The 208,568-nt window shown below is 50.3% G+C and overlaps 5 protein-coding genes across 16 annotated transcripts; 2 read left to right on the top strand and 3 right to left on the bottom strand.

Annotated features, from left to right (window-relative positions):
* Positions 1 to 7,468: 7,468 nt before the first annotated feature.
* ARMH3 (armadillo like helical domain containing 3) lies at positions 7,469 to 133,251 on the bottom strand. 6 transcript variants are annotated; one of them, XM_086751778.1, is made up of 27 exons: positions 133,136 to 133,251; positions 125,636 to 125,747; positions 125,108 to 125,164; positions 124,826 to 124,972; positions 122,884 to 122,991; positions 121,765 to 121,857; positions 120,793 to 120,867; positions 120,004 to 120,090; positions 115,077 to 115,133; positions 113,982 to 114,025; positions 112,352 to 112,412; positions 111,278 to 111,324; positions 110,537 to 110,612; positions 107,886 to 107,979; positions 102,927 to 103,028; positions 99,026 to 99,084; positions 97,591 to 97,656; positions 96,414 to 96,483; positions 94,946 to 95,006; positions 91,905 to 91,993; positions 76,177 to 76,259; positions 75,525 to 75,651; positions 72,876 to 72,951; positions 66,128 to 66,175; positions 41,216 to 41,294; positions 15,593 to 15,709; positions 7,469 to 9,761 (listed from the first exon to the last, which is right to left on the bottom strand). In XM_086751778.1, the coding sequence occupies exons 2-27, from the start codon at positions 125,735 to 125,737 to the stop codon at positions 9,669 to 9,671; spliced, it is 2,118 nt and encodes a 705-aa protein (XP_086607904.1). In that variant the 5' UTR covers positions 125,738 to 125,747; positions 133,136 to 133,251; the 3' UTR covers positions 7,469 to 9,668. The 6 variants fall into 6 exon arrangements, 4 of the variants coding, with proteins under 4 accessions (XP_086607904.1, XP_086607905.1, XP_086607906.1 ...); XM_086751779.1 differs by lacking the exon at positions 133,136 to 133,251 and adding an exon at positions 132,543 to 132,689; XM_086751780.1 differs by lacking the exon at positions 133,136 to 133,251 and adding an exon at positions 132,068 to 132,281.
* Positions 133,252 to 133,527: 276 nt separating this feature from the next.
* On the top strand, positions 133,528 to 137,628 carry HPS6 (HPS6 biogenesis of lysosomal organelles complex 2 subunit 3). Its single transcript, XM_086751777.1, has 2 exons — positions 133,528 to 133,659; positions 133,970 to 137,628. Exon 2 carries the CDS (start codon positions 133,985 to 133,987, stop codon positions 136,442 to 136,444), a length of 2,460 nt encoding a protein of 819 aa, XP_086607903.1. The 5' UTR covers positions 133,528 to 133,659; positions 133,970 to 133,984; the 3' UTR covers positions 136,445 to 137,628.
* A 2,409-nt stretch (positions 137,629 to 140,037) lies between these two features.
* On the bottom strand, positions 140,038 to 151,507 carry LOC104481706 (prominin-1-A). Of its 5 annotated transcripts, XM_086752738.1 has the most exons (26): positions 150,740 to 150,769; positions 150,590 to 150,617; positions 150,335 to 150,485; positions 149,099 to 149,160; positions 148,678 to 148,883; positions 148,103 to 148,223; positions 147,900 to 147,963; positions 147,394 to 147,483; positions 146,938 to 147,128; positions 146,790 to 146,864; positions 146,403 to 146,466; positions 146,013 to 146,172; positions 145,591 to 145,743; positions 145,014 to 145,137; positions 144,772 to 144,863; positions 144,470 to 144,554; positions 144,223 to 144,366; positions 143,888 to 143,959; positions 143,589 to 143,678; positions 143,405 to 143,458; positions 142,985 to 143,065; positions 142,627 to 142,695; positions 142,441 to 142,530; positions 142,063 to 142,175; positions 140,796 to 140,813; positions 140,038 to 140,439 (listed from the first exon to the last, which is right to left on the bottom strand). In XM_086752738.1, the coding sequence occupies exons 3-26, from the start codon at positions 150,462 to 150,464 to the stop codon at positions 140,388 to 140,390; spliced, it is 2,400 nt and encodes a 799-aa protein (XP_086608864.1). In that variant the 5' UTR covers positions 150,465 to 150,485; positions 150,590 to 150,617; positions 150,740 to 150,769; the 3' UTR covers positions 140,038 to 140,387. The 5 variants fall into 5 exon arrangements, 4 of the variants coding, with proteins under 4 accessions (XP_086608864.1, XP_086608866.1, XP_086608863.1 ...); XM_086752740.1 differs by lacking the exons at positions 150,590 to 150,617; positions 150,740 to 150,769 and adding an exon at positions 151,472 to 151,507; XM_086752737.1 differs by lacking the exon at positions 150,590 to 150,617 and having other exon boundaries at positions 150,335 to 150,543; positions 150,740 to 150,783.
* A 2,240-nt stretch (positions 151,508 to 153,747) lies between these two features.
* LDB1 (LIM domain binding 1) lies at positions 153,748 to 180,046 on the bottom strand. Of its 3 annotated transcripts, none has more exons than XM_086752215.1 (11): positions 179,855 to 180,046; positions 160,035 to 160,137; positions 159,394 to 159,438; positions 159,084 to 159,159; positions 158,652 to 158,754; positions 158,268 to 158,440; positions 157,806 to 157,928; positions 157,549 to 157,632; positions 157,144 to 157,267; positions 156,695 to 156,837; positions 153,748 to 156,328 (listed from the first exon to the last, which is right to left on the bottom strand). In XM_086752215.1, exons 1-11 carry the CDS (start codon positions 179,877 to 179,879, stop codon positions 156,098 to 156,100), a joined length of 1,230 nt encoding a protein of 409 aa, XP_086608341.1. In that variant the 5' UTR covers positions 179,880 to 180,046; the 3' UTR covers positions 153,748 to 156,097. The 3 variants fall into 3 exon arrangements, with proteins under 3 accessions (XP_086608341.1, XP_086608340.1, XP_086608339.1); XM_086752214.1 differs by having other exon boundaries at positions 156,689 to 156,837; positions 179,855 to 180,044; XM_086752213.1 differs by lacking the exon at positions 179,855 to 180,046 and adding an exon at positions 169,611 to 169,639 and having other exon boundaries at positions 156,689 to 156,837.
* A 3,186-nt stretch (positions 180,047 to 183,232) lies between these two features.
* Positions 183,233 to 196,533, top strand: PPRC1 (PPARG related coactivator 1). The gene is made up of 14 exons (XM_086752548.1): positions 183,233 to 183,373; positions 186,973 to 187,116; positions 187,239 to 187,394; positions 187,833 to 187,946; positions 188,269 to 191,035; positions 191,443 to 191,496; positions 191,852 to 191,912; positions 192,260 to 192,327; positions 192,488 to 193,286; positions 194,854 to 195,033; positions 195,171 to 195,234; positions 195,459 to 195,580; positions 195,726 to 195,877; positions 196,196 to 196,533. The coding sequence occupies exons 1-14, from the start codon at positions 183,233 to 183,235 to the stop codon at positions 196,297 to 196,299; spliced, it is 4,926 nt and encodes a 1,641-aa protein (XP_086608674.1). The 3' UTR covers positions 196,300 to 196,533.
* Positions 196,534 to 208,568: the final 12,035 nt, after the last annotated feature.

The raw sequence follows: 208,568 nt of genomic DNA, 5'->3' as shown, positions 1-208,568 counted from the left end.
GGGGGGGCGCGCAGGGACGGAGAAGGAGACGAGGATGGAGAAAGCGCAGGGCAGCAGGAGGAGAACAGCCCCCTCCACAAGCCCGCTGCGGGGGAGCGAGGGCCCCCCACGCCCCGCGTGTCCGTGCCCACGCCGGGCTGTGCCGTGGGACCTCCGGGAGCGAGGAAGGGGGACCCCAGCCCTTCCCAGCCCGGGGCGGCTGCTGCATCCCCGACTCCGGGGAGAAGCTGGATGGGAAACAGGTCAGAGGCCGGGACGGGGGGGTGGGACACGAGCAGTGGGTGGGCAAGAGACACAGCGGAGGTGTGGGGAGGGGGTGGCCCTGATTCACCTGCCCGCAGCCAAGCACCAGAGCAGGTCCCCCCGCCGCCCCCCGCCCTGAGCACGGGCTGCCCATGCGGGGTCGCAGCCTTCAGCAGGATTTCCCCCCCATCTCCTGGAGCCCCCAGGGAAGGGGTGAAGCAGCAGCACATCTTGGGGGGGAGCTGGGGGGGCAGGCAGGGGCACGGTGCTGCCAAGAGAGGAGCTCACAGCCCCACCGGTACATCTGGCGCTGGGGTCTGGAGGCCCCACTGCTGCCCCCCGTTATTTGCTGCCATCTGTGCACGATGCCGTCCCCGGGGATGTGGACTGCGCTGGAGAGTTCCTGCCATGGGCAAAGCCGAGGGTTTTTGTCATCCCGCTGCCCGTGCGCTGCCTGCTCGTACAGTGACAGGGGTCCTGGGCACATCTTGGGGACTGCCCAGCTCCCAGCACTTCCCACCTCTCCTCCCTTCATCCTCTGATCCATGCAGAGAGACAGAGGGGAGCAGGGGCTATGGGAGGAGGCAAAGCATCCTGTCACGATCCCTGCGCCCAGCCTGGCGCTCCTGGCCCACAGGCACTGCAGGGCAGAGAGGGAATCCAGAGCAGCGCAGAGGGAGGGCCGCGCTCACGCGGCAGCGTGTTGTCAGCGTGCTTTGGTGTCAAGCCATGAAAGAAGCCGCCTTAGCGAGGAAGCGATGCTTAGCAACTGCCTGGATCTAAAAATAAGAGCCATTTAGCGAGGAAAATGCAGTGGAGAAATGCTCGCAGAACTAAACACGTTCCCCCCAGCCCTCCCCATGGCCTGGCCACGGCTGCAGAGCCTGTGTGGACCAACTGACTGAAGAAAAACCCCTGGGACAGTCCTGGTGATACCCCCTCCACTTAGCCTGAGGAGCGGAGCCAGAACCTAGCCAGCCCAGAGACCCCCCTGTGCTGGGCTTGTCCATCCTGATGCTCCTTGCCCTCCCCATCCTCCTTCCTCCATCCTCTCCATTGCACCCTCAGCCCCTGGGGACCAGTGGTGTCCTAGGGAGGTAGCCCAGGCCGGGAGGGCTGCGTGAGCTGTGCCCAGGCTCACCCACCCCACCTCCAGCATCCTGCGGGTCCGTCCCGCTGCGGACATGGCGGGCCCAGCAGAGCTGCGCAGGGGAAGTTTTCACCTTCTGCCATCCCTGGTCCATCGGGAGGCAAACATGGCTATTTTTATCCCAGCTAAGTGCTCCTGTTCCTGCAGGCAAGCGAAAGATGCTTTGCCAGCCTGGGGAGAGGGGGCAAAGTTGGGCGAGTTGGTGGGTATCACAGGGCAGGATGGGGCAGCCTCAGGGCCAGGCTGACACAGCCCCCCCTCCCCGCAGTGTGGAAAACGGGGGACACAGCTTGCTTGCCAGTCACGGCTCTTTTCCTTAGCACACACAAGGGCTGGGCATCCTGCCAAGATTCACAGCCTTTTGAGCCTTTCTCTGCTTGGGAACAAATGCAACATCCTAACTGTTCCTCCAGGCACTGGGAGCCGGGGGTCTGCAGGATGTGGGGATAGGAGCAGCCCCCCACCGGCTGCTGCTGCCTTTCTCCTGCAGGATTGGGTCTGGTCCCTGCCTGCCCACCCGGACCCTGGCAGGGGCCCTGCTGCAGGTGCACTGGGCACAGAGACGCCTCGGTAAACATTTCTGGCCGGGGATGTGTGCGGCAGCAAAGTCACACTGGAGTGCGGAGAGCATCCTTTGCGGCACGTCTAACCGGGACGTGTGGCAGATGCAGAAAGGCTGGGCCAGGCTGAGGAAAATCACCTGAGCAGCGTCCAAGGCTTCAATCAATGCTCTCGTGCCTTGCACAGCCCCACTGCCCCTGGCCACGTCCACCACGAAAGCCATCAGCAGATCTGGGATGGGCAGGAGCTGTCCTGTGGAAGCACCCAGGTCCCCCAGTTCATCTCTGGGAGAACAGCAGAGAGCCACGGGGGGAAACAGGACCACCTAAACCAGCCCCAGGGCTTGGCACAGCCAGAAGCAGGGTGGGATGGGGATGGAGAACAAGGGGGCTGGTGGGAGATGCAAGGAGTGAGGCGAACTGGGGACGCGAGGGGTGCTGCATCCCGAGTTGCACCCCAGGCTGCGTCTCTGGGAGGCAGGGTGTCCCCAGCAACACCCGTCCACCCTCACTGTGATGGAAATCACCAGTTCACATCAGCCCCGGCACGAGGTGCATTCCATAAGTGGCCCATCTGTCACTCTGTCAGCAGTGGCAGTGCTTTGATAAAGGACATCTGCACGGGATTAACGTGGCTCCCTGGGCAGCAGAGCCGCAGCTGGGAACAGCTCTGAGCCAGGGTGAGAGGGGCTGGGAGGAGTGCGTAAGGCCACGCAGTCCAGGGGGCTTTTTTGTCCCCAGGTCAGTGTGTGGGCAGCAGAGCCTTGTCAGGAGTAACTGAGGAAGGGGACAAGTTTGGGGATGCTGCCTGGAGGCTCGGATACAGAAACCTGCTGCAGGCAGAGCTGTGCCAAGCTGCCACCAGCCATGCCCAGACCCGGGCTGGAGCAAGCCAAGCCCAGCCACAACCATCCCTGTTCCTCTCCAGGACACCTATCCCTTCGGCTCATCCGTGCCTCCAGCTTCCCATCAGGACCCCTGCTCTGGGGGCAGCAGCCCATTCCCAGCAGCTGCTGCGAGCCTGTGTCCCCACAGAGCCATGCTGAAAATCCCAGGCTCGAAACAAAGCCCAGGATGATCCCAAACTGCTCCCATCCACAGGAGCAAGAAAAGCCTGGAACAGAGGCAGGAGCGCTGGGGTCCGCACCCCACCGCCGTGAAGCCAGGCTGGGGTGGAGAGGGAAAGACACAATTTAACGCTTCATTAGGTAACCACGAGGCATCGATCTGCCCTACCAGCCCGCACGTTGTCTAATTGCATATCTCCATTCTTATTAATTCTATCGGAAAAGCAGGGAGCAGGGCTCAGGAGTCTGATCCTATCTTTAGGAAATTTCAAACAGAGATGTAATTGCCGAGAGCTCTAAATCGTGGTGCTTTATCCACTGTTAACAGTATTTTAAAGCCACGGTCATCAATAGCAGTCCTCGGGATGTGCTCCCAGCAGATGCCATTAATCTTATTTTGGCTGCGGTTGCCTGGTGCCACCGGGCTCGGATTTACACTGGGCGGTGAGGGACAGCTCTGCTCCCCCGGCAGAGAGAGCTCGCGGGTCGGGACACGGGACACAGCACCCAGGGGCCACTTCCAGGAGCAGAGAGCAGAAATGGGAGCTCCTTAAGGCACCTTCATCCCTTGCAAAAATGCCAGCAAACAGCAGCCTTGGATGGAGAGGAGCACAGCACTGGGGGCTCGTCCCCTCCCAGGGCCCCAGCAGCCCCCCAGCCTGGAGGAGGGATGCTCATGGCCGTGCAAGTGGCTGGGGGGGCTCCAGTCAGGGCAAACAGACTCACTCAGGAATAAACCACAGTACTTACTACATCCACAGAGGAAATTAATCTGCACAGCGCAAGACCTAGACGAGCTCCTCAGAGCCTGGGGCCCTGAAGACCGGGGGAGCAGCTACAGCAGAACAGCAGGTCCTGGGGAGATGATGCCCCAGCAGGACATCACCCAGGACGCTCCCATCCGTGTTTACTCACCCTGCAGAGACACATGGGTAGGTGGGAGCCACTGTGAGATTCGGATCCGGGGGGGGGAATTTCAGCTGCTGAAAATCTTGCAAAGCTAGAGGAGGAACAGATGCCTGCAAGCTGCTGAGTAAGCCTCACAAGCTGGAATGCTGCAGGAGACAGGGAACCTCCTTTGTCAAATGCAAACCGGCAGGTGGGAGAAATCTGGGTGCGCAGGAGGGAGAAAGGACTTCGCATCATGCTCTGCATCCTCGAAAGCCGGGCACCTGCCTCTGCCCACGCATCCAGCCAGGAGGGACTCCCCGGCACAGCCCTGCTGCTGGGTGAGCTGGGGGGGCTCTGTGCCCACTCTGAACATTCCTCTGCCCCTTCTGCATAACAGATGCAAAATCTGGTGAGGAAAAGCACTTGTTTTAGAGAGTGGACTGGAGCACTCCCGGACTCAGGAGGTTCCCCAAGTCTCACAAACCCTCCCAGCATTAGAGAGTATCTCCTAAGCATTTGTGTGGTCAGTGCCCGTGGGCTCAGCTTTCATTTAAAGAGGAATTCGACATAATTTCCAGTCTTCGCGTACACCACGCTGGATGCCACACCAGGGGCCCGTTCAGCAGCTCAGGTTTGCTATGAAAACAGGTGGGCATCTCTGTCATGAGTGAGTCCACACTGGGGACACGTGTCCTCCTGCTTTGCCAGGGCAGGGCCCAGTGCCTGAGCTCACCTATGCAGGGAGTGATGTCCACGCTGCAACTGTGGTCTCCGCACGCTGCTCTGCTGCCCATCCCATCCCGTTGTTTTGGCAATGACCACAGCAGAGGGGCTGAAACCAGGGCACGGGGGCTGGGATGACACGGATGGGTGCTGCTGGAGCATCGCTTGCTGTACACTGGGAGAGCCACCAGCTCGGAGCTGCTGAACAGGGCACAGCCATAGCTGCTGCAGCCATGGGTCATTAGAGCATCCTCGCCACTGTACACCGCCGAGAGGGCCCTGGCTGAACCCTGGAGCACAGGGGCTCCAGCTAATTAGTCACTAATTGCTTTAGAGAGGAAAAGAGCAAAACCCAACCTGTGCATGCCTGTAGCAGAATGACCCGTGGGCCCTGGGACCCAGCCAGGCTGCACGTCACCGAGAAATGGTTGAGGGTTCATTTGTCAAAGCAGAGCTGGAGAAGAGCCCAGCCCAGTGGGTGTCCATCTCCCTGCAGCCTCCCCAGCCCCTTCGTGCCCCCACGGGATTCCCGGGAGCTCCCAGCCTCTGGCAGCAGCCTGGCAAGGCTCTGAGCTCCGCTGCAGCGAGCAGCAAGCCCGGCTCATTTAATCTATTCAATTGGATTCAATTTCCAGCCACATGATTCAATTAGCCCTGGAGGGACAGCACAGGAGAGCAGAGGCTGTGGAGTACGGCCCGGCCCACGCTCCAGCAGCCACTGAGCTGGGAGAGGGGAGCACAGCACGGAGCTGGAGTGGCTGCTCCCGCAGGGGCCAGGACCCTACGCTTGTCCCAGCCCTCCAGGATGTGGAAAACAGGAGGGAGGCAAGCATCCAGTGATGTTCCTCCAAGGATTCTGCCTGTCCCGTTTGTTTGAGGTCGCCTCTGTGCTTGTCCAGTGTCCCCCTGAGCTCCCCCACACCATGCTGCAGTGGGGAGAACCAGGGTTCCCACCTCCCACCAGCACGAACAACCCTCAGCAGCCCCAGGGAAGGCCAGGTCCCACAGGCCTTTAATAGCCCTTCTCCAGCCTCCTGGCCCAGACTTCATTCATCATTTATTTTTCTATCTGTCCTCCTCCTGAAAATGCCAGCAAAGGCATTAATTAGCTTCCACTGCAAGTTCTGGGGGAAAAGCTCATCTTTATCCTGGCCCTTTTGGACGTCTGCAGCTCCCAAAGCTGGGCTTTACCCCTTTCCTTTCATGTTGCTGCAATGGCTCATCTGCCAAAAAAAAAAAACCCCATCACCTCCATGAGGATAAATCTCTGTCCAGTATGATCCTGCTCAGCACAGAGAGGATGCAGCCCTTGCTCATCCCAACAAGTACCAAACAAGAAAACAGCCGAGAATAAATATCCAGGAGGCATTGGTGCTGACACCGAGATGGAGAGCTGCTCGTGAGTGCCAAGAGCCAGCTGTAAATCTTACTGCAGACTGCTGGCCCCGCACCAGCCTGGACACACGACAGCGGCCGTGACTCGGCAGGGTAACGGCATCTCCCTCTGCCTGCCACGTGCCGGGCCGGGAGCTGGGAAGGACACTGGCTCCATCCCAGGAGGGAAGTGTGGGAGGGAGAATGGTGCGCACTGGGGCTGATCCCCTGTGCAAGTGCTGTCTAGGACGTAGCTCTCCCCGTGACAGCAGGCTGCTTCTCCTGACATCTACCATGCAAGAACCTGGCAAGACCCCAAAGCACAGCAAGAGCGTGCAATTCTTCAGACAGAGTGAGAAAAGTGCCCCAGCAGGCACCGGGACAGGGTCAGGTGGAGGGCAGCTCAATCCTACAGAGATATGGCCTCCATGCCACGTGCGAGGACAAAGAAGTTTGCAAACCAAACAGAGCAGGTGGGCAAAGGTGCACCCCGCTCTCTGGCTGCTGTACCTGAGACTCAGGGGTCTGGTACCACCTGCTCCTGGCACCCCCAAGAAGCAGCCAAACCATCGCATGCAGCTGAGTCCCCCACCAGCCTCCCATCAGCACCCTGCACCCAGGGCATGATGCCTCCTCTGAGAACCCACGGTCTGGGCAGGGGAGACTCAGTTCCTGAAGAGCTGCCTCTCTCTCAAGCCTGCATGAAAAATGGGACCTGTAAGAACTGGGGAAGAAGAGACGATACCAAAAATCAGTGGCACTTACAAATCAATTTTTAATAACTCCCTCCAAAGCTTAGCTCAAACTCAATTTTTCTCCTCCAGAATTTGGTCATTATTTTGTAAAATATTTGTCTCCTTGCAGTGGCTGCCTAATTTAAAGGCAGCAATCTGATTTCTCCCCACACTCCCCAGGCCTCAAAACCAGCTTTTTCAATAATAGACTGGGTTATGAATTAGATATAATGAAATACACTCAACTACTAGATCAGATACAGTGGAGTTTGGGGCCATCAGACACATCCTGAGGCTGAATGTTAGAGTTAAATGACTTTCTGCTTAGTTCAAGCTGGCCTCAAAACACAAGTAGTAGTACGATGTTTAACAAAAATAGGCAAATCTGCAGCAGAACCTGTGAGCAGGAGTTTGCTGACACCAGCAGCAGAGAGCATAATCCTGTGCACAGGGAGATCTCTGCATCCCGCACTCACATCCATGGGCTCTCCGCCTTGCTTGTGATTTCCTTACGGCAGCCCCAGGTGCAGGTAAGAGGCAGAGGGCTGCTGGCTACCGGCTGGTACCTGCAGCCTGGACCAAGAAGGAGGCATCACTGAGCAGCACCACAACCTCCCTCCCCACAGGCAGGAAGAGGAGCAGCCAGCATGCCATCAAACAATGACAGGGCCACCCCCAGAACCACCCCTCTCTCCCCTCTGCGAAGGACAAACACTGCACACTCTGGACAGGCAGGGCTCTGCTATTTATTGAGCTCTAGGTTTGTATGTACATCCATTTACAGTGCTTGGTTTGGTGACAGCGTGACAAGAGGACGTGCGTCACAGTCTTCCCCAGCTCAGCCCTGGCTGAGGGCTGACCTCAGGAGCTGCTCCCAGTCACAGCCTGGGCTTCTCAGCTCATCCCAGCAAGGCAGCATCCTGGAGGAGATGAGACCTTCGATAGCTGAGCCCGGAGTGAAAAGACAAAACACCCAGAGGTTGCTGAGGCAGAGGGAGACTCATCCCCGACTCTCTCACCTTTCTGTCTAGTCTCAGCCTAAGTGGGATCAGAGAAAAGAAGGCATGTGGGCAGCTGGGTGACTCAATGCTCCGACAGCAGCGATGCTGGGGCTGCACCTCAAGGAAGCAACTTGAGCCCCCTTTAGAAGAAACTCCCCTCCTCGGGAGCGAGATCGTCTAGCAGGAGCTCCCCACACATACAGAAAACAGTGCCACGTGATGCATTTTTACTCATTTACCACTGGAGAAGCTGCCTCCTTCTACATGTCCTGGCCTGTTCTCAAGCAGAGTGATTTTATGGAGCCTGTTTGCTCTCCCTGTCCCTCTGACACGTATACATTTCCACACACTTGCAAAGTAGGAAAGCAAATAAGTGTCTGGTTTCGCTGATACAAGCCAGACAATTCCATGCCAAGGCAAAGTATCCTCCGTTGGGAGAAGCCGGTGCTGCCAAGGAAAATATACGGTCTTCATCGGGTGCTGTGACCGGTATGTGGCCAAGGACAGAGCTTTCCGTTTCCCATACTCATGGGAGGTAAAGATGAAACATTAATGCAATCAACACACGTTAGCATGAATAAGCCTTGCCTAAAAATGGTAGCAAATGAGCATGACATTCACATCACTCACACTACTCAAACCTACAAGGCTAAGAGTGGGACTAGGCACTTTTTTTTTCAAAAAACTGTTTTCTAGGAAAAAAAAAATGGATCGGGATGCAAGTAACTTCTCTGCTTGAGTCCACCAAGGCAGGACAGATCCTAACATGACTGCTGGGAGCTGAAAACGCACAAGCAGGGAGCGGGTGTTTATGCTGCGTATTCCTGAGTTAGCAGCCTGATGCAGCACTCGGAACAGGCTCCGTCAGACCCAGGCACCTCTGAAACACTGGCTCTGGAGCAGGACGGTCTGCCTGTGCCCTGGAGCTCTTCCTTAGGAAGTTATCAGCAGACTGTTGCTGCAAGTTGCTTGGTGAAGACAAGAGGGCAAGCTAGAAAGTGAAGTAACTACTTCTCCAGCTGCATTTTAACTGGGTGCTAACACAAGGGAAAAAACCGGGGACTTCTTAGCTCAGGAAGACCACCAGGCACTTGCAAACGCGTGCAAGGCAGACGTTCCTGTGAGGAAGAGTAGGATTGTCACAATGCAGTCTCTGATGGACAATAAGGGGAGTGGGGGGAAGGAGTCAGCCTGTTCACTGCCCCACAAAAGTGGAATATCTAAAAATGTCCCTCAACCTTAGAAGCAGCAGAGATGAGCTGGGCAAAGCAACAGTGACCCCGAGCAGAGCTGGTCTCCAGTTACTAAGTGCTCTGTTTGATGATCCATACTTTTGCATACTGGCACAGAGGCAGAATTTCTCCTTCTCCAGTAATCTGATGGCTTGGTTCAAGTGACACCTTCTGACACCAGGAGCCAGCAGTGAGCAGGGTCTGCTCCTTGGGGAAACTGTTTTACACCCTAAAGCCATTTCCAATGGGATGGCAGTGGATTTGACCTACATTGCAGGCTGACGGAAAAGAAGAGCTCTCACCCATAGAGCAGGCGAGCGATCTCAACCCAGAACTGTCTCACACAGCTGGACTGGTTTTATTATTTTGGTTGTGAGCTGGCCCCAGCTCTGCTACAAAGGTTTCCAGTGCATCTTCCCTGAGGCTGCGGAGGGAATCTCCCATTGCTACATCACAGGAAGACTTGCCCACCCCCATGGCACCTTACAAAATTGCTTCCTTCCTCCTCCTCAGCCCCAGTCCTGTTGAAACACATGCCTTTAGGATCAAACATACAGCAGCAAGGCTCTCCCTAGAAGAAATGCAGTCCCTTCTGCAGGCAGAAGGCAAGGGACGACTGGCTGCAGATCTGTAGTGTCCCTGCCCAGACAGGCCCATTTCTGGTCAGCCCTGCGCAGCAGCTGCATCCCTGCTTCAAGAGATCGTAGAGAATTCCTTCAGCAGCAGTTCCTGGCTCAGCGTGTTGAAAGCAAGGTTCCTCCTCACGTTGATGCTGATGGACCGAACCTGACAGAGACAAAACAAGATGTTTTAGTCAAGGGACTCTTCCTGGCTCTCCATAAGCATGGCAGCTTTGACCTTCAGGTTCAGTATGAAACCGTTTTGCATGCTGTTACAGCCCCAGACAGTTTGCTGCAGACAGCTCTCACTGAGACTCCAGCTTCACAAGAAATCCCTGAGGATTAGCTGCATTCCTGGAATAACAGGAATGTCTATAGTGACATCCCAGCAAGGAGAGTAAATTCCAAGTGACACAGGGATGGGAGAGGATGCTTTGTCTGGATGCACGAGCTATGATGTGTTTCCTGTTCTGGGGGAAAGTGATGGGGAAAGTCAGCACTTCCAGGTTGCAGATTGAAGACCATTTTCTGCCAACACCAACTGGAATGCCAGCCACCATTCCAAATGAATGCAGTGCCATGGCCTCTGTCCTGCTCAAGAAGCTGCAGAGCCAAAGATACGGAGTCAAAGAAAGGACAGAGGCCATGCTACCATGCTGTAAACACAAATTATTACCCAAGCTGTCAGAAAACCATGGATTCAGAGCCAGCTGTCTGTACTCTGAGTGCCTTACACCTGAAGCCAGCTCACTAGCTGTCTCTCAAGAAGAGACATCTTTATCCCTTAGCGATGCCCAGGCTTCTGATCACCTGCAGAGTCTGTGAGGAAGAGCTGGGCAGCCCTGTTGCGCGGCAGCTTCCCTTCCCCCTGCACGCCTGCATATTCATTGGCCGAACACGCAGGCCCCAGACTGGGCTCAGTCTCAGCTGCGCTCGGCAACGAGAAAACAAAGTCAAACATCATCTGTGTCAGCGACTGTGCAGTAGTGACTGAAAGCAAAACTGACACAAGCTCATCCAAACAATGGGATTACAGTTCCCAGAGACTCGGAGCCTGTGATAATAAGGTTGTTGCTGACCTGGTTAGTGTTGTGTGCTTTTAAAAAGCACTGGGGGATGAATTATATAGAAGCAGAATGAGGAATCCAACACTGGGAGCTGGAAGAGCAAGTTAGCAGAGTTTATACTGCTGAGGGTCCCAACTTGCTGCCCTGGTTTAATTGAAAAAAAAAAAAAAAAAAAAAAAAAAAAAAAGGGAAGGGCAGAAGGCTCCCCAAAAGGCAGAATGTGTAAGAGTGGGAAGCAAATCAAAACGTGGGAAGTTTAACAGGGAAAGCTGTGAAATGAACCCCAGGGAGCCCCACTGCACAGACCCTAACAATGTATCAAGCTAGCAAAGATGTCTACACTTAAAGACACAGTTTTAAAGTTTTACGGCCTCTGCAGAAACCACAAACTCTCCTTCATTAGGATGTCTGGCAGAGACTCCATGTGTCTTTTTCATTCCCTTGGAGTACCTCCTCACCTCTCTTTTCTGGGTGTCTTTTGACTTACTCCATACTGAAATAGATTGGGATCATGTCTTCCAAGATAACCACAGGTTATAGCCTATGTTAAACACCACTGCAAGTGGTTTCCAGAACACTGGTTTGCACTGGGCTGTCTCCCTGCCAGAAGACAGGAGCCCCACTGACAAGATTTGGTCCCACTCCTACCAAGTGCTCCCCACCTCAGGGACCTAGCCAGTTCTGACAAGCAGGGAACAACGTGGCTAAGCAGATGCAGAGAGCCCTCTGCCCTGGGCAAAGTGATTGCCTGCAGAAAAGGGGCAGATGCCACATGTAGTGTAAGCCAGCATCCTTATTCTGATTAAAAGCATTTCTATGGGTCCCAGCATCAGGAAAAACAAGCAGAAATGAGCTCCTGGCCTCACAAACTGCTGCCAGGGGCCAGGCACCAGCAGTAGAAGATGCCCAACTTGCGTACACATCAAGGTCTCCAAGAAGGATGTGGCAGCAGCCTCTACAAGCCCAGAAAGGGAGGCTGCAGCGGCACACGATGAGAACACAGGGCTTAGCAGAAATTGTGGCTTTGGGGTAGAGCACAAGAAATTAAGCCTGTTTAGTTTGCAAGCGGAAGCTTTAGGAGGAATAGAGCAAACACTCTACAAAATGTAAAATGAGGTCAGAAAGAGAACAGTGAGTAATATTTCTCTGGCTCCCTAGGGATGGGGCAAGAAATACTCAGCTTAAAGTAAGACAAAGAAGATTTACACTGGAAAAGAGGAAATGCTTTTAAACCTATGGGCTGTGAAGCAGATCACCTGGGGCCAGTGCAGAGCTGTTTTCATCTGAAGACAGCTTCAGGTTTCAAGAGGAACTTAGACACAAACTTTGGCCAAGAGAGGTCCAGATGGACTTAGATCTGCTTTAACACAATTTGGGGAGAGGAGTGGGCATGATAACACACAGGATGACTCTGACGTTTCTACAAATCTCTGCCTAGCATTTCTTCTCCTGTGAGAAAGCAGGCAGCTCTGAGCCAACCAGCTTAAAAGTTAAGAATAGCTCAAATTAGAGTTAAATCAAGTTATCTCCAGCACCAAGGCTCAGCACAGGGAGCCAGAGCTCATCTCCCTTTTGGGACTGGAAGACCAGACAGCGACACAGGGAGGTGTCAGCCTGTAACAAGGACAAACTTCAGAAGCTTCCTGCAGGCTGGCTGAGCTGCTCCATCCATGAGGCTATGCCCCAGGACTCTGTCTAGCTTGTGATGTAGTGGACAGCCTGGAGGCTACCAGAACTCTCCATAGTGGCTTATAGAAGGGGCCAAAATCAGCCTCAGAAAGTAAGCTCAGAGCTTGGATCACATTTAACCCACACACAGACTTTCAAGAAATGGGAAATGCTTGAAATCCTGACATCACCTGGAGAACAATGAGCAAATGAAAGAATGGATGAAGCAGTGGCATTAACCATGTGAGGAAACATTATTCCGTTCTAGTTTTGTGCCATTCTAGCTGGACGTGTGCAACACCGTACAGACACTCCTGTTTCGCAGCAAGTCTCATCAATTAAACTTGTTTCCAATCAACAGGCAGCTCTTAAGAAATTTGTACAATGGCAGGAAGGTTTACACTGACTACTACATCTAATTAAGAGTCAAATTAGTGTAATTTCCCCTGCAGAAATCAATCTCTAATCAGACTATTTTGAGACTGCTGAAACCTATCCAACTGCAAAGACAGTGAATGTTTTGGAAAGATGCTGATCTTTCCACACATTTCTCCAGCTGCAACGCGAGGGACCAAAAGCTCACATCCAAACCATTCATTCTATCAAAGCAGCACAGACCTCAAATGACATCTCTGAGGGTTCAAAGAAAAAGAAATAAAAAGTGTTAGAAAACTTCCTAACTTCCTTCCTTTACCTCCTCAAAGGTGGCACAACAGGCCAGAAAACCCAGTTGATAAAACACTGCACATCACCTTCCACCACAATGTGGCTGCAGTACCACAGGCCTTTGAAAGCTTCTTTGAAAAGGGAATAGGAGAAGAAAGCAGACTTTTCTTTAGAATTAGCAAGAAAGAGCAGCACTGAGGCAAAGCCACAGAAGTGAAGCAGTGCATTAGCAAAGCATGTCAAAAGAGTGAGAACAAGATTTCTAAGCATAGAGGAGCCAAGAGAATGGCTTGGGGAAGTTTCTGCTCACCCACTTAATGGGTGCACAGAGGGATGAAAAGGCAGCTGAAAAGGGAAAAGGCTTCTGCATGTCATTCCCCACCAAGAAGGATTTGCTTTAATGCAATCACACAGATAAAGGTAAGAACACCAGGCAGAATCCGGAAAGAATTATTTGCAAGCAGATCCTGTTCAAGAAGACCTGATGGGAACAGCGTGAGTTTGGAAACCAGACTGGAAACCTGTAGTTCACCACCAGCCCTGCTCCTTGGGCAATGCCAACGAAGAAAATTGCAGCAACTTCCCTCTGCGCCATCCATGAAATCCCGCAAACCTCAGCAGTTAAACACAATGCGTTGGGTGGGGGGATATTATCCAACATCAGACCAGCACTGGAAGCCAAAGTAAAGACTCAGAAGCTTCACAAAGAGGAGGCCAAGAACCTGGTTTGAAGAGGATATGGGGAGGACAGGGCAGATTAGGGCCTTTTTGATGAGCTGTTCGAACAATTAATAAAGTCATCAGTTACAGTGCACCAAGACGTAAAAACAGCGTGGAGGACGGGAGGCCAGCTGGGTTTGCTGAAGACAAATCATAACATAGCAGGTCGATTTCCCGCTGTGTTGAGGAAACGGCTTAATGGAATGCAGGGGATTTTCTATAGCTGTGAGTAAAGAACATTTAATAGGGTCCCAATTCTCAGGGCATCTAGAGAAATGTGGATTAAACAGATTCACAACTGGGTCAAATCAGCACATTTAGACAGTAATTATTCAGGCTTTCATATGCTCTTGAGGAGAGGATCCCAGGGGTACCTGGACGGGCAGTTTTCAGAAGGGATTTGAGGAGGGACCGGTTATGCTAAACAGATTCTTAAATGATACAAAATTGGGATTTTGGAGGAAAAAAAAAAAAAAAAAAAGATTAGGCTAGGAAGAAAATAATTTTAGCTGAAGCGTTTTGTAGCTGTGATGATCTTAGGACTGAGAATGTAATTTTAATCAATTGGCATGATCAGCCTGAGCTTCTGCCAGGCCAAGTGGAAAGTGGGGCACGCAGGAAGCAGAGCAGTCACACAGCCAAGAGGCTGGGGAAGGAGATGCTGGCTGAGGAGGGCAGGAGCCCTTGGGACAGAACAGATGAATGCATCGTATTTAGAAGGTATAGTTAACAGAAGGCCATGTCACAGGAAGGCTACGGCCAAATTTCTTTGCATATATTCCAGATATGGTATCAAACAGCAGGCCAGAGAGACAAAAAAGACACAAAAGAGCACAGAAAAATGGCATGTAAGTGATTGCAAGTGTTTTTGCCCATCTACTACCCAATGGCATTGCTGGAATGACCCCAAAAACATTAAAAAGCATTCCACAGAAGGAAGCAAAACCAATTCAGGCAAGCTTGCTCTGGAGCAGAGCAGACAGAGGGAGGCATAACATTCCCAAACTCATGCAGACTCGTGACAGAGTGGGCAGGCATCAATTACTCATCAACCAGCAAGGACAGAACTGGAACTGGGAGAGAGAATCAGCTCCCAAACTGCTGGAGAAAGCTGCCAAAGTTAAGAGAACTCTCCCTTTGCTGAAGCTGTAATGATTCAAAAGTGAGGAAAAACAGGCTCCCCTCAGATATCAGCCACTACAAAAACATTGCCTCCCTGGTGTTGTGGCCATCAGGCAAGAAAATGTTGTGGCAAGGCTCTCTGGAGCAGGGTGAACAAGTTGGCTTACTGAAGAATATAACTACCAACCAAAATTACTTGGACTCAGTTTTGTCTTTGCTATATTATTTTTGCGGGGCTTCCTACCATTAGTCTTCTCGGTCAGAAGGAGACATTTCTAGGGAATGCCTTTGTTTTCTTTGCTTGGGAATCCTATTTTGTGAGTGACAGAGGAAAGCAACAAGCAGGCAAGTGTTTCACTAGCGTCATATATTCTGCTCAGACCCACACTTAACAACAGTTATGTTGTTAAGTCTCCTTAACAACAGCAAAAAAAGGCTAAGCTGCTCTGCTTGGTACACCATACACCACAGCGGATCCCCATGGCAGAAGGGACAGAGACTGACTGACCAGCTGCTGGCCTGAGCAGTCTGGTGGCTCCTCCCCAGCCATGCACTGCAGGGCAGGGAGCTCCAGGGAGCTTTCTTACCAACTGAGACATGCAGTTGTCTGTTCAGATCCTATTCCTGCCCCATCTTTGCAGGCAGCCCAATGGACTAACAGGGCTGCTCAGCTATACCCCAGATGCCACTGCCCCAGTCATAAGCAAAAGCTTTGGAAAAGGGTTGTTGCTTCTGCACTATCAAGGCAGCTTACCAGCTCTTTGAAGAAGGCAGCCTCTTTATGCTGCTCTGAGTAGCGCTCATACTGGTCCAGTCCATCCTGCAGTTTCAGGGTCAGCGTGTCGTAGTTGGACCGTACCACTTCCAAAACCTGCCAGAGACAGCCAAATAGAGCAGACGAGTCAGCATCCACAGATGCCTCAGCATAGGAAAAGCAAGGCTGAGATAGATCACAGCTCTGGCACCTGTTTTTGCAATATACATGGCTTCAACAGCCAATATTTGGCTCATGACTAACAACACGGAGGTGGGCACTAAAGTCTTCCTAATGCCAGTAAGGAACAGCCCTCAAATTTACAGAATTTCTTCATTCATGGGAAGAGCAGATGAGCCTATGACAGCAGTAGTTTTCCAAATACTATTATGCCACCAGGAGAAGTAGACACAATCTCATTAAATTAAGCAGCTCATTACCAAGTGCACACCCAAATGTAACACAGTAGGCACTATGCAAACACAGGTTTGTCCAACCCCCTGGTCTTCCCAATGCCAGTTTTGCCAGCACATCTCCCTCCTGGCTTGCTAATCACCATTCACAATCGGCTAAACCGCCAGCTTCCACAGCTGCTCAGGTCAGGTTCCACACAGAGCACTGCACTTTCTCCTGACGGGAACAAACTTTTGACAGGCACTAAGAGAACACCAACTCCGGTATGGACTCTGGTTTTGGAAACAGGTGGAGACACAAATCCAGATCTTCCTGTCCAGGAGATACTTCATTGTCTGCCACTTTATCGTCTGCCTTCCCTGCAACCAAAGCACCCCAGCTTACGTTACTGCTTTATTCTGCTCCTAGCACTTGGCTATACTTCTAAGTTCACAGTTACACGCTTCTGTTCTATTGAACTATTCATTTTCGTAACTAGGGAACACCATGAGGGACTCCCACAATGCTTTTTAGCTTAAAAACATTGTATGGACAAGCGCATTCCTCAAAGCATTTGTGAGATGGTAAGTAATGATAGTCTTCCTACCAGGAATCATATAGCTCAGCTCTCCTGGGCAAAACATATGCTTGAGACAATTCTCTTAAACACATGAACTTCTTTCTTAGGCTGTTACCACTTGATCTGAGAGCTAAACAGAAGCACAGGCAGAAAATCAACATCTGAGATTTACATTACAGTAGCCTGTGCTCAGGAAAAGCCTCAGCCAGGAGGACTACATAGTCTAAGGTGCAAAGGAAAAGGCATTCACAACTCAGAAATGATCCCAAGAAAAGCATTGCAGAGGGTGTAGGGCAACAGTGACCAGAACCATATGGAACCCTTCTACTTCTCCTCTTGTTCTCCCAGAAATGTAAACACTGCCCTCGATTGCCCTGGCAGCACCTGCCCTTTACAGGAATGACTCATGTCCTTATATCCTTTACTCAAGGAATTCTAGACTTGCTCAGGGCTCCCTTCAAAAACTTCTTTCCCTGTCTTGTTTCCCCCAAAACTTTGCATGCGGCAGTGGTACACAGAGACACACATGCAAACACTTAGAAGCAGGCTAGGGTGAGGTGGCAGGGCATCATCCAAATGAGGACAGAGGGTAAAAAAGGGTCCTAGAAGAGGTTCCCAGGTGAGACAGTCACACAGCAGAGTCTCTTTGCAGCTCAGCTGCCCTCCAGCATTGCAGAGACAAGATAGGGGTAGCAATCAGTATTTTGCAAGGTTATTTAAGAACAGCCTGTCAGCGTTCTGCTGCTGCAAGAGCATGCAGCCTCCTCTCCAGGACTCATTTTCTAATGCTGCTTGTCAGCTCCACTGGCAGAGAGGGAGAACCCCTGCAATGACAGCCATCTCCAAATTCAGTCTGGTCCTCTTGTTCCTGTACACAGAAGCTGTGAGAAGTATCACAGAGACAAGAGCAATGATGAAAGCAAGCCACCTGGGTACAGGAATAATTTAGTCTGGGATGCAACTATCCACTAGGGATGGAGAGTAATAGTATAAATGCGTCTTCTTCTGAGAAAAAAAAAAAAAAAAAAAGAATCTAGCAGCTTGCGTGAATCACAGTGCTCCTGTCTGTCTGAGGAAGACAAGCTGACCAAGAAGCAGGATTCCTCCTTGCTAGCTCTGAGTAGAGACCTCTTCAGATCCTCAACAGGTACATCCTCAAACCACTGTGAGAAGGAGTAAACCTCAAGGGCAGCAGCGAGCTCTGTAAGCAGCATCCTTTAAATTAGGCCTCCTGTGTCACATGTGAAAGGCAGGTAAGAACTCTAGGAGGACAGGGAAGGAACAAGAGGCCCTGAACTCTCTCGTGTGTTACCTACTACTTATCATAATCTCTGCAGTAAACCTGAGATCAGCTTATCCCTTTAGCTATGTATTTTCATTGGCTTCCACTCCTTATCTGCTTTAATTATGAAACAGAACTTAAAAAGAAAGGGTAAGTTAAAAATAAACAGCTTCTCCTCACTGCCTGATAATTTCCCTTTCTTGCTGCTGCTGAGAAAAAATGCTACGTGGGATCTGAGATAAGCCCACTCACAGATCATTTCACTTCATACCCTATAATGGATAGGAACTGTTACTGAGATTAGGACCTGCCATCCTTGAAACGAAGTCATCTGCTCTTTAAGATGCAGCTGTTAGACAGAGGAGAGGTTAAAGAGCAGCAGAAGGTATTAACAGCATCTAACATGAAGGTTTGAAAGGCATCAGCTTTCTACACAGATGACAAAAAACTCACGGCCTCTGTGTAACAGAAGATTGCCTGCTAGCATCCCTCGCCCTTCTTATGCACTGCTTTCACTTCTGCCCAGGAAAACTACTGCAGGAAGAACGCTCTTTTGCGTTAAAGACACAGATCTTTATCTGCACCTTTCTGTCAGATACAAAAGAAGGAGAGGAATTTAATTTTGAGATTAAAGCATTTCTCCTTCAAGGTCTTATCTGACCTGGTCTTCCTAGAAGTCTCTATGGAAGAGTGGAAAGTATCAGTTCCAAGATGGTGAAGCATAAATAACTTTAAAAGGAAGGGATTTTTAGCTGGACTCTCCCACATGGATTTTAAATAGTAATTCCTCCCCCCGCCACCCCCCACACCACCACTTTTATTGTCAGGTAAGGATAGAAGAAAATGGACTGTAGATGATTCCCAAGGAGCTTCTCAGTAAGCAGCAGGAAAGATAAGATGTGACACTCCTCAGATTGTACGGATAAATATGCAGGGCAAATGATTTTTTTTTTTAAATGCTTTACTTGATCTTTACAGTGCAAAAAAAATTAAATGAAGACAAGTCACAACCTAAATCTCTTTTTGGAGGTTACTTTAGGGGGATCAGAGTCTTAGAAATGTAATATGACAGAAGTGAGCAACTCTGACACACAGTCAACACAAGAAAAGCAGAGGCTGCTGAATTCCTTTCCTGTGGATACCTGTGTCAGCCCTAGAGGCTATTCACTCATTTACTCCACTACTACAAACTAGAACTCAGTGGAGCTGCACCACTGTAATTTAAAGATAATTTGCCATCAAATTAACCCCCTGCCCCACCACTCACTCACTGACTGCTTTCCAGAAGTTCCAGAGAAGTGTTAGTGACTCAGGTCCCTGTGTACATGTCCCCAGACCAACCTTTCAGGAGCTGCTCTGAGCAGCAAGCGCTTTCTGCGGCACTCGGATTTCAGCTCCAACTGCCCATGCCCCGTAACTCTCCTTCCCCAGTAACACCGACAACCTGTGAGTAGAGGCACCCCCCCGGGTAACATAGCAGGGGGCTGGCCTACAACGCAGGGCTCAGCTCTCCGCAGCATCCTACCCATGCCATGCCACTGTACGCAGAAGAACAAGATTATTTCACAGAGTTTTTGGCTCCTCACTGTGCTGCATCCACCAGCTTGCTGCTCCCTTGTAAACCAGATAGACAACCTCTGAAGGGTCAGGGGGGTCTTGTGGACACAAGCTCTGGAACCAGCTCCCCCAGAACCATGCCCAGAATTATACTGCATTCAAAACAGACTGTGTGTTGCTGTACCACTCTCTACACACAGGCTCCTTCCTTACTGCACCAGAGCTGCTCCCTCTGACTGGTCCTCAAGAAGAGCCGACTTCTGCACTCCCCCAGGAGAGACCGGATCTTCCGGAAGCGCCTGTCCTGGGGAAACAGAGGATTACAAGCAGCAGCTTCCAATCCCCATCCTGCCCAGGAGAACACAGTGACAGTTAGCAGCAAAGTCAGAGAAGGAGCTGCGCCGGCAATGAAATCTAACGGGAAACATGCCACATGAGGGCCCATCTATCTGGCAGACACAGTATGCTTCATTACTTAGTAACTTTTTAACCTGCAGAATCTTTCATCATCCGCAACTGCAGTTTCTGCCTTACTGCAACATATAATTAGAGAACTCACCAATTCACACCAGCCAGCAAAGGACCTGGGTAGGCTCTGGGAAGCAGGCACAGGTAATGACAGAAAAATAAAGGAAAAAAAGAATCAAGAAGAAAGCAAGGCCTCTACACTGTCTTTTTAATCAGCACAGGAAAGGACAAGAATGCAATCAGTCAACATCACCAGCACCTCGCTAAAGCCTCACCATGCCCGTAAGGCAGTCATTAGCTACCACAGCACAGAAACAGCTGGGAAAGAACTGACTGAATGATCTCGCATCAAGGCAAAAGGCGAAAAACCTCCCCAACAAACTCCAGGTTAAAATGCATTTGCCCCCTACACCAACTCGATGCAGCTCACAAGGCTTGGAGGAGGGGAGGCTCTCCGGATCAGGCCTAGCAAGCCCGCACAGGACAGAAAAGCTGGGTGCTTCTGTCCCAGCCATCCCATGCTGGAGGATGGAGCAGCTGGTCTATGGGGTGTGTGATGCCCTCACCAACGCTACTGCACAGACACAGCACAGGGGATAGACAAACACACCTTCTATTCTCTCCACAGAGGTGGTGGAGTACCTGTCACTGTCTAAGTACCATAAAGGGAATTACGGCAATCCCATCTCTGAAATCTAGGCAAAGCCCAAGACACCGTGAGCAAACCCAGCAGCCTGTCCCCTCAGCTCAGAGGATGGAGGCTGTAGGAAGAGACATTAGGATTTCCCTATTCTAGTGGAAGCCTGATGTGAATTTTACACTGTAGTCTTCAAATTGTCTTGTTTACTCCAGATTCAGTACAAATCTTCCCCTTTTTCTCTCCCACTAATCTTCACAAGCAACTCATAATCTCCAAGTGTTTTTCCTACTGAATTCAACTGAGTAGCAACACTTCTGTTGTAATGAAAAGGCTGCTGCCACCTGGACTACAAAGAGGCTACTGCCTCTCCATAATAAAGTGCCAGATAATTGACATAAATTTTACAGTAGTATCTTCTAATTAATATGGAAAAAGTTGGTTTGGTTTTTGGTTTTTTTTTTGGTTTTTTTTTTTTTTTTTTTCCAAATGGCATCACAGTTCTCGCAGAGCAACTTAAAAGTTGCTGATGCAGGCTGGAGTCTTTGCTAGAATTAATCCCCAGAAGTGCCAAAGACAAAGCACATAACTAAATAATTAGAAGTTAAATAAAAACACACACACAGCTGCCACATTTCCCAACAGACTCTGCCCAGACCCCAGCTGCACTCATCTTCCCCGTTTCACTGTCTGCAGGAGTCAAGTTCAGAGACAGAATCCGCTAAGACTGCCAGTGCTACACATGTGTGCTGGAAGCAGCTCCCGTTCACGCCGGCTTCAAGAAAAGCACCCACCCTAGGACAAGCAGCAGCACGGAGCCGTTCTTTGACCCAGCACTACCTTACCTTTTAGCAGCTGTCCTGGAACTAAATGCAGTGCTGATGCTTCAACATCATCCCTCACCCCCAAGCTCATCAAATCATGAGTATTAATTCCAGGCTAATGAATACCAAGCAGAAAAGGGTGTTGCTATGACAGTCTAACAACTCAGATTCCCAAGATACGCTGTGCGTACAGCACACATCTATGGATCCAGAGGATGCAGAGTGGGTCTAGTGCACACGGTGAGAAAGACAAAGATCTGGGCTTGAGATGCAAGCGTAGTCATGCCATATACATGCAGGATACACAGCGCATCACCATTCCTGCCCCAGTGCCCCACATCTCCTGCATCAAGCCGCTGCTGTTTGTAGTACACGCAAGTGGAGGACCTACGGTCCTCTCCTGCTGCTGGCTGGGAGCATAAGGCTGCTCAGACTAAGCCTGTGAGACAGCCCCCACCAGCTCACACAACTGTCACTCCCAGAGCAGAAAGCATCATCCTGTCTGCCCTGAAGGTAGGAAAAATTCCAGGAAGGAGGATTTTTCCAATAGTAAAAGCTCAGCTAGCCCAAAAGATTAAGTGAAAGCAATGAAGGGCAAATTTCTCCTTGGTGGTATGAAACAGGACTGCACTGGTGCAGAATGCTTCAGCAATGCTGGGCAGTAAAACACAAGAGGTCTGTCCAGGTCTTATGGGGGGAAAAAGGTCTGCAGAGGTGGGCACAGCTGCCCATGAGCCCCAGGATGGCACTGGGCCATGAATACACACTGTGGAGAAACACAAGCTGACAGGAGCCAAGAGAGTCTCCTGTTCAGTGGTGGAGCTGGACACATGCACAAGGCTCAGAGGGACAGATGGAACAAGCCAGGAGACAGGGAGAAAAGGTGCCTCGCCCTGCTTCCACTGCTAAGGTGAGTGCAAGGATCCCTTGCACACAGTTCCCACCAGGTTACTCAATCACTTTTTAGTTTGTGTTTGCCAATCTTCCCCTGCTCAGCTCACTAAGCATTAGCCAGGACATACTATGTCTAGGAGCCCAGAAGAGAACAGCTTTTACCCATCAGTTTGTCCTTCGTCCCTGCCAGTCACTCCTGGCAGTCCTGCTGTGCCCACTCCGTGCCCAAACACGAGGAAAGACAAACCCTCCATGTCCCAAATCCTTTCTGAAGATCACTTTTATACATTCGCACTTGAATGGAACGCCCGTTCCAAGCTCTCCTGGGAAAGGCCTTCACAAGATTCAACAGTTACTTTGAGAAGTAGAAAGGCTGCAAAAAAAAAGGACAAAGGCAAGCACCGACAGAGACATATGGTCACAGAGACCAGCTACGTGCACAGCTTGCAGGAGACTTAATTTGTCAAAGGTAGAGACAAACAGAAGATATTAATGTGGTTGATAACCCTTTACATCCCCATAGCTATCACGAGGGCTAGGGAGTCCTGTGCTAGACCCTCTGAGCTCCAGAAGTCAGGTAACTGAAAGCCTGCTCACCTCACCAGAAAGCCAGCCCACAGAGATCAGGGCCAACCCTGGGACTTTACAGTAGCTTGGAATATAACAGTGTTGACAGCTTTGCTGATACTTTTAATGTACCTTTCTCCAAAGAACCTGCCCTTTAACCCAAAGTCTGCAAACACTTCACCATGGCTTCAACTTTCTTCAGTTCTTCATGCTCCTGGCTTCAAGCAAGCACACTCATATGCACAGAGGTAAACAAGCGTAAGGGACGGCTAGATCAGCACTACGTAAGAAAGAACGGGAAAGGACCCCACACTCAAGCTAGGGTGCCAAGTGCAACACTGACAACACAATTCCTTTTAAATTTCACACAAACTCTCTGCTCCCTTCTGTAACTCCCTCCACTCTATCAGATAGCTCAGAAAACAACTATCAAACCCCCTCAAATGGGTTTTAGGAATCCTTTTACTACAGAGTAATTTCAAGAAGTCACGTCTACACACACGGTAACTCCTATATGTGTTAAATCCATTTTGCTCAACCCGTTTGGACTGGGAGAACAAGGAACAAAAATGCACTTCGCCTCACACTGCTTTTTCTGAAGATCAATCCCCTTTTCCCAGTACCAAAGACGGTCAGTGGGTTTATACTAATCTGCATATCCCACTTGGCACAAAGAGCCTGGCGCACTCTGTGGGACTCTGGGCTCTCCTTCCCAAAATGCAGGGATGGGCTCTCCAGAGGAAACACGGGAGGCGATTGTGTCATTCAAGGGAGGAAAATGGCTTCAGTGGGTTTCTGCCAAGAGAACGAACATCCACATACTGCACAACACTGGCACTTCCAAAGCCCAGGCAGAGAAAAAGAAGTCAAAGATCCTGAAACAAATTATCTTTAAAATTATCAGCTAATAAAATAAGCACCCTCCAGAGCAGACTTTTAGACCTGGATAGGGAGATTCACTAGAAACTGAATGACGTCCACTAAGCTCGCCTGTTGTTAGAAATTTAGTGAGGAAGGCAGGCAGCAGCCAGGGTGATGGCAGGAGCATAAAACCCTGAGATAGATAGATTTGTTATTTTGGAGTTACAGCCCATTTTGGAGTTGTGAACCCTTATCTCCAGCTGGTGGCATTTATGAAAACATTTCTCACTGCTAGGTACGTAAGAGCACTTGCAATTCTGCCAAGGCTTGAAATGCACTGCAGATAGCTATGGACGGACCGTTAATTTTTTTATTTCCCCATTGTGCTTACAATTATCTTAAGTGCTGAAATGTGATGGGCTGTTCCAGGAGAAGCTTTTTATCTACCAGCTGCATTCTAGCACAGCAGTAAATCAACTGCTGTCACCAAAACATCAGACAAGAGGAAGAGAGCATCCTTATGCTCCCTGTGCCTATTAGCCGCTCAGCCTAAGTGGCTAACCAGCATTCAGCAAATTAATATTGTGATTTGTGTACAACTTTTGGTACAACCCTTTATTTACAGAAGACCTTGTCACCCTGAATAGAGGAAAAACAAACAGCAGCAGCTCTCCAGCACCAGTCAACTGACCAAAGTAAGACCAGTAACCTTTGTGCCCAAAACAAGATAAAAGAGTATCTAAGCTGTGAGCCGCTGCTCCAGTTGAACTAAGAAGCCAGGACATACAAAGATGTTACAGAAAACAAAGATGGCTACAAGAACCTAAAAAACAGTAGCTGAAGATTTTAAGAATAGGTCAGAAATAAAATCTTTCTAGGGCCAGCAGCCAGAAAGCAGCCTGGCAAACGTTGAAACTCATATACACAACTTTCGGTTCAGATTGCCTTGATGAGGTGACAACAGGATACCTGATGTACACCAGAGGAAACTCATTCCTAGTAAAGAAATTCAAATTTGCCCAGAAGACAGTTGGCTCAGGAATAAGGCTGTTTAGAGAACAGATTAAGACAGGGTATGAAACAAAAGCCTTTCATTCAATCAAACCCTGACAGCAAGTAGACTGTTCTAGTTCAAAGAAACCAAAACCTAATTATGCTCAAGGGAAAAAACACTGGGGAGGCTTATTCTGGTTATAGTCGAATCAAATACCTGCAGTCATGGGAGGTTTCTGGAACTATGTTACCTGGTCAGGTTCACATGAATCAATAGGGGATCTAAGACAGCTTGTGCTCCTCATGCAGCCACCACAGACCTCTACGTGGTATAATGATTACAGACACTGACTCTGAAAAAAAAAAACCTCACCAGGACCCTGACTTGAAGATCAAGACATATGAAAGTCAAACACAGACACTCCAAAAAGCCATGGAGCTCACCACGCATTTGATTTTTCTTTTTTCTTCTTCTTTTACAGCAACCAGCAAGTGAACAGCCTCTATGAGTGCTACTAGTAGAGCCCCGGCCTGACACTTGCTGAGAAAAAGTATATGCTAACTACCTAGCCCATGAGGTTTGGCTTAGGTTGGTTTTTTTGTTTGTTTGTTTTAATTTTTTTTTATTTTTTAATTATCAGAAATCTTGCTAAACTTGGTTTGCACAGCATGAATAAATTTAATTAAAGGAAGTAGCACAGCCAAATAGCAAGACACTAAAAAACTGCCCACAAAGCAAGAGGATGCTATATATTTAAAGCAAGTCAAAACAATGTAAGACATGCCAGAGAAACACCAAGCTAGGACTGGGAGACGAAGGTATGCATTTGGAGGGGCAGAGCTTAGAAAGATCAGTTCTGTAGCTCCTACTTAGATTTAAGCAATAAAATAGTGACAAGAGAAGGCCAGCTATTAATTGCACAACGGAAGTGATAAAAGGCAATAATTCAGTGGCTTGAGGAGATGCAATTAAAAGGTCAAGAAAGGAAATCCAGAGCTCACCTGCCTAACTGACCACATGTAGAAAATTAATTTCAGTCCTTTCTAAGACAAGAAAAATCAGAACTTTTGAATACAAGCAAGAAGCCTGGAAGCAAATAACTGTTTGATTATCTACACTATTTTACAGCTCTACAACATCTTTTCTGAAATAAGGGCACTGGAATCGATACACAAGATTTAAAACATGGGTTGTCACAGACTTAGTGACAACACACTACTCCTGTTTTATTTCTGTTCTCTGTCCAGTAATTTCTAATATTTTTTTGTCTTTCTGACCACTTTTGAGCCTTGAGTCAACATCTCCAGGCTATTACAGTGACTCCAGGAGTCCTTTCCTGCAAAGCAATATCTAGATGACTTTACCACAGCTTAAAGACTTTAAAAGACTTATAAATTCAACCTGCAAAAATTCCTTCTAATGATATAGCCCAAAAGAAATAGATCTAGAGCTAATTGGTTAGCTACAAATAGCTGTAGCTACAAATAGCTAGAAAAAAAAAAAAACTGTAGTAGCAGTATACTAAGATAGCTAGCTAATAAGGAAAGGTGGGGAGTGTTTAGAAGTTTCTGTGACTCAATCCATATAAAAGTTTAAGCTATTAAGGCTTTTGCAAATCTGGAGCTGGAACAGACAGCTATAAGCTGCTGGATATCCTTACAAACAGAAAATCCTGTAATGCAAAGGGAACTGCAAGATGTCTGCTCGAAAGCTGCAGTTCCATGTGGTTTAAGTCAATCTAAGTGCAGGCCACCTAAACTGCAATGCAAACTCTGGAGCTCCCCCTTCAAAGGCACTTATTTCAGAAATAAGGCATTCTAATGTGCAACTGAGAAGTCTCTTCATTCTGGACAGAAGCACTGAGAGTGCTGATGACCAGGCACAGTACTGACATCAGGAGTAACTGAGAAGGGAAGAGGAACAGAGATGACTGCACCCTAGAAACTGAGAATGCTGCTGTGCAAGTTAAGTTTATAAGAATTATGACAGTGATGAAATTCCTACCAAGGAGATGGGATCAAATTTGTCCTGACCAAACGGCTCCTTACAAACCCCAGAAACATTTTTGAATGCTACTCTAATCCGCATTGCACAGCTGGAGAAAAAGGAAAGGACAAAGCCTGTGATGTGGGCAGAAATAAGAGAACCAAATAATTTGTGAAATGACATGCTGAAGGAGTGAAGCTTGTTGATGTCTTAATTTGTTAAATTATCCCCTTTTGTGCTGTTGGAATCATAGAACAGTTTGGGTTGGAAGGGACCTTTAAAGCTCACCTATACCAAATCCCGTGCAAGGTGCAGGGACATCTCCAACCAAATCAGGTTGCTCAGAGCCCTGTCCAACCTGGCCTTGGATATTTCCAGGGATGGGGCATCCAACACCTCTCTGGGCAACCTGTTCCAGTGTTTCTATATCCTCATTGTAAAATTTTTTTTCCTTATATCAAGTCTGAATCTGCCTCCCTCTATTTAAAAACCATTACCCCTTGTCCTATCACAACAGGCCCTGCTAAAGAATTTCTCCCCATCTTTCCTATCAGTTCCCTTTAGGTACTGAAAGGCCACGATCAGGTCTCCCTGGAGCCTTGCCTTCTCCAGACTGAACAACCTCACCTCTCTCAGCCTTTCTTTGGAGGAGAGGTGCTCCAGCCCTCTGGAGCCTGTAAAAACAGAACTGCTTAAAGTTGACAGTTAAGTTAATTCAAAAGAAACATTTAAACAGCTAGTAGGACAGCTGGAAATACAGAGACTACTACCCAAGACAATCACTAGCAAGGGCAGGCCTGATGAGATGCTAAACTGCGTGGGCTGAGACACTTCTTGACTGCAATGCAGATGTACAGGACAGCTGGCCAGCAAACAGTGAGCAAGGTAACTCTGAGAGGGAGCAGAGACTTGGGCACAGACCACACACAGAAAATAGACCAGAAGTTTCTGAGAAATCAAATGGTCTGCCACTTATTACTGCCCTTCTCAGGGAAAGAAGTTCACGTGCATTGTTTGAAATAAACACAGAGGCACCAAAAGTTGCTGACACAGTTATTTCTAGTAATTTCTTCTTACACCTAACAGAAGCAATCAAGGCCCAAGAAAATAACTGTCTCTCTCAGGAAGGATTCCTGCCACAGTTAAAGTGGCATCTTGCAATCCAGAAATATTTGGAGTACAAAAAGGGCTTGTATGCCTGGGAACTTAGTGTTTGTTCTGCTTATATTCTTAAAGCATCAGACCTACCACCTCTGCAGCACCAGCTTTCTCACAATTCAGATGCTCCCAGCAACAACCCCAAAACACCACAGAGGACCAGTCTCTTCAGAACGTATGGCTAAGAAGAGACTGAAAAGAGGCACCTTACTGCGATGAGAGTGACGGTGTTACCTCCACAGAGCTTCAGATGCTTGATGGGCAGGAAGGACATGACACAAAGTGGAAATTTATTACTAATGGGCCAGATAAGATGATTGTGTTGGCTGTATGCCCACCCTTGACATTCAAGGAAAAGGTGACTTGTGCTGGCACTGGACCCATTCTCTCCAAAGGATGAGGAGAACAAAACTTTTGCTTCTTGTCCAAAGAACCTTTAGCTGTTGAATTCTCAAGCTGAGCTAATCAGCAGACAGAGCAGCAAGCTGGAAAACTACTTATCCTCAACGCTTGCCCTCTGAAGCAAAAAGCACGCACCCTTTGCTGTCACGGCTTCAGACTGAATGCTGTCTACAGAGATAGGATGTATTTGTAAATACAGCACTACTGAAGACTTAGGCAAAGACAATGTCACTCTCTTGACAATAAAGAGTTGATCACCAAGGCTTCTGCTTTCTCTCCCATATTCCTAGATAAGTACCTGCAGGATCTGTAATGGTAACATCATCTCCACGGTAATTTCTGCAGTGCTTGGAGTGCACCATTGTTCTACAGTCTAAAAATCCCTGTGTGAGGATTTAGTGCTCCCAAGTGCCTCTTGGACATCAAACGTTTTCAAAGCTATTAGCTCTGATGGGTTTTTGAATAAGGCTCAGGGAAGCCACTCACTCTATATTTCTCATAAGGAAAAGGTAGCTCTGACCTGGTAGAATAAAAATTACCGAGGAGGAAGAAAGCCCACACAGCCCATGTTCTCTGTAAGCAAGGAAATGAGATTTGATTTACTCCTTGATTCAGAGGTGTGTTCAATTTCAGCTTGAATTTCTACTGCATAAATTCAGCTTGGCTGAGCAATGTCCCCATTAGAGACTGTCCAAAGCAATATAAGGTGATGCACACAACGATCTTTGAAGCTGAAAGTTCAAAACCTCAGTGAGGTGGGGCTTTTTAGCGTATTTTTGCATATGGAACCCACAAACTTATGTCTTCCAAGAAGTTAGAGGAAGACAATATAAAAAAGCAATTAGATACGGTGCATACACAGCTCCTTATTGTTGCCAATTAATCAATTTATTTATTTAGCTCACTGGTTAAATTTCCTCTTACTCCACAGCAGAGCACAACTCTGGGTCTGTGTCTTCCAAGATTCAAAGGGATTAGATGACAAGCAGAAGTCAGTCATGAAAAGGACTTAAGGGCTTCAGTTCAGGAATTAATAACTCAGCTGCTTCTTCTCTAGATTTCAAACCTTCTAATTTGTACTGCATCAGCTGGTAGTTTTATTTGCACAACTATTTTTGTTTTAATGGGAATCGTAAACTCTGCTGTTCCCAGAATGCTGCTGCATTGCCCTCTTGATATTATTCTCACATCTGAATTTCTGACTATATTTAAAGAGGATTTTATGCTTGCTTAGCAAGTTTCTTGAGAAACTACACCTTGTACTAATACACACAAGTTCACGTTCTACTTAACCTTTCCTAACTAACCACGCGTATGAGTTGAGCATTCCTCTCTCAGGAATTCAACACTACCAGAAGGCAGCTTGGGTGGAAGCTTTGGACCAGCTCTCTCTGCATCTCCAACTCTATCTCACATTTCAGAGATGTTAAACAAAATCTGGAGTTTGCATGCATTTGACCACATAGTGACACACCTTTAAGGTGGGATAAACCATAGAGGTCCATTCTCACCCTGGGTTGACACAGAACAATTTGATCCTGCACTTATCCTGCTGAGAAACCAAGTGACAGAAGTTGAAGTGGCCACATCTCTGTGTTACTCTGACCTTACAGTTCTGAGAATCATTCAGAAGGGGGAGTTTCAGTGAAACGGTGCTGTAATTTAACCCCAATGCTTCTACCACCTTGGGCTGTATGAATAAAACCCAAAAGCAAGTCTGCAGGTTGAAAAATTCAGGTACTCTAAAGTTCTGGGGTTTGTTGTAAATCTGCAGTAGCCTGGACTGGTCTGACTCAGGACAGACTGAATTCCCTCCATATGCCTTTTTAAGGACTGACTTGTGACTGTGCCTAGAGCTTTTGTTAGGTGCATTTTTATAAATGATAATAAGTAGAGCTGTTCACTTGGTTTACTGCTTCTAGACGACTACTGCCAGCTACAATCAAGTCAGAACAGGAGGGCAGGGCTGGCAGCAGCCACGGGATGCATCACAGCAGCAAGCAATGGTTGTGCCTTAGGAAGGCTGCCATCGTTCTTCCTTCTCATCTCTCTAAAATGCGTCAAAGGCACTAATTAACGGGGTATCCAAGGCACACAAAGGCTATGAAGAAAGATGTCCCTAGTGCCCTGTTAAGGCCCAATCCAGGATGACGACTGAGGCTTTAGGAGCCTGCGGAACTCTACCAGTCACAAGTCTCCAAAACCGTCTGATATTCAGAAAGAATTCAAAGATTACAAGAGCTGCAGAACTGAGAAAAGCAGAAAGGAAATAAAGTGACCTACTTTATATTCTGCTATCATATGTTGAAAGAGACAGGATCGTAAAAAGCCAGAAGAGGCACATGTAAAGTAATCCTCTCAAACGCGTGTGCTGTCAGCAGCGTGATGGCACATGGCCCCCCCCCAAGAAACAAGGGTAGGGAAACACTGAAGTCAAATACTATGGGAGAACAACAATTCAACACCTAGAGAGAAGGGAACATACAGTAGGAGCTATATAGAGTAAGAGAAGCCAGCGATCTGAAATGCCGCTCGCCATTACCCTAGCAGACAAAGCTTCTGCCAGGAAGCGCCACCTCACATTAGAACGATCTGGTTGCCTTCTCCAAGAGCAAGTGACAGAGGAGAGGTGTGATCTTAAATATTTTGTAGGTATTTCTGCAGCATCTGTTCTTGACTTACTATCAAGAGGCAGGGGGGAAGAATCTGCAGCTGTCTGTGAGCACCTGAGTACAACTACAGAAGATCACTGGAGAGAGGGTTAACACTCTAGAGTCTGGATCCACCTTTTAAACCACAACACTGCTGAGAGCTGGGGAAAAAAAAAAAAAAAAAAGGCTTTTTTTTTTTTTTTTACAAGAGTATAGGCAGGTGATTTTTCTTCCCTTTTTTTTAAAGGGGAATGCTATCAAAATAAAATCCTTCCACTCCCTAGATTTGACTTCTGAAATTTTTGCATCTTTTGTTTTTTAAAGAAAGATCAGGGTCAAACCATCTGGCCATTTTTCTTTAAGCATCTTAACCTGCCCTTTTCCAAACTCAGCACAGAAAAAGCTCTCCCTGACATACATAAAGCTGAGGCCACACTGAGTTATGATCTCATGTAAAAAACCACGGTGGCTTCAGTTCAGGTCCTCCAACAGAAAAGTTGCCTCCGTTTTTAAACTACGCTTCACTCAAGTCAAGGATTTCTGGGCAAGGATGAGGGAGGAGGCTATGTCTCAAGCTAGCAATGTAGCTGAGACTAGCTGAACCAGTTGTGGTCTTAACAACTGACTTTCTGACGAGTGACTGGGACAAGAGTGGTCAGCGGTCCCAGTACAACGACAGATGACTTTGTGCTGAGATGTTTGCTACAACACTAACTGCCCAGCCCTAGCATCACTAAGTCCTGGTTCTGAAATGTCAATGTATTAAATAATGACAAACACACTTCAGGACTCAAGCAGTTGTGGAATATTATCCCTCTGGGCACTACTGAGGGTGGAAAGCTCAGCAAGAACTGGATGATGTGGGAAACTGTCATCAGCTCAAGAAATTAAGTTCAGATCACGTTAATATTCTCCCTTGCAAAAAGTGTGTCATGCTCAGGTGTCTGTGAAGAAGGCTGAGATGAGGCATTACAGTAGCTTTCTTTTTATTCTCCTGAGAAGGGGAGCTTAGCCCAGCAACAGACCTTTGTTCCCTTTCTATGCCTACAAAGCGACTTGTAGGTGGTACTGTAATTGAATAGGTCCATCACTTAAAATAGAAAAGCACATCTTTATAGCTGAGGTGAGAACTAAGAATCTGCAGTGAGATGCTTCCATCAAGTCATTGGTTTTCAGGAGCATTAATAACAGGTTAGAAAATTCCCAGCAAAGCAGCCTGGTTCCAAAAAATAAAACGGGCAGTCAAGGAAGTTTAAGTTCCAGCATGACCACCTTGGCTCCCTCACAAATCCACATTTCTGTTTCCATCAGCTGGAAGATTGCTCCTGTCCTAGTGTTTCAAGGTGTTCAACAAAGATTACTTCTTGCAAACAAAACGCAGCCTTTAAAAGTCTATACTGTAGCTCACAGCTACGCTTTTCAAGAAACAAAAGGGACAAAAACCCCCGTAGATCCAGTCACGTGAAACTCCCTGTTCTGTATGACAGAACACTCTGAGCACACTCTTCCTTTGAACACTCAGAAGGAAAACTGCTGGCAGAATGAGACACATCTCAGGGCAGGCTCTGTGTGACCCCTATATTCACACACGGACTGATTTGTCCAAGGCTTGGAACAGTAATTTCCACAGAATTAGGAGAAGGCTGCAAAGGACAATGCAATGCCTAAGCAAAAAGACTGATGTCTTTCTTGAAGGAAGAATAATGGTTTGATTCACAGATGTTGCTGAAGAAATACAACAGAGGGGACCTGACAGCAGCGTCCAGAGAAACAAATTCTCAGAGTATCAGCACGATACTATTATTTCTGGCTTTCCACTGTGTTAAATACGCTCATGGGGCTCGAGGGCAGCTCAGCTTGGTCTGCAAAAGATGGTACAGACCTTCCCAATGCCAAAGCGCCCCAAGAACAGTTAGCTAGCCATCTCATACCAGCTTCTCAATGCTAAATCTTGTTGCCAGAAAGATGTGGTGTCCTTCTCTGTCATCACTTTTCACTGCAAGCAGCTGTCATTGTCTCAGAGATGCAATTGGTCCATTAGTGGGACAGGAGCTCACTCACGCCATTGCAAGTGGGAGAAACACCCAGAATTTCTTCTCCACATCTATGTCTTCTACATAGGACCTCAACCCCCCATTTTCTGAAAAATCAGGAAGTCCAAGAGTAAGATTTCAACAGCATTTTGTGTGTGTTTTTACTTCCAACTCAAAACCAAATGCAGTCTGCTGAATTACAACTGCTGAGGAAAATACACTTGGAAATTCAAGACAGGTTTTGTGCACAAATAAGCCTTAAGCGCAACATTTAATTAGTGGGGTTCTGCACACAGTGCGACTTAGTGGCAAAGTTTCCAACCAGGAGGCTAAGGCATATGGCAAGGGCTGCTGGAAACATCATTATTGGATGTCAGTCTGCAAGAAACTACCCCGTTCTCCAAATGTGAAGGATACATCAGCAAATTTTTCATACATTCTGTTGCTGCCAGAGGTCATCCTAACTAACCAGTGTTTTCATGGAAGAGAAAAGCTTCCTAGTTCAAACTAACATTGATGCAACTGTTACACACCAGTTAACATTGATGCAAGTGATGGTTGCTGGGTCATATCAGCTTACTTCAGAAATCCTAGGTACTTTCAGACAATGCTCCAGGCCCATTAATCATCTTCTTGTCTGGGAGGCTGGAATGTATTTTCCCTGTTAGCAATTTTTGCTGTGAAGCAGCTATTGATGGAGAACATAAATCCATGGTTTGGAAAAAGTGAAAGAGGAACTCCTATGCACAGGTGCTCAGGTGAAAGCAAACACAGGGCTACAAATGACTATCCTTCTACATGCCTGTACTCATGCCAGCTACGAGGCAGATGCTGCTGCTGAAGCAGCATGTGCTGCTAGCAGTACTTAGTCCCCAGGAGCTTATTTGTGCCTTAACTGAGCCACAGGAGAATCCAAGCGCCCTCTGACTGAGACAGTGGAATCAATTTATAGCCCCTGGCACTTGGCTGATGCAAAACCACTTTCCTGAGTTCCACCTCTCTGGACATCCATCCCCGCTGCTTGCTGTCTTTGAATTACGCATCATAGCTCCCTCAGCGATCTCGCTGCTTGCCTCAGACCTTCCATGAAGACAGGAAGAGTTACACAAATCAGAGACTCTGCCTTCACCTCTATTAAAAGGTTTGCTTTTGAGCTCCCTACTGTGGACAAGAAATTTGAACTTACTGTCTTAATATCCAAATGTCAAGTGCTACAGAGCCAAAAAAACAAATCTTCCAGCTGAGTGGAGGTCTGTTCAGGTGTGGCACCTTTTGGCTCACGAGCATTTACTCTCCTGCTCTGGGAGGCGTGGAGACTGCAAATCTAAATTTGCGTCTCACTTTGAAATCAGAGCAGTGACCCAATTTGTCACTTTTGGGAAACAGCTGCAGCTCCAGCTAGAGGATCCAGAAGAGGAAGACAGAAAAACATCATCTGCTAAAGCAGAATACTACCACAGAGAAGGAAGAGTAGCAGTCTCTGAAAGCAGGAGTTTTATCCTAAAGAAGCCCCAGAACGAGCACGGCTGGCAGTCACTGCAAAGCCTGTCCCCTTTTGTGAGCGGGGAGTTTGACTCCATGAACGGTTACTCACAGCCGCATCGCAGTCTGTAACTGGCACAGCATGCCCTGTCTGCTTTTAGACTCCCAAGCAGAGAGACGACTGAGCATAAGGAAGCTTAGGGTGGAGCTCGGGACTAGAGCAACAAAGCAGAGTGCTATAAATCCAGCTTTACAGAGGACAATGCAAGAAGTTTGCATGGTATCTATACGCATTATGTACCTGGCAACAGCCAGCACCTATTGTTCCTGTTTCACAGGGATTAAAAAACCCTCTCAATCTGAAGTTTTACAAAATGCAAATTGAATTGTGCATTCACACAAGCTAGCCGTTGACAGCTCCTCCTTTAATCGTAGATGTGCAAAGTTGTAATTTAATCTTTATAAACGCAGACTGTTTTGATCATTCTGTTGCAATCCTCTGTGGAGCTTTCCCTGCTCTACATAGGCTTTTAGCAGTGACGGCAATCCGTAACATCGCCTTCCACTTCCACAGCAGCCCTCCCCAGCAGATCATACAGCACTTCAAGCGCTGCCTGGCTCCCCACGGCTCCACACCAGCTGCCCTCTGACTTGGGAGGACACAGGGCTCAACGTTTGCTCAAGGCAACACAGTGAAAGTTAGGAAGGAGTTCAGATCCCATTCTGCAGCTCCTTCCTCTCTCTACCCACAGGCCCTTTTCCAAGCTTATTTAAATACCACACATAAAACAAATCTACCAGGCATCTGGGAAGTGTTTTGTGAAACACATTCACCAGGGGTGCGCAACAGGCACTGGAACTAGAGCAACACCAGCCTGTCTCCATGGTATGGGCTGGGAGCTTATTACAAAGTTAAATCTGTGCCTCTTGCTCAGCATGCTCCCAGCTGTGATTCAGGCTGGGCTCATAACTCACATCCCCGAGAGTTGCCTCTGTAGCCTCAGCACAGAAGCTTATCGAGCTCCAGGAGACTTTGCCCTGTTGTAGCCAGCAGCAAGTAGCAGCTCCGGAAGGCAGCTCTTCCAAAACATGTCCCCAGCATTCAGTGGTCACCTACACGACAGCAGTTTTCAGGCCCTTATCAGTCCTCGTGGTACCAGCAACAGCCAGGCAAGGATATAAAAACGGCGGTGAGAATTGAAGGCGAGCATTGCTTTGAAGTTTAATTGGCTTATTTTGTTACCAGTTTGTACTTTGAGGCAGTCCCCAATCTGCCCAAGAGGACAGCTCACAGAAGTGGCGGGAAGCAAGATATGTCTTAGCATTTGCAACGCGCAAAGGGTGGAAAGACTCCTCTGCTCCAGGAGCCACCAAGGTGATCCAGGGCCACGCTGCCTCCAAAGGCACAGAGCCGCTAAGTGCCACCAGCGGTAACGGGCAGGATGCCGGGGCACTTCTGTGTTGAGCCTGAAAGAAGGGAATTGAAGGGTTTCTCCCATTTCTTACTGCGGTTTCAGGGACTGGATCAGGAATTAGGGTTACATCTCTCCAGCAGTAGGTGTTTTTAAAAAGAAAGCGCTACTTTTGTCCCTCTAATGGCCTACCACACGTTGTCCCTCCTCCTCCAGTGATGCACAGTTTCTTCTATTTTGCATGTTAATAAAAGGCACTACACAGCACAAAGTCACTGCTCCAAGCTCACCTCCAGCTTCAAATCTCCTTGCAGCAAAGCTGATCAATCCTTGAAGCCTCTTCAGACCCGTTCACACTGCATAAAGCAGTCTGAGGCATTAGTAAAATTGCAGGGATATTTCTCTGGTAGACTAAAAAAAAAATAAAATTCTAAACCAGAGAACTCCCTCATCAGCTAGGCAAACCAGCAATTTGCCAACTCAGACGACTTTTTATATAGATCCTTTTAAACCTGGGATTACAGTTTCACCTGGTGCAGCTCAGCTCTTTCTATTTAAACAATAAAATCTGTTTCAAGCCATTAATCATGAGTAGGTGTCTGTAATGAGACCATGAAACTCAACATCCCTACCTCATTTGCAAAGATGTGATGACTTGAAATTAGGGCTTTGCCTTGGTGACCCCTGAGCTGGAGTTTCACATCCCTAACACCGCATGCAACACAGCACTAACAAGCTTGATACTTTCTACCCCAAAGCTCACTGCATTTCAGAATGAAGTAGCATTACGCCAAAACCACATTAAAGTATTTCTGGAGCCCTCACAACACACGTTATTAACGTAAGAGATTAGGGGGATTTATTGTAGTAGTACCTAGCACTGATGGCACTCGGCATTTTTAAAATATCAAATGCACTCACGCCAACGGGCTTTTAACTCTTAACACCACTGCCAGCAGTGCTAAAAAACAACAAAGCATCTGGTATCTGCCAGCGGTTTTGCTGCTAGTTACAGAAACCAGAACAAGCTGAATAAACCATTACATCAGTGGTTCAGAATTAGAATACTTTAGGGCATCTAAAACCAACAGTACCCTTTTGTGACTTGCACAGAAAGTGCTGCAGGGAGGAGAATTCAGTATCTGAGGTATGACCTCACGGAAAGGGAAATGGCTTTGCAAGATTGCCTGACCAAACTGGATTGCAGCTACCTGAGTTATAAAGGTATTGCAATGTGGAACAACCCAAGCAATTTGTCACGATTTCAAAAATGATCCAGTTGTCCTGTTTTTCCATCACAATCTGTTCTGGCTCCCAGCATTTTCCATCTGCAGTTACCAAACTAATACACTCAGTACAGGTGTTCACAAAAGTCTTTCACACTGAACTTTATGCCACCTCCGAACTGGAGGTACCTAGTGTCCCTGCTGTGGCTGTGAAGAAAGAGAGGCTTCTATTAGAAAAAGAACACAGATGTTCCTGACTAACAAGCATCAGTCCTACATGACTACCACCTCAATTTTAAGACCCTCAGAGTGGAAAACACAGAGAGAACAAGTGCCAAAAAGAAAATGAGACTTCAGTGAGTAATTTTGCTAACTGGCACAAGACTTCCTTGGTATGCAAGGCACCACAAGACAGTCCTGCTCAGAGCAGATTTCACCAGAAGTTCCTCTCACTTTAGCCTCTCTAGAGTAGTTGTGCTACATCACCATCAGGCAGAGAGCTGCTGTCTTACAAACAGCTTTCACATCCAGAAAAGGCAGATGTGAGACCCCATCCAGGTCATTCATGCCCTGTGTTTTCAGTCTGTTTGTCTGCGTTTGCCCTTCTGGAGCAACTCTTGTGTTACTGTTTTCTCACTGCCTTGACCCTGTTCTCTGCAACTGCTTCTGCTAGAAAACACGTTGGGAGCTTCTCAGATCAGACATGGCACAGAGAAAGTCTACTGCCTCCAATGTATTAAGTACAAGGCAGTTCGGTCATCTGGAGAGTACAGATAAGCCTATGAATTCATTTCACAGAAGGTTATTTTGCCCTTTGACTTGAGAAGGGACCGCAACATCTTTGAAGACATGGGAATAATCACTTGCATGGAAAAGCTAAAACCACATTAGCAGTTCATGGCCAACCCTATCTTTGTGCAGCATCTTTCAGTTCCTTAAAGGACATGCAGACAGGAGCCAAACATGTTGAGAGGGAGAATACCACAAAAACACAAATTAACACTGAAGTCAGGTTTAACAAATTGGCAAGTGAGGGAAGATGCCAATAACCGGCTAAGACATTTCCTGTTTCATGGTGAGGAACTACAGCAAGGTCAAAATAGCTAACAATTAGGAAGGATTATCAGTTTACTTTGGCAAGTAGACTCTTTGCAGAATGGCACTGGCAAGGATCATATGGTGTTGATAGACTGAGATGGCTCGTTGTCAAATCCCTGGCATTTGCTTGCCACTGGGAATCTCCCACTCTTTGCTCAAGAGAATATGGGAAGAAAAAGGTCTCTTCCCAGTATTTCTGATGTGAACACTGGATAAACCCCACAACAGTCAGCAAAGCAGTACCATCAAGTCTTGTGAATATACCTGGCTAGAGCACAGATCTGTATATCCAAACTGTGGTTCCTGGAGATCTTCAGGGCTGAAGATATACCGTGGTATTGTCTATCCTTAAAACAATCCCATGGCCATCATTCTCAAGAGCCTACAAATCCCCTCAGCATGCAATAATGTTAAGATTAATGCTTGTAAATAAAAAAGGAGAAAGCACTGAAGTGACAGACTGAGAATGGTAATAAACGGACATTAGTGATTAACAAGGTAATAAAGCCTTCAATAGGATTAGGAAAAGGAAAAGATAGAGAAAAAGCTCTTCCAGCTGATTACTTAGCTACTTCTAAGGATATTAAAAATATAAAATAAAAAAAAAGAAATTAAAAAAATTATCTAACACATTAACAGGGTGCCAGAACAGCCAGGGAGCAGCACAGTAAGTTTGACACAGGCTCAAGTATAAGAGTCTGCAAGCTGATTAGGTTCAAGCGAATTGGAAGCAACTCAGAGCAGCTGGAAATTCCTCTGCAGACAGAGCTATGTCAGAGCCATGCCTGCCAGCCTAACAGGAGATTCTCCGGTACCACAGAGGAGTATGTGCAGCCGTATAAGAATCTGGCCAAAGGCTGGTATCTGGGAAGGAAATTCTTCATTAAAAGAGACTGATCCTCAAAACTGTAAAAACAAATGTTCTAGTAAAGAAATATAAATCTCCTGAAACTATTGAAATTACTCAAAGGAGAGAATGACCAGTCCCAAATGTAGTATCTGTGTGTGGATACACACATTAAATATCAGCACTAGATATTTCAATCTGGTACACTTAAAAAAAAATAGGGCTATAAAGGAGGGTGGTGGATTTTGTGTAGAAGATACTTACGAAGAGAAAGGGAATTAATTGAACACACATGTAAAAACTAAAGGTACAGCTGGAAGGAAAGAAAAAAAAAAAAAAAAAGAGACTGCAGCAGCCAAAAGACAAGCGTGACTTCCCACCCCATGCTGAAGAGCTAATACAGAATGAAAGCAACAAATTCTGTTACCCCACAAAAACCAGCCCCTGGCCTTGGTCTCGGCCATCTGCCATTACCTCTCATGCACTTACCATGTGGGACAGCTGCTGATGGAGGGGGAACCGCAGTCCAACACACAGATCTGAGGTCACTGGCTAATTGAAAGTGGAGGCAGAAAACCTCCATCCCTCCCCTCCTTGAGCAGTAAATTGCAGAGCGCTTACTAAACACCTTCACTGAGGCCACAGCCCCTCACCAGAGTGACATCGCTGTTATTTCTCTGCAGTTCACCAGGGCCTATTATTGCTTTGCTTTGTTTGATGTTCTCCCCATGTTGAGAGAAAGCATGAAGGGAGAAAAGAAAAAAAGAGAAATCTAACTGCCTTTCAACTTCCTAATCATCTTCCTCAAAATGCTCCATGCATCAGCACTGATTTCATTATCTGCCTGCTGCTAGAGATTTTATTTAAAGAATAACACAGGAGGAAGAAAGGATTTAACCTGACCTCCGTGAACTGCTGGGGGATGAACACTACACAGAGCTGCCAGTGAAAACCTCATTTTCTTTCTCAGAGTAACCCAAAAACTATGCAAAACTCCCCTCTATCAAAGCCCCCAGTTTTAAATTGGGCTATCAAAGGCTTGTCTATTAAGAGGCCTGGGTTGATGCAATCAGTGTATCATCAATGAATGAGGATTCATAATATGAACCATCACAAAGCATAGTTGTGGGTACAGTGACTCTCAGAGGCAGAACAATACAGAAAAACTGAATGAATTAAAAACAGTGTTCTTCTATCCAGCTATATGAAGAAGAGAATAAAAAGCAGTAGGGTCCACATTTTTTCCCCACTGCACTAGTAGAGTATTCAACCTGAGACTTCGGAGTGTTCCATATTACAGACCAAGCGGGATAACAAATGAAAGAGTCAGTGGGAGGCATGGAAGGGTATAATCAAGTAATAAGTAAAAATATCATGGGCAGAAAGAGAAATGAATTGCAGAGCAAGATACAGTCAGGACCTTTTAAGAGGCACAAGCATGGGATCCCATCCAGTGGAAGGACAATCCAAGGTGACACAAACAAGGTCTGTCCTAGACTGCATACACAATTTCTTCTCAGAAGGTCCAGAGGTGTTGACACAGCTATGTCTGGGATGTTGCCCCCAGCTCACATGGCAGCTCTGTATTTTGTCCACCACAGCCTCCCCCAGAGTAATTTACCTCTCCAAGAGTGATTAACATATAATCCTGATATTTTATTTTGGGAAATGGGCCATCTCGCCCCTTCCTGAAACCATGCACAGTAGCCTATTTTCAAAAAGCCACATTTACACATTTATGCAATACAAGCAGGACATGAAGAGAGCAAACCAGGTCAAATTAAGGAAGGGAAACCTAACCCTATCACCCTCTTTATTAAAAACCTTCTCTTTTCAAAATCTAAGGCAATTGAATGCAATTACCCTAGAAAATTTCTACCAACTGTTGCCTGAGTTACAATTCCCCACTATCACAGAAAATCAAGCTATGCCCAACAGTGCTCCGATAACTAAATTCACTGCCAAAAACTTCCTGCCCCACTCTAAGTGCCAGCATCCTCACAGTCTCCATCCACGCTTGCTGAAAATGCTGCATATTTTCATCATTCTCAACCATCCTTCTGCATTTGCTGGACCAAGACATCTGCATGTGATCGTAAATTGGCTAAAGCAAGCCTTGTTTCTCTTCCTCTCACCCACATCTGACCAAGGAACACCAGAGTCTTGCCTTCACCCCTCACACTGCTGCCACATTATCAGTCCCAGTGAGCACTGCCAAATGCCTGTATTCCAGAATTCAACATGAAGAAGGTCACTGCAAACCCAGCTTACCTGATCTTCAGAGAGCTGTGATATGTGATTCACTGCAGCATAAGACTCTATCTTCGGGTTGAAGTGATTGATGATGGCTCTGAAACAAAGGAGGGAAATGTTCAGAAGTTTCAGGAACAGCTTAGGGAATGCAACAGAAATTCCCCACCAGTCTGCGTCAGCACATGTGGAGCCACAGTCCTGCAAAAAGTAGTTTGTCCCTCACCACACTGCACTGCCTGCTCTGCCGAAGGCACGCTTCCTGCTGAGAGACCAATGCACATTAGGCACAGGCTCACTGGAAATTGCAAGCACAGGCACTGCTCTACGCATGGGTGCATCTGTCCCAGCAGATACACGGCTGTGCTCGCTGCCTTGCCAGGAACTGGCTGCAAATTGCTCCGTGGTCCAGCAGAGACACAGCAAACCTGGCCATCGCTGCCCCATCCTGTTCAGGAATTGCATCTCCTCATCACTTCCAAAATTGTCATCATCTGACATCTTGCTCTACAGAATTTTGTTGCCTGATGCATTGAAGCTGATGGTTTATTGCTCTGGATCTCCACTATGTTTAAAATGTTGTAGCTGGCTCTTACTTGTAATCATCCATCACTGCAGCCACTACTTTGACTTCTTCCCATAATGACTTTAGTCCTCAGCCCTCATTTAGATCATTAGAAATAACTGATGTCAGTGTCCCAAACGCAGCAGCAGAAACACTGATCACTCCTACTTCCCCGCCTTATTTCTCTCACTGCCTGCACCAACTTACTCCCCTCCCCTTCCCTTCTAGGTGGGGATCTAGAGGTAGGTTTGAGAAAACTAAAATTGAAAGTAAAATAATAATAGGGAAAAAAAAAAAATCAAACTGCAGCTGGAATATTTTCTCAGCCTCTCCTCTGCTTGTCAGGTGCAGCTGAGAAGACAAATGGCAAGACAGTAAAATCCCCCTAGGCTAGAGTTTGCAACTGGTCTAGCTGGGATATTACTCATGAGACCCACCACAGAGGTAAATGCTCCTCACAGAACAGCCCATCTCAGTGCTTGGCACAGATGTGCTCTGACTGTGCCTGGAGAACACTTGCTTGGCCAAATTACACCACAGCAGCAGTCAGGGCTTTCACTCATATTCATCAGCATGAAAATTCACTCCAGCTCCCTCTGTTGCACTTTAATGGGTTCCCTCCTCCCCACACCTCCTCCTGCAGAAGAGCTTTCAGCTGCTTTCTCCAGACCTCATCACAGCAAAGAGCTGGTGCCCGAGTCCAGGAATAAGCGATATTCAGTGGTGCCAATCAGAGCCAGTGGAAAGAAAACCTGCCTGGCAGCATCCTTACTCCTTTAAATACACAGATAAAGAAAAAAAAACAAACAGTATGGAAGGGGTGGGGAGTGGGAGAAGAGTTAAAAAAAACAAAAAAAAACCAAAAAAAACCAAAACAAACCACCCAAACAAAATCTGCAGATTCACTGCAACATTCCCAGCCACACACCTCATGAATACACCAGATGCAGTCCATGCACAGGGACACTCACTTAGCACAGGGGAGCTTCTGCACTTTTGCCAGCTTTGATGGTTACATCAGTAAAGTGAACTCAGCGGGGCCCCTGCCAGGCTTCCCATACCCTTCCTCGCACCGGAGAGGGGCAAGCAGGTGGGCAGAGACATGCCCAGACTCTTCCCATTTCAACTCAACCAGAGAAGCAGCTCCTGTGAGTTACAATCACAGTCTCCATTACCCAGCCTCTCGCACACTGTGGCTTTCAAGTTGCATGTTTCATGCCTGGCTGGAGTCATATTTACACTCCTACAGGACACACTACAAGCTATTGAAAGAAAAGGGAACACAGATTTACAACAACTTAACTTCTGGCTTGACAGAAGGTTTGGCAGCTCGGAGGGGTTCACTGCACTCACATGGTTCCAGCATTTACCAGGGAACAGATTTAGCATTCATTTGTATCCACTGCTGTGAAGCACTTCAACACGGGCTGCCTGCTCCCAAGTCCCTGCTCGGATCTGAGCTACTGGAGCAGCACCTGCAATCACAGCTGGGATTCACCCAGGGAAAAAAAAACCCAGCAACCAGCTGCCACTGCAGTAAGAATCAACAGACATTAAGGAAGAGAAAGAACTCAAGTCTTCTTCCTCATTTCCCTAAAGGCAAATGGACTCAGCAACTAGAAGAGGAAGTTCAGCTGTTCAATTTGTTTTAAGAGAGCTCCTTCACTATGAAGAACTCCTTCCCAATCTGATTTTCTGCAGAGCTGTTTTCCTGACCCTGCAGGCAGCCTAGGGCAGAGGAGCACAAAGAGCTTGGATTCAATCCTGGCTCTGTGTAGCCAGGCTCTTACTGGCCAGCATACACCAGGAAGGCCAGGCTTCGCACGTGGTACAGCTCCTCCTCAGGCATCTGCAACGAGAAATTCCATCACTACCCAGCCCAAGCCGCTGCGCAATAACAGTGCCTTTCTGCATCAACTCATCTGATTTGCCTCCACTATTCTTCCATCTCTCAATATCCATCTTGTCTCTGGGGCTTACTTTTAGGCAACTGGCCTCCTGGGCTACTGAGTAACAGCTGGAATTTCACTTTGCAAAGCTGCCACTCCACAAGCATTTGATGCTGGAGACAGCAGGGGACCGGAGCTTTTAAGCACAGTCTCCCCCTCACAGACAACAGAACAGCGGTTTTGCCATCATTAGTTCAAACACCAGCATCAAACAGCTGAGCCTTGGCAGTGTTTTATTTTTACACTGTGATTGCCTTGATTATTGGGATATCAGCCAGCACCTTTGGGGAGGGAGAAAAGAGAGGTTAAAGCACTTGGAAAAGATTTGTGATATTCTGCACTCTACTGAGATCTTCATATCGCTCATGCAAAAAAAAAAAAGAAAAAAAGAAAAAAAAAAGAAAAACCTTGTGTTTGGTATTCATGAAGCACTAGTATCTTCAACGCATTTGTAAAGCAAGGAAATGCTAAAGTGTCAACTGAAAGACAAAACACTGCAGTTCCCCAACCAGCCTTTGACAGTGTATACACTTACATATTTCCCCACCACAAAGTCCCTCAGTGAGGGACACTGCCCGCTCTGAGAGATCCACAGCTCAGCAGCCAACAGGCAAGGTGACACTCTCACCGGACAAGGGAAGGATGTTGAACGGGCAGCAGGTGAAACAACGGTTCAGGAATTAACAAACTGGCTCCCAGTGGCTTGTCTTGAGGTGACTGCTTAGTGCTCCAAGGCAGACCACAAGCGATCTCTGCATTCTTTATTCCTTGATCTCCCAGTGAGAGCCATTTACACACTAGCCATGCCAGTGCTTTCAAAAAACACACCTCTCATCACTTCTTCGTGCAGCTCTTCAGAGAGCAAGCTATCTAGACACCATGATGCCAGAAGCCATGTAGAGGCACATATGAGTGAACCTGTATTTTCCTCAGATTACCAACTAGGATACTTGCATTTATGTATTTATGCATTTATTGCATATTTATTGCATTTATTTATTTCTTTGGGAAGAAGCAAATGATTGAAGGAAAAATATGAAGTGTTCCACCCTGATTTAGGGACCTAAGTGCCAATGAATCATTTATTTGTACGAGCTGTATTAATCATGGTGTTAGACAGTAAAACTGGGTCCCACTGTAACAGGTATCATACAAATACAGAGTGGCAGAAAGCCTCTGCCGCAGAGAGCTAATGATCTCAAAAGCAAGACAACAGGGAAAGCTCAGAAAAGTGCAGTGGTGACAGAAAAATATAACAGTGCTGTTATTTACTGAGTGTCATGAAAGACTTCAGTTAGATATAAACCAAGGATAGAAAAAAACACGGAAAAAGAATACTGAAGAAAGAAGTAGAACGCCAGGAAAGAGGAGACAGAAGGGCAGATAGGATCAAGAAATACAGAGGTGAAAAGACTGCAGGACAGAGATGATCAGAGCAACAGCAACTGATCCCAGGGCAGTCTGTCCTCTGCAAACCAGAAAGCCCTGACTGGTGGAAAGTTTCTACTTTGGCCGATCTTGAGGCTGCAACAATTGGCTAGTCCTGAAGCGACGGTTACTAGCCCTTTTGCCCTCAAAAACACATGGGCTGGAAGGTGAGAAACAGGGCAATCTTCATGTGGGCCCTATTAAGTTGCTCAGGGCTTTTTTCCCCCAAAATGCAGACATCCTACTGCAGCTCTCACCTTGAGCTATGGTGAGAGAAGGTATACCTCCAGGTGAGTTGCATTCCCCCCCCTATCATCTTTACTGCAACAGGGCTTGCTTCTGTAGTGGCTGCAGTAAGCTCTCCAGCCAGTAAATAACATTTTAAAAATTGTTTCTTAAGAGTCTTTAAAAACTGTGTAGAGTTACTCCTTGATAAACAGAAACAACCAATGCTGCTCTTCAGAGAAGCTGAGTAAAACAGCTTCTGAAGATGCAGAGTCTGCTGACAGGAAAGGGCTCCTGTGAAAACCAATATGGCATGCATGAAAATAAAATATTTAATTGATTCCTCAATTTAATTTGCCACTACTTGTAACATCACACATGACAAATGAAATGCATCAGCAACACTCAGCTACCAGTCCCTTAATTCTCAGCGTCTTCCAGCCCACGTGTGCACCCACCGTGGCAAGGACCACCACCCTGCTTGCCTTAAAGTCACAACAAGCTGGTCTGGGTCCAATGTGCAGGGAAAGGAAAATCACTACGCTCAGGCAGGCAGCACTTCTTCAGCACGTTTTCTCTGACCTCCAAACTCTCCTCATCAAGTTATTGCAGATGAGCTGTCAAATACCCACTCCTGCTTGACAGCAGCTACGTTTCCAGAGTCCCACAAGACAACACTGTCCTCTTGTCCCGAGCAGCGAAATTAAGCACTCTGGAGGTGCTGAAAGTAGGCTAAGGGAAGAACAGAAAGGTTGCAAAGCTTATTATAGAGATAGGAATGCTGAGCCATCATTCACTGCATGAACTTGGTCTTTGCACCTGCTTTACAGGTCCAGTATGCAGCACCTGGCGTAAAACATTCTCGGGGATACCCAAACATTTCTTGTACAATAAAAGCAGCACCACAAGCTCACCTTTTCCTACATCCTGCTACAGTGCAACACAGAAGCAGCAACACTTGGCTGGTGTTTATCCCTTCACAGGAAATCAAGGGTGACTTCATACCCACCACACACATTCATCTTCTCAACTGAATGGTCATACCAGCACAGTGCACTGGGCAGCAGTGAGCGCATCCCTGTCCTCATCACATAAAGCCAAATGCATGGCAAAGGCAGCCAGTTCACTTTCCCTCCACTATAAAAACTGACAGTATCTGAAATGGACAAATAGTCCAGCGTGCACTAAGCTCGTAGTACCATGCTGAAGGCGTGGAACAGGCAGAAGCAGGAAAAGGCTTAGTTGTCTCCATGAAGCTGCTTTACTGCAAAAGGGAGACCTGAGATACAGTGGCTGTTGTTCAGGAACAGGAATCAATAAGTGACCAGTTTCTCTCCGATTTGCCACAGCAGTTCCCTAACCCTCTCACATGCCTCAGCTTCTCCCTTTATAAAATGGGAATAACAACAATTACCTCCACAAAGTGTTTTAAACCACCAAGGTGCGAAGAGCTCAGAGTGTTTTACGATGTGGTATGTCGGAAACTGCTCAAGCACAAGGCAGCAAGTAAATCACACGCAACACAGATCAAAATGAACACAAACCACCTATCCTCTTCCCCTGCTCATGCTGTCGCAATCGCGGTTGCTGGAGACCTGTGCAAAACTCCCAGGCAGAAGCCAGCCCTCCTGCAGCAAGCTGTGTCTCAGCAAGCTGCTGTTTGGGACAAGAATCCTGCTGGCATTGCTCTCTTACGCACTCCCAGCACTCAAGACAATAAAACCCCATCTGTTCAGTGCCTGCAACAATTAGATTGAGTTACGCCGTATGTACAGCCCCACCTGGCAGGAGGTGAGAGGGTTTAGATGATTGCAACGAGTGTTCACAAGGCATTGCTATAAAGTACACATACCTGCCATATCTAAGCTGTGTGTATCAATTAAAAGCAAGCAAACCCCCTGGAACGGTGCACTAAATTCTGCCTTCTACTGTGCTTTAACTCCAGTCTGTTAAATTTCTTCTGCTCCTACACTTTAATGAGTACTGACATTAAGTTGAAAGTCCACAACTCACAGAGGGAGGCATCTTCCAGACACAATAATAAACTGCAGGGGAGAATCCAAGACAAAAGGATATTTTAGTCACAAGCACTCGCTTTACAGCTCACCGAAAACATCCCAGTCAGCACTGCTGCAATTTCACAGAAGAAATAAGCCTGCTACACCTGTTCAGTTCTGCCATACTGAATCCTATTGATTGCAATGACAGGCACCATGGCAGAGCGAGATATGCAGTCCATTTATTTAATAAGGAGGGGACAAAAGAGTGCACACGCGCCAACCAAGCTTCTCACAATTCTCAGCATTGTTTTACCAAGCCCCATTCTCAAGGGCAGAAGCAGAGGATGTGCCTTCTAACTCACATCATTCCACTTCACTGTTTGCTGGAGACTGACCCGGTATCATCATGGCTTGCAGGATATGCGGATTTCCTCTTCTTACAGCTCATGTCCATACATTTAAGCCAAGCAAACCAAATACCTCCACCCTCACACCTGAACGACTTCCATTTGGCTTCCTAACTAGAGAAGTCTTCATGGGTGAGCAGTTAACTCTTTTGGGACAGCTGCACAAACCTCCTTGGAGACTACAACTCAGGGAATTTACCCACTTGCATGTTTTCATGTGGCCAATGCATCACTGGAAACTAGTCTAGATGCATTTCTGTTCCCTTTTCTCATTAAGTAGGGGGAAAAAAAAAAAAATTTGATAGTGGTTTACCAGACAGGTTTGCAGAGCCACCCTCTCTGGTTAGGACCTGGTTAGGACTTTTGGCAAATATTTATTCCCTGCAAGCACTCTAAGTAGGTCAGCATCTACCCATTGCTTCATAATTCACATTACAGACTGCCATCCAAGTCTCCTGAGACACAAGACATTGCAAAACCTCAAAGAGATCGAAACTTGAAATATTTTAAATTACTTTTATGCCCATTCCTATCTTAATTACTATTTTATCATAGGCTGTTTAACTTTAAGGAAAGCAGAAAGTCTAGCTTATTGGATGCTGCATTTAGTGCAGAATGTCATACGGACTGCACACACAGCTTCCAAACATACCAAGCAAACAGAGAAATTCAAAAAGTTTATAAACCATCCCACTGGGACCTTTTAAAGCTCTCCGAGAAAGGCAATGAATATGGCTGCTAATCTCATTAACTTAGCAAACACTTACCATCACCGTCCTATTATCTGGGGTGTGCAGAGATGGCTCTTATTCCCCCATTTTGTCAGGTGCGAGCCGCCGGGTATCGCGTGCCGCCCTGAACACCCTGTGTGCAGACTGTGGCAGCAAGACAGACACCTCTCTCTCTAGGTCACACCACACAACCTTGTTCTACAGACTCACAGTAAAACCGGTGCCTGTGACAAAAGTCCCAAAGGGAAAGGAAAGGCACTGAAGCATCAGCATCTGTCTGGATTGAGCGAGTAAAGGGTTAGAACAATATCTAATCGTGAAGTACCTGGATATTAAACGACGCTATGAGAGAGGGGGGAAGGAACGTTGCCTAAGCAAGAATCAACTGCAGTCAAACCTACTTTGCAAAGGAAATGAAGTTGAGTCTCATGGTGATATTTAATCAACTTAATTACACAAAGTGTCAGCTCTGGCTGTACCTGCACAGCCATGTAAATCTGAAAGAGTTTGCAATCTTAACCTTTCAGACACTGCCAGCTACCATGCTGACTGAAATCCATTATTTACAGTCCAGTCCTCTGAAAACACAAGATGCTGCAAATCTCACAGTATTTTCTCATCAGACAGGTGTAAATGAGAATCACATTTGTTGATAAATGCCTGATGGAAGCAACTAAAGCAATGCCTTGCCTTCCAAAATCCAGGACCAAGAATAAAGCATGGACTCTGATGACACCTCACACACCCCCGAGTGAATACCGTGTCCTCAATAAAGATATCATCACACATCATTTGGAACAAGGTAAAGTTGGTTTTCAAAACCAAGGAAAGCTGTAGAGCCAAACAGTATTACAGCTGAATGAATGCTAGTCTTGTTATGATATTTATTTCAGGTCTGAAAGGCTGGAGGATCAGTAGTTGATGAAAATTTTGTTCTCCTGAGACAGGGAGCCTGGTTTATGGACCAGCAGACAGCTTCATTGCATCACAGATACCTAAATCTTTTGCTGTGAGTATTTCATGTGTACCCATCTTTCCTATTTGGTTCCCTTAACCAGATCCGCCTCCCTGAAAGCCAAGCTTTCTCCATCCCAATATCTGCAGATCTCACAAATATCTACTCTCTATCGAGATCTCAACTCTCTATATCTAAGGGGTGATGATCAGAAGCAAGTGATTTATTGAAACTGAACAAGTTATCAACTGAGCTACTGACAAACAGGCGAGCATTAAATCGATTGTGACTGCAGAGCAGAGTGCCATACTTCACGCTAGCTGTGCGCACACACTCATAGTTCATCGGTCAGCATGAGGACAAAAGGAGAACTGGGGTCAACTCATCACAGCCCAACTGACAAACAGCAACTTCTCATATCACCTGCCCGCACCAATGGTTTTCAGATTCACCTCAGTGATGTTGGGGTTTTTTTTATTTTTACTTTTATTTTGCACATCCTTATCCTGCACCCCATTTCAGTCAGATGTTGACAAAACCCATTCAGCTGAATTGGTTGTTGAAGGACACATCTCTGTGACTTCGCGATGTCACACAGAGGAGGAGAAAAGTATTTTCCTTTCAAATACTCACACTTCCCCCTCTCCCCCACCATCTTACCTCACGTATATACCTGTGCTCACCTCTCCCTCAAAGCTTTGGTTTTGTAATTTATACCTACTTTTTTTTTTCTCTGTTATTTGTATGGGTGTACTGAAAGCAAGGCCAATGAAATACACTTTCTATTTCAAAAGTGAAGAATGGTTCTCCAGTCTCCAATACACAGTGGAGCACCAAACATTTCAAAGTTAAATGCTGATGTTTTCCTATCAAGCAAGTCAAAGAAAAGCACACATCCTACAGTGTTCTGTTACTGATATGTCCTTTATGCTTTAAATGTTTTAAAGTGTTTTTCAAGGCTCTTACAAAAATACAATGCAAAAAAAAGCCATGTTTTTTAATCGGTTACATGTGATATAAAACAGGTGGCAGAGGATCTGCAAGCCGTAAGGAGGCCTGGACTTTTCTCTATGAAAAGAGAGCTAAAGATTTGCTTTTGCATTTTCTGTATAATAACTAATACAAAACTACACACTGGAGAGGTACATCAGTTCTAATAGGGCAGTAACTTTCGAGAGTTCAAGCTTCGCAAAGAAACTAGCTTAAGTTGCACAATTCCTAAACCAGCATCCCCAGTTAAACCTTCCAGACCTTGGGCTGACCTCCAAGTTGTGCAACTCAGACTGTGTTTTATCACCTCCTTTCCTTTTATTTTTTAAACACAAAGCATCCATGTATTCAGTTGTCGCTGACAAGGCTTGTAGACACTTAGCAGATGGGGAAGACCACAAAACTTCCCAAGTTCAGCTATCAAAATTGGGGCCACATTAAAAAATGTCACCTATAATCAAATGAAAATGCAGGAAAAACCAAGTAAACCTGATGTTAAGAGACAAATGTGCTCTTCCTATTTGCAAAATAACTAATACCTAAAAGGAAGTCTCCACATGATTCAGAATTGCTCTAGCGAACATCAAAACGTTCTGAGCATTAAAAGGCTGTTGAAATCTTGAATTCTCATTTTACTATTACATTTGCATTGGCAAAAACTCAGTGCTGACTACTTACTCGTATTAAGACATTTCATTTTTCTGCAGTTCCTTTTAGCTCTTTCTGCAGTTCCCTTTAGCTCTTTCTTTCAAAGACCAAGGCAACACTTCTCTCCTGGTCCACTCACTGCAGCAGACTGATTCTGTTCCTGCCTCACCTCACCACACCAGTGGCCGCACGCACGGGGCCAGGATCTTCTCCCTGGTTTTGCTCGTGAACCAGTGTTAGCAACATCTTGGCACTAGAAACGTTTGAGACAACAGTGCTGCCATACACTGTGAAGTGAAAGCTGCTCAATTTAACCATTTGGGGAAATATGGAGGAACAAGCATACAGTACAAAAAAGCCATTCACAGCACAGACACAGGTCACTACAGACACAGGTCACCATTACAAAGTTTTACATTGTCAATAATTACTGCACGTTTCTGTGAGTGATAGTGCAGATTCCCCCACATTTAAAGAGGAAAAAAAAATTGCATGGCTTCTATTACTTTGGCTAGCATTCCTTCTGAGCGTAAGCATTACTCTCTATTGATAAACACACGCTTAGACATTTCTGACAATTTAGCACAGATCAAACACTGCTCTAGCCTAACTGATACAGCATTTATTGCCAAGTAAAACGCTGCAAAAATCTTGCTCCAAAAATACTAGGCAAACTCACAGCAGAAAACCTGCTAGTGCAACAGAAAGCAACCAGGCTGCTTACTGTTCACCTACCAAACCCCGTTCTCCCTTCACCCACACTGCACTTGCTTAAGTCATCATTTTCCTGACTATATTTAAAAAAGCATTCTTTGCCACCAGCTCTCCAGTGTTGTGCAAGTTAGCTTGCATGGCAAAATCTCCTTGTCTCTGTCAAGATTCCTAAAGGAATTAAACCATGCAAGTCATTAGAGAACTTTGATTATTCTATTAAATAACAGGTCAGACGATTACAGAACCCATTCAGTATCAAAAGGGATTAATTGCTGCGTTAATAGCCAACATGTGCTAGCTGAGCAACACAGCAACAGTGATACGGGCTGCGACATTTGATGCTAATGAGCAACGACACTTATCAGTTTGAAAGCGCCAAGGCTTGGCAACATGCTTACTGTAAGAAAAAGAGAAAACTGCATAAATCTCTCTCTGGGGAAAAAAGAAAAAAGAAAAAAAAAAACACCACAAAAAAAAAAGCAAAAAAGACAAAAAAAAACCCCAAACCTGAATGCTATCTAAAGGGCAGAACTATATTTTGCTTCACAGACAAGCCACATTGTGATACTCAACAGGACAGATGATCAAAATTAGAACTGAGTTGAAGATCCCCTTCCTATAAAGGATTTCAAATTTAGAAGTCTGGCTTTATTCAAATTCCAAATGAAACTATATGATCCTTAACCTCTCCATGAAAATTTAATACTTATCCTTAATTTGAATTGATCAAAAACTTTGTTTGGACAAAATTCAAGATTTCAGTTCAACTTTGAAATACAAGATTTGGGAGAAAAATTGTGACAAATGAAGTTTTCATGTTGAAAGCATCCAACTATTAAAAAAAAAAACGAGGTGAGGATATTTCAAAATAAGAATTGGCAAATATTGAGACGTGTTTTGATTTCAGTCTTCCACTGGAAAACGGTTACATCCAAGTTCTTTCCAAGCTATCTCTAAAATAAACCCACTGGCTCAAGCACAGAGTGTTTCGTTGCACAGTTCACGCATCCACACAGCAGACCCACCAGGCACTCAGGACTTGTTCACCTCCCCTTTCTAGCAGGGCTCCTCTCGCTGCAGCGCAGGAAGCTCAGCTCAAGATCTACAGATCTCTACGCCTTCAGAGGCTGCGTCTCTGCATTTGGAGGAGATGTACAACTGCTCTGTACAAAAAGTCCCTGCAAGATAAGCATGGCCACAGGCCCCTGGCAGGAGGTCGGATGTGCTGACAGCAAGACCAAGTTTGGACCATATTATCCTAGGCAAGCAGGGCTGCTCGTCGATCAGTTCGTATGCCATTCTGCCTTAATGGGAGCCAGTGTACGTTCCCTGACCTTTACTTTCCACAGTTCTCAGAAAGGCTGAAAAATTAATGTTCAGGCAACTTCTAAGGCTTCATTCTGCATAGTGATGAAGAGGGAGAGCCAGTAGAGAAACAAAGAACCTCTCACCTCAACGCAAGAGGCACAGGAGAACAGGAGTAAACAGAGCACTTAACCTCCTGAACAGCAATGGCAAACCTGAGTGTCAACAAACCTTAATGACTTACTGCCCCAAAACACCTCTGCCATTATTCAACAGGCAGAATTAAGATGCAGCATGAGAAGAACAAAGTCTGACCTGTAGCCCCTACAGATTCTCTGCAGTTACATGTTGGGGCGGCTAATGAAAGCTCCAAAACAGGCTGTACTGGGCTTTTTCAGATCCTCCCTCAGACCAGCTCTTCATGACCCAGTAACAGAGGCGCATCAAGTATTGCCTGCCTTTCCTCTTTCCTTAAATGGTTTTTAACATACGATCAATCAGACCGTCGCTTTTAAGTGTTTATAGCCATTTCAGGGAAACTCCAGTCAAACAGTTAGCTGCTAAAGGTCACGTTCTCTTCCAGCTCCAGCAGGAGTTAGGATTCAGCACAGCCTGCTCCACTGGAACAGAGGTTGGCGCAGTTTACTTTCTCCTGATGGTGGGTATCATTACGATTCAGTTCCTGCCCCACCTTTATAGTGTTGCTATAGGAAGTGTCAGTTGTGTCCAAATTGCACAGTGCCTGCATGCCTTGAGGTGGAAGCCTCTTAGAAGAGTGCCAGGCTGCTGCAGGACCTCTCCTGTCAAAGGGTGTCTTGACATCCTGACCTAAGGACTCAAGCATCCTCAAGATCACAGTGTTTAAGACCAACACTACAATAACACTCACTTCCTCTGTATGTATCCACTTTCAAAAAGAGAGACTTTGCTGACATAAACAGCATATTTAACCCTTCTATGGGTTTGAGGCCAATTCCCAGCTTGATTTACTGCTCCTGTCCATCAATTCCACAACTAAACATAGAAGGCTGAGAAAAAACTAATTCAGGAAAAAACCTTACTTTTTAAGCAAGAAATTGATTAAAAAAATAGACTTTCTGAAGTCTCTGAAGCACTCTAGCTTTCCTTCACCATTACAACTTTGTACAAAACTCCTGCCATTCTGAAACAAAATGGGCAAAATCCTTGCTCCCATATAAAAACGGCTGAAAATACAAGTTACAAACATGACATTTTTACCAGGAGGTTAAGCTAGTGAATGATTTCTCCACACTTCCATGCAGAACAGCTCCTCCATTCTGGTCCATACTCGCTGAGCACAGCCACCATAGTGACTGCAAACTGCAGAAAAATTAAAAGCTTGCAGTCCACTGACATCATCTTGAATCTCGCCTCTGTCTTGTGGTCTTAAGAACAACAACTCCTCAGGACAGCCCTTCTCTTTAATTGCTGCATGGATAAATTTCAGCAGGTCTAAGGCTGATATACAGGACGAGAATTCTCTCAATGCAAAAATACAAGCATTCTGTGCCCAAGCACAGAAATCCAGACTGAATTTGTTAAGTTTTAAATGCAAAATGAGATCTTTGATCCAGTCTTTAATTGATTCATGAAACTACAGGTCAGAAGATAAGCTTATCTGAATTTCTGTATATCACAGGCTGTTGCATTTTTCAACATTATCCTTGCGCTCTGCAGTCTCATGCCAGTAGCTAGCTAGAGCATCTTTCACAAAGTTATTCTGTTCAGTTATGAAGAGGGGAAGAAAACCAATCCCTTCTGCCGTTTACTACAATGGTTAATTACCTATTAAAAAACGGGTACCTAATTTGCAGTTTCAATTTGGTTTCACTGTCTAGCCCTGCTCCTTTTTTGTTTTGGCATTTTGTCTTCTCAAAGGTGCTCGAACACTCGAGTATACCACAGATTCTGTTTTAACAAAATTAAGATATTGAAATCTTGAAAGTATTTTTACTGGCCTTTCATAACTGAGGCTTCTCTGTCCTTTCTTCAATTTTTTCAATATACTTTTTGAAACAGACACCAGACAAAATTACAAAATATATATGATCCTAAAATCACTTTCCTGCTCCTGCTCATATTTCAAGGGTCAAATAAACCTTTTTAGCTGAACATTTCATGAGACACCTGGAGTAAAGCTGCCAGTCAATGCTTCCCAAGTCGCTGCTTTTCAGGATACAGCCTCCTTTTGCAGACCAGCACTTGCCTTTTCATGAACTGTACTGCCTGACAGGTTAAAAAGCAATTCAGATCACACTGCCTCATCTACTTTAAGATTTAACCTTCTGCCAGTCTTCCAGTAACTTGTGAAATTTATCAGAAATTCTTATGTCCTTTCTGATCACCGAAAGGTTTATTATGTAGCACTATTTTCATACTCATTACCTAAGGAAGTGCACACTCAACAACCTTGCCTTCTGGAGATGCAAGTGCTTTGTCACATTACTTATTCTTGGAATCTTCAGCACTGTTACTGACGCACACTGCTAGCTCCAAAAGAAATACTATGAGTTTCACAAGTCCATAGAACTTCAGTAATCTCTGCTATAAAACTAACATACAAAGGTTCTTAAATACCTCTTCTCTCTACTGTCACAAGTTTTCCGGTTGTACGGATGAGCTATAATGTGTGCATGTCAGCAAACAATACTTGGAGAACCAACAGGGAAAATTTAAAGCCAAGTCTAAGCAGCAGCAATTTTGACGACTTCTGTAGTCTCCCCCTGTGCTGGTCTTCAAGAGCTCTCCAAGTTCCTCTGGGTACCTGGAGTTCCTTTGGTAATGAATGCTGACATACAACCCCAAATTCCTAAGAACTCTCTGTCGATGGGCAGCCTGGTTCATATGGTTTATCTGCATTAGCCAAGACAAAGCGCTTGATGATAAACAATTTGAAGCAAACTAGCGAGTTCCAAAATTCTCTTGTAGCTGTAGTCTGCAATGTGCTGTTTGATCACATCAGCAGTTCTGGGGCCATCAAATGCGGAAAAGTGACAGGAAGACAAGTGTCAGCTCTGGAAACGGGCTGTATCCATGTTTCCTCTCAATTAACAATGCTAATAGCATGTAAACACATTCTTCAACTTGCAACCGTGGTAACTAACATCAAGCAACTGCCAGGGAAACATTGATTAGAATGAATTTATGAACATAGAAATACATTTTCTCTCCTCTGCAGGAACCACTGTCCATCACTTGATCTCTCCAATGCAGAGAAGAACCCAAGCTGCCATGACTACAGACCACTTTGAAGAAAAAACATCCTTTTTCCACAGCCTTGGTATGCTGGATATTTCTAATGGAACAAGAAAAAAAAAAACAAATGAAAAACAAACCAAAACCAATCTAACAAATATGACATTCCTCTACCTTTTTGCTTTCTTTACACATAACTGACATAAAATAGAGCAAAAATCCAATTAAATTTCTAAAAACAGGTCACCTCTAAAACTCCCGTATACCTTCTACAAGACTGCCAAGGAGTTCTCATACAGATCTGGATCTAGTCCAACCTGAAATACATTTTGGTGCCCTAAAGCTCAGGGAATCTCGAAAGGACAAATTATTCATCAATGTCCCCTACTGAAATATGTTCTGCAATGTTGCTAGCACAAAATGGCTGCTTGCTATGAGTGGGCAAAATTATTTATTTAGTGTATAAACACATAGCCCCTGAAGTGCCGCAGTCCTTCTGACAGAGAGACATACAAATGTGGGGATTATGCAGATAAATCACAGGCGCAGGACTGGATTTTACTGTACTTCCACTGTGTGTGTATATATGATTTACAACTAGTTTCAGATGAAGTTTTTTAATATTTTAACATTAAAAGCTCGTTTTATAAAGTTGATTACCATTTTCAAATACTTATATTCCTATTCCTGTGTATTGACTAATACATTAAGCTAGAATAAGACAATACACTTTTTGCTTCACAGCTATTGAGAAACTCCTAACCATGATTAGATTAGCTCAGTTCAATCCAGACCAAAATGATTTCTGAGATGTTCCTACAGCACATTTCATCTAGTACATCTGCATTATTTATGGCATTTACACAAGGAGAACTGAAGGCTTTTATAAACTGAGACACAAATCAATATAAGCTCTTAGCAGATGGGGCCTTCCTAGGGTTCCACAGCAGCATCGTTCCACACTGAGCAAACTCTTTCAACTGAATAACTGGTAACACAGAAGGAAAGGTTTGCTGAGAAAGTCAAGAATTAGAGGCACCCTCAGCACCCAGCCTTTCACCGAGTACTGTACATTTAGGGGTTCAACAGTCAGGGCTGGGTTTGCGTGCAATCGGTCACTTAAACTGCATCGCAACATCAGGCTGCAAGCAGTACGACAGCTCTGTGTCACTCCCTCCCCAAGCTAAGATAAAAAGCTGTGACACAGATGGCTTTCCCTGTCAGAGCCACCATGGACTGGAGAAGAAACGGATGGGAGGCAAATGCAGTTTGGCACTCGGGTCAGCAGCATACTCCAAAGGAGACACTTCTCAGCCTCCGCCGAGTTGGTGCTTGCTGCAGGCAGCACAGACAGAGGAGCAGAACAGACCTGCAAGTCCAGCACTGGGCAGGAGAACCAGCTTGAGCCACAAAGCCCTAGGTCCTCAGAGAGGGAAAGACCCTCCCCCATCTCCACACAGATACAGTCCACAGCTGGGCCAACATGGGACAGCAGATGACAGTAAGATATATGGCTTCACATCTGCCCATTTCCAGACAACACTCCTAATTCACCTTGGCTGGTCATCATAGATAAATGCTCTTCACAAAAAGAGATCATTATTTGAGGCACTTACAGCAGAGATCTCCCACCTCAATCCATTTGTTTTCCTAACCCATTTAACTTGTGCACTGAGAATTCATGACAGGGTGGGTTTGTTTGGTTTTTTATTATTATTATTTAGTGAAATCAAAGTTTGTCTTCAGAGATTTCAGCAAAAGAACCTTTTAAACATCTATTTATAGAGCAGTGCATGGGGATATGTAGTAGTCAGAAGGAAAAAGGAACAAACGATAAATTATCAAACATGAACTTCCTTTGCAACAGTGGCCTGCAACAGGAAAAAACAGATTAAATGTCTTCAATTCCTTGCTCTGCATCACCTCAGTAAAACTATTTGTCCCCTTAACCAAATTAAAAAACCTAGGGCCTTTAAGTTTTTTATTTTTTAAATCAAAGAAACCTCAAAAGGTCCCACCAACTCAGCCTTCTTCAGCTGACAAACAGCAGGCTACTGAACTTACGGAGACCTTACTTCACAACCCTTATATTTGAATCAGGGCTAACAAGAAAGAAAAAGACGACAAAAAATCCTGTTAGTCTTAATTAAAATCATGCCTTGCTTAGCTGGCACGGGTTTTACTTTCATGAGATTTATGAGTTCATGATCCTGACAGCTCTCCATGAATTCTTTCTGGAGAAAAAAGGAAGAGTGAAGATAATGACTGAAATTCTAAAATAAAATCGTGAGGGAAGAAAAATCTTCCAATGGTTACTCATTCTACTTCTCTCTCAACCAGCGCTCCAAAAAATTACACACTTCTCTGCTGCTCCCAGAAAAGAGCAAAAGGCTGCTAGACAGGAGACCAGCTCATAGGAAAGTATAGTCATCTTCCTTAGACATCCCTCTCCTAACTTACCAAGGACAGCATTTCCTGTGCACACACAAGCAGCAGCAGAAAGCCACAGAAAGGCGTGGAGGCCTTCTCTTCTGTATACAAAGCTAATGTGAGTCAAAATGCAGTTTAGAGACTCCTTCACATAACAATGAACCCTTACAGATACCCAACATGGGAATTCAGCCTTCTCAACTTGAAAGTAGTGGCAGCTTTAACAAACTGCATGTATAACCTAGATGGGTGATTGTAAGTAAAATGTAATCCTTCAATCCTGAAAGCAGCAAGATGGCAAGCTGGCATGTTGCCTTATGCTTGGGGTAAAGGCTTTGGAGCAAATAGCCAATTCCTGAGAAGCTGCTGACAGATAAAATTTACGTAAACATTAAAAATTGCCATACTGAGTCAGGTAGCAAAGGCCAGCTCAGTGTCCCGACTTCAGAAGTGTCTAGAAACGAGAGCTCGCGTAAGGTATAAAAGCAGACAAGAATAAAGTGATACTGCCCCAGAAAGAAGCCTTACTTCCAGCCACATGTAGCTCAAGATGATATGTGAAGCAGAGGTGATATCTGTATGATCAGTAATCCATGATGGAATTTTCTTCCATTAATTTGTATAATCATTGCTTTAAATGCACATAACCTTTTAGGTATTCCACAGCTCAACTAAGTTTTGCATCAAGCAGCATCTCGTTGGTTTGAGCTTATCTGATATTCTGATGCACTCTTCTTGGAGCTCCTCTTCAACTTTTCTACAACATTTAATATTTTTTTTACAAACTCTCATAGATTCTGTCATCTCTCTTCCAGCCTGAAGCATTGTCACATTCTTCGTAACACATCTGCTTCCAAACCTTCAGTCACTCTTGCTGCCCCTTTCTGAAACCTTCCCAGTTCTGCTACACCTTTTTTTTTTTCCTAAGCTCTGGATACACAGCAAATGAAAGACCAAGTTGATCAATACAAAAACTTGCCTTACCTTGCCTTTAGGAATCAATTCCAATAAAAGATAATACACTATTTACTGAGGAAGAGGGGTTAAGCTGAGAAGCAAATGGGGGAAAAAAAAAAATAAATGTTATAGCTGGGTAAGAGAGAAGCTCCACTTTAGACCCAGAGACCTGAATGATTTTAACTAACAGTTTAGTTGGTGCATATTAAATATTACATCTAGAGTGGTACAGCAGCATAAATAGTAAAAAAAGAAAGAAAATAAAGAAAATCAACCACTTTACAGTAGAGCCACTCTAATGTTGCTGTGGAAACAATAGGTTATATGCCAATACCAGGCTTAATGTTGCAAAAGGACAGGGGTTATTTGTGCATGCGTGTGGGGAGTAGTTGTACATGTAGTCAGCTCTCTGACTGATGAAGGGAGAATGAACTAATATCCTAAATGCTGGGGCAAGTTTTATAATGAGAACTTAAAATAGTTTCTTCTTAATTTTTTCTTAAATTATTTACTCTTGGTGTCCTTCAATAACTCGAGGCTGTTACCACAATTCCGGTGCTGTTCAGCTTCTTGTGTTTCCATTTTGCAGGTTTTCAGAAGAAAAAAAAAACAAAAAAAAAAAACCCAAAAAAAACCCCCAACCCAACAAACAAACAAAAAACACAAAAAAAAAAAAACCCCCCCCCCAAAAAAATCTTGGATACAGCGAGTAAGTACAGAGAAGGCCTCCAAGAATGAGGCAAGCACACATGGCTCTCCCCTCCAAATCTGCCCTGAAACTTCAGCAGCATAGAGAATACTGAACTGCTGTAGCATTGTTTTTTCAGGTGAGACAAAAAACAAACATCCTGCCCACCTGGTGAGCTTTACACTTTTCAACAGAAGCAGGAACCTGAGTCTCAGTACCCAGATAAATTCCTGTTTGAATGGCAACCTTGGAAATTTGCTCCACAGCTTCAGTTCAGATGTTCCTCATTCCTTGCCCCAGACTGTCGCACAGTGAACCTGTGCCAGGTTAGTACCACTACTGTGTTTCAGCAGCACACCCAAGAAAACACAGAACAATCTCAGAATGTATCCTCTACAGTATGTGATACTTCTGTAAAGGAAACACAGAATATTTCTGGGAAAAGGGCAGTAAGATTATAAGAGTGGTCAAAAGAGAAATACAGACATCTTTCCCGAGGCTAGGAGAAAGCATGCTGTGCTAAACAATTTAATAATTAAATTGAAGAAGAAAAAACCATTGTAATTAACATACAAAGAACCAGCATGGCCTAGCTAATCTCATCATGAAGAGATCGAATAAAGTAGCACGCGTTTTATGGAGCAATTCAATCTGGTAAGCAATTAATCGTAAGAGCACTAAGTCAAATGAATAGATTTCCCTTTAAGGAGATCACATTCATCATCTCTAATGTATTCTAGCCCCTGAATTTTACAGAAGACATTTACTGTCTTCCTGTAGTGGAGAAGTGATCCTTGACTGACAGGGGGGAGTGGCATCAGTCTTTTTGAACCAGCTAGCCTATTAACACTAATAGGTTCTGAATCATTGATGCAGGAAGCAAATAACTTACAAAAAGCAGCTACAAGTTTTTATAAGCCTTATACTTTAGAAAACACTATAGTGGTGTTTACCAGACTATTTGAATCATGTCCTAATCCACTGACCAACCTGATCTGACCCAACTCTGTAATGCTCTGGAGCTGATAACGATACTGATGGGGGCGGCAGGGAATGAGGGGGGAAAGGAAGAAAAAAAAAAAAAAAAAAAAAAAAAAAAAATCAGCCGTTGCTCATTGAGAACCTCAGGAGGCACCTCTTACCTGGGCTCCTCCTGGTGCAAGTCTGGGATTCTGGCTCTCTCCATCCTCTTACGTTCTCAGCTACAAGATAATCCTTCCCTGACTAGTTTTAAACGGATTTAGATCAGTTTAGATTGCATCATTATAACTGATCACAAGGCTGCCCCAGACCCTCAGTGCTTTTAGTGTCAGAAATCCTTTCACTTACAACTTTTATTTATTCATTATACTCTCTGCCCATTTGTTCACATTACAAACTGCTCTTTAGTTTCAGCAGCTGTTTCCATCGCCTCTGTTTCCCACGTCACTAGTAACCTCTGGTTTTCACTTTGCTGGGTTGGGCAAAGCATGCACCAAGTGTCCTTTGGAAGGAAAGCAAGATTCTTGTTGCTTATGTCTGCACCTGTCCCCATTCAAGTTTCTCTTTCTAGAAGATGAATTTGAAGGCCTCCTCTCTTCCTAGAAAAGGCTTTCTGCTATCTTACTGTGTAGAGGGTGATACTGTTCTTCTGCTTGAGCACAGTTTGGATCATGAAGATTAGCAGGCTGAAAGCAATCAAAGCTCACATCCTCTAGGTGTCCTTGGGCCCAAACAATCTGATTCCCCTCCAAACACAGTAAATGCTTTAAAAATAAAAAAAAGTGTTATTAGACAGAAAAAAAAGGCCCTAAGAATCACTCAGTGCATCTAAGTCTTAACAGAGACCACTAAACTTTAACAAAAGATATGTGGCCACATTTCACTTCCCCACTATCACTGCAAATCCATTCAAAAGGCAGATTTTTTCAGAGTAATGACAGGATGAGACCTATGCCTGGCTGCTTTCAGTCCTCGTCCATCCTGATAATTTCCCTTATGCTTCACTCAGATTGAAGGCATGAATGTAAAGTAGCCCCATGCTAAGTCAAAGTTAAATAAATAGTCCTGGCCATAAAGTGCAATGAAGGGGGGGGGGGGGGGGGGAAATCCATGAGCTATGTTCCAGACCAAGTTAAGTTAGCAGTGTCTCATTTTAAAACCAGTTAAAACAAAACTCATATTAAACTGATTATGAGAAAATATGTTATTACACTGTCAAAAAAAAAAAAAGCATGGGGAAAAACTTAGAAAAGCAAAATTAATCAAAATACAGATTATGGCACTCCAGAGGTGGGGGGGACGACACCCAAAACAACAGCACACCCACAGCAAAGAGATGGCTAGAGTTGAGAAAAAAACCTGATGACTAAGCATTTAAACTCCTCTGACCTGAACCTAAGCACACAGTACTGTTTCCTGATGCCTTCCTGCTATATAACATCATACTTACAATTAGACCGATACCACATTAAAATGACAGCAAGCGCAGGCACAATTCATTTAACAATTAATCTACCCTAGCTATCATTTTCACTTGTCATTAACTGCCTCTTAAATGCCCTCAATTTCATCTAACCATAGACTCTTCCTTTAAACATACACACGGGGGAATATGCCATTATAGGCATTATTCAAAGAAGCGCTTTCTGTCCCCATCATCAACCACGGCATTAATCATACTGAGAATAGTTTCTTCTCACAAATGACTGAGTTGCATAGTTGGATCTCATCAGCAGGATCCAATTTACCGATAAGTTCACAGACAGCAGACAATACTGGGCATCTGCAGCAACACATACTGCGAGTCCTCTAGTTTTTCCCCTTAACTGATCTTTCAGAGAAAGAAAATAGATGGCGAGCACCACCAGCTCCCACTGATTTAAATAAGTGCTCTTCTCAGCATCGTTAGCAGTTGGACGCAGAGTTAACACATAGCACGGTGTACTCCAAGAAAACAAGCTTTCTTGCTTCTTTTACCATTTAAATGCTCTCTAAAAATCAAACGGGTTAGGTTGGAAAGGCCTCTTGGAGGTTACGTGGTCCAACTTTATGCTCAGCATAGTCAGTTAGGCCACTTTGCTCACAGTTGTGTTCAGGCAAGATCTGAATAACTCCAAGGATGAAGACTGTACAACTTCCCTCAGCAATCTGTTCTGGTGTTGGATCACCCATGTTGAGAAGAATTTGGGAAGAACGTCCCTTACTGCAATCTTACTTATTTTATTTGCCAGCCAGACTTAAGATCTTGGAGCAGTCCTGTTTTGTGGCTCTTCCATTTCCGACAGAAGCTTATGCTGGGAGTGGAAGTCACCAAACAAGGAAGAAAAATAGGTGCTATCCAGCAAGAAATCCACAGTCTGCTTCTTCAGCGAGGCTCAAGACACCACACATGCGCTAGCCTCAAAGTAACCACAGCTTTCAAATGCTAATGAACAAAGGGATCAAGGACAACATATGGCAGACCTACTGCTTTCTGAGTTTAGAAGGGAATGTCTGCCTCACACAAGCTCATCTCAAATGTCCATAAAAAGTTAATGTCAGGCTCAGATTGCAAAGCAAACAAACAGTGTTGCAAAATTATAAGGAGGGCATTAAATAATTACAAAAAAGTATAAGTAAAAGCAGTTGGCCTTTGCTTGTGTACAGTGCCCTGCTTAAGAGGCTCCCTGTTAAACCTCTTCAGACACCCTATGAAGGACATCATATAAAGTACAACATATTCACATCCCTCTGTCAGCAGCAAGAGCTTTACATAAATTAACACAACACACAATCTTCCGGAAGAAGGATCCAGTTTAAAATTCCTCATCCAAAGTGTGGGCAACATCACCAGTTTGTTTACAATACGAGGCATTTATCCTGCCCTCAAAGCACTTCCCAGCTACATTTTCTATAGTGGATAGAAGCATTTTTTCACAGCACCCAAAGCCATCATTGAAATTCAGCATTCTGAAGTCTGAAATCATCCTTTCCTTGGCCACAAAGGTTGCATTACTTCCCATCCCACACAGACTCAAAAATTTTCCATAATCCAACTAATGAGAAGAAAAATGTCACTGTAATTAACACACAAAATGATGACCTAATTAATCACTAAAGCAGCAACATGAAAAAGCTTTTGGGCTTTCAAAGTCTTCTAGCAAAGTCAGGCAAAAGGACTGCCAGGGAGCTTCTGAGGTCATTCCACTTTCGACCACCCTCAAAAAAAGACACATTTGAAACAACGCTTTTATATCTTATCAAACAGGACTCCACTGTGATGAGATGCCTTCAACGCATCAGCGATCTCCTACTCAAGCCTCCCTGCTGAGCAGCATCCAAGTTCTCACTTTTTGGGCTCATGGTAGTATTGTCTCAAGCCCAGTACCCAAACTGAATCTGTAGGTAATGGTTATGTTGCAAGGACAGTTTGCAAAACCCACCCTACACTGTACCAGCACAAGCAAGAGAACCTGTGCTTAGACTTTTGCAGAGCTACATCTGTGACCACTGATGACAGCGGACAGAAACTTAAAAAACATTTTGCAGCATATTAGTCTAAAACTGGTGTAACAGATCAATGCTGCTAAGAGAGGCTCTCCTGCTGTCCCTAACACCAAGCTCCTTATACACAGACCCTCCACAGGGCCGACACAACCACTTGTATATCTGTATGCAGTGAAGGCTCGAGAACTGACCCAGGCTAAACCATATTGTCTGGTTCTTTTTTTGTCCTGCCTAGATAGTTTTATCCTGGATCAGGTCCCCAGTCTCCTCCTTTACACACAGCTGCACAACGCTCCCCACAGAAGAGACAGCAGGAATGAATGGCAGGTGAATCCTCCTGCACAGCAACACCCTCAGTTTATACCTGCTCCAAGTGATCGCAGAAACACGGGCTGAGGAAGCACACTGGGGCAGCTTTGCCAGAGTAACATCCTTCAACTAAACCCTTATCAGCATGAGATACCAGAATCCGAACCTGTCACAGACGAATTCTTCATGAGATTACTGTGACCTTAATCTGATTGGCTTTGATAGCTGAGAAAGTCAAGCACACGGGCATTTCCGACTGCCGAACCTTTACAATTAGGCATCCCTTGAGACAGGCAACGGAAAGCTGGCCTCAAAGCTAAGGGAGAAATTGCTGCCTCAGAAGCATTACACTACATTTCTGAATTATCCTTCTAGCTATAAATTAGAAAAATATTTTAAAGAATAAAAAAGGTAATAACACAAAGTTACATTCTGGGACTCCCAAACAGTGTCTCTCTCTCAAACATCCTGGTACTTCAGCCAATTTAATTCAGACCACCTGAACCTCTGATGTCTCTACAGTCTCTAACTGGACACACATTAGAGTCCAAAATATTTTCACATTTTGGAAGGTGTTGGGGGGACAGAATCACAACTCACTCAAGATCCCTTTTTTCCCCCACCAGGCAACATTTTACCTTACTCTTGGCTATTCCAACAGGTATTTACTGAGGGTTGTGAAGCTAGCGCCTGTGCTAGTAGAGTGAGACAACCTTCTCTGCCTTCAGTGGGAAGAGCTCCTAAAAAGCAAGCATTTTAATTTGAAAGCTAGGATGCGTGCTTCTTTTAATGAACAAAGTGTTAAAAACAAGATGCCCTCCTCTCCCAGTTCCCTGGGAGCTGAGCTCCAGATTCTGGTGCAATCTTCAAACAGGCTGCAGTCATGCTAACAATGAATTATCCTTGCTATCCTTGCTTTCAGTTCAAGATAAGGTAGGTACTTCATTACCTTAATGAGCAGATGTACTTAATGAGCAGGTACTTTGTCAATTGAGTCCTAAAGGAAGAATTAAGAGAATACAGTATTTACATTTCTACAGCAAAACCAAATTTTAGGCTTCCCACTAGTATAAGATAATAAGAAACACACGTTACTGGATTTTGAAAAGCTTGGGGGTTTTTTTTGTTGTTTTTGTTTTTGGTTTTTTTTTTTGTAAGTACACATCCTACAGCCCAGACTTTCAGCGGGAATAATAATTCTGGCTGCTGCTGTGAGCAACAGAGTTTTTTTTTAAGCAGAAAGAGCAAAACAGCATCCTACTACATCATTTTTCAAGGGATAAAGGTGTTATTTAAACTCACAATGATTTTTACATTGTTTGGGTTATGAAGAAAGCCACTTAATGTTCTCTCTCCATTGAAGCAAATCTTGAAAGCTAGATTTGAGACCAGTGGAGATCAGAGTCCCTTATATTTACCCAAAGAATAAGAACAGCACGGGCAAAGTTTCGACAAGCTATAAACAGCTGGTTCAAACTGTGCTTCAATCATGTTTCCAGTAGGGCCAGTTCTTGGGGCCAAGAGAAGCTGATGCAGAGGCTATTCATGTCTTGCTTCCTGGCTGCATTAGAGCTATCAAAGACGTTGACTGTAAGGTTGAAATCCATCAATTAGGAATTGAACTCAGGCCAGCCACAGTACCAGAGAAATAATTAAGACTGTTCTCATAAACAGGACGAAACAATACGACCACTCAAAGCAAGAAACCAGCAGACCTTCTTGGATTTTGTGCTGCAACAAAAACCCCAAGATGTTTACAAGACTGCATCCTAGCTTGGCAGCCATGCTTTAATATATTGCTGAGCCCACATATAACTTGCCTGTGCCCAGCAAGGAGATTCAAAACCGAAATATCTGCAAACAAGTCAGAAAAATAACTTTTGACCAATAAATGTTACGTCCACTTCTGAAATAAACAAAACCCACTCCCAATGCTAACAGGTATTCTCCACTTTTTACGTTTCTACAGAGAAAGGTATTTGGCAAGCAAAACAAAGTGGACGTAACAGTTTTCATCAAACTTTGCTGAGTAGCCTGCAGGTTCTGGCTAACCTTCCAAAACGTTCACATCTCAAGGAATAAGTGTTTCCAACGAAACAGTCAGGAAGACAAAGGTTCACAAGTGGGTAAACTCTGAAGTGAGATGTTGAGCTTACAAGAATCACATGAACTAAGACACTTGCTGAACTGAGGAACCTGAGACTGCCAAACAGGGGCTATGCTGCGGAAGAGTTTCCTTTCTGCCCAGCAAACAACCGTCCCTTGAACAGATGCCTCACCTCTATGGCAATCCTTACAGAGCAGCTGAAATACAGAAGTGGATACTTTTGCAAGTTTCCTCTTGAAAGGCCAACCTGTTGACTTCATGACACGAAGAAAAGAGATGAAAGTGGCAAACACAATTGCAGACATTGGAAAGCCAGACTAAGAAAGCCAGTTAAGCAAGGCTGACAACCTGGGAATAAAACACTTCCACTTAAAGTTTATCCCCACCCCAATCCACAAAGCATTGCTTACTGTAAGGATGAAATTTTAGAGAGAGAGTGATCCCTGCAGCATGGCTTTCAAGTGCATTGAAGAAAGCAAGTCATGGTATGGCATCTCAGGGGCATTTCTTTGCTGTACAAATGGCTTTGCTCAAAAGCAGCATCAGCTCTAGAAATCTTAAGTCATGAAAAAAAAAAAAAATAAAGGGAAGTTACTGGCAGAAAGAAGGAAGGTGACCTGGGATGCACCTGACTGGCATTCCGCTAATGCTGCTGCGTTAGTGGAACTGGTCCATACAACGCCACTCAGCTAACAGATTTGCTCTCTGGATTTGGGCCAGTGGTAGAGACAACATTTAATTAAGCCACTGCATGAATGAGAAATAATGAAGGAAAATTATAGCAGAATGAAATTGGCTACGGCTCTGTAAGAGAAGCACACCAAGACGAATCAGCTAGTAAATAAACAGCAATAACAGAAAACTAACACCGCTGTCTCAAGAAGAAATCAGATAATGTAAAATAAATGAAATGCTGAAGTTAGAGCTAGAGAAAAACCCTAAATGTTAATAAAAATATTGGAAGCATGGCTAGAGTGCCATGAAAAGATGGAACAATACCCTATGAGATAGGAGAGCTTCTTTGTTTCTGTTTTATTCTTCTGTTAAGATGTTGCTGGTCACAATGGCCTGGAACTGAAGTCTTTCCCTTTCATTCCACCTGCCTCCTCTGTTCATGTGCCAGCTAATGCCAGAATCTGTTCATATCAAAATCTGTTGCTCCTAGCAAATTAACTTTCCCTACCGGAATATTGCAAGGTCAAGTGAAAAACAAGCAGTGTAGCAGACGATCTCTGAGTAACTAAGCTCTGCTATAACCACTGTGGTATTTCAGGAACGGTGCTGTGCCAGAGTCCCTGTGTAACAAGAAAAACTTGCAACAAGAAACATACAAAATGACAAGAAGGGTCGACTAACTTTGCTCCGTCAATGAGGAATGAAGTGATTACAGGTTGTCAGAAAAGATCTAGAACCAAGCCAGAATTCTCATCTGGAATTTACTTTCAGTTTTTCAGCATCATAATCTTTTCAGGCTACCACCTGAAAACTATGATGAACTGATTCTTCAAATAGCTCTCGCGCATAAAGCTTGGAAGTTTTCTTACAGCATTTTAGCAATAATTTGATCCATAATCTTGGCAAAATTATGTTAGAACTTTAAAGTACCAATAAACCACATTTATGAGTTTCTCTTTGGGTTTTGTTGTTTTTTTAATTAAAAAAGGAAATAATTATTGACTGTCTTGTACTGGCCTGTGATCCAAGCTCGGTCAGACTGATTAGCAGTGACAGCATGTCAGAGGTTATTGCCATTAAACACACCTCAGTGAGCAAATCAATGGCGTTGTTATTCTGCCTGTGGTAGCTCTCACAAGTGGGTTTAAGAATCACAGGGAATGAACTCCAGCTCACACCGGGCTAACCTGCAGCATGCCTGAGCACCCCGGCCGAGCAGTTCTGCACGGTCCCGCAGCACGTAGGCACCCAGCACAATGCTGCTGCTGGCAACCACTGCCGAAAGGAGTAACACCTGAGCATCCTTAGCCAACTCTCATGGTTCATATTGGAGAAGCTGGAAACAAGCAAATGTCTTGGTTTTTTTGGCTTGGAAATTATAGCTTTAGATCAGTGCATTGTCAAAGGCAAGATGTATGCGTGCTTTATATATAATGATATATATATATATATTTGTAAGTATATACATGTGTGTACATATGTACATGTATTTATATATACACAGATATCCATACATGGATACACACATTCATATATGTGCATATACACACAGATACCCATATTTTATGTACATATGCACACTTGACCATTTATTTTCATGAACAGGCTGTAAGCTTGCCCTCCCTTTTTCATTCTCTTACTCATACTGGCAAGAAATGTGTGTGTATGCATTATGTTCATACAGACAGAGAGAGGGAAGGAGGAAAGCATGTATGTGCCTATATATAAATATATATCTGGGGTTTTTTTACACAGTCTCAGCTGACTGTAATCCATAGGCCTCCACTCCACACAGAAGCACTTATCAGCAGGTCCCCTTTCATGTATCCTGCAGAAATGCTGCAGCCATCCATTACAACATGACTAGGTCAGCAGCATTTAGCTCTTCTCTCCCCATGAACAGATGCCAAATTCCTTGCAGTAAAGCAGAACAATGCTGAAAGGTACTATGTGGACCACTTGCAGCTGCTCACTTTCTAACAAATATCTGAATGGAGCCTCCTACTCCATCAAGGTTTTCAATAAACGAAGTTCTATAGAGTGCTGGTAATTTAACATGAGCTACAGCTTCAGAGCTGGGATGCCAGGTATGACAAAGCAGCACAGCCCAATTTGGCCTTCTTTCACCTAAGTAAAATTGTAGATATTCCTTCAGAGTGCTCCTGCCCAGACTGGCAGCAAGCATAACCATTTTATACACATCCATGCGATGCTTTTAAGTGCTTCTCCCAAACCCCCAGTCTCTCCTTTAGGATGCCAAAAGCAGCCTTGGGAGAAGTAGTACCTCCTGTACAAAGAAAGAGTATCACACAGGGTGGCTCATGTGGAACGAAAGTAGCTGCAAGATGGAAGAGTGAATGAAAGCACCCAAGCGAGGATTGCAGCATATGCTACAACAGCACATAAATCACCTTAGAGAAAAAAAAAAAAAAATAAAAAAATCCTATCACCTCGTTCCATACTACAAACTTACTCTCCGCTTGTTAAAAGTGTTTCAGTGAGAAAAATAAAATTACTTTAAAAATTACGATGAGACTGAATTTCAGACAATGGGGAAATTCAGTCTATTCATCATTCAGTTAATCTATTTATTCACCTTGAAAAAATCCTGATCAGAAGAAAGGCTATTAAAAGAATACAGATTCAGCTGCCACCTTCCTCACTGCATCAGCAATCAGAAGACGCCCTTTTGAACCCTGTGTTAATAAAATTCTCATTAAACCCAAACCTGCACAATGTTATCTTAAAGAGGCTCATTAGCTTAAAAAAAAATTACTTGTCTCAAAATGTGCTTATTTCCTTATAGGTGAGAAGGTGAGTTTTCAAACCTTTAACTGCTGCAGCTTCTTATTTCAGCCCCAGCAGCGCTGTAGCTATATCTTGCAGTCCATCATGTCTCAATTATTTATGTAAACCACAGAGACAAATCCACAGAAGTTACAGTCACTGTTGCGGGATAGGACAGCAATAGGGATAACTCATCCCAGTATGGTATGTAAGATTTCAGCCAGATAAGGCTATTATTATTCTGTCTTCTTCAAATTTTCATTTTCTTTAGGTTGGACAGAAATTATGAATCGCCTGTAAATAGGAAACTTTGAAACATCACACTGTCAATCATCTTCACAAAAGCACAGTACCTCTAGACTTCTCCAGCTTCCAACAACTGGCTGCTCTGAAATCTATATAGTTAAGGAACCCTTCAAATACAATACTTTTACCAGGAGCCGAAAACAAATGTGTAGATTAAATATCTGCCCTGTCCTGCCCTCTTTTTTTTTTTTTTTTTGAGAGAGGACATGGGATAAGCCAAACATATGCACTTCTCTGAATTTCAATCCCTCTCCAGGCCTTCAGTCATCTCTAATTTAGACCTCTTCTAATTTCACTAAATGAAAAGTAGTCATTCATGAAAACTTCTAAATCTAGTGAAAGATCACATTAAATTTCAACATTCACAAGCAGTTGGGTGGAGCAGGGGAAAGCTAACAAAAGCCTAGAAGAGAAACATTTTAGAGGCTTCACTGGTTCCAGGCAGCACCATGCACTGAAGATGTCTGATAGAGGCTGTCCAGGGAGGGGTATCACAGCACCAGATTTTTGGTTTTATCTTGTCTCAGTTGCATGCTGATCTCTACAAAAGCAGCTGTTAAGCCAAGAGGAAAGGAGTCAACGTAAAATCTTGGTTGCACCAGAGGTAAGCACAAACCTTCTATGACCACTTGCTTTTTTTATCTCTTCCCAGTTTAGACTTCCTCCCTGGGTATACGGAGAATTCCCAGGGCAGACACTTTGTGTCACATTAAATGACATTAATTTGCCAACAGCTATCTGTTCTGCTGCTTCACTCCTAGTGCATTATCTGCCCACAAGTGTTCATTTATGTCTGTTTACAAAAAAATAAAAATGAAGATAGTACCAAAATAAATCTTCTGGAACCATACGCGATGTTATTAAGCTTACAGACTTACTAAGGGAACCTTTAAGATGTTTTATAGACACGTAAGATGTATACTGACTTGAAAGATGCCCTCAGAGAGTTCATCCTACACAATCTCTTTTGTAGCGAGAAAAATGACAAGTACTAGCAACGTAGCAGCACTGAGCTGCTTGGTGTTGCATAGACACCAGGTGTCTGTGGTGACCAAGGAAGTGACGGACAGATTTTTTTTCAGTATAAAAACTCCCATTTTTTATGGTTTGTTTACAAGCCAGAGATAAACAGTATATTCTCTCTCTCAACATTCTTCCATTTTCCAATCAGTCAGATCCATGGGCCTCTTGCCCAGTGCCCAGCTTGGTCAGTACTAGCTGCTTCAGAAGCCAGGAAAAGAAACTATTGCTGTCATGAAGGCATACAAGCACAAAAACATCCCCAGATACTCCTTAGCCTTAACAAGTAGAACATAAATTCTGCCCTGGAACAGGAGGAAGAGGTGTAAGAGAATACTGAAGTGTCCTTCAATAATCAGTTTTAAACACATACAAAAATCTTGCAATGTTAAAAGAGGCTTCAAATCTGCTTATTATGGCTGGCTTACAGTCCCCTTCATGGCTTCATAGAATTGCAATAGAATCACGCAACAGAAATCCATTAGGTCCACAATTGCTCTGCCAGCACAGCATTGTTCCCTACTGTATAACTTCTCCCAAGAATGCCGTGAGGATTAATTCATTACAGCTTGTGCCATGCTTTGAAGGCACTCAGTCTACAGAAGAGCTGAGAGAATTATTAGAGAGAGGACAATCAAACCCTGGTGATCTTCTCCTTATCCCAGTGGGCCCTGTTTAGAGCAACAATTTAGCCCAACAAAGAGAACAAATTCAATACAACAAATGTGAAAGTGTCACAATAAGAATGGAGTCACACACAACACAAGAATCTTTAAAATGATTATTAACTTCTGCTTCTTACCTAATATTGACTAATGCGTGGGTCACCTTGCTTGCAGGCTCTTTCCATTGACCAGCATTGGTAGAAAGCCTTAGAACTAAAAGGAAAAGACAATTAACAGTGCTGGCACAGAACTGACAACTTCTAATCCAAAATGTCAAAGAAATCTGCTTTGGTGAGATGGCAGTCTGAGAACCACATCAAAACAAAGGTCATCCTTGAGACAGTCTGTAATCCAAGGCAGAAGATCCCTTCAAAGCCATCTAAAAAATATAAGGAACGTGGAAGAGGTGAACAGAACAAGATCATGACTAGGAGACAGGAAGCAGAGGGGATAGAAGAGCCTGGATTCGCCTAATTGTTTTAATCACCACATATTAAAGTTCATTTACTACATCCTCTGATTTAAACTCAATCCAGCAGTGATGGATTCTTTGCCTCCCTATTTATCTGGAATTGCAGAGAGGGATTACACACCAGCCTAAGGAAAAATGCTCCCTGTAGGAACAAGGGCATTGTTCTGTTGCATAGATGGTCTCAGACAGATTTGTGAGCAGATCTGAAAACATTCTGCAATAGGAAGAACATCTAGGGAATTAAATTCTTTCTGCCAGAGCACTCAAAGTATGTATTTAGGTCAGAATCTGTAGTGTTTCTATGGTGGCAGTTACCTGCACATCTCTTGGCAAGTACCAAAACAACAGATTCTGTAGGACATTTTTCAACCAATTTTCCATATTGCCTGAAGAGAAGGGAGTTTTCTACGGATCTGTATATACAGGGTTTTCTGGAGAGTTAACTTCCAGAAGAAAGGTTCACCTTCACCTTAGAAGTGAAGGAACAGCAGATAATTTAGGATTATCCAGAAACACAGATGCTAGAAGTGAATCCATAACACAGTGTCTGCATACTCACACCTATTATTGTACGAGAGAAGCTTTCAGTCCTGAAGATCTGGATAAAGTTCAGATTCAGGCCAAGAAAAATAAATAAAAACGTAACTAGATTCCAACTCCGCTCCAAACATAGAAAGTTTCAACTGCATTAACAATATAACTAAAGGATAAAGTAGCTTTCTCATCTGTGCTAACAAATGTCCCAAGACAGAAGGGTTACTGTAGTCCTGGTGAGATGGATTGACGAGCCAAGGGAAGCTGTCAGGACACTGGGCTAAACTGTGGCTTTCATCAACTGGAGACAGCGCTACCTTCTCACTTCCTAGCACTACCATTATGTGTCAACTGCATAAAAAAGATGCCAGCTCTCAGTAACATTATTTTGTCAAACAGTAGGTACTGTACTTGAATATGTGAAGTAATGTATTCAGAGAGGGCTTCCATTCAGGCATCTACACTGTTAAGTCAAAGGGGTTTGCTCTGTGTAGCTGGATGGAAAACATTCATGTGACAAATGAATTGTTTCAACATGTCAGATGTGCCCATTGCAGCCCAACTGAGTAAGTATTTGAATGCATTATTCTTCTATTCCACTTCCCTTCAGCTTCTACAGTCAATGGCTTTGAAAAATCACTGGTTAGTAAAAGCCCCTCATCTTACTAGCTGCAATTCTTGGGATTAGGAAATGGATTAGCAAAAAATCTTATGTGCTCAGAGGGCACAAAAAAACGGTCAAGTGACCCCTTACATAATGGATGAAAAAAGTTTGTACAAAAGGGTAGTTCATTTTGCCTTGCAATTGCAGGGAGTACTCAGCTACTTTTATTTAGGTGAGTATGGTTCTCTCCCACGTCACAAGAGTGCTGTGGCCAACTGTCTCTCACCTACTTGCCCTTTAAACTCCCCCTGTATGCTTATATAAACTCCTGTTGTTCACTGGGTGATCACACTGAAAAGGGAGCAAGAGGCAGGGAAGAAAGGTCCTTTTAGAACAAAGCAAACAAAGAACACAGCCACATTCTTTTCTTCACAGCTTCAAGCATGCATGCTCTACACCAGCGCTGCTGCAGCTACCCTTGGCTGCAGGCTCCTCTGTATACACAGCCTGATTATGCCTCTATGCATTCCTTGCTCTCCTTTGTTCCTCTTTTCCCTGCTGGGTGGCACTTGGTGGCATTCCAGCATGCCTCTCTCTCTTTGAAGGATGGCAATTTTGCCAGTAGGCACATTCTTCAGTACAGTGATTTGCTTGTCATTGCAGGCAGGTTTGTGAGGGCTGTTTTCTTGGTTTGTTTTGGCAATGAGTGCAGTAGATGTGATTTGTCTAGCACAGCAAGCTTCTTGTTATAAGTTTCTCAAATTCTTTTCCAAATTCTTGTTTGTACTGAGTGTTCCTCTGTGCTGGCTGGTTCTGCAGCATGTAACCTGTGCTCTGACTTGAAACTGTTGACTGTGATAGATGCAAACTACACAAAGATGCATGAAATACCTAGTTGTATCAACAAATTTATATTTCCAGCTACAGTAAGTGGCTGCTAGAGAGGCAGTGGGTTTGCTACTACTTTTTTTTCTGACTATAAAAATGTATTCCTTTAACAAGTGTATCCCTCTCTCAATTCTTAATTTACCAAACATGTCCTAGTGCACAAAACAGGTCCACTTACCAAGACACACACGAGCAGCAGGTGGACAGAAAACGTGTGACACAAACAGCCCTCCACCATCACCTTCACTTGTAGTCAACAGTAGTCCTGAACAGTTAAGAGGCACTCACCCATAGAATAAAGGTTGTCAAAATTCTGATGCATCCGAATGATTTCGTAATACAGCTCATCATAGCTGCTGGGAGTGGGGAGAAAGGTGTCTCCATAAGTGATGAACATGTTGAACAGATTCACAACCTACACAAGGAAGCAAAAAGAAGTTACAACAGGAATATTTACACAAAATCTACTCTGCAACAGAAACAATAAAAACTAAGTCCAAAACCTTAAAAAAAAAAAAAAACCTCTCAGTTGCATTACACAGAACTATATTACTTCATTGCTTTGCCTATTATTTTCCTTATAGTACAGAAGAGATAGACAAGAAGCTTAAATACTATCATATCTGGGGCCAGGAAAACACTGTTGTTTTATTATTTTGTATACAAAGGGCCACAGAACAAGAAAAAGCATTACCAAAACTGAAAAATTAAACTAAGCCTTTTCTCACCTAGGCTTGTTTACTTCAATGAACAGACACTATAGCTAAGTCCAAGCACTGTCCTTTCCAAACATCTAGCAAAGACAACCAAAATTATATTCCTTAGCTTTGTGACCTTGTTTTGATATCTCCTTACCAGGCCAGAAATCCCAAATTCTTTCCTAAGATTCATTCAAGATTAAGTTGTTTAAAACAAGAGGATTTGCCTTGTCTGTACTCACCATAAGAGCAAGAGTGAAGATATTGTGCTTAGCCAGCAACACAGTCTCATTAGACATGAGGAACTTTAACAAGTTGATCAAAGCTAAGAGAAAATAATACATATTTTTAAAATAAAACTAAAAGCAACGTCATTCTCAACAAGTGACTTAAATACAGATGCATTGTCATTATATAGTATAAACTAACTTAAATGCCAGCTGCTCACCTCTCAGAAATAAACAATTTACATGTGGGGTTTGGCGTTTCTTTGTGGCTAAAATACTGTGCTGTACAGGTAAGTGACAGCTATTTTACTGTCTCACATTTATTCTCCTTCGCTGACTTCCCAATCTAATCTGCTCAGGCTCAAGGTAAGTCTCTTGTTATCTCCTTCAGTTCACGGGAGGTTGTTCCATCTGCCAGAACCTGAAGTGAGCTTTGGGGTTGGAGAATCTGTCTTGCTTCTGCTTCATACATCACCAACATGATGTATGCATAGTCAGCCCCAAACTGTCACTTTTGTTGATATATGCAGTTAAAAAAAAAAAAAAAGTAACAAAAAAAACCCCACAGCATAGCTTTGCTGTAGTTTTATGTCAACGCTGCTGCAACAGTACAAGGAAGGATGTAGCACTTTATTGTGTCAGTTATCTGGGGCTGTGCGGTAAAGACTACAGATCTGGTTCACACTTGTCTTAAAAAAACAAAAACAAAACAAAAAAAACCACAAAAAAACAAACAACAAAAGCTCCTGCTGTAACCACCCAAAATCAGTTAGCGATAGTGGGAATTACAAAAAGGTTGGCTAAAAGAGCTTTAATCAAACAGACTTTACAATGAACAATTGTATTCCATATGTTTGAATAAAATGGAAAGTTCTTTATCTTGTTGTTTCTACTTCTTGAAAATTAAAAAAAAAAAAAAAAAAAAAAGCTATTTTCTTCTGCATTATAGCTGCTCAGGACTGAAAGCTGATGCCTGCCTAGAACAGTCTCAATGTACTCACTGCTCTGAAGTCAACAGATTACAAGACTTAAAACATCTGAATTAGATGGCCTGCAAAGTCAAGCTGGAATGCTAGACAGACTTTTTAAACAAGGTTTTTAATTACCTACTAATTAGCAACTGCATCTAACAGAATAACACCAAGCAAAATTTGTTACTCTCTTCTTCCCCACACCATTACACAAGTGTTGCATGCTAACCAGTAACCTGTGAGAACTCTGGTCTGGGAGAAGCCCATAGCGGATACAGAACAGACCATTCACCTCAGCCCAGAGATACAGGCTATGAAATAGGAGGAGATAAAGCACAGCGAAGAGGAATGAGATAAGGGCAAAATTTAGATACCCTCGCCCTTTCAGGATTACAAAGTATTCACAAAAGGTAAATCCAAGAAAACCTACAGTAAAAAGACAGATGTGAGGAGACTGTTAAGATCTGGAATTAAACAAAATTGTTAGATTCTGAATACAGTCCTGCAACAACTACCTTCCAATACTAGAAGTTCACCAGGAGTACAAAAAGTATGCCCTCCAAAAGGGAAGCCTTCAGGCCTAGTGTGGGTATTTACTCATCGCAGACAGAAGTTACTTCTGTTTAATCTACCAACTGGTGGCTTGATGCTGAACTGCAAACCAGAATGAACAAAGTTCTCTGGAAACTCCAGTCACGCAAGTGATTTATCTTTCAGAGCTATTCCAGGATTTAACAACGAGCAGTAGCATCTCTCCCTTCCGTGACAGCAGCCCACCTCATGAAGCGGATACATTAACACCTTTTCAGTCCAGCCACAGAACTCCTCATGCCATCATCACTTCATCACCAGACTGAAGCTCCTGGGACCAAAAGCAGAGCCTGGATTGCACAACAATCCAGCTCTGGAAATACTCCTGTCAGGTATTTTTCTGTAAAACAGCAGTTTCAAAACAAAGAAGTAGCAGGTACAGATGGGCTCTCACTGGAGTAGAGATCCAGCTAAAAACAGGTTGCCAAGGTAACCAAGCCTCCACAGCAAAACGTAGAGTCTCCCACAGTCAGTGCCTTGAACTGAAGACAGCTGCCCCGCATCTGTCACAGCAGCTTACTGGTCATCTCTCTATTTAACAGTTATAAGCATGGTTTTACCTCTTTCCCAGCCACGCAAGTCCACACAACCAGATTGCCTGACCAGGCGCTGCTGCTCAACTGTGAGCGGCTGGGGCTTCTGAAAGCAGAGGAGCAGAGCTCTGGATTTCCTATACCAAGTGGTGTGAAGTGTCTTGTTCATCCGACCACCTCTCACTCTCCCACCACAACCCTGCTGAAAGGTCTTTGCCAGTGGCTCATCACACAGCACGAGAAGCCCCTGAACATACAAACACAGCTGCTTGTGGTTGGGAGACACTATTTTTAAGAGAACGAGCGTAATCGTCATTTGTCTAGAACACGAGCACTCACCGACTGACAGGGACAAGTACCCCACAGCTGCCCACTGCAGTATTTCTCAGATACCACCTTGAAGCACTTAAGGTGCTTTGTATTGGTGACAACACTTGAAGGAGAACTGCTGCTCTGTTCTACCCCAACAACAGCTCCTATGTTCGTTCCAGACATTGTGATGAATTTGCTCATGTTTAATTTTCCTATTCCAGCTAGAAAGAAGATGAGATTTCCGCTGCTTGGAATCAATCTTTATACCTGAATTACACTGCATCATAGCCCACTCACAGCCAGTCTGTGCTGTTCTTTCCCTAAGAACTAGGGAGAGGGACGTGCTTCACATGAAGAAGAAACAGAGAGCTGGGCTCTGAGCTTGTCAGAAGAGCAAATCCACCAGTTTTACAGTCACTGTGTGCATGAATCTATCCAACTCTTTGAAAACCACACATTCCTAAAAAAGTTGTAGCGCTCTGAATTAGGATATACACTACATCAATGCTCAAAGAACAGCTGATCTTTTTCTACACCAGCACATTCTGCACCAGCCTCTGCTCCAGGGGCTCTACGGAACATGAACACCGTGGCAAACGAGTCCCTAAATCAATGGGTACCTGTGTCTCCGTGGTTTGCTTGTAAGGCTGACCCCGCACTGAAAATGAGGCCAGCTATGCCCTGGAATTTTTAGATCCAGCTTCAGAGACCCAGTGCCCTTCAGTGACAGTTACACACACACAAAATAAACCCTCAGAGCAAAGGCCCAACTGGCCGAATGCCCCTCCGTCCCAGAGCTCCAACAGGGCACTGCTGCTGCTACTCCCAAGCAGTATGAAGCCAGATGTGTCACTTTTTCCCTGCTGTAATCAACTGTTCTCCTCTCACATCCCATCTGCAGGTTGCCCTCTCACAATAGCCAGGAAATGATCCATGTTTTTTTCCCCAACGGAGGAGCAGTTCAATCTCTCAGCTGCGCAGGCAGACAGAACTGTGGCTCTTGTTTGGGCTCAGTCACATTATCCCAGTTTGCGCTGCAGGATTTAACAGTGATGAATGTTTGGACCATGAGATCTATTGCAATATTAACTAGAAAACAGCACCATTTTTGCAATAGCCTCTAGAGCAGGTTTTGTTGGTTTTTTTTTTGGTTTTTTTTTTGGTTTTTTTACCCTAAAGATACTTGTGTTTAGCATCCCTTACCAGGACACAATACACCCATTATGGTGAGCCTTGGAACACCCATAACTCCACAATGTAATACAATAGTGTCACTAGAACTTCTTTAGCAACAACAGCAGGAGGCTGTAACTAAGCTAAACCAGCAGCCATCAGTATTTGCCTGCAAGCTCCTGATTTTGTGACCTCAGCTGAACACACTGGCTACGCTTCTTAAATCAACAAGAAGAGAAGATGGCCTTGAACACCTACATTTACAGCCTCAAAACCAAGTAGAAAAGCATGTTGAGTGGATACTTAAATTGGACATGAAGCCATATGATTGGCTGCATGTGAAAGTGGAATAAAGCATACAGGCTGTTTTTTAGGCAATTTTCTCTCCCAAGGATTATTATAGCCAAAGGATGAAAAGTGACATCACCAGCTTTTACAGATACCCTCCCTGCTTTTTAAACTGAAATGACTGCAGTGAAAGAGGCTCTTAGCTCCTCAGCCACACAGCTGCTTTTCAGGACAGACACTTTCCCTTATCAGCTCTCGTGGCCAGCCTGTCTGTGAGGTGCAATAGTACTCCTGCTCAGTTATTTACAGCCAGTCCTCTGTAAGAAGACTGTGGGCTGCCAGCATCTCTTCTCTTAGAATCATAGAATCATAGAATAGTTAGAGTTGGAAGGGACCTTCAACGGTCATCTAGTCCAACCCCCCTGCAAGAAGCAGGGACATCCCTGACTAGATCAGGTTGCTCAGAGCCTCATCCAGCCTGGCCTTGAACGATTCCAGGGATGGGGCATCCACCACCTCTCTGGGCAACCTGTTCCAGTGCTCTACAACTCTCATTGTAAAAAATTTTTTTCTAATATCTAATCTAAACCTACCTCCTTCTAATTTAAACCCATTACCCCTTGTTCTATCACAACAGGCCCTACTGAACAGCTTCTCCCCATCTTTCCTGTAGGCCCCCTTGAGGTATTGGAAGACCGCTATCAGGTCTCCCCGGAGCCTCCTCTTCTCCAGGCTGAACAGCCCCAACTCTCTCAGCCTGTCCTCATAGGAGAGGTGCTCCAGCCCTCTGATCATCTCTGTGGCCCTCCTCTGGACCCTTTCCAACTGGTCCATGTCCTTCTTGTGTTGGGGACTCCAGAACTGGACGTGGTACTCCAGGTGGGGTCTCACCAGGGCAGAGTAGAGGGGCAGAATCACCTCCCTCAACCTGCTGGCCACGCTCCTCTTGATGCAGCCCAGGATGCGGTTGGCCTTCTGGGCCGCAAGGGCGCATTGCCCACTCATGTTGAACCTCTTCTACCAGGAAGCAAGTAATTCCTGTTACCGACAGATGCCCTTCACTTCCTCCTCCCCCTATTCCTCCACCTGTAGCAGACTTACCTTCTCTCCCTGTAAACCTTGTTTCAAACAAAGTATACTCAGCCCCAGCACATTTGGGATTCACACAAAGTTCTTGTTCTATTTAGTGTCACAGTGTTCACTGTCTGGATCACGTGTAATGCAACAGGAGTGTGGAGGTAGGTTAAGCAGAGGAAAGGGAAAAAAAAAAAAAAAAGTAGTACTATCCCTTGGGCAAGTCAGACTGTAGCACAGACTCTGCCAAGAGCATCAGAAGGCTCTGATGCGTTATTGCAAAACAGAGCAGGAGAGAATAGCCCTGAGACACACACCAATGAGAGCTTGGATGGGTTGAGCACAGTATGGAGGCCTGTCACCACATGTGCTGCGCTTACAAGTCAAAAATCTTCTGATGGTGCATTCAATGGCCCTCAACAAAGGAGCAAGGGAGAAAAAGAGATGTGAGGGCTCCTCAGCCACAGTATAACATCAATTAACAGGATCCTTTTAGCACTCTACTCGAATTTTCTACCCTCCAACTCTCAGGGCACACTGGAAAGAAGAGTTATTTTCCCATTCCCTCTGGAAGTGACCATTGTACCAACAGTATATTCAGTGTCCTCCTTTCAGTGTTTCAACTCACAACACCCTTTGGATGATCCTCACCCACATGTCGCTACAGGGCAGCTGATAATGACATCTGGGCAACACTTCCATGCTGCAGAGAAATCCTCTGCCTATGAGTGGTTCAGCAGCACAGTAGCCAACCCCAACCTCTCGTAGCCAGCCTGTTCACACATACATACTCTCAAGGCAAGGTCCACACCACTCATTGTAGCACATGGTAAGCCAGATCTGGTAAGGATTAGTGCACTAGACCGGAACTGAGAAGAAACTGGATTCAGTTCCTCAGGAAGCAGCACTTCGGTCTTTCTGTGCTTCAGCTCCTCCAGCATAAAAGAGAAAACAGCACCAATATATCTGCAACAGCACTGGAAGCACATAAACAGATCAACAAGAACAGCCCTGGCTGTGCCCAGTCAGACGAAAGGCCCACCTACGCTCAATATTCTGTCTCTAACCAGTCAACATCAAATGCCTGTTGAAAAGTAATAGGCCAAACAATGCTTTCTCCTAACAGTCTTTCAGATTGCAAAATTCAGTGTGATCCCCTTACACGAGGAAAACTACGGCACAGAGTGTGGAAACAACAGACTCTCACAACACAACAATACCATCACCCCGTACCAGTCCACTCTCCTATTCCACACTGGAAGGCACAAGGGCTGAACTAGGATAAGCCACTGTGCTGTTATAAGGAGTCAGAGAGACCCCAGAAAAGAGTAACCACCTGTAATAAATGCTATACCTGAAGAGAAATTCCGAAGTTGGGAAGCAAAAGGCTCAAATATGATATACTGAGATGACCAGAGTGTTGAGAGGGTGCAGATCTGGCTATGTTCAGCACAGGCAGACACTCAGCAGAACAGTGATCAAAACAAACTCAGCAGGAGATTAATATCTACAGATAGGGTTTGACAGAAAAAAAAAACAAACCCAAAAGAGGTAGTTTCCAGATAGAGCAGTAGGAATGGGAAATGTGTCTGAGAAATAGCTACATGGCTATTACAAACTAATGCACCAGAACCCCCCAAGGCACAAACTATCCCAGCATCCTTGGACAAGTGAACCAATTACTCAGGGACAGCACTTGCAGCTTCCTGTCAATCAGCCAAAGCGCTAGAAAACAAGACTATTGCACCATTGCTGCAGTCACCTCTCAAGGGAGCAGGGGAAGCAATAAAAGCTCTGTCAACATCACTATTCAACATGCTTCAGCTCCTTCCCTCTGTTCTGATAAGGTGGGAGCACCCTGCTCATGCTTGAAACAATTCACCTGGCTGGATGGCACCTCTAACTGCTGCCTCCCTGCTTGCTGCCACGGGGACTGCCAAATTCCTGCTCCCAGCCACCAAGGCTCTGCAGCAGACAGCAGCCGGCTATCCGCAGGCTCCCCATCACCAGCAGCTCGGCACTCGAGCAGTTCCCCCTTCTCCCCATGACTCTCAGTGTACAACCATGAGAGCAGCCTGTGTTCTTAATGAGAAAAAGCAGCTTGCCAGAGAGCTGGAGCCCATGCTGGCATAGCCCATCGCTCCCAGGATCAGCGAAGTAGGCCACTTCACTTCCAACCCTTTACTTCCTTTACAGTCCCCATCCCCAGTACTCACTGCTCCCCCCTAACTGCAGCCAACGGTGTGAAAATTGCAAGCTTAGTGGAAATGCTCATTGCTGATGCCAGAGCAATGCTGCTTGATAGCAATCCAGCAAAGCAGTAAGAAAGAAACCAAATTTTCCAACTTCAGCTAAAGTTCAGATGAACAATATGTTTTTTTCTTAAAAGTAAAAAAAAAGAAAAAAAAAACACACACACACAAGCTTAATTCCTCTTTAGAGGAAATTGAAGTATTGAGCTCAATTCTATTCTGTCTGACAGCGCAGGTTCACACTGTTAATTAAATAGCAGTCTTGGGAGTTAAGGTTGCACATTTTTGCATGGGGTTTTAAAACAGAAAAGAGGGAGCATCTGGAGAAGGAGCAGAAACGCTGTGTGAGAACATGGAAAGACAGCAAAGTAAGGGACCCGGGAGCGCTGCTCTTGAAAACAAAAAGGGGACAGGGATAAATCACTGCATTCTGAATGCTGCAGCCACTCTGTGTAGACAATGAACTGGCTGTGAACAGCTCTGGCTGTAACACTTGTGTCATAAATGGGACTGTTTCCCAGGAAAAACTATCACGCTATCTCTACTAGGTCACCACGATCTGCAAACTGTTAGGGATTCACAATCAAATTCTCCAGTGTTAGCTAGCTTTATTTAAAAACTAATTTGCAGGACAGAGCAACATACCGAGACGAGACTTGCCAGGCTGAGGCAAAATGACCAAGCGGTTACTAAACATTTGTCCATTAAATTCCCTTTGTGCTCATCTGAGCAAGGCTCTGTTGATGATGAATTCCCATCCTGATCCTACCAGGTGATCAATAACGGACACAAATCTTGTATTATTCTTTTTCCCTCCATTGGCAACCAGAGCGAAACTCTTTATCATCAGTATTAAAATGTTAAAATAAAGTGAAGGTAAGTAGAATTAAGTAATAGAACACTAAGAAGGATTTAAGTAAAAGGAGATGCTTCCTAAAAATGTCCTATGGAGGGAATTGAGAACATCCTCTTTTACAAGAAAGCCCCTGAGTTTTTACACCTAGTTCATCAGAATACTGAAGGATCTCGCTGTTTTTTGCAAACCTAGAGCTAAGCATCTCTGCCCTCAGGGTGCTAATACAAGACCTGTGAAGTCCTGTCCATGTCCTTCTTAGCACAGAAAGAAGTCATAAGCACAGTTGAAATGGTCAAAACATCATTCTGAAAAGAAAACATCTCTTCCTCTTTCAAGCATACAATACATGAAGAAGTAATGGAAAAAATTGCTCAGGATACACACTTAAGCTAGACGCTAGCTCTCATTCCTCAGTTTTGCACACCAAAGTATGGTTCTAGGAAGGCCTTCAAGTAAGAGAATAGGAAAAGGATATTTAGTCCATCCCTGATAGTTAAACATCCTGAACAGTTCCCTTTCCAGATCATGAATAGATTATAGAAACACAAAGTTTCTATCCAGTAACACTTGACAGTCTCCCTATCCCTCTAACCCCAGACCTCATCCTACCTCATCCCTGCTCTACTCAGGGCCTCCTATTCCTCCTAACATGCTATCACCTCCAATTCATCTTAGAGCATCACAGAACCATTTCAGTTAGAAGGGACCTTTAAAGGTCATCTAGTCCAACTCCTCTGCAAGAAGCAGGGACATCTCCAGCTCTATCAGGTTGCTCAGAGCCTAATCCAATCTGGTCTTGAATGTTTCCAGGGATGGGGCATCAACTACCTCTCTGGGCAACCTGTTCCATTGTTTCACCACCCTCATGGTAAAAAATTTCTTCCTTATATCTAGTCTAAACTACCCTCTTTTAGTTTAAAGCCATTACACCTTGTCCTATCACAACAGGCCCTGGTAAAAAGATTGTCCCCATCCTTCTTATAAGCCCCCTTTAAGTACTGACAGGTCACAATAAGGTCTCACTGGAGCCTTCTCTTCTGCAAGCTGAACAACCCCAAATCTCATTCTTTCTTCATAGGAGAGATCATCTTCGTGGCCCTCCTCTGGACTCACTCCAACAGGTCTCTGTCCTTCTTATGTTAGGGGCCTCAAAGCTGAACGTAGTATTTCAGTACCCTCAAGTCCTTCTTGGCAGTGATGCTCCCAACCCCTTCACCCCCTAGCCTGTACTGATACCAGGAGTTGCTCTGATTCACATGCAGGACCTTGCACCTGGTTGAACTTCACGAGGTTTGCACGGGCCCAGCTCTCCAGCCTGCCAAGGTCCCTCTGGATGGCATCCCTTCCCTCCAGTGCGTCAATCACAGCACACAGCTTGGTGTCGTTGGTGAAGTCGACAAGGGGGCACTCTATCCCACTGTCCATGTCGCTAACAAAGATGTTAAACAGCACCAGTCCCAACACTGAGCCCTGAGGAATGCCACTCATCACCCATCTCCACCTGGACATTGAGCCATTGATCATAACTTTTTGAGTGCAACCATCCAGCCAATTTCTCATCCTCCGAGTGGTCCATCCATCAAATCCATGCCTCTCCAATTTAGAGACAAGGATGTCATGCTGGACAATGTCAAATGCTTTGGCAAATTTTAGGCTCTTCATCCTCCAAGGTCAAGATCCCATCCAGCTCCAAAGACCTACCTATCCCATCAACTCAGAATTCCCATTCCCATTGCTACTGCTCAGCAGCTCATCTTTAACCAGCCTGGACACAGTTCTCGCCTCTTTCTGGCTCAGTTCGTGGTGCTCCTACTGAACTACCACTGGGAACTGCAGAGAGAGCCCATCCTTCCCCCTTCCAGCCTCATTCCTCAGTGAAGTGGCACTCTCTTTAAAAAGTCTGCATCACCTTGTACTCAAACAACTCATGAGATCCCAAATCTCCAGCATGGCATATGGCACATGGCTGGGAGCTCTCAGTCACAAGGATATTCACAATGGGCAGCTTTGAAAAGTTGGGCCGGCCTCCCACTATCAAAAGGCACGGAGAAACGAGAGGGCAAGCACAAGGTAAAATCTGCATTAGGCAGAGTATGTGGAGCTCCAAAGGTGTTACAATTCTAGCATTTGTTCTCTCTACAGTTTACAAGCAGCACAGTAAAGTCAGAAAGCATTTCTGCTGGAAGGTATCTGAAAGGTCAAGTCTCACATATTTATTTCTTTTTCTTCCCAAAACAGTAAGCTAAAGTAGAACCCTTTAACAGAGACAAACAGACCTTCTTTGTACTCACCATATTTCATTTTCATTTTATGAAAGCATTACACTTAACACACAGGCTCCTGTTCCTTCTACCCTATCCCTACATAAGACCTTTATTAGTTTCCGTTGAAGATGCTGTGCTGAAGACACCATTCTCTTATGCTTGCAACATCCTTCACTGCTTAAAGACCTTTCTTTGTTACTATATTATAAAATTCCTCATTGCACAGAAACTACCACAGGAGTCTTATCTATACAATCAGCTGGACCATGACTGCTTCCTCTGAACTCTTAAGACTTCAGACGCATGCAGAACACAGTCCTGTTGGATCTTGAACTTTGGTAGCATTTTTTAAAGTCACACAAGACATTCTGTGAGTTTGGAAGAAGGTCACATTTTCAGTCTTTAATTTTTTTTTCCCTAAAATATTTAGGCCATTTGCTAACTGGCTAAGCAGCTCTATAGTCTTTCAACTGTAACGGCACCAAGTGATCATGCATTTTACCAGTGAACTAGACTGTCTGGTACACCAGTATATGAATCTTGCCTACAAAAGAGCTGCAAGAAGACAAGCTTCCCTTGCTAGGCAGCTGCTACAGAATGTGATAGTGGCAGTGGAATTAGAGATGAAGGGAAGATGCACTATCACCTCATTTCCAATCTGTTCAGCAACAGGAATCAGAGGGCTGAAGCAGACCTGATCAACATCTGGAGAACCAAAAATGCCGTAAGTAACAAATGCTATCAGTAATCACTATTTCAGCCACAGAAATAAAGCAAAGTACAAGAGATTAAACAATACCACCTTAAACATGCACCGTATGAGGGTAAGTGTGTTATATATACTGAGAGTGGTTCTCCCCCACCAAAAATATTGCTTCTTTATTTTAAGACGTTCCAAAGAGGAACCTTTCACTTCTTCAGTATTCACTCAAAAAGATTTGTAAAGTAATATTATCCTCATGTTACAAATACAGACACAGACAAAAAGATCTAAGGAGTTTAGAAGAGGATAAAAGTATATTCTTATATCCAGTAGCATTGCAAAAGTCTGCTTTGATAATCCTAAAATAAAAACTGAGAAAAATTAACTTATTGATAGTGCTACATATTTGAAGCACCTTTGCTTTAACAGTGCATTCAGTGTCTATCAAATTAACTAAGCTACAAGATAAGAAACTGTAGTCCTTATGTTACAATAATTTGGAAACTGATCGTCAATGCTTGCTAATGACAAAGTTCATTTTTAATCCTACTTTGCACGCAATTGCCCTAATAAATAGCTATTTCACCATTATTCATTATTATATTTAAGATTTTCTTATTATCTACTCCTGCCATTATAAGTCTATATTAGACTCGCTTTTCTGTTTCTTTAAACATAGCTTTTGCTTAAAGCAAACCATAGCAACTGCAAAGAAGTTACCTGCACCCCCTAAGCTCAGAGCGAATTGCTCAAGCATTACTAATTTTGAGGTGGGAGGAGTTGAAGAAATGAGGTCTTTTTATATAAAAAGCTTAAATGACTCATGAAAACTCTTTTGGCATAGCTTATACATGCTTGACAACAACAACATATATAGCACCTTCCATCGATGAAGTGCTATGCAAACTAGTTAAGAGTTCAACAATTAAAACCCAAATTTCGCCTTTATGACCACCAAAATCAGCCTTGTATTTTCACAGAACAAGGAGCAGAACTTAAGAAAAACATTGGGCATAACATGCTGTTTCTGAGAGCAGGGAGCTGGTTGTTACCAAGTGAAGTTTCCTTATCAGCTATATGAAGTACCTTACACTTGACATTCAATAAATCAGTATTTTAAAAGTATCAGGTACCTGGCATAACAGTCCAGGAGATTTGCCAGTTGGCCAAAATGTCTGTAAGGGAACAGGTCAACACAAACATATCCACTTATGGTTTCTGGCCTTGGCCAAATTTCCAGGCTAGTCCTCAGTTATGGTACACTGTCACAGAAGAAAAACCTGTAGATTTTCTTCAGCACTCAAAGGGAAGAATCACATACTAACCACAGATGATCGAACTGAATAATGATCTGCTGAAAAGCTCTATTAAAGAGGAACCAAGATCAACAGGCGTCTCTGGATCTGAATGCCTGGTCCACCTATCAGTAGCTGCATTTCATAATCATTTTCATAGGCTAATTAAATTACAACTGCTTTTCACTCTCTAGCACTGTCATGCTAATAAAACCAGAACAAGCATGCTTTTTTGGTTATTCCAGAATCTAGCTCCACTAGTGATCCGATATTTATTTTCACACTACTTTCAGCTAGAGTCAGCTTAAATGTACTACTTTTGCCACCTACAGATATTCCTCTCTGTCAGTCCTGCTTGCAGCTCTCAAACTCATGCATCATTCTCTGTCAGCTAAACATTCTTGGTCATCTGGTCAGCACAGCTAGAGATTTATACTGTATTGAGTGCCGTAGTCCTGGCCCCTTGACTCAGTATGAAAGAATTAATCTAATGGAGAAGTTAAGGCTGGATCACAACATAAGACTCAGTAACAATATTGCTCTTCCTCAAGCTCAGATGTTGAAAATGGAAGTCCAACAGAAGTAAGATCATATGCAAGTCACGCGCCACATAGTGGCATATCCAAAAAGCTATGAAATTACAGACTGTACAAACAGCCCAATATGTGTCCTGAGAGATGCCAAATACCTGGCTCCACTGCTTTTCTCTGCAATCATTGCAACTTAAAATAAAAAAACAAATGCAGAAACTTTCTCAAAGTGCTGCTGGCCTTCCATACTGAAGACAACGCACCCATAAAGGAAGAACATCTATCCATCAGATGACACACGAGTGGCTTTCCTTAATTAGAGACTAGCTAACATTAGAAGCTGCAAGTGAACAGAAGGCTCCATACATTGCTACTATTTCCACCTACAACCTTTATCTCAGTTCCTCCACATGCTATACTGACTACCTACCCCACAGTATTCCCTTTGTCTTCTCCCACTCAATTTTCTGCCTAAAACAACTCTCCTCCTTTTACGTGCCAGGCAGAATTCTCTCCCTGTCTTTCATTACTTCCTTACACCAATTCCCTCCAGTTTCTTTGTTCCACTCAGCTCTGTTGGAGGCCTTCCATTGCTATTATCCACGCTGCACAACAAGGGCATTGCTTCAGTCATCACACACCTTGTCATTCAAGATGACAAGTGTGGGCTTGAAGACCTTCTGTAAAACACACCTGATAGAGCAACTTGAGATCTCAGGCCTTAGAGTGAATAGTTGATCCCTTTTATCCAGCAGCAATAACGAATTATTCGATCCAAAAGAAAAGCTCAAAGGGGAATATGCTCACATAAAAGACAGAAACAAATTCAGAAGTCCCTGCGCTCTGGCTTGGAATCATTTGTCAGACACATAGAGACCAGAAAAATAGCCATTCTTTCACATCAAAGGCAGCAGCATTCTGGGGAATCAAAGAGCAGCCTCCAGAAGGAGAAGAGTTAATTATGAAATATATCTCAAGCTAGGGCTGGCAATTAGCATTTAGTCTGCTACACATAGAGCACTCTAGAAGTACACACCTGGAGCAGCCAGGATGTGCCCTTTTACAGGTGCACGTGCTGTTCAACCCAGGGTCTTTCCAGCCTGTGTGAGTCACCTAGCAGCTACTGAAGGATCTCTCTGTTCACCTCAACATCCTTTAAGAAAAGATTTGAAACATTCTTCTTGTAAGTTACTCCTTGATGAGAAGATCTCCCTAAAGATGTAGAAATTGGTAGTGTGTAGCTCTTTAGCTACATCAGGTGTGCAGACATTCCTGGTCTTTCACAGAAACCTGACCAATCTGAGTTCTTTTTACTTTATTGCTTTGCTTTAGAAGCACATGCAGCACTTAACACTTCTGAGACACTATACCTTTCCAAAGCACTATACAAACACCAGCTAATTAGAGACAACTAACAAGAATATCCCAAGATACTGAATCTCAGTGTGTAGCAAGGATTTTTATTTTTTCCCCCTAAAACAGGGAAAGTTCAGGACTGAAAGATGCCCAAGAGTGTGCTCTCTGAACTGCAGAACAATACCTTCAAGCAGAAGGCATTATATTTGACACTTCCATACGGCCAGTGTGTAGGAGAGACCCAGCTCAGTCTAGCCCAATAGGAACGGATCCGGTAACTGCTGAGAAGATAACACATACACTGTCAGATGCAATTTCTAGTCACAACAGACATCCACATCATACACTTCTCCTGAACCTGTACTACTACACTGCAGCCATGCCTCTAGGGGCTCTGTTCTGAAGAAAACAATAGAAAATAAATCCCTTAATTAGGGGCACCCACTTCACCTTCTACAGGAATAATTTACAAAGTCTGAAGGGCCACATGTCACACAAGGTGAAAATTTAATAACTGAAAGTGTCTCAGGTTGCTGGTTCATTTCTCTGTACCTACACTCAGCTGTGCAAAGCTACTGAAGGGAAGTACTCAGTGTTAATTGAGAACAGCTTCACAAGCCACTCATCACCGCCTTTTTCAAAAGCTATCCTCAAATTTCTGACGGGAGTTCCATTACACCAGCCAAGTCACTGATCCTAGGTCTCAAGCACAGCTCCAGGAATACACAATCAGGGGCATGTTCCCTTGAATTTTCATAAACCTCTTGTTTAAGCCACAGCAGCTAGAGGATTAACTGTACTTTCCTAGCTGAGCTACTTCACTGCTTGCAAGATTAGAACAGAAGCACACACCATATCCACGAAAGAAGCCCGTTAGGTCTCATTATTCATTCTGCTACCCCCTTGCTCAAACTTCCCACACAACGATGGCATCATGAAACAGTCCACTAGATTATGAGAAACAAGCCAAACCCCATAATACTTATCCATCCTGGGATATCAGTGGCATGAACCAGACTATCTATCGTCAATGCAAAGTTCAGAATGAACAGCCTCTCTTCCTCCCGCTGACATTTATAGGTTGCTCTCTTCAGGAGAAGCAGCCACACCCTATTCTATGTGTATCCATCTCCTATCCATCTCCAACAGCAAAAAGGAAAAGTAAGCTTCATCTCCCTTTACCCAAGAGCCTACCTCCTTTCTACTCACAAATATCTGAGAGAGAAACACCACTGCATAAAACATTACTCCATTTCTCCAATCAGGTGAAGAGGGACTCAGGTAATGAAACGGAAAAACAAAGACACTTGGATACCATGGTGATCATGGCCAGACAAGAAAGTAAATTAGCTACCATTATGATAATGGCTCATCTTTCCAAAAGAGGTAATTTGCATATAACAACTAAGAAGCAAAATAAAGATGCTTTAAAAGAATTGCTGCTTGTTTTTTAACTATGTAGCAATGGAACAAACAGGCACAGCCACCAAACAGCCACCCACTCTGGGCTTTTCATATTTTACTGTCTCTGCAGACGCAAAGTACCTGACCAAAGCTCCCTCCAGGTGTAATGAAGCCTCACTCTGCATTTCTTCTGGTAGCACAGCAGCTTGTGCACAATCTGAATGCATCGTCTGGAAAAGAGAGGGTAAAGGATTCATTACATTGCACTTCCCAGCAATTCTCCTTCGAATCTGGAAATCTCTCTGAAATCAGCAGCAGGGAAACAGACAAACTCAGAGCCTGTCAGAGGAGGACAGAGCTCATGGTTTTGAGCTCCTAAAGGGAGCCGCAAGAAAGAACCACATTAGAGAAGAGAAAGGGGCCTGTACGCTTTCAGCTCAACATGATTGGACTGACAACAGGTGCAAGTTTGTTGTTTATGTTTAATTAATACTTCCCACTCTTTGCTGCCCTTACCTGAGGGCCTCATAAGCTCTACAAAAGGAGTTCCTTAACTTGCATATGTATGAGATATAATCCACTCAGATTTTGTAAAACCTGGACACAATGGAGTTTTTCAGTTTCTTTCACCCAAATGATGAGGCTAAAGGAAATGACAGTGAAAAACTGCAGGATTTTTAGTTTGACTGAAGCATGCAGTTTAATTATACAAAAAAGAAAGATTTCTGTCAAATTTTCCAGTCTCCTTAAACAATTAATTTAAGTACAAGCTTTGAAATGATCAAGCAACACACCTACAAGCTCTGAAATCCCCCAACTTTCAGCTAGCATACTTGTCAAGTCTCCAAATCATGTAGGTCTCTGTAGCATCTAGTGTTCATACAAACTCTTCACAAACATTCCTCACAAATAACATCAGAACTAAATATACAATATAATAATTATCTAGCATTAGCTATCATTAAGGACAAGACAGAAAATACACACAAATTTGAATTTGTTAGACCAAGCTATTTTTAGTTACAGACATTTAGACAAAACAGAAGGAAGACCTCAAAAAGGAAAAATTCCTTTTTCCCTCAAATCCTTATTTCTCATTAATATCAACATCTCTCAAAAAAAAGACATTACAAATTAGACAAACACAGAGAAATCAAATACAAAAAATTTGCATCAAAGCCATTCAAAATGGGGTGAAGAGTTCAAAATAAGGCTTCAAAAAGCCTTAAGAAATGATATGCAGAAAGTATACGTTATTCTTTTCAGAGTCTTAGATTATCCCAAAAATATCACAATGCACTGAAGGACTGAAACTAACTTCAAACAAATAACAGTAAAACCATTTAAAACATCTGAGCATCACACTAAGTGCTGTATTTCAAATTGGTTTCTCATAAATTCAACCAAAAAAAAGGAAGCAAACCAGCTAGGATACAGACAACTGTCTTCAGATCAGGAACAGCAATCACTCTGGGGAGAGATCTGCTATTTCTGATGTTGCTGGTACCAGACAATGCCCAGTTCCTTTCCGCCTACATATTTGCTTGGTAGTAAGACTAAAATTGGCCTCCACAAAAAAAAAAAAACAAACCAAAAAAAAACACAAAAAAAAAACCACAACAAAACAAAAAAAAAACCAAAAAAACCCCCACCAACCACAAAACAACAAACACACACACATTTATTTAAGGCACTGACCAGAGAGAATGGCAATGGTCAAAACATTTCTTTATAATTACAATAGCTGTTAACGCAAAATACTCTGCAGACATATCTCAGTATTGAAACTCTGTCGTTGTACACAGCAGCATACAGCTTTCTGGGTGAAATCAAGGTATGGAAGAAAAGGTATAAGGAGGGGCGTAATAGCCCTGGTACCCCTGCCTAAAGAGCCAGAGCACCAGCTACCAGTCTCTATAGACTCCCAAAACACACTGCTTGGGTATGAAGCTGCTTTAGCTATGAAGTTAACCATCCTGGTGGGGCGTCTTCGTTTTTTAGCATTGTGCTGAGGATTCACAATACAGGTAATGGACAAAACACATCCTTGGTCAAAGCAGCCTGAATTTCTCTTTTAAAAATTAATATGTCCTCCCTTGAGTAGCTTCATATTGTCACTTTTTAAATGTATTGCAGAGAATATGACACTGTTTGCGCATTCAGAACACCCACTTTGTCTGCAATAACTGCGTCTGCTATGGGATGGTTTCAGACAGGAGTGTAGTGCAAGGACTGCGCAAACATGCCAAAAGGAATGGATACAGATGTCCACTGATGGTTGCCACTGCTCATTATTTTTACTCTCATGGGGCTTCTAGATGTGACCATACTTTTGAGCTCAAGCATTTCATACCTTTCTTGTAAAATTCCAGTGCCCTACACCCAACTACAACTAACTATGTAGTTGTCATTAAAAAAACCCCACAACATTTCTCACAAGCTCATAATTGAACTGTACAACCCTTGCAAAGGCACCGTAGTTGCAGGGTTATTTGGGCTAAATCAGAACATGTCAAAAAGTTACCTTAAGGGAAAACAGCCTATGTATCTTTATTTCTTCTACAGAATATAGTGCTGTTCAAGCCTGTGGGAAATTCAGTACTGTACAAACAGTCAGAGCAAAGCCAATTATCTGCTTAAATCCTACTTCTTCCCTCCAGGCAAAAGCAGAACAAAGCACTCTAGGGGCCTCCTGGGACACATGGAGCGCTCACGTGTAGCCCTGTCCTCTTCTCCCCTTTTCCCCATTGCTAAGTTTTACCCCTTGCTGCCCAGCAGGCTATTTCAGGCTTAAACCGCTCTCCCACACTTCACACTGCCTTCCAGGCCTTATGTCGGTCATCCTTGGTTTTTCAAAATTGTATTTTCAGTTTCTATATCAAGATTCAGCTTTTGGAAGTAGGGATTCTTGCAATGACTGTGTATTATGAAAGTTCTTTCAGATTGAAAAGCTCTTTGTATTTGATCAAGTAGATTAGGTGGAAATCCATTTCACTTTCAATTTTCTGGCACATAGAGCATTTTAGAAGCAGAAAAAGTTGCTGGAAGAGTTCCTAAAAAGCCATCCTGTTCCCCACCAGCCACAGAGCGGCATTTCAGCTGGAAGATTGCTCTATGACGAGAATTCCATCCAAATTCAAACTTCAAATGAAATCACAACGAGTTACCCCACAGACACTTACACATAGAGATCCATAGGAAATTCTTTCATCATGTGTGTTACAATGAACTCCACCATCAAATCTGACAGAAAAGAAAATGATAAAGTAAGTATTGAGCTAGCTATGGTTAACTTCTAGTAGACAACAATGAGGAAGTCAAAACTATCCCACCTACCTACCTCTACCAGATAATAGTCCTGCTTAGTTGAAAGAAATTTCCCTCTTTTTTTTTTTTTTTTTGGTTTGTTTTAAAGAGAATTAGACATCCTCTAGAATTAAAAAAAAAAACAAACCCTACTGGAAACTGAGGGCACACAACATAACTTGCTTCCCCATATGCCTTCCCCCACTATTAGTCAAATAAAGAATACACCATGAATTCTGATGTTTAGAATTGCTCTCATGTTTCAAGCCTTGTCACTATCGGAAAATTCCATTGAGAAGCATATTTTAAAAAAAAAAAATCATTCTCACCAGAAACCATATACAACCTAGATGTTTAGAAGGAAGACATTGCAGAGAACACCTACTTTTCCCTAAAATAAATTCTGAAGCAAGTAAACCTAGGTAAGGAGTACAGAAATACAATTGAAAGATATAAGTTACTACCGTTCTGCTAATAAACACTAACTGAATCTATGTGTGCTACCTGCCCAACACAACTTCAGTACAAATGCTTAACCCATGCCAGTGGGTACTACTCCTAGGGTACTAAGAGCCCAGCAATATGCCTCAAGAGTCACTAAAAAAAGTCTAGGGAAAAAGTGGATGAAATCTGGTAAGTCTGGAGAGATTCTTCATACAATTGTTGTGTCCTGGCTTCAACAATCACCCATTTGAAAATGCTGGAGTCTGAGGCTGCTTCCATATCATCAGGCTTAAGAGTCATTTAGGGATCCAGACTCCGTCCATTTCTGCACCCGTTTATGCTTTTGGCCTCCACAGTAATAAGTGTCAGAATCTAATTACATGCTGCGTGAAAAGCTTTCAACTGAGCCTCCACATCCACATACAAAACCAGCCTTAGCTACTGACACTCCTGTTTTCTTTTTTTTTCCTCAGAAAAAGCTAAATGCCCAGAAAACACCTTACCCCAACAAACATCTGTTCTTTCTGTAGTTTTGCCATCATCATATGATCTATAAAGTACTTGTGACCAGCTGTTACTACACTCACCTAAAACTCTGCATTTATCAACTGCCCTCCCTATTGCTATTTATTCAGGTAAAGGGGGCCAAGAGGCTTCTGCAAAACTTACTGTAAGTGTACACAGGATTTCTTGCTACAAAGCAGCAATCGTGGATTTAATTTCCCTGTGAGGCAGCCAGGTATAGCAATGGAGGGCTTATTGCTGGGAATATCTTTCCAATAATTGTCCTCCTTGTAAGTCCATCCACCCCTCCCCTTGATCCACAAATCTCATATTTCCATTGCACAACAAAAGATGCTCTGGGAACTACAAGCACACACATTCCCTAACAATACTCACCAAGCACCGCACACACCAGCGGGCGACAGGGCAGGTTCTTGTCTGCTGCTTTTTTCCTATGTCTCATTGGCTTCAAACACACAAAGATAAAAAGAAGTCAGTAGAAGCCTGAAGTGACATTCTGCGTATTACTGTATTTTTCACGCAAATAGTACCATCAGCACAGGCTTCCCCTTGTCTCTCTCTCCAGCTGCTATCTCACCTATATTAATGCTAAAGGCTGTGGCTGGAGCAAAATTGTGCCTGCTTTTCAGCACGCTGGCCACTGGGTTTCTGTTTCTCTAGCTGTGGAAGTGGAGGGCACTGTTACAAAAGTGAGGGGAGGGAAAAAAAAAGGGGAAAAAAAAAAAACACTAACAAAAAAAAAAAAACCCACACAGCAATTCCTCCCCCTTGGTTAACATAATGATTTGCTCCTGACCCAGAAGTCTGATCAGCATTCTTAACAGCATGTGCAGTATTAAACAGCTTCGGTCTTTATTGTAACAGACCAAAAAGGCTAACTGAATGGCAAGTTTGTTTTTGAGTGGGAATGACTACCATCCTTGCAGTATGTTCACTATAAAATGTTTGTTTCTGTCCTGGGCTAGCAATACTTTCAAGTGCTGCTTTGCTGTCAGATGAGATGCCAGTACCACAAAGACAGAATGCATCATGTTTGGATAACCATTCACGTTACTTGTAACTACAGAGCTTCATGAGCCAGACAGGGATACTTCCTCCACAGATACCTACAGGAAGAAGCTCTGGAAAAAATACTTTTCTCCTTGAAAGTGAGTCACCCCATCCAGGATGAAGAATAAGCCAAATCAGAGCACTCAGGGTAACTCCAGATGCCTATTAATGTATCACAAGGACTAGTACTTGCTGAAGACTAAAGCAGAACATTCTCTCTGCTACTGATTGCCTCAGAGACCTCATAATACACAGCTTCTCCCCAGCTACACAGGTCTCTGGATTCACTGACAGGGCAACCAGCTCTTGCTCTTTGAAAGAGTGAGACATTCTGAGAGCGATTTCAAAATCATTCCCCAGCTACTGCACTTCTCACTGTATTTTTCATTGCCTTAGCAATCTAGGTTAGATGTCTGTGACACAGTTTTCAACACACAGGGACTCAAATCCTCTGTATTCTCATCCCAAAGAGAAAACAGACCATCTGGAGGAAAAGACTCACCATTCTGTGTAGGTTTACTCGAAAATTCATGTTGTCATCATGGAGAAAAGCGTTAGCATACTGATCCTATTGAAAAGGGTGAGAAAAGGAGGGAAGACATGAATAGCCAATGAAGTGCCCAACACCTTCCACTTGCCTCTCAAATCACATGCATTTCAGTGTAAAACTCCCAACATACAGCTATAAGGTCAGAAAGCCACCTGTCACCTACTCTTGACCCCACCCCATATCTCCAGTCGCACAAAAATAAACCCCTCCTGATCCCAATTCCACTTCAGCTAAAGTCTGCACTACCACTTGTTTTGTTAGCAATTTATTTTCCATTCTCTTCCTTTGCCCATCCAGATCTGGACTGCACACAACACACTGTCAAGATTTTAACAAGCGCTGTATAACACATGAGGTGGTTCTCCAGCACGCAAGCTCCTGTGACTGTGCGGACAAAGGTTTATATTGGTGTTTTGATGGACCCATCATGCAAGAAGTTACTGCAGTACTAGCAGGCAGGTTTATCAGCTGTCCCACTCCTCAGGGAAAGCTCATTCCAAGACCAGATCTAAACCAAAGTCATTCCTCCAGATAACACACAGCCAGCTTGAGTAATAAATATACCCTCCTTTTAATACCAGAACCAAAACATGCCCTTGCCAAATAGAAACAGAATTTCTTTTCTTGTATTACCTATGCATCCACCCGAAGAACTCAAGTGCCAAAACCATTTAATTTTAAATACTTGAACTGCAGATTATTAGCTTTAAGACTGCACCTGAAGAAGCATTACTTCAGTGTAAGGATTTACACTGGCTATCAACATTGCTGCTTTTTACTATTTGTTAAGGATGAAAGGTCTGTATTTGCAAGCAAGCAAAATGCAAATGCCCTGCAAATTCAATCACAATTCAGGACATCAGTCAAGCCATTAGTATACACTTCACATGAGACAGGACCACGTTCAGCCAGGACTGCTGACATAGCTCTGTCATACTGCTTTCTCACCCTACTACCAGATTTGCTACTTGTCTTGCTTGTAGGGACCTACAAACACACAGCTTCCTTTCAGACTCTTATCCTTCCTAGGCAGATGGGATATGGCATTGTCCATGAACAGCACAGAGCTGAAGCCATTAGCATATTACTTATCTAAAGGCTACACCACAAGGTCACTCAACAGCTAAGAGAGAAAAAGCTTAGGTTTACTCTTTTCTCTTCATCACTGGGAGTTGGCTAACCCAAGACACACAACACAATTTTTAAGTTTCAGGTCAATTTTAACAGTATTACATGAGGTTTATTAGCAAAACGTTAAGTGCCTGAGGTCTTCAATGCTCAGTACCACTGTAGATCTTCAGCTCCTGGTCAAGAGGAGGCAGGGGATGTGCATGCAGATAGAGCCCTATAACACACCATCTGCTGAACAGTGTCACCAAAGACCTACCTCAGCTATGCATGTCAGGATAATCAGACACAGCTTGCCACTGTGCAGCCGGTGCTCATCTGCAAAGAATAAAAAGCAAGTCTTACATGAGCCACACAAGCCTAGCAGTGCTGAAGAGTGAGATAGCTGTTACAGCAGGAAAAAAAGCCCAGCCTTCGAGATTCTTCATACTCCTACTTTGTCTGTGATAGCCAGTGGTTCAACTACTCTCATCAAGCACTCGCCCTCCAGCCTGACCACTAAATCCCACCAATTTTTCACCAGTCTGTGCCAACAGCAAAGTTTCTGATCAGAACCTCCCACAGAACTGTAACTATCCATAGGGCTTCTGTCTCATTCAGTTTTACTTCCACAGATATTCTAAATACTGGGGTTAGTCCACGTCTTTCTGTCACAGCAGAGCTACACTTTTCCCTCTCTTAGACAAGATGGAAAGAAAAAGATCACCTTTGCTGTAGGTTTTGAAACAAGCAGCAAAGCTTTGGTAGAGGCACAGCACAGTGTAGCAAAATGACTCCCAACATTATGCTCCATGTCCTGAATTTTAACCCCAATACTGAGAGACATTACATAGTTTGCTCTGCGCAAAACCATGAAAGAAGGAAGTCTGCAAAGACTTAGCATTTTAAGCTAAAGGAGTTCCACCCTGATCATGTTCCACAACTTGTTATTTCTGTTACACCTTCAAACAGCTTTTGCCCTGAATCACAACTGGAGGGCTGAAAGAGTCACAAATAGAGAGGGATTAAGGCAGAAGAATGCAATTTTTATCTGGATTATTTAAAACTCTTCTCTCTCAATCTTAACTTTGAAATATGAAAAAAAACAAGATACATACAGTCATAGAGTAACTTAGGATAGAAGAGATCTCTGGTCCAATCCTTCCTCAAAGCAGAGTCAGCTAAGATCAGGTTGCTCAAGGCATTGTCAAATCAAGCTCATTTAGAAATCGTTGTTCCAAAAAACAAACCACTCACACCACACAACCCCAAAACCACAAAAACAATCAACAGCCAACCACAACAACAGACCTATAACTAAATTCTGTGGAGCCTTAAAACTGTGCATTCCCAAGACCTCCAACAGCTTCTCTAAGGTATGAGAATACTAAACGTGCATCCCAGGCATCTGCCTTAGAATCAAACTTGGAGGAGATGGAAATTTGAAACAGTCAGACCACTCTCATATAAATCAGAAGACAACATCAGCCAAACTCCTTGCATCTTCACAGGTCACTTCTACAAACATTTTGCTAGTTAGTGCGTATATGGTAATCTACAAAAATCAATAGAACGGGCTTAGCTAACTGTTCTGTCTAGTTCGATGCCTCTTTTGTTTTGTTTTCTTTTCTATGCTGCTGAGGGACAGATATTTACTAACAAGATGTGCCCTGAAGTGTACTGATTTCATCTTGCTGTGCTAAGTAAGATGAAGAGGAATTTTGGAATGAGAGTGTTAAAAGTCTCTACTATGTCTCCTTACCTCAGCTAAAATGTTTAAGTGAAAAGTTTTCTACTCCAGCAAAGCAGGAGAAATGGCTTCAAAGAACTCTGATACACTAAGGCACTGTTATTTTCCAACTGTAAGGCCTCCCTATATATTTTTGTAGGTGCTGCTACCACTTCTTTCTCTGGGGATCATGCCGTAATGCCTGCTGTTTCACACCAAGTACTCTGCCTTCAGCCAATGTGTTGTGAGCATCATGCCATTTTCAGCAGTTATGGGGCAGCCACGCAGGCAGTTACTTGCACAGACACTTCGTACTTTCACAGCATCCTTCATTAGGAACAAAGCAGATCACTTCCTATGGGGAGGTACAGCAGTATGAACCGTTTTGTGCAGATGGGAAAAAATTACGCAGAATTTTTGTTTCTCCCAAGGCAGCTGCCTCTGACTGACACAAGAGAGAAAAGAAGAGGATGATCTAGCAAACACAATCTATTAAATTATGCTCTCTGGGACAGGACCAGAAGAACTGTCTAGTCCTGGATGTGGAACATACCACTCTCCCCTTTAAGTGTCCCCACCTGTCTCACGACACATGGAGTAAATTGGAGTTACGCATTCTTCTTCTCTTGTTGCTATATTCGTGTCACATGCTTGGTCTTACACAAAAATAAAAATGTTAGGCAGGGCCTTACCTATCATCAAAATATAAGGACAAGAATATACCCACTAGAATTAATAAGCACTGGTTCGTAAGGCACGCTTTTTTAAAACGATCCGTCAGCAGAGCTCATTGTCTACCACTACCATGGTGGCAAGGAGATTAAGTCTGTAAGTGACATAAATTTCAAATGTTATACAAGCCAGAACCAAAGTAAAGAAAGAAACATCAACTCCTGTCTCATACCAGAATAAACTCGTCTCTCACTGGCTTGTTTAGTAAGGAATCCTCTCTATCAGATTTCACTCCATCTGAAACTAATCCAGGTTGGCAGCTCCTGAGGCCCTATGCAGACTGTCCATTTTACAGAGTCTAATGAGCGCAGAAGTTAAATTGAAAAACAAAGTTGTTCCATCAGAGACTTGGATAAGCAAGAGAGACCCTAGGAAAAGTAAATGAGAACGATGAGAGAGCTGGTAAGCCCTCCTCATGTGTGCAATCTATAAGAAATGACTGAGCAAAGATTGAGGTGGTTTAACTCAAAGACAAAAGCAAGAGGAAACATGAAAGCAGACTTCAAATACATAAGGGCTGTCAAAAAGAAGAAAGAAATACTCAGTTCTCAGTATCTATCTTGCAGAAGAAAACTAGTAATTAATTTAAATCACAGCAAAGAATTTAGGATGCACATGAAGCTTTCTCACAATAAGGGCAGTTAAACACTGGAATGGATAGTCTAAAAATGATGCTCCATTATCAGACTGTCTTTATCCAATCTTTTAGCAACATCTCTGAGAAAAGATACAGGTAAATCTGATTCTGGCTTGGTTTTGAGGGTGTGCTAGATATTTTCATGAAGTCTCTTTTGGTCCTAATTTCAATTATCCACTTTTTCCTCAACTAGCTTGCACATCGAACAATAACAAGACAGCCAGGTACAACTTCACTGCAAGCTACTAGGCACAAGGAAGCTCTCCCGCCTGCTCCTTTACACAGTGCCAAGCCCTCAAGGTCAATAATCGATGTATCATAGCTCTGCAGCTATCTCCCTATTTTTGTTCAGTTGTCACATCTAACTGAATAGCGAAAGTTGGTAATGGGCTGAAATAGGATACAAAGATCACTTGTTATGTTCACACTATGGTCCCGCCCATACAACCACTGGGAAAAAACAGCACCCTCGAGTACGCTGAGCAGCAGATGAAGCAATACTTCAACCCCAGTAAGCTGAAATTAACCCCCACAAAACTATCAGGAGAAACAAAAAGCACAAAATGGAAATACGTCTTGTCAAGCAAATTACTGCTAGTACAGTGTAAGTCACTGTCGTCGTCTTTAGAATTAAAGAGCTGCCTGTTTAACCAGGAAGTACCAAAGGACAAAAGAAACATTTCCTCCTAATGCTGAGCTTTGTCTCCCCTGTCAGCTTGTAAATGTTCTTAAAAATACAGTATGCTGGTACATGACTTCCCCTCTCTGACAGACAGTCGGGAATCAGATATGCTCACACCTCCTGCATGGGGACAGCCATGGTTATTAGGTGCTGTTGTTATTATTATTACATTATTTCCATATTTGACTCCTCTCCTGCCACCATTAGGTCTCTCTTACTCTCATAGCTCTTATCTGGCCATAAGAAATCACTTCATTTTCTGAAAAGGTGGAACCTTCAGTCCTCTAAAGGGACTCCAGTTAACTTCTATTTCTGGAGTCACTAGACACGTTCTTATGCCCTCCTGACTTCAAGAAGCACTGCTTGCTGCATCCACAGCTGCATCAGCAGAATTTACTTACCCTTTGTGTCCTGCATCACAATCGAGCTGTACTTCAAGAAGGTTATCAGCAGGTTGCTAGTTTGCACATCAGCATCCAAAGGCAGCTCTGCAGAGCTTATAACTGGAACAAAGCAGATAAGGCACATTTACCCTCTACAAGTACAAGAGAGAACTACACAGAGAATCAAGTCACAGACTCACAGACCAGGGATACAATCAGCTTATTTGCAGGGTCACCAGACCTCCTCCTCCTTCGTGACCACACAGCAAAGACTTTGTTTTGAAAACTGGTACCACTCCTGCTCTAGATATAGGTTGTAGCACCCAGCAAAGCGATATCCTTCTCCGTCCTGCCCACCAACCCCCCAAAGGGAGATCAGCCTGCTGTTCTAGCACTCATTAACATTCCCAACCTAGGGAGCTCAAGATATTCTCACCAATATCCAATTAATTCTTACAACGAACACAGCTAATCAGCTTGGAAAGAGATACACCCAGCAAAGACCCTTCTCAGCTTCAGCAGTTTTGGAATTTCAATTCCAAAAGGTCCACATCAATTCCATTCTTCCTGCCCAACAACAGCCTCTCTTGCAGAAGCAACACACAAGACTGCAGTGTAACAATTATTGCATGACCAAAATGGTAGAAAAGAGCAGTTTTACAAAAACCAAGAAGCAGAAGCAATCATAGCTTCTGCTAGAGAAATCACAAAACGACAGGGACCCAAAACGTACTTTCAACACCTGCAGCAGGTTCTTTGGCATTTCTCTAGGATATCCTTCTTGTTACCACCAGCTGCACTTTTGACACCTTAAGGCTGGACATCATCTGCCTTAGACCTTAGAAGCAGCAATCTCAATTACTCAGCTAATTGCACAACACGCCTTCCGCTCGCTCCCCATGTACCATTTGAAGCACAGAGTTTACGAGCTGTTAAACCTCTGTCATGTGACTCAGCCACATTTTTACCGATGGCTGAGCCTGAGCTGGCTGCAAGGGCCATTCTCAGCCTCCCCATTCAGAAATGCTTTGTGAGAAATACTGCAGGGGGAGGGAAGATAATTTGGAAAAAAACAGCACGCGTTTACCTGCGGATCCTGCCAGGTAAGTGTGATATCGTTTATGACAAATTAGCTCAGACAAAAAAAAAACAAACAAAAACACAAACCAAAATGGATGGAGCTTATCTAGGAATACTTCAATAAAGCATTTAATACAGTTCTATATGAAAAATTAAGAGTTAAGCAGATAGGTGGGAACCAATACAGAACTTTATATCAAAGATCTGGCAATTGGAGAAACTATTTGTCTGGGAAGAAGCTACTACTTTAATTCCTTAGATGTCAGTTTAGGGAATAGTTTTCTTTTCTGTGAGTCACCTTAGCAGAAGAAACAGTTGTTTACTAATGAATCTGCTAATGGAAAAAAGTTGGGATAGATAAACATAGAGGAATATCAGACTGCTCACAAAGAACGCGATAAAAACATGGACCAGATAATAAATACAAGATGAAATTCAATAGTACAAGCCATAAGGTCAGGAATTCAGGGATTTATTTCCATGGCAAGCTGAGAGCTCATCAGCTGTAAATTAAATGCTGTGATACCATGGTACACTATCAGATCACCAGATGATGAGCTACCAACACAAAGCACTGAAGAGTAAGCATGGTCCTACTACATATCCAGAAACGCATTTCCAGCAGAGAGAGGAACACAGTAACACCCTACACAAGGTGCTGGTGAGACCTTGTCTCGAACACTGTGCATAATTATGCTGATTCCATGTTAAAAGAGCATGAACTCGCACTTGAACAACTTTAGAGAAAGGCTAGTAGGTTGATCAGAGGAACAGAGTGCCCTTCTTATGACACAGCAAAATACACAGCTGAGTAACCCAATGCATGAAAAAGAGCTATCTGTGTTCTAAAGCAAGGTTAACATAAGGATAAACAGGTACAAACTGACAACAAGGGTAGGTTGGAAAGTTGAAAATGTTCAAATTTTCAAAAGGACAAGATGCTGAAACCGCCTCCCAACAGGAATTACTGGGAAACAAATTTAACAAACTAAGACAGAGCTGGATAAATTGAAGGGATTCTGTGACGATGTGCCTGCAAGCACAAGGCACTAGACTCAAGGAGTCAAGGGGATCTTTTCCTACGTGCCTATCCTGATATGACAATATTAGTACCGTTCTGGCTGCCTAGGAGTTCAAACTCGCAGGTTTTCACATGCAGGCGGCCATCGGTGGCTTCAGTTCCAGCTGCCAGAAGGCCCTCTCTTTCCCCAAGCTATAAAGATAACATAAGATAGGGCTCTCTTTGCACTGGAAAGCGATCTGCAGACCACTAGGACACACATCTTAAGAACTGTATCAAGTCTTTTTCATCTATCCTCAGGAACGCTCAAGCCTTTTTTTCATTCTCAAGGAAAGAAAAGGGTATTTATGATGAGACTGGACCTCGCAAGAAGTTAGGAATTGCTCACATCTAATTTTTGGATGGCTAGGTTTGGGGCTCTGAGGGGAAGTGATTTGATCCTGTACGCAAGCGTATTTTGGGTTCAGAGAAAAGTCTGCTTTAACAAACAATGCCTTTCATAATTCAAGCGTTACATCTCATAATGTTGTAACGAGGCATGTAAGGTTAATTACCCCTGGAACGGGGGCAAGCACAGGCACAGAAGGATGAAGGATACGAACCAAGAGTAAAATGCAGGATTCTTTAAACTGAGCACTGAGAGGCCCAGAGCACAGCAGAGGTTCTCATGGAGCTCAGGATTACACAGTCACCTTGAATACAAAATTGTAGCCCTTGGAAACAAAAGGCCAAATTGATCAATGTAACCTCACCGTTCAAAATACATCAAAGAAATAATGGGGCTTTTAGCTTCTAAAGGCTGCGTATCCTCAAGCGCGAGCTCTTCAGTCCATTCAGTCTTGAAGCTCTGGGGCTCCTGACACGCTGCTAATGTGCCCAGTCTGTTGGCAAAGTCTACGCAATGAGACTGGAAGCTTTTTCACCCCCAATATTATTAATAGCTCAAAGATTTAGCTAAAAGTCTGAAAAAAAATGTATTTATATCCCCAGTGGGTCCTTCCGGAGCTGTTAGAATGAAAGCAGTGAATGAATATTTAACAACAGTAAGCAAACTGACATTTAGATAACTATGGTGACAGGCACACTTGATTTACATATTATGGATCAACAGTTTCTAGCAAAAGTCTCATTAAAAAAAAAAAAAAAAAAAAAACACCACCAAAAAAACCCCCACACCAAAGAAATCACTCTGAAGAATACATGACTGCTTATCCTAGGTCGGGTACAGACCCTGATTTTTTTAACACACATTTTGAAACTTTAAAACGTCTTAATTCACACTGTAGGCTAGAGAAATTTCAAACCAGAATATGAAGCCATTTTTAATCCTAGTCAGCATTAAAAAAAAAAAAGTACCCAAAACCCATAGATGATTTCTACATGTCGCTCTAACTTGAAAATAGTTCAATCACACTTTTTTTTTTTTAAATGCAGGAAAAAGAAGAAAGCAATCTTTCATTCCAAAGTCAAAAAGCCTCTTGCTGTCTTTCAGCCATAGGCAAATTTTACAGCTGAGTAGCAAGACCTTAGAAAATGAGGAAAATTCTGACATACCTTTAAAATAACAGCAATACTAAAGCACCACCAAACTAAACCAAGCCAAGGTCCTCAAAAAAAAAAAAAAATTCACTGAGAGTAGGGATCAGTAAGGTGACAGCAAATAGAAATAAAGAATGCTTCTCAATGTAATTGCTGCACGCTAAAATCAGCTCCTCTCCTTAAACTTAGCAACCTTACAAGCAGCAAGAAGTCGCAAGCTTCGCAAGATCACTGAAGAGCAGGAAAGCAGGATGCCGAAAGCAGGATGGAGGTTTTGTTTTGCTTTTGTTTTTCGGTAAATTAAAAAAAAAAGAGAGTGCAAGCAAGCTGTAGATGTAGGTAAGCATAAATTCTGTCAGTTGTATAATATGGTGTGTGGGTGGATACACTTGCAACGAACACATTGAACAGAAGCCCACAAAACGCCCGTCCCCCTACATTTTACGTTACACGCATACGGAGACTTAAGACATAGGGGGCTTTTTAAGTGAAGCTGTTGATATCCATGGTAACCAGACAGAATTCATCCACAAGGAGGATCATCCTTAACCAGGATATCAAGTGACCTGAATAGGTATATAACTGAGTAACCCAGGCTGCTTTTCCCCAGAAATATTTCCAAACCGTGCTCTATTCAAACTGACTCTGTTCCTTCATTAAGCACTTTATTCAGATCTAGAAGATGCCACTAAAACAGGCAACAACAGCCATTTGACTTCCTCTTAAACTCGGCTATATCTATCCATACCTTAAACAAAGAGTTTTATTTTAGATTATTTCAAAGCATATTTATGTGGACATGTAACATCTCATTTAGAAGAAAGATCTCAGGGCAAGCATTGATTTACAAAGCCTATCAGAGAAAATGCAACAAGAGGGAAGAATATCTCTGCACCCAGGTTGGATTCAAATCCCAATTAATTCAAAGCTGGGGACAAGTGCATTAACGACAAGCACGAATTCACTGTGATTCTCTGTAAATCTGCTCCAATGACAAATAATCCCAGGCAAAGAACCTGACACTAGAAATATTCCTAAATAAAAGCCTACATAGAACAACTAATGGGCTGGTGTATCTTCACGCAGATACTAGGACAGGACTGTTTTCAGAAGGAATGTCAGCATAATTTCATTGAGCAATATTCAAGGCAAAACAGAAATTAATTTAAGTCAAAGAATCTTGGTCATGTTTAGTAAGGCAAGTCGCTCCAGGAAGAGCACCAGGTTACATCTGCTCCAGACAGACCTCATTAGTTGCCATCTTGTGAAAAAGCTTTGCTAGATATTTTACAGTTATTTTAAATTGTTTTTCCCCAGGAGATCATTACATTTCTTACCATCTGAAGAAGGTGGAGTGGTTCCAAGTGGAGTCACAGGTGTCGTTGGAATTGGGCTTGTTGGTGTTGTCATCAGCCCCATTTCCGGATGGCTCTAGCAGAAGACACAAAGGCCCAGACATACAGAGGTCAATAGCTTCCCTAGGCACCAGTCATACAGATCACTACTTGCACTGCTCCACGATCTCGCACACTAGATATGACTCATGAAGTCTCAAGAAACTTCAGCTTCTCTTCCAAAAAGCAAGGCTATGGTTCCTGACCTTGAATGTCCAACAATCAAACTGCATATCAATTTCTTTACTCCACAAAACATAAAAACAGATCAGAAAGTGGTGGCTGTCCCCAGCAGACAGATAACGTGCCCTTCCCCAGCATAGAATGGGAAAGGGTATGCAGAAGTCTACAGTGTTTATAGCTCCCATTCATTCTTTCTCTGTCTTACTATAAAGCCCAGGCACTGCAGGAAAAGAGTGCATAACATAAATAAGACTATCATTATCGATCTTCTCAGCTTCCATCAGTCGGTTACTCTCCTCATTTCATCTTTGCTAATAGTTGCCTGCCTAATTACCACTTTGACTTTACTCTTTGTAAGCTTCCAGATCTATCCACACTGGTGAGACTGTAAGCAACCTGCCATGCCATTTTAAGACTGGCTGCCAGGCAAAGCATCCATTTCATAGGGCAAATTTTACATAAATGTATCATCCATCTTAATATATCATGACAATTTCAAAATACAAGAAAGGGATACAGAACTGCTGATTTGACATTAGTTCCGTGGGATTTTTCACAAGTGGATATCCTCCACATGTCTTTGAATATCTCATTTTATGAGCAACTACAAATGTATGTATTTTATGAGAAGCACAGACATCGTTACTACAATTCCAAGACACTTTCACATCATTACAGGTACTGATTTAAACTTTAACATACTATTTTCCATTGATAATCTTACATAAAACAGGTTTGCTTCCAAAGATTTTGCTATGGTGTTTACCTTTCTTCTCCCCAAACACCAACCGTCAGTTGAGAGATAACAGTGCCACCTAGCAGCAAAAACTGAGGACCAACAAGCTGGTAAATACCAAAACCTCAACACTTCAGGCATCAACACAATGGTGTCCCTGCTCTTCCTACGTACCCAGACAGCAGCAGGTAGTCATTCACACAGTCTCTAGCAACAGACACCAACTTAGACAAGAGCATTCATCAGTTTTTAGAAGGTTTTTTTCCAAAGGACAGCACGACCTACCTTGTCCTCCCTTAAATGAAGGATTACAATCCACCCAAGAACATTAGGCCTCCACTTCAGTTAAACCCACTGATCAACAGTCACTTCAGGTACCACTTTCACAAATAACTAGTTTATCCTTCTATTTTTCATTTACAAGCTTTTACTCTAGGTGCTCTTTTCCTGCTCTATTCTCTTCCCTGCCAAATGCCCATCTTCCCTCAGGAATATCTTGACCATAGAAAGACCTGAGTTGGTATTACATAGAACTGAAAGAGCAGAAACGTGTCACAGGTGGTAGGAATGAATAACCTGGGAAGAGAGAGGCAGGGAGCCTCAGCAAATTAACCACCCGTGGAAGAGAAGCTTTCTTCAGAGGAAGCAGATCTGCCTAACAGACCTCTTCCATCACCACTACTGTCAGAAGTTCCCAAAGTTCTCCTCGGTCATGCCAAGTGTCTAGCCTGTGATGTATGGCTGCACTCTGAGGACCTGAAATAACTGGATAAAGGTGTTAACTGTTTTGTTGATATCATTTTTCTCACAGATTACCAGCAGCACTTACAAACTAAAATTAAGAGTCTAAACCTGAAGGTTTTCCTAAAGACATCAGGCTAGCCTTCCAGCCAGCCACAGCACGATCACCAGATCAGACTCATTATCTGTCTCCCAGCAACAACCACCTTTGCAAACTCACACAGTGTTCAGAAAGGCATCCAGAGAGTTGTGATCAGAGGTATGGAGCAGCTTAATGCTTCTCATAAGGCTGCCATAGCTGTTTCTTCACCATAAACAGCACAAGGAGGAGTGCTACGCTCCAGTGACAGTCTCCCAAGCAAAAGGGGTTGGGGTCTCCAAGGAAGTTTGAACACAAAACAGTATTTGAAACAACAGCCACCACATATCAATCAGTCCCTCTGCGAAGGACACCCAAGCAGACAACAACATGCAGTCTGTGCACACCCAGACAGCACAATTCATCTAACTTCAGAGCTGGATCAGCCTCTTTTCCTCAACCCTAACTTAACAAGGGCGTGAACTGCTCTGACAGCTGCAGCAATCTTATCCCTACCAGTCCAATCACTCCATGCTCCCCTAAAGATAGTATCATCAGGGAGCAGAAGGCACTCCACGCAGCCCTTTCCATTCAGTGGGGAAAAATGGCTCACTCAAACATGAGCTGTGCCCTCAAAACCTTACTCATTTTCTGGCAAGGTAGGAAGCATTTCCTAAAAGTATAAAAAACCCAGGCTCTGGCCTGCTTCTTATCTTTCATGCTCATCTACACCTATGACAAGTATGCAGGGGGAAAAAAAAGAAAACTTATCTTTTCACCAATTCCATTTCTGACTCTCTAATTTCAAAAGACACCCACTACAGAGAAATGGGCAAACATTGCACTGAAACTCACTTGTGCCAGAACTGTGATGAAATTCCGGTTTAGATGAACAGCTTCATAGAGGGCCAGAAGTATTGCTTCATTCGTTCTGTGGAAAGGATACAGACAACAGTTAATTAAAGGCTAACACCAGATGAGAATCCCAACAGCAAAGTTTTTCAGAAGCACAGCCCATCTGAAAGAAGGAAATTTTTTTCAATTGTATAAAACTCTGCCTCTGTAATCCAGTTGTTCTTCCAATTATTAATAGTACTTAGCAATCCATAAAAATAGCTATTCTTAGAGCTCAACTACATTCTTTGTTCTCTTCCTGCTGAACGTCTCCCTTATTGCTCAAAGAGTATTTTCCCTTTAAAGTTGTTTCTTTTAAGGGTAGAGGTTCCTACAGACACCACAAACCCTCATATTTATCACTTGCTCCCTTGATTTAGAAAATATTTTGTTGGGGACAAGGGTGCACTTCCCATCTGCCACCTCCAACATGCCTATTATATGGTAAAAATGCCTCATAAAAACCACTGGGTTTTTTCTATACACTTCCTTACAAGCAATTCTGCTGTGGCTCCTCCTCCTGCACCCTTCTCACTTAAGTGAGAATCCATTGTTCACAGGGGTGTGGTACCATTTCATTTACAAGAGAACTTGTCTTTCTACTTTGCTTTGCTACATTAGAACAGCTCCATGATGGAGCAGATGAAGTTGACCTGTGTGGTGAGCTGCCATTCATTGTGTAACCAACATCTGTGCACTTACTGGACGGAGATCTTCTCATCAGCATCTGCTATGAACATGCTGCCCACCTATGGAAAGAAACAGTATTGCACAGGAGGAACTTGTGAAAGCTATTAGACAACAGAGTCAACATGGATTTAACCAAATCAGAAGTGCCCTGGGATAGGTGTTCTCATCCAAGGCACACATGCAATTTTCTAACACTAGTAAAATACAAACAGGAAACAGGACGACCATCTACAAACACATTTTATTTCGCACTGCTGTCACTGACGAAGGCTTCACTTGTCAAATCACAAAAAAAACAAACAAACAAACAAACCAAACAAAAAAAGGACTGTATCTTGAATTCCAACCTGGATTAGTCTAAGATTCTGTAAGAGGACAACAGAGATTATTTCCTATCTGCTTGCCCCAAAGCGGTAGCAGTTTTACCCACATCACTCCTGTGGGAAGTTACAGGAAATTTTCCTGTCAGTTAGATTTCAGACTACAGTTAAATCTGAGACTAAAGCAAAGCCAAACTGAACAAAGGGAACAGTGGATACTCTTTCCAAGGAAGAAATTCACAATAGCCTTTGGAGGGTACCCCTCTGAAAACACAGACGCTGCCCACTGCAGAAGCCAAGCTTAATTCATAGTTGCAGTGCACCCAGGCTTGAGAAACAAGACAGTAAAGAAACAAATCTCTAAGGCTAGTGACAGACTAGACTTTGCCACAGAAGTATTCAGCTTCTCTGTTTTAGGCTGCATCAGCAGAGCAGCAACTTGTTTTTAAAAATAAGTAGCTGTTTAAAAGGATCAAACAAGTAATTGTGGTTTTTAAAATAAAGTCAACTAAAATGAAGAAGATGAAGGAAAACAATTTCAACGCCAGAATAAAAATCTCAGCCTTTGAAAGAGCTTTCCCAAGCCAGACAGCAACACATTCCTCAGAACACAGCCATTTCAGTTGTACTTGGTTTGGACTGGATCAATGCATGTCCTCCTCCAGAACTCAGATCCCAAACTCCCAGTTTTTGGAAACACCCTCCTGCTGAACTTCCATGAAGGCACTTATTTTAAAGAATAGAAAGACATTGCTTCCTTGCTTACCATATTAGTTAGGGCCGAGAAGAAACCACTCTGGTGCTCCTCTTCCTTATCTTTGTATTGCCTGAACAAAAAGGAATAAGGGTGAAGCTTCAGGGTTAGAAATGGAACTAGGGTTATTTTATCTAAATCCCCACGAGACAGTCTTATCTGATAAGGACACAGGATGGAGAAATCTTAAGCATACACAGGCCCTTTCGAAGAACTCACAAAAAGATATGCAAAGGGTATCAAAATATTTGTGAATTGTGTAGAGTTGAAGTGGGGTTGCTGAAAGATGTGAGAACGAACAATGCCTGTGCTGTTATAGGGGATACGATCCAGTCTGGGCTAACACTGAATGAAAAGGCCCAAGTGACTTAGGTAATTTTGTCCTGCACTGGCAAAATAGTCATGAACCACATGAACACACACAGTCAGTAACCACAGAACAGTTTAATTTCAATCATCAGTCGCTACAGACTAAACCAGAGTCAATCACCCTATGGCCAGCAAAAACCACAAAGACCATTATGGTTCATGGCCTGATCCTGCCCGATCCCACGTTCCTGGAGTAAGCGAAGGGACTGGCACTGGAGTAACTGAAGTCAACAAATAGGTTGGGTACCTCAGATTTAAGCTAAGTTGCTTCATCTGGCATTCAAATGGATTAGCAAAGTGCACATGGCCATTTATTGTGTCTTTCATATAGGAATCTGATCACATACAATGGAACATGCAAAGAAAATAATTTAAATTTTTGGGGAACGAGGAAAGAAAGAGCTAAGCAAAAGAGGCTGCAATCTGAGACAGCTTCATTTGTCAGAATGAAGTAAGTTGTCTGGGTGAGGTTTTTTCTGCTTTACTCTAATAATTTACTGTTAAATACATTTCCATGATTTGCTGATTTTGCAAGTTATCCACACATCTATAATATCAGACCTTCAAAGGAATTAAAACATTTTTTGAGATACCTTGAGAATCCCACTGCACAAAAAAAAAAAAAAAAAGCCTTGGGTTGATCAGGTGAAATTGCTGTAAGTTTCAATTTTTTTCTGAAGCACTTTCTTCTTAGGAAAACTTACACGTTTCATGCTGTTGCTTACAAAGCAGAGACTGGAAACATGCCACCCCTACTGCTGGCTTTCTGAATCTTTCAGAAGCAGTTAATGCTTTCCACCATTTGCAAGAGCAAACATTCCCTAATCATCTCTGATCTGGCACGTGGATAGTCCTGCCTACATCTGTTCAGTTTAGATCGCATTTCAGTTAAATCAATTTTCTAATAGAAAAGTACCAGCAAATCATTTACCTTTTCACCTGGGACTAAGATTTTACACACGGTTCATGCAGAGGTAAAATCCATTATAGTAAAAACATACAATAGATATCTTCCCTACAGGAAGGTCTCTCCTGAAGCACATCAGCACAGCTGGTACAGATGCATTTACTCTTGCAATGACAGCAACAACTGAACCAAAGTACCTCAAAACATAAGACTATTCCCTGCCTCTCCAGGTGCATCAGGGCTGTTAGGTGATAAATAAGTGCTTTAACACAAAAAAAAAAAAAAAACCAAAACAAAACAAAAAAAGTTTGTGGAAATGTGCAGCAACTATCATGCATTGAAAAACAAGAGAAAATTAGGTGGTACCTGTTATATTCCGATAAAGCTTGGGCAATTACAAGTCCCATTCCCTGAAAAAAAAAAAAAAAAGCATTAAAAAAATCTTTACATTACAAATCTCGATGCAGGAAATCACAAACCAAACACACATAGCAGTCATGGCCCCCCAAGATAACCTAGCATGCTATGAAGACTTTCCCCTGAAACTGTTTGAACTATTAAGACATGCTATGATACAACAAAAATATTGTCCAAAAATCAAGACACCAAAATTTAAAGTTTAATATCTAATTACTAAGTTAAACAGAGAACATTTACTCTCCTTGGACCTCCAAGCAGAGCTTACTCACTCAAGAAGCCTCAATAAAGCAGCAAGAACTTCAGAAGGAAGCCAGTGTCAGAGAAAAGACATCCAAAAGTTCCAAACAAAGGCCAGAAACACTAGTAACCTTTTCACTTCTTGCAATCAGCCTCCACCATTCCATAGCAACTGATCATCTTTTCTGTCAAGCTAATTTAATTAACTCAGAATAATGGTTCTCACCCTTTAGTTAGCATGGAGCCTGCTTTTTACCTCACACCTAAAGAACAGCTTCTAAGTCCAGATCTGACATAGCTCATAGAGTGCTGCCATTTTCTGCCCACGCTTGGATATAAAACTTCAGCAGTGGCTACAAGCCAAAATATGTTGCAGGACTCTTGACTCAGGTACAAGCTTCCACTGGGCTACAAGAATTGTCTCATGGACTGGTAAAATCGGATGACACAACACTGGAAATGAGATTTTCTTGGGCATAAACTATCTTGTGCCTTTTTCACACGACAGCAAATAGCGTATAGATAGTTCACAAACATATAATGGATGAACTTCAGCATGTTCCTTCCTACCTCACTTTTTAACCACTCCCACCATTTAACTGGTGATCATACTGCCCAAATCGTGAGCTGCCTAACCTACTGCAAGAGTGCAGTTAGGGCAGAAACTCACTCCACTGGTGTTCTTTACAGTAGCACTGCTCCCAGACCACCTTTCTACCAGACACAATGATTGCATTCATTACACTAACATCATACATGAAAGAGCATCCCCAATAGCGCAGAAGAATCAAGTCAAATACTCACATTGAGTGTGGCCTCATCATCGACGATGGAGAGCTTCACAATGTAGGGATTCACTGACTGCTCAGGGTTGGGGGAGAAGGAAGAAAGAAAATTGGTTTAAAGTTCAGCCTTCAGGAAAAAAAACCCACTATTATCTTTCGAAGCTTATCCAACCACCTGGGAAGAATCTCTCTTCTGTCCCACAAAGCAGAATATACACAAAGAAAAGGAGTCACAGCACATGCTAAGGCTGCTATGCCTGGGACACCTTTTTACTGGCTCAGTGAGGCAGTCTCCTGATTTTATTGAGAAGGGAGGGAGTTTCTGCTCCTCCACTAACTCATCTGCCAATCTGGAAAGTGGAGCAGGTGTCCTGCAAGCCTGTTATCTGTGACATGCACGCTGTTATGCGGCGGGAACAAGCAGTGAACCCAGGACTGAACATTAGCAGTCTGATATCTCCCTTCTGCAACACCTTGCAAAGATTGCTTAAAGGAGAGAGGACCCAGGAAGGCATGACAATGTTATAGTCTCCTCTGCTGCTGGGTTAGAGCTCAACACTTTAACAGTTTACATCACTGACAGCTAGAAGTCTCTGGAGAATACAAATTCACTGAACTTAGCTGAACAAAGCACACAAACTCAATCTACAAAGATAAGTCCTAATAATTTAGGAAGCATTTCAGATTAGCAATGTACATTTGTTTTTCCTGGTTTATATGTGCCAGTGCAAAACTAACAAAGTTTATTTCGAACAGGACAGACAAGAAAAGGCTCTATCTGTAGTAAGTCCAAAGTGGATGGGAAGAACAAAACACAAAGCATGCATCAGATGCAGGCCTGCAAGTTAGAATTATCCAACTGATTTGCCCATGGCTTGACAGCAAGTTAAGAAGAAGGCTGACCAGAAAACATCACTCTCACAATTATTTGGTGCTTTGGGAGGATGATCAGGCTTCCTTTTTGGTTCAGAAAAGAAACTGATCAGGACAAACCAAAGCTCACCCAGTCTGTTAGCTCACCTTCAGCAGTATGCAGCCCCGTTTGCTGTCTCAGAAAAACAGAAAACTCACACAGAACCCATCTGTGCACAAAGCATGCAAAGATATTTCCTTGAGGCTGGAGTAGAGGCTCCTACTGAGTGACAATATATGGTTTTCTCTGTACAACCATGCCCCCTCTTCTGAAATTAAATTTAGTCAGTGTCAGTAAAGCAGAAGCAAGTTTCACAAATTCGTAATTAAATACAGATTAAAATCCATCCTTGCAAACATATCTTAGTTTTGCCAATTTCAGTCATTCTCTTGCTTTCCTTATACAACAAGGAGAAATTCTCCAGACCACAGCTCATGCACAGAAGAGAGCCCAGCTTGTGACACACGACCAATAAAAGTGACGGGGCTTTTCCAGGCAATGGGCAGCAGTTGTACAAGCATCCCTAAGCCCAGCCCATACTCCCTGCCTGCTTTCCCATTCTAATTCTGCTGTTTCAGAGTTCAGTTCTCCTCTCATTGGGAGTCACAGCAAAAGTTTTAAATTATGTCTGCCACTCCACAACATGCAGAAACATGCAACAGCCTTGAGAAGTGTTTGACAAGCACTTTGAAAACTTCAGTGTGTCAGTGAAGCACTTACACAAACTAAGACACAGCTTCTGCCTCCACCTGCCTCCAGAAGGAACTCAAAAATACAATTCTTAGCTCTTCAGAGGACACAGGTCTTTTCCTATGACTGCCATCAGATAACAAACACTATAGCATTAAGATCTTCTTGTCAGTGATGATGTACAGACACAAACTCCTGGAACCTGGGAATACTCAAGATGTCCTCCATGAACATCATTTGATACCAACAATCTCACAGAAATTAAAGTGGAAGCTGCGGGGAGATCATTATCAGGTAATTTTTAAAGCAATCCCCAGGTGAGACACGCCATACAAAGTCAGTATGAGATGAAGAAGCACCCAGGCCTGGCAGAGGGAGTGAGATCTCCTCCATGCCCCGAAACGTACCTCCACCTCCAACCCAAACCTACGGGGAAACAATTTTTTGGTAGGAAAAGAAAGCAGAAAAAAAACCAACGTAGCCATCTATAGTCCATAGCTAGGTGCTTAACTTATCTTCACATCTGTAATATAAGCGAAGGCTACAGTCTACTCAATTATTCCTCACAAGACTTTTCCCTGAACACTCGTTAGGGATGATTCAGCAGCTTTGCTGCCAGCCCTGATGAGGCCATCTCTTTTGCAGGCAGGCCACCATGCAGGAAATTAGAGCCTGAATAATTACTCTTTTTGTTAAAGAGATTCACTTAAAATAATTTGAGTTGTGTGAGACCTTTTTTTTAAAAAAAAAAAAAAAAAAATACATTTTCTGACTCTTCAATGTTGATAAGTGCCTCTTCAGCACCTGTAGTCAACCATATCAAAAAGAGCCAAGTGCACATAACTGGACATGAAGGGCTGTTGGATACGCTACATGCTGCCAGACAAGCACAAAAAGGGAAAACCCCATGTTTTGACTAATTTCTTTCAGCTCTCTCTAGCAAAAGACACCATATGCAATTCTAACAGGTTGAACACGAGGCAAATAAATTTCCACCTAGACGGTATCAAGGAATCTAACTATTTAAAAGTTACTACCTGATTTTATGTTTTAACTTGCTATTCCAGCAGCCATCCTTTAAAATACTGATAAAGCGATCAAATAATACGCTTCCTCACAGCATTTTCTCTGGCAGCCTTCTTTGTACACTTAGCTCCACCATTTTCCTCAAATAGTCAATTATTTAGTTACTCTTTTATGTTTCTCTCACATAGTATCAAGGTAAAAATATTTGCTCTGAAATCAGGACTAGGATTAAAAAAAAAAAACCCATAAAATACAACTGAAGACTTGAATAAGTGTATAGTTGGAAAAACTTTTGAAAATTATTCAGTTTCACATCTGGGACATCCCTTTAAAGGTTGCATGTAAATACACGTAAATCATCTGTACTCCTAGAACAGAAGTTAACGAGCAAGTCAAGATCTCTGCTACACGGGTAATGAAACTGTGGACAGACATTCCCCAGGAAATTTGAAAGGAGACTACAAAATTCACATCCCAAAAATATGAAAAAACACCGTGATGCAAAACACACTGGTATTCACATTAAAGATAGACACAAAAATCATAGTCAGCTAATGAATTTTCAGCCTCACTAGATTTTCTAAAGCAGCTGGAAAAACAATTTAGCAACCAATGAAGTTCAGAACAAAAGAAAACCTACCAATTGCAGCAGAGTTAACTAAAAAGAGAACTCCAAAGGATTTGAGGCATGAAAGTATGCTACAATACAGCTACAACACACGGAAAACCAAGCAACCACCAAACCGACTCTAAGGGCCAAAGAACAGCAAATGAAAGCAGCTACTCTACTTAAGGACAAAGATTACAACTGCATTACTATGGGCTTTGCTTGTAGCGCTGCTTACAAAAAGCTGTGTCAGGCAGCCAAAATATAAAACCTTTCTTCAAGTTGCTTTCAGGCTTGCCAGATGGATTACTGAAGCTGAAATTCCCCTTGCTACACATCTGCCTCAGGCTGTATTGTACTTTTTAAACATCAGCACAATTTCTTTTGGGTGCCCAGTTTGAAGAAATCTAGGACAGTGTTTTCCAAAACACTCTACCCCTCTCAGTACTCTACAGAAAGCTACTGCAAAGAGCAGAGGACAAGCCCTAGGTACTCACAGCACTCTACCTTACTAAGGACATACACTGCAGTACACAGGGATCCAGAGCTCAGGGATGGGACTACACAACTCTCCATCCTTTGACCTGAATGTGGCAATGAGACCTCTGGTCTTTCCAGCCTGCCCTCACCAGTAACCCGACCCATATCATTCTCAACAGTTTTCCCTCACAGCTATATACTGAAAACAAACTGCATGCTCTTGTCCATGCTACCACAGCACAGACTGCTGAACCGAATCTGTAATTCATGGTTCTGACAACATTCACAGGAATGAGAAATTAACAACGATTACTTTGACATTAAGTGTAGCTCCCATCTCTGCCTATCCTTTAGGTCTATTCATAACTCAAAACAAGATCTATTATAAAACCAGGTAGGTTTTGGAGCCTGCCCTCTCCCAGTAATTCTGTTGAGAAGGGAGAATTCCAGCACTTCCCTATTTTTTACCAATCTAAGTATATTAAGATATTCCTAATTATGGAAAAAAAACCAAGATTGATCATTAAAGCATCATGCCTCATGCAAAGAAAAGCCAGCATTAGGTGTTTTTTTTGACATCTGAAATGTTTCTTTTTCAAGGTGATGAATAACAGAAAAAATGGGAATACACCACAAAGCAGCACAGCCAGTTCAGAAAAAGGAAGACGAATAAAGTTTCTCAGAGAGGAAACCGTCAGAGACAAAGACAGACTTCTCTTGGAAATACTAGCTGTGATGTTTCAGTTCATTCTTTGGTCACAGCTTCACCATCTCTTCTGGGGATCTGTGCTCCTTCAGTCTGCTAGTCAGAATCACAAATTCAGTCTGAAGTTCAAGATGACTGACAGCTCATTTGACTTTGGAGATTATGTATAACCACACAGCCTCACACACAGAGGCAAACACACAAGCCGGCACAACAGCAACTCTTCCAAAAGGACCTGCCTCAGAATGCTTTCATGAAGGAAATGCAAATCCCCTAGGTATTCTCTTTCATGCTTGCACAAAACGAGCTGTATGAATATCACACACATTGGATTATACGCACACGTCAGACATAGACACAGTTAGCACAACGTGACAGCCTCGCAAAACTTCTGTAGCGCTGTGTTGTTAGAATGTGCACTGGAAAAAAAATCTGTACTGTAGGCTGCCTTCGTAATCCAGAGGCCAGTGTAAATTAATAAAGTACAGAGGAGTGATGTTTCTGTTATCCAGAAGAACACCTACCTCATACTTTCTGTAGTTGACCAGCAAGGCAAGGAGGACAACAGCATCATAGCCATGTTCCCTGCGACTAAGTGGGCTGGACAGGATCTGGAATAAATAATCACACTGTTCTGTTCAGGCCTGCTTCAGGAAGCTCACAGTGACTCTTAGACAGTGCGTGGCCATGAAATGTATGTGTAAGAGCAAATTATGTCCTAATTGAAAGAGGACATTTAAGGCTGAGGGAGTGCTGGTGCTCCCAATAAATTCTGCACACAGGGAAACTTATTTATCACAGAGAGGATGCACTGAACATAAAAGACAAATATATTTCTCAACAGCACTGGACAGTATTTCAGTGCACCACCAACATAATCTGTGCAAGTTTTTGGGGTTTTCCCAAGCCCACTTCCCCTTCTAAAAAGTATAATTTATCAAAGAGCAGAAAAAAAACTCAATATATCTAGCCTGCCTTTTGAAAAAAAGTTCTTCCAATATAGGAATCTTCTGTGAAATTAGTCCAGAAATCTGTTCAGCTTCTATATATGCACAAATGTCTCAAGTGAAAATACTTTAAATACTCAGTAGTGACTAAAAACAGCAGACTAGAGTAAGGAGGAGACAGTACTAAAAAAAAAAAAAAAAAAAAAAAAAAAGAAAAGAAAAAAAAAATCTATGACTGAGCTACAAATGGAAGCAACATACAGTGCCAGTCAGCCATACTGCACTGAAAAAGCTGAAAAGCAAATACACCACTGAAAGCTCTCGCTATGGACAAAGAGCCCCTGAAGCAGAAGGAAGAACCCTTACCTGTAAAATAGCTTCAAATATGCTGTTAATCATCACATACTCCAGGATGGTGTTCTGGCTAATGTTATCTGTCACCTGAGTACAAACACAAGTTTTAAAATCTCACCCAAAGCCTCCCATGATGCTGTAGCTGCCTCTGGCACACACTGGGAACAGAAGAATTCTACTACCAGATGGACACATTTACCCAGAATCTCAAACTTAGTCAGCCAGTTCTACAGCTTCTCAGCTGTGTGACCAGCTGCAGAGCTAGACACAAAGTAGAAGAAATTTCTCCTGCCCCCCATCACTCTCTCTGGCAAGAAGCATATCCCACATACTAAGAACTCCCCCTTTCCTCTACAGATTTATATTTTACACAGCTGCATGACAACAGCCATCAGCAGCTGAAGCAGGCTGCTACACAGGAGGCAGAGAATGAAAAAGCAGGGTGCATATTCTGCACTGAGCACCTTCCCATCATGAACATGGTAGTGAAGACGTCCCCCACGCTCAACTACCTTATTGCGGCCAAAATAGTTCACAGCTGACCATCTCCAAGAGATTATGAGTGGTGATTTGTTCCAACTTCCTCACTCTTCACATCCTCACCACTCTTGTCTACGCCAGGCTTCTTGTCTTTCCTCAACCACTCTCCTCTGCTCCCTTTCCATTTATCTGAGACTTCTTAAATATCTTTTTCCCTTAGAAAAAAAAAACCCCATGAATCCAATTGACATTTCCTCCTGTGTCTCTCCCCTTTTGCCCCCACGAGCACCTATCTTATCAGGTGAAAACAGTCTGCTAGTCTGTATTGGCATCATAGCTAGAGCAATGATGGATATTCTGGACTGACCCTTGTTCTCATTCACAATTTCTTTCCCCTTCTTAAGCTTCACACTGCAGCTTCTGCTCAAGTTTTGAGACAGTTCCATCCATCAAGATGTGGCTCATATAAGTCTCTAAGTTATTACACAGCTGGTATTTATTTACCGTCACCAAGCAGAGAAGTAGCTTCAGACACAAGCTTTTGAGGCTTTCAGAACCTTCTGCACAGAGGAGTGAGTCCAAGCTCTCCATCAGATTCTAAAGAAAAATAATCACATTATTTAAAAGCAATATTTAAAATTATTTGAAATGTTTTTTATAAAAAGCTTTTTGAGAGATTCAGATACAAGAGCACCAATATAAAGCCATGTTATTCCAGAATCAATAACTGAGCCATTACTACTGTTACATATTCACACTACGGGTTCTCAACACTGTTTTGTGTTAACCACATTTTAGTGACTACAGGCATAACATCATGATAATTCTCCAAGAGTTTTCTCTAGATGCATGAAAGATTTTTGTATATATAACACCAGATTTTATTCACAAAATAATTCTGAGCTCTGCAAATACGATCTTCCTTTTCATTTGCAAGACAGTATTATCAGTGCTTTCTTTTTTCAATATTCCATTTTATTTATAGGCACCACGAGATTTTTTGTAAGCAGCACACCTCTAATGTAACAGTACCTATATTAGTTATGATTAAAAATAGATGCTATATAGCTGTTTAATAGATATTCATAAATATTTTCCCCAAAAGTACTACTATTTGTAGAGAGATCAAAATTTACTATTTTTTGTAAAGAGAGGAAAGATACAACAGGAATTCAGCTTTTTATTATTTCGTCATTTCACAAAACTCAACACTTTTAGAGTGAAAAGCAACTAATAAGTTTTTTTAAGAGTACACGTGCTGATGGAAATGTGAGAAAACAGGGTATTACTGTCAGCTAAAAATCAAGCACAAGGTATGAGTCCAATACTAGGTACTAATGGCCTGTGACAGCCTTTTCTGGCCTCAAGATTTCTTAACCACTGTGACTGCACAGTATAGAACTACAGGAAAAGAAAAGTGCTCTGTTGTATTACTAACAAACAGGGGGCCCTCAAGTGTCTTTGCGCCACTAGCAGGTAAAGAACTTCAGGACAGCTGTTTTAATACATGGCTGGAATACTTTCCCCAAAAGCTGCACCCTGGTAGACACACCTGTCTACAAATCACTGCCCCTGCAACATGGCTGCTGCGCAAATTGTTTCTCTACATTGCCAGGGCCTCACCTTCATACATAGTTCTGCCTTATCAAAACCCACAAGCATGTTGATGATGTCAAACCCAGAAGTGGACTTGTTCTTCTGATGGACACCTCGTATCAATGCACACAAAGTCTGCAAAGGGAAAAATCAGAGGGTAAGATGGGAGGCAACACCTACAACTCAATAGCAAAACCTGCCCTGAGATCATCTCCTAGCACTGGCAAAGCACAGAGACTTAAACAAATACCACCAGCCTGGAAGCCATACATTTTGTCTGACCTCTCATCCACCTCTGTTGTTTCTAAGGAGGATCTTGGATGCTGAAAATTTAAAAAAAAAAATAAAAAAATAAAAAATAGAGAAGAATATGTTTGTCCATATTTTCCCTGTTTGTTCAGCCCTTCATTTCATAGCACTCTGAGGAAAAGTAATCTTACCGTTCCTTCTGTCCAGACCCAGTTCATAACAGACAGGACCACAATCTTTGGAAAATAGCCAAGTGTGGCTTTAAGGCCAAAAATATTGATCAGGAAACCCCAAGGCAAAAGCACTGTCCAATTTATGAATACACATGCCTTAGAGCTTTCCAGATTAATTTCTTATTTCAAGCATGCCAAAACATACATCATCCATACAACACAGTTTATTACATTACACCTGTCCACACAGCAGATGCTTTTGCTGTAAAGAGCACAGATTTCTGTTTGGTTACCACCCTGCTATACTAAGTCTGACCAATAAATTGCCTCTTTGACCAAAAAAAAAAAAACCAAAACCAAAAAAAAAAAAAAAAAACCAAACAAACCACCACACACCCAAAACAAAACAAAGCAGCAAAAGTGTAAGGTAGACATTCTTTTTTTCATTACTGTCAGAGACAGGACACTGGGCTAAACAAACCTTCGGTCACCACAGTCATTCTCAAGAAAAGATTGCTTAAGTAAGTTTTGGCTTCAGGATCACTTTCCACATGAACAGAGTCTGATTAAGGGAATGTCCTCCCAACTCCAGCTCAGGATGTGTTACCTGGTTCCTATTTACACTCCCATAGCAAGATTCTAAATTTGAGTCCTGACCTAACTTCTACCAAGAGCCGGAATACAAGTTTGGGAATTCAGGGCTGAGCTAGACTGCCTATGTAGCTATAATTACAGTATTTAATAGCATCATTTCAAACTAATTCTAAAAATAATAATAATAAAATAATGCAAGATAGTATGTTAGAGGTGTAAACATTCTGTTTTAAACCAACTCTTCCCAGCTCACTGCCTGTCCAATGTCTCCTACAGGTAACTTCTCCAAACCCGAAATTCATATTCTGTATTCCTACAGCTAAGAGAAGCTGAGACAAACGCATTCACCAATCCGTAAGAATCAGCCTGTGAACTAATAAGATCAAACATCAAGACTGAGGAGGGGAGTCTCCCGCACAAGACATGAGACGGCACAGCTTTGGTAAGGAGCCACCTGCAGAAAAATAGCTATTAATTCTGGGTGACAATTCTTCACAGCTTCCGATTAGGAAGCGTCCAGCAGGGACAATCCTCTGTATAAATTTCACACTAACTTCTCCAGAGCTTTATTTCATTTTTGACCCATATGGAAACTCAAAAAGGAGGCTGAAATGAGGAAGAACAGGATAAAGTAGAACACAAAGCCACACAGAGTACTCTTGAGCCCCGAAACTGACAGCCTGCAGTGTGAACAAGCCCCTCTCATCCCCACATTGTCATCCGCTTCATCCTACATCACCAGACCCTCTTGAATTCTGAAACAAGCTGTTGTTCTTCAAAGACTAAAGAGACTACAAATGTTTGTAACCTCCACAGACAATAAGTAGCAACTGCTCTGTAGACATGACTTCTCCCCAGAGGCAATGAAACCAGCACAAGATGTTTGCTACCAGCAGCAAGTATATTGCCGCATCAGAAGCAAAAGAGAGCATCCCTGTCTCGCAGCATGGTACCTGTAATGCATTGACCACTCTGATCGGGTGCTCCTCACCCAGTGCCTGGATGCAGTGCTGAAACAAGCAGTTGATGTTATCTTTTATCTTCATTAACTCTTCCCCATCCAGAGCCTCCAGCTTGCCTTCTAGATATTCCAAGTTGACCTGTCAGGTTAAGAAGCAGTTCACGTATGTTACACAACCACCGACATCTTCGAAATGCAAATCCTTGCACTAATAATCTGCCACTTTGTAGGCAGAAGAGCAGCATCAAATCAGAGGATGTTCAACTCTTATTACCTTCATGAGAAACAGCTCCTCCCAAAACCTAGGGTTGCATTTACTGGGGTCCTCCGTCTGAAAGGAAAAGGAACAGCCATGAGAGCAAACAAGGAGAAATCACTCCAGCAGAATTTAAAGAAAATCACTATCGTGAGTAGCTCAGAGTCAGCATCATCCCACCAACTACTGTCTCAATACAGAACTCTGTCTACACAGATTCCCAGAAACAGAAAGACAAACAGAAGCAGCTCTCATTTGGGATGCCTCTGTTTATTTTCTGGATTATTTTTTGATAAATACTTAAAAAGCCACGACTTCCCACAGATCACCAATGGTCCTGGCAAACAACAGGACAAGGTGATATTAAGGAAGACATCAGAATACAGAGCTCCTGCATGATAGCAGAAGAGCCTGAAGTGCGTGCCTACACTGTGCAGTCCTTACCTTGGGAAAAGAATCCACCACGCAGAGCCCTCAGTACAAACTAAACCAAGAAAATTTAACACAACCCTACACTTTAGAAGGAAGAGATGCCCAAGTCCTTACCGTGAAAATCTCATCATACATCAACACAACTTTCTCCTTCAACGGCTTCTTGGAGGCTGAAGATTTCCGGAGCAGCCCACCTTTCTTCTCTGTTTGGGCCATGCTGGATACCCTGAAGTTAAAAATAGACAAAAAAGGCTAAGGAAACTTGAACTTTTCTTCAAGTTCTCCGTATTTTTGCTTAATATCTGGTCTGCCTCAACCATGAAAGATGTTTTCACTAAAATACTAATAGTATCTCACAAGCTGAAAGTAGGGGCTTTAATAACTGTACCAGATAAGAAATCAGATCAAAGGTCCCATCTAGTCCTATATTCCATTCCAAGGAAAGATGCAAAAATCCACACAGGTAGATACAGAACAAGCTTCTTATGGATAAATTTTCTTGTTTCTTCTCTGATAGAAACCGATTAATGATCCAGACCAATGCAGTTTACATCTAGAAAAGTATGTATTTTTTAAACTCATTGCATGAACTGTGATACTTGTTATCAAATTGATACTCGGTTCTTTTTGACGCTGGTGAAGCCTCAAGGACACCTTGTGACAAAAAGCTCCTGAAACTGTTTGAAAAAGTCTTGTCTTATCTGTTTAATTTGCTGCCTACCAAAGCACTTCAAATTCAGCTGTTGCGCTCTGAGGCAACGCCCAACACTACGAAACATTTGGCTGTGAAGCTCCCTAAAGTACTCCTGCCACTCTTGCTCATCCCTGCCTCTGCACCTTGGCATCCCTCAGCTGTGCCAGCTGCTCAGCAAATCAAGCCAGAGAAGAACCTCAGCCTCAAAAGCATCACATGTGGTTCAGTTTTGTGAGGAGGAGGGAGGAACACAGGGGAGAAGCTTTGCAGGGATTTTTTTTTTTTTTTAATCAGATGAATTTCATGATCCATTTGACAGCAAAGGGTTTTCTAGAAACACACACAGGTTTTATTATGATTAATTGGTGTCTGATGCCTACTGGTTACCCTATTTAAAAAAAAAAAAAAAAAGGAAGTATCATTATTACAAAATGAGTGGTTACAAAAAAAAAAACAGCCATAGCTGCAGTCTTGAACCTACTGTGACAGTCAACCCATTCCAGGGGCTAAGAGTCAGAACATGACTTGCTGTCCACTCTCAACCTCATGTCAGGTGCTACAAAGCACATCACCGCTCTGACCCTGCATATACGTATTTATCTGCAATCACAGATTTTTCTGCCAAGCATCACAGCTTTAGCACTGTTGCAACCTCTTCTACCACTACAGCACTCTCAGAGGTACTTCGCAGAAAGAGAATGCCAACCCTTCTCATATCTTGAGCTCCCAACCTTTCTCCCATACCCCCAAAGGTAATCACACACACGGCAGCAGCGTACCTCAGGCAGAGGCTTGACTTAAGCCATGTGCCAGAAAAACACGCGCAGGCTCTGGTGGTACCTGCACTCAGCCAGGCTAAATTACGCACAGAGAGGTAAGCTCACTGCAGTCAGCATCTAAGACACCAGAGCTTTCTAAGTTGGCTGTCATGGAGACAGGTTTGGATGTGGCCTCCATCCCAGACTGCCTGAACCTCTTCCACAACCTTAACCTGTTTAGATTTGTCTTTCCCTCAAAGAGCAAGTTCCAGCAACTGAATGCCAGTTTCCAGATCTCTCCTACATTCTTTCCACTGCAGGACAGCTTTTGATTGCCTTAAAACTACAACTATGTTCTCAACTAGGACTCTCAGGCTCCCAGAGTCAGTTATTCACATACCCATCCCTCAGCCATAAATCTCTGTTCTAAGGGGCAGGAAAACATCTTTGGGCCTGGAGAAACAATGCTGCTGTAGAAGACCCTACTCCTAAGTGTGAAGGGAAGGAGCTTTGCCTGGATCAGAAAGTGGAAGGTAAGACAGAGAGTAACAGATCTCACACCTGAAAAGCTGAGATTATACAGAAAGGCGAGAGGTCTTCTGTCTTCCCACTAGAAAGGGAACATGCGCAGCTGGCTGGTTAAGGGCTGGTGTGAGAATGGAAACAGCCCCAAGACACATTGACAGAAGAAAACTTAGCAACTACTGCACTGTAACCTTCTGTAAATACTGAAATTATTCCTGTAGCCTAGTAGGTCTATGTATCCAATTAAGATGCAAAAAGGCTTCAGTCTAACAAACAAAAAAGAAAACATTATTCAATCATCTTGATAGCTTTTACAGACTTTGCATTATTTTTAAACTGTCGTGGGAAATAAGACATTATTCTAATTAGAAACATAATTGGAAGCAGAGAGAAATCTATTAAAAACCAAACCAAGAACGATGTCACTTTCAGCCCAGCAATGCAAATCTTACCCAAGATTGCACAAAACCATTTCCCAACTAGAATTGTAAGTTTCTGAACCTACAGCAGCTGCCAGCCCAGCACACAAACACATCCATCAGCATGCTTCTAACTGAATTACAGCTAACGAATCCCAATGTCAAAACTAATAAACTAACTCTCAGTGCTTCTAGGTCAGCCTTCTCACATCAAATGCATACATGAATGGGAAGGGATCAATACGCTCTGCTTAGTCCCTGGACTTTGACAGCTGCATTTTAATGCTTTTCCTACATTTCCAGAAAGATGGAAAAATCTAAATCCCACAAGACACAAATGCTCCATGCTGGGCGAGCATCAGAGGGATCGCATGATCATGTGAAAATTCTAGTCTCTGTCAAAATGGGACTTGGGATTCATATTCTCTCAACCAAAGCAGCACAGAGCATATACAAAGAAGACTGCCAGAGGCAAGGATTAAATAATGTTCTTGTTTATAATTTGCTGTTCTACAAATGAGCATGTGGAGGAGCAAGGGGAGAAAAGTAAAAGTCGCCTTTCATGCCAATGTTTTATTAGGCTGTGCTTGTTTCATGACCTATGATGATCATGCTGTACAAATGGCTTTTTCTTTTCATTTTATGCAATTACATTTTCTAGATGTCATAAAGACAGAAACAGGAAACTGTATTTTGCTAATGGGGACCTTCTAGGCAGCTGCAGAAAACAACAGTTAAACGCACAAAACATTTATAAGTTGTAGAGGTGTCAAATTATCAGGACACAGTGACAGTTTATGAAAACAACAACACTGAATATAGTTAATTATCCTTTAAACACATTACATTTAAAAAGCATCAGTGCATTTTCCACATTTTAGGTTCAAATGGATAATTTACTCTGTCAATAGGTCAGTCCCATTAACACATGCTGCTAAGTGAATCCTGCTGTAGTCACTGCACAGGAGAACGACCCCTCAGGGCCAAGAGAAGCACACAAATGTGGATTTTTAGAACAGCAAGTACTTCGCTGTACAGCAGAAGATCCAAGATATTTCGTCTGGAACTAGAAGAAACCTCAACAAAGCACGAGCCTTGGCAGCTCAAAGGCAGGAAGATAAAAGCCATGGCAGACAGAAGTTCAGGCAGACTCTTGCTTTATCTGTCATCAACCCCGGGGATCAGCTGATCCAGTCAGGAAGAAAGGGATGAGCACATCCAGCCCCCCACCTCCTTTCCATTTCATTCCAGAACTCATAGCAGAGATTCCAACCAAACATGTGACATTCTGATGAACACATCTCTGCCAGCTTTTCGTCAGAACATCCACAGGATAAATGAACCTGACACTTCCAGTCTGAGGTTTAGTCAGACTTGTGCACATTCAAAACTGTGGCTGCCCGACAGTGTCACTCAACTCCTGTACAGACTTATTATTACTCCATGGTTTATCTTATAACAGCAAGAATACTACCACAGGGAACGTAACGCTAACGCACACCTACACTATAATGATCCAAAACTTGTAACTTGACATATCAAGATGCAAAACTTGTAACTTCTGTAACCCTGCATGCAGCCCATCAAGCACTGTGTTTTGCATTTAATTGCCTGGGCTAACAAACCTGAAAGTTTTCAAGATTACAGCTGTATATACACAACCCCCACATACAACCAAACATGAATAAGTGTATTTTTTCAGTGTGGAGCCCTCAAAAAAAAAAAAATACACTGTAACACTGCATGGCTAAATAAAAAGAAAACAAACAGATGACATAAAATGCTATTTTAACATACTGACTTACTTGGGAAACCATTTATTCCCTATCTGAAAAAGCTAGTGTGAATGACGTGATCTATATTAGTTTGTTAATGCCAAAGCCCCGGATCTCAATCAATATTTATAAAGACTCTGAATAAGATCTGAGATACTTCTGCTTTTAGAATCCAATATCCCTTGACTTGCCATTGCTGCTAAGATGAGGCTCACTTGTTTAAATATTGCAAGGCTAGCAATCGCCCCCACCACCAACTGCACGCAGGACCCAGTGTGATCACACTTTGCCTTACAAGGCATTATGCAGGTATTTCACTCAAGTCTAAAGGCAAGTTGTTCAAAAGTTATTGCGATCATGCAACAGAGAGGGATAAACCTCTGCCTAAAATTTAACCAACAGCTTCTAAAGTAATGCATTATAAGCCAAGTAGTCATTAAACTCTTCAGTGGAGTTCCAGGAAAAGCTTGCACTTAATCCACGTGAGGAATCTGCAGAGTCAATATTGGAACCTGAGCAACAGGCAGTTAAAACACAGGCTACAGCACTCCTCCGTCGCAGGAAGCAATAGACAATCCGCACCCAGTATTAAAATCCCCAGAACCACCCAGCAGCAGCCTGGCAGACCACTAGTGAAAACAGAGAGAGGAGGAACACACGGGGCTAGACTTTGTCAAGGCTTTAGCAACCATCACGGTCAAACTCCTGCTAGTAGCCCTTTCGCAGCTTATGTTCTGCCAACTCTTGCTTTGGTGGTTACGGCTCATGCTAGTAGGTCCGTGTTGCTTTTATATTTAATCCATTGTTTACAACATCATTTGTATATTGTCCACTGGAATGAAAACTGCTCAGACTGTACCTTCCTTTACAGCTGGAAGATGCTCAACCGACCAGAAAGGGAAACAGTACACTCACAGCACACAAGCCTCAGATCCACCTGGCAGAAGTTCCAGGTGCCTTCATGCAGCATATAATGGGAAATATATTCTGAGGACAAAAACTCACATAGATCCTACTTCTTTTTCTGCATTACCAAGCACCATAATCTCCAGCACAGGCCCAGTATTTGCATTTTCACTAGCAAGCCCTTCCATCCCGCTCAGAGCAGTAGTGATCTATGTGCAGTACACAGTACAATCTAAAGCTACACCACTACTGACCTAATTTTCCTCCCATTAAAAACAGGAAAAGTAGCTGCCTAATGCAGATACAGCCACATACTTCCTCTCACTACACCTGCTTTAGCAATGATAGAAAAAACATTCAAGCTATATTTTTAACACTTCACCCATAATTGCCTTTCATTTCTATCTGTCCAGTTAAAATAACACCCAATCCATCAACTTCACACCATCAACTATTTAAGCTTCCTCCTGTCAAGTCCATCTAGACAAGTGTCACATGCTTCCATCTCCATCTGTTCACACCAATTTTCCAAATTAATTTTTTCATTTCATCACACTTCCTTTCCATATTCCTGGCTACAATGCTCAGCTCTCTTGTGTCAGAAAATCTCCCTGGGTTTTCACTTTTCAAGCCCTTCAAAATCCATCCCATCTAGTTCACCATGAAATACTCCGCACTGCCTCTACACTTCCACCTAAAAGCTCACACCACTCAGAGACCTTTTCAGATGTCTTCCTTCTGAAGAAAAACACTCTCCCTGTAACCTTCCCGTGCCCTTTTCCCATGGCTTCAACTGTCACTGTGGATCCAAGGCCCATGCTGAACACAGCACAGCTGCGTGACCTTGGCTCTGACTTCTGAGGAAGCTGCTATGTTCTAAGAAACTGCAGAGTAGAACCACGCCAAGATAAGAAAGGTAGAGCTGCAGAGAGGTAACATTCTTTAGATATAGACCATTAGCAGCAGAAGCACTCAGGAAAAAAAAAAAACACAAACATGAAAAGGTGTAAGATCCTAAAACAAAACAAAAAACAAGGAGCCAGAATATAGCAGCTCGGCAACTCTGAGCAGCAGAGGCTGACCCTTCCCCTCCTGAGGGATGCCTTCGTGGCTGCCTGGTGTGTTAGCAGGGGTGGTGAGCAGATGAATGCTTAGCCCAGCAGCTCATTAAAGCCTCACTGTTTCTTTTGTGCATGCTAGCCAATAACTGTTTAACATTTTTACACTGTACATACCCCGCCTGCAGTCTCTTTGCACAAAGCAAGAAGTGCCCTAAGCAACACAGACAGAGGATTACGCTATCATTACTGGAAAACCGAACTGAAGTCCTTTCCCTCCCCGCCCCCCGCCCCGAAATTGCTCTTAAAAATTTTTGTCACACTTCCTACTAGAGCTTAAACAGCTGGTGAACTGCAATCACCACATATCAGTGATCCAAATTATCTTACTGCTTTACATATTCCACCCACCTGCTCAGCCCAAACTGACTCTCATCCTGTATTCAGATCACAGTCTCTGCTTAGGAGCAAACTTTCTTACAGTGACACGGGCCACAGGGTTTTCACTGAGGCTGCAAGCTTGCTTTTGTAGCAAGCTGCCTCTGCCTTCAGCGTAAACAAATATAACAAGTTCTCACTCCCTCACCATTGTTTACCGCGCCCCTTTGCTTTGCTGATACAAGCGCTTGTAGGACCGTGAGGTAAACCAGATACTTAGAACAATCAATTATTAAAAAAAAAATTCTGCTCATTCTTTTTCTAGAAAAAAAAAATGCCCTGCTCATTCTTTTTTTTCTGGAAAGAGTTATCTTGAACCCAAACCGTTTCATGCTGAAACCAGCTGACACCGTGGCCCACGAGCAGTTGCACCACCACAGCCAAAGGGTTGGGCAACCCCAGCCTCAGGCAAGGCAGCACCGGCTGCCGGGCACCCACGGGCACTTACTGAGGCAAGGCGGCGGTACCGCGTTATTACTGCTAACGGCAGCGCGGCAGGCAGGCGGGGAAAGGACCCGCAACTTCTTCAGCAACAGACTTGTATAAAACTGCTCCCGCACCGCCCAGGTTTCCAGGAGGCGGCCAGGCCTCGGGCGGGGCGGGGCGGGCAGCGAGGGGCCCCGACACAGCCCGGGGCCACCGGCCCGCGGAACGGGCTTGTGGCAAAGCAGGCTTCGCCCCCCCCCGCCCCGCGCCCCCAGCCCCTCGGCAAGGGGCTGCCAGCACCCAAAAGCCGGGGGGACGCTCCTCTGAGAGCCTGGCCCGCGGGGCGCCCCGGCGCGGAAACCGGGTGGGCGGGCCCCGCCGCCACCGGGAGGCAGCGCCCGGCGAGGCCCCCGCGGCGGACAGCTTCGCGTCCCGTCCTGTCCCCGCCCCGCGGAGGCTCCCCCCGGGCCGGCAGAGCCCCAGGGGCCGGTGCCGCCCACCCGCCGCGGGCCCGGGCCGGGGCGGCCGCCCAGGAGGGGCGGCGGGGGGCGTGGCCTGGCCTCGCGAGGGTGGGGGGGCCGCGTCCCCCCCGCCCCCCCGAGCCCCAGCACTTACCTGCGGGCGACCCGCTGCCTTTCACAGTGCGCAGGCGCCGCCGGGCGAGGCGCGCATGCGCTTCGGAGGGGCCCCGCGCCGCGCGGTCCTAGCGCCGCCGGCCCTCGGTGGTGGGCGGGGGCCGCTGTCAGCGCCGGGCCTCGCTTGCCCGGGCGGCTCCGCGACCGGTCCCCCGCGGCAGCCGCAGGTGGGGTGGGCAAGGGCAGCGGCGGGGAGACTCCTCCCCGGGCCGGACGGGGCTTGCGTCTCCCTGAGGACACTGACACACCCGCCTCCCCGGTAGAAAATGTCCCTTCCCCCTACGAAGCCTCGTAGGTAGCCCCCGGGCCGCGGCCCCGCCGCCTTCCCCGCACCGGCGACGGAAGTAGGAGAGGAGCGGCCCGGGGCGGCGCGGCGCGGCTCCACCCGGAAGCCCGCCGCCTTGTGATTGCGCAGCGCCGCGTCGTGCCCGGCCGAACCCAGCCGCCACCGGCCCGGCCCCGGCGGAGGGGCGCCCAGGCCCCGGCAGGCAGCCGCCGCGGCAGGTAGGCCGCGCGGGGTCCCGGCGGGAGTGGGGGGGGGGAGGGTCCCGCGGGTGCCCGGGGAGGCGGGGCAGCACCCCCCCGGGCGGAGGTGGGTGTCCGGGGAGCTGGGGATACCTCGTGGGGGCAGGGGGGTTGGTGCCCGCGGAACCGGTTCGCTGGGGGAGGAGGGCGCCCGGGGGGGTCCCTGGGGGTGAGAGGGTCCCCAGAGACCTTGGGGAACAAGGGGCAGCGGGGGGGTCCTGGGAGGGGCCTGGGTGGCAGCAGGAGCTCCGTGCCCCTGCTCACCCTGGTGCGTGCTCTCAGTGACCAGGGCGGGCGCCCCAGGATGAAGCGAGCCGGGATGCTGCGGCAGGTCTCCGACTTCAGTGACTTCAGCCGAGGCCACTGGCTGCAGGAGCTGCTGTGCCAGGGAGAGGAGCCCAGCCACGTCCAGTCCAGCCCCGATGGGCAGCACCTTTTGGTCCTGCAGAAGAGCCGGCCACCCCCCCTGCCCCGGGTGGTGGCATTCCAGCGCCATGGCATCAGTGGAACCGACCTGGAGAGGAACTGGCAGCCGCCTCAGCCAGCCCTTGTGGGACTGCTCTTCCTGCAGAGCCCTGTGACATTGCGATCCTGGGTACTTGCCATTGTGTGGGAACATGGCCGGACCGAGGTCTGGCACTTTGTGGTGGCTGTGGGCTGGCAGCTGCTGCAGACACTGGAGCTCTGCCAGGGTGCCCGGGCACGAATCATCTCTGTGTGCAGCCAGGGAGGCAGCCTGGTGTGGTGTGAGGAGAGGCCTCCCCTGGATGCCCACTCGGACATGAGCAAATGTGCCTTGAGGTTCTGCGTCTGCACTCGGGCTCTGGAGGTGGGGGAGCAAGGCGTGCAGCTGGGTACCATAAGGATAGTCCTGCACAACAGCCCTGAGTACCAGGTCCTGGCCTCCCCTCAGCATGTCTTCCTGGTGCCTGCCACTGCCAGCTTTGCCACCACTTCCAAATTCCTCCTCATCTGGCACCCCGAGAAGGCAAAGCTGACCATCACAGCCCCCTCTGCAGGCTTTGTCCACAGCAAGGTTCTGCACTCCAGCAGTGAGTCAGACTTCAGGAAGCTCCTTCTTGGCTCTGTGGGTCTTCTCTCAGGTTTGGCACCTCTGGACATTCACACCTCCGCTGTGTCCAACAGTGGGGGTCTGCTACTGGTGAGCACGAAGGGTGCTGTGAACGTGGTGGAGCCAGATGGGACACAGAGGCATATCTTTGACCTGGAGAGGGGCCCTCTGGCCCAAGGAAGTCTTGTCCAGCTGAAGACCTTTGGCAGCATCCTGGCCTGCGTGCTGGCTGGGGTCCTGTACCTCGTCGACCAGAACAGTGGAAGGCTCATAGAAAAGAAAATCCTGAGCATGAAAGAGGTGCATTTCTTGGAGTCCCCAGGAGAGGAGGACAGCATCCAACTCCTCACTCAAACTGGCATCTACAGCTTTAGTTTCTCCAAACCTGAGGACAGCAGCAGGCCTGAGCCGTGCCTGGTGGAGATGGTGTTTGAGGAAGCCTGCAGATACTACCAGAGGAGGAGCCTCAGCAGCTCCAAGCTGACGGTGGAGAAATTGAAGAAAGGTGGTGTGTTCCAGGCTCCTGTAGCCCTTGCTTCCATTCTGCAGCACAGCCTCCACCAGAAGAAAAAGCCAGGGCAAGGCCTCCAAGACACTTATGGTACGCTATTGAGCACAATGAGCCTGGAGCTGCAGAGCTACATGAGCCTGGAGCTCCTCAAGACCTGTGTGGTGTGTGCCCCAGAGAGTGAAATGGAAAGCTGCTCTGAGGAACTGGTGGAGCAGGAGATCAGCCGCGTTCTGCACTCTGACATGGACAAGGACAACTTGGCCTACCTGAACTCCATATTTGCCTCCTTCCCCAAGGCTGCCTGGAAGGCCATGAGGAGCTGCCTGCAGCTGCAGCAGAACGGGGATGGCCTCTTGGTAGCCAGGGCCACCCCAGAGGTGTGGAAAAAGGTCCTGGGAGGGCTGCAGCAGGAGGAGGTGGGTCAGAATGGCGTGGTCCCGCTGTTTGAGCTCATCTGCGCCTCCTTCCTGAGGTTCAAACCCAAGTGGCTGCCCAGTTTTGTGGAGCTGACCCAGCAGTACGTTAGCATTTCTTGGGCATACAGCAGCAAGGAGGGCCCAGAGGGCCGGGTGCCACTGTACAAGAGAGCGCTGGGAGTACTGGCCAGGAAGAACAAGCGCAGCGAGGCAGATGATGAGATGGAGCTTGAACTGCTGCTCTGCAGCAAGAGGCCTAAGGCTGTGCTGCAAGCTCTGCACCTTCTCATCCACCTGAAGCGGTGGCAGCAGGTGGTGGAGGTGGCAGAGAAGTTCTCCAAGCTCAGCCCCTTGCTTAACAAGGAGATATTCACCACGCTGCTGGCAGAGTTTGCCCAGCACCGGGAGCTGGACCCTTATCTGGACACGCTGTGGCCGCTGTGCCCTGCTGAGCTCACTGCCTCAGACATCCTCACCGTAGTCCTGCAGCACCTTCCTCGCTCACAGGAGGACCCAGTGCCCTTCTCCAGCGAGGGGAACCAGCTGACTGTGGGTTTGCTCAAGCCCCTGCTGCAAAGGGTTGTGCAGCGTCCCTGCATCCAGGATGAGATGTACTCGGATGCCTTGCAGAGCCCCACCTTCCCCCCTCCCACGCCACCCCGAGAGCACAAGATCCCCTCAAAAGCAGCAGCCGATGATGCCCCTCAGCCACCTGTGGCGAGGACTTCCTCCCCCTCGGCGCTGGTACAGGGTGACACTGCGTGAAGGGGGAAGCACAGCAGGATCCCAAGCCTTGGGTGCACAAGGAGGGGAAAGCTGCATCCCACCCCAGGAAATCCTGCCCTGCCCGGCAGTATGGAAGCCTGCTCCGTTCCAAAGGCTCCGTGCAGCAGCATCTCAGACGTTCCTTCCGTTGGGCGGCTGGGGTTGAGGGGTCTCCCTGAAGCCAGGGCAGGCTTTCTGGCTGTTTCTAGCAAGTGCAATTGCGCGTCTCCCAGTGGAGGAGCAAATGCCAGGTGCATTTGCAGATGAAAGCACTGGCTGCGCTACAGAACTGCTCCCTGCCCAAAGCACTTTGTTTTTGGTTTGTGTGGCTCCTTTATAACTTCACTTTAACTTCCCTGATCCTCTATGAGTGGTGGTAGGGTGGTGGGCAGGGACACACAGTCCCCTCCCTGTTCTTTGCTCAGTGGATTGGGTGGTGCCTCCAAGCTCTGCCTGTGAGAAACTGGCCATGTTTCTTGCAGTGAGGCCACCGAGCCCTGCTGTTTTAGGCTCAGTCAGATGCTAAATGCCAGCGTGGCACAGCTCCGTGGTACTGGGGATCCCAGCACACGCACTGGCAGCTGCAGCACTCTGCGCGCTGTCTCGTTGCAATTCCTCTGGGATCAAGGCTGGAGCTGTGACTGATTGCAGCTACTTAGCTGAAGAGAGCAGCCTAATTCCCTTATCTCTCTATCCCAGACGGTACCCAAACTCTTCTGAGCTGAGAAGCTGGCAGCAGCCTGTGCGAGCTTGGGGCTGGCCCTGCCTCTCTCTTCCCTTTGTGGAAGCTTAGATTATGCTGCAGGACGCCCGGGCCCTCTGTTCCCATCTCCTCTACCTTTGCCCTTTGCACACAAAGGGGCTTTGTCAGGGTTGTCTGGCTCATATTGTGCCTCTGTTTGCAAAGTCAGTGTAACTTGAGAGCAGTCGTGCAGGAAGATCCAGGTTCCAGCCCCTCCCTGGTGCTCACTGCCTGGCCCCATCCTCCCGGAGAGGGACCCTCGCTGTGGCTTTGCCCCTGTGTTTGGGGCTGTGGCGTGAAGGAGCCATCTCTTGCCTTGCTGGGGTGGCAGAGCCTGGCTGGGATGGGATGGACTGGGAGGGATTCACCTGCATTGGTCCTCTTCAGAGTGGGGTTAAGTGTGGAAGACAGATTCCTTTTAAAAATAAAGGTTCCTAAAGCAGTGGGGCAGTGGTGGATGTTGTGAGGATGCACACCCTCAGGAGGGGGGCAGTTTCGTTTTGCTTTTGGTGAAAAGTGGCCAGGCTCAACTCACCGTGGTACTGCCCAGCGTGGCTCACCACTGGTACATGCTAGGCTCGGAGATCCAGCTGTGCCTGGACAGAGCATTCCTTCCACAGTGCTCAGCCCTTTACCACTGTGAAGCCATGGAGGCAGGACTGGGCACCAGCAGGCAGGTGACCATCCCAGAAGGGCCGTTGCAGGTCGTGCATGATTCGGGCAAGGCAAGCCCACACATTGCTGGGAGCAAGAAGACCTACCTGGGCTTCGCTCCCATCCTCTCTGCAGCTGCTTGGTGCCACAAACAACCCCCAGAGGTCATTGGGGCTTCCTGTGGGGGAGTTGTGGCTGGGCCCAAAATAGGGCTGAGGAAGGGAGAACTTTTTCTCAAAAGCTGCAACACATCCCTTTGTTCCTTGCTGGAAAACCAGCAACAGGGAGCACCAAACTGACCCCAGGGGGAGCCTGCTGCTCAGGCACACAGTGCCAGAGCTGCGTTGGAGGGATGCTGGTTTGTCAAACCATTGTAAAGATGCAGCAGGGCCTCCCCCAGACAGCAGCTCAGCTGCAGAAAGTCCGTGGTGGAAGAAAGTCTGGTCTGGCAAAGGGGAAGCGGAACTGCTGCAATGGTTCTCTAGAGGCGGGCTGGTTATCAGTGAGAGCTTCCTTATGGTGGCCCTTGTGCTCTGACCGTGGGGCGCTACGAGTTTCCCTCCCACGCATGGGAAATGGATTCTGGCAGCTGCCACTCATGTGGGCAGAGGGAGCCTGGCCTGAAAGGAGAGCTGGTTTTGCAGTGAACAGTCCTCCCCTCTTCCCCGGGTGGGTGCTGGCCCTGCCTGGCGCTGCTCTCGCCTGTGTCCCAGGGCTGCTCAGGGGCCAGGGGATGGACCCAGGCCCCTCTCAAAACCACAGCTCCAGGGACTGGGATGCTGCCCTGGGGCAGCGCTGAATGGGGAGCTGCTGAGAGCAAGCCCCACACCTTGGCAAAGGCTGTGCAGTAATTTGGGGGGAGATTTTCCTTGCCAGGGCTGGGTCTGGATGCAGATGGCCACGGTGACACAGCGAACGGGGGGGGTCAAGCTCCCTGCCTTCCTGCGTTAGCTCTGCAGAGAGGAAAAGGCTGGAGGCTGAGCAGAGAGGTGAGTGGGGAGGGAGCAGTGCCTGCGAAGACAGCAAGCAGAAACTGAAGCTGGCGGCAGTCCTGCGTGGGCTGGTGTCTCCACAGCACAGCAAGGGAAGAGGAAGCAGGGAACGCTGTGCGGTGGAGACAGCCTTGGGACTTGGGGATGGAAACCTCCACACGTAGCCCTAGACAAGCATAAAGCTGTCACAGCTCGGGAGGCTGAGGGTTTAGGGTGGGAGAGAGCAAAGGCAGAGCAAGTGGAGACAAAACTAAGCTAAGTGCTATCCAAGGGGGTGCCGGGAAACCCCACCCTGAGGACCAGAAAGGGTGGGCATCCCTGGGCAGAGCAGGGGCTGAGCCACCACGCAGGGCAGATTCAGCTGGGTGATAGGGTGCTCTGCAGCCAGGACGGGTGCTGGGGGGAGATAGCAGGAGGTAAGACTGGTGCAGCTTCAGATAACGCCTGAAGGAAAAAACAGTGATTAGAAGGTCCGAAGGCAAATGGGAAAAGTGATGCATGTAGCGGAGGGCAAGCTGGCCAGCTCGGCCCCGTCCCTCACTCCAGAGAGACTTGGAATTTGCAGCAAAGTAAATGAGTTAAGCTTCTCATGTACGTCCCCCGTGCCTGATCCAGCTTTCGGGATGGTCCCTGTTGCTTGCCCCAAGGAGCAGCATGAAGCAGCACCTGCACTCGCCCCACCGTGGGTGCAGACCTTGGCGTATCTGCGCATGCAGCCCTCGCCATGCCCATCTGTGCCATGCAGCAGTGTGGGACGTGCAGGGGTGGATGCTGGCAGTTCCCCATGCCACCATACCCAGTAAAGGGAAGGAGGGGTTGGCTGCAAGCACCCCATAAACTAACTGGAAACCCATAGATGACACATAGCAGGGTCGCTGGAGGGCACAGGGAAGTACCCATGCGTTGAGGGGGGGAACGTCATGGACAGGATGCTTTTAGCACAGCTTTTTGCAGGGAAGGACCTGGCACTCACCCAGCTGCAGATGCAAAGGACTGCCCGGTGAAGGGAATGTCACCCAGCCTTGGTGACACTGACCAGTGGTCCTGCATCGATCCATGGGCTGGGTCAGGACTCCAAGACCTGGCTGTGGGCAGAGCACACTCGGGGACCCCTGCAAGAGCCCTCTAGTCCCAGCTGCAGCCCCAGCTTGTGCCAGCAGTGGGGAACCCTCCCTATCCCTGTGCCCTTCCACCAGAGCCAGACATGGAAGAGTGCAGCTGCATGCCTGCAGTGCACACAAACACCCCATTTATTGTTTGTCAACAAAAAAATCACAGCTTTGGAAAGAGTTGGGCTCCCTGCAAAAATAAATAGTCACATTTTTCGAGCAAGGGGCCGGGATCAGCAGGTTCCCGCTGGCCAGCAGCTCAGGCTGCAGTGTCATGGGCAGTGCAAGGCGCAGCCCTCCTCCCACGCATACTGGGGCATCATCACATATTGGGAACTGGGGAGGGGGTTTCAGCCGGGGGGTCCCAACCTGCTTCCCAGCACCCAAGGAGAAGGCGCAGCAGACAGGGCAGCCGTATCCATCTCCGTGCCTGTGCCGTGGGGGGGCTAATGCCTGGTGGATGGCCGGGGGATTTTGTAGAAGTTGAATGTGGGTGGCCTGCAAAACCAAGGTCACCTCTGTCACCCTCAGCCACAGAGGGGAGCAAGGAAGAGCCCAGGACGTGCTGGGATGGCCAAATGTCATCCCACCCCTGTCACCCAGCCCCAGAGGAAAGAGGGTACAGAGACCCCCCCACCCCACCAGCCTAGGGGAGGCTGGGAACAGTAGCATCCCCAAACTTAGGGAAGATGATGGGGGGACCCCAGAACAGTCTACGCTGCACAGGTCCCACCTTCCCAGGCCTCCCCTGGTACCAGCACCCTCCTTGGCGTGCACTTGCCCTGTTCCCTGTCCCACCTCGTGCCACAGGAGCCACCCCCCACCCCACACAGGGACCTGGCACTGCTACTTACATCTCCAAGGCTTCATTACTGGAGGGGAGGAAAAAAGAGGAGACAGTGTCAGTGGGGCAATAAGATGCCTCCTGGGACGGCCCAGCATCTCCCAGTGGGACAAAGTCTCCCCCGGGGCACACAGGAGGGACACGGGGCGGGTGCAGGGTGCTATGGTCCCCTCCATCCCGGTTGCCCTGTCTGCATACAGAGCACAGGTTCCTACAGCCCCCCACAAACGTCACTGCCCCAGAGCATCCCTGCTCCCTCCCTGGCAGGCAGAGCAGGGCCCCATGCTCGCTGTGGCACACCGCTCCCCCGGGCCACAATTTCAGTTCCCCCAAGTTTCCCTGGCAGCTGAGCTGCTGGCTGCAGGGGGAAGTGAAAGGCACCGAGGCCGCTGGTGGGGACCCCAGGCACGCTGCGGGCAGGGCACCCTGCAGCCCCCCCGTGTCTTCTTTGCACACCCCAGGGGAGACCCTCTCCCACCGGGAGATGCTCGCTCAGCCCCACATCCCACCCACAACACATACAACCCCAGCACGGGTCCTGGGAGAGCCGGGGCACAGAGCGAGGAGGAGTGGGGCACGTAGGGAGAGGAAGGCTGGCTGCAGCCACGATGGGCACGGGGGAGCTGCAAACCCCAGCTCCCCAGGCAGCTGTGACCTTGGAGCAGAGGGGTGGCAGGTGGGGGCGCCAGGGCAGGGGAACCCCTGGCGAAGCGGCTGCTCCACAGGGCCGAGTAGCCCTCAGCAGTGGGAAATCCAACTGGACGCGGCTCCTTGCCCTCAGGGGTTGGCTGCGGTGCTGGTGAGGTTGCTAGTGAAGGGACCCTGGCGGGATGGGAAAAGGGTCCCTGGGGTGCTGGTGGCCACGGGCGTGCGAGCGAGCACTGCACCCTCGTGGCAGCGACACCAACCCTGCAGCACGCTGCTGCTGCGCCGCATCCAGCTGTGCTCCCGTTTGGGGGCCCCCAGCACAGAAATGGTGCAAAGCGGAGTGAGCTGGCTTGCAGATTCCTAAGCTGGGCTGGGGGCTGCCCCGCTACGCCAGCCAGACTTCTTCCTCCAAGGAGGGGGTCACACGCACCTTCGGCTGCCCAAAGAGGAGTTGCAGAGCAGGCAGAGCCAAGCTCTTCTCCAAAGCATCCCCATCCTCAGAGGCTGAAGGTCCCAAGCCACCTCCCTGGTGCTTTAGGATCAGCCCCACAGGCTGCTGTGGGGCGTGTGAAGGGGCGGTTTGCAGTGCGCAGGGGGCAGCCCAGACCCAGAGGCAAGCGGCTCCTCACCTGTAGACATCAGCGAAGTTCATGCGGCGGTAAAATTTGGCAAGTCTGACAGTCAGGATGATGCTGGGCAGCAGGAAGAAGGTGCACCAGCCCAGGCTGAACCAGAAGGCATTCTGGGTGCGGGGGGAGAGCCATCAGGGCCCAGACAGTGACTGGGAAAGCCTCTTTCCCCACCAGACCCCCCTCCAAGTGACCCCTCCGCTCACCCCTTCTCACAGCCTGGCCGTGGCTTAGCCACAGCAATCTGCTGGAGAGATGCTGAGCCCTGCTTGCTCAGGACAGAGATGAGTACCCCTCATCCTGTGCATGAGGGGGACAAGGGGACCTCATTGCCACCCCCTACACACGTGTCACCCCATACACCACTGCCCCACTCACCAGAGAGTCCAGGATGTAGTCGCAGGTGATGGCCTCCACGTTGTCCAGGGTCTGAGCTATAGGCTTGCAACGTGCCACATCTCCTGTCAGCTGGGAACACGGTGGGGACAGGACGTATCAGTGTCACCACAACCCTGCAGCCTGACCTCCCCTTCCCTCCACCCCACCGAGGAAGGCTCAACTCACTCTGCTCTTGGCCCAGGAGATGTAGGTCTCAAAGAAGTCCAACAGCTCCTGCAGGAAGGCCCACGTCTCCTGGGAGGGGCAAGCAGAGAGTGGAGATGCTGCAGCTCCAGCCCACTCCATGCCCCAAGTCCCCTCCATGTCAGGATCAGGGCTGTTGGAGCACCTCAACCCAGCAGCAATGGGGCTGCAAGCCCTGCCCCACCCCGGCCCCTTGCCTGGGGTGCTATGAGCGGAGGGAGTGCAGGGGACCCCAGGGGGTCAGACATTGCTTGGCACCCCCGCGCAGAGGGAGGTGTTGGTGGGGCGGTCCGGACACATCCCCATTGGCTGGCCCGGCAGCGGGGCAAAGTGAGCTCACGTTCTTGATGATGTTTGCCATCTCCCTCTCCAGGAACTCCTCGGTTTCACTTGCTTTGTCCAGCGCGGCTTTTGTCCGTGCCTGGGGTGAAAGGTGCTCTCAGCAGCGTGATGGGGGGGTCCCCGCATCTCCCCACCCTGCCTGGCAGCGTCCCTGAGCTGTGGTGTCCCCAGCAGTCACACGCTGGTACTGCCCGAGTCCCTTGGGTGGAGGGAGCTCGTGCCTGGTGGGGTCTCTGGCACGGCCCCCTCCCTCTGCCCCACAAGCAGCCCCTACAGTGCATGCTTGGGGAGTCCCACAGCAGCCACCAGCCCCCCAGACTGAGGCTAGCCCCCACTGTGGAGACGGTGGAACCTCAAGGGAGCTTTGCAGGGTGCCCCAGAGTGGGGTGCGCTCGGGAGGCCCCCTTGTGTCACTGACCTCAAGCTGGGCAGCCCCGCTCTGCACCGAGTGGATGTTCTCCTTCAGGCTTTGCTGGGGACAGAGAGAGTGGGGTCAGAGATGTGGACTCCATGGCTCAGCTGAGACCCCACCAGCAGGCTCCGAGCTCTGGGGGAGCCCAAGCCAGCACCCCCAGGACCTTCCCCACCCCAGCATCGCTCACCAGCGGCTCAGAGAAGCTCGTCTGCATCTCCTTGTCCAGCTCCCTCAGACTGCGAGCATCAGCCCTCAGGTCCTCTCTCACGCCCGCGTCCTGGAGGAGCTGCAGTCAGCTGTGCCCCCCGGCATGGGGTCCCTGCCCCACCACAGCCACCTGATGGGGGGCTGGGCTGGAGAAGAGAGCTGGGCGAGGGTGAAGGGCCTTGCCTCCCCTTGGCACCCAGGCAGGTCTGCAGAGGAGCCCCAGTAGCCAGGGGCTTTGGGGACAGGTGGCCATCGCCCTGGGGTGCCATGGTCTCTCACCACTTTGTCTGCCAGCTGCTCCAGCTCTGCGGCCAGATCCAGGAGGCTTCCCTGGGTCACGTTCTGATCCAGCTGGAAAAGGCAGAGACAGAGCTGTGAGAACAGGGAATGGGGCTCACGGCGGGGCCGTACCCCATCCCTGTGGAGCAGAGGGGAGCCAGGGCCTCCCAGGTGGAGAAGGTGCCCAGTTGCCGCAAGGGGTGACACAGCTGGCAAGGGACATGCTGGGAGCCTGCGGTGGGACTCCCCGCAGCAGCAAAGAGGAGGGGACAGTGGACCCCCTCAACACAGATCCAGACACCCTGCATCCCAACACCTGGCTGTCCCCAGCCCACCTGCTCCAGGGTGGGGGTGAAGTCAGGGGGCTGCCCAGCCCGGCTGGCGTTCAGCAGCACATCTCTCTGGCGCTGGCTGAGCAGGGAGATGGGGCTCAGGGTGATGTTCACCTTCTCAAAGGCCACAGAGATCTCTCCTGTGTACTACCAGAGCAAAGGGAGCCATCATGGGGCACAGTGCTGGCCTCTCACTGTCCCCTCAGTGCCAGCCCTGCACCCCTCCGGACCCGCGCAGCCCCACGCTCACTTCGCTGATGTTCAGGAGCTCGTCCAGGGACACGGTCTGGTCCAGATGCAGAGTTTGCCACAGGGCAGCATCTTGCTGGCACTGCCTGCAGGAGAGGGACACGGGGCTGAAAAGAGGCAGACGAGTGGCACCCCCTCCCAGGAGCGCGTCCTCACCCACGCAGGCAAACCGCATCTCGCCCCTTCCCTGGCATTGGCACCTGCCTGCAGCCAGGGCACGCTGTCCCTCATCCAGGGGAGCATCCAAGGGCACCAAGCAGCTGTACTCTCCCCCAAAGACACGGTGCCGGGGCTGGGACCTACCTGTACATCTCTGAGAAGTTTACTGTACCACCCTCCTGGCCCAGCAACTCCGACAGGTTGAAGCTGGGAATCAGGCCAGGGGTGTCCAGGAGCTGAGAGCAAGGGAGAAATGAGACACAGTGCAGGGCAGGACACCCAAGAAGAGCATCCCAGGTCTGGTCAGCGCTGCCTCCGCTCCACCAGCAGCCCTCAGAAAAGCAGCAGTGGCTCTGGGCAGGAGTCTGTCCCCATGGGGAGCTCACCTGGAAGAGCTGCTGGTTGTGCCAGGACTCACAGACGAGCATATAGATGTTCCCCCCCAACACGAAGGTGATCAGCACCAGCAGCATCAGCAGCCAGGAGAAGATGAAGCTGAAGCCGACCCCTCTGCCAGCACAGAGACACCATCAGCACCTGCAGCCCCGTGCCCTGGTGTTGCCTCCAGCCCGCAGAGCCCACAGCCCGCACACCCCTTGCCCTCCCAGCAACACCGGGAAGCACCACCATTCCCACAAGCACGTCTCCGCTCTCCCTTTGGCCCCTGAAGCACGGCCGGGCTGTACCCTGCGGCTCGGACCCCCACATGCCTTCCTTGAGCTTTGGGAGCCACCACTCAGCCGCAGAGCCACGGGACCGGGCACGCACCGCCAGGCCCCCGCCGGCAAGGGGTGACCGGGCTCCGCTCAAACGCCTTTCACCAGCACCGTCATTTTACCCTCGCGTTTACCACCCGCAAGGTGGGTTGCCCCATTAAGCCACAGTAACGTTATGATCTAGGAGCTTGAGCGTCCCCAGGCCAGCCCTGCCCACCCACCCCACCGCTCCCACACGCATCCTCACGCCATGAAGAAGTTCCCGCCGGCGTTGGAGAGGCTGCTGCGCTGCGTGGGCAGCACGCTTTCCTTCAGCCCCAGGGGCCCCAGCAGCAGCCCGACGACGTTGCAGAGGACCACCAGCAGCACCGCGCAGCACAGGAGGACGCACAGGATCCACCTGGGGCAAGAGGAGGGGCAGGAGTCAGACAGCAGGACCTGGCACCCCCAGCAGCGCCTGGCATCCCATCAGCTGCCTTCTTGGGGAGGAAAAAGGCGCCAGGCACCCTGGCAGAGGTGGGGCACAGGTGGCTGCAAGGCACAGCTCTGCCCACCCCGCACCCACAGCCCTCCACCACCAAGCAAGTCCCCAGCTTTAGCAACCGGAGGATCGAGAGCCTGAGCCTCTCCGGACAAGGGCACTGAGGGATGCAGGAGCCCCTCGCCAACCTGAGCCCATCAATGGCGATGACCGGCTCCCTGTGCTCCTCCAGCACCAATGTGGCATTGCCCACAAAGGCCCCGACGCTCTCCTCCACATCCAGGAGCGGCAGCTGCTCCTGCCAGGTCCTGATCTCCTGTCCAATGAGGCCCAGCTGGTCCTGGGTCTCTGCAGGGGACAGCGACAGGTTGTTGCTGTGAACTGCTGCCTGCATCCCGCTCATCTTGGGCAGCGGGGATTGGGAAAAGATGGGACGGGGGTGGCTTTGGTCAAGGATGGCATCAGTGTGACAGCACAGAGGGGCGGCAGCAGGGGAGGTCTCCAGGCAGGGACGGCATGAGGAGGGAGCGTGGAGAGGGGGAGGGGAAATTCAGCACATGGGACGTTTGTCTGCTCACTTGTCACCACGTCCTGGGACTGCTCTTGCACCTTGGCAGGGGTTGCGTCCAGCGTGCTGTTAACCTGCGTTCGGGGGGGAGGGCAGGGCGTACAGCTCACGTCCCTGCCCGCAGCCCAGGGCTGAGCAGCACATCCCCTCCATCCCCAGATCCCCGTGGCACAGGACAGCCAGGCTCCCCCCAGCACCCAGCCCTGACCATGCCAGCGCCCGGGGGTGGCAGGGATGGCAGGCAGGCTCCGGCCAAGGCGGATCTCCCACCAGCACATCCCTCCGTGCACCAGCAGTTAACTCCCAGTGGGAATCTCCCCAAGCCACCCCCTCACTGCACAGCCCAGCAGCGCCAGGAGCACCCAGCCCAGGGGCTGGGGTGGGGAGCACCCCTTACCTTCTCTAAATCGGCTGCTATGTTGGAGCCAGACACATCACCCAGTGCCTCCAGCTGCTGCCCCACGCCAGGGATCTGCAGGGAAGAGCCTGGGGTGAGGGGGCTGGGGAAGGGGCTGCAGGGACCCCCGCACCCTGCCCCCCCTCACCATGCTGAAGTTGGCGCTGAAGGCGAGGCCGTCCAGGGACACGTTGTCACAGGGGTGGCCGCAGCGACGCAGGGTCTGGTTGAGGCCGTCCCGCAAGCTGGCCAGCCGCTGGCTGTAGTTGCCCTGCAGCTCCCCGAGGTGCGAGCGGGTGATGGCGATACTGCCGAAGGCGGCCGCCAGCGTCTCCATCCCTGGGGAGACAGCGGGGAGCTCGGAGGACTCATCCGGCCGCTGCGGGGGTGGGCGGGGGGGGGGGCTTGTCCTCACCTAGCTGAGCCCATCAAAAAATGCAACATAGGGGCACCCCTCAAAGTTCCAGTATTTGCCCCAGGCTGCGGCTGGGAGGACAGATGGACTCCCTCTCCCTGGGAGCTTTATCCAAACATGCACCTACCCCAGCTCTCAGCCCCGGCGCCCCTCCAAGTCCCCGCTAGACCCCAGGGACGGGGCCACTACCTTGCAAGAGGCTCTGGAGCAATCCCAGAGCCCCATCCGTGCTGCTCCTGATGCCCGAGATGATCATGCCACCCAGGCTGGGCCCAATGTCTGCAGAGATGGAAGAGATGGTGTCAGTGACGGGACCCTTGGGGTCCTGGGGCTTGCAGGAGAACTGCTGAAAACACCAACCCCCTGAAGGACCCCATCCGACACCCACTCCCCAGCCTAGGGGCAGATGGGACACCCACCCCCCACATCACCCTCCCCAGAGGGGAGCCCGAATGGGGAAAAGCAGCAGCTGGAGCGGGGTGGGAGCCTAGAGGAGCCCCCAAACCCACTCCCTTTCGACATCCCCACGCGAACCAGCCCAGCAGCCCCCAGGGTCAGCAACCATCCACAGGGCAGCGAGGCAAACCCACGCAGCACCCCCTACCGCCCCTGTGCCGTAGGCGCCCAAGCCCTGCCAGAGCAGCTTGCCGCGGGTGCGTGGGGTGCTCCAGCCCCCCTCTGCCGCACACCCTCACCCTGGAGGCTGCAGTTGGCGTGGCCCAGCGGGACGTCGCTGCTGTTGATGATAAAATTGATTTGCTGCAGGGACAGAGATGGGGTGTCAGTGCAGGTGGGAATCCTTCCCTGACTCCAGCCCCACTGTTGCCCTTCCCCAGGGGGTTATTTGGGCTGCTCCCCCCGCCAGGCACCCCAGCCGGGGCGGGAGGACAAGGCGTGCCTGGGGGATGGAGGCCAGGTAGGTGTGCACATCGTCCAGGGTGTTGTTGACGTTGGGGAAGGTGCTGTGCACAGCCTGGGAGAAGCGGTTGTTGCTGATGAAGGCGTAGACATCGCCAGCCCTACAATGGAAGGGCAGCAGGGTCAATGCGCTGGGAGCTCAGTCCCGATGCTCCCCCCGCCCCAGGATCCTCCAACCGCACGGACCCCAGGCTGCGGGTCCCGGAGCAGCCTGCTGAGCCCTGCTCCCGGAGCACCGCAGAGCATCCCCTGCACGTAGCCAAGGGACCAGAGAGGAGGGACATGGGAAACTGAGGCACGGGGGAGCCTGCTGCCCGGCATGGCCGCGTTTCCCCACAGCGAAGCTGCTGGGAAGGGTCTGCACCGAGCCAACGCACAGCCCCCCCGCCCCATCCCCGGGGCCCAGCTCCCCACCGCCGCCGTTTCCTCTCCTTTGTCCCGCCGTGGCGGGATCTGCTCCTGGGAACAATGGCAGCTTCCTGGCATGGCCGCCAAGCACCGGCGTTTCCACCCACCCTCGGGTCCCATCCGGAACCTCCTGGCCAGCGCACTCACAGGAGGAGAGCGGAGATCAGCAGGACACAGGCCCAGAGCGCCCGACGCCGGCAGCCCATCCACCGGTGCTGCTTCTGGTACATGCGGCCCCCACAGTTCCCGCAGCAGCGGCACCAGCAGAAGCAGCATCCCACCAGGGGCACAAGGATGACGAAGAGGAGCCCGATGGCCGCGCAGACCAGGAAACCCAGCTCGTAAAGCAGCAGCTGGGAGAGGAAGAACGAGAGGCAGTGTTAACACTGGTGCCCCTGAAGGCTCCCCAGCTCTGAGGGTCCTGACCAGACCCCCACACGGCAGGATGGGTTCCCCCAGGGGGTTGCACATCTCCACTTGCTGCTGCCCAGCATCTGGGGCTCAGCCTTGGGGCAGCACCCACCAGCGTCCCCCAGCCCACGGCTCCCTGCCCTGGCTGCCCGCTTACCTCCCGGACTTGTTCCCTGATGGCCTCCTCATGCTGGTGCTGCCCAAACTCTGCGATCAGTTCTGGGGAAATAAGGAACAGAGAGGGCTGTGAGCAGGTGCTGGGCCCTGGGGGGCTCTCCAGGAGAGCCCCACAGCCTGCCTACCCCAGAGAGGGGCTTCCAGCACCGGGCATCACCTCCAGTGCTGTGGCTTGCAGGTGCAAGGTATGTTTCTCCCTGCCAGCTGTCCCTCCCTGGCCATCGTGTCACGCAGCCCTTTCACACCCGCAAAAAGCACTGCCAGCCCCCAGGCTCTCAGGGCTCCACAGAGCAAGGGGGTCCTTGCCCCAGCAGGCACTGGGACAGGCTCGGAGCTCGAGGATGCTCCGACAACCAGCTCAGCATCTCTTGGGCTGCCATCCTGCAGCCCAGCCCCAGGGAGACGCCCAGCCAGCACCGCCAGCCTGGGATGGGTGCTGGGACAAAGTCCCCCCACTGTGCTGCCTGTTTTGTCCCCAAGGCTCGCCCTGCCCGTGCCCCATGGCCTCATTACGAGCTGTGCCGGTACACGACACCGTGTGATTGTACCCCGGTATCTGCGTGACACAAACAAGGCCACAAAATCATTGTGTTCTTTGCCAGCCACGTGTCTGCCCACAAGTTGCTGACGAGCAGAGGCTGAGCCCAGCAAAGGACAAAGTGCCAGCAGCTGGAGTGGCAACCCCCCACCCCAGGGTGGGCAGCGCTCGCCCCAGGGGCAGCGAGCAGCCACAGGGTCCTGGCATCACCCATGCCAACCTCTTGGGGCAGAGCCTGCCAGCGACACATCCCCTCAGAGATGAAGGAGGGAGGGTGGAAAGCAGGGTGGCACGCAGGGGGTGCCTCCAGCGCTGCCGTGCAGGCGCTGGCACTGGGACACGCTGCTTTTGGTGGCCTCAAGCCATGTCTTGCCTAAGTACGCCTGTCACCTGTGAGCACAGAGGGCTACAAGCCAGGCAAGGGATGAAGATACCTGGAGGGAGGATGGGGCAGGACTCTGCAGAGCTTCTGGGGGCCACCTCAGACTGCCACACGGTTGCAATGGGACGGGCAGGACACGGCTGGCAGCCCTCACGGACCACACTCCATTCCCACCCCTCATACCCCTCCTAACCCAGTATCCTGGCATTTAAAGGCTGGATCACCAGTGCAGGAGGGCTCAGGTTTAATTGGGACCCCCCCACCCCATCGCCAGCCCCCCGCTGCCGTGCACCCACCTACGGGCAAGGCGTTGGGCTGCACCAGCCGAAGGAATCCGTGCACCATCCCCACCAGCCCCGGCGTGCTGCTCCCCGGCGCTTCGGGGCCGGGGCCGTAGGTGGGCTGCGAGATGTTCCCCAGCTCCATGGCGGCAGCTCCAGTGGGTGCCTGGGGCACAGAGGGGGGCTGGCGGTGTCGTCGGGAGCACACGGCCACCCGGCCTGCTCTGCTTCCGAGCAGGAAACGCGGGGAGAAAAAAAAAAATCAGGCACCTGCCAGCTCCTGCCCGGAAGGAAAAAGCTGCGGGAGAGCAAGGAGGAGGGATGGGGAGTCCCGGGAGGAGCCGGGTGCGGGGCCAGGCAGGAGGTGCCCACGAGGGACCAGAGGGGCTGCGGGGGACGAAGCGGGGACGCAGCACTTACCCGGGCACCTCTGTCCGCCGCAGGGCCCAGCCGCGCAGTGCCAGCGCCCCGGGCTTGACCGTTTAAGTTTCGGCTGCGATTGCCGAAAAGCTGCTCGCCGGGAAGGCGGCGATGCCGGGATCGCCCCACCCTGCTCCTGCCACCCCCTGGGCCACCCCCCTCCATACCTGGGGCAGGGTCACCACCAACCCATCCCAACCCGTCCCAAGGGGGAAGAAGCCCCTCTGCTCGCCCTCCGCGGAGCTCCCGACCCCTTTCTGGTTTCCTGCCCTCCCGACCCAGGGGCTGGGTGATCCCAAGGGCCGCCAGCCCCCCTGCTGCACCCCTGCAGGGTGGGGTGCACTGGGCCGGCCACAGTTTTGGCCACGGAACCAGGTTTTACATTATAAAAACCTTCCCAAGCCGGGTATTGCGGCAAACCCGGCGTTTTCCACAGGCACCCCGATCCCCCCGAGCAGGGGACGGCCCCGGGGCACCCAGACGGGATTTTTCCTCCAAGGCTGGAGCTCCGCCAGCGCCCGCCCGGCTCCATCCCGCCCCCCACCCCCCCCTCCCGCCCGCCGAGGAGGTCTCCCACGCCGCGGGGAGCCGCGCGTGATTCTACTCCTGCCACCGCCCCGTGGTCCTGCACCCCCTCCCCCCCACGCCCCGCCGCCGGGGTCGCGCCGCGGCTCCGCGAGTCGCAGCCGGAGGCAGGGCCGGGGGTCGCGCCCGGTTTTGCCGCGAACGCACCCGGTGGGCGCGGGGCAGCTGCCCCGGAGGTCCCGTCCCGTCCCGGCGGGCGGCAGCGGCGGCGGGAGCTCCCTGGGCCGGTTCGGCACCGAGACCGCGGCGCGGGCGGCCCCGGGGGGGGGGCGGGCAGGGCCGGGAGGGGCCGCCCCTTCCGCCCCAGCCCCCGGGGGTCTGCCCGGGGCGTGCAGCCGCCCCGGCCCCCACCTCTGCCGGGAGGGAGCCTTCGCACTCGCGTCGCTGTGCCCTGGCACCCCGCTCCGTCCCCGGGGGGGGACCCCTGCCCCAGACAGCCCCGGCACCCCGCCTCTGCCCCAGAGAGACCCCTGCTCCTGCTCCAAATTACCTCAGCACCCCACTCCACTCCGGCGGGACCCCTGCCCCAAACTGCCCCGGCACCCCGCGTCCGCCCCAGCGAGACCCCTACCCCTGCCCCATGCCATCGTGACATCCTGCGTCTGACCCCCTCCGAGACCCCAGCTCCTGCCTTGCCCCACTGGGGAGAGCCCGCAGCCCCCAGTGCCCAGCCCCCTCTGCCCCATGCCCAGCCCGTGCTCCCTCTCTGCCCCACAGAGCCCCAGCGCTGAACCCACCAGCAGCCCACCCTGCCACAGCCCCTGTCCCCAGAGCCCCCCACGCTGCCCACCTTGCCTCCATGCCAGCCCTCAGCCGTGCCCCGCAGCCCCCCACCTCCCTCCCTGGGGCAGCCGTGCCCCCCACATGGTCCTTGGTCCCTGCCCCAGCCCCGTGTCCCTGCATGAGGTTCCATGTGCTTTCGGATGGGTGCCAGTGGGGAGCCCAGGTGAGCTGTACCCGCACGTCCTTCACACAGCCGGGCTCCTTGGCCACCCCAGCGCCCACGACTCGCTGGCTGCCACCTCCCAGGTTACTGCTTAACTCTCCCCAGCACGAGCAGGCGTCACTGCTCTCCGTGACCTTGGCGAAGGTGGCGTGGGGAAGAAGGCAAACAGGGTTTCCTCCTGGCCTGGCCCGTGCCAGGTGCCAAGGTGCCATGAGGGACCCTCTGGTTCAGCGTTGGCACCAGGGCAGGGTAGCGGAGAACACAGATGCAGCTTCCAAAAAAAAGGAAAAGCAATAAAAAGCAAGAGCTAGTGAGTTTCTCACAGCGCTGGGGCTGATGTGGGGAGGGAGGTTTGAAGGTTTCATGGGCACCCTTGGCTGCGTGTGAGCGGGATCTGGCCAGGCAACCGTGGGATCCTTCACGGGTGGAAGGATCTGCTTCTGCCCAGGGTGTCCTGCTGAGGCTGCTAGAGCTCGGTGCACGTCAGGAGCGAGGGTGACACCTCAGCCTGAGGTGCCACCACACCACGGGCTCACCGGGGCCGCTCTGCTCCCACCTGCCCAGCCATGAGCTCCCACCACGGCAGCCCTCCCGACCCCAGCCCCATCAGGGGGACGGCTGGCAAGGTGACATCCCTTGGTGCAGATGTCAACCCAAGCCCTGCCCCTGCTCCAAAGACATGGGCCCATCCTGCCCCTACCCTCTGCTGCATCAGCCCTATTTTTCGAGTCCAGTTTCCCCCACGTCCCTTTTTTTCCTCCCCCATGAGCACCAGACCTGCCCTCGCCCCAGCATTACCACAGGCTCCTTGCCCTGCACGCTTGGCTGGGGGAGGAGGGGGTTGAATGGGATGAGGCACTCACAGTTTAAGCCCAGTGCCTCCCTCGGCTGGGGGCTTGGACCCAGCTGCCCCCAGACCCCCCCACCTGGTGGGGAGGGCAAAATGCTGCCTCTGGGGTCAGCTATCTGGCCTGGTCTGGGGGAACTGGGAACCAGCATCTTGCCCCCCAGCTTCTGGAAGATGGGGGTAACCCCCATGGAGGCTGGTGCTATGCCTCCCGTTCCAGGGGGGTCACCTGTCCCTCCTTTGCTTGCTCTGTGTTGCTCAGCTGCTGCTGCCCTGTTCCCACAGTGGGACTGTGTCACCCCCACTGCTCCTCAGGGAATGTGCCCATCACCTTAGTGTCTGGACAGGCCCCGAGCTCCTTGTTTACTCTGGCTCAGGGACAGGGCTGTTTCCCAGCAGCCTTGTGCCCTGTTCTTGCTGGGATTTTTGCTTTCCGTGGCACGGCAGGGAGCCGGCCAGGGCCTGGCTGGGAACCAGCAGCCTGAGGTGAGCCAGCGTCATCCCGGGAGCAGAGTGAGCCCTATGCCCGCACCCCCTGCCAGGGCACCGGGGGCACGAGGAGAGGACCCCCCTCTGCCTTGCCCGCATTGGCCAGGTCCCTGCTCAGAAATAAGTGCTCAGGACAGCCTCAAACCGAAAAGTCATTTTATTGGTACCATACATGACTCATAAATGGCACAAACTATGGAGGGGAGGAAGAAAGAAAAAAAAAAAAAAAGAAAAAAAAAAAGAATCAAAAAGGCATTACAGTGTGTGCCCAGGGGGGCAGCAAGGGGCTCCACACCCTCCACGGGAGCCCAGCAGCGCGGGTGAGAATCGTACCTTAATTGTAGAGCCCCCCCCTCCCTGCCACACTGGGCTCCTGCCCTGGGACCCCACCACCCCACCTGCAAAGGGGCCGTGGGGACCCCCTCTGCCTGTGGCTGGGGTCCACGGGGCTGAGCCCCCTGCCTCCGGGCTGCCTGTGGAGGGGCCCGGGAGCCGACACAGGTGTCTCTCCGGAGATTTGGGACTCGAGATCAGGGCAGGGCTGAGCCAAGGGGGTCCCTGCCTGACCCCAGGGACAGCAGAAGGAGGGGGGATGCAGGACATCCCCCACCCCGGCTACACCACCCTCTGCAGTCTCAGCCATGAGCGGGCAAGACACAGGGTGCAGGCAAGACCCCTGCTGCAACCAGAGACCTCCGCATGGGGGGCAGCCCCCCAGCAACGCCTGCCAGCCCCCAGCCCCATGGGGCAGCTGGACACGTGCAGCGGGATCCCCGGTGGGGAGCTGGGGTGAGGGGGAGCTGGCGGAGAGAGTGGGGTGCATACCTCCTCTTCCCCAAACCGCAGGGCTGCTCTGCCCGCCCCAGGCTCCCTTGCACACGCACAGACAGACACACAAACCTCTCGCACACACACTCTTGCACACACACCCCCCCCCTCCCACCAGGGCAGTCCCCCCACCCCGGCCACCCCTGTGGCAGCGCTCGCTGCAACCCCACCTCAGGGACGTGCCAGGGGGTGCCCACGGGCAGCCCTGACCCCTGGCTCCCCCCAAAACCCCCCTCTGAGGCTGCTGGGACGAGCTGGTGAGAACAAATGCCCTCCCCCAGCACCTCCCCTCTTCTCCTTGGAAGAAGCCTTGGAAGGGATTTTTTTTTTCTTTTTCTTTTTTTTTTTTTTTAAACCAAAAAAAACCCCAAAATTATTATTTTTCTCATCGTTTCCCCTAACATCAATGGAGGCACCTGCTCTAGTGATAACACATTGAAAGAACAGTATCGTACACACTGTCTACAGCGCGGAAATGTACAAGCACGAGGTACACGAACCCGAGGGGGGGGAGCAGGGACAACAGCACACAAGATTTACATTGAGGAGGGAGGCGGGGGGCTGCCCCCCCCGGCCCCTGGAGGGATTAGAAAGGAAGTCTGCAAAGTCTCTCCTTGGTTTGAAGCTCTCCGAACTGGATATAAAACGAGACTCCCAAGAGAAGAAGCCTGTACAAAAGTCAGGACAGGGTGAGAGGGCTCAGGGTGGGGAGGGGGAACCGGCAAGGGGGCTGGGGGGAGCTTTTCCCATTTTTTTTTTTCTTTCTTTTTTTTTAAACTTACAATTTTAATAATATTATTTTTTTTTTCTTAAAAAAAGACAAAAGTAGGAGGTACCGGGAGCCGGGGGTTGCAAAGGGGCCCCGGGCGGACTCACGCGGGGCAGGGGGAAACGCAGGGACTGCGGGCAGGGAGTGAGGACACCGGCTGCTCTGGGAGAGCCGTGGGTCCTCCGTGCCCCTCCTACCCCCCCCAAACCCCACTACCACGCACTTCCTATATACAGAGTCCCCTCACGGCCCTGCTGCGCTCTCGCCCCTGGGGAGCGCAGGGAAGGGGAGGGTGCAGGAGAGCGGGGAAATGCGATGGGGCCCTATCCTCAACACCACACCGGCGCAGCAGGATCTGACCCTGGCCGGAGGAGGCTCCGTGGCAGAGCCAGCGGCACGGGGAAGGCTTTCCACCATCAGCCTCCCCCCACCCAGCCCCAGGGACGTGCAACCTGGCTGCAGGTGGCTGCCCAGCAAATCCCAGCTGTAGGACCCGAGGAGGAGGAGGAGCAGGAGGGTGTCTGGGCTGTGCCGGACCCCAACACAGGGCACCTGCATGCCACCACCTTCCCAGTCGCGCCAGCCACTGCCGACACTCGCTCTCCTAATTCCCCCCGCTCAGCAGGCAGGGGCTGGGCATATCGGGGTGGGGATGAGAAGCTCTCCAGGGAAGATGCAGGGATGAAGAGGGAGAAGAGGGAATAACAAAGCTACGGGAGGCAGCAGGGGGAGAGGGCTGGGGGCTGCCTGCCTGGCGTGCGCCCTGGGCCGCGCGTCCCGCCAGCCATGCGGCGCCGATCCGCCCCCGGTACCTCGCCGTTTCCCAGTCACTCTCCGTTGCAAATGTACAGGTAGATCGGTTGGGACTGAGTCCACGGGGCGGCGGGGGGGCCGTTACTGCGACGCCTGCGACGTGGGGTTCTCTGACTTGCTCTCCTGGCTGGAGGGCGGTTTGCTGTTCCAGGGGCTGTTGGCCCCCAGCGCCGGCGAGTTGTTGAAGCTGTCCTCGTCGTCGATGCCGTTGGCGGCGTCAAACTGCGTGTTCTCCAGCCGGGTGATGAGCCGCTCGTCCTCGTCCCCAAACTCCCCCCCCATCAGCGTGGGCTCGCCTACCACCATCACATCCTGAAAGGGGAAACGGTCCCGAAACATAATCGAGGTGGGGGGAGCCCGAGCCGCCAGACCTGCCCTCCCCAACACCGCAGCCCCTTTCCCCAGCCACAGGGCCATCTCCTCGTTTCCATCGCAGGACCTGAGGCTTGAGCACCGCATGGGGCAGGTCATCCACATCCCTTGCAGGGGAGCAAAGCACCTCAGGGAAGGCAGGTGGGACACCTCCTCCTTCTCCCTATCACCCAGAGAGAGTTGAGGGCGCTAGGACAAGCAGTCCCTGGGGGTCTCCTCCTATTCATTCCCGGGGGCTGGGGCAGGGAGCCCTCCCCTCCACCCCAGGGGAGGAAGAGAGAATGGAAACGGGATGCTTACAGGTACCTGACTGGACAGGGCAAAAGTGCTGGCCGGGCTCTTCTTCTTGCTGTTGCTGTTGTTGGTGTTTCCCCCGCCAGAGCTCATGGTGCTGCCCCCCGACATCTTCCTTTTCCGGCGCTTGCTGGGCTGCTGTCGCGCTGGCTCCGCTGGCGGAGGAGGGAAATATGGTCAGTCCCAATGAGAAGGAGCCAGTGCCCCCAGCCCCTTCTCTGCAAGGACCACATCCGCCCCCAGGGCAGCGTCACTGTTCTCCTTCCCTCTGCAGCTTCGCTGTCCCCCCAGCGCAGGGGACAAAAGAGGGAATATTTCAGTCTCTGCTTTGCTTTCCACAACCAGCCTTGCAAGACAAGGCCAGGGACAGGCTCTGCGTTTGGGAGAAGCCTGCACTGAGGGCAGGGCCTGAGCAGGCAGCCCAGACTCGCGGGCAGCACATCAGGCAGTGTGAGACTCACCAGGCGGAGCAACCATCCGCTGCCACTTCTGGAAGAGGCAAGTCTTGAGGCAGTCCCGGGGACTGAGGCTGTAGGTCTTGTGCCGTGACATGAGCTCCTGCATTGGTTCTAGGATTACACAGAGCTGCAGGGAGCGGACAGATGTGGAGTTAGATCGCGATGCTTCAGGCTCCAGTAAAAGCCCCTCTGTTGGGCAGCCGTCTGTGCTGCACTGACCCAGGCCACGGGCTCTGGCAGACCCATGGTTCTCTGCAGCCCATCTGCAAGACCCCTCCCGCAGAGCCCACCCCACTGCCTCCTCACAGCCCAGAGCAGCCAGGCATCGGGCAGCTGAGAGCACAAGACGTGGCCACCTGAGGTCCCCTCCAGAGCAGAGCTGCCTGTCCCCCCTCCTTGCACACTTACTCGGAGGTAGTTGAGTGTGGAGTTTGAGAGCCCACAGCGGGTGATGTTCTTGGATAACTGGTCCAGCATCTGGGGGTCCTGTGCCTAGGAGCGAGAGGGACAGATGGTCAGCTGCATCCGGGCTGGGGATGGCCCTCCTGTACCCTGGCCTGCGATGGGGGGACAGGGTTGAGGTTCCCCCCACCTGCGCAGCAGGGAGAGGAGCTCAGCAGCCCTGTGTCACTTGTGCCCACGGGAGCTGCTGGAGTGGTACTCACGTGCATGGCAAGGATGCTGCGGGGGATGAGCTCTCGATGCTGGCGGATGCTGAAATGCCACGTCTTTATCCTCATCATGTCGTCGAACATGAACTCCAGGTAGAGCCGCCCCTCCACACACACCTGGGCAGGGCACAGGGTCAGGCACAGGCTGCTCCCACTTCCCCCAGCCCAAATCCCCTGGGAACCCACGCTGCATACTGGGACACCCTCCTGGTGGCTTGCCCCTGCCTGCCATGAGACCTGGCACAAGCCAAACCCATGAGCCCACAATGGCCAGAGGATCTCTGCAAAAAGCGGGTGCTGCAGGGATGGTGGGCTGGGAGGAGCCAGCTGGGGCATGTGGAATTACAGCATGGCACTCAACAAGCCATGGAAACCAGTGTTCCTTGCCCCAGGTGCTGCGAGGCCACACCAGACCAAGGCACAAGGAGTAGGAGCGGCCGTGGGTGCTGCCGGTACCTGGGTGAACATGGGCTTGCCGTGCTGGGTGACCATGGTGCACTGGTCACAGTCCAGCGAGACAAAGTTGTTGTGGAAGGACTCCTTGGGGTGCTTGAGCACGTAGTAGAGCTCTGTGGCTCCCCCTTCAAAGATGCTGCGGAAGTAACGGGGAATCAGAGTCCGGCCGATCGCTGGAGCAGGAGAAGGAGGAAGATAATGTCAGTAAACCTGGCCCACCCAGATCTGCCTTGGGGCTGCACAGGGAGAGAGTTCCCCACTTCCCACTGGCTTGAGGCAGCTGAGCTCTGACATCCTGCCTGCATCCCCCCACGCAGCACAACCGCTGCATCTCCTGCCGGAGAGGCAATGCCCTGGGGAAGGAGGGCTTAAGCTGCTACTCACTGTATCTCTTTGGTCCATCCTCCAAGCAGAAAGTGATTGTTAACATGGCGTCATCCTCGAAGAACTCCGTGGTGAAGGCATCCCACCACAGATTGTCACATTCCTGGGGACGGCAGAGATGTCAGGTTACAGAGAGGGGAGACAGACAGACAGCTGCTGGCTGCCAGGCACAGCAGCCATGCGCTCAGCCCACGGACGGCTGTGCTCCCGCTGAGTGCTTGGAGATGGGGATGATGAACCCTGTCCCACGGCCAAGCGAGGGATAAGGCACTCAGGGACCTGCACAGCAGGACAGGACCCTGCTGCCAAGGGGATCCTCCTAGAGCCAAGGCAGCTCGTGACAGCAGGCAGCGCAGAGGATCTCATCCCCAAAACACACACCTGGGAGCATCCCCCCATCCCTGGCCACCCTCCTCTCCCTCAGCTCCTCACCTCTGTCCAGTTCTGCAGCCGTTTGTTGAGCTCAAATATCCTGTAGTCGGTCTGGTTCCCGTACGGCGTGTGCCTCCTGCCCAGAGAGCAGAGCAAGCAGTCAGAGGGGGAGGCAGCCATGGGGTTGGGGGCGGGGGGGTGGGTCCCAAGCCCATGGAGGGGGACGCACAGCCCCTCCAGGGCTGGGCAGAGTCCAAGCAACCCCATCACAAGCCCCTGAGGCCAGCAGGGTGCCAGCCCTGCTGAAGCAGCCCCTCCGCAGGCATGAGCTCCCCTCCCAGTGGAGCCCCCGCCAGCCCCTCGTGCTTACCCGATTCCAGGCTCCAGGTACGTCGGTGGGTACATGGGAGTAGGTCTGGAGGCGGGGGAAAAGAAATGCAGGCAGGTCAGCGCTGGTGGGGGTCTCCCTCCCTGCCCGCTGCAGCTCTCCGCTCCCTGCCTACAGCTGCAGGCATCTGGGCTCGATGGAGACGAGACCCCCCGCAGGGTGCTGACGGCCCCCTGGGGTGACCTGCACCCCTGAAACTGGGTTCTACTTCACACCAGTGGCTGCTCCGCTGCCGCCTCTGGGGCCTGGCCTGCGCCTCTCCGGAGACGTGCCTGGCTCCTCTGCAGCTGGGGCTGGTGCCAGGCAGGGTGGAGGTTGGAGAAGGGGCTGTTTTGGCAGGAGCTGGAAGGGCTCCCTGTCCTGAGTCATTTCAGGGACTTGGTCTGGCAGGAGCTTGGCCCCGCAGAGCTCAGGGACCTGGAGGCTCCCTTCATCCCAAATATCACCCTTTCTCCACCCAGTCCTACCCATGCCTACTCCCATCCCCTCTCTCCCCTTGCACTAACTCAACTCCATGCACCAAAGTCTCTGTACGCTGTCAGGGAGCCTGACAGAGAGACCCCGGGGTGCAGACTGCAAAGAACCTCCAACCTCACAGACCCCATCCCTGGGCCCCAGCTCACCCCACATCTCGATCCAGCATGGTGCCTGGGTGGAAGGGGGGGAAGGCGTTGCCGTTCGGGGGCTCCTTTGGCGAGTACAGCTTGAATGACTTAGAGGAACAGCCTGGAGAGAGAGGGGGGACATGGGTCAGCTGGGGGCAAACCCACAAAAAGAGAGACTGCTGCGAGGAGGAGGAAGAGGAGGAGGAAGGACACAGGACCAGCCAATCCACCGTCAGCACAGCCCCATCCTTCCTCTGCTCCCCTTCAATCCCAGCCCAGCCCCTTCACCCCACACAGGGCTCCAGGCATCCCCCGTGCAGGATGGGACCCGCAGGGTCAGGGCAGAGCTCTCAGGTTCAGCAGCCACAGGGGCCAGCCCCATCCCAAAGGGGTCCCACTGGTGCCCAGAGTTTGTCAGTTCTCAGCTTGCCAGGGCTTGGGGAACGGTGCCCAACGAGGATAGTTCAGCTGGCGAGCTGGGGAGGCTGGCTGGGCCCTATCCTCCCCCCGGCCCTCCCTCCCGCGCCATTCCTAATCCCACTGACCGACCCGGGAATCACACGGGATCTTTTTGCTGACCTTTCTATTGCCATGGTGACGGGTGAATAATCGCCCGGAGGGACGGATGGCGGGTCCCCAGGCAGCCACCATCTGCTGCTCGCTCTGGCAGGCCAGCGGCCACCCGGCTCCAGGCGGACGGAGAGATCCCACACACCAGCCCCTGGCCCCGATCAAACCACCCCGAAGCTCCGTTGCCCCCACCACTCCGCAGCAAAGGACGAGGAGCACATGGAGGGCCACGGGGTGTGATGGGGTGCGCAATGCAGTGTGCGACAGGGCGTGCAACACGTGCAAGCCAGCATCCATCCCTGAAAGCAACCTAGAGATCCCTTTGGGCCCGCCCATGGGAGACAGGGATGCCCACCAGATCCAGCTACGCTGGCATGGCCAGCCCCATCCAGGCTCCCGAAAGGCAGCCGGTGGCTCCCACACTCGCTGGCCCCCTCCTGCTGCCGGGGCAGGTTCCCAGGAGCGGCGTCTGCCAGCACCCCTCCCCGAGCCCCACGGGAGCCCCGGCACGCCCCGTGGCTGGCAGGACCCGGCACGCTGCGCCCGGGCGCTGCCGAGGCACGCGGCTCCCCTGCGGCGGGCAGACGGGCTGACCTGGATGGGGCACAGCGGCAGGCTGGCTGCCAGGCAGCTCCGGCTCCACCGGCTCAGCCGGCCCTGCCGCACACGGGCACGTCTCCCCTCGCCAGGCTGCAGGCGGGGGGCCCCGAAGCCAACCGCACCAGGCTGCAGCCGCAGCTGGGATCCCCGTCGGCCGCCCACCAGCACGCAGCCCCGGGCTGGGCGCTTCCCGACGCCCACGAGCTGCCAGGATCGCTGCCCGCTGCTGCAGAAAGCAAGCCCAGCAGTGGAGGGAAGCGTCCGGGAGGTGCCAGACACACTGCTGCCCGTCCGGACTCTGCCACACAGCCAGGCGCAGGGACAGGATCAGAGCAGTCACCTGGCTGTGACAGACGCAGCATCTGGGTTAAGGAAAGCACTGCCATCAGCACTGAGACCCCAGACATCCAGCTCGCTGCGACCTGTTAGCCAGCACGGGAGCCCAAATGAGCAGGGGACCACCATCATCCCCACCGAGCTGCTGGGAACCCTGAGCCTGCGGTCGCAGGGATCACAGACGTGGCTGAGTAAGCAAGGGCTGGCTGAAAACAGAGGGAGTCGCCTCCTCAGCATTAAATCCAGCTTGCAACAGGGGAAATCTGCGTTTCACCCCTCGATTCTCATCTTCTTGGGGCCCTGATGCCTTTTCACCGTGTTTCCCCACGGCAGCCAAACCCAGCCTCTCCCCAGCACCCACTGGGACGCACTGGTCCTGCGGGGCCAGAGCCAGCCCAGCCGCTCTGCCGGGGGCTTGGTGCTCCCGCTCCCACTCCTGCCCGCCTGCAGCGAGGATAAGTGGGGCACGGCACAATTTCTCATACAGCTGCTAACAACACCGGCCCCTTGCTCTTACCTAACATTTTCATAGATCATATTTTTTTTGGCTAGGGAGGTCAGTGCTGGTGTGAGGGAATTTTTGCTTTCTGCTTTAATCCCTGTCAACTTGCGCCTAATGGAAATTATAATTGAACCGAAATTGCACTAGAAACACAGCGCTTCCATTTCCTCCTCGCTGCTGTTAAATGATACGATGCTGAAGTGTGCTTGATGCAAAGGAAACTTCCCAAAAGCGCGCATCTTCTCTAGAAAATGAACAGATCCGTTAAGCAGAGAAAGCAGCAGCTGGAGACAGGGAGCTGGACTGCTTCTTTCTGGTCAGGGTGTCCTCGAGCAGGACTAAAAATACCAGACCCAGCAGGTTCCAACCTGTGACACTTTGTTTTTGTTCACCGATGAGAGGCAGGAGGAAAAAGCCCCCAAGGTTTCTTGCTGTCCTCAGTCCCCAGCTCGCTTCTTGGGGTGCAGGAAGATCTCCTGGGGTGGTGTGACCAGGGGACAGATCATTCTCCATCTGCTCTGCCTCTCGTGGTCCTCCCTAACTCCCTGCTCCTGGAGGTGGGACAGCAGACGAGCCGGCCCGCTGCTCCGACCCAAGCATCCATTTCCATCCTGGGCCTTCCCAGGCAGGTTCATATTAACACAACCCGCTTTTGGGGCTTCACTGAGTGACCTATCTCAGGCTCTAGAGGAGTGGAGAGGAGCCTGTCATGCGACCTCAGTAACACCGGCATCCTGACCAAGAATTACTTTTAACACAGTGTAAAATATGTTACTGGATTCTGTGATTTTACAAAACACTTAACAAGAGCCTTAAGATTTGACACAGGCCGACCCAATTCTACATTCACTGTAGACACTCACACTACACCCATTACATGAAATAATGCGATTACTTGACAGCAGCAGGCGTATTAACACCCACTTTTACCCACACAGTGGTCACGCCACCTGGTCCAGAAGATCCTTCCATCACTGCCTCTCCCCTTCCCACTGCTCCCAGCTCCCTGCAAGCCCTGTCCCGACGGATGCCATGGCCTAGACCCGCAGGATGTGGCCCTTCCCGAGCCAAGCCCAGTGCTTGGCCCCAGCCAACATCTCCCCAAGCCCCTGCTCTGCCTCCTGCTTTGAGCGTGGAGGACTTGGGCAGGATCCGGACAGGCACGGCGTGCAGAGATGCTACTCAGCGGCGGGACATGTGATGCTCCTACAGACCCTGATGGCAGAGGCTTCTCACAGCCGCCCCTGAGCACTCACCCAGCACCACAAAAACACGCGCATGGTCAGCAAGGAAAAAATCAGGCTGATGCCGCAGCTGGCGAGCTACCAGCCTAGGCAGGTCCCAGCAATGTGCAGCCCCACCTCAGCATGGAGGTGTGGGAGAAGGGAACCCCGTGGAGGGATGCTCCAGCTCAGCATCCTCTGCCGAGGCCAATCCCCAGCCACGGGTAGAATGGAGCTGACCTGCGCCGCACGGAGCTGCCACCAGAGCTTGGGCAAGGAAGCAGCTCCAGGCAGGCGGGAGCCCAGGGAAGGGAGGGCAGGTGCTCTGCCAGTGACTCACGTACAGCCCGGCGCTGCCCAGCCCTCCGCCTGCCTTCTCCTCTGCTTTCCCTGCCTGCGAGCTGCCAGCCCTGGGGGAAAAGCTGTTCTGGTACACTGCCCGGCAGGTTCGCTGGAGGAGGAACGGTTAAAACCCAAACCAAACCCTCAGAGCCGGGGAATGTCAGGCTTCCCAAGAGCCAAGAAAGAGCACTGCGCACACCTCACAAAGCCACCACAGCCAGGAGATGGCACAGCATCACCTGCTGAGATCAGTGCCGGCTGTGGAGCTGCCTGCCCGGGCAGGGACACACAGAGCCTTCCCTGGCGTCTGACAGGGAAAAAAGCCCCTGCTCGCACTCCCCTCGCTCTCTCTTGCCAGCAGAGAGGAAAGAGCTGCCGAGGACAAAGGCGGAGCAGCGCCGATGTCTTGCTCCTACACCTGCAGCCACCAGCAGGAATCGGTGCTTCCCATCCCAGAGAAGAGCCGTCCCCGGCCGGGCAGCCAGCACGCTTTCTGCGCAAGCAGCAAAGCTCAGCCACCAGGCAGGGACTCCAGAGGCTAAAAAAAAAAAAAAAAAAAAAAAAATTATAAAAATAAATGAAGAAACAGAGCTTGAAAGAGGCCACAGGGTTACAGCTCGGCCAGGGAGCATCCCGCTCCTCCTAGCAGCCCAGTGGGGAACAAGAGGGGCAGGCGGGGAGGGAGAGGGGCAGGCGGGGAGGAAGAGGGGCAGGCGGGGAGGAAGAGGGGCTAGCCTTTGCCGAAGGCTGTCCCTGCTCCCAGCATGCACCGTGCCTGCTGCTTCCTGCCTGCCTAACGAGGCTTTAAAGTGTAAATAGCGGCATTGTTTCCAGGGCTGCCTCGCAGGGGTGTGGAAGCCGTGATAGCAGCAGGAAATCCATCTTCCCAGCCCAGCCCGGCTGGCAGGGCTGGCGGCAGGGTGCTAGCCGGGAGGGTGCTATGCGGAGCCGGGTGCAGAGCGTCTCCAATAATTCCCATGGCTTTGCCTGGTGACGGTGCCTGGTGTCGGGGAAGCTGGCAGGGCTGGGGGGCAAACACAGAGAAGTATCCCGAGCGACACGGAGCAGTGCTCATAAACCTGCCTTCCTTCTCTTCTTGGAGCAGAGGGGATGGAGCAAGGCCAGCTGCCACCCCCGATGTTATTATCGAACCGACAGGACCCCAGGCAGCACACGCCAAGGCATGGCCCGAGACACACGCGGTGACAATCTCAATTTGCAGCATCCCCATTTGCTTTCGAAATGCAGAATTGACCCAGCCAAAGTTCCCAGGACGCTGCACTGTCCAGGAAAGAGGAGACGCCAGAGACTGAACCTGGCCAGCACACGGCCCGGCCCTGACCTGCATGGAAGCGAAACCCGCAGCGCTGCCCGCCCCGCGGCACGCAGGGATTTCCCTCTCGCTCTCCCCAAGCCACACACCCAAGCCAGCCGCGGAGCTTATCTTGACCACGAGCTGCCTCCCTGCCCACATCGCGCGGCTGCGCACGGCGTCCCCTGCGCCTGAGGCAGCGGGGAGGGACGCCTGCCCCAGCTCCAGGTCGCATTCTGCAACATCAGCCCCACACCGCAGCACCCAAAACATCCTGGACCAGAGGGTGCTCCTCTCTATCAACTGCCATGCAAACTCAGGGGGACAGCCAGAGTGACAAACTCGATGACAGACAAAGTGACAAACTCGATGCAGGCTGTGAGGCGGCGCTATCTGAAAAGCACCGCGCAAGGAGAGCCCAGGGCCGGGACACAGATGTGCGGGTCGAGGCTCAGAGTGGTCCCACAGTCTCTGCTTTGCCAGAGCCCAGGGTGTCCCAGGAAGGCATCCTGCGGAGCTGGGTACTCAGCAGGGGTCCCAAGGGACCTCCCTGCCCTGTGGTATCCCTAGGGACAGGCAGGAGTCTCCCCTTTCCCGTTTCGGCCCTCAGATGATTCAGACACGTGGATGGGGATTTCTCTGCGAGGGAAAACGGGAGAAGAGCACGCCCTGCCAATTGCAAAACAGCCTGAAAATTGAATCACGTCCAAGGCTGCAAGCCCCAGATGCAATCCCACAGATAACCCAGTTTCAGCTCCACTACTATCAACTTACCACGAGGCAGTCATTTCCCGCGACTCTCGGGGAAATATCCCACTGTCCCTAATCACTCCTTTCGGCTCGCCGTCTCAAAGACGATCTATAATCAAACACTGCCGGTTTCAGCCACAGGAAGGCACCTTTCCCATTTCTGGCTGCTTTCCCTCTCACCCAGACCTCTGCACCCCGGGGTCCTGCCACTCTGTGGGGCTCCAGTGACAGCTGGGCTCCCGTCCCTCCCGCAACACGCACTGGGACAGCATCAGTAAACAAAAAACCAACACGATGTGGGAACTGCGGGGCTGGAAAATAAACCTTTGTTAGTATTGCATGAAAAAAAGCCTGATGACAAACCAGGATTTTCATCTTCACAGGTTTTTTAGGCTCTGTGGCAGCAAGGAAAAATTCACAGCAACAGCCAACCACAGTGACGACCCTGCAGAACTTGCAGCCAGCATCTCTGTTCCTGCTCCCGGCTCCTTGCCCGCCATGCACGTGGCAGAGCAAAACCACACAGCTCCGCATGGTGTTGTGGGGCTGCCGCTCGGGGCAGCCCTCCGCAGGGACAGGATCTGCCTGGGAGGGAAGTGGCAGAGAGGGACTGAGGTCTGTCCCTCCGGCCACAAATAGAGATCCCCAGGGCTGATCCCCTGGACCCACGGGACCCCCAAGCACTGCTGCCTCGGAACACGGGAGGCTGTCAGCCCCCACGCGGCGCATGGAGATTCACGATCCCGGGATGCAACGCTCCACCTCGTTCCCTGCCACTGCCAACGGCGCTGAGTGCTGCACGCTGGGACGCGTAGTCTCTGGAGACGGCGGCCCCCCGCAGCCGACAGCCGCCTCACTCCATATTGCGTCCTAGGTGGAGCCCCGCAGCTCTGGCAGCCGGCCAGCCGCCTGCTCCAGAGGGGGGAAAAAAAAAAGCTGGGTAACTCCCACTGCGAGGATGTGGTGGGAGCTGGTGCCTTCCAGCTGGCCTCGTCGGGGTGTCGTGTGCCTGGGGGCAAACCTTGATGCTGGGGTGCAGCGCTCGCCCCAAGGGCTGGACCACTCGCTGTCTTCTCCAGCGGGATGCCGGCAGAGGGGAGCGACGGTGTAAGCATGGTGGGAACCTCCTCGCTGCAGCTTGCAAAGTACCTCCATTGCTTCTTCGAGCTGTCAGGGCAAGCCTCTGTCCTCCTGGCTCAGGCTGAACTTCTCTCTCTCAGGACTTGATTTAAGAGGCGACGCTGGAGTGGCTGAGGGAAGGACAGGGAGGGCTGCTGGCAGCACTGAGGACAGAGCAAACGCTTGCGGTTTTGGCTTCACACTGTGCCACTGCGCTGGCAACACGTCCTGTCGCAGGCGTTAGGGCTTTGGATGACCAGTGCACGATGGGGCCAAAACCCCAGGGAGAGAAGGGACAGGGTCTGGCCCAGCACACCTGCCCAGTGCTCCCGAGATACGAGCAACCCAGCCCGAGCTCCCAGCTCCAACAGCACAGCGCTGTAGAAACCAACTCCACCAACGCAGCACAGCCCTGGGGAAACCCTCTCACCGGGGCATCCCCAGTCACAATACCAGTCTGCCCGAAACAACAGCAACAGGTGGGGCAGCAAACCTCAGCACGGCAAGCATTGCAACCTACGAACACGCTTGCACATGGTGAAAACAACAGTGGAAGCACCCTGTTCCCATGTCGCTCGGAGGATGGGACGTTTCCGAAGGAGTGGGCCAGGAGAAGTGCTGAGGCTGCTCAGCCACCACGCAGGACCTGGGGTTCTTGTTTCTCATGCAGACCTCAAGCTCACACCAGTGCAAAGCTGGAAGCATGCAGAAGGCCGGCACGCTGGGAAAGACCACTTTGGGACAAGCGCCGCTGCCGCCCTGCCAGCCACAGGACAGGGGAGGGGCCGTGGGGCTGGGCTGGTCCACCTCACCCTCTGCTTCCGCATCATGAGGGGTTGGGGAGGCTTGGGGCTGCCCGCTCTCACCGCTCTCCAAAAAGGAGCTGAGGGAGGCTCCAGGTCCCCAGTCCAGGGCACGTCTGCTCAGAAGTGAACTCCTGCAGCTTTTCCCTGGCCTCTTCCTATTTTATACGGATTGCGACCTACTGTGGGCAAGGGGAAAAGTCCCCACCAAACAACGGCGAAAACCCTGTATCACCAAAACCTCTGGTGCCAGCCCATCCCTCCTCAAATCACAACTTTTCTTTCCTTTTTTCTAGCAACACAACCTGCACATGGTTCTGCTCAGCGCTTCTCTCTTCAGTCTTTAACACGTGCTCAGATCACAGACCTGGGATTTCTACAAAATCAGGAGGGTAGAGACCACGCTCAGTTCTCCTTCAGTGAAAAGCACAATTCACCCACAGCTACAATACTTCAAAACCTAAGGCTTTAAAGAAGAAACAAGGACATCCAAACTTCCCTGTACTTACAACAGAAGCGGTAAGAGCTGGTACACGACCAGTGCTGGAGCAGTCCCTGCAAAACTGCCAAGACAAGGTGCTATCGAAAGCACAGGGAGAACAAACCAGGGAGACCCTGGGATGGGGTGCTTGCTCCCACACCTGCCCGACCCACAGGCTGGCTCAGACTCGGCTGCTGAGAAGGAAGCAGCTGGGGGTTTGCGATGTGGGGTGCACCGCTCTGTGCCCCAGAAGGTGATTCCCGGCGAGACCCTGGAGCCTCTGAACCCTTTGCTCACACCGGCCGCCACCTCTCGTTCCGGCTCCCGCTGCAGTACCAGCCTTGGCAGAAGCTGGCGGCTGCTCCCCGGGCTCCCGCCACGGCACCTGTCCCCAGCCAGCCGGGGCTGCAGCAAGGAGATCGGAGCTGCCCAAGCCGAGGAAGCCCCGCGGTGCTCATCTTATCTCCCATCCCAGGCGGGCGGGCTGGCAGGGACCGCTGGAGGTCAGAGCCCGGCCAGCTGCCTGAGATCAGGGCAGCCTGCCACAGCACGCTCTCCCGGGGAGGCTTCAGGGGAACACCCCCCGGGGTAAGTGACCCCCGCGCAGCCCCGGCACACATGCCCACTCCTGAGCTGGAGCTGCAGTGCTGAGTTTTCCCTCATCCCAAGGATGCCGTGCCCACCCCCAGCCCAGACCCCCGCTCCAGCTGCCCTGGGCCCAGCCAGTGACTTGTCTCCCGGGGAGGATGAGCCCCCTGCGCTCACGGCTCCCCAAGCCTGGACCCCCCAGCGGAGCAGCTCCTATGAGAAGGTGCATGGTCGCCTCTGCATTCGCACCCCTTGCACCTTTGATTCCCTTGGAGACACCCGTGGGAGGCTGGCGGGACCCTCCAAGCTACGGGTGAAGATGAAGTTGCGGCGGGCAGTGAGGGGAGGTGGGCGCACAGCCCCGGAGCCGGGCAGCAGCCCCACGGCCCCCGTGACAGCACACTCGGGGGGACTGGGAGGGTGCGGGGCAGCTGTCAGGGGGCTCGGGCAGGGGAAGGAACCGGGGGGAGAACAAAGGGAGCTGAGGGCTGGGATGGAGCAGGGCACGGTGGGGCAGGGGGGCGGCCAGCAGCACCCCGCGGGGCTGGGGGTGCCTGTCCGAAAGCTGAGACCCGGGGGATGGAGAGGGGAGCTGGGGGGACAGGCGGGGAACAGGCAGGGGAGCTGGTGGGGACGGAAGAAGCCGAGGAGCAGGGATGGAGAGGGGAGCCGGGAAGGGAGAGGGGAGCCAGGGACAGGGACGGGGCGGGGGGAGCAGAGGGGGCGGGGGGCTGCAGCGGGGGGATCCCGGGCCGCTCGGGGGGCCGGGCGGGGAGCGGGCGGCGCGGTGCGGCCGCGCACAACTTCGCAGGCGCGGGGGCGGCGCGGGCGGGACCCCGGCCCTCCCCTCCTCCTCCCCCTCCGCCCGAGCGGGGCCGCCACCGGGGAAACGGGCGGAGGGTGCGGGGCAAAGCCGGGACCGGGAAACTTCCGCGGGGGGGTCGGGGGGGGGGGGCGGGGTGACTCACGGCGGCGGCGGCGGGCGGGGGTCCGGTGGCGGCGCGGGCGGCGGGCGGGCGGGCGCTGGGCCGCCGCGGGGGCGGGGCGGGGCGGGCGGGGCGCGGGGCGGGGCGGGGGCGCTTCCTTTGTCTGCGCCGCGGCCGGGACCACAATGGCTGCGGCGGCGGCGGAGACCGCTCCCCCCCCCACCCCCCCCACCGACCTCCACTACCCCCCCGCCCCTCGCTGCCGCGGGAGGGGAGGGAGGTGGGTGCCCACGGACCGGGGCTGGCGGCCAAAAAGCTGAGGGGGGGTCCCCGAAGAGCTGCCCCCCACCCACCCCGCGCACCAGCGCTCCCCGGGATGCAGGAGCCGGGATGGGGGACTCAGCAGCCGGGGAGAGGTTTCCTCCCCCGGCGCAAGTTTCAACCAAAATATACTTTTTTTTTTTTTTTTTTTTCGCCTAGTTTGGTTTGGGATTTTCTTTGAAGTTTTTCAGGATTTTTCTTTCTGGAACTTGTTTCCCTTTCCCCCAGTTTCTGGCAGGACAAAAAAAAAATACAGTTGTTTCATTTGCAAGAGGGTATTAAAAATAAAACATGCAGGTTTGCAACTGCCAGCAGACCCAAAAGGTGTCCTTTCCTCAACAAAACTCCAGCCTCTTCCAGTTAGGAGTTTTCACAAAAATTTCCACTATGAATGTTTCCATTACAAAAAATCCCATTCCATTTTCCATTCCTCCCTTGCCCCAACACCTGCCCCCCGTGAGCTCCTGCTGCCCCCCTGGCAAACCAGTCGGGCACAGACCTGTGCTCCCAACCCAGCCAGAGACCCCATGGGTGGCAGGGACACGGGCCGGGACCCCAGAGCCCAGCCGGGGTCCCCTCCTGAGCCCCACCAGCCCCCAGCTCCGGGTGGGAGAGCTGGGCACGCGGGGCTGTCGCAGGCACGCACGCACGTGCACACGCTGGTGCATCTCGCCCTGCATGCGCGGGCTGGCATGCACGCTGGCGGGACGGCATGCGCTTGCACGTCTCCCCAAAGGCCTCCCGGCACACCCCTGGCTGGGTGCGCACCCACGCCTGGGGCACACACACCTTCCCACACCCCGCTGCTCGCAGTGCGGGGCCCACATCTCATCCCCTCCCCAAAACAGCAGCAGCGGGGTAATGCAGGCACAACCGGTCTCCCCGTGACAGTGCACACATGGTGGGCACAAAACCTCAGCTATGAGGTTTCGGGGGTGTCCCCCCACAAAGCCTTGCACCCAAGGACTGGGGGCAGCCCTCTGCTCCCCAACCCAGCGTGCTGCCGGCTGGGACCAGCGCCAAACAGTGACAGGCAGGAGCAGCTCTGCGGCAGCATCCCCCTGGTCTTGTCCCCCATGCCCCTTGGCTGAGCGAGGCTCCATCCCCACGCTGGTCCCCTTCCCCTTGCAGGCTCACCCGCAGCAAGCACCGCTTTCTGGGGGCGTGTGGATGAACAGCAAAACTCCTTGCAAAACCCGGATAAACAGAGAGAAAAACTCTGTAAACCCAAAAACCTCAGTGAAACCCCACTCTGTGAAAGGCACGTGCAGCTGGAGGTATCCACACTGCCAGTGCCGTGGGCACGGGGGATGCTGCAAGTGCCCCGACGCGCTGCCCGTCCCCCTGCCCGGCATCTGCGTGGCACCAGGTGAGAAGACGAGGCTGCAGCAGCGGTCGCTAGGCCAATAAACCATGCCGGCTGCAACGCCACAGCCCTCCTGGTCAAGACAGGCCATTAAAAATCGCCTGCCCACACCTCGTCCCCCCGGCCGGGGTCAAGGATGCACGAGGCACAGCCAGCCACCAGCGCTCGACACCGTGCAGTTACAGCAAAATACTGCAAAACAATGCAAAAAGGGGCGTTTCGCCTCTGTACCAGGAACTCCCGGAGCCAGTGCCGTGGCCATGGGGACCAGAGAGGAGCCCCCACCGGTCCCCAGGCTCCAGGGCCCAGCGCATCCACGGCAAACGTACCCCGAGCAATTCATCCCGGGGCTTGGTGGCCCTCCGGGACTGCTCACGTGTCCCTGATCGGCTCTGACGACAGCGCTGGACTGGTCCACGTGGCTGCAGCAGCCCCAGCTGTTTATGGTTATAGCTGAGTTAATAATTAAATAGATGCTGGATGGAGAGCAGAAGGGCTGGGATGCAGCTGGGAAGCGTGTGTGGCGGCAACGGTGGCGGGGGGCACCGCTTCCTCAAGATGTGCTCGCGGTCGCAGTGCGGGGGGAGTGGAAGGCGATTCCAGCTTCCTGGGTTTTCAGGATGGGGCACCACATCCCCTGGATCCCAGCCTCCACTCTCCCCCTAGCAAGGGCCCCACGTCCACCCGGGCTCCCCAAAGCTCCGCTCTGCTCCGACACTCAGTGCAGGTCTCAGCTGGGGAACCGGCAGCAGCTCGGGAGCAGGAGCGAGCACAGGGATGCATCCTGGACAGGTGGATGGGAAGAGCCCGGTGGGGACCACGGCAGCTGGGGGATACCCCACTCTCTCTGACCCCCGTGGCCAGGGCTCGGCGCAGCGTGCGTGCGGGATCCCAGGCGAGCAGGGGAGCAGAGGCAGGGCACGCTCGGGAGCACAGCCCGGGCTGCCCCCGCTGACACCCGGCCAGGGCCCCGGCAGGCGCAGGCGCAGAGCAAGGACACGGGTGCACGCTTACATAAAAAATAATAACAAAAATCTGCTAGCTCTGCAAACGGCACAACCTGCACAGGGAGATAGACTGGCCCGGAGCTTCCAAACCTCCTGGACTTGTCCAAATCACAGCGAGACCAGGGCACTGTCGCAGGCAGGCAGACGCAGAGTGCAGCGGTGCAGCACAGCACACACCCCAGAGCCCCTCTTTCAGCAAGGCAACAGCCACCTCCCCCCCCAAATCCTCCTGCCTTTCAAACAGAAATATGCTTTGCTTCCATGTGTCTCAAGGAGGGGCTTCTCTCTCCCCTAAAGCAGTGTACACCCTGATCAAGGGGGTGTCTGGGGCAGGAGGGGCCCCCTTTTTTGGCTGGAAAAGGCACAGCTCCATCTCTCCCCGCTAGACAGACTTGGGGGAGGCTGGAAACTCAATGGTGAGTCATGCAGGCAGGCAGCAGATCCTGGGGGCTCCCGGGATTAACCCTTCAAAACCAGAACCGCTTCCAGACACCCAGAGGCAGAGGAACGCCCAGGGGCTGGGGGAAAAGCTGGCTAATGGGGCAAGGTGGGAAGTTACTGGGTGACATTTTGAGCATTCCACAGGGGACGGAGGAGAAAGTCTGAGTATGCGAGCACTGGGCAAGTAGCAACCAAGTACACGCATCTGTGCTCATCCTCTCCAAAACAAGAGGAGGTGGAAGATTACAGGGGGGTGCAGGACCCCAAAGTGCACAGGGTTCATATGGGGTGTGTGCCCTCACATCACGCCTTGCTCCGGTACGGTGGGCCGGCCGCAGTGCTGCCTGGCTGGCCGCAGGCTCCGAGGGGAAGGCGCAGTCCGCAGGCAGGCTTTGGCAGGTCCTGCTGGCAAGGGGTTTCCCCGTGGCACCAGCACCAGAGAAATGCCCCGCAGTGTTCCTGTGCTGCCCTTGAGACAACACAAGGCGCGTCCTGCAAGAGCTCGGCCGCCCGCAGCAGCGAGCCCCAGCCCCTCTGGCTGCAGCCCGGGGCCAGCCTGCCAGAGCCACCGGGTTTTACAGCTCCAGGGGCTCCAGGTGGATTCTCTCATGTTACAAGAATGGTTTGTTTTACAGCCCCTTTCCTGGCCTGGGGCTGCTCCCTGCAGCCCAGCCGGGCCTGGGATCCCACAGCGAGGAGGGGTGACACGCAGCGTGGCTGCAGGGCCCCAACATCGGGCATCCCCTGAGAAGACCCTCATCCCCCCAAGGGGCAGGCATTGTTGCTTAAAAAGGAAACCAAGGCACAGCCCCGCTTCTGACAGCCCTCGACACCCAGCCCCGGAGCTCCAGCTGGGAGAACACCCCAGTCCCTGGTCCCCCTCCATCCCCTCCCCTCTGCCCCCTGAGCCACAGCAGGACCCCTGGCATCCCCACAGAGATCTGAACAGCTGGGAGCTGCCACCCACCAAACCACAGGGAGAAGCACAGGGCTGGCACCCCTCTGGTACCAACACATCACCATGCCCCACCCTGGGCGTCGGAAGCCCTCCACGAGAAGGCAAGGGACATCTCCTGGGCCACGGCCACACGTGGTTGACTCAAAGCAGGTAAGTCTGCCAGGAGAGCCCACCCCTCCGTTACCCTCCGTGCGGTGCTGCCGAGCGCTTCGGAGCGGCTCTCTGAATATAGCAGCATCAAATAGCTCCATCAATAATGCATCGCTTCTGCTTCCTCTCGCTGCCGTGTTTTCGTTGCTAACATGCGTGTCCTTCCTGTTAGCGGCCGCCTCCTCCCCGCCAGCTAGGCCAAGCCGGGACACGGCACCACGGGATGGGGACGGCAGCTCCCACGGCTCCGGGTCCAGCGTCTATCGGGAGCGGACATCCAGCCCTGTCCACCCTGAGTGCGGGCAGCCCGGGGCTCGGGGAGGGGGGGACCTTGTCACTGGTTCAAGTCTCCTGCCGCACACTGTGGCTGCCCAGAGGATTTGGCATGGGCCGCCGAGCTGGGAGGAGCGTGACAGTGTCTCCCAGGCCTCGGGGGGAAGTGTCCCTCCGCAAGGATTTTTGGCAGCCTGGTGTCCCCCGTGCCCAGGCGGCACCCCAGCTCCCGGCCTCGGGCACCACTGCCCCATGCCCGGCTCCTCCAGCAGCTCTGCGCCGCCGTCCCCGGCGGGGAGCGAGCTCCCGCTGCCTTGCCGCTGCCTGCCCCTGCCCGCAGCTGCCCCGGGCTCACCCCGGGCCGGTCGGTGCAGGCAGATTGGGGCGCCCGGGCCTGCCCCGTGCCCGGCGGAGCTGCGTGCCTGCGAAGTGGCATTCCGCCATCCACTGCCGCCGGCGGGGAGGCAGGAGCTGGGGTGGGCGAGAGCTCACGCCCACCAGCGCGCAGGGGAGGGAGGGTGGGCAGCCGTCCGAAACTGTCAGGGGCAGCCCCCGGCGCTGTGCACGGCCCTGCCCGGAGGGGGATGCGGGAGGCAGGGCAGAGGCCGGCGAAACCGGCTGCTGCAAAACTGGGAGAGGGGGGCACTGGAGCTGCCCGCGCTGATGGGGGGGCTGCACATCCCGGGGGGGGCTGACACCCCGTCAGCCCTCGCCCACGGCAGCCCCCAGCACGGCCGGCGTCCCGGCCTGGCTCAGGCTCCACCTGGGCCGCGCTGCAGAAACCTGGCTGCGCTCCCAGCACCAGCCCCTCGGCGCGTAGGAGGGGGGCCGGGGCCGCGGCTCCTGCAGAAAGCAGGGGGGGCCCCCCTGCCACCCCCGCGCCGTGGGGCCGTCTCAGGGGACAGGCGCTGTCACCCTGGTGCAGGGGGACCTGCCTGCGGGTCCCACAAAGGCGACAGCAGGGCGAGACCCTGCAAAGGGGGAGCTGCACCCCACGGGGCCTCCCCAAGAAAGCGGCCGCAGAGGGGTGCGGGCAGGGCGTTATCGGCCGCCCCACGGGCAGGGTGGGGTTGGGGCCGAGGAGTCGCCTGCGGCAGGGCAGATTACACCCTGGTCTAACGTTCCCCCATCAGCGACCTGCCTGGGAGGGAAGGGGGCGAGTGGCGACAGCGGGGGGCCAGTCTGACAGCTCTGAGGGGGTCCCATCGCTCCCAGCACCTGCTGGTGCCCCTGCCCAAGGGGGACACCCCATCCTGGTGCCCAGCCCGTGTTCCTGCACCTCCACGAGCGCACCACAGCGGACCTCCCAAAAACCCGCCAGCATCACCCCTGCCGCAGCCACCCCACCCCTGCCCAGCAGAGCCCCCAGGACAGGGGCTGGGGGTCCCGGCCAGATGGCTGCCACCATCCCCACTCCAGGTGGGGCCCAGCAGCCCCCCGGCAGCCCCGCCGGCTCCCCAGCACCCTCCCCCCCCCCGCACCGGCAGGAAACCGCAGCCTCAGCCTGCAGGCAGGCCGATAACGGTCACCCAGCCCCATCCTGCCTGCACCCACCGCCGCCCCGGGGAGGGGGCACCCAGCCCAGCCGCCCCGACACCCGCTGCTCCCTGTGCATGAGGTGAAGAAGGGGTGCACCCAAACCACGCACAACGGTGGCCCCATGAGACCCGCATCACCCTGCACGATAGAGCCAGGGGCTCTAGCAGGCTGTGGCGGCGGCGCAGCACGGCCCAGGACGCACCGGCGGCCATTGTGCGCAGTCACGCGTGCTCGCGGCACGCCACGCAGCCCCGCACCTCGTGTGTACAAGCAACATGGATGTGGCTGGGCAATCCCACTGCAGAGGCAGGGGAGGAGAGAGTGGCATGAAATTGAGCGAGCCCAACACGCGAGGGACGCCTGTGCCCTGCCCGGGGGCACGCGGCCACCCCGCCAGTGCACTGCTGGCTGCAAGCACTCCTGGGTTGTGGGGACACCTCCCTGCCTCGGGGGTCCCACCCCGCTGGTACCCACCACTCCCCAAGGGAGGAGCTTTCACAGCAGCTTTGTGTTGAGCAGACACCACCATTTCTGGAGCAAACTCGGAGCCCGGCACAGACACCCAGCACTGAGCCCGCTGGTAGGGCACTGACCCATCGACGTTTCTCTTGGTGAAGCCGAGCCACCTCCAAGGCTCTGATGCATCCAGCCTCTCGCCAGCGCCCAAAACCCCATAGAACCACCGCATAGCCATGATCCCATCCTGCCTTCGCCGGAGCATGCCAGGCACGGGCAGGTGATGCACATGGGATCTACGGGGCAGGCGCTTCGCTGCATAGACGTGGATGCGGCAAACGACGTGTTCTGGCCAAGCATCACCAGCAAGACGAACAGAGCCTGGGCGAGAGCACACGGACGTGCAGGACGAGGCCTTGGGACTCTCACCGCCCCGTCCCCTCAGTGCGCCTGGGTGCACCCTGAGGTGCCAGGCAGCCCTGGGGGTGTTTTGAAGCCAGAGCCCACGGATGTTGGGGCTGCCTGACCCCCCCTCGCTGCAGTGCTCAGCCCGCTCCCCGCACGCCGCCGTCCCTCTCCCAGCGCATCTGTCACGGGAGGCACGTGGCACAGCTCGGCCTCGTGACGGCGGGAGACGCACGGTGCCAGCTCGGCAGAAGGAAGGGAAACGGCAACGGGCTGTCCCCTGGCCGGGCATGTCCATCCCGGGACCCAAAGCGCGTGGGTTGGGAAGTCCTTTCTCCTGCCAGAGGGGTGCACGGGCAGGCTCCCCGCGGCATCCTGGGGACGGCGCTGACCTCGGGAATGTTGCTTCCCTGCCGTGAAGCCGGAGCTGGAGCCAGCCCCGCGGGGAGGGAGCACAGCTCCGCTCCCCTCCTCCCCCTCTCTGCACCGACACCATCACTACAGGGGGAAAAATAATGATGATAATAAAAATAATTTAAAAAGGACACTGGGAGAGCGGGGCCCTTGGAGGTCAGGACCTGGGGGATAGCAGCACCGGCATCAGCAACGGGCAGCTGCCGCCCTGGCCTCTGCCGGCTCCGCTCTGAGCGTGGCACACTCTCCCTGCTCACACCTCCATTTCTGGGCTGGGGGCTGAAGGCCCCCCACCAATCCCAGCAGCTCCCCACCATGCTCAGGCACAAGGACCTGCGCAGGCTCCCTGCTGAGCAGCCCCCATGGGCCCCAAAGCTCTTGCAAAGGGGTGCGAGGAGCAGGGAAACATCCCCAGGGGGGTGCAAAGGAGCTGCAGTGGGGCAGGACGCTCCCCCTGGGATGGCAGGGAGCGCATCCTTCCCCCCAGGAGGGCACAATTTCGAAGAGGGGTGGCCGAGACCACCCCCCCCCGGCCCCAGCAGCAGCTCCCAGGCAGGAAACTCCTCCAAGTTAACGCAGCCCCGAAGAGCAGCCTGGGCAGAGCGGCTCATTAAATGTTTCTGGCTGGCGGGAGGCCAGCGGCAGAGCTTGTTTTTTCTATATTCCGATAAACAGTCCGGGAGGGGAAGGGGGAGGGGGGGTGCAGGCTCTGGATGTGCCACCCATCCCCGGCGGGGGAGTGGGGGGGAGAGGCGAGGGGCACACACACGCACACACACACGCGTGTGTGCACGCACATTGCACGCACCCGCGTGTCCTCCCCACCGCGGGGGAGCGGGCAGCGGGGGCACGACAATGGTGACACACGAAGCCATCTGCAGGGATGCTCCTGGTCCCCGCGGCCCCCCCACCATCACACCGAGGGGGGATCCTCCTCCCTTCCTCACTTAGCGCCCACCAACATGGCGATGACATTCCCGGTGGCACGGGGCCAGCTCCCGGAGGGGGGGACGTGCCGAGGCCTCGCCGGTAGCCGCCGCTCTGCCTTCACTCCACCAAGGCGGGACCCCCTCTCCGCCAAGGCTGGGGAGGGGGTGTCGGGGAAGGGGGGGGTCGAGCCCCCCGGGTGCGGGGTGCCTCGCCGGGGCGGGTGCTGTGGCTGCTCGGCCTGGCTCGCAGGGAGGTTCACGTGACTTTCTGCTTGAGGAAGCAGCGCTCTGGCAGCTTCCAGTGGGAGATGGAGGAGGAGGAGGAGGAGGATGGGGGAAGGGGCCGCCTGCTTCATGGAAACACGGCGGAGAGGCGCAGGCAGTGCAGGGGCGGGGGGCTGCCAAGCAGGGGCACCCCCTCTTCCCCGCCCCGGGGATCCAGCTGCAAACCCCTCAGCGGAGGCAACCCCGGGGAGGGGGATGCGTGGGGACTGTGTGCTGCCCCAGCATCCGTCTTGCTGCCCCCTCTGCAGACCCCCCCAGCACGGGGGTCTGAGCCTGGTGGGAGGCTCCCTCAAGGAACGCCAGGACATTGGGAAGCTGCCAGGGGAGCTGGGCCCAGGAGCATCCCCGCTGTCCCCCCGCAGGGACCCCAAGTGCCGGCTGCCCAGGGAAACGGCAGAATCCCATCCCCAGGGCCCCCAGGCACCCCTGGGCATGGCTCCCCCCTTCCGCCACGCAGCGCAACTCCGGACGGGTGGCTCTGGCAGCCCTCCGGCACCCCTACTCTGCTTTGCTCCCGGCATGGCAATGTCCCGCACCCAGCAGTGGGTCACACAGCCAGGCCAGCTGCCCCAAACCTGCCCCAGACCCAGGGCATCCCAGCAAACATCCCTGTGAGAGCGCCCTGCCAGGCGCTGAGACCTTGTCAACTCATCACACCCCCCTGAGGCACCCCAGCAGCCCTGCCCCACCGGTCTGAGGGTGCTGGGATGGGGAAGGAGCCCCCCAGCAGCCACCCCACAGTGGCTGTGGTGGAGGGGCACCCAACACCCACCAGCTGTACGGCCAAGCCCCTCCAGGGACCCTGTGCCCCATATCCACGTGGGGAGCAGGGCCACCCCACAGAGCTACCACCTTGGCCATGGGGGCTACTTTGGGGTCACCTCTCACGGTGCCACCCAAGTGCCTGCCCAGTGCCTCTGTGGAACCCTGCCCACAGGGTCCCAGCACCAGGGCTGGCACCCATGCCATGGGGCCCCAGCCCCCGTGCTGGGGGGTGCCAGTCCTGTGAGCCGACCTCAGCATTGACACCACGCAGACCCCAGCTCCACAGTGAAACCCCAGCACCCACGCTGTGGGGTCCCAGCCTCACTGCTGGACACAAGCCCCCATGCTGTGGGGCGCCAGTCCCATAGCTGGACACCAGCACCCACACTCTGGGGACTCCAGATGGACCACAGCAGCCATACCATGGGGACCTCATCTCCATGGCTGGACCCAACAGCCATGCCATGGGGCTGGGATCCCAGTCTCTGCACTTTGCTGACCCCTGTTCTATAGCTGGACCCCAGCATCAACATCACGGAGACCCCAGCCCCACGGCCAAACTGCAGCACCTGCACTGAGGAGACCCCAGCCCCAACACTATGGGGACCCCAGCCCCACAGTCGGCTCCCAGCACCAATGCCATGGGGACCCTGGCACCGTGGCTAGACCCAGCGCCTGCACTCTAGGGTCCCAGCCCCACAGCCAGCCCCCAGCAGCAGTGCTGTGGGGACCGAGCCCCACAACCAGACACCAGCATCAACACAGTGGGGACACCAGTCCCATAGCCAGACCCCAGTCTCCCTGCTTTGGGGGCCAAGCCCCATAACCAGACCCCAACACCAACGCCGTGGGGATCTCAGCCCCATAACCAGACCCCAGCGCCAACACCACTGGGGTCTCCTCCCCATAGCCGGCCCCCGGCCCCCAGCCCCACAGCCAGCCCCACGCCCCACGCCCCCCGCCGCGGCGGCACTCACCAGGGCATGCACAGCCCACTGACATCTTCACATGCCTGGCCCGGCCGGGGGTCGCTGCGCGCTGCCCGGGCCGCGGGGGTCTCGCATGGGCGGCGCGCCGCGGGCTCCGGCGCGGCGGGCGGCGGGCAGCCCCGCGCGGCCGCGGGCACGGCCACGGCCAGAGGCGGACCGGCGGCGGCGGGCGGGGCGGGGGCCGCGGCGACGGAGCGAGAGCGGGGGCGGCTGCGCCGTCGGCGGCGGCGGCGACGGCGGCGGAGCGGGCGGGCGCGCCTGCCTCTGCGCGTGCGCGCTGCGTGAGTGCGTGCGCGCTCTCCCGCCGCCGCGCACGCGCGCGCGCCCCCCACCCTCCCTTCCCCGCGTCACCCCCGAGGGCGGGTGGGCGCCGCCATGTCAAGCGCGGGGGCCTCGGCCTCCCGCCCCCGCCGGACCCTCAGGAGGCCCCCGCGCCTTGGCGCTTCCGCCCGCTGGGGTCTGGAGGAGGGGAACCCACGGGGGGAGCGCTGCCCTCGAAACACCCGTGGGCCAGGGCAGTTTGGGACCTGGCCAGCCCCCCGCAGCCGGGGGCGCTGCGGGGGAGGGAAGGGGCAGGAAGGAAGGGGGCTGGCAGCAGCGCGGTGCCGGTCGGGGAGGCCGTGGCTGGCGCCTGCTGCAACTCGCGGGGAGATGGAGGCAGGGGAGCCGCTCGGATCCGAACGCATCCCTCCAGGGCCTCCTTGGGGACCTCTGCCCCACGAGCATCGTCCCCGCAAGAGGAGCCCTGCGAGGGATTCTCCAGCCCCACGCCTCTGCAGGACCCTGCATGCCCGCTGCTGGTAGGGCCCAGTTTTCCAAAATGTCCTCAGTGCACCCCGGAGGGGAGCAAAACCCCCGCCGTGAGGGCCCCATCTGTGAAGGCAAGTGTTGTCCCTCTGGCACCCTGCGAAATTGCAGCCCCAGCCCCATGGTGGGAGCAGCAGCCGGGGCAGAGCAAACTGCCCGCGGGAGCCTGGGCCCCCTCTGTCCACCGAAGGGCCAGCCCACCTGCCCCTGTCCGGGTGGGACTTGCGTTCCTCTTCACTGGGCATCCTTTAAGTATCACACGGGTTTGAGCTCCCCTTTGCAGGCTGTTCCCGTTAGCCCCGAGCAAGCTGTCCGCTCTGGGTGCTGCACAGGCCGGGTGGCGCTCGGCAGCGTCGTGCTGGGCTGTTCACAGGCTGTGCCTGGCCAGGGACACCGTCGCCGCACGCGGAGGGAGGGGAGCCGCGGAGCTGGGATGCAACATGCGCGTTTTCCTTTCTGCCTGTTGTTTGTTTTTCCTTGTAAATCAGCAGGAGTGCCTGGCGCTGCCCCTGTGGTGGGAAGGCACCCCTGCTGTGGGTCGTACTGGGGAAGGGAGGTACCTGCACGTGGGTTTTCCTCTGGTTGTGCCCCAGGGACCCCACGTGCAGGGCTCACATCAGGCGAGGCTTGCTCTGGGGGAGATTGGCCTCACAGTGCCGCATGGTCCTGCTACACGCAGGGATGGAGCGATTAGGCAGGTCACTGCACGCCCTGGATGCGCCCCAGAGAGAGGGCATGGCGGGAGAGGAGAGGTCGGAGCAGGAGGAAGAAAGCAACGGGGTCCGAGGCCAACATTGCTCCGCATCCCTGTTGGCAGGTCCTTGGGTGCCGGGTCATGGCCAACTTCTCCTTGGGCCGGTGGAGAGGCACAGGCTTGTACGACGTGTCTAAAGCAACGCGTCCTTGCTTTAGACACGTTTTGCTCAGGAGGAGCAAAGCCCTTTTCAGGTGGGCAACCGCAGATGGAGCCTGGAGCACTTCCCCTGGCTTCCCCGCTTCTTCTGCAGTGCCGGGGGCGAGCGCTGGCCAGAGGAGCCTGCTGTTACAGCCAACGTGAGCCCCCGCATCTGGCCCCCCAGCAGCGTGCTCACATCCCCGTTACCGACACCCACGTGTGCACAACCCAGTGGGCGCTCTCCCGTGCTCGTGCGTGGGTCCCTGGCTCCGGAGGAGGACCCGGCTGCCTGGCTGCTGCTCGGCAGGCGTTTTGGCCAGACAGGGGCAGCAGTGAGAGGCTTTTAGGGTGCTGCAGGGCTTGCAGAGGAGGAGGGGAGCAGCTCCCCCAGATGAAAGCCTGTTTGTTGCTAGGGAGGAGCAGCCCCTGCGAAGCAGGAGGTGACGGGGGACGAGTGATCACAGATGAAGGTCCCTCGTGGCAGGGGTGGAAGGAAGGAGAGCAGCAGGATGAGGCACCGCGTCTCAGGCATGCCCCGGGCCAGGGACCAGGCACGCAAGGCTGAATAAAGCAGCTCTGTCCTGTGGGTCCCCAGGGGAATCTGGCCTGGGCAGGTCCGTGCCTCCAGGGAGAGGCCAGGAAAATTGCACTGCGGAGCTCCCACCGGCACGTTCCCCCTGGGCTGCTGCAAGCGCATCCCCGCACCCCGCGAGATGATCCTGCCGTCACGGAGGCGGGTGAAGAGCCAGGGGAGCTGGTGGCACCCAAAGGGACTCTGGGGTCACTGAGCGAGGGGTGCCAAAACAGCCGGGCCACGAGCTGTGCACACCAGCATCCCCCGCCGCTGCCCAGGGAGCCGGGCCGGAGGGCAGCTGTGTCAGATGGGCCCAGTTTGGTTTCCCCGCATCCCTCGCGTGCTCGGGGTGACTTTCCGCGCACCAGAGCTGCGCAACCCCAAACCAGGCTGTCGCTCAGTACCTGCTCCTGCCCGCGGCCGTGCCAGGAGGCTGCGGGGCAGCTCGCGGTGCCCATCCTGCCCTTCACCCCTGACAGGGGGTAGGACACGCGTGTGCGTGTCCCCCCACCACCCCTCCCCCCCGCAAGGTTTGGCTCCACGAGGCACCGTCCGCGGTGCTGCACAGGCGGCTCCGGGCGCAGGGCGGGGGGGGGGGCGGGGGGACAGCGAGCCCCGGCCGGGCGCTGCCGCCCGGGAGCCCAGGGGACGCGCGGGGCCCCCGCCTGGGGCCACCGCAGGCCGCCGCGCCCACGTGTGCGGCAGAGCCGGCAGCGGGGCGGGGCCCACCGGCGCCGCGGGAAAACGCGCGGCCGCCCCGCCCCGATCGGGCTCTTCCCGCCAGTGACGCCCGCTCCGCCCCGCCCGCCGCGGGGCCGGCCCTCCTCGCCTTCGCCCGCCGCCAAGATGGCGGCGAAGCTCGAGGGCCTGCCCACTCTCAAGATGGCCGCCCGCCTCCCCGCGGCAGGGAGCCCCTGCCGGCCAGTGTGTGCTGCTTGGCGCGCTGCCGGCGGCGAAGGGGTGCGCTCCCGGCGTGCCTCGCGCGGGGCGGGGCGGTGCGGCGCAATGGCCGCCGGGAGCTGTAGTGCGGGGCGGGCGGCGGTCACGTGCCGCGCCCGGCAGTGGCCGCACTGAGAGCGGAGGCGCCAAGATGGCGGCGCTGCGGGGCGGAGCGGTACCGGCCACGGTCGGGGCCGGGACCGGCGGTACCGCGGCCGGGACCGCACCGCGGGGCTTGGCGGGCGGCGGAGCTTCCCGCGATCCGCCCCTCCGCGCCGGCAGCCCCTTGCAGGTAAAGCGGCGGCGGAGCGCGGTGGGCCGCGCCGTGACACGTGGAGGCCGGGGCGGCTCCCGCGGTAGCGGCGGCGGCACCACGTGTGCCGGCAGCGGGCCTGTCGCGCCGGCGGCGAGTGGGGGGCCCTGCGTGGGCCAAGATCTCCCTTCCATGGGCGGAGTGGGGCGCACGGTGCTGTCCCGCCAGCGTGAGGTGGCGGCGGCGGCGGAACCGGTGCGGGAAGCCCCCGCAGTGGGGGGGTGCGGCACGGCCCCGGGACCCACCGGGGCGGGGGGCTCGGTGTCCTCCGCGGAAGGTGCCACCCAGCCCTCGGGGAGTGACCTCCCCGTCGGGTCCGTGTCCCCCCCCCACCCGCGGTCCCGCCATCCCGGCGCCGCCCTCCGCCACCTGCGGCCATGGCGGGGGGGGGGGGGCGCGCGGTTTGGGACACCGACAGCCGGCGGTTTCGATGGCAGGAGCTCCGGGTGGAGGACGTGGGGTTCTCCGGGACCGGGGAGCTTCCCCGAGCTGTACCGGGAGAAGCGGGGGTTCATTCCAGGGGGAAGCTTCTCCCGCTCCGGGGCAGCTCAGGGGCGCGGTGCTGCCGCCCGTGCGCAGCGTCCCTGCCACCGCCGGTGTCACCGGCCCCAGTGGGACCCTGCCCGTGTACGGGATGTAGGAGCACCTATGCTGTACATTCGTTGAGATTTCAGGGAGCTTCTGCCCCTTCCAGGGTGCTCTTGCTTGGCCGGGGGCTGCGGGGGAGACCCCTCCACCCCGAGCCTGGGCGGGGGGACACCGAGCCCGTCTTGCCTCTCCCTGACACGGAGGAAGCAGTCTGTTTGTGGGGAAGAGAGGGGTGTTCCCACTTGATGCTTCCCAAAAGCAACTGAGGAATCCTTGGAGCATCCTCTGCCGGTGCCTCGCCAGCCGGATGGAGCCCCCCGCCCCGATTTCCCAGGCACTCCCCCGCACCCCAGCGGGCAGTAGCCTCCTGCTCTTGCCGGCAGCTCCAACCAGATGAAAGCTGCCTTGGCAGCGCTCTGGGAGGATGGCCGCCCTCTGCTTGGGGCGTAACCCCAGCATGGCATGCTGGGCACACGTGTTGCGCGTTGCCAGTGCGGCTCGGGCGGGTAGCTGCTCCGCGGAGGTCTCGGTTGTGCCTCCTGGGTACCACAGCAGCGAGCGCAGCGTCCTCTACTCGGGTTGGGTGCCACAGGAGCTGGTGACCACGCTCAGGCCATCTCCATTTCAAGCTGCTGGCTCAAATCTCAGCTCCCCAAAGCTTGCTCTGAGGCTGCGGGCATCCTCCCTTCTCCCCAGCAGCGCCGGCTGCTTGGTCACAGGGTGGTCTGAGCCCAAGCCTGTCCTTGAACGTCCCTGTAACCCGCAGCTTCTTCCTTGCTGCATTGCTGAGCGTAAAGCAAAGACACGGAGCTGGGAGGGCGTGGAGCGTGTCCCCACCTGAGCTAGGCAGGGACAGGGGTCTCTGGCAGGGAGGAGAGTGGGCAGGGATGGGGGAGCAGGCTGGGCTGGTTTGTACGCCCGCCCCGACGCACAGGTGGCGAGGGCTGAAGGAGGTGCCCAGCCCCAGGTGGATCAAAGGGAGTCCTGGGGGAAGGCAGCCTTGTTCGCCCGTGACTCACGGCTGTGGGACTCCTTGTTGCACAGTGCTGAGTCAAGGAGGGCTCGGGAGATCGCCTGCCTTCCCTCCCGCCTGGGTTGCAAGCAGGAGCCGCGGGAAGAGGCCATTTGAGTGGGAGGATTTTCCTTCCCTCCCCCCAAACGTCCAGCGCCGGTCATGACTGGAAACCTCTTATTAGATGCTGCCTTCCGGGAGAGCCAGCCCTGTGGCAAGATGAGCAGGGCTGTGCAGCCCTGAGGTCATCGCTGGACCCCCGTGCCATCAGCAGGCAGGGGTGAGCCGGCCCCTGCGTCCCTTGGCTGCTGATGCTCGGTGAGATCCCTCCCACTGGCTCCTCCTGTGGCCTGGGTGCCTCTGCCTGCCGGTCACCGCTGACTCAGGGCTGCACGCCGACGCTTGGCAGTGCTGGGTGTGTGAGCCTGGATGTGCTTCCCCGCTCCTCCCAGTATCTCCAGGAGGATTGGCTGGGAATCGCGGCCAGGCTGCGCCGTAGACGGTTGTCAGCAGGGCTCTGTGCCGGGCTCTGACCGGCAGCCAGCGCCAGCTGAGGGAGGGGACTGGAGATACTGAGTGGTAGAACTGCTCCGTAGCCTGGTCTGCCAAGCCCCAAACCTCTGCAGGCTCCGGCTCTTTGCGGCTGCCGTGTCGGCACACGGGAATAGGCTGGGGGGATTTGGGATGGGTGGATGTGGGACACTGCGTGGGGATCCTGGCTTTGATTCCCAGCCTGGCCCTGGGATGCCTGCTCTGTCAGATGGGCACGTGGCTTTGGTGCTGCCTTATTTTAAGAGGCACCTATTTAGTGAAACACCTGCTCTCCCTCTGGTGCAGCTTCCCTCTTGCCAGAAGAGGATTCCAAAGCACAGGAAAGTCTCGTACAGGGACGGGGGGCATTTTGTCCTGCGTGAGCTCAGGCTTGTGCAAGCTGCGGTACCTACATAAGACATGGGTGAGCCGCATCAGATGCGCATCCCCCAAGGTTCAGTAAATTCTTCCCGTGAGGACGGCTCGCTGCCTGCTTCCTGCCAGCTTTGGGAGGGAAGTGTGTTCTCCCAGGGCTCCGTCCTTGGTGCCTTTATCTTCCCTGCCTGTGTTATCTCTGCCTAAGCCCATCTGCAAACAGGAATTCACGTCCTGTCTCGTGCCGGTGACATGCCTGCGCTGCTGCTCTGCTCCTGGCAGAGGGTGCGTGTCTGGTGACTGCTTGGCCAGGGGCTGCAGCCCCTGCCCTCAGCCAGCACCTTGCTTTTCCTGGCCGCCCTGCAGTGCTGGGCTGCGCGGAACCACAGTGTGGTGCAAAGACCCTTCTGAAGTTATCAGGTGGTACCCAGACATCCCTGGAGCTGGCTGCGGGTCTGGAAAGGACGTGGGGCTGTGAATTTGAAGGTGTAAGAGAAACAAAGCCGGTTTGGTCCTGGATCGTGAGCACAACCCGTGTCCTCTTGTAGCAGAGATGTTGGGGCAGGGCAGTGGCAGCCGGCTGCATCCCTGTTGCTGACTGCTGCACTTTTGTTATGACTTTCATAATGTTTTTGGGCTTATCTGAAGTGCCGACAGACAGTTAGAGGAGCGCGTGACAGTCTGGGGTGGAGGGGGAGCCTGCCCCTCCCCTCCCCGTCCATCACGAGCGGTGCATGGCGACAGGCAGAGCCTGGGAATTGCTGAGGGTTTATCAATTCCTCTTTCCCAATCACACAGCTGCGGAGCGAATTGGGCAGGAGTTTTTGGTGTGGAGGCATCCCTGGTAATCGGAAGGATGGGTCTCGGGCTGAAAGCGGCATGGGGCTTTGTGCAGTGGGGTGGATTGGTCCGAAGCTCTCCCTGCATGTTTTGGGGTGCTGGGGGTGTGGCAGTGAGCTCAGCCGCTGATTGCAGCACGGGCTGCCGGGACCCCACGTGCGCTGCGGAGGAGATCAGTGCTGGTAGTGGTGCTTCACAAAGTGTTTACCTGGCTCCCTGTGCTCCTCGACAGTGCTTTTCCCTTGAGGATGATGACCTGAACTTAACGTCGCTGGATGCAGAAGCCATCTTGGAAGCCGAAGAGATCCTGGGGACAATGCAGAACTATCTCGACTCCTCTGTGATCTCCATCATCGAGGACCTCTCTCTGAGCGAGGTGGGAAGCGACGGCTGGGCTGGCTCTGGCTGTGGCATGGGTGGGGGTGGCAGCAGCATCCCTCATGGCAGGGTCTGGTGGATGTGCCCCACCTCTCTCTGAGACCGCACCTGCCCTTGCAGCAGAGCAAGGCCTGCCTGGATGCGCAGAACGAGTTGTCCCTGCTGACGGCCATCACTGAGATCCTGGACAGCACGGACGATGAGACCCTGTCCCCCTTCGACACCATCATGGATGCAGAGCTGCTGACCTCACCTCGGGAGCGGGAGAATCCCTCGGTGAGTTGTGAGGCAGAGCCAGCCCAACCCCAAAACAGGTGGGAAGATGCTCAGGCAGGGCTCTGCCAGGTCTTGGCATGAGAGTGCCCTGAGGTGGTAGGACTCTGGTTTCCAGTGCCCTGGGATGGTCCCTGTGACCAGCAATGCAAGGGCTGAGCCAGCCCTGGACACCCCCAGGGGTCTGGTGTGAGCTTGGAAGGCCATGCCTTCACCTTGGGTCTTGATGTAAAGTCAGAGATGTGCCAAAGGCTCCAGGGAGCAGTGTGTCCCCCTCTGCTCAAGCAACCAGGGCTGCGCGTGCCATGGGTGAAACAGGGCTGAGGTTGCTCCTGGCCTCTGTGGGGTGACATGTGTGGCCGCTGTGGGGCTGGGGGTGGGCTGTCCTCTCCAGCAGCAGCAGTCTGCCACTGGCTCATCCTCTATCTGCCTCCTCTCCAGTTTCAGAAGTTTCTCAGCTTATCCCGTCCGTCGCTGGAGTGTGAGAGCCCTGCCCTGGAGCAGCCCAAGGCTGTCAGGCCTCTCAGCAGCAGCAGCGTCTCTGTGATTGGGAAGGTGAGGAGCTGAGCAGGGGAACCTGAAGGAGCAGTACTGGAGTGGTGCTGGGGAAAATGTGTCCTTGCTGTTGCCCCCCAGCCCCTGCCTTCCTGCCTGGAATAGGCATCCTCTCCCAAAAGTGATGCTTTTGCAGGGCACTGGTGGATGCTGTGGTAGGGGCAGTGGGTTTCCAGCTCTGTTGTGTCTTAACTGGGAGGGTCAAACATGTTCCAGCTTTTTGTCTGCCCAGGGGATTTGCAGCAGACCCACAGCTGGCTGTGTCTGGAGGGGCTCCAGTGAAAGCCCAGGAGCTGACACTCGCTCTGGTTCCCCTTCCCAGACCAATACAGACCTGGCTTGGGACCGTGCTGCTCACAGCCTCGAGGACCTGGCACTGCCAAAGAAGCAAGTCTCCAGCACCCCGAGGGTGGAGAGGAAGGTGGGCCGGCACCGGGCCCGAGAGCAGCCCCTGCCGCAGCGCAGCGACGGGGAGGAAGAGGAGGAGGAGGCTGCCTTGAGCCCAGAGCTAGACAGCAGCATGGAAGCTGGGCAATTTTGTGTGACTGAGGCCGGGGCGGCACTGGAGGAGCATGAAGACCCCTGCATCATCAACACGGGTGACGTGTCCCTGAGCGAGCTGGTGAAGTCCATGCACCCATACTGCCTGCCCACCTTCACTGTGTGCCTGGACCCTGAGACTGAGCCCGTGGCCAAGGAGCTCCTGAGTGGTCCCGTCTTGCTGGAAATTGTGCCTGGCGACGGGGAGAGCGTGGAGATCCCCGTGGTCCTGCAGCCACTGGCCCCCAGCTTCCCTGACCTGGAGCCCCAGCTCCTGGGAGCAGAGGAGGGTACTGGGGAGTCAATCCCAGAGGATCAAGCGGAGCTGCCAGGAGCTCCAGCCCAGGAAAACAGGATGGAGGAGGAGAAGGAGGAGAAACTGCCTGGGAAGGAGCCTTCCTGCACCGCCCCAGAGAGTACATCCCCACCTGAGACAGCAGCGCCTGGAGTCTGGAGCCCTGACAGCAGCTCCCAGTGCAGTGCAGAGGCCCCAGCAGGTGGCAAACGTGAGGGCTCTGAGAAGGGACGTGGCCGTGAGAGAGCAAGAAAGAGTCGGAAAAAGAAAGCAGAGGAGGACCAAAGTGAGCAGACCAGGCTGGGCAAGGACTGTGTGGCCCACCGTCTCCGCTCAGCTGGCTCTGGGCAGCCCCCAGGGCAGCCACCTGCCAGCCGGAGGCGGGCAGCGTGTCCCTCTGTCCAGGTCTCTGACTTCCTAGCACGGCAGCTGGAGCGAGCCCGGAAGGAGGGGCAGATGGAGCTGCATGCTGAGCGGGTGCCGCGGCCATGGGGCAGGCCTCGGAGCACAGCAGGGGCCTCCCCACTTGAGAAAACACAGCGGGAGCCACAGAAGGAGCTGGCACCAGAAATGGTGAGCGTGGCTCTGGAGAAGGCTGAGACCATGGTGCCTTCAGAGAAGACCACACCAAACATGGAGGAGCCGCCAGCAGTGGCGTGTCCCAGCCCAGCAGACCTGACTGAGGGCGAGGGGGATGCACAGTCAGCTGCCGGACAAGGCAGTGGGGACTCAGAGGCTGCCTCTCCACTCCCAGAGCAAAGTGTGGGGCTGGAGCCCCCACAGAGCCTGCCAACAGCAGAGCCGAGCGAGGGCCTGCCCAAGGAAGCCAAGCCCAAGGCCCTGAGCCTGCGGGAGTACCGCATCCGCATGCTGCACCGCCAGCCCAGCCCAGGCGGCAGGAAGGATGGAGAGAAGCAAGCAGCCAGCAAGTGGCCCAGTGTCCCTGAGCCTCCGACAGAGCTGGCGGAGATACCCTGCCTGGTGTCACCTGTGCACCCCACCACCGAAGCAGCTGGCACTCAGAAGAGCCCAGAGAAGCCCACCAGCCCTGCCGCTGTCCCTTCTCCTGCTGGCAAAGCTCCCGCTGCTCCGGCTTCAGCTCCGGCACCTGCCATGGCTCCACCACCCCCATCAACACCAATGCCTTTTGTCATGCCAAACGTGCCCCCAGCTGCTGGGGCGGCCCCTCCCGGGATGCCGCCAGCCTCTGCCAGTGCTTACACCCTTTACCCACCAGTGCCTTCCTGGCCCTGCTTCGGCCCACAGCCCATGGGCTGCCATGGTTTGCCCCCGCCGCCCAACGCCGGCTCCTCCAGTACTTTTCACGTGGTGCCTGGCCTCCCACCTCCGGCCATGGCCTGGCCCCCGCCGGCTGTGCCACCCCCGCCGGCTGTGCCGCCCCCGCCTCCGTTTGGCCCTGGCGGCCCCTATGCCCCGGTAGGCTGGGCACCACCATCTTACTGGCCAGGAATCCCCATGCCGCCTCCGGTGCCGCCTCCGGTGCCTCCCCTGGTGTATGGGGACCCTGCAGCGGCACTGCAGGGCGCTGCAGCTTTCCCAGCTGGCAGCCACCCCAGTGCGGCCGTCCTGCACGGGCAGCCTCCCGCTGCCCCGGCACTCAGCTGCGCAGAGCCACCGGCCTTCCCTGCCCAGCCGCCTGCCGCCCCGGCCAGCGAGACGGGGGCTGCGGGTGGCCCGGCCAGGCTGGCGACCAGCAGGGTGTCAGACCCCAGGAGGCAGGCACGGCTGGCAGGGGACAGCTCTGTCCCTAAGGCTCCTCCAGCCCCAGCCCCTGCCGAGCCCCTGGTAGCTCCATCAACTGCCGCTGCCCTGCCCAGCAGGGTCCCTCCTGCAACAGCAGCCCCCCAGGCTGCCCCCACCCAGACTCCAGAGGAGCCCCAGGCTGCAAGTCCCACCCAGCTCCCAAAGGCCACCCCACCTGCCATCCATTGCCCTGCAGAGGTGTCCCCTGTGGAGGAGTGTCCTGGCACCAGCCCCACTGAGGAGGCTGCGGGGCCGGGCAAGGGGGCAGAGGAGAAAGCCCTACTGGAGCCCAAGGCAGCTGCTGGGCAGGAGCTGCCCAGCCAAAAATGCACCTCCCAGGCTGCGGCACCACCACCCAAAGCAAGTCGAGAGAGCAGCCTGCCCACCAGGGCATCTGCCGTGCGGCCATGGAGGCACCAGCCGCTTCTCAGCGCAGCACAGCCCAGCGATAGCAGCAAGGACATCGTGCAAGCCTTCATCAGCGAGATTGGTGAGCACGAGGGCTGCGGGGCGCTGGGCTGAGCGTCACCAGCCGGTGAGGCTGTGGTGCTGCCGGCAGCCCAAGTAGTGGGACCGGTTTCTGGCACTTGGGGAGTGAGGGTCGCAAAGCTGCACCCGCAGGCTTGTCTCTTCCCAGTGCTCTGCCAGGATGTTGCCTCCAGTGAATGGTCTGGGCTGTCTGTGCCCAAACTGGTCCTTCCTGGAACTGCAGAGCCAGGTTGTCCTGCCCTCACTGCAGGAGATGTGGAGCTGCTGCAGGCTCTGCCGCCGCTTCTCCCCAGCGCTTGCCTTGTCACCTCGGGGGCTGATGCAGGGGGAGGATGGGGCCGGGGTGCATCCCTGTGGTGCCAGGAGGGTTTTGGCTGACCTGACAAGCTGTGCTCTCTCCCTGGCCAGGGATTGAAGCCACTGATCTGTCCAGCCTGCTGGAGCAGTTCGAGAAGTCTGAAGGTATGGCTGCGGCATGTCGTCCCCCGTGGAGCTCCTGCTGTGCCGTGCCAGTCCTTTTGGGCTGCCTGTGCTCCCTGGGGTGGGGTGGGGTGGGGTGGGAGCGGAGGGACCGGGATGCTGCTGCCTGCAGGCTGGTGCTACCCTGCCTGGGTGCCTTGTCCTGAGGGTGTCTCTGCCTCTTTCTCTGTTCTCTCTGGGAAAGAAAGAGGATGTGCTGCTCCTCTCTGCAGGGTTTGGGGTGCTGTGAAACCTTTCTCCGGCTGTGCCCAGGGTGCTCTGTGTGTACCCTCGTATGCAGGGTCTGTCCCCTGCCCTCCAGCCTCTTGCCACCCTCACCCACCCTCTCTCTTTTCAGCCAAGAAGGCGGAGGCTCCCATGCAGCCTCCTGAAGACAGGCAGCCGGCGGGGAGCTCCGGGTGAGTAACAAGAGCTTTGCAGCCAGTGTCCCAGCGTGTTGCGTGGTGGAGGGCTGAGCCCTGCCTTTGGCAGGGCCACGAGGCAGCTCTCGGTTCTGGCAGGGTCTGAACTGCACCAAGCGCTGTGTCCCCTGGCCCAGAAGGGGCTGAGCTTGCTGGGCTGGGGACCGGAGCTGGCACTGAGGGGGGAAAAAGACAGGGAAGCAGTGACGGGCACAGCCAGACTCTGCAAGCTCTCAAATTCCCTGTCGCCTTGTCTGGGCAGAGCTCTGGCAGGTGCCCCAGGTGTGAGGACAGGAGCTGGGCTTTGGCCACTGTGTTTGACAAAGCTCCTTTCCCCTTCTCAGGCCTGAGACCCAGCAGGACAGGAAGCCCCCGGACAGCCTGCAGGCCTCTGAGCTGGCCAACGTGGCAGGTAATGGCCGGGACGAGGCAGGGGAGCCCACAATGTCTGGGCAGGGGCTGTCAGGCTGGGGGAGACGATGCAAATTGACCGGAGCTGGGGTGGGAGGGAACCCCAGCCAGGCAGGTTGCAGCAAGCGGCTGCTCTTGAAAGCCCTCTGATGTTCTCGCAGGGCTCACCCCTCCAGCGACGCCCCCCCACCAGCTCTGGAAGCCATTGCCTGCTGTCTCGCTGCTGGCCAAAGCCAAGTTGCCCACGTCCGTGCCCCAGGAAGGGCCCCAGAAGACGGCCAAGCTGATGAAAGGCAAGCCACTGGCCCAGAGCAAGCTGCAGGGGAAGAGCCTGGCACCAGGCGCTGCCAGTTCAGCCCCTAGCCACGTCTGCTCCGGAGACCACGACTACTGCATCCCAGGTGCAGCGCGGCCGGAGAGCAGCGGCACCCCTGGCACACAGCCCCCTGCCGAGGGTGGCTCTCGCTGGAACGTCAAACACCACCGGGACATCACTATCAAACCCATCTCCTCCTTAACCAAACGGACGCTGGACCAGCCCAAGCCTACCCCACCAGCCCCCACCACCACCGTGGGGCCCAGCCAGGAGCCCCTGGGGACGGCCTGCCTAGCCCCCCTGGATTATCGGACTAGCGTCCCCAACAAGGCCACCGCCGGATGCAGCAGCCCCCCCACCTCGGTGCTCCTGTCTCCAGCTGCATCCCCTTGTCGGGACCAGGAGATGCGGACTCCCAGTGCCCAACCCAGCCGTGCTACTGCCAAGAGATCCCTGCGCTGCTACCGGAGACCCCGGGACTCACCCAGCCCCTCTGCCGGCAGCTGGAGGGCTGGCCGGAGCCGTGCCAGCCGCTCCTTCAGCTCCAGTTCAGATGGAGCTAGTGAGTCCTCATCTTCATCTTCATCCTCATCCTCCCGATCCCGGTCACGATCCTTCTCCCCACCACCCAAGCGGTGGCGAAGGTAAGTGGTGGATTGTCTGTCTGCTTGCTCTTTGGGCAATTGCTGGTGGCCGGTCTTTTGCTAGGGTGCCCAGGCCACCTTTATGCGCTGACCTGTATTTGATCTTTTTTTCCTTGTGGTCCCCTGGAAGGGGAGCCTGGCTCGCAGAGACTGAGGGGGCTGCTGTGACACCCTGCCAGGGCAGTGGGTGGCTGGCTGAACCCCGCATCTGGGCAGGTGTGCCTGCAAAGCCACCTCTGAGCCAGGCTTCCTTACCCCTCCTGGAGCACCATGGTATGAGTCCTTGGCTGCACCTTGGATTTTGGATGCTTTTTCTGGGGTATTGTTGCAGGTGTTGGCGTTTGTTCTGTGGAGCTGGTACAGCCTTAGTGTAGAAATGAGGGGAGCCACACTGGCAGCAGGGAGTTGCTGGAGGCGAGCAGAGGAAAAACCCGTCTGGCTTGGCTGCCTCCGGGGTTCCCTGTGCTCCTTATGGAGGTGGCTGTGTAGGAAAGTGGGGTGGTTTGCTCTCTGCAGGAAGCATTTCTTTAGGAGTCCTTGTGCATCTGAGCGATGCACAGCTTGTCTCAGCTGGGGTGGGAGGCACTGGTGAGGGAGCTGGTGAGGGATCCCTCATTTGCCCTTCCCTGGGTGTTCAGCCAGTTTTGGAGACATTTCAGGTCACTGGGCATGAAGGGCTTGTCCAACCAAGGCCCCTCTGCTGGTGGCCAATAGATGTGGAGACTGGAGCGCTAAAAGGCACATACATAGTGTCATGTCCCAGGGGTGTGCAGCTCAGTGACTTGTCCTGTCTGGCTTGGCTTACCAGCAAATGCAGCTGGCCCTGTGCTGGGAAATGTCCCCACAGACTGTGCCACCCTGGCCAGCTGTCCTCCTGGAGAATGTGTGGCAGTACCAGGCAGCACGCCCTGCTTGGGACTGGGGTTTGCCTGTGGCGGGGACCACCTGTGGGCAGCAAGTTTAGAGAGGGAGCTTGCTGCTGGCTGGAGGCAGCACAGCTTGATCCCAGAGGGCTTTCAGTCCTGCCTTGCTTAAGCTTTCCCTGGTCCCTCTGGAGAAGCCCTTGTAGGCAGGAGACTGGGCACAGAAGCCCAGCCTTGTCCCAGTGCCTGCCACGGCCCTTGGCCTTCGACCGAAGGCACGTGTGGTCTCTATTCACATGGCTGTTGAGTGCAATGCAGATACTATGGCTCCAGTGTCATCCTTCTGCACCATGTGGGGCTCAGCACGGGAGCCCTGGGCCCCTCCTGGGCCCTTGGTGGTCACACCCATGTGCTGCATGGTTCCTCTGTGACTATTTCTTGCTCTTCAGAGGCTGTGCTAGTTGTGAGCCTGCTCCTTTTTCACTGTGCTGTTTGGAGCCAAGTGGAGCAACATCTCTGTGGTGTCGTTTCCTGCCTCTGGAAAACTCAGGGAGACGTTTCTATAGCCTAGCTCACTCTGGGGATGGGTCCTGTCCGGGTGAGGTGCTGGGTACCATGCGGAGGATGGAAGTCTTTCTTTTCCACAGCGTTGTGGTGCTGGGCACAAGGAGGGCTCAGCACTGAGCTGTCTCTCTTTCCTCCAGGTACCGCTCAAGATGTTCCCACAGCTCCTCCTCCCGCTCTAGCTGTGGGTCATGTGGCAGGTCCCGGGAGAGGTCCTCGTCCTCGTCATCGTCATCCTCCTACTCATCCAGGTCTACATCCCGCAGCCAGTCCCAGTCCCGCTCCCCCTCGCCCCGCAGGAGGAGTAACAGGCGGAGAAGGTGAGCGTGGCCACCCTGCAGGGATGCTGACCATCTCCTGGCCTTCTCTTTTTCAGCCTTTCCCGTGTGTCTGGGATCACTCTCTTCTAGCACCCCTGTGACTCTGTAGCTCATGTGTCTGGTTTCTGCCCTTCCAGATACAGTTACGATGCGCAGGACCACTACCAAAGGCAGAGGATCCTCCAGAAGGAACGTGCAATAGTGAGTGCCGAATGGGCTGGAAAAGTAATGGCCCATCACTTCAGAAAGCCGTGGGGTCACGGGTTTGCAGGCAGCATTGCTAGGAGGCTCTGGCCGGGGCATGGTGTGATGGGTGGTGACAGAGGGAGGGTGCTCTGTGCGAGAGGTCCCGCTCACCAGGAGGGCTCGGAGGCAAGGAGTCTCCCCTCGTCCCATCTCACGGGACGGTGCATCCCTGCCCGCAGGAGGAGCGGCGAGTTGTGTTCATTGGCAAGATCCCCAGCAGGATGACGCGGTCAGAGCTGCGGCACCGCTTCTCGGTGTTCGGGGACATCGAGGAGTGCACCCTGCACTTCCGCTCAGAGGGGTAAGAACTGCGGGGATGTGGGGCAGCCCCTTCCTGGGGATGGCTCCTCTTTTCCCGTTCCTCAAGAGGATGGTGCAGACCAAGGGGGAACAAACAAACTGCGTTGCTGCTGATCTCCTTCCTTCTCCTCCTTCTCTGGCTCCAGGGACAACTATGGCTTTGTCACCTACCGCTATGCTGAGGAAGCCTTTGCCGCCATCGAGAGCGGGCACAAGCTGCGGCGCCCGGATGAACAGCCCTTTGACCTGTGCTTTGGCGGCCGCCGGCAGTTCTGCAGGAGGAACTACGCTGACTTGGGTGAGTCGCGCAGCCCCCAACTTGAGGGGTGGCACCTTGGGTCCTCTCTCCTTCCCAGAAGTGTAGGGATCCCCATCCTTGGGGTCAGTCAGGCTTGGCAGGGCTGTGTCCGGGGATAGTCCTGCCCCAGGGGAAGGTTGGATGGGGGCTCCCCATCCCTCCAGTGCTGTGATGGAGACCAGGTCCGATCCTCCATGAGCCCAGCTCTGAGTCTAGAGGTTGGTACATGATGCGAGATGGGAAGGAGTTACTGCAGGGATGGCTGGAACTGTGCCAGTGTTCCCATGGCATAAGGCAGCCTCTCCCCATGTTTTCCAGACTCAAACCGGGAGGATTTCGACCCAGCCCCTGTCAAGAGCAAGTTTGACTCCCTGGACTTCGACACGCTGCTGCGGCAGGCACAGCGCAGCCTGCGGAGGTAGCGGCAGGCGAGGCGGAGTACCCGCCCCCACTTTTATATTCAAATACAAAAGACAAAAAAAGTATGGAGTGAGAGAGATGAGGTTTTTAAGAAAAAGGAAAAGGAAAAAAAGAAATTTGTTTTATAACCAATATTTAAGGAGGACGGGTCATTTGCCTTCGACCGGAGGGGCCCAGGCGAGTGGCAGCCCCAGGCTTGCCTCAGCCGTGTAATAAATGTGGATGCCCAAACAGCAGTGCTGCCTCGTCTCCTCCTTTGCATGGGCTGTTCCCAGGCGTGGGCTCAGGCTATGACCCTTCAGGATCCTGGGGGGCTCTGTGCTTGGGGTCTGGCCCCATGAGAGATAGCACAGATTGGGGACTGGGTGCAGGAATGGGGTGTCTGGGGAAAGTGGGGCAGGACTGGTGTCACTGAGCTGCTCTGAGGGGTCTGTGGCCGCCCCCAAATGCCCTGACACTGGGTGAATGCATCTTAGAGGACAGGTGGTGCTGACACCTCTGTCTCTCCAGCTGTGCTGGAGCGAGAACCTGGCTCCTCAGCGCCAAGTGCCCGGCTGGGTTTTGGGGCCACCTGCACCTCCCGTGGTGGCCACGGGGGGGCAGTGCAAGATCCTCCTCCACCTCAGCTCCCTGCTGCGGGCTGGGGTGCAGGGGGCACAGGTCCTCGGCAGGAGCACGGGCAGGGGTCTGCCCGCTCCGAGGGCAGCGCGCACAACCGCAGTGTCTGCCTGTCCACTCCGAGCCTGCTGGTTGGTTTTGCTCCAGCTCGCCAGAAGGAGAGGGATGGCTGACATCTCATCTCTTCTGAGGGAGAGGTGGTAGTGTGACTGCAGAGAGATTACAGGCTTCCGCAGCGGGCAGAGCACAGCGGGATGGTGCTTGGCAGAGGAAGGATGGACAGTGACGGGGAGGGGCCAGAGAAATCCCCTGCTGCAGGCTGCTCCGGGGCTGGGATAAGCTTGGGGATCCCCAGCACTGGAGCGGGGCTCAGTTGGCAGTGCTGGCGGGGAACCCTGAGATGGCATTGAGCACCCCTGCTTTGGGAGTGGGACAGGCTTGGGCAGGGTGCAGTGGTGCCCGGTTGGGCCCCCTCTCGGCATACCCTGGGCTGCCCAGCTGCCCAGCTGGGCTCTGGGGATCGTGGAGGGAAGGGATTGGCAGGGTGTGGACCCCCACACAGGGCTCCTTGCAGTGCCTGGGGTGGGAAGGGGTTGGTCAAAGTCCTCCCAGACCCCTTGCTGACAGAGGCAGCGCCCACTCCTCTAGTAGGAGAGCAGGGAGGGGAGTGGCAGCAGTAAACCCAGGGTGGGGCGTCCGGTGGGTGTGACAGAGCAGGGGGTTCAACCAAGCTGATGCTGCCACTTGGATCATGGTCAGACCTCTGAGGTAGTTTGGAGGGCTCTGCCTGGGGTGTGCTGCTCATGGTCCAGGATTAACACGGTAGCTGGAGCCCACTTGTGCCCCCTCTGCTCGCCTGGATGAAGAGGGACGCTCTTGCCTGCACATGGGTGACTTGTGCTGCTCCGTAGCTCAGTCCAGGAGGCCTCCACAGTACCCCAGGTGTGTGGGGTGTGGTGAGGCTGGCTGCGGGGTGAGCCCTGGGGCGAGCTCCCACCCTGTCCTCTCCTGCCTGGCCCTGGACTTTGCACAAAGGAGGGTCCAAGGAGGTGGCTGCAGGGAACGGTGTGAGCGGGACTGGGGGGAGGTGGGCAGGGGGCTGTTAATCAGTAATGTTGCTCTTCCCAGCAATGTCGGCTTGGCGGGAGGGGTGTAAGCCAGTGCCCAGCAGGGACATGGGAGGACTCCATCCCAACCCCTTTTGCTGCAGCACACATGCAGCCCCTCTCCGGCCCAGGGCAGCTGGACCAATTGCAGCGCTGACAAACAGCTCTCTGGTCTCAGAGCTGCCATAGCACTGCTGGGGGCGTGTGGATCCAAGCAAGAGCATTGCGGGAAGAGTGCCAGCTCCAAAAACTCTCGCAGACTCTAGGCTGGTTGCGGTCTGAAGAAAGGCTCATGAGCCCAAAATCTGGGTTGCCTTCTCCAACGGGTTTAGCTAGTCTCAAAGTTTCTTCACAGCCTTCCTTCGAACCTCTGCTGCAGCTGCGGAGGCAGGCAGGAGCTGGGAATGTCACAGGAAAGCTGGAGCTGGGCATGGGCTAGTGCATCCTGTCCTTGGGGACGTGCCCTGGCAGAACAACCCCCCGGGGATGTGCTACCCCGTGGACTTGCATTCAGGCAGCCCTGCAACTGCAGCGCCGCCTGAAATGTGCATGCCGCAGGACCAACACGGCTGTGTCCTTGTGTTCCTGGGGCTCAGCTGCACGTGGTCCCCTCTCCACGCTCCTGCGGGTGAGGAAAAGCAGGGGCTGCAAAAGCATTTGTGTTGCCAGAAGAATTAACACCCTGCTGTTGTGCCCTATAAATCTTTCAAGTGTTAGAGGCTGGCTTTATCCCCCCGTGTTACAGTTTAATGGTTTCCGTTAGCAATAACCTGGCCCTGTGTTCTGGGATTATTGATTTAGGGTCTGTTGTGGAGGGTGTGAGAGTTGCGGAAAGGTGTTTTCCTGCCGCCCGGCCGGCGGCAAAGAGGAGGCAGGAGAGTGGGAAGCGGTGCATAGCCAGCTCTTCGGAAGTGTGGGTGCTGGCGGGAGCTGTCTGGAGAGGATCGGGGGACAGCGGGGAGGAGCAGCCCTTGGAGCACATCCCTCGCTCAGCCCTGCAGCCAGGAGCCAAGCCTGCAGCCACAGCGGTGAGCATAGCTGTCATAGCAGGGCAGCGTGGAGGCATCCCCTGAGCTCTAGCACAGGTGGGACATGCCTGCCTTTGGCTCTTGTTGGAGCTGTTGCGTGCACGGACAGCCTCTGGCTCGACGGCTGGCAGCTCTGTGTGCCTGCCCCGTGCCAGCCAGACCACCTTGCTGTGCTGCAGACAGCCCAGTTTGGACCTGGAGCTCCCGAGGCAGAGCCATGCCTTGGCTCTCCTCTGCACACGACAATAGGTAAGTCCTGCTGGTGGCTGCATCACTGGCCCGGAATTGTCCCACTCGGCTCACAGGTGCCCTTTGGAAGAGGCTGGGGTGCAGCTCATGCATAGCCTTTGCCCCGCTGGCATCAGCAGTACCCGTGGGGGTTTCCCTGCCAGAGGCACGCCAGAGGAATTCCTTTGTAGAGACTCCAGCTCCTGGGGGGAGTCTCTTGGAAGCCAATCTGCTTCACCAAGGCCCATGGTGCATGCAGGACAGCCAGCCTTCCTCCCACGTGTCGCAGCATCCTTCACTGCCTGCGTGAGTGGCTCTGCCCTGAGCGCTCAAGCTCTCTCCCCAGCTGGGGACTATACAGGAGGTGTTCTCTGAGAAGTCACTAACTGGAACTGAGGTTTTCACTCTGTTTCTCTTCATGGCACTTTCTACCCTTCTGTTCCTGCTGCAGACTCCACTCTTGTGGTTGTTCCTGACTCTCCCTGCACCAGGCCCTGCCATCTGCGCCCTTTTGCTGTAACAAACACCCAAGGGTCTGATGCTGATTTCACATCTTCCTCCCTTTCCCTTCTCATTCCCTCTTGCATTGGTACGTCCTGAAAATGATCTTTACGCTAGAAAGGCATGCGGAGTCGTCCTTCATCTTAGGTAAAACCTACAAGATGAGGGGCCTGTGCTCCACGTATAGGCTGGTTTGGACCCCATGTGCAAAGACAGATGGCCACCCAGAGAGTTTGACAGCAGCACTCCTTGCACACCTCTGTCTGGGGCTGGAAGCTGCACAGCCCTTGTCTCCATTGCTTTGCAGAGCTCAACATACTCCAGTAACAGCAGAGCCACTTATCCTCAGGAAAGGTTATTCTGGGACCTCGGGGCTGGATGCTGCCAGGTGCTGAGCACCCACACTGCCATGAGATGGGTGTGCCTTCCCACGCTTAGGATGTTCACACTTAAGATCCAACTGAAGATGTTCAGCATGCTCATCCTGAAAGCTGACAGGGACCCCCGTGAGGAGAAGTGCCAGGTGTGAACCTGACTGAGCAATATTTCTTGCTGTTTGCACCCACTCCTTTCCTTGGGACCACCAGCCCTTGAGATTCAGGCTGACTCCGTGCATCCAAGAGCTCAGAGGCCCTGACCCGAAGCAGAGGCTGCTGCTGTGTCATGGCTGTGCCTCCCCAGCACAGGGAGCCTCGCAGGGGCACCTCGCTGCAGGGTACCTCCACAGTGGGGCCATGGGAGTTTGGTGCTGGGACTGCACCTGTGGCACGCAGAGCCTGCTACTTTCAGGCACCCTCACTCTCACTCCTTCCCTGCTCTCCTACACATCCCTGTCCCAAATCCCAGCTGCCTGCGAGCAAGCCCTGGAGGCCAGCCAGTGGCTGTGCGTGCTTTACAGCGGGGCTTGTACAGCTGAGAGCCTGGGTTAATTCCCGTGTTACCTTCTACAGCTGCTTTGGCAGCCATCGTGTGTGCTTGTGTTCACGTTGAGGTGGTCCTCCGGGGTCACCCCATAGTCCAGTGTCCTGCAGTTGTGAGGAAAGATGCAATGTGTGTTCTGCCAGTGCCTCTGAACTGGACACCTGCTGCACTCACCAGGCACCGCAAGTGCTTCCTGACTCCTTTTAGCAAAAAAGCTGCAGCTGTGACATGCCGTGGGAAGTAAGAAGAAGATTAAAGGTCCATCAAGGTGGCAGCCTGGCGATGGCAGAGAATTTGTGAAAAAAATTACATAGTGTCTAGAAAATAGAGATGAACTTGGAGAAGTGCAAAAAAAAAAACAACCAACAAACAAACCCAAAAAAAACCCAAACCACACAAAAAAATGCAACCACATTTTTTCTATCAATCCAGGAAAATTCCCTCCTGACCCTAATCTGGCAATAGCGTTAAGCCTAATGTGTGGGCAGACCTCTGGGACTGTAATGCTAGGAGCACCAATGCACGAGGCCCAGAGCTTGTCAGAGCTCTGGAAGGAAAACTTCAGGACCTTTAGAAATAAATTAAGTGGGAAATTGTTTATTCTTCATCTTCACAGTGACCAGCAGAAACCTAGAAGCCTGGGGTTGAAGCAGCACCTCCTCCAAACATCCTTAGCACTGCCGACTCCTTGGCCAGCCAGGAGCTGTGTCCCAGGCTGAACTGCCCGTCTCCAGGGCTCCTCTGTTTACGGAGGGAGTTTTACCAAACTGTAAGTTAAACTGATCTGGATTTCTCTGGCCCATTACCTTTTTTGGAAGGCTGGTCCAAAACTTCACTCTTGTCGGGGCTAGAAACTGTCCAGTTCACCGTCTGAACTTACTCATTGTTTTGTGCCATTACTGTATGTCTTAAGGATTTTCCTAGCATTTTCTTATTTACAATTTTCTTTCAGTGGCTCTTCAGAAATACATTTGTCCTCTCTCAGCCTCTGTCTGGCCAGAACAAGCCAAACACTTCCAGTAGATCTTCATCAGCTGGTGCTTGTTTGTCTCTATCCAAATAGTTTTTCTCCGTGCAGTGGAAATTGATCCTTCCTGGATGCAGAGCTACAAGGATGTTCTGGAAGAAGTCTCACAATGCCTTGCGCAATGGCAATGATGTTTCTGTCTCTGCTAAAAATAACGTGTCTGATGCATCCTAGCATCATGCCATTCCTTTTTTACAGAAGCATCACGCTGCGGCTTCACATTCGTCCTTCAGTGCAGTAAAGTCTTTTTATTCCTTCAGTGCCTCCATTTCACCGGTTTATAGCAAATGTCCTTACTGCTGCTCCCCAAGGGTTTAAGTTTGCCCTTTCTGCTGTTGTATTTCACCCTGCTTCCCCCATCCCTGGACAAGGTCAAGGTCCCCTTCTTCCTCTATGAGGAACTCCTTGTCTCAGCATTTGCAATCCCTGTGCTGCCTCTGCATTTTGGGAGCTCGCACTTGGCTCTTCTAAAATTACCAATGGATTAATTAACCTGAATTTATTCCCAACATACGTGGTCAATATCCTTCCTGCAGCCTGGTCACACTAGTTTTTGATGCAGCTTGGGCAGTGTCTCCTGTATCCCCTTACCAACCCTGGGACTCATCTTCACCTCTGGCAGCAGTTTCTCCTGGTTCGTAGTGCATCGTCCTTAACTCGGAATTGAGTGCCCTTGTCTAAGAAACCGGCAGCCTCATCCAAGTATAATTTCTATTGCTCTCTTCCTTTTTCATTAGGTATCTCATTGCTTCCTGTGCTCCCCTAATCACCTTTACTGACCCACTTCTGGGTTTTGACCGCAGCTGGTGCGTCTCCTCTTCCCCCACGCCTCTCCTTGCAGGCACTGCCTGCCTCGGGTGTCTGCTCCTCCCCGTGGCTCTGTGGCCCGACTGATAGAGCAATCTCACCATTCACTAAAACCATGTCTGAAATAATGTTGTGTTTTACATCACAATGAATCGATAAGGAAATTTGCTTTCTGTCTTGTCGGAGGATACCCGAGCCCTGCTATTCTGGTGGTGTTTATTGCCTGGCATTCACTGGGAAATTAAAGGCTTCCGTAATTGCACAATTTCTGCTCTTTATTCTTCTCGTACCCTTGGAGACAGCACAGTTTATACTCAAGGCTGCATCTGGTGGGTCTGCGGCCAGCCCCTGAGAATACCTGCGCAGGGCCCTTTTTACCACCCTTTCTCACACCTCCTCAGGACATATCTAACCCATGTCATCCCCTTTCATGTCCCTACAATGACCTGCTTTACTAGCAGTGCTTCACAACTTCCTGTTCTCCTCCTACCGACCCACCTGGTGCTCCCAGTCAGGTTCTGGGCGTGCTTATCTCTGCGGCTTTGTCCCAGGCGGCATGCTCTGCCTCTGCCGAGCGTCCCGGCACGCGTTGGGGTGCACCATCCTCTGGCTCACCGTACTGCCGGTATGCCAAGATTCTGGCTTGCCTGGAGTGATCTCAGCAAATAGCACAACTCGGGGAGAAGCCTACAAAATCAGCGGCCACAGGCTGCTGCAAAATCTTAGAAGGAGAAGAACTTGTACCAGGAAAGGATGAGGGAGATAAAGGCCACGGTGTTTCTAGTTTAACCTCAGAAGGTTCTGGTTAGGTGACAACTGACCCTGAGCAGATAATGCTGCTAGGACAAACAGATTTAACACCTCTCAGCTTCGTTCAAGGGAGACCCATGAGTCACGTGAAAACACCAAGCAAGGTAAACTGAGTGTGGCTAGAAAACTGTCAATGGGTGAGTTACAAGGTTGTGAAATTGTGTACGATACCAATATTGCGTACAAGCTCTGTTCCCAGGTGAACTGGTGAGTACTGGAAACTGCATCTTTAAATAGCTTATTTTTAGAGGCAGGAAGCATGTAGAGAAGCATCAGAAAACACACTTTCTCTGTTACCTAGAGACAGTTGGAACTCGTCCCTAAATAAAGCAGCTCTCCTTCAAGTACCTGGGGGCAAAGGGATTCCCAAATACCACTTGTTTGCTAGAGCAATGCTGCACAGGCTTCAAAAAGGGAAGTTTAACAGCTCTAGCCATGCAACCCAAGAGTGGATATGCCTGACAGTGTGACTCAAATGGCCTGAGGAGGCTAGCGAGCAAGATGTCTATAGTCCATCAAAGGTCCTGTGAAGTGCACACGGAACGTTTCTGGTATTGTGCAATGAAGATGTGCAGACTGGGTAATGTCTGTGTACCAGAATTGCCAAGACCTGAGGTTGCACTGAGTATGTAGGCAAAGTATTTAATTGGTAAAAAGAAAATGCATATTAAGTGTATAACAGAAGACCATAACCTTTGGGGTTACATGGTACAATGCATGAGGAACTAGTTCAGATGGGGCTTGGGCCTTTGTAGGCTTTGAAGACCCCACTTTGGTCCTTTTTCACCAGTAGAGAAACACTGAGAGTGCTACCTACAGTCTCACGTGAGTGAAGAGACCTGCAGGATGTATCTGGTCGGGAATATGAATAAGTCAGAGTCCTCCGGATGCTGGTGGAGGCAGACTGCAGAGAAGGCAATGCTATTAATGGCCTGGATAAAAGGAACAGGTCAGAGCAGGACAGGATTTCTGGAGTTCCAATAGCAACTAGGGAAAGAGGTGACAGCAGCCGACACCGCTTACTGCTATGGACAGCTGTTCTCCTAATCCCCTTCGCGATCAACATCTCTAAACATCTCCATGAGAGAGCAAGGTTGGTGAAGCAGTAAGCCCTCCCGGCACCACAAGCTGGGCTCAGTTTTGTCTTTGCTGCCTCTCTCTCGTGGTGCTTTGGCTGGTGGCTAATTCCTCAGACCTCGGTGCGTCCCACTTGACTATTCACTTCAGAGCCATCAATTAACGAAAGGTCTGTAAGTTAACAGGGACTGAAATCCCATCTAAAACCATCAGTCACCACCTTATTATTTCAGCGGTATTTTCTTCAGCCTGCTGAAGACATATAATGGAGGGAGACAATTACAAGGTTGGACCCAAGCTTCAGCTGAAATTATAGGTATACCCGCTCCCGTTAAACGGCAGCTGCCTGGGAAGCGGTGCAGGAGACACACTGCCTAGCGAAACCGTTTGGACGTGCACAACTGTGTGTGCGATACCAGCCTCCAGTCAAGGTCATTTTTCTTGACTCTTCTTTCCTTGAAGCTCGCCGTCGGGCCCTTCAGTCCCTGTAGGCTTCCTCCTACTGTGTAAAATGTGTTCTTGTTAGTAATCTTCATGCTTTTTGCAAGCTGCTGTTCAAAAACTATTTTGGCTGGCCTAAATGTGTTGGGTTGGTGTTTTTTGTTTTTTGTTTTTTTTTTTTTTTTTAATTTAACTTGTCAGAATTTGGGATTTTCTCGATTTCTTTTTTGACCATAACTTACACTTTTTGAAGGATGTCTTTTTACTTTTAAATGTCTTCTTTGCTTAGCTGTTTAACTGTGCCAGACTTGGAGAGGGTTTTTTTTTTTTTTGTTAGCATATTTTGAGTGATGGCACATTTAAAGCTTTAAATACAGGGCCTCAATGTCATTGCAAGCATTTTGTCCTTTCATCAGCTACTTTAAAATTCTTCTTAATTACTCTCCTGACTTTTATACCTGTTCCCTTTTGAAGGAGAATATCTCCCTTTTAAGTTACGCTGCACTGCAGTGTACTTTTTTTGTTGCCCTCTCCTCTCTTGCGGTAATACTGAACTTGAGCACATCATGTTCATTAAGACAAAGTGACTACTCACTTTACATTTCAAACTCCCTCCTGTGTACTACTTGTGACTAAAGGAAGAGCTCATCCTCCACTTGCCTCCTCTGACTGGTCATTCTAAGAACTATTCATTTATCAGGGCTAAAAATACAGTCTCTGCATCATTCTTTGACATGGTATCTACCTGATCTATGTGGGGGCAATTAATATCTCCCATTATCATTATGTTTTCTCCCCTGACAACCTCTTAAAGTCCTCCAGCTGTTTTTTATTCCACTATCCTAATCAGGTGGTCAATAGTACATGCTCAGCATTGCTTAGACATGTGAATATATAATGGTTCTCTGGTAGTTTAAACAAAATCTCAAGCTTTCTTTTTTTGTTGTTTTTGCCTTCTTTTTTTTTTCTTTTTTCTTTCTTTCTTTCTTTTTTTCTTTCTTTTTCTTTTTTCCCTTTTTCCCTTCCCCCCCCCCTCCCTTTTTTCCCTTCCCTTTTTGTTTTTTTTTCCTTTTCTTTTCTTTCTGTGCTAGTAGCCTGAATAATCTTCTGCAGCTTCACATCTTGAGCTGCTGCTCTGGCAATCATCTTCCTACTGAAATAAGACAAGATCTCACATTGGCTTGAGTTTTTTGTTGTTGTTGCTTTTTTTAAAATAAAATTCACATGTTCAATGTCTAGCTCTGGGCTTTCCTCCATGAAAATGTCTTCCTTCACCAGCTCCTTTTTCAGTTTGCTGAATGTACATTTGTAACTGTAAAGAAAACTTCTATCACCTTGGACAAGGGCAGAGATATTTTCTACCTGCATGTGCTCCCCCTCATCTTCATCAATGACAAGAAGCATTTGGTGGCCATTGCTGGGGGAGGTCAGCTTGCTGTGTATAAAGACATCCAGCTTTTTATACGTATACTGGAATTCTTGCCAGGGTGATGGGTAGGGCAATCATTCCCTAATTTCCTCAATCTCCGTTCAGAAACTGGCACTACATTTGCCACTCTTCACTTCTTGATTAGCCAGGCCAGCTTAAGCAGAAGGTTGCGTCCATCCTGAACTTAATGAATATCTCCTTTGCTTACAGGCTGATAGTCTGTCCGTCTCTAGTGAAGCTGCTACAGCATGTGACACTAAAAACCTCTAAAAAAAGGGATCTGATTGCTGCCCTCTTCATCCATCCTGCATGCGCTCCGTGGTGGTTCGCAGACTACTGCCCAGCAGCGTAAATCACGGTATTTCCCTTCCTGCTATCTGTGGATGACGGCACGGCTCGCTCTGTGCTGTCCTCAACTTGACCGCCTCGTCTCATCTCTTGCAGGATGCTGGATGTGCAGTTGTATCTGTAGTGTCAAAATATGGCCCACAAGCTTTGCTTGGATGGAGTGACTGTTGGGAGTGACTTTTGCTGCACAGCAAACGCTGAACGCCTTACCAAAGGTTGGTTTTGTACCTCCTCCCATTGACTTGGGTATACTTTCCAAACTGCAGTGTTTTCTCCTTGGCCTGTGATCAGTTATGATCTCCTCTATGATGTCACTTTATTTTTCTTAATTACAAGAAAAAAAAAATCTACCTTGTTAGGTGTTATCTCAGTGTTAGGATGGAGTACACACATTTCTGTGAGCTCCTCCCTGGAATGGGCCTGGGACAAACACTCAGTCTCGGCTTGCATTGTTTTACCTTTGTAATCCAAAGTTTGCTGCAGGGAACAATCCTGTCCTGGCGAGAAAACTGAGAAGATAATATCTCTCTCTCATTACTATAAATCATTTAACAAAGGCAATATCTTGGAATTAAGCCACATTCCTCAGAAGAAGGCATGTTTCTCCTTAACCTGCAGTGAGGTTGCTCTACTTGATGGGACACAGTCTGCTTTTGGAGGCTCCCCAGAGGACTGGGTCGCTTGCTTCTCCATTCAAAAGCTCCCCGTGTGTGGGTAGAAGCAGATTTTGTGTGATACGGTAAATATAATTTGCTGATGACTAGCAGGGAGTTACAAAATTGAATCTCTGCCTTCTTTTTCTGACTTGTCTTTGTTCATATTTGTGATTCAATGCTGCCTTCTTCAGACTGCGGTACCCCACATTTCCACCGGGCAGATTTCTTTCTCACCTTCCCCTGCGTCCCACACCACCTCTCCCCAGCAGGATCTGCCTAATCTGGGCTCTCCCTGGAGCGCAGGAGGTGCTACCCTAGGGAGCAGTCCCATCCTTTTTCTCTGGGGCCCAGGACAAAGGCTGTCTGAACCCTGGGAAGCTGCAACACGTCTACGTGCTCTTTGGTACCCTGCCTCTGAGGGGACCGGTCGCTGAGCTGCAGGTTTGCATGCACTTGGCAGTGTGCTGCTGCCTGTAGCAGATCCACAAAAAAAGTGTTTTGCTGGCTTATTCTCATAAGAAAGAGGATAGTCCAAGACTGCCTGTGCAAGTCTCACTTCACTGCAGCTGGCCCATTGCGTTCAAACATCTGCTGTGCTGATGGAGAAAGAGCTCCTTTCAGGACGGGGTTGCTGTGAGCACCAGGAACCAGACCCTTGCAAACCAGCAATTCATAGTCCAGCCCCTTCTCCCATTTCTGCGTATTTGTACTGCAGGACCAGAGAGGCAGGCGGTTTACGGGGGTTGTGTGGGGCTAAATCCTGGTTCCACTGAATCCCATGAAGGCCATGCAATTCGATGGGACCTTTTTTTTTTTATTCCTGCTACTTCCCTGCCTCCGACATCTCTGGGGCTGCAACAATACCAGGTTTGGTGCAAGAACGAGTAAGAAGACAGGTTTCTGCTCTAATGTCTTTCTGAATGTTCTCTGTTCCTACGGCAAAACGGATGTTGGAGAGACTTGCTGTAGAATCTGCCTTGAAAGTCTTACCTCCGAGATGCCAGGCCCTGCTCAGTGTTAAGTGAAATTGTCTGCAGCCCATTAACATCAAAGCATTTTCTCCACTGGTCTGGGCAGCTCGGTAGTAACCAGCAGATGAACCAGAGAGCAGCTAGGCTCTCCACTAAGCTTTGCCTGCAAACAATTAACATCAAAGGGGAGCCACTGAGAAACAGGGGAAAAACAATGCTCCCACTGCAGCAAGTCTCATGGCTGGTGTGGAAGCGGGGGGAGGCTGAAGCTCCGTCCCAGTTAGAGAGCTTGTGCTGAGACGT

This window comes from Chlamydotis macqueenii, chromosome 7 (assembly GCF_036417535.1).
Source record: "Chlamydotis macqueenii isolate bChlMac1 chromosome 7, bChlMac1.mat, whole genome shotgun sequence".
Taxonomy (NCBI): Eukaryota; Metazoa; Chordata; class Aves; order Otidiformes; family Otididae; genus Chlamydotis; species Chlamydotis macqueenii.
The sequence above is the reverse complement of the archived record's forward strand: the minus strand, read 5'-3'. Positions and strand labels throughout refer to the sequence as shown.

Excerpts from the sequence above, each read along its gene's own strand:
- ARMH3 (XM_086751778.1), bottom strand. The coding sequence starts at position 125,737 with ATGGCCCAAACAGAGAAGAAAGGTGGGCTGCTCCGGAAATCTTCAGCC. Across the intron at positions 112,413-113,981 it reads GCTTTATCGGAATATAACAG|GCAATACAAAGATAAGGAAG; the intron begins GTACCACCTAAT and ends CTTTTTGTTCAG. Across the intron at positions 41,295-66,127 it reads AAGTACATCTGCTCATTAAG|AGCCATCATCAATCACTTCA; the intron begins GTAATGAAGTAC and ends CCTTTGTTTCAG.
- HPS6 (XM_086751777.1), top strand. The coding sequence starts at position 133,985 with ATGAAGCGAGCCGGGATGCTGCGGCAGGTCTCCGACTTCAGTGACTTC.
- LOC104481706 (XM_086752740.1), bottom strand. The coding sequence starts at position 150,464 with ATGGAGCTGGGGAACATCTCGCAGCCCACCTACGGCCCCGGCCCCGAA. Across the intron at positions 143,459-143,588 it reads CGAGCTTCTCTGAGCCGCTG|CAAAGCCTGAAGGAGAACAT; the intron begins GTGAGCGATGCT and ends CTCTGTCCCCAG. Across the intron at positions 142,696-142,984 it reads TGGCAAACATCATCAAGAAC|GAGACGTGGGCCTTCCTGCA; the intron begins GTGAGCTCACTT and ends TGCCCCTCCCAG.
- LDB1 (XM_086752214.1), bottom strand. The coding sequence starts at position 179,879 with ATGTCAGTGGGCTGTGCATGCCCTG. Across the intron at positions 158,755-159,083 it reads GGCTGCAGAACTGGACAGAG|GAATGTGACAATCTGTGGTG; the intron begins GTGAGGAGCTGA and ends TGCCGTCCCCAG. Across the intron at positions 157,633-157,805 it reads GCAGCATCCTTGCCATGCAC|GCACAGGACCCCCAGATGCT; the intron begins GTGAGTACCACT and ends TCTCGCTCCTAG.
- PPRC1 (XM_086752548.1), top strand. The coding sequence starts at position 183,233 with ATGGCGGCGCTGCGGGGCGGAGCGGTACCGGCCACGGTCGGGGCCGGG. Across the intron at positions 187,395-187,832 it reads GGGAGCGGGAGAATCCCTCG|TTTCAGAAGTTTCTCAGCTT; the intron begins GTGAGTTGTGAG and ends CCTCCTCTCCAG. Across the intron at positions 192,328-192,487 it reads TGAGCTGGCCAACGTGGCAG|GGCTCACCCCTCCAGCGACG; the intron begins GTAATGGCCGGG and ends ATGTTCTCGCAG.